This window comes from Anarhichas minor, unplaced genomic scaffold, assembly GCF_050575085.1.
Source record: "Anarhichas minor isolate MPS153535 unplaced genomic scaffold, ASM5057508v1 ptg000052l, whole genome shotgun sequence".
NCBI lineage: Eukaryota > Metazoa > Chordata > Actinopteri > Perciformes > Anarhichadidae > Anarhichas > Anarhichas minor.
This window is the reverse complement of record NW_027466498.1, coordinates 1,088,716-1,377,073: the sequence shown is the minus strand read 5'-3', so window position 1 is coordinate 1,377,073 and position 288,358 is coordinate 1,088,716. Positions and strand designations below refer to the sequence as shown.

Here is a 288,358-nt window from a genome sequence, read left to right as displayed (position 1 = left end):
ATTACATTTGACATATACTGCAGATGATTGTATATGTTGCTCTGTAGTGTATTTATATACACTCATATTTAAATGACACTGTGTTTTTTGATGCATTATTTATATTAGGTTGTGGTGATGAGATTTGGTTAGTGTGTGAGTGTAACAGTGATTCCCGCTCTCTTCCAGAACATTGAGAACATTAAGGTTGCTCTTCATGAGAGGGAGCTGTGGAAGAAGTTCCATGAGGCCGGCACAGAGATGATCATTACTAAAGCAGGCAGGTCAGTAAAGCAGCGAACACACCATCCATCAGTCACAGTGCAGTCCAGGCCCAACGATGGGACAATGATTAGTTAGTTAAAAAAAAAGAGAAACATGTTTCTAATGCACCACAAAAAGTAAGATCACATAGAGATGTATATGTGCTTTTCTATTAATTCCATTATTAGAAATGACTTTACCAATCAGAAGTATTCAGACCTTTCACGTTAGTAAAAACTGTAAAAATACTGTCAAATCCTTTATAAGAAGCAATAGTAAAAGTATTTGTTGTGCACAATTTGTTGAGTGTTCTTCCATTATATATTTCATATTTATTTCATTTTTAGGTTTTTATTGTAGATGTTAATATGTTAATGTTTTAAGTATTTCATGTACTGTGTAGTTTAATTACTGGTTATATTAATTAGTACAATGAATAACTTTATAAGATGATCATATGTTTAGTATCGATATGCAACGTGTGCCATGGTGCCATGCTTATTCACACAGACACACACACACACACACACACACACACACACACACCAATGGTACGGCCTTCGGTAGCAATTTGGAGTTCAGTGTCTTGCCCAAAGACACTTCGACATGGAGGAGCCGAGGACCGATCTACCCATGCTGCATATGTTATTAGTCACATTATTGTACCAAAAGCTGCTCATATTCTTCATAAGTTTGTGGAAAATTAGAAAGAAAGTGATATTTAAGTGATTGATTTATTACACAAAAAGAGTCTCAGCTTTCTGTGGTAACAGTAACGTATAGCAGTTCTAACTTTTACTTACAGAAAGTTCCTGCAGCAGCGACTACATAATTGAAAACACAAATGACTGCTCGGCTTGTTGGATTTAATGCGTCCTGAGGATTAGATAGTGAGGCCTTTGGACATTAACCAGAGAATGAGTACATTCTCCGCCTCTCATTCCTCATGGGACCTTTTTTTTTCCAGTAAAAAAATGTAAAAGGTCACCACACTTTTTCCTTAATGCTACATAACCATAAGAGATGGGCTTTCCCTTGTCCAGCTGATAAAGTGGGCTCTGAATCCTTAAAGCCCTTTGAAGGGCTGTGCAGTGGTTCAGCTGTGCAGCTGTGCTGGGAAACCTGTCTGGGTTTACCTCCAGTACTGTTACTCTGCAGCAGACAAATATGGGCTCTGTCCTCCAGAAGCAGAAGCTCTGAAGATGAACTCGCATTAAATGATATCAACACCAGACTGAATTATTCAAGTATGTTATGAATAGTGCATTCGAGCTTTGTTGGCATGGCAGAACGCACTTGTTCATGTTGAAATGTGAATGTTGTAGTCGCCCAGTAAAACACAGTGACGTTGCATTAAATCTGACATTTGAGCAGATACTTCTGTCAATCATTACATTACAGTCATTTAGCAGACGCTTTTATCCAAAGCGACTTACAATTCAGATTCTATCACATTCATACCGTAGGCTCAGCTACGGGAGACATTTTTGGGGTTAAGTGTCTTGCTCAAGGACACATCGACATGCGACTAGCGGAGCCGGGAATCGAACCACCGATCCTTTGATTGAAGGACGGCCCTGCTCTCCATATATATATATATATATGCTATATATATGCTATATATATATATATATATATATATATTCATTTTCAGTGATTCACCAGAAATGTTTCAAATATGAATCACAAAGCAGACAAGAAAAATAAATAATCTAAACCAGGCTCCAATTATCTTAGAGAAAGTAATAACTTCTGAAAGTCTAATCTGTTTGATTCTGTCAATCAGGGCAACAGTGACATATTTGTCTAGTAATCAGAGTCAGATGTTAAATCATGAAAAAGAAGCCAAATTATTTGAGATATTTAATTATTTATTTGATAGCGTCACAAACTAGCCCAGATAAAAAAATAACAAAAATGTGTTCTGCTTGATAAGGAACAAAATATCTGTCCATAGTCAGCCAAGCCTCCAAATCATAAATCAAACAAGGATCTACAGCCAGAAGCTGAACTGAGGCGCAGCAGCGCTTCGAGGTACATGCTACCACTAGTATGGCAACATGCTGCCAATGACAATGTTAACATGCTGATGTATTGCAGGTATAATGTTTACCATCTCGGATAAGCATGTTCAAACAAAGCAATGTCCATTTAACCACAGGCTGGATTTGTCTTTGTGTTAGATGAGCTGATTTCTTTCCTTCTTCGATGGTTTCATTTGATTTTTGAGGCCCGTTAAAGTACACCTATCTAGTATTTCACCAGAAAAAGCAAAGATCAAAATAAAATCAGAGGACAATATTGTATCTCTTTACATTACAGCTCGGTAATAACATGGTAGCAGCATTAACAATGGTTATATCTGAGTGCTATCAGACTGAAATGTATGAAACAGGGTAATAAGGGGACAAAAAACAAAGCTTAATAATGGGGAAACATATTTAAAGATAGCCACAACTATTTAGAAATAATATAGTCATATTTCAGTGACAATATGGTAACTTGCTAACAATAAAATGGTGATGTCAGTGCAATATTTGGGTGTAATTAATGTGGTAATAAACTGATAATAATGAGGTAATATAGGTTGATGTTTTTGCCAGCATAATATTTTCAATATCACGTGAACATTCTTGGAAGTCCAAATTGGTACCACATTATAATGCTGAAATCTATTCTTCCTACAGTACGTACCAAACATTCCCTTTTGTTTCAGGGTATACTGTACACATGATATGATTACACTTAGCACCCTGTTACATACATTTAATTCTAATATGACCCATATTTACCCATTGTTAATTCGAAGTATTACCTGGTTAAAACCTTGGTAATTACATAGTATTACTTAATTATTACCTCTTTATTATGAAATTATTACCCCACTGTTACCATGTTATTACCGAGCTGCAATGTAAAGTGCTACAAAAATTATTTTGTGGCAGAAATGTAATTTTGGAGCGTTTACCATTTATTTTGTAACTGTAAAAAGCACAGGTTGAGATGACATGGTGAAACTGAGAAGCTGTTTAAAAACCTTCTGATCTCTGGTCCAGTTGTCCTGTACATTCCACTGTACAGCTGTGGCTAGCAACAATGACAACGTGTTACATTTAGTATCTTAGTAAAATTACAATAAGACCCAGATTGTAAAGACGGGCAAGGGGAAAGGAGTCCGTTAAAGGGTGTTAACTCTGATGTGAGCAGAAGGACTGTGACAGTGAGGGCTGAAATGGACACTTCAATGCCATGTCAAAGTGTTAAGTGTATCATTTTAAACATTGCATAATAAATTGCCTATCACATTAACCTGCTAACAGTAGGGATTACTTCTGTTTTATATTTTCAGCCGTGCCTGAAAGCAGTGTTTCGAAACATTCCTGTTCAGAATGGGTCGAATACTTTTACTTCTCTAAAGAACCGCTCATAAAAACAACTTCACGCTCAATACTGCACTTCCTCTGATCCTCAGCAATACACCTGTCATGACACACAGTAGCTTCGTCACACACCCGAGTCACAGCTACTCGCAGTCAGGAGCACCAGTGAAAAGACTCCAGGGGCAGACTTTACCATTAGGCGAGGTGGACAACTGCCGGAGGCTCCCAAATAAAAGGGCCCCAAACAGCTATAGATTTATTTAAAATATATATATAGACAGAATTGAGAACTGCGTATGACACCTTTATATAACTAACACCAGAATCCAAGATGATTGTACTTTAATCATTGTCATTTCAAGTCTTTACAGCAGCACAATGTTATTGGATGGTACCGATCTAAAGGCAGACTGTATATTGTGTGGCTTTGGGTTCCTAGGCTCTAACACAGTGGTTTCCAAAGTTGGTGCCAAGATTTGTTCATTTCTATACATCAATTGTACATTTTTTAGTTTTCAGTGCATAAAAAACAAAGTGCCATTCATGTTGACTACATTTTGGTATTTGTTTAAAAACAAACAAACAAAACAAAAAAAACATCAGAAAAGGGAATAAACATAGAAGCCCCCATATTAAAAACGCAGTTAAATATGTGGTTATGATGCAGCTAACATTGGTAACCTATTAGTCCACACTTACCGGGTTGCCATAGTAACACATTATACACTTTCCTGCTTGTAAGCTTTTTTTCAGGTGCACAGTGGTCAGAAGTACAACATGTCAGAGCAAGCAAATGGAAATATTTGTCACTGTATATAGAGCTCAAAGATATTACCCTCAAATGTTGGTTTTGATCCAAAACCAAATAATACTGCAGTGTATGATCACAGATACCAATATTATTATACAATATATGTTATAATATTGTAATATATATATATATATATATATAAATGATAATTAGATTCAAGGTGGCTTGTAAGGTAAGGACATGTAAGGTTATGAAACAATGTTTTACACTGGGCATTATATGTTCAAAACTTACTGCAAAAAAATTTAAAACACAGAATTCGTCAACCTATTTTATGGTGAAACGGAGTGGCATGAATAAAAACTGTTAATATCGGGGTGTCCTGGTTTAAAGGGCCCCACAGTTGTAACATGTAAGGAGGGTCAGTTCAGAGGTGGCAGGGGAGGAGGTACAGATGCAGAGCAGCCAGGCCGTCATGCAGGGGATCCTACATTTCCCCGACACTCTGAGATGAAACTCTCAGTCCACTCGCATGCAGCACCTAGCCGAGACTAGTAGACTTGTTATTGTGAGTGTCATTGTCCAGGCGTAATCCTCCCTCTTCAAAGCACCCAGTGCAGCTCTTCCCTCACTCTCCCTCTTTGTACACAGCCCGTCAAGAGAGCAGCGGCGGGTTGATAAGAGGAATCCGGCGCCCACAATAGGCCGAGTCTACTAGGTTGTGGCGCTTCATCATCCCCCCCAACACTCCTTTTGATCTTGCCGTGGTACTGGAGATTCCCAGAGAGGGAATGGATCACTGGAGGGCCTAAACATGTGGGATTGTTAAGAGAAACAGCTGGCTGGGCACAGAAACACACACACACACGCCCTGACACTGATATCATACACACACTCTCCGACTTCCATTTCTCATGCTCCTCTTAAACTCACTCACTTAGTCACACCACCGTATGTATACGCATGCCTTCATGTTGTCTGCCTTTGAAAATCACTTGACTAGAGTTGCAATACCTTGATTTTTTTATAGATGTAGCAGATATGCAAAACGGTTTTTCGTCTCATGTATGAAAGATTATAGACAGCTAAACAACAGGACTACGGTGAAAGTCATTTAGCCTGAGAACAGCTACATATAGACTACAGTAAGGGTGGTCAATACGATTTAAATGTATGTTATATTCCAATAACAACATATATTGTACTATTCAACTAAGAAATAATTTATCCTGCAATTCCATATTGCAACATGTGGCCCAATATAAGCAGAGATATTAAAGAGAAGGCTACACCAGTATCCACGGATTGGCAAAAAGTCAAATGGTTGACACGTTTCTATCATCTCTTTCAATATGCCATCATATGTCTGAACCCTGGACTACAACAGTTGTGCTACTGCAGGAACAAGACAAACACCCAATTACATTTCATTCTCCTACACTATTTTTTACTGCTGTGATTTTTTTATTCAAAATTGTATTTATTTATTTTTTAAATGTGGGCAAAGTGGAGAAAGCCTAGCTTCACTGGATGGATAATCCTGACAACACAAACTACCTGAGAGAAGTGGGAGGTCGCATTTAGGATTCAACACCATAGAAAGAAAAGTGTATTAATAAAGGCTGTGCGCTGACATTGTAAAAACAGAAACTTCATCTAAGTGAGGCAGTGGAGGTACAGCGAATGGATGAAACCACATTCATTCATTTTACAACAATTGTTTTTACATTTAGGATTTGCCTACAGGGCCGTCTTCAAATCAGTTAGGGAATTATATGTTATAGATTAATTTTGGCAAAGAGTGACAGTTCTTGTGTTTTTAACCAAAAACTATAAAACACTTTGTTGTTGTTCACCCACCTCTGAAGCGAAACCAATGAACAAGGCTTTTAACAGTAAAGGGTTAAGATGTAACGGCGTCTGGTGGGTGGATTTAGGATTAGGCTATGTGGGCTGCATTCAAATCACTTAGAATTTGTTGAGGGAAAAAGTGACAGTGCTACTATTTTTAAACCAAACACCCCCTACCCAAGACGCATTTTGACTTAACAACATTCATTTGTGTATACGATCGTGGGGCATCAGGGTCATCTGTCCGGCTGGACAGCTGAGGAGTGAGCAGCAGAGCCCTCTCTAGATAGTTATGGCCATATTACACAAACCCGAGGGCCACATGTGTTGACACAGGCCTCCGTCTGCTCTGGACTGCTCAGTATGGTACAAGCGGAGCCAGAGAAGAGAAGAGGTCTGCTTTGAATGTTCCTCTAAGATTAACCTGTCTTTCAGTGAGGATGATACTGGGACTGATCTCTCCTACTGATTGGATTTGAAGCCTGGGAGAGAGATTTAAATTACCGGCCCTCAATCCCCCTCCTCTCTCTCTTACGTGAGAGAGTATTTACAGTAACATGATCAGATGGTGTCGGGCACAATGATCCTTTTGAAGAAGAGCATTTGCACCAATCAGAACAGTAAGTATGTATATAGGGGTTTTGATGCTACACTATTTTCCCAGAAAGCATGTAAAGCCTTTCATGAGTGTCTCCCAATGTTTGAACTCGTTGCCATGGGCACCACTGACAGATGAACTGCTTTTTGACCGTAGCCTCTTGTGCAATGACGAGACGGCTATCTAAACTATTGTCCGATCTCTGGTGCCATTAAAAACCACTTAGGACTTTATAAGGGGCGCTGAGCCCTTTGTGAAATTTCCTTTGGCGAAAATGGGATAAAAAAGTTTTTGGTTCCCAGAAGAGGTCAGGAAAGGTAGCTCCCTTCATGTGTTTTATGGCTTTGAGTGCTATATTAACATATTCTGTCTTGTAGTCTGGAGGCATTTAAGAGATGAAAGATAGAGCTTGTTCACATATTTTTTATGGCCCCTCAGTATCACAAGTATGAGAGGATTTCAGTCTCCTCCCAAATAAATGCCTGCAAGGAAACAAATCATTACCAGGTTTTGATTTTGACAGTAAGGACAACATGAAGAAAATGATCCTGGAAGGTTTTTTTCATGTGCTAGGTGGGGTTATTTTTGTAAGAAGTAGGTTTCATCCACTTTATCTTTCGGTCAAGGTGATTTTAGGTTTCAGAGAAGGCAGCTTTTCCCCCGACTCTTCTCTCAGTCCCTCGATATCTATGGATCCTTCCTCATCCCAATCGCTGAACAACTGAGCAAATCAGATCATCAGTGAGGATACTACACTGAACCTACACAACTGTTTTTAACTTCCGACCCGATGCTTTCAACGATTGTTGCAGAGTGCAACATAAGGTCCTTTGGGGAAAGAAGGGTTTTATTAGTCCCTGAAATTGGTTGCATTTTTTATGGAAACTCACAATCATGTATACGCATTTTGATCAAATCCTTCTGAAAGGTTCCAATCACACTGATTTCTGTTTAGGAATAAGAACTTAAGTCAAAGTCAAGTATTGCGTTCATATGAAAGCCAAATAAGAGCATTTCTGACACCTTTCCTTTACATTTTTCAACAGGAGGATGTTCCCCAGCTACAAGGTTAAAGTAACTGGGATGAACCCCAAAACCAAATACATCCTACTTATTGACATTGTCCCCGCTGATGACCATCGCTACAAGTTCTGTGATAACAAGTGGTAAGTTTCCAAATGCAAAGCCATGGATGATTCTTGTTGAAGGTTGCCCCATGGCCTACTACTACAGCCTTTCTTAGCAGCTTAGCTGATTGTAGCTACTTGTATAACAGATGCTGAGGCCCGGCGGGTAATCAACTTAGGCCTGCAGGCAATACACAGACAGAAACCTTGAGCTGCCATGTTGTTTCCTAACTCTTATCGCCAGACCAAAACAAACAAAACACTGGATTACAATCAAACGTTTTGTACGATTTTGTAAATTCTTGATATCTACAACATCTGAGCATGGCAACAACTGTATGGTTAACTTTAGGGATAGATTATGCTGATGATGGAAAAACTATGGTCAAGGTATTGTCAGTATTGTGAGGCAACTGAAACACTAGTCAAAGAGAAAAAGCTGGTGGACCGAACTCAGTATTTCTTAAATTGACCCTGTATCTGGAGGCAATGACATTGCAGCCCTTCATTCATCAGTATGACATTATAACTGGCACTCCAACTTCACAAAGGTGGACAAAAGGTTTTGCATGTAAAAGCTGAAATGAATGCAAAAGACTTCGTTTTACAGCCATTTGTTTCTGATCTTGTGGCATGGCCTGCAGATCTGGTGTTTCTCAGCGACACCTTGGAGAAGCATAATTAGTAGTGATGTATTAGCAGAGGCCACCTCCTTCAAGTCTAAGGGATTAAATACTGTGAGGGTTGAGAGCAGTAGTGTTGTACGCTATGGTAAAGGTGACTTGATTCATGTTGCAACAAGGCCAAATATTTTGAGTGAGCTATGTTAGATTAACTGAGATGTCTTCTTTAAATGTTGAATAGCATTAGCTCTTGTAAACAGCTAGAGGCAATATTACATTCGGGTTTTTTTTTCTTATCACAGTTTGCTTCTGCACGTTTCTCCATCTGTTTTTAGGATGGTGGCTGGCAAAGCTGAGCCAGCAATGCCAGGCAGACTCTATGTGCACCCTGATTCCCCCGCCACAGGAGCTCACTGGATGAGGCAACTGGTGTCGTTTCAGAAGCTCAAGCTAACAAACAATCACCTGGACCCTTTTGGGCATGTGAGTACCTGCAGAGTATATTAGTAATTTCTATAATTCAAGACCTATTTAAAGAAAGGGTTAACGTTATTACAAAATCGACTGGATTATCCCAATAGTGTTAACATTTTATCCACCAATTTAATTGTTAAGATCTGAGAATAAAGCAACAGTTGTTAACACAAGTATACAAATGGCAAAATGTTAAACGGTCTGTCTTCCGACCACTCAAAGTGCTTTAACACTACATGTCATCATTCACCCATTCAGACATTGATAGCAGGGCTGCCATGCAAGGTGCCACCTGCCCATCAGAACTATCTAAGTTAAGTGTTCAGTGTCTTGCCCAAGGACACATCGTAATGGACTAGCGGAGCCGGGGATCAAACCGCCAATCCTCTGATTGAAGGACGACCCTGCTGAGCCCCCACTGAGCCGTGGCTCAGAGCTAGAGCGGGTCGTCTTCCAATCAGAGCGTCGACGGTTCGATCCTCAGGTCCATGGCCATGCCAAATAGCTCCCGTAGGCTGTGTATGTGTGGGGTATGAATCAGTTATGAAGCTGCCATCAGAGTATAAGTGGGTGAATGACATGTAGTGTTAAGTGCTTTGAGTGATAGGAAGACTAGCTATACAAGTACAAGTACAAGTCCATTTACTATGAATTGCATTGTATTCCAACAGTTCCGATATTTATCTCTGAACCACTAACAGTTGTACTAATCCATCTTGTAGATGTAGAGATATTTCACTGTATAAGTGAAGTCTTTAATCTGCTGGTAGTACTACAGGAAAAGTTATGGGTTCACCAAAGTCAGTAGGATTAATCCTCTGGGCAAATTGCAGGGCAATCCATCCAATGGTTGTTGAGATCTTTCAGTCTGGACCAAAGTGGTGGACCGAGCTGAAGACCTACATTGCCAGTGTGGCTAAAAACAAGAAAAATACCAGAGCAAATCAAGTCCTATGATGATGATCTGCCCTGTAAAATACAGTTCGAAAACAGGCCTATAAATCAAACAAATGCAGTTAAAAGGGTGAAACAGGTGTAACCTTTTTAGATTATAGAGGCTTGAAGTCAAACCAGGTGTGAAACACTTATTTATTTCTAAAATTACTTGTGCTCCCAAGGCAATGTATTATTTTCAGCTTTACCTGTCTGGAATACACCTCCAAAACTCCAATATATTGCTGAAATTTCATGACTGGAGGGAACTCTGTTTTGGCAAAAACCACCTAATGTGAGAAGAAACATACATCTTTTTAATATGATACATGTGCAAACTGCAAAAAGGTGTAGATGTTTTTCAGATTTCTGAATGAAACTGAGGAGGCAGAGGCTGCGTAGTGAGGTGAAGAGTATGACTGTGGCAGGGCTCCCCAGGGGGACTCTGGGATAGCTTGTCTGAAGCCATCCCATCAATGGGCGGGCTCATTAGGTTCATAACCTCTCAGATCCGTGGCGGGGCCTGCTGTCAGATCGAGTTGAGTGCCTGGCCAGTGATAAGGGCGAGTAATGAGGACAGAGCGAGTTTGAGGCCAGGCAGAGCCCAGATGACGCCAAGATCGAGAGGTGTGTAGTCGGGCAGGGCTTCTCACTGTGGAGTGAAGGAACTCCCATTCAGTACTAATTATACACATTACTGAATGTGTAAGAAATGACTAATTCAACTATAATTCACACTCTTCTTCTTCATGTTCTATGGTTATTCAGCCTAGTATCCCAAAGAATTTCATCCATAATGGACAAAACCGCCCTTCACAATTCATGTACATTGCCAACCGTCAGTACTAATGCAGGGAAGTATTATGAGTTTTATGCGGCAATGTGCAAGGTAAGGGTGTGGAGGTTGGGGTGGTGGATAGATGTGTAGACTGGAAGTTGGATCCCATCACATAAAGCACCTTATATTGATAGTCACCTTTTTATTAACCAAAATCACAATCTTTTCCAAACCTTAATCTGGGTTTTGCAGAATCTTCCAATATTGACATTCTAGTCTGGCGATAAGGTTGGGTCATTACATGCTATGGTAATAAAATAATACTTATTGTGCTTCAAGAAGTCTTCACACGCACATATCCGTATCATGGATATTAAGGAAGATGAAAGCAAATACCTTCTTTAGCTCTTCACTGATCTGAGGAAGGCTTCCCTGATCACTCCCTTTAGACAGTCACTCAGGAGTCTCCAGTATCACCCTCAAACAGCCAGACAGCAGAGCAGACAAAGGTCAGCCGAGAGCCTCTTGTGAACCAGCCAATAGCTTATCTGTGTCTCTCCAGCCTGCCTCAGCAACAGGAGCATGTGAGCACAGGGCCAGTCGGTGTTCAACCTGAGCCTAGCACCCTGTGCCCTGTTCAACATTTGCCTCTCTTTGAGAGACCCCTGAAGGATAGGCAAATGAGGAGGGAGCCGAAGTGCAGTGCTTGATGCTTATACGCACTGACAGAGCTGGACTAGGGATGACCCTGCCTTACTGTTGCTAACGCTTCGCTGGGCACAGCAGTCGGCTGCGGTGAGCGGACTGATGCGAGTGAGCCGACCTGCAGCCACCCAATCAACCTAAACACTATGCACGCTCAGCACATGCTACCTGCTATACTAACACACAACACATTTAGATTCCAGATCAAGTGTGATGGAGATGAAAAATGCATTGAACCAATCCAATCTAACAACTTTGCACACGAAGGACTTGATCCCAATGGGGAATTTGGCAGGGAATGGATGGTGGTAACAGGCATGGTATACAACACACTCATTTCAAATAGTCTGATCTTATGGCATGGTTTAAACTTTAAGGTGTCAGACGAGTAGAGAACTGGTCAGAAAGTCAGGAATGTCCCTATTTCAACATAGTTCAAGTGCACTGGAGGTTGTTGAGCTGCCAATTCAATTCCCACAATGCAATGTAAAAAGCAGTGAGTATAGACAAGGTGCAGTGTTCACCATCTCACAGATTGTGTTACCAAAAGTGACATACATAGCTCCTTTAAGCACTTGCCAATGAGATTTAGAACATTAATACAGCAACAACTATTGTAAGATAAAGTGGAGTAATGGTGTCCTGAGCATAGAATGAAGTCACACTCCATCTCTGTGTGTTGTAATCTGAGTGTCTCTCTTTTGGTTGTCAGACCGCCTGTGTGTGCATGTGAGGGCCTCCCTTTGAAACTGTCGGCCCTCCCCGCATTTAAAGAGACTAAAGGCCCAGACACAACAAACCAAAATCAAAGACCTAGCGGCGATGAAGGCCCACTCTTCATTCATTTCACCTGTGTCTTGGTTAGAAAGCTGCACTTGAACACACAGCAAAGACTTGGGACACAATAGATGTTCATTCAGTGTGATTTTCACACTGAATGAACATCTATTGTGTTATGGTTCTATGATACACATGTAATGAGGGTAAAAAGTAGTAAGCATTTACTAAAATTGGCATACAATATGGTTACTTATATGAGAGCGGATGTGAGGTACATGTTACTTTTTTATTTACACATTTAATTATTGTTCGTTAAAATCTGTTAGAATGTATACTAAGGGTAGACATTGGGACAACATGCCATTTCCATGCTTCATACTAATAATGTACAATATTAAAAAAATGTAAATCATTACAGTTTATTTCACAAAGATGGAATCTTTGCGTACAGTTTACTTACCTATGAAGTGACCTTTTTTGTGGCAGACATTTTCAAATGTCATATCACGAAAAGCTACGGGACAATTATTAACATTAATGATATCTGCATTTCATGTAAGTGTTCCAGTTCCAAGGCCCTACTAAATACACATTACTAAATTCCCTACTAAATACACATTACTAAATACACATTACAAGGCCCTACTAAATACATTTCCCCCTGTCATTTTTAAGAGACCAGGCTGGACTCTTAAAAATGACAGGGGGAAATGTATTTTCTCCCGGATTTCGTTTTTTTTAAAGTTTCTAATCAAAGTCTGCGTAACTCGATGGGTGAGTCAAACAAACACAGGACTTTCACCCAGGGGACCACAGTTTGTGTACATTGTGAAACCAAAAGTCAATGTTGACTTATTTGAATTTATGTTAGTATCTTGAATAATGTTACAAACATACTTATTTTAAGCCAAACCATGATGTGTTACTAAACCTAAACAATTATATGTTGCCTAATCATAACCAAGTTTTGTTTCAGTTGACATTGTTAATCACGTGTTTAAAACTGCGACCATAATCCGAGAGAATATAGGTTTCCCTCGAAACGTCATTGAGAATACAGTTTAGTTGTATGGGAAGGTAATTTTGTTGGAGAGAGTTGTGCTTACTTACTTGGTAGGCTTAACGGGTCACTCAAACGGAATTGGGCCATGATCATTGTTATTAATTACACCTGTGCTTAACCTGCTAAGACAAGTTAATGCTGAACACTAATCACTAGGACTAGAGCAACTCATTTAAGTGATAGTGGGATATTGTGCAGTTCATTTTTCAAACATTTTTCATGACTTTTACACTAAGTACATAGCCTCTAACCTCAAGGGAAATGTGTTGATGAATTATCATCATTATCATGAGCTTTATAATTATGTCCCAGGTGATTAACTCATGTCGGAGTCTAAATGTGCATTGAATCAATGGTTATGATCTAATTCACTGTATAGTCATTCACTACCAAATGATAAATCACAGCCTATGTTGCTGTATGGAAACAATGTTGACTGGATATCCTGGAGAGAGTGAGAACAATATAATGTGGAGTATATAAACCTGCCAAAGCATACCATAGTTGTTTAGCAGATCTTCTCTTGTTGTTATTACACTGTTAGAACATCAGCGACTGTAAAACGTCAACTGTGGAATTTAGTGTTTATTTACACTTTAAGCCAGTTAACATTGTCATTGTCTTTGCAAGCTAGTGGTGAAAAATGAATGTGTACTACACGATAGTGGCTGTTAATAGACCGTTGCTTTCAAAAGTTAAAAATGAAATGTTTTATCTTCTCTTCACCTTCCTAGATCATCCTGAACTCTATGCACAAGTACCAGCCTAGACTACACATAGTCAAAGCCGATGAAAACAACGCCTTTGGATCCAAGAACACGGCCTACTGTACTCATGCCTTTCATGAGACAGCCTTCATCTCTGTCACCTCGTATCAAAACCACAAGGTAAAGCAACTATAAAATACAATTGATGCAATATTCCAAGTTTTACAAATACAAAAGTAACATTTGTTGGTGTCAGCTATTCCTTTTATTGATGAAAGGGGATTACAGTCAATCATGTTGAACTTATTATAAGAGTTTAAATGGTAGTACATGTTTCTAGGTGTAGATTCTTTAAATCTAACTGTTAAAGTGTGCATAGGGGTGCATGGGTGGTGTCAGCTTTCCCGTCCCCCACAGCAAAGAACCTTCCTGTAATTGCTTCACTTATGGTTTGGTTGATAGCAAATAGAATGAAATCTTAAATGAAATATAATTTTCCTAGATCACTCAGCTAAAGATAGAAAACAATCCATTTGCCAAAGGATTCCGGGGTAGTGAAGAAGGAGATCTACGCGTTTCAAGACTACAGGGGTATGTTTACACAAAAAGGAACCAGGGAAATAAGACAGGTCCTGTAGGACCAGTTAGCACACAGGAATTCTCTCATAAACATCAGTTCTTCAGGACATTTTTTTGTTTTTGGATAAAACAAAAAAGATACCTCACCTCCTTGAAAGACTGCTGAGTGGAATTGCAGACATGGCAGACTGATTCCTTTTCTCTTCTGTTGCTGCTTATTGTACAGGAAAGAATACCCAGTGATTTCAAAGAACATGGTTCGCCAGAGGCTCATCTCCTCGCATAGCCACCTAGCAGGGAAGCTCGGAGCAGGAGTTCTCACAGGGCACCCTCAAGTCCTGTCCTCTTATCAGTATGAGACTGGGGTTCCTTTGCCTAACTCAGACCCCCAAGATCCTATCTCCAACCACTTCCCTCAGAGCAGAGACCCTAGCCTTCTGTACCACTGCTTCAAACACAGAGGTATGTTCTTAACTGCTGTTCTTTTAGCTATTGTACAGAATCAGATGTGCCCATTAAGTACTCCCTGGTTGAAATAAAATATGCTGTTAACTATATCCATTTGCAGATAATGCCCGACACCTAGAGCTTGGATGCAAGCGGCCATATCTGGAGACATCATCTGTGGTCTCAGAGGAGCATTACTTTCGTTCAGCTACCTCTTATGAGTCGCCCTTGATGTCTCATCCATACTGCACTGAGGCAATCACCTCTAGAGAAGCTTGTATGTACGGTAGTATTGAGACAGAGTCTGGATCAGGGGTAGGGGACACAGATGACCTGACCAACTCCTCTTCAATAAATTGCAACATGTGGGCTACAATGCAGCCCTACCCTCGCTATAGCGTGGAAGGTGTCCCGTACCAGCCCTTTACTGCTCACTTTACCAACGCTGCCACAGTCACGCCGGTTGTACCGCACCCCACATCATCCATGGCATCTCGACCACAGGCTGAGTTGGGTGTCTACAACTCAGCTACGGTTCAGCGAGGTCTGCCCATTATACCTCCTTCATCCTCCTCTTCATCCTGCTCTCCAGCCGTTTCAGGATCCAGAGAAAGGTCAGGCCATCCAACTCTGTACCACAAGAAACCAGGGTCTCCACTCCGGCCTCACAGAGATTTCTCAGCCTATCCAACACAAGGCACTCTATCCCTCCGGGATCCATCCTATCAGTACCAAGTGGGGCTGAGTAGCGCTGGGACTCACTGGACTGATAGCTAACATGGACCACTAGAGCAACCAGTTTTGTCCAATGTACAAGTCTGAAATGAATCAAGGTTCAACACCCCACTGTGGGCTGCTGATGCCAAGCAATGATAATGAACCACAGCCATGATCATTGCCAAAGCCATTTATATCCACCAATTCTCACTGAAGCACTATTACATACAATACTGTGTGGTGAACAGTGGTCGACCTCTTTACTTATGCATATTGTAGCAAGTGTACAGACAAATGCAAAGTGCAGGTTTGAGCAACATTTCAAAGTCTATCAGAGGGAGCTGTAAGCTACGCAGCGCTTGGTACTTCAACTGTGGGGGATGACGAGATCAGAGCCTCAACGACAAATAAACAAATGTCAACACATAATAATCTAGTCTGTGTGAGTGGACTGACTAGAATATACATTTGATGAGCTGGTTAGTATATCTGGCAGTAGGGTTGACTCAAAACAAATGACAGTGGCTGTGTTCGTCGTAATAAAGAAACACGTAAACCTGTACATCGGTGTTGCTTATTGATATGGAAGATCAATACATTGGTAGTTTGGGTATTTTCATGGCATTTGTTGACAATAAGAAAAATATACAACGCCACCAGCCTTGTGAAGTAGACGGAGCTTAAAAAGTTAAGCAACTATAAAAGTTATCACAGCTTTGAGTCCTAATTATTCATATGTGCCAAAATGAGATTTGCTACTCCTTGATGTATAGGGAAAATGTGTATTGAGTCCAAGTGAGATTGATCATATCAGAATATAACGGACTGAAAAGTGCATAGACTAAGAATCTAAGTTAAATTACTGTATTTTACCATGTTTTACATACAGAGTAATTCAATCAAGGTAAAGATGCACCAAAAGAACATCCATTGTGAGAGTTGTTAGTGCAAAAGTCTTATTCAAATACCTTGTACAGGTCTATGCTAGTTGTGTGATACTTGCTTAAGACTAAGCTATACTACTTGTGGTTGTTTGTCAATGGTCCAAACTCATGACTCCGAACTATATTTTAGTGAAACGGGACAGCAACCAGATGCGGGCTTAAAGAACCACTGTTAAACCATGGTGAGTACTGGAAAAGAGAGCTGCACACAAATCCCACATCCAAATGACTTACTTGGGAAAAAATTCTTGTAAGACTGCAAGTAGAAAACAGCCTGAGTAGGCAGGAAAGCTGAAAGAAAAGGCTCTTGGTAGCATTGCATTTAGTAGAGTTTGAACTTGCATTGACAAGGAAAGATAACCTGTAGGATATGATGGTGATCCCTCATGCATTTGTGCATTGTCCCTTTATTTCGTGTTTCATGTTTCATTCTAATATTTTTGAATATATTGACATTTTTGCACACCTGATAAATAAACATTTTCATACCTCTAATTGTTTGCTATATTTAATTCAAGACCACCATTGTACTACATTACATGACACTTTAAAATGAGATTAAAATAAAACCCATTCTTTTAATGTCGCAAAGTGTAAACGGTTCATAATGGATATGTTTTGTTTGTTTTATGGATATACGAGAAAATGTCACGGGAAACTGCAAGCCAAGATTAGCACGTTTTTTTCTTGCACACTTTCAAACATCCAGTACATACACACACATTTGATGTTTTTGTTTGCCTGCAGTCATGGAAACAGTAACATGCCAAAGCTGAGCATTTAAATTCAACTTTCTCTCCTAATTAAATAATAAATAAACCTATAATGCTAAAAATACTCTATGGTGACATCGTTGCCTTCAAAAACATTTCTGTTTTTCAGACGCCATGGTCCAGAAGTCTTTTGGTCAAGGAATTCTTACTGCAACCCTGTCGCCAGAAAAAAAAGTTGGCATTGTATATGTTTGACTGTGGCTCAGAGGATCGGCAGTTCAATCCCCGGCTCCGCTAGTCCATGTCGACTTGTCCTAGGGCAAGACACTTAACCCCAAAGTGCTCCTGTAGGCTGTCTGATATCCCTCTTGCCAGAGGATTAATCCTACTGACTTTGGTGAACCCATAACTTCTCCTGTAGTACTACCAGCAGATTAAACACTTCACTTATACGGTGAAATATCTCTACATCTACAAGATGGATTAGTACAAATTGTAGTGGTTCAGAGATAAATATCGGAACTGTTGGAATAGAATGCAATTCATAGTAAATGGACTTGTACTTGTACTTGTATAGCTAGTCTTCCTATCACTTAACACTACATGTCATTCACCCACTTATACTCTGATGGCAGCTTCATAACTGATTCATACCCCACACATACACAGCCTATGGGAGCTATTTGGCATGGCCATGGACCTGAGGATCGAACCGTCGACGCTCTGATTGGAAGACGACCCGCTCTAGCTCTGAGCCACGGCACCGTCTGGGGCGACTGTGGCTCAGTGGGGGCTCAGCAGGGTCGTCCTTCAATCAGAGGATTGGCGGTTTGATCCCCGGCTCCGCTAGTCCATTACGATGTGTCCTTGGGCAAGACACTTAACCCCAAATTGCTCCTGTAGCTGTTCCTACGGTGTGTGAATGTGGTATGAATGTTAGATAGTCCTGATGGGCAGGTGGCACCTTGCATTGTAGCACCGGTCATCAGTGTATGATTGGGTGAATGATGACATGTAGTGTTAAAGCGGTTTGAGTGGTCGGAAGACTAGAAAAGAGAAATACAAGTACAGTCCATTTACCATTTCAGCACCACGCTTGCAGAAATGTGCAATGCCACGTAGTTAACATTGTGAAACGGTAGGTTAGGGTTAGAAGAGAAAACTACTTGGTTATGGTTAGGAAAAAGATCATGGTTTGTGTTATACTAATAACGTAAAATGTAACTAGCGTAAACAAATAACTGCCCTTGGTGGACTTTTGTGCCTGTTGCACTTGTTACAACATAACTTTCCATAGCAGTCACTCAATATACTGCACCACTTGCTCTGTGCGTCTCTGGTTCTTGCTCTGACCGAACGCAACCCCACACAATTATAGAAAGACCACTACTTGGCCATTACATGGTGCTGTCCAATAGAAGAAGAAGCACTTACAGTATACTATCCACTTGAGTTACAATCAGTAAATGCTGAACAGGTCTGCAAACAAAAAAGGTAAAGCAAATTTGTTGAAATTTGTTGAAAGTAATGTAGCGACAGCAGGGCGAGTACGTCAGCATACAGGGCATTGCTTTCTCTCACACAGAGCTCTTATTAGATCATGAGTTATGCTGATGGTTAGGTCCTGGTTCATGTCAGCACCTCTTTCTCTATCTTCTCTCAGCCGTTCATGCATTTCACATGAAGGGAGGCTCTTCCCAGAGAGCGTCACTCAAATCAACAAATCACCAGCCGGTTATCTTGAATCCTGAGCCATAACCTGCCTGATAATCGTGATTAGATGTTCATTTAGCTGTCAAAAGACAGTTTCGGTCATAGTGTTCTTGAATGGGATTTGCTTAAAGGGCCATGCCAGTATGTTTGGAAATTGTATACGTATCGTCTTCCTTTTCGCTGACCCTTTTCAAATGGATGCTGTGAGTTTTTTAATGTTTAGATTGTCTTTCATTGATTTGAATATGTCATTCAAATCAATGGGCTGAGACTTGACACTTGTTTGAGTTGGGTAAATCCTCACAGGGAACATGAAGTCTGCATTACTATTTGTGAAGGTTGATTTTTTTGTCTTTGTTGAATTTCAAGAGGATAGACAAAGTACAGAAACAAATGGAAACTAATGGCTGCCTGGAATGATGACTACATCCAAAAATCTAAAACACATCAGCGTGTTGCAAAAGGGTTAGCTTAAATATAAAGTATGTGATTTGCAGTAAGTAGAATAAAACATGCAAAACCACTGGTATGGACACCTTGTGTCCTAGCGATTATGCTCATATACTACTTTTCCAGTGAAGGAAGTGCTACACTCTCGTACAGGGAGATGGTCAGTGTGGAGGGTGCATGTACAACATGCAGGACTTTGATAGCTGAGGTCAGAGTCCAGCGTGTGGGAAGGGTTAGGCAACACAATCAAAATGCTTTGATTAAGGAAGGATTGTGGTTTGCTTAAATGTAAATAAAGAATAAACATCATGTGCTTAAAAAATCAAAATAAAAGGTTTGGAGGGCATTACATTTCTCTCCAAATGTATTTGCTGTTGCTTTGTAAAATTTAAACAAAATTTCCAAGACACAGGGTTGGGAGGGTTGTTTAAATCAAGCATTCTGTGTTAACCAAATTGACAATGTTTGCAATATGTGAAAATATAGCGTTAATGGTTTGCAAAATTGCCAAAAAGTTAAGAGGTCCCAAAACATCTTTTCTTGAGAAGCCATTTATTTGAACACTGACAACAGAAGAACACAGTGCACAGATTTACACATAGGTCATATTCTAAATGTGGCTGTTACAAAATAATGCCACAAAAAAGAAAAAATATATATATGTATATATATATACACAAATCGACGACAATTTGTGATCTCTTCACTCTGTTTCCGTGTAAGCTTCAGCTTTTCATAGTGATGAGAGAGCAGAAGTGAACTGCTGCTGGGTCCAACCATATCTGTAAAGAACACAGACAACGTTTGAACTAGTTTTGCAGTTTGGAAATGCTGTACCCAAAAAAAACAGTAAATCTATATTTTAGAGTAAAGATAACACAAATATCTCTAACTGTTATCTTTAACAACTTTAACGGCAACCGAAATCTACAAATCTAAAGAATCTGAAATTATTGTGACTTTCCTATTTAAACATGTGACAAGACAAAACCACAGTAAAAGTTCAAAGTAAGGTACTCTTGACATTAAAAGGAAAAGGGAAAAAAAGGAAGAGTTTTCACCAAAGATCCCAGACTTTGTTTTTGGTCAAAGCCTTAAAATGCATTAAAGGGCCCGGCAGGCATATTGGAATTTATGTTATCTAACTTTCCACATAAAACCTCAGCCAATCTCATTATGAAGAAGCAAAGTTTAAGTCCCTCATGGAGCACAAGTTAACCAAGCTGAGTATGTATCTCCAGTGAGAGAAGCTGGGCCTGCAGTCCATCTGGAAGTCATTGAATGGAGATCTGGCCATTCCCCTCTCCCCTGCGTCACACTGCCCTTCCCTACTGTCGTCCCATAATCCCATCTAACAGCCGCCTGGGCTTGGCTGGCCCATTCCGACACACTGACGGGCTTAACTTGGCCGTCTTGTAAAAAAGGAAAAGCCTGGTTTTTCGGCAAGGCACTCCAAAAAGACACTTTAAATATCTGAAGGGGATTTAATATCAAGTCCATTAGGGATTTTCTCGAGCCCTGTAAATTGTCAATTAGTGGATAATTCTGATTTGATCCACATGCAGAGAGATCTGCAATGGAAAGGACGAGGAGAGGCGGGGAGTTTTACATCAGATTACCATCCATGCGCCACAAACACAGCGTGACATTGTGCATTAACAGAAGTAAAGGACAGTGAACATGTTAAGGTGTTTCAAGTATTCTTTCTTCTTCTCCTTCATAAAAATGATTAACTGTGTACAGGAGAACCAGATGAGCACAACACTCACAGATGGATTACCAACAGTGGGCACTGCTCAGAAGAGTGGGAGGCTCGGGGGCTGGGCCAAAAGGGCACGCTGTGGGTTCAAAGCTCTGGTGGAAGGACATTAAATTGTGTTTGTGTCCCTTGATCAAACATACAGCTGGTTGGCAGCAGTATAAACCAAAGCTAAAGCTGCTGTATAAAACAGGATCCCTACATTTCAAAATGGCTTTGGATAAAAGCATCTGTAAAAACTAAAAATCATTACAAGAGAGGAAAGGGGCACATATTATTTACTTTTAGTTGGACAAAAACATTTTATATTGGAAAAACTCACATTCTTTAGAAGTGAGGTACAATGTCAGCAGAGCAGAGACAAACATGCAGTACACCACGTTGTCTTTGGACTATGAAGCAACTTTCAAATGAAACAATACAAAGATAAATTAAACCCAAACTACTATCAAAAGCAACACCACAGTAAAGCATGCAGATACTCCACACTATTGTGGAGAAACACAGTGAAATATTGCAGATGGCAAAACAAAGAGTCATGCTCTGCCTTCTCTAAGCAGGGTCATAAATTAGCAGGAGTTTTGGAGGAAAAATGGTTTCATGAAATGCTTGTGAAATCAAAACTAAGGAGCATTTCATTTCGTGATGGTGAGTGTTAACCCCTACCTGCAATAGCATTTTATGATATATTTTTTCTAGTGTCGTCTGACTAAGAAAATTGAGGATTTGTGTTAAGACATCAACATGAAGCAATCTGAAGAGATTGAGAGCTGATTGACCACAACAACCTTTATGCCAAAATTACTGCATGACAAATGACTGAAAGAACACATTATATACATTATATACATTATATATGAGAAACTGTGTAGAAATGGATTGACCGCTGACAGAGAGGGAGTATCTGCATCACCATCAGCCTGCCAGAAGTTTCAGCAGCGAGAAAAGCATGAAACTGTGGTTTATTACCAGGCCCATCTGTAAATAAAGATAACGCATATTTTTTTAAGTCAAAGTAGCCCTAAAGGCCGGATTGTTGTTTTCCAGGACATTTCTGGTGATGATCTCGCTGGTATGACAGACAGGGATCGTGCCACACACTAGTATGTTCCTCTCTGTGGAAGTCTGATTCAAAATATGTGCAGTCTCTGGCTATAACTTGGATGAATGAAATAATCTCCTACGTGCTTAGAAATGATGACAAACTGATCATAGAATATTGCAAACACACCTGCAGATGTACAGTGCTTCACTTTATTGTGAAGGCATGGCCTCAAAAGTTCAACATTTCATGTCATGTTATGGTCCATGTTACCTTAAGTTAACAATGCAGGATTGGGTTTGAAGAGACAATGCTAGCAAAGTAAAAAGTACTGTTAGCCAGTATTTAGCCAGTGTTTGGAACCATTGCTACTAGCCAGAGTTGAATCACAAACCTTTAACCTTTACAGGCAAAACAAGCAAACAAGCATGTCAACTTTAGCAACTGAACCAAACTTGTTAAGCAATCTAACATTATTAAACTGTTTAAAACAGGGAAGAAAGCAACGCTATGTCAAGTCATCCAACCTGAATGTGCTACCATGTGACTCGACATTGGCGTGTGTTCACAGCGTTTCCAAAACACAACTGAGAGCAGCCTGTGTGAAATATTTTGTCCATAAACTACCATTTGAATGTTATATGAAATATGATCCTGAACATAGTTTACTCCATTCAGGCAATGCCATCTGTTTTGGGCAGCTCTGATAGATAGCCTCGTGGTTCATTCTCAACTAAAGGTAAATAGGAGAATGTTGAAATAACACAACATTCTCAGGACATTTTACCATTTCTCACATTTTCCATGTGTTTTTCGATGACTGGAAAATTGGCCCAAAATTGTAAAATGTAACTTTTTTTTTTTTAAGCGGTCCAGGTTGTGCAGTGAGATGCAGCAGATGCTTGCAGTGGTAGGGGGGTCCAGGGACAAGCTCCTCGTAAATGCACACTATTGCTGTACTTGTTTAAATTTTCCAACCATATTTTAGAGTAAATATAACACAAATATCTGTAAAAAGCAACAAGTCACAACAGGCTGTAAAACTGAAAAGCGTCTCTTATGCTGTGAAATTGAAAATGATAAGTAAATAGAATGAAAAAAAAAATGATGGGTGATGCCATCGATCCGAATGTGTGTTGGCATGTTCGATGTGTTGCCATTTACATACCCTACAATGTTGGTGCAACGGCGACACACCGTGTGTCAACTCTCTGTTTTTCTTGTAGCTGACCTGAAACCAGCAGAGGGTCTTCCAGCTCGGCCAGTTTATTTGCACTCACCATGTTTTGACTGATTGCTCGCCAATCCACTGACTTACGGCTAAAAGTTTCTGGGCGGAATTCGAGCTTGTGAACTTTCGTTCCGCTCTAGTCGTAAACATTGTTTTTGTGTTAGCGCTAAAAAATAAACAGACTATGACTGAACAAATATTTCCTTTTGAAGGATACCCGTCTGTAGAAGGAGCTCTGCCACCCATGGGTTCTCTAAGGAAAGACAAAGCCTGCCAGTAGACCTCCACTGCAACCTGCATGTCAGAGCAGGAGAAGCTAAACAAGATGACTAACAAGCAAAACAGCCTGAAACTCAATTGATAGATATTTATACCTTTAGGAAGACGTTTCTCAGATATGAAGTCTATTCTGGCTGTACGTTGAACTAGAAGTAGGGCTGCCCCCTCTTAGACTAAGATCTCTTGGGGACTCAAGTCTGTGACTTGGACTCGAGTCCAGGCGGCAACATCTGGTTCTGGCCAGTAAAGCCAAAGCATAAGTGCCTTATACATGCATTCTCTCTACTGTCCATCAGGGGGCGACTCCTCCGGTTGTATAGAAGTCTATGAGAAAATGACTCTACTTCTCTCTTGATTTATTACCTCAGTAAACATTGTAAACATGAGTTTATGGTCTCAATCTCTAGTTTCAAGTCTTCTTCAATACAGCATGATGTTCATTTAGTACATTATGGTCCATTTAGAGTCAGACAGACCATAAAGCAGGGGATGCTTTAGGGCGGGGCTACCTTGTGATTGACAGTTCTCTACCAGAGTAGATATATGGCATCTCTACGTCACTTCCCTTTTGGCGACGGCCAAAATCCAAGATGGCGATGACCACAATGCCAAACTCGAGGCTTCAAATATACAGTCTATGCTGGAGTGGCACTTAAGTTACACACACGGTGACTTGAGACTTGACTTGAGGCTAGTCCTTGAAATGTGGGCCTCGTGAAAGGCCCAGATTTGTATTCTTCAGAATACATGTTTTATAATCTGTGTTTGTGACAAGACACACAATGGATTTTTAATGAAGCTGTGTTTCATCAGCACATCAGTACATCATTCTTCGCACTCGCAACATGCTGGAACCAGCTGTGCTTTCTCACTCTCTCTCTTATCTCCGACAGCCAGCTGATACCAGACTGCACACACCGCTGCTGTACCCACATAGCCCTACTCACTGTGCTGTCTTCACGTCACTCGTCTTGTTTGCTCCGGTTGAATATAATAATTTGCCGGTCGTTGTTGTTATGTCATAGAGTCCAGTGTTTCCCATTAATTACCAAGACAGTCTAGGCTCGCCAGTTTCATAATGAACCGAAAATATATTTACACTTTAATCTGGGCGGGGACGAGACAGGCCCGGGATGAGTTGACCATGCTTTGTGGGTGGGACTTTTTTGCAGTGACATCACTATTCGTATCGATGCAACCATTGTGTTAGTGATTAAATCTTTACAAGAGCACCAAATTGGTTACAAGAGCACGAAGTTCTTCACAGATAGACCTCTTCAGTTTGCTGTCAAAGTGCACCAGATTAAACAGGCCTTCTTATAATTATCTGTGAATAAAAATAAAAATGTTATGCCCCCAATTTTTCCTATGTATTGGACATATTTGATACTAATATTGACATCAAAGCGAGGTCTTTTGGTTCCTTTTGGATAGAGTCTGTCTTTTTTATGCATGTCAGGTTGGGGTAGGTTTTCATTTATCAGTCTGAGTTGAATTACTGCCGATACTGCGTGATGTCCGTGGCTGACTATCACCTGCTCATCTACCGAGCTTCAGGTAATGTGCGATTTGAGACATTTTTATGGCTGCACTATTCAATCATATACACATTTATATATGCTATGACATATTTGGGATCTTTGGAAACTGGAATTCCCAATAGATTATAGTTCTGAGGGTTTTGAACAAGGTTTGACTGGTTTGTAATTGCTGATCCACTAGCATGTTGACTGGTTTTGGTAACCTGTAAGTGTTGTCATCACTGTTCAAATTGAACTCAAGTTAAACAGCTTTTTGCCTCCTGACCTTCCTATCTGCTTATTTACTGTTTGGCTTTTACTTTTATACTGTTAACATCACATTTGGAGGTGAAAGAGTAATAAAAGGGCAAATGTCAATGTCAAGTAGTATTGTTAACAATACTACTTGACATTGACATTTATTTAATAAGAAAGGTAGAATAGGAGTGAATGCTATTGCTTTTAAACATAAAAGACTTGTCTAAGCAAATTGGTTTATTTCCATTAATGTATTGGGCAAATGAGAGTCCCTTTTCAACACACCTACAGTATAGCACATGTAGTGCAAGCTCCAAAGTGAATGCATTAGCAGGAACTGTTTATCTGTTGTTGGCCACTTACATTACCACTGGATTATTCTGACCTTCTGCTCTTGAGTAAAATGTTCAATGACAGACAACAAGGTGAAGCATAGTTGACTAGCTACATGCTAATGATGAAAGAAAGAAATTGTTTCTCAATAACACGCCTGCCTTGGCATCAACCACATGAGCTCTGAGATGCACCCTTAGGAACCCTAATTATTTCTTTTAACCCGCTCAGCCCTCTTTCACCTCTGGCTGGAGTCTATTTGATGTCTGGCTTTCTTGGCAAGCACACACAAAGACTAACCCCCTCCACCCCCACGACAACCACATTCATCGAGGTTAAGTGGGTCCTTTCAAAGTACATGCCCCTATTTACCAAACTCCACAAGGTAAAGGAAACTTCCTCAGATTTATTCGCCCTGAAGGGTATTAGAATAGTTGATGTTCACCCACTGGTAGTAGAGTTATTAGTTATGTTGGTGACAAACAGACTGATATTTCACACAGACTGGTGCACAGAGGGTGACAGCGACCCCTGCTGTTCTCCCGGGAAGGTGGTCTGACATCATGCGCACCACACACACACACACACACACACACACACACACACACACACACACACACACAGACAGTGTACAAATAGGTCGAGGAGACGTGGAACTGCATGGTAATGGTATGTACTGAGAGAATGAGGCTTAGGAGAAGGAGGATCTCCTCTTGGAGTACCTATACCCTCTACTGGCTGAAATGTGTTAAATCAAAGAAGGTTGAATTTCAATCTCTGAGGTAGAGTGTCTGCATTTGTTCTGATGGATGACCAAATGTCACAGTATCTATATATATCAAGCATTATCTGAATATTAAGTAATAGATTTAATTAGATGTTTTCATTATGAATAATCTATTTTATTCCATTATTTTAGTACTATTGTCACACTTAGCACTAGTGGTATCTGTCCATTCATATTTTGGGTTTTACTTCTGGAGTACTGACACCAACCCAAAGAGCTTTATGAAACCTTTTCTTTTCCAAGGCAGGGCATAATACACAGAATACTGTTATTAAATACTTGACCTACTTGTAGCTTTGTTAATTGATGTTGTGAATGTTGTTTGAACTACTCAGAGGTCATGAATAAGTCCCAATGAGGGTCTCCCTCGTTTTAGGCCAGTGAAAAACTGCATGACCTAATTTAAACACCAATATCACTGTATTTTAAGAAAAAGAAGAGCCATCTGAAGAAGAGCCAGTTAAGCAACGATCTAGCCGGGTCAAGTAAAGGTGGGATTTAACAGTGCAGAGCAGTCACAAATATCCTACTAAGATGTTTGTCCTCTATTAAGTCTGAAATCACAATGCTCTGAGCCGGCGCCTTAGAGCCTCATCTTTAGCTGCCGGCCTGGTCCGGATCAAGTATTTAGTTTGATAAGTACGGTTTACCGGGGATCACACGCTGCTGAGGGGCAGGATAGCCAAAGGAGGAACTCTCCTCCTAAAGGTGATTAAGTACCTAAAGAAAGGCAGGGTGAGAGGCGTAAGACAAGTAAGTTCGTCATTTTGCACGCTCTACACAGGTAGGCTCAGGATGGGATCAAACAGAACAACATCCTGATGAGTGCAACCGGGTTCCTCTGCTCTCAGTGCACATGCCAAACAATGTTACATACAGTGTAGTTAAATAACACATGAATATGTTCCCAGTAAGGCTGAATTCATGTGCCATCCATTTGCTATCTGTAGTTGTCCACTGAAGAAAGCAGCTTGTGCATGCCTCATGATCATGTCATGAGAGTGAAAGCCAACAGCCAGTGTTGCTAGCTGTTGCTAGCTGTTGCTGAGCGCCTCAGTTCTTCCACCCCTTATACACATTTCAGGCTTCTGAACTGTCACACTTTCGGAGTTTATGTTTAATAAGTATCAAATTACCAAAATACTTATTTTATCAAGTGTGTTTTATTTTCCATCTTATTTTCACTCCTGCAATTATTTTAATGATTTCATGCATCCGATGTACTAATGTATGTGTGCATGCTGCAAATATGGGTACTTTATTTTATTATCTCTATCATTGTGATCAGTGGTTGGTAGATTTGGACTCAAAGACTGTAGTGTGTGTTCTGAGAACCACCTACACACCGGCAGCGAGGTGCACCCGATCGAAGAGGTTAATGTTAAATGAAATAACTATTATCTTTGATGTTATTATGACAATGAACAGTTCGTATTGCTTCTTTAAACAATTTGAAAGGTCAGAAAGGTCAATGGGGAAAAAACTACAAATTCAAATGGCAGTGTTGCTATGCTTCATGAATTAATTTGTTATAATTCTACAACACAAAATATAAATATCAGCGTAGGGAAAGAATCCTCACAGTACTGTCAATTCAAGGTGAGTACTGTATAGTCAAAGCTCACCGACAGCAGCATTTATATTTCCAGTCACAGCATTTTGTAAATACATTTCCTAGAGAAAATAAGTAAGATACAAAGGTTTGATGGATTTACAGTATACTGTACCATTTAGTGAAATGCAATTCAATCCTTGAATGACTTCAGTTTCCCAGTGAAGCTACACATCACAATCACAGACTCCAAGTCAATATACAGCTATTTGAGTTGAGGATGAGATTTTCTAGAGGTTGAGTCAATTCAAATAAATGACTGACTTAAAAAGGTCAGGCCAGTTACAAAATATGTGTTATGAAAGGGGAAGGGAAACTTCCTAGTAGTGCTGGTCATAAATACTTCAAATAAAATCTGAAAGAGGAAGTGTAACAAATTCAGACACTAGATTGCCCTTTCTAAAATATCTTCGATCTTTGTCACGTTGACACCAGAAACTCAGAAAATCACAGAAAACTTTCCATCCTTGAACCTCAAATTAGGTCTTTAACAGCACATCAATTATGAAGAGCACCAAGGGGCTAATAATTTGAAGCGAAGCCATGTCATTTAAGCCGGTATATAATGCTTACTTATGCTACATCTCCTAATGAATACAACAAAACCTCAGCTCTAAAGCTAAGCAACTAAGGTGTAAAAAAACAAGCCTTGCCCTTGCAATGCCATCTCAGTAAATCTGGACACCAGGTGTCCTTACAGCAGGTGTTGGATTGGATTACCAGTTGGCCTTTTCAGGACACAGGTCTGTGTGAGTGTGCAGTAAGAGGACTAAGAACAGGTAAGAAAGGTAAACTTGGGGATTTGGGTCCTTAGCTCTGTCTCTAAAGAGTCTTAGCAGGTGATTTGTGGCTTAGCCCCTTGAGGCTTAGGCTGTGACGATCTGACAAAGCTTGACCATCAAATCAGGTGTCTACTTAACGCAGTGCAGCCAGGTTGATCGGGGAGATGGCTAAGAAACAAGTTGCACATCCCTTTAGTGTAGCTGTTTGAAAGGGTATTTACAGGGTGATCCCATTATGTTGGATTGAAAACTCCACGATGTGTTCCAAAACAGGTCCAGGAAGGATTCTGACAGCAGCTTTTTGGCAGGACACATTTACAGAACACATGCTAACATGACTCAAGGGTGTTTACATCATGTAGGAGGGAGTAAACTGCAGTTGTGTTGGCCTGAGACAATGATCAACAGATGTCACAGACGCCATTTGCAGACTACAGGACTTTTCAAAATGTCTGAATTTCTGTGCCGCTCACACTTCAAGACGTTTTTTGTTCCAATCTGTCATCGTGTTGGCTTTGGGGCGCCCAAACACTCTACTTAAGTGATCTTACATGTGGTGTACCGACAACAATATCATTCCAGTTGGAGTGATCCATAACTGGAGCAAATGGTTGTGATATTTAACAGCAGGCATGAAGTCGCTGCTGGACCTCTGGTTTGTTCACTTCCAGCTTTGTAGTGACGGACTCTGACGAGGCACAGAGCGCTACGGTGTTTTGAAAAGAGATCTTAAAAGAGGACACTGCTTACTTTCATGACTATCGGATTGTTTGCTTAATAAAGTTACAAAAATTATTGGAAGCAGCCCCTTCACCCAGTCTTCACTCCAGTATCAAAAATGGGGTTTCGCGCTTGTTAGACTGCGACAAGCAAATCATGGGCAAGTCTTGTAGTCTGCATTGGACTTAGAGGACATGTTCCCCACACTAAACAAAGTGGTTGGCATCTTCACTGCAGATTAACAGGATCATTTGAGTGTTACGTGATTGCCACAGAAGAAAGAATGTTGGGTCACGCAGCAGAAGCAACGAGTTTCAGTGTCTGCAGAGTAAAAGCCTTTTTAGAGCATGGCTGGCCTCACTTGTGCGAACCAGCCGCCTGTCCTTTATCATCTAAAGTGTTTGTTTAGAGACTTGTCATGTAGCCCTTGGCTTCTATCATGAGGTAGCGAAGGCAAAACAAGGTGAGTGATTATCATCACCAGGGCCAGGAAGGGCGGGCAACCGCAGTGGATCTTATCACATTCATCTTCCAGTCCCTTTTCGTTGTGACCTAAACTCATTTGCACCTCCTCTCCTTCTGGCCCCAGAGCCTCATGTCTGATGTGAGAGGATGACACCTCCCCTTCCGTTGCCTTCTTCCTACAGGCCCCACTCCTAATTAAATGAACTCTAAACAAGGGCAATTACAGTTAGTGGGCTGGATAGGATCTATGTCCTCTCTCTGCCATGGGAAAACATCCACTCACCCTGCAAACACACCTTCTCCTGATGTTTCTGCATCGTGGATGCAAGGATGTATCAGATTATAACTGCTTAAAATGTACGCCTTTCCTGACACCACATGTCTCAGTCATTTTAAACAAGGAGCTGAATGAAAGAGTTTGTTCTGTGAAGACGTCAGAGTGTAGGAACTGCTATCTCAGATGACTTAGATAGCAAAAGCATGGAGCCAAGGTTTGCTATCACTGGCACTCATCTCACATAAACACACACAGCCCAAAGAATAACAAGCAACATTTCTGATAGCACAAACAACATCCTGATATAGTTACACAATCAGGAAATTAACAAGACAGTGTGTCTGCTGCAGCATGTACCTTACACTGTATGTGAGAGAGGATGTGTGGGTTAGAGAAGGAGGGGTTAAACACCACTTTGAGAGCAGGTTCCCCTGAGGTGCATCCACACAGATAACCAATGGCTGGGTCTGGGGATGACAACAGGGATAGCCACTAGTGGGGGAAGAAATATTCAGATCCATTACCTAAGTACAAATAGGAATGGCAAAATGTAAAGAATTTTAAATATCAAAAAGTATTATGCAGTCTTCCATTCCTGTTTTATTTTGGACTTTGGTGACCTTTTCTTCAGCTTTACAGTCAGGCTGAAATTTCTCCACAACAATCATGGCACAAAAAGAAGAAGAAAAGAAGAAAGATAAATTAGCTGATATCTGGCCTCACGGTGGTGTAGTGATTAGTACTGCCACCTACGGCTTCCTCCCACAGCTCAGAGACATGCAGCTTAGCTTAACTGATAAACGCAACACTAACATTTCTGATAAGACAACTGACTGACACAAAATATAAAAAATTGGTGAAGTGAAATGAAAAAATGTAAAGTGGTGCATGCATATGTATTCACCCCCTCCGCTATAAGCCCCTAAATAATATCTGGTGCTACCAATTACCTGCAGAAGTCCCATATTTAGCTAAACAATCTCCTTCTTTGTGCAATCAAAGTGTAAAATAAAATGTCACATATCCTAACAGAGTAACATTAAACCCATCATTACAAAATAGAAAAGAAAATATGAACGCACCACTTTTCAGTTTTTTATTTTTTTGAATTTTTTAAAACAATTTGATTATTTCATTTAATTTTACTTCACCAATTTTGACTCATTAACCCATTTCAATTCCAGGTTGTAGTGCAACAAAATAGGAAAAAACGCCAAGAAGGGTGAATAGTTTTGCAAGGCACTGAAATAACCTGTTTTCTTTAAACTAGGGTTGTAATCCTAACTAACTAGCAAGAGTAAGCGAGATCAAAAGAAATCTCAAACTGAGAAACACAGCCGAGAGTTGCCAACACTTTTCCAATGAAAGCAGCTAGCAGCACGAGCTCCAAAAGTCACTCAATCTAGTGAGAAAGTCGTCAAGCCTGACAGCCCGTCCCTTTAGGCTTTCCTCCAAAGCCACTTCCCCAAAACCTTTGTTTATGTTCATAATAGGAACATCAAGATATCAATGGACGTTAACAACGAATATGGCTATTGTTAGTACTCACAGCTGAGGAGGACTCTAGTGATGTGCAATGAGTACAAGGGCAGAGTGTGGGCAGGTAGGTAACCATCCAATCACTTCATTTGGGCCATTGAAATGATTGGGCGGACTTACAGACCTGCAACAATACCAGATTTTTCTTCTTTTGTTTGTCAGAGAATTTGATTTATTGATTGCTGTTCAGATGTAATGTGAATTTCAACAAATACAACAAAAGATATTTTTGTAGACAACCCTAGCTTGAACTACATCAAAACATCTCTGGCATATCATATATGACATTGCACCAGAGAACTCCTTCATTGATTGTACAAACTTTAAGGTTTTTGGTTCTGCATAATCTGTAATTTATTGTTGACGTATGTATGACTGGGAGGAGGTCGGGGTGGATGGATGCATCAAAGGAAACATTGCACGTTAACACGTGTTCGTTTTTTTGTTTCCAACTGTTCATTGCTGCATGTGTGTTCCTAAACTAAGTCGTATTTATGCCTGAAGCTAACCAAAACTTAACCATAGCACATCATCAAACAGATTTATCTGTTCTTGTCAGAACCGCCCTCATGTGTAGTTCTAAACAGTGCATTTTGTCGTTTCATTTGGAGGACTTGTTGATTTTGACCTGCAGTACATCACATGACATATGCACCAGGGCAGACAATGCCACTAGAGGCTGAAGTGAAACAATAGAAAAGCAGATATTTAAGATGAATGATGCCTGAACACACTAACTCTACTGTGATTAAACAGAAGAATTAGTGTCTTGTTTAAGTATTCATGAAATAACCTTTGTGACATTTATATGGGTGGAGGAAAACGTATTAGTACAGTGATCCATGACAGTCCATTTCTCAAAGTCAGTGAGACAATGGCCTGACTGCAAATGAATGACTTGACTCAGATTTACTTTCCTTACAAAGCTTATTTTTCCATTAGCACTCAGTGCTGCTGAAAGGCCATAACCGAATCAGGCTTTAGCTGAGAGACACCTGTCAAGCAGGCTAAGAGAGCAAACATTACACCTTTATCCATACCTATGTGCAAACATACACACACAGACAGGCAAGCAAACACATGTGTGCGCAAACACAATTCAAAAGGTGAGAGGTAGAGCTCTCCCTGACACCCACAGGCCCTGCTGCCTGAGAATGTGTTTAAGCTCCACTCCCTTGTTTGCTCTGCAGCTTATTCTTGTCTCTTCAGCGTGTGTTGTTTTTTGTCTCGCTGCTGTTTGTGCTGTAAGTGTGTGTGCCTATTGGGTGAGAGTGTGTGGGGATGTTTTTGTTCCAATGACATGAGGGTTTGTTTTAGGGAATCCCCGTGTTTGGTTTGTACACTTCAGGGGTTGACACCCATAGTGACATTACTTATATATTTTTTAATCAGTCACAAGCAGTAAGTTCATCAAAACAAAAATGTGTGTTGCTGGCCCCACAAATGGGGATAATGGAGCACACTTTTGGACAGTATCCTCAAAGGGATTCATGGTGCTGCAATCGCATACACACACAAAAAACGAATGAAAAAAGGAAGCTTGGGAAAGAAGTTCAAACCATGCTTTACTTTAACACCTCCACACACCTGGCCAATTGACCCGTTGCTAAGTCCCGCCCCTTGAACACAGACTGGCAAATCATAGCGAAGCATCAGCCAGCTCAGATCAGAGTCCGTCAACCATTCAACTGTGCTTGATAGACTGTCGTGCAATCATTTCAGATTTCCTTCATTTTCAAGGTTTGTTTTGTAGATTTCAAGCTCATCATGGTTTAACGTGCAGGAACACGTGATATTTTCATTAATATAACGATAAGCTAACAAAAACATTGCCTGCAAAGTCCACCTTCCAACTTCTCTTACCCTCCTTTCTCTCTCTGGCACACAGCGAACAACACTGTGTTCGGTTGTCTCTCAAATTGTCTCAAAATGTCCTAAAAAAATGCTTTTCAGAGGTGATAATGACAAACGATTCACTGATAAAAGCACTAATGACTTTTACAAAGACGTTCAATACTAACTCAGTTCAGTACTACGCTCAACACTGTAGAACAGAACAGTGACCAATCTTTTCCTGCTAACTGGTGTTGTTAATGGTTGGTCTCCAGGGACACCGGTGTTGGTTTAGGCTCGGCTCTGCTCTGCTTGTGTCATTATAAATGGTGACTCCATCCCATGGCCGTCTCATTGACTTCTTTCAACATTCTTTCAAGTGCTTAATTTCAGCAACAGTAAATCTGTTTGGACAGATTGGTAAAACAAAAGTGACAAGATGAACTGAACAATGGCAGTGTCTTCTTCTCTCTGGGTAAGCCACTCACGTTAGTGAGCTTTGTTGACAGCAAATGAGCAGAATTAGCTTAAGACACAGATGTCTCTTCATTGCTGCAGACGCAATAAGCAAAACCTAGCAACAAAGCCCAATGGTGAGCTCTTGAACGCTAGAATACTACTCACCACTTAATCACAGGAGTCTCTTCATGCAAAGTAGGGAAACAGTGCCCCACTCTGTCCACAATGAGTAAGACAAGCGGGACGACACTCAGGGCAGCGTGTCAAGGGCAATACGGCCTAAAGACTCAAGCAGGAGTTGGGTAAAGGCAAAGACAGCATGTCTGCAACACCTTTGTGTCACAGAAAAATAATTATTATGTTGTCCATGATCAGTATACACAGATGCATGCACACAAAAATAGACTGCCCTATTAATTGGAGACATAGCTATTGTGAGCACAACAGGGGTGCAAAACTGGTCATGATTGAAAAGCACAAGAAGAGAGAATAGAGGACACTGCATACAAATTGGTTGTGGGGGTAGGTCCTCATGTTCAGCGACACAGTCACCTGTACATGGCTGTGTTTGGTTGAAATTTCACACAGCTGGGATGAGACTACCTTAAACCTCCTTTTGTGTTTCTGTCAATATTCATGTTTGCACTCTCATGATCCGATGGCTTTAGCTCTGGTACATTATTTGCTGCTGCACCTCTATCACCTACATGAATGACTGGTGTCTGAATTTTCTGGCACACAGGGATCAACACAGCAGTTACTGACATGTTTTCTTTTCTTTGCTGCCTTTCATCTTTTTATTGTGCCTTCCAGTTTTACAGCATTTAAGCAAACAAAGTATGAGTGAAAAAAAAAGACGAAATGCTTGGAAGTTCATACAAGGACACATATCAACAACATAAGCACCTTCATATTATAATCACACTTGGGAGTGACTGCATTTATAATACAGAATGATGCAGACAAGTTGTACCACTGAGTTTTAGCACAGCAGCATTTATATTTTCATCATTTAATCAAATCAGATTTTGATGTGGGCAAATCCAAATCATTGTTAAAGAAACAACATTCTTATTACGTTAGGAATACAACCTTCCAAAAACGTGAGGGATATAACGTTCCACAAATGTAAGGAAAGCAATGTTCAGAGAATGACAGTAAAAAAAAGAGAACATTTGGAAAATAACTTTCCGAGAACATTTTGAAAACAATATTTGGCGAACTTTATAACAGCATTCAGAGAAAGTTAGGAATATATAATTCTGAGAACGTTGAGTAAACAACATTCCAGGAACTTTAAGAATATAACTTTCTGTAAATGTTAGGAAAAAAACATTGCGAGAACATTTAAAAAAAAAAAAACGTTCAGAGAACATTCGGAATAAAACGTTCCAAAAATGTTAGGATTATACCGTTCCGAGAACATTTCGAACACAATAATTGCAAACGTTGGGAAAACGTTTAGACAATGTTAGGAATGTAACGTTCTGAGAATGTTAGGAATATAACGTTTTCTGATATCGATAGGAGTATAACTTTCTGAGAACGTTATGGAATGCAAGGTTCCGAAAACGTTAGGAATTTAATGGTCAGAGAACGTTAGGAAAACTACATTCCGAGAACGTAAGGAATAGAAGGTTCTGAGATTGTTCGTGTTCCAATAACATTCTGAAAACCTGTGTAAAACAACATTGAGAGAACGTTAAAACAATGTTAAATAATATAATGTTCTGAAAACGTTGGAAAAACAAAGTTACGGGAATGTTAAGAATATAACTTTCTGTGAATGTTAGGACATTAGACTTATAACGTTTAAGAATGTTACGTTCTGACAACGTTAATAATACAACATTCACAGAACTTTAGGAATAGAACGTTCTCAGAACATTAGGATTATAACGTTCTAAAAACATTAGGATTATAACGTTTAGGAATATAACGTTCAGAGAACTTTAGAAATAGAATGTTCTGAGAACGTTAGGATTATAATGTTTTGAGAACGTTAAGAATACAAATTAAAAGCAAAACTTTAACTAAATTCCAAACTAAATTTCCCAAAAAAAAGGGACTAAAATGTGTATTTGAAGCAACAACAATCATCAGTAAGTGACTAAGAACTAAGACTGCAACAAAACAAAAAAAATTGTTTTGTCAACGTTTAAACTGGCATTGCTTGCATTGTTGTCTCAACCGTCTTTTTTGATTTTTTTTTTAACACTACGAATGCCCAAGTCAACATTTTTAAGAGCTAAAGATAGATGTTTTACGGAAATGTTAAATTTAGTTCAAATACAATCTGGCAGCACATGTTTTGTTGTATTTGTCTTATATGGACCGTGAGTCTGAAATAAAGTTTGATTGATTGATTGATTGATTACCTTGCCTTTTAGAGTTTGTCTCCACCGAATGTGTTTCAGCTGCATTTTCCAATTGTCCATCTCTTGCATCTGATGTACACTTTTAATCAATACAGCTGTCTACACTGGCCATGTAACAGCGTATGTTGCATTTGTACTTATCACCCATAATTACGACCCAAGTCGCTTCAAATCTATTATCTTCAGACTTCTGCCTACACCGATTGCATGCGAAGGGACTCTCTCAGAATAATGACTGCTTGTATGTTGAAACATCAAATGTTAACATTCAGTGCTAAGGTACACATTAAGTGACACGGTAAAAAGAGTTGCCAGACTAACCTTTTTGTATCTAGGCATGAGGAAGTATTCGAGCAATGGCAACCATACTATTTGAGGCTGTTGTGACATGCAATAAATGCCCTGAATTCAAATTGTGCCCCCATGACATGACCAAAAAAATAATAATAAAATATCTTACTGTGTCATAGTGTTTTCAACAGCAACTTATGCTCCTGCTCATGTTTCAGAATTCTATTGACAGGATTTATTGAATTTGTATGCATAGATGTGAGGTAAACTGATCACCAAAGTCATCTCATACTTACCACCTCACCTGTGCAGTAAATGAAGACTGTTTGTTTCCAACAATATGAAATACAGTACATATGATTGACTATTGTGCAACCTCCGAAAGTCTAAATAAAATGGCTTCATGGACGGAAGCAGACTAAGGCTGCACCCGGATTATGCAACAGGTCCTGAGGACCGTTACAGAGATCTAATGAAGGCACACGAACAATAACGCGTCATTTGACCCATGACTCCAAGCTAAGGTCAAAGGTGGCAGCGAAGGCTCAAGTGATGGGTTAGGGGGATAACCCCCCCATATCGATTCAAGCCTGTGTGTTCTCCAACTAGCTTATTTCCACAATACAAATACCGTATTTTCCGCACTATAAAGCGCACCGGATTATAAGGCGCACCTTCAATGAATGGCCTATTTTAGAACTGTTTTTATATATAGGGCGCACCGGATTATAAGGCGCATAGAATAGAATAGCGCCATTTTGGGGTCTTTATACACACACAAGTGGTGTTGGACTAGGAGTAAGCACAGTACCGGTGTTTACCGCGGTGCGGCTTTGTAGTTTACCAGTCGTACTGAAACATTTTGACAGAGCGCCGTGTACAACCAGTATGGATCAACCAATTAACCAATTGATCCATATATAAGGCGCTCCGGATTACAAGGCGCACTGTCGTTTTTTGAGAAAATTAAAGGCTTTTAAGTGCGCCTTATAGTGCGGAAAATACGGTAACAAAAAAATAATACCTGTCAATATCGGTTATTCATTATCACCTATGGATGAGCACCAAAAGATGAAGGATAAGAGGCTTTGCAAGGAAACACTAATACTGTAAGCTTAACATGGTTACTAATAACTGAACTTCTGTGAAATCAGTTTTTACAAAAATCTCTCATCTATTCTGCCCTCAACTATATTACTTTCTCTCTCTGTACATCTAAACTAAACTGTGAAGTAAGCCTGATGCTGGAGCTCTAGCAGGATATGTTGTCAAAGACGGCCACTTACACTCATTACTGACGCTATGACTAAAACCAAATTAACACGAAACAACTTTCAAAGTTGTAGATCACTACATAACTTGCTGTTTTGTAATTGGGAGTCTTGAAGTCGTTGTGGTTTACTTTTCACTCTCCATGACTGACCGGCGTCAGGGGGTCACACACACTATATCCTTCACCTGGAATCCCAGATGAGGTCTCCAAACTACGTTTTGTTACGAAAACACACGCAAGAAGAGACACGAGCGTAGCATAGTCTTGCTTGATGATGCTGTCGTCGGCACACATCCTCACATAAAAGCCTGTTCCCACCCGTCTTTACCCCTATGTAGATCAGTCACTGTGTTATGTATATTCATGCAAACACCCAATATCTTAGGTGCTGCAACAACAACTTTGGTCCGTGTTGCAAATGCAACACATAGCACACCCAGGTAGGCTACAGGCAAGGTGATTTTCCTCTGATCTTGGGCTTTTGTGCATGAGCTACAAGGACTCTGATGGAGGAGGAAACAAAGCTAGTGAGCGCAGCGAGACAGAACAAAACAGTAAAGATGCGGCCCGGAAAACAAAAACAATGAGCTGAAAGACATTTCAAAGTCTCAGCTGAGGGAAATGGCAGAGACGGGTGAATATTCTCTATGGTTTTATCACTACAAGCAAACATTACACATCTTCATTGGCCTTCATCCGTGTATGGAGTTTGCTCAGGTGTGATGGGGTTCAAGGCTCTGGATAAAGCCAGTACTGGAAGTGGATCTTGAGTTAAGATGTTTTGTCAAACTACTATTTCCAAGGTCAGGAATGACCTTTTATGCTCAACATTGAAAATGATTTCAACCACATCTAATGAATATCTGTCTCATCCACATCACAATCGCAAAACAGGGCAGATATAAAGCAGTGTCATTTGTCACAGGAAGAACCTGTGTCCTTTCATAAAAGTAGCATCACAGAGTGCACACACTAATGCACACTTGCTAAGCCATTGCACCACACAAGATAAAAGACTGTAGGTTTGTTGAGTACATGTAGAGAAAGTTACCTACAAAGTCAGCTAGGAGGGCAAATATGAAGAGAGATGGGCTTTTGGAATTGAAGAAACAAAGCAACTTCAAGTGGCACCTGTTATGGGAGGAGGATTGTAAGAGACAAAGGCTGAGCATTATGCTGGTGTTATAAAGAGCGGGCTGGCTTGTTTGCTTTAGAGGTGTTGTCTGGTTGCCCCAGCGGCTATGTATTGCAGGGACGGCCGCTGCCTTTGTTTTCTGACACGAACAGGGAGTGTTGAGAGCCGGGGACACTGATGCGTGACTGACATCCTATTACACTGGTAGCCCTGAGTCTCTAAAGGACACCTGCAGCATCAGCTCTATGCCTTATGGAATAAATATGTGTGATTGAGTGAGCCTGAAAATGCTTCAGCACACCTAAATGTTTGTTGTGATGTTCTCAACAACAAGAAAAACATGAAGAGTCAGACAGGTTTGAAGGAATCCCCAGGGTAGCCAAATATATTTGCAAGACAAAACAAGGGCAATGGTGAAAATGATGATCCAAACTGTTTGTTGAAACACTCCATTACAGTTTATAGACTAGCTTAATGGTGCATATTTTACCTTGATTTTCCATTTTTACCACCATCAGGTGAGCTCACCTTTATTTTACCTTCAAACAAAGCATCTTAGATGAGGGATTCTCAAAGTGGGGTCTGGGGAACCCCAGGGATACGTGGCGTTCCGTCAGGGGGTTCCTGAAATCATTTGCTGTAAATTATGAAATTGTATCATCATGTATGAGTTCCTTACAAGTTTGTAGTTACAGCATAAGTGTGTATTTGAAGAATGGCAGCAGCTATTGAATTTATGGTAGAAGCTAATGATTTTTTTTACTAGCAATTCGTTTTTTGATGATTAACTGTCTATCAATTAGTATATAGTAATGTATTGTTGAAATAACAGTTTACAATTTCCCCGAGCTCAAGGAGGACATCCTCAAATTATTATTTTTGTCTCATCAATAATTCAAAACCCAGTGATTTTCAGCTTACACTTCTCTAATAAAGGAAGAAGCAGAGAATCCTCACATTAGAGGCGTTTAAACCAATGAATGTTTGGCTTTTCTGCTTGATCCACTAATCAGGTAACTGTTGGAGATTTAATTGAACATGTATTTTTTAAAATATATAATTCATAAAATGCATGTTACATGTGAGTTAGATCAAGAGGTGTTCATTTGTTTCAGCTTTCCTCTCTATATTCTCACCATTATCAGATATAATCACATGTTCTCACAACAATTTGACCACAAAGTTAAGAAATTGAAATGGATCTTATCAATCTAAACCTGTGTTGACAGTGCTAAGTTGAGGGTGAGCAGCACGCCACCCAAATACACATGTGGGATAGAGGGGGACATTCATAGAGCACAGCAGCAAGTTGTACTGATGCCTATCTGTCCACACCTCCATGTGAAGCTGCCAGCTCGTCAACAATAAAACAGGATTAAGTCAGACTTCAAACGGAGGGGTAGGCACATTCATGTGCACACTTAGGACTTGTATTCAACACTTATTAACCCTTTTTGAAGTTTGGGCTGGTGCATTCAGCCAGCTCTCCATTATATATCAGGAGAGCAGCTGAGCCCAGAGAAAGTGGAATCAACTTGTTCAAACAGAGATGGGTTGAGAAGTGTCATTCCCACGGCGAGGTGTGCCAGCGAGCTTTGAAAGAGTGATGAGTCAGGGCAAGCTCTCTGTGTGTTGCCACAGAATTAAACACTGAATGTGTCCTGTTTGATTTTAGGAGCTCCTGTTGTTAAATAGTCTTGTCTGTCAGCACTAACATATTCCACTAAGAGGCCAGAACAAAGAACTTTTCCGTCATTACTCCGTTGGGATTTTCCTCAATGCTTTGAATGACTGTGATGAGAATAGGTGTGAGATAATTGGAACAGAGAGGATATGTAAAACGTTTTAAGAAAAACAACCATAGAGGGCCAATGGTCTGTCGAGGGCATCTGTTTAGTTCTAGTGACATTTTTGAAGGATTTTATATTCATTAGCAAACGTCTTGAAGCTGTGGCGCATTTTGACTCACAATGTCTCAACACTTACGGTATTTACACAGCACGGTACTTTACCTTGCATATCTGCATGTCCTCAACTCCAACTTAACCTTCTGAGACGTAGCTTTCTGACAGCTTCTAATACCTCACCTTTCACCCTCAGTTTCAATCCATCATTTCTCAAAGAGAAAAGCGGAGCATTTAGTGGGAGATGAGTGAGAAGTAACATGTTTGATCTGCTGAAATATTTACAGAAGGATTCCCAAATGTAGGAGTGCTAAAGCGTCTGAGGGAGTTTCCCCACATCTGCTCAGTGTGTCAGCCAAAACTCCTGCGATCATAACTATACTCTGAACATTTAGATTTTTTGCCTTCATCAAAATCCAATGCAACCCTACTGCCAGCATTATTTTCAATGCCACTGTTGAATGTATTTATTTCTGCATGGCAAGTACAGAAATATTGGTTAGGAAGCTAGATCCTGCTTATTGCAAATAATGTATGAATAATACACACTAACACACTAAAGTTAGAGAAAGATTGTCGTTATTTAATAAAACAAAGCCTATCGTTGGTCTGCAACAGAATGCAAACTCTGGTCTGGTGCATTAAATTCAGATATACTATCCACCTATCCAACAACCCGACCACCACGCCCATACCTTACGCCTCTCTACAGGCCGCAGTGCGTCCTGCATTGGCACCGAATGTTGGTGTTGGACGTGTTTGTTGACCTGCAGAATCCTCCGATATGAATGGAATTCCTAAGATAAAGTGCTGTCTAAGCGGCAATGAGATTTACTGACACAACATAATACTCTCAGATGTCTTCTGGCAATATGCATCTTCCCACTCTTTGCTTTAGCAAATTACATTCACCTCTTATCGCAGAAGATTCACCATTTTTTGCCAAACAATTTGAGATTGTCTATATTTTTGCTGCAACGCCATGTCATCTAGCAACGCCGACCACTGAGGCCGCTATTGTGAAAACTTTCAATAGCTGTAAAATGCTGTTTGTGTATTACAAACCAGCGTGCATTTTGTTTTGCATCTGATAAACCTTTAAACGCAAAATTGTGTTACTCTAACTTGACTTCCTGGATTGTTGTTAATTGTCTCACTGGTATCTTAAACTACTCGGCTCCACCAACCACTACGCCTGGGCTCGGCTGAAAGCTTCAGTGTACATCAGAATCAGAATCGGTTTATTGCCAAGTACGTTTGCACATACAAGGAATTTGGCTTGGTGATTGATGCATAACAATAAACACAGTGCAATAGTATAAGACATCATCTAAAAATAAATATATGAACATTTACAATAGAATAAACTAATTAAGAGTAAGTTTAAATAAGTCTGTTATTAAAGTATCAAGTGTATGTCTAAAGTGAAGAGCTGTGCAGGGATATGTAAATGTCTGTAATTGGACAGGAACAAACAGTTGACGTATTGGTCCTGATGGACCACAGCCTCCTGCCGTTGTGTCTGTTAGGACTGCTGCCATCTTCACAATTTACCAACTGATGGCAAGTGGAAGAAGCCTGTGAAGGGTTTTCAGTGATCTCCTCTGTCTCGGTCCTCAACATGAGACAGGTCTGTGACTCAGGAAGATACAGAGCCTTTGTGCTGATAAATCATTAAGTCTAAGGGAGAGACTGTTCACTTTCTTTGTAACAGCATACCAGGCTAATGGAGCGCTGCCTAAGCTAGAGAGGTCATCTCCACAGAGCAAAGCCTCGACTCCAACCCAAGTGCCATTCCCAAATGAGAAGCAAATGTTTCCAAGGACAGATTTATGAGACACCGTCGCTTCAAGTAACGCATACTACAGTATGGAGCTCAGGAAAACCTATGGTGACTAAGAGCAGGTAGGCAATGAAAGGAAGGTTTGCTGCAATAGCATACTAATCCAGCTGAACTGATGGTATGATTTTAGTGTGAGGATCTCATGGTCTTTTAGACAATATATGATTTTTGTTGTAGAAGTCATAGTAACATGGGACATTGATTATCTGGTTGACATACAATATACACTTCATCTTCAAACAAATGCGTATCTCATCTTCAAGATCTTTCTGTGAGGTACTCACATGTCCCAATCTGAGGAATCCTTTAATCTAAGGGCAGACCATCTACATTTATTGTTAACACCGTCTTCTGTTGACACTTTTCGCAAAACACAAAACTGATTTTGGTAGAGTGGTGCTTTGAGCTAAATACTAACATCGGCCTGCAAACATACTCTCAACATGCTAACATGCTGATGATAGGCAGGTATAATGTGTATCATGGCCAGCGTTAAATTTGATCTATTAGTGTGCAAACATTTGCTAATTAGCACAAAACACTAAGCTGAGGCTTGTAGGAATGTCATTACGTATTACTTATGCTGGCACTGTCAAAAAAAAGGGACAAAAATAGACAATCATTTTGACCTGATGGTGGCGTGTAGGACATTGGATGGCAATCCATCCAATGTGTCATTGAAAGCCAAAAATATCAACCTGCTGGTAGCACGAGAGGAAAAGTCAGGGGACAGCCAAAGTCAGCAGGATTCATCCTCTGAGGACCAAGAGTGTCCAATAGTTGGTGAGATATTTCAGTCAGGACCAAAGTGGTGGACCGAGCAACTGACCATCAGAGACACAGATCCACTGACATCGCCATGCCTCGAGCCATGACGCCAGCATGGCTAAAAAGGAAGAGCACGCACAAGAAAAGTGGTACATTTTAATAGGGTCTAAATTAATGCTCTTAGCCTTAAGTTAACTCTTACTTCTGTCTGGAGCAGATCAATCAATGCTATCGACTGTAGCAGAGTGGCAAAGCAAGCCAATGATTGAAAAAAGGATAATGACTCAAAAATCAATGAGGCAAGAAACAAAATGGAGCTGGATAATTATTTCCAACTATTTTATGCTTATACAATGCAAATTAAATCAACACAAGAGTGTTGAAACCAATCGGTGACCAATCGGCATAAAGTGAAGCACAGATTAATTCATACATGAAAACACGGTCTCTAAAACAAACACCGACAAATGAACGTGTAACATTATGTACAACTAGACTGAAAAACTTCAACATAATACTACACAAAGAAGTTAAGTAGTTTAATGGATCAGAGATTCTTATCCATGTCGGTGTTCTACCATAAACAGGGTTAGGTTGCATACATGGCTAATTGCCAGTATTTAATGCTCTCCTGCTGAGACCTTACTACAATATGCACGATTAAAAAGGCATCAGGCTTTCAACTGACAAATGGTTGCCACAATCACACTTATAGCATTAACCAGCTTATGGTGTAAGCACAGTAAGATGAGCCCAAACAACGGATGTCTATATCAAGATTAGTCAATTTATAAAACCACAAAGGCAGATTAGGTGTCTAATTCCACCGCCCCTTAGAAACAAATCTAGGTTTATTATCCAAGGAGCTCCAAACCTATGACTCAAGCCAAGTTCTAACAGCTGCTCCAGCAGACAGATTGCTAAAGACCCTCTACTGCCAGATGATCCGGTCAAGCAATCCTTATTAGGCTACATACGCTTAAAGAAATCAATTTCATTAGCTATTCAACTAATGCACCACAGTGGCCAAAGATGTTTACTTCCATTTAAAATAATATGTGATTAAAGAGGATTCTCTCATAAAACACAAAGGTTACGTATCGCTTCTCTATTGGGATGCAAACAATGTAAACAGTTGTATCTTCTAATCACATTACAAATCTCTGGAAAACATCCACTTGTTGTTTCATTATATGTAATGGGACATACAACAGACATGTTGTGCCTTTATACGCAAATAAGTAATTTATAGTAATCCAAACAATACAAACTTAACTTTCACATCACAGGATGAATTATCTTGTGTTCAAATGGAACTACTGAACATAATTGATTTTGTGATACAAATAAATCACTCAGATGAAAATAATCACCTTTAATAACCACTGGGGCATGACAGATATTAAAGGTCACTATATCAGAGGCTGCAGGCCTCATCGCTGCTATAACAAAGCACATTAAGCCCACATGGTGTCTGCATGGCCTCCTGTTATCTGAACATGAACAGTTATTAAATAGAATGTCTCCCGCAGTAACTACGGTATGTCAGATGTAAAGATTTGAAGGCAGGTGTTAGAGGAGTGGGGAGTAACATGTTTTTTCGGGGTGGGTGGCTTATGACAACAATGGCAAATTGAGATTAACAAGTCAAAATGACAGTGGTCGATGATGTCAGTAGAGATGTTGTGAGCGTGTCATGCCCCGAGCCCAAGTGTTGGAGACTGTTAAGTTGCTCCATGCAGACTGGAGTTTGGGTGTCTGCCGATTGCACCCAGACAGACTCCAAAGCTTTACGTGCAATATGGTGTCTGTCAAATTCACAGCTGAACAGCAGGAAGTTGAAACGCATCATACAAGCGTCCAAAAAACAGTGAAGGGTGGACCAAAGTGGGTCTTAAACCCCATGCGGCAGAGGGGGAGATGTGTGTTCAGCCAGTGGGTTTAGATTCACACTGTGATCCAGATGGCCACAATGCTGAGGTCATTTCATCATCTAAACGTAGTGTCAGGTAGGAGTATCTACTGAAATCTAGAATTGCAACTCAAGACAAAGCACAACAGAATTGAACAGGATATTCCTCTTTGTTCAAAAAGACCTGGATTTTGCACATTTATTGTCACAGAAAGAAAGATATGTGTGCATTAACAACAATATGAGCAGAGCTAAGGACATCTTTACTGATGTGTATGAGATGCTTGGCCTGACATACGTGTCCAATGATTTAGACAGGGAGCATCACTTTCGTAGCCTCTTTTTCTTGAATAACCAATTCAAGTCTGAATTGGGAACATGTTTGGTGCTTTAGTGACGGATGCTTTCCCCTGACATACTAGATAGTTTGACTAATTGCCAAAGTGTGACATACAGTATATGACAGTATACACTTTATAATTAGTCAATTCTTCCCTCCCTGTCAAAGCTTCCTGTTTTAAAGCATCAAATGACTCTTAATTGAACACCGTTTGAACTGTCTAAGAACAAATGACTGTTGTTAGATACTGAAACATGTTTGTATTTGAATAACAGCACATCCCACTTATCAGCTACAAAATTCAATCAGCAGAGGGCCACTTGGTTAAAAAAGAAAATATGATTAATACACAATCTACAGTAACTAGCGTAAAATCCTCATCAGCTTGTTTTAGCAACTTAGCAAATGTATCTTCATTTAGGCAATTTGATAATAACAAATGTCACATTGGTTTATAAAATCCATGAAGAAATGTGCTTTGTTTGTTTGTAAAAAAATAAAAATAAATGATTGTCCCAAGATGACGAGATGACTCCGGTTTGAAAGTACCACAGTTTGGAAAGTTACAGTTTAACCTGAATCTACCGGTCAATCGGGGTAAATCTATTTAATCTGACGGGTGACAGTGATAATCTCAACAGTGTTTGACATTTAAACCTCCGCTCGACCAACAGGACGACACTGTTACCACTGGATACTCCTGGCAACAGCTTTGATTGGTGCAGACATTACATTTGAATGATACCAGAGTAGTGACAGCTAAACAGTCAGAACAATCAACACTTCAACTGAATCAAATTTTTTGTTTATTGTCTGTCTATAGCTCTATGCACAGATTCACACAGTGTTTTAAAAACGGAATAACATTTTGTTTCATAAATACTGAACCATGGCTACATGACTTTAATGGATTCAATGCAGCACAGGAGCATCCCCTGTCTGTAAAGCAAATGATAACAAAAAATCAGTTTAAGGATTACCAATCAATGAGGCCATAATAACCCGGCTGAGGCATTCCTAGAAGCTGTGACACTTTGTTAATCGGATTACGAGGGGAGGGGGGGGGGGGTTATTGATTGAAATATGCCTCGTGGCACAGCATGTGTCCAATTTGTACAAGTTAGAGGTACAAGTGACAAACAACACCTGCAGCATATCTGTAGCGTACACAGTAACTGGCTACACTTGGGTTACTTCTTCATTCTCTTCACATTGATCATTGAGGACGTTACCCGACATCTAACAGACACTGTTAGATGTCTGTGTAGATTGAAAGCCACCTCCAGCTGTCAGATTAGCATTCTCACATTCTCAAAACTTTCTTGGATAGTGCGCAAACTACAACTGGGAACAAATTGAACTATCCACCCATTCCTAACAGTTTCCTCCCAGCTTCGTGTTCGACTGTGAAACTAAACCCAGACGCATGTGTGTGTGTGTGAATATATATATATATATATACTGTATATATGTATATAAATGTTAATCATTTGGATTGTGGTTCCTGCCAAATGACAGTGTTTGGGAAATGTGGACATTTATTCACCCTCATAAAGTTTACCTGATCTTGAGCCATGTCTCGAGGCCACTGGATCTCTGCTGCAATTAATGCTGCAGACAAAAAGGGGCTTTGAGCCAAACAGCCGCTGCACTGCAGAAGTCTGGTAACAGAGCCCTCCTCGGGATTCCAGATGGCGTTATATGCTGCATGAATGAAAAGCAGTGGGAAAGCATGTAACCTCACCGACTTCAGAGGGGGAAAATGTGCCATAAAAGGATCAAAGGTTAACATGTTCATATGAATGTTAAAGTCGGTTTTAAACAACAGGGATGGGAAAAGCTCTAGTGTATTCATCTTCCCAAATTCATTTCTAATTACTTACAGTTATCATAATTTAGTAATTTCTTCTAAAAATGTAATTCAATTTTGTTTGTATAGCCCAATATCACTTATCACAAATTTGCCTCAGAGGGCTTTACAATCTGTACAGCATACGACATCCTCTGTCCTCGGATGTAATTGTCATTTCTAATTAGTATTCATTTTGAATGCTCAGTTGTGGGTGCGATGGCATTTCCCTTTCTTGATGTAACATGAATGAGTCATTTTTCTTGTATTAAAAATGTGTCACTATCACTTCTTTAATACTGTTCTAGTCTGATCAACCCACCAGTTAAACTGCTATCACAGTAGGGTTGCAGAGCAGTCCTCAGGGCCTTCATTGCTGTGAGACTTTGCACTACCAGCAGTGAGCCGGAGTCGTCTAAAAGTGATGGCTGATGTGGTGCACACTGGCAGCGGCGGGTCGTTGTTGCAGAACTAAATCTTTTTCTCAGAAAAGCCAGATGTTCAAATTCACAAAAAGCACTTCGCAGTGCACCTGAAAAAGGAAGTCATGACAGTGACAATGAAATCTATGTCAAAATGAAACGCATTCACTTTGACTCATATTATTTAGTCGTAAATGGAAACACAACAGAGATTTCTCAGAAATTACCATGTGCCACAGGAAGTAGTTCCTTCTCACACAGAGAACAGTAGAGGCCCAGAGAGCATGGCTTGTGCTCTTTCACTATCTGTGGAAGTAGAACAAAAGAATCTGCTCACATCAAGATTTTTTTAAATGTGTATTTATTATGTGCAGCATTTCAGAAACATCTCAGAGGAGTCACTGAAAACATTTTCAATTCCAAAGGTGCCCTCAGTAGAGTCAATCAGTTTTTGAGCCATGACAAAAGGCCAAAATGTGGCCTGCAGCAGACAAGGTCAGGCTTGTTTTTCTTCTAGCTGACTGCTGGAAAGGCCTTTTGCTCTTCTTGATCACTTGTGAGGAGTCAGCAGTCAACGACGACATGAAACAGAATACGTTCTTCAAACAGTGTGAATCACCACAACCACGAGACCACCACCGTCATTAATAAGCTGATGGGTCCAGTAGTATGTGAGATCAGCCGTGGACAGACGGACAGATCACATGATCTCCCCACAAGAGATAACAATCTTCCCTCCGGATTCAGGTAGATTCATGAGTGGAAAAGTGTTTCTAAATGCTACTATTGCTACTATAAGTGCTTAACTTTATTTCTATTTCAGAGCTACTCTTTGGTCATAACGTATACCGTATTGCTTTTACTGGGTATGTTGACATTTGAAAGCTTTTTGTCTGTCACACCCTTTGATATGCACACTGTGTTCACACAGACTGTGGTGATATGACTCATTACCATGCAGTTTTCTTTATGTGATTCTGTGTGCAACACACAGCGAAAACAGACTAAGTGCAAAATCCATTACCGCATGTGTACGGCAGCACTGATCAGTGTCAACATATGTTGCTATGTCGTTTAATAAAATCTGAAATATTGCAATACAAAGAAATAATGAAATAGAAAAGCACAGTACATTTGAACACTGATAAGGAGAAACAGTTGATGCTTTCCCTGTGATTTGCTGGAAAAATGTGACACTTACTTTGTTAAACCTCCTGCTTTTCTGTCCGCAAGATCTCCGTACTTTAATAGGTTGGTTGGAAAAAAATGTATGTTAAGTTGAATTTCACATAAATAAAGTGGCTACCTAGAAACAACACCATTGCAGCATGATATAAAAAATATATATTGTCAAAAACTTTGGACAGCATTTAAGGGAATATTTCAATACGTTACAGTATGAACCTAAGCATGTCATGGGTTAACCTATGTTTAAAAAAAATATTATTAATCCAAGCATACGAAACTAATAATTGAATTTATTAATCATTTAAAAAAGACATTATTATATGACACGATATACTGTAATCAGAGTCTTTAGGGCAGCAGCCATTGTGAGCTTGTATTCTTTCCAGTTCCACATCAGTTCCACTGCTGAACATTATCAAATACAGTACAGGTGCACACTCCACTGTGAGTTTAGGTTCCTTTAGTCAATCCCCTGATTTTGTCCCTTGTTTAATTTGCTCACAGCTGTGTTTTGGTAGTGCTGTCATGTACTGTGTGTGGATATAAAGTAAGAGCTATTGAAATAAAGATAGTGAAATGAAACATCACTATTTTTGCTAACTTGACAACCTTTCCGGGCAAAGGTCTGCAGCACTGAGTGTTCCTGGCTGATCAATTAGTTGTCGTTCAGAAAAATGGATTCAGCACTTTAAATCAAGATGTAATTCTGTTTTCTAAGCTCTTATTTGATCTGCCTTGCATAATGTAAACCCAAATTGCTCCCTTTTTGTAATGTCATGTAAACTATTTGTGTTCTACCTTCTCCAGTGTGCTGACCAACATTGGCATGTACGTACATGCATTGATTGTTCTGTACAACCTATGATTTTACATTCTATATAGATTCTTTTACCTTTTGGTGTGGTGTGTTGAGTTCCTGGACCATCCGCTGCTGGACTCGTAGGACTACATCGTGCTGCTCCAGCTTCTTGCAGACCCCCTATGCCGCCTTGTTTTGGAGTCACATCGTCTGTCTCAGTCCTCGTGGAACTAGCAGGTGTTTTAAGAGCTTTGTGTTCCCTCACACCCACAGGGCACCTTCCTGACTCAGTCCCTCTGTCATTCACACTTGGTTTGAAGAAATGTGCCTGATAAACATTCTCTTGAACTGTGTCTTTTTTTGAACTGTATTCTCTTATGAGTCTGTCTCTGGATGGTCTGCTATTCAAACCCACCATCACCACCTTTAACTCATGATCTGGCCTGGTCCTCCTCTGGCTGCTCCTGGTCTCAATCTGCTGAAGGCTGACTTTCCCTGCTCTCTTGGCTCCACAGCCTCCACCTGTCAATTGACATGAAGTAACCTTTTTAGCAAATAGATACATCTGGCAGTCATGTTTCCCTGAGCTGAAATCAACAGGGATGTTGTTCCAAAAGTGATTCCAGCAGTTTTTTCTTTAAACCTGCTTTAGGCAGCATCACAGACTGGTAACTATAAACAGCTAAATGGAATTTAAATTGGATGTTATGTTACACTATTGATTATCGAAAGGTGGATATTATTTCATACAAGAACTAGTGATCCTGGAATTAATATTCAAGCTAGGTCTCTAGGTCTTTTCGCTCAGTTTGCCTCCATACTACCTACACTTGTGTGTAAGTGGCCGGAGCTGGACGTGTCAACCATATTTAAAGTAGTATATTTATTTAGCACTAGCACTTTTTGTTCAATCATTTCATTACGTCTATGCTCGCCTGCTAACTACTTCTCACATACTCACAATTGTAGCAGGTGGGTCAAGTGTTACTTCGTGTTAATTATTTCATATTACACAAACAAATGACAAAATACCTTGTAAATTATAGCATTACTAATAAGTAAACATTATTCATTTTTTCATTGTTTGTGAACAGTAAAATAACTATTAACAGAAGTTTAATTAACTATCAATTTACCATTGATTCGTTTTTTATGACTAAAGTGTTACCCCCCCCCCCCCCTCCCTCTGGTGTACACATAACCCTGGTTGGGAATTACCACCCTCGTTAACTAATGAGGTCACTGTTCTATTACACTAGTCGTGAGTCCACCTTTTTCAAACAAGCACTTGCCTGAAAAAAGGGAAGATTTGCATTTCCCTCTAAATGTTTGATTAGTCACTTTGTGTAGACGGAGCGTTGACCATTCAGAGTTCCATATGGACGGAGCGCTATTGCTGTTGTATTTTGTGATTTGTCCCGTTTGGGTTTTTTTGGACTCAAAATGTTGCCTTAGTGTAGCTTTAATGATTTGGGGTTGAGGGCAGAAGCTGAATTAGAGTAATGGGGGAAAACAGAGTAATGAGAGTCATTACTGGGGCTTTCAGTAATGTGGGCTCCCTAATAAGTGCTTTTAACAACAGTCGCTGGCCTCTCCACGCTGTGTGTTTTGATGATGCTAACGAGTGGCCATGCACGATTACATATACAAGGGTCTTGGGGAGGCAGTTGATGAGCAAAGAAAGGCTTTAATGGAACACTTGTCCACTCTGCTTAGCTGCGCAAATCACACATTGGTGAAGTTTGTGCAGTAATGAGACAAATCACATCAGTGTAATCATGTTTAATCTTATTTCTTGTCTCCCTTCCACATAGCCTGTTTGATGATTCTGCATTTAGCATTGGCTCAATTAAAGGAACTCCGCTCCTCAGATTCAAACAATCAAATATGGCCATTAAATTGTTGATTACACCGTTTTCCTCCACGAATAATATAAGTGAATTCTGCAGGACTACAAATATGGAAACTACACTGGAAATGAATATCATTGTGTTTGGATTAATTATATACAATTCATTTCATTTGTGAACATATTTTAACATATGCTGGAAGTAGTTTTTCTATGTGAAGCTATACACTCCGTTGCTGGTGTATTAAGTCATCCTGGCTAAAACTAATGCAAACTAATACAACAGTCCTGCAACAAACCTTCATTCAGGTCCTAATGTTTAGCTTTTCTTTAGTCAGGGGTTGGTTCAACTTCATGCTCATTTTGAATTGTGTTGTATATACTGAGGTGTTTCTAGCATTCTACCCTCGATATTAATAATGGACAAAATGCTAAAATATAACATCCTATTTTGTGTTTACTGTGTAGCAAAGTCTAATTGAGAGGTGGTCAAAGTAGTTATTATTCAGATCAAGAATACATATAAAACAGATGGTCACTTTATAAAATATGTTGCTAGATTTAACTCCTAAAGACCTCAACCAGTAAAGTACCTCTTTCATGTTAATGCATCAGGTAGAATTATATATCAGAATGAAAAGGAAAAAGGATGAGAACAAATCAAAAAATAAATAAATAAATCAATGAAACACTAACATTTAATTTTATTGTGAATTAACAGAATGTATATGAATGCTTATTGAATGTAAAACTAATGTGTATCCACACCATTTGAGCTTACGGCACACATCATTTATACATAACGGTCTCTTCCTTTGGTTTAATCAGGCATGTCTAAAGCACGTTGGTCATCCATTATCTACAAACATCATTAAAACAGAAATTCATGATTACCTACTTCATAGGAAAACAAATGACTTCGTGATTTTGTATTTTAATGATTTGTTAAAAGGCACATTCAATCAGCGCTGCAATTTCAATGCTGTTGGTTAGTAATGCATTTTTTAACTGAGAACCCACCTTCATGGCCTTAATAAGATGTGTTGTCACACTCCATTAGAAGCTGATCTGAGGGCTGAAGCCTCATCATCTACTGTATGCTGTGTGTGGGCTAGTAGCCTCAGGCAGCTCTAACGCATGCAGATACTCTACAACGTAGTGTTCAGGACATTCTGTGAAACTGCAGCAATGGTTGAACTGAATATGCTACACTGCACTGCAATCTGTTTAATATCAATCCACTGATTAGCGAATGTGCATTGACATGTAATATGCATATAAAACATTATTATATACAGACAATCTTTCTTATGTCCAGGTTGTTAGTTACCTGTTGGAGTAGAGGGAGCTTGCTTTCTGGACCTGGACAACCTGCGAAGCCTACTGCCTGTCTGCCTGCTCTGGTTCTCACTCTGCTCTCCCTCCTCACCCTGCTTCTGTATTATGACTTCTTCTTGCTGTTTCTGTGTCAGCTCTGTGCTCTCCTCTCTGACTGACATAGCACTCTGTCCATCAGAAGCAGAGGCTGGCCCTTGCCCTTGGGCCTGCTCAGAGCCAAAACATTCTTCTGACAGCAGAGTAGGGCTCTCTGCCCCCGAAAGCATCCTGGGAGGTGACTTGGTCTTCGTCTCTTTCTGTGGGGTGCCTTCCTCGTCTTCACCCCCGAAAAGTTCTGGAGTAAAGAAAACAGATTGGTCCTCCTCACCCTCCTCCTCCTCCTCCTCCTCCTCCTCCTCCTCCTCTTCATCTTTGTCAGGATTGTCTTTCGACGGCAGTTCACTCTCACAGCTGGGAGGGGTTGTTTCTGTAGAAGGCTCCAGAGCCAGCCTGTGTGGTTCCACTTTGATTTCAATGGACCGGTCTCCGGCCCCTTGTTTAAGACAAGCTGCTTCAGTCTTTGTTTGTGGAGCGGAGATCTGCCGTTTATCCTGGTGCTCCGAGTGATTAGATGTTTCCAAGTGCTGGCTGGAATTACTGGCTGCTTTTTCTTTAAAGATTGGCTTCTTGAAGCAGGTGCTGATGGGGCTGGAGGTGAAAATGTTGTACAGAGGCTTAGCTGTTCTTTTTTGATACGATGGGGGCTCTGCTGGGGCACCGGGCATCGTGTTCAACCATTCTGCATCAAAACAAAACGTTCAAAATCAGTTTACGGTGGATATTTATCAAACTAATACTGAACTCTGACAGAGACAACAAAGCAGACACTTTAAGACTCACAAAGAAGCTTTGAAGTCTCACCATGAAATAAGACCAGTATGCAGAGCACTATAGCTGCCAAGGCTATCTTATAAAGAAAGATATAAACGCAGGCTTACGCTCAATATAATTCAAACAAAGGTCAAGGGGATTTAATTAAAAGCAACAGTCCAACATCTGCTCATCAGCTCGCTCCAGCGCCACTCAGGCACGCAAAAGACCTTACAGTAATGAGGCGAGCCACTCAACGGACCCCATGGCCCCCACCCCCAACTATGAGGGAGGGGGGCGGGGGTCTGCTACTGCTCTGCTACCACCCCTATCCACCACACAGAACTCAACGGGGCAAACAGCTCAACCTTGTCATGACCCCAAAGACAATGGGTGCTAGCCAAGGAAATGTGCAAACACGTCACCTAAGAATATTGTCTAGTGGTGATGTCATGCTCATACATCCCTGAGCACAAAAATGAAATGGACCTTTTGATCGCTGTCTTTGAAAATGAATACTTTAAATGTCATGATCCATGAAGAATGAAGAGAAAAACAAGGTCTCAGACAGTGTGAAATATGGTTCTATTCATCATGTACTTATCAGAGGTTCAGCCACAATAGATCTCATTGTATCCCCATCATCAACTGAATAGACTGAAAGCACATATTAAATGTACACAATAGTGCAATATTGATTTACTATAAGAATCCACTCCCACATTAATGCTTGAAAGATAAGTGTGAAAATATTCAATCACCAAATGTCATGAAAGGACCAAAACCAACTATTTCTGTACCCTACTAACAAGTAGTAAATAGATCTCCTTGCTCTGTGCCGTAGTGCACCATTGTTATCCAGAAACTATTAAAAACACATTCATGAGCCACACTGTTCTCTGGCATGATCTTTTTATGACCACCCACACACCTGACAACTGAACCAAAAATGCTGACCAATTAAACATTATTAAACCCATTAAAAGAATTTGGGGGAAAAGCAAAGTTACGTATTGTCATCCAACCTGCTTCTGCTACCATGCTATGAGACTTTGAGGTGTGTTAGCAGCGTTTCCACAACATTACATCCTATTCAAAATACTCTCATCCACAAACTACCATTGGAACGTTAAGCCAGTTCATATGGTAATGCAGTTTATTCTTAGCTAAAGAGAGAACGTTTAAATCATTTTCCATTAGGACATTTTCTCTCATTTTTTTTATGTGTTTATTGTTGTTTTATGGGATGTGTTTCGAGTGTATTTCATGTTCTTGTTTTGGTATTGATGGAGGCACCCAGGTACAAAGAGGTCTGCCATGGTTTTGGTCTTTTCATGTAGTTTGTTGATAATAAGGAAAATACAGAATGATGCCAGCCTGATCTTTCACCCTATTTGTCTGAGACATAAAACATGTAGAACCTTGATAATATTTCAGATTCAAAACTCTCATCATCAATTCAACAGTGACTTTACTAGACAGACTAACAAAAAGGGAGAGACATAAATATTAAAATGGTACATTTTGGGGGGGGGGGGGGGTTGGATTATATATTAGATATCAACCTTGCAGCACCAAAACTCTACTTTCAGCCTTCAATTTAGCTCACCTGCTTTTTCTTTTTGCTCCACTTTCAACTGTGTACGAGAAAATAAATGGATGGTGGAGGGGCTTGTGTCCTGCTGGGGTTCAGGCTGTTTGACACATGGCCGGGGTGTCTGAGGGTCTGGGGCATTGGGCAGACCCTGTCCCTCTACAGTTACTGACAAGTGACTGTTTGGAGATGAGACACTGGAGCTGAGGGCCTCCACCTTCTGCTGCACCTGAGAGAAGGCTGCCAGAGACTGCATGGCATTGCTGAAGGTGCAGTGATGCTGGACCAGCTGGCGGACCCATTTAGACAGACCTGAGATTACACAAACATCAGAGACAGGAAACCTTACAGTGGATAACCATTGCCATCTAGTGTTCAGCACGAGAGGCAGTGCAGCTTTTAAATGAAGTCAGCCAGTGTCCACACACTGTACACATTATGGAGTACCTGTGATGTACTTATTAGGATTATTCCTGTAACGGTCATCCACGAGAATTAGGGCACCCCAGTCATTCTTGTGGCGGATACACCTGTGAAATGAATTTTGAGGGTTCAAGCATAAAAGTGAGGGCAAAAAGTAAAAACAGTGCAGCTGTAGAGGTCAGGTTTACCTTCCCAGGGCCTGGTTTAGAGCTCTGTAGGCCTGGATCTCATACCAACGATGGCCTGAGAGAAGACCTCTGGATTTGCAGTGTTGGTCATTGTACTTCATCTTCAGTTCCACCTGAAACCACAGAGCAGTGTCTCAAAAATAGCAACTGTCATCTCAATGGCCTATTGACACAGTGTTTGTGTCTGCACCCCACTGACTCCGTGTTTTCTCAAAGTCAGAAATTTAAGTATTTGTAAGTCACACCGAAGGAGAGAATAACCTGGAAAAGACAGATGGTAAAGGTTTCTATCAAAGACTTTGAAAATGAATCAAATTAGATTTTTCTAATCCTCATTAAGCATTACTCAAGCCGCAATACCATTTTAGTAACTATAAATGTTGTTTAAGAGCCGTTTATTTTCTGTGACATAAGATTATTGAACATATTTCTGAGACCATCTGATCAACAGAAATATGCAGTTGATTGATCTGATTCTGTCCATTTCACAAACTTACTCCACAATGTTGTTCAGGGGGTTGTCTCAAGAAAACAGAAACGGAAGAAGTTAGATAAAAGGGGTATGAGGTGTGTGCCATCAACATTAATCACAGGGCATCCTGGTGGCCTTGTGGTTCAGACGTGTATCATTTAACCACGTCTTTGGCTACATTTCAGCCGGGCACTTATGTTGCAATTCACCTCCTCTCCTTCTCCCCAGTTTGTGTCTCTATTGTAAAAACAAAAAAAAAGGCGAAATGCCATACTGGTTACCAAATGAATACTGAACATAACTGAAAACCTGTTCTCCAAAACAACAGCCATAACTGTGGCAAAACCTGCAAAGTCTTTGTCTGATCTTGGATTTGAAAGGGAAACCAAGTGGACGATGATCTAGGGCAAACTAAACACCAAACAAATAGGTCTCAGGACCTGAAGGGCTTGGATATTACTTGCCCACGCAGACAGATGTGTTCTGAAAGGGGAACAGAGGGGCTAAAGAGAGGCCATGATGGAGTAGAGTGGAGGTAGGAGGGGGACAAACAAGGTGGCCTAGGTGACATGAAGCATCCCTGCACAGAAATGCCAGGAGAGCATCCATCTATTTGCATCTGTCGCTGCTGATTTTAGAGCTAACCTTTCAGAATTGACAAGTGAAAAGTTCAGTTGGCGTCTGACGAGATGCCATGCAGGGCAGGCTGCTGAACGGGGCTTTAACTGCTTTTGACAGGTACCGTGTGTTCGCCTTGAGCCACCAAACACGGGGCCGTGGCAGGTACAGCCTGTTCCCTCACGCAATGCCACTGTGGCCTGTCTGGGCTTGTGAACATAAACAAACAGAGTCACAGGAATTACTAAATGTCGCCCCAAAGTTGGACTATGACTAATAACACCTCACCTAAGAAGCATGTAAACAACTGAGCAACACCACGGACAACCTACCAGCACACTGGAAAACTTTTAGCGATGTATGATGCAGCTCTAGGCTTTACAGGAGATTTAAAAGTCACAGGTTTTATCTGCAACGATACGATAGCAGTGCAGGCTGTCAATGGGAGGCAAGTCATATAGCTGTGTCACAGGAAGCCTTGTTAATGCTGCTGGCTTCATGGTGAGATTACTTTGTCTGAATGTATGAGACACCAGAGCAGTTAAAGAATCCACTTCTAAACCCACAGCGTGAACAGAAAGGCCATTAGCCTCGAGCCGGCGGTGTCATCTAAATCCAATCACAGTCCATTTCAGCGTTGGAGCCATCACATCCCTGGTCCGTACCATGTCATCGTCCAATCTAACATGACAGGTTGCATATGTGAAAAAGCCAATTCTGGCTGCTAGCAAATGTGAAAGAAACCACACGCTAGAAGGGATTAGTTAAAATGTCAAGAGATCACTCGCTTGCTTTGGCCTCGTCCTCTACAGCAACCTGTTCATCCCTGAAAACATATATTTGACCACTAGGCATGATACGCAGTTGAGCGCATCTGTTTGAGCTACATTTTGGGCCGGGCGTGTGTACGTGCACGTCAGTGTCAGTGTGCACGCCCCTAGCAGTCCGGGACATCTTGTGCTTGTCACTGAAATTGCTGAGCGCCTCATCTGCCACATAAGGCTGAGCTGACAGCTGAGTGGCTCATCCTGAAGACAGTGTTCATGTGTGTGTGTGTGTGTGTGTGTGTGTGTGTGTGTGTGTGTGTGTGTGTGTGACTATCACACTGCTCATGGATCAGCTCACAGCAAGGCTACGCACAGAATAGTTGCTTTCTTATGTTCCACTAAAAAGTTCACTTTTGTAGATATTGCCTCTAAATGAAGGTTGAGGCTGATTGAATCTCTGAATGGTAAGAGGATATGGACCGGTATGGAACAGGGCTGTAGTGCTGGAGTGTGCTCTCCATCATCTCAGACATGTTTCAGTCTTGTTGGTGTTTGGACACCAAGTTGTCTCGTCTCATGGGGTTTTTGACTCAACTTTGTCATATCAACATTAAGATTAATTATGACAACACATCAAAATGGTGTTCTCCAATGGAATTTTAATGGAATTCAATCCATTGGCAACATGTAGAGTAGCATTAAAAAAAAAAAAAAAGTGTAATTATAAATGAGAGCACTAAACAAGCAGGCCACCATACTTGAAAACACCCACCTCAGAGTTGCAATCATTAACCCTAGCAACCTCCCACCAATCTTGTTCATCGGCAATAAACTTAAGTTCTGCAAAAAAGGCAGAATAGCCAATCAGAGGCAGAGCAGGGCGGCTCTTTGCAGATGAGGGGGAAAACAATCTATCAAATTATGATAAATAACAGGCCGCACAACTGACAATGGCTTTTGAAGAGGTGATTTGGCATTTGGAGAGGGCACTTCAACATTTACAGAAATTTGTCTTGCGCACTTATTGCCAGTACGTCATTGGTTACGCTACATTGGTTACGCTACATTGGTTACGCTACATTGGTATGCGTGCCAAAGGTTGCCTACTCATCTTTAGACTCAAGACTTTATTCTGACTTGACCCACATTTTGAGTCCAGTCTTGACCTCAAAACTGCTAGTTAGTTCCCGATTTAATCCAAATTTGGCAAATGTTTGTGTATGGCTGCTTGTGTAACAACATTTGAGAAAATTGGCTTCTTTTGTAAATGAAAAAAGGGGGTTTGTATCTCTCAAACGAAGGTATCATCGTAATAAAGTGTTGTTTTGGTATATGTACAACAGTATGTTTAACAGTAGCCAGCCTTAGCAATGAATTGTGGGAAAATGTTGGGTTTAACGTGCATTAACAGAAAAGAATGTTGACTAAGAAGTCCTTCTAAAGCTGGCCTGTGGTGCTGACATGGACAGTACAAGTGGTGATCATGTATTATATAGCCTCCCTTCAGTGGCTCATGATGAAGCCATATGTACAGTCTTGAGTGTGCCTGGAGCATCCATCATCCCCTCTTCTTGATCATTTCCACAAACTCTTCAACATTCCTCCAAAATCCCCTTTACCCATCCGTTTTACATGCTCGCAGGCCTTAGAATTAAAATGCTCTCGTGGTTGTCTTTAATAAAGGGCAGCAGCAAGAGGTTGACTGAGCCCTTCATTAAACCAAGAGAGATGCCTTATCAGTTATAAGTGTCTTTTTATTGCTTGTTAAAGCCACTTATTGTTTGACTCACTCACGCAGGACGTGACTGTTCACTGTAAAACATGCCATTTGGAAAAACTCAACATCAATGTAATACCACCTTTGGCAGGCCTTTCTCTGCAGAGGACTTTTCAAGTTCAACCTTTGATCTTTGTCACAATAACACAACGCCAGGCCAGTAAAATGTCATGCTATGTGCTTAGGCTGTAGCTTCTAAGAGTTATGCCTGTCTGGGAATGCAGGCCATGCAGGCATCTAAAGTGCTGGAGGAGTTTAAATGAAGAGAAGCTGGGCTTACACCTCTTATCCTAGCAACGGGGTGCTGCCGTGTGACTGTGGCATAGAATGAATGAATTAATATGTCTGGGTCCATGTGTGCTCTTGAGAAAATGTGCACATGTTAGCACTGGTGCATGGAAGTGACAATGTAAGAACATGTCACGCATGTGTATGTGTGTTTCACAGCGAGACATATGGTGTAAATATGATACAGTGCTAATATGAAGCATTCATGCCAGAGTAAATGTGTTTAAAGAAAACAATAGTAAAAGTAGCAGAAGTGCCACATCACACATTTTTCAGTTTAGACCATCATGTAGTCACAGATAGGCCTGTCACAATTATAATGAATGATCGCGATTATTAGAGATGACCCTGACCATTTTGCATAATAGTTGGATTCTTCAGTCAAGGGAATTTAGAGCCGATGTTACAAATAAGGCTACAAATAAAAAGTGATTGAGGTCATTAGCTGGCTAAATATAGTGTCTACACCTGAGCACACGGTTTCAGTGTCAGGAAGAAGCGTGTCTGTCTAGATCTCACTGCTGTCAGACCGCTTCTTCTGTTTCAGCTCATAGGAGACCGAGCCAGAGAGAGTGACGGTGGACGCGCTCCGAGCACACAGGTGTTGGCGATCGAATCAGAGAGGAAATTAGCAGCGAGGCAGTAAATGTAGTGTAACCACCAAGTGAGCGTCAACTTTGACCCTGGAGGCAAAACAAAGTCTCCCCTGTGCTTCCTAACCACGGTCTGGAAGCTGAAGCAGGAACGGTCAACACTGGCCTTGGGTTCCCCCGTATTAAATATTGATCGATGAGCAGCCTCTGAAGTCAACAACATGGGTTAGATCTACTGCAAAGCCAAACAGCATCATTGTGTGGTATGAAATGAAGAGAAATAGACAATTAAATATCAACTAAAATGCATATTTTTGACATCTCCAGTCACAGAATCGATCAACAAAGGAGATGGATTGGAAGAACTTCTCTGATTAACTTCAGCAGGTGACAAAGATTGATCAATCACAATGTATATTTGCTTTGCAGTAATTAAATCAGAGCAACATCAGAGGATGCCAGCAACAAAGAAAACCTACGATTTTACAAGTTAGGCAACAAAAGTAGCAGCATGGGGCTCCATCAGTCACAATCAGTGTGTGAGCAAAACGTCACTGCACAAGTATCATCACAACCAATCAGAAGTGGTCGACGCATTAAAGAATAAAAAAATGTATCAAAAAAATCTTTGGGTTTTGTTTTGAGTTTTATTCTACTTTGGGGCTGATTAAATCAAGACGGACCACTCGCCCGTAAAACTATTCATCTTCCTTTGGTACGGCGAGTCGGCCGTGTGTTCCTCTCTTCTGTTGTGCCTCGTGTTTCTCTAGGTTTTTAGACTCTGTTTTCAGCGCCAGGTGCATCCAAGTCAGCTGATAGCAGCATCTCCATATTTCTGAGACAGAACAAACATTTGTGAACTAACAAATAAAAAATAAATAAACGATGTTAGTTTAGCGGCCTTAGTCCCTGGTGTTCGCTAACTTTGTTCCACAGCAGCCACACAGAGAACGCTGCCTGCAGACGTGCGTTTCTTTTAATTGGCCTAATGATCGCAGGCATCTTCCGATGCCGATTATCTCTAAATGGCATTAATCGACCTAATCAACTAGCCAACTGATCAATCGGTCTATGTTTTCTGTCCTTGAAACACTAGGCTCGCTTTCCTGTGTTATAACTTGCAGCTAAACTGACGAACAACCGTCATAAATAAACAAACTAACCGTTTCAACAGTGATATGACCGCGTAGGTCAGCAGGTCAAATGAGCAGAGCTGCAATATGTTAGAAAAGGTTGCTTTGCTGTTACTTGGGCAATACTTGTTAGGAACCACCTCAGTATAGATGACTGCGTGTAAACACAGAGCCATGTAGAACCCTGTATCATTACTCAGAGTACACTGATTCCTGAATGCCTCTTCTAGTGGAATAGACCATTCCGTGTAATAGTATCGACTATCCAATAGTGACTACGCCATTACATGCGCCAGTGCCTATGGATGTGTGTGTGTGGTCCCTTAAAGACCTGCTCCTCTGTGACAGAGTGCTGCATCAGTATACAGTATGTGCTCCTTTAACAGGCTAGCTGCATAGCTTTGACAGTCATTAGTGTCAGTGTCTCCATCCTCAGCAGTGTAATGGGGTTAGCTCAAAGACCTTCACAGCCCCCAAGGGTTTCTCTGGAGGCCACACCGCCTCTGATACTGAAAGAGGAGATAACTGGGGGAGGAAGAGAAAACTAGAGAGGAGAAGAAAGAGGAGCGAGCGAAGCCAAGGATTATGATGCAAAGAAGAGACAGACAAATGTGAAATAAAGGCAAGATGAGGCAAATCTCATCACAAGTTTTACAGACTTGACTGATATTTTCACTAGCTGTTGCTTGACAGGAGTCAACATCATAAGACGTAGACAACAGTCGTCAATTCTGCTCATAAGATGCAGACCCATATAGATACAGGAAGAAATCTCAGCAACACTGCAGAATTAAAATGGAAGCCTTTTGCTCTGTGGTTACGCTTTTCAATGCAAATGTGACCGGCTCTCAGCTGTGTCTACATGCGTGTCCACACTTAACCCTTGACCTGGTATTTTTGATGCTCACTCCTCCTCCCTGCACTATTAGTATACTTTTTCTTTTATTGACGAAAAGGCATAGAGAAAGGGATTGTTTCTAGAATTTTGATTTGGTTATATTGAAGAGGGGCTTTTTTGATACACCCCCTAAAGAGTGAGGCAGTTATATGCTCCTCCCACAATGTGTAGATTTTGATTGGATTATTAAATATCTTTTGTGCAACTATTTTTCCTTTACATCTTCACCGTGGTCAGCACCTCTCCAACAGTGGTGTTCAAGATGTGGCAGGAGATGAGGCGCTCTCTGAGGGCTGAGCACATGTAGCAAATAAACAACGGCTGCTCATGTGGAGAACAGAATATGTCATTAGAAATGCACCGTCTCTTCACGCTTGGTCAGCTCCCCTTTAGCCCTAACACGCTTTGGCTTCTTCAATCCTCCTCCTGGTGTTCTGCTCCATCCATGCATCTCCTGTTTTATTCAACAATCACATTATTGAACAAGCTTGATTCAGCTGAATTACACAGAAACATCAGTTTCATGATACTGTATATTGATTTTAGATTATAAAGGAGCAGGGCTATTTGTCATACGTGTATTTACTGCCTTCTTTTTCTGTCAACCGGATAAATAAAACATACATACAATTTAATATCTAAGACATTAAACTGCTGCATCAACGCATGACAGTCTTATTGATCATAAGAGTTGTTATTTTTGGAAACGTCTCAATACTAAAAGGGTACGATTCCTGTGTGCTGATGCAATATCAAAACAAGAATGCTAACTAAAAACACAAAACCAACCATGTCTTAGTACGTCTACTCGATAACCATATCAGCTCAGTCATTTCCTAAAACAGCTGGTATCTATAGTTTATAGCAAACGTTACTCAAGCAGGAGTAAACAGTGCATTTGTTGGGAACTATTTTATAGATTATGCACATTTAGTGCTCTACAAAGTATTTGGGCCAACAGGATTGGGTGTGGGTTTTGTGTACACAGAGTACATTTTGTTTCTGTCTTTCATATTGGAATCGTCAATCTTCCAAATGTGTTGGAAAATATCGGCATTTGAGATATCGGCATGAATCCAATATCGTTAATCTCGACATTGTGTTAATTACAACAACGAAAACTATGAAGAAGATGAGACTAAAATGTACTTTAAAAAATAAAACAATGTCACCAAAATCTCAGTGTCATTTTTTCATGTGCATAATTTGGTCTCTGCTGTTCGGTGTCTCTTCATCAGGCTCCACAAACTAATTAAATCCACACCATTTAAACATTTGCATTACAACAGAATCAGGAGTAGTAGTAGCTTTGAAGCATGATATACTGTGTGTACGTTATTAAAATTATGAGCAGTAACCATAGACTGTATATAAGTAGTCTATATAAGTATATATCCACGTAGTCATCGTGATGGCACCCATTGGTTTGTCGACTGCCGTTTTGAAGCCTCGAGTTTGGCCATTAGGCTGTCGCCATCTTGGATTACGGCTGTCGCCATCTTGGCTTTTTGCAACCGGTTAACGAAAATTACCATATTTGGAATTGCAGAGGAGTGATGCAGAGATGATGCATTCGGCTCTGGTAGCGGCAGCAACCTGTCAATCACAGTAAGCCCGCCCTAAAGCATACTCCGGTTTATGGACCATAATTTACTAAATGAACATCATGCTGTATTGAAAAGGAAACAAGCAAATAAGACCATAAACTCATGTTTACAATGTTTATTGAGGGAATAAATCTAGTGAGAAGTAGAGTCATTTTCTCAGAGACTTCTATACAACCAGAGGAGTCGCCCCCTTATGGACACTAGAGAGAATGCAAGTTTAAGACACTTGTCAGAACCGGAGGTTGCCACCTGGCAGTAATACTACAGATGCATTCGCTTTATCGTAAGATACCATACGAATGTATTGTATCCTCACATATGTATGACAATAAAAGTCCCCCCTTTCAATTCAGACTTTTTACAAATAAACATCATTATGTAGTTATTTCAACAATGCCTTTTGTCCGATTATTGCAATTAAATCACAGCAAAACAGTTTATTTTGTGTTCATACAGCTGTAGCAAAACAGACGACGTGTGGCTTGCTAGACACAGTGAATACAGCTCGATGAAATACACACAGCTCCTCCAGATGATGTTATCAACCCAGACAAGAAGGCGTTTAGTTTCCCGGGATATCTGGGACTTCCACAACAAGTACTAAGCAGAAGTAGCGGGTATTTCTTCAATGGTTGAAATAAATGGCTTAGTTGATAACGGCTTCCATTGAAATAAGCCACTCCTCCTCTCCGGCACGTCTAGCACGAATGAAGCGAATGATGCAAATAAACACAAATGATCCTGCGAGTAACGCAACGCCAGAATTCGTTTTGTGTTTGGTGTGAACGCAGCATTAGACAAAATCTAAAATAGCTAACAAAATGAACACTAGTTCATGGTAATGAAAGGTCACCAAGTGCAACGGTGCTGCTGTGTTTTTAATAGTGATTTAGCACAGAAGATATATTAGTGATACAAACACACTCAGTGTTACTATGGGACTTGTTGATATGAAGAAAAATATTAAACATCCCCAGACTTATCCTTAAAATAAGTTGGTATCTGATTAAAGACACTTTGTGCAAAGTCACATTAAGGTCAATACCATACACGCATTGAGTTTTGAAACTTAGCCCTAAGAGTCTACTTCTGTCTTAAGGTTGTATATCTCCATAGGATTTGTTGTCTTAACCTCCTATTGTCACCCGTTGGATTCTATTAGAATCACCATTGTTAAGTGGACTGTATATAGTGGTATATATTTTGGTTGTTGGGGGTTGAAACATTTTTTAAATCCAAGTGTACATACATTATAGATTGGGAGTTTTTTACTACATACTGGGTATTAGTGAGGAGCTTAAGCGTTCCATGGTAGCGTAAATCCCTGTAAGTGTAAAAATAGTCTTTCATCTAGTGCCACCATGGCTTAATAACAAAAACACAAGGTAAAACTCTAATATGACCTTCTTTGAGGGATGCTTTAGACCATGAACATGAACTGAGACACCAGTGCAAACACAATATCGCTAATCAAAAAACTGAATCTGATCAAAAAGAACAAGCAATGGCCTGAGAGCTGACAGCTTTGGTTCAGGTGAAAGGGTCTGGGAAGCTTCAATCACCCACACGTCGTGCCACACTGACAGAACAGGTTAGTGAAAGCTCCGTCGTGCTCTGACAGGGGGGCTGTGAGGAGTAAAGGGGAGGAGAGGTGGGCGGAGGGGGGGGAGAGTTAAACTTAAAGGTCATCTTTATCTGCTAAGGACGGGGCACACACACCACATCGCTTTGGGATTTTATTTCACGGATCACCAAAAGGAGACGCTCTTATTTGGTGTGTGTGTGTATGTATGAGAGGTATATTTTTGTGTTCATGGTATTTAAAATGTTGGATCTTGGCCAAAAAATAATAGGTGGATATCTTCCAGACACAGAGAGACAGTAATGTCATCATGGTACCAGCTTCAAAATGAACAATACATATTATTGCAATGTTATGGAAAAGTTCAATGATTTTATTGATTTGATTTGATGGGGAAGGCTATAGGACGCAATTTACACATGAGGTTCAGGCATTTGCTGGGAGGAAATTCTAGTAACTGGACCTCTTTGAAATGGAATTGAATACGCTGACACAGAGTGTGTAACATTTGGTCATGTCAGACACAACTTTGCTGCATCAAGTGTTACAGCACCCATGTATGACTCTAAAGGTTGCCCAATACCATATGGATATTTAGTCCCATTCTTGTAAGCCAGGAAGAGTAGGGCGATATATTTCTACCTTTGGTTAAAGCAAGGCTCGTGGTCTCACCCGTTTCTCCCCCCTGCAGAATATCTGCATGCTGTTGTGAGTTAGGGCTGGACAACTAATCAAACTATACTTTCAATTACGATTTTGGCTTCCACCAATCATGCTTCGTGAGTGCGGCTTTTTTGCTGTGTCATCACAACTCTTAACAATACAACCAATGCGTTTCAGATTTAAATGCTTAGCCTTGTAGAGCACAAAGTTCTTCATAGATCTAGCCTGTAAACTTTGCTCTCAAAGTGCACCAGATTGATGCATTTAACTTTAAAATGCACCAAAAAGGCTATATGCATGTTTCCAAAAGCAGTGAATAAACAAACGTGTTGAATAATCATGATCTCAATATTGCTCAAGAAATCGTGATTAACATTTTTGCCATAATCGAGCAGGGCTATTTTAAGTCTACTTACTTGGAGGTCTTTGATGTTTGGGAAGGGAATTCCAATGGTGATCACTGCCCTGGCGTTGTCATCAGTGAAGTCTAGTCCTTCACTCACTTTACCCCTACAGACAGCGATCAGCAGTGCACCATCTATATCAAATAAATCACATACAGTATGTGTCAACACTGTAAATATAATGTCATATAAAGTGGGACTCTGAACAAGTACCAACTATTCCATTGTAAATGATGATGTCGGCAGTGGTGCAGCTGTACAAATGACAACGTAAGTTCAGATGAAGTAGCACCACTTACTGTTCTCATTGCTGGACTCAATGTGCGAACACTAGACTTGGTCAAATGAACGTAATCCCGCAAAAAATGAATAGACAGCCCCTATACAGAGTGATTCAGCAAAAAGCTGGTCCAAAGGTCATTGTGACAGTAACAAGTCTCACCTCTGTCTTCCTCACAGTACTTGATGGCATCGTAGTACTTCTGAAGCAGTTCGTCAAAATCCCCCTTGCCGCCACCCCCGCGGGGCTCTGGGATCACGGCTTTGTGTCGTTCTAGCTTCTTCCAGAGACCAGTGTTGGTCCATCGGTCTCGCAGCTTGTCCAGCATCTGATCAAATCACAGGGGGTATCGTGTAAATAAAATTGCTTACTCGGGTTTTGTTGAAAAAGTGGAAATTGATCACATTGAATCGGAATCATGAGACTGAATCAAGAGAGCAGCATCTCTTTTCTAGACTCTTTTAGACGATACTATAGTTAAGGAGTCATCTTGTGGTTTAGAGCAGTGATTCTCAACTGGTGGGTTGCCGCGGGCCTTTGCCTGACGACAAATTTTAAAAAATATTCCAGCATTTACGGCACTTGTTCAGCAGTGCAGGAAAAACACCGACCAATGCGTTGTGAATCACATCAAGTGATGCAGCTCAGCCAATCAAATATGGGCATTCTGACAAGTTTCCTGACTCGAGTGAGATGTTCACACACCGTGACACACGGGGGGAGACGAGGAAAGAGATAGCAGAGCAGGACAATTATAATGTGATTTGTGAATGTAAAATCACAGGACGGTCTCTAAAAGAGAAAAATGACCAGAGAGACCAGAGTCATTAGACTCTGACTGGACACACTCTTATAGGTGAATTCTTCCCACGAACAGCTAAAAACTGTATGTCTCATATGGAGCAAACATACCCACTCACATCTGAAATGACGACACAGAAAATAAACCCAAGAGCCCAATATGATCAGAATCATAACATTAATTCACACTGTTCAACAATGATGTTAACAGAGAGGAATAGAGCTGAAACAAGTGGTTTAATAACCACAGGTACAGTCCCTGCACAAACATTTCTCTTTTTAGAAGATGAGAAAAATATAATATTGTGGCTTTTTCACTTCACCCTGAATGAACTGAATTTAAAGCTGCAGGACAATTCAGTGAAATTAATTTTTCTAAAATGAATTACTTTATTTTAAGATTGTAACTGCTCTCCAAAAATGGCGCCATAGGGGTGTTACGAGTCGACCACGTGTGATACTGCGTCATCGCGGAGGATCTCCTTTCAGCCAAAGACCCGACAAGGTCCCAGCGGGGACTGGTCACACACCGGCCCGGGGCCCATGACGGAGGGAGGGGACATTCTAGGTGGCTGCATCTGTAGTTACGAGCGGGACAATAGACTTTGAAGTGTAGAAGTACGCTGTAACATGGCCTATGTAGACAACTGGGTTGGATATCCGTTCTGCCAGACGCTTGTAACACATGACACTTTCCATGTCTGAAACATTAAGCTTGAAACTAAAAACAGGAAGCATTTAGCTACCCATGTTTGCTCTCATGTCCTCGCACAGCTTGGAGGTCTTTTCTTCACTTGTACTCGCTGTAAAGCTGATGTGTTTGGATCCCCTTTGTAATACAATCACTGTTCTCGTACTATTGTCAGTGCTCTTAGGAGAGGCACATTGATCTAAAAGCCCTCATCTTATGGCCCCACTCATATCTGTGCTGTGCAGATTATATCCTTGAATAAGCATAGCTTCACAATGAAAGAGCAGCTCCACTGGCTTGGAAATGTGTTATACGGGTCAAGTAGAAGTTCTTCTTGTAGTCAGCAGAAAACTTCAACAGGCTAATGGTGTAAAGCGGTAAAGCCAGATGCATAAGGCACCACCAGATGGGAGGAAGGTGGGGAGCATTCTATGACGTCTTGTCCCCAACAGTACATCTATTCTATTTACCTGCATGAACAGACAACTCAAGTGTTCCTCAAAAACACCGTACAGAAAGCAAAATGTACCACAACACAAGAGTGTTGATAATGCCTTGCATGCCATTGGGATTGCCTCATAGTGGTGAAATGAAGGATGGGGAAGATTTCATCAGGTTGGTGCCTCCTAAAGAAAGTGCGGCCAGGACGTTTGCATCAATAAAACATTGCACATTCACTAAATATGCAGTGTTACATCGACAAGGACCCCCCTTACATGCGTCTTCAACTCAGCAAACTGTTTGTTCTCCAATAGCTTTCCAGTGCAATCTTGAGTGGGAGATGAATAATGCATGTTATGTACTTTAGGCAGATCTACTACTAAACAAAACAGCCATTATCTGCCAGGCTGCACTTGGAAAGGAGACGATTCCACAACGTTAAGAGTACCAAGGAAAAATGCTCTCACTGATAAAAAGACATGCAAACCAAACGTCTCATGAAAGACCAAACGATAATTGTGAATATTATTATGATGTGAGAGATATGACTATCATTTTAAAGAAAAGTATGATGACTAAAAGCTCATCCCTTTGGGGAGGGCAGTCTGATGTCAATGTCAATCTCTACTATCAACTATCTGCGAAGAACTGAGTTGGAAAACTTGCGGACGGGGGACTCCCTCTACCGAAGACATGCTGCCGCACAACTACAGTATTATTCTTTGTCTTATGGTGCTTTGGGACCAAGTGGATGTTATAGACAGTCCCTGGCTAGCACATATAGCAAAGCATCACTTGGGTTGCGATCAGGCAGGCCCCTGCACCCCATCACCGTATGAGGTTTCTTTGTCATGACCTAGATACGCCTTGAAGTCTGGCAGCAGAGTATGGAGTCCCCTCACAAGATGGGATCCCAATTCCACCATACAGGCAAGGTTGCTTCTTATTATAGAGGAGTTGTAAAGTGGTCTTTGAATGACTCTTTGTCTGATCCCTCACCAGTTTGCCTCAGGAGGCCTTAGCAAGAGCGGTTGTCCCCAACACCACAATTTGATGGATCAGGTGCACAAAAACTCGTCTGGGAGATTCCATTAGAGACAAAAAAAAAAGTCTTTATTCACCAGACCGAGCAACTGCCTCCCAGTCCTCCACAGTAAAGTTTTGATGCATGAGACGCAGCTTCTCGTTTTTCGATGTAAACATTGACACTCGATACGTCTTTGGCCGTTGTAGCCCACTCAAGACAAAGTACAATAAAAGTGGTACATCTGAGACACCATTCTGTTCAACAGTGTTGAATTACAGTGTTCTTTTAGTGATGGTTGTTAGCATGATTATCACCTCTCTTGTGTGACCATGTGTTGTTGGCGTTCACAGGATAATGAATAACTACAGGCTTTTTTAAGTATTCATAAGACCTTGAAATTATTTTTGTCAAAAGGCCCACAATTGTTCAGGACACCAATTATGAAATGTTTCAAATTACTAGGCACCCGTTTTGCTGAATCTAATCATCATATCAAATCAACACTCATGCAGGAAATGTGCTGATAAATGTTGGTTCAAACTGTTTGACCCATTCATCCATTAGACTACGTTCAAGTTCAACCAAGGTGTTGCTGCCTCAGTCAGCCATGTACATCACAAGACTGGTCTGATAAATCCAACTGCATGGATGTAGGTGTGAAGCAGAGAATCTCGCTGTGCAGTCAAACGGATCTTCAGCACCTTCAGCAAAGGCTTTCAGCTACGTGAGTGTGAGACACTCAACACAGAAATTACAGACATGAGCACCTTCATGAATAATTCAGAGCCAACATCTGACAGAGACCTGGTGTTTAGTTGGCTCACTGGGCTGAGCTATAAAATGTCAATCTACATGCTCAACTACACACCTCTTTGTTTTATTCAAGAAAAATCTGAAAATCGAGGGTAGCAGATATTTAAGGCCTTCCAATTTATCATTCTGAGAACCACCATACAAACAAGTATGGCAACTTTTTGTATATGCCAGATAGGTAAAGCACTATAAATTACATTCCACTGTGTTTTTGAAATGAAAGCATGATTGTATACCCAGAAAGTATCAGTTATGTACATATATACAGGCTTTCAGTTGTTTATTTTAACCAAAGCAGAATTACCTTTACTCACCAAGATCACACTAAAGCTCTCTGAGCTTTATAGGGTATCAGTGCATCTCAGAGACATAAGCTATTGTCTTCAAAACAGATTCAAGTGAGATTGTCAATTAAAAGTGAATACATTTGTTGGACACCAGTTCTTAAGAGGAGCACAGTTACGATGCCCGGGCAACATAAATGGAAATGAGCAGTGTTTAGCACATAAGAGGGCACAACAAAGTGTGAATTATGTATTGCCTTTTCCAGGCCTGGTGGGTGCTATGCTCAGCCGCTGCCAGTGACACAGTAAAGTGGGCCAGATCTTCCTGCCAATTGGGACAATGTGGTGAAACAACTAGATAGAGGCAGTGAACTGTAGTCTTTCTCGCACTTTTACACTCTCCCCCCCCCTACTATCTCTCCATCTTTCACCTCCTTTGCATCCGGCCTCTCTCTATCTCCCCGGTGTCAGTGAGCTGTGTGGCGACACATCGCAGCTCTTCTAGTGCCTGCTGAATTATGAAATGGGTTTGGAGGCGACAGCATTAATGAAACATGCAGCCAGGAGCCACATTTCACAGTGGCGAGGGGAGACGTGTTGTTGCGGCGTAAATTATTCAGGCCCAAAATATCACAGTAACCATCACGCCAAGACTGGTGGCAAGAAGCCACCTGCCACCTCTGGCCCCCCACTCCTCCCTCGTCGTCTGCTCTACACATCCCAGCCACACCGGTGAGTGTGCAGAACGCTGCACACACAGCCTGCTGCCTGAAGAAGACGACACTCAGCAATCCCATTAGTATTAATCACAGCTGTATATAAAGTGTTTATTTTGAGAGATTAATGTCTCATACCTGACAAAATTAACATATATTATATATTTTTATATTGTCAACAAATCTTTTCATAGGATTTGAAACGACATGAAAAAATATGAATACCCTTCTTTCTTTCTTACATCATCTCGAAAGTTTCCACATTATGTTTAATTAGATTTCAAGCGTATTGACAGCCAGGATTTGCTACTGTGGTTGAAGGAGATATCAGAACAAGGAGACGACTGAGGCTACATTTGACCTGTTAAGTCTGAAACTCTAAGCCTCCCGAAAAGGCTCCAGCTTAGTCACACAGCAGTAATACTGAAGTTTCCACTGTAAAAACCCATATAAAACATCAACTCGGCTCTAAAAGAATCAGGAGGGATATGCTACACTGGGCAAATTGACCCATGAATCCAAAGTGCTTCCAAACACAGACAGAAACAGTCTCACTCTGAGACACCGGTGCTTGTGGAGCTGTGTGATTGAGCTGCTGAGGACAACGTGTGCTGGCGGGTGTTCAGCCAACAGTCCGGTTTGACTTTGAGTTGACACGCGCTCAGCAGAGCCCAGGCACCAGCGCCGGGTGCGTCTTCACACAGACAGCGAGGCGACATCACCTACTGGCCCTTATCTCTATCTCCCTTAAAAGCATCTTGTATTCCCCGCCATCTTTTCACCTCTGCAAAATCCCGCTTTTGTTAATAAACCATCAGTCCCTTCCTCTGTGGTTCTAATGGGCATTAACTGGAGGGCTGTTGAGGCTCAAGTGCTACAAAACCACAGCACTGGTGCAGGTTATCGGAGAAAGAGCGTGTGTGACCATGATTACAGGCATGCTTTGTGTGTCTGTGTATCTTAAAAAAGAAAGGCATTGAGCTGTGTGCTAATGCACAACATTCTCTTGAGTTTCCGTTGAACTCATTTTACTGCAAAGCACCAAAGCCAAATGACAGAAATACAGTTGGTTTCTCAACGTTGACCCAAAAAGACATCGACAGCGAAAGTCCGAATTGGAGTGATTGTATTACTAATTTGTCAATATACCTGCTATAAGAAGATAATAAAATTGAACTTCACAGACTGTTTGTGTTCGTGAAGCAGAGAACGAGCCTCGAGGTACATCTCCTTGACCCCACAGACCTTTTCACTGAGCCAGCTGTGTACGAGGGGCCGATAGCCATCACCTAGACACACTGAACAGGGATGTCTGAAGATGACCTATCCTCTCCGTGTTGCCCGCGCACACACAGATCACAGGGAAGACGGGACTCAGCGGCACCAACGAGGCCTCCACGGGCTCCAATTAATACCCCAGCCCTTCATATCCTCATCTTTAAGAGCTGACTGCAGATTAAATATTTATGTATCAGCACAGAGAGGGAGATAGAAGACTCCTACATGGCTATCAATAATAAAAAAAAATAATAAAAAAACATCCCACAGCTCATAGTGGCTCCTTGGCTGGCATCACAGGCTGACAAAAAGGAAGGTAAAATGAGAAAACAACAAGACTCAGAGTCTTTGCTTTCCCTCACAGTTTGGATGGCGGTGTCATCAGCTGGTTGAGAATGCAACCTGATAGCAAGCAAACAAGGACTGCAGAGGAATCAAACCAATGATCACTGCATGTGACAGGTTGAGATACAAATTGAACACGATCTATGCAAAAGGAAAAAGCTAAATTTGCCAAGGGCAAAACGAACAACTGTCAAGGTCCAGTGTTAGATGGAGAATGATGTGTCCTCTAAACAGTATGTCAGTGTTGCCTGGCTTCCATGACACAGTCTGTGGCGACTGTGGCAAAGTGGAGAGCGGGGCCATCCTTCAATCAGAGGATCGGCGGTTCGATCCCCAGCTCCGCTAGTCGCATGTCAAGCAAGACACTTAACCCCCAAATTGCTCCCGTAGCTGTGCCTACGAATGTATGAATGTAATAGAATCTGAAGTCGTTTTGGATAAAAGTGTCTGCTAAATGACTGTAATGTAATGTATACTTACTGCTAAAACATAACACATTTCAAAATGTGTTAATTAAAATAATGAGCTAAAAAAAACTAATACAATACCGAGACACAAAAAGCATGCAAGGATTTTCACTGCTGTAACTGCAATCAGATTAGTCAAATTCAAGTTTTAAATGTAATAGAAACACTGCATGATGTATGGATATGATGTATGGACATCCCTAAGACTAAGGTCTTAAATCAGAGTGGCTGCAAGATGATTGACCATAGTCCTATATTGGAAAGCATGTGTGTGTTTGTATACATACATATACATATATACATATAAACAGATGACCATTCACACTCGCATCCACACCTACGGGCAATTTTAGAGCCATCAATGAACCTAAGCTGCATGTCTTTGGACTGTGGGAGGAAGCCGGAATGGGAACCGGGCCCCTCTTGCTGTGAGGCGACAGTGCTGGCAGCCCCTGGAAATTATCGGAAAATGTTACATCTAAAATCTATTCAAATGAAAATGGGGTCACTCTCGCACTACGTGCTGCTGCTTCCCCCATCCACAGCAGTGCTTTGCTGCCGTTGCGGTAACTCCTGTCTATTGGGTGTAATACGCTGACTGTGGATAAGAAGCTCATACAACACCACTTTAAAAAATCCAAACCATCTCTGCAACAGGTCGAAAGCCAAAAATGTTGGGAACCACCGCATTAAAATACAGTATAAAGAATTATAGTGACTTTAAACTCAAACGTATTAAGTTTCCCACATTTAGTAACATTATTGACCAAAATTGCATAGTGACCAACGTCACACGTAACATGTGCAATGTGGACAAACACACCATGATAAATGAAATCCACTTGGCCCTAAGTAAGCTAATGAGACAACTGAGCTACAGCGCACATTAATTATTCATGAACAAAAATGCATAACAAACAAAGGGGGACAAAGTGTCTATGAGTGCCCTCTAAGAAGCGCCCTCATTAACTGAAAGAGGATACAGCTCCATGAGGATGAGGCTTCAAGTCCTTGACAATACCTATATTGATTGGTTGCAATCTATTGTAACATACGACACGACCAAGAGCAGCTTCTTAGCAGTGGGATCTATTGGAATCCAGCTTAGGCTTTGAAAACTGTAAATAAAATACCTTCAAACTACAAAAACTCTGGACCTGACTCCAATTTATGGTCTCTAGCTCCTCCCAGTGGTAGAATGTGGAAACAAATGTTCTAACTGCAAACCATCCACCATCACTTCAATGCAACAATGTAGTTTTGAGTAAATCTAGAGCACATGTAGATAAGACCATGACTATATTTCTGTAATCTGTTAAATTAATCTGTTGCTTAGATGTTTTCTCATAGAACAGAAGATACTTAATTCATCCTGTTGTGGAAATTGTGGTGTGTATGAAAATACTTTAGCCTTAATCTTTCACCTGAAACCCTGGCGGTGTGAAACCCGCTTGTGAACAAACAAGAAATAGATTTAAAAACAGAATTCAAAGTGTTAGGCAGGCTTTCTTTCATATCTCACCACCCACAGCGTACGTAAAAATAACTCGGGGCAATGCATCTAGTCTGCAGGACTGCAACACATGGTTGTATTATATTATATATGGTACTGTTAGATTGCTGCTACACTGCCCTGTTAATACAGGTGTGTGTTGCATGCAGGAGAACATTTTCTTTTCTTTTGTTATATTTACCTCAGGGAAAATGTTTAGTTGGAAGCACAAGAGTCTGAAACAATAAGCAGCCACCACTGTAATGCAAGTCTACAAATAGTATAATACTAGGACCTAAAATTACTCTTCGCTAATCTTCATCAAAATTGAATGTGAACGTTATGAATGAAGTTGCTCTCTTGTTCTGTTGATCTGATCATCATATACCTTTTGGTTGGGTTCTCCTCTTTGCTTTGCATTCACAACAACACACATAATCAACACTGCAACCACCACTAACTTACAGAGTCAGATTCATTTATTGTTTTCGTAGAGAATGTCTTGGTGGTTCTTACCTTGTAAGAAGGCAGAAAGCAGAGCACACCCTTGGCTACGACCTGGCAGACATGGAGCAGCAGCGACCCCACCTCGTCCTGGAAGATGTACGTTTCAGTGTGTTGGAAGGTGGCACAGAGCTTTCTGCCCTGGGGTCCGTCACCAACAGTGCCCACCCAAACCTGAGGAGAGGGCATTAGAAATGTTGAGGTCATATCACCAACATACTTCATATACTAAATATATCTGGCCATTATTATGTTGGCCCAAACACTATCATTATGAGCTTTTTTCAAAAACATTCTCATGTGCAATGCCAAATTAGCGGTCGTAAATCCAAGTTGCAACATTATTGCAATCTAATGGTCAGACTGTGACATCTGCTGGACAAAAGCGGTATAGATGTGGAGACAGGGTCAAAGTTTCCAGTGGCGTGATCCACCTTAAAACCTGATTGAGACTGATGGATACCATCATATCTCTCTGACACGATGCATTAAGGAAGCTTAGGGATTCCAATGAGTCCTGAGGGAGGGAGGTTTTAAGTCATATTATCAAATCAAACATCCAGGAATCGAGCAGCTAAATATCCTTTTATACAGCATATACTTTGTCAAAGAAGTCATTGTTTCCAGAGGATGAGTGACATGGTAAACCTAAGGGGTGCAACAGATCGCGTTTGTGAGACACGGATTAGATCAGCAGAAAAAAAGAGAGCAAATATAACAAACGTTAATAAGCCATATCCACTGATACAAACCGGTTTTGTCGTTGTTTTGTTATTACAGCAGGTATACAAGGCTCTGTCCCGAAAAATGATTTCAACCGTCCTGAAGTCAGTGTAAAATGTCAAAAGTTATAAGTGTTATCCTTTTACTTTGTTATCGTCATCTATAATGGTTATTCGCATAAAAAGGTCCGTTGCACCACAAATAACCCTACTGACCTGGGACTTGTTGATGACATGGTTGGCCTCCAGCTGGATGGAGAACTTCACTCCAAGTTCAGAGGAGAAGGAGCTCATGGGGGACAGGGTTCCTGATGTCAGCACAATGCTGTGCACAGACCTGCTGAAGTCAGAGAAAGCCTGGGAGACACGGACACAATCAACCTCCAAGCACTGTTTCAGCTGGAATTTATGCCATAAGCATATCATATTTAGGGTGGCACGGTGGAGATTGAAGAACCCATTATAATATTATGTGACATATTTTACCAGCACTTGGCAGGTAACTTTCATTACAGACTTATTAAGTCATCCATTAATGGCTATAGACTTCAGTAATAGCTCAGTTTGGCATACATGGCATGATGTGCCATCTCTAACCTCTCACCACGGCGGGGTTGAGGCACCAGAAGCTGAGTGTCAGGACTTCCGTCTTGACTCGGGCGCTCTGGCGTTTCCTGTGGTGTGGCCGAACAATAAAGCCCTGGGCATCAGGGGTGTCGGGTGGGACTTGGTTCGTCCAAGTGTAGGTCTTCTGCAGAGCTATCCGGTAGTCTTCAGCAACCCTACAGACACACAGAGACCTGAGCCATCGTTCAACCCTAAACCCCTTTACAATAGTTCATCTGAGGCACTGGCATGACACAGGACTTTGATCTGGCTTTCTTTGGTTGGTCTCTGACCTGCAGTTGTCCTCAGAGGAGTACATGAAGCTCAGCACCATGAAGAGATTTTTGAGGACAATGGAGGTTGCCGAGCTGATGGTTGGGACCTGAACCATATCCTCTTTACCATTGATCAAACCAACACGCTCCTCTTTCTCCAACACTGCTGCCAGGTTTTTCTGTCAGTGGAAGACGTGTGGAAAAAAAAAAAAACAGTGCTGTTGATTATTACAGGACACCTAAAACCAAATAAGAACATGCAGCACATACAAGGTGTATGAAGCAAACTATTGGTGATAGAGTATTAGAAACATCTGATATAAGTGTTACTGGAATACAGTGAAGCTTGATTTAGCTACTGCTCCTGTCTATCTGATACAAACGCCTATTGTGATCGATAGAGAGTTGACATTTTAAGAAAAGTTCCTCAGTTTTTCCAGTTTGAAAATCTGAAGCACTGAAAGCCCAACATGTAATACATTGTCTAAGCACGGTGGAGGAAAGGTTCATGATTGCCCCTTTCTATTGTCCTCATAGACTTTGATGCATGATCCCACCAAGTCACTGAATGAAACATTCAAGAAAAACATGGAGCTGGCGAGAGGATTTTCTTCCTGTAAGAATAAACCCACATGTCACGATATGTACTTTGCTTATGATGCATGATGGTAATTTCAAAATATGTTGATTTGGTCCAACTGTGCTATTTTGCTTATTATCGCGTAGCAAACAACAAATACTCCAATTCATCTATCTATTTATGGACATTTTCAGGCATTACTGTGACGAGTAAACATGATTGCTGTCTCATTACACATACAGTGAGCCCCAACACCCTTCTGCACTGAGGCCCTTACATTGACCACACAGTTGATGTCCATCAAAATCAGTGAGGGTTCAGTGCTTAGAGTGAACATTTGAAGTGGACTGACGAATACTGGCAGTGTACAGGTACGGTAAACCTCAAACATGTAGAAGTAAAGCTAAGATATCTGGTGTACCTTCAGAACGCTGAAGGTGTCAGCAGTGATGCCCATGTTGTGAAAGATGCTCAGTACATCCTTTCCATTCCAGACTTTACAGGCGCCCTCATATCCCCGTTCAGACATCAGGCTTTGGCTCTCCTGGATCCAGCTACACCATGGACAAAAATACATTCTTAGTTAATATCTACTCAAATTCCGAGCACCACAGATGAGCAATTAATTCACTGAATCACGAACTTGATCAGGATAGAGCAGAAGTCCCTGAGTAGCTCGTGTTTGGAGGGTCTGATGTTGTTTTTGACCATGCTGTCAAGCTCATCCCTGGACAGCAGCAGACTGTGGTGGTCTAAAGTGTAGCTGGCACTCTCCCTTGCACAGTCCTCAATGTTGTGGGCTTCGTCTAGCACCACGATCTGGCCTGCCAGGTTGATCTCCATCTGGCAAAAATGTAGATGGAAAGCAAGCGAGGAAGAAGAGGGAGTGGTTAATCCCTGAACTCTCCACATGATCTGGTCCTTTGTTAAGAACTAATCTTGTTGCTCCCTTCAGATTGTTCTAGAATTCCTGCACCCTCTCTTCCATACTCTACTCACACTCTCTCTGATCATTGGGTCCAGCAGGTAGTTGTATGGACAGAAGATGATGGAGGCGTCCTGCATAAGTTCACGGGCAGCATAGTAGGAGCATGACCGGAGCCGTTTGCCCAGTGAGACAAGGTCCTCAACGTCCCAGGCGTCATGGAGTCCGTAGGAGCGTAGTGTGCGCTGTTCCCGCATCTTCTGGACACCATGGTAGTAGCTGCATGACCTGCCCTGTAATACACACATTTTTCATTCAAAGTCAACAGATCATGGAAGACGCCGTTTGACTGATCACATCGAGTCCCTTTTCATTGCAGGAACCACACTGTACAGATCTCCACACACTGTGGGGGAGAAGTTCCTGAACTAAATTTGGGCTCAGCTCAAGAACCCTCGCCCTAAAGCAGCTGATAATGTGTAATTAAAACTATTAATGCCAGATTGTTTTAAATATAGAATCATTTGAATGTGTTTGTATGCAAATAACCACTATGGGAGACAACCAAGTAAAAAAAGAAAAACATTGAAAATGTTCACCCCAATTGACTTTGGGGACGGTTCAGGAACGGTGTTGAAAAAAGTAAGTCTGGAGCTTTGCTGTCAATTATAGTTCTTGGAAAGAAATAATCGGCAAAAAAACAGGATAAGCAGGTCTGTTTTTATTCTTATTTTTATTTCATTGGAAATCGGCAGAGGAAGTTGCCGTTGGTGTATCTCTATGCAAAACCCAACATATCAGAAGACTAGAAAAAGAAAATGTGAGAATCTGGAACCAGTGAAGTTTGGCATTTTCTTCATAAGAAATGACTCAAACTGATTAACTGATGATCAACATTGCAGTTTCTGTCGATTGACAAATCAAATCAGTTGTTGCAGCTGTATATAATGGGGAAACACTAAAAGCCTACAATATCAACAAGATCAGCTAAAAGCAGTCTTCAGAATGTTATGTATTCCTTTGTATTTGTCACTAATCCAGTTACATTAGAATTTCTTATATATCGGAGATAACCGGACCGTTTGATTTATTTTCTTGTCTCTAGTGTCACATGTAACCAGAGGTGACGTACAGTATTTCAGAGGCTTCCAATGATCAGGTCTTCCAGGTATTGTTGTGGGTTACATGTCCTGACACTCATACAGTAAACGTAGAAGTGTAAAGAAGCAGCATCTCATGTACCAAGCCCCAATTACACTGTCAACAGAGGTGTCTGCTTCAGATGACCCACCCTGTTCTTTAGGATTTCACAGCTTGAGGTGACACTGTGTACACTCAGTAACCTCCAGACACAATAATGATCTCTGGATGAAATGGTCTACCTCTCACAGTCATGTGCTAAGCTTGGACACTTTGCTGAAACTGAACCCGGTCGGCTCAGTGAAAGGGGAGTTGCGGAGATTAATAGACATGCAGCCACATTTGGGAAAGTCAGGACAGGTTACAGTGCAGTTAAAACAATTGGTGGGTGTTTTGACTTAAGACGATGGGTGTTAACTGTATGAATCACTGTGCGTCTACACAGCATGGTCACCTGACACTGACTAGACTACACCCTGAGGTGATGAAGACAGAGAGCATCAGTGACATCCACTCCAGTGAGGGGTAATGACTGGGCCAGCTATTTAATATGATAAAGTGAGAGAATTGCCATGGGAGGCAAACACCTCCACTGACAGCGTAATTGTCCTTGTTGCAGTAGAAGCCCGTTACAAGCGTCTCACGTCTCTGAACAAAAAAGCTCACTCAATGGTTCTCGACATTTTAGTGTGTCAAAAAGAGCCGGTTGGACCAATTGTGGATATTGCAGCAGCATAATTGCTGCTGAGGCTACATTGTTGGAGTGTTGTCTGGTAGTGATAGTGACCTGTGGGTTTGTGGGTGACCGAAAAACTCTTTTCACAGTACATGATGGTTTGAGGTCAGGTAAGTATTTAGTATTATAAAGTTGTCATAAAATGTTAGGTCTGTTATATGTTGTCTTTCATCAGCTTCTGTAACCAGTGGATAAAGGTTTGATTCCATGGAGAAAGTGTGTCATGTGGTGTTGGATTTCACAGCTAGAAGGGGGTCAAAGGAGTCCAATTCAGTTATTTTTGAGACAAGAGGATGTAAAGAAATAGGGGGGTTGACCTGGGCTAAGTAATGAACTATAGCACACATACAGGTTGTGCCTTTAGTGGGATAAAAGTCACATGTCAAATGTATGGCCTGTCTGGGTTTATAAAGTCGATACCAGTTGATATCAGAAGTAATATGTATTTTAAATTAGCATACAACAAAGAAACAATTTAGATGAGAATCCTTTCAATTTGGTTCCTTAAAGGATTGTGACCAAGTTATGAAGTAAGCGGGACATTAACAGTGGAGAAAAGCTCACTGGTCAAACTATGTAGTGGTGACAATGTTTCCAAATGATCTCAAACATATAAAATGTCTGTATCGACATGTCTTATAACTTATTGGGTGACATATGCACAGATTAAGGTTGGGCGATATTGAAATTCCCCTACTGACGATATTGCTTTAAGGCAAACTGATTTACTAATAATTGTCCAAAAAAAGAAAGGTTGTCATCTTCATGAGGTGGTCATGTTCTCTATGAGGGAGGAAACATCGTCCTGCTTACAGAGAGTGACTATTGGATATTCAAAAGGCACATTTCAACTTGAGTATTACTTTAAAGCCAAAGTTGAAAATGGGTTTAATGTGAATGTATGCAAGTGTTCATCCTCACATCTTTGGCATCCAGCAGGTCCTTGCAGCGTTCATTGCGGTTGAAGTGAGGCGCCACTGCTTGGTTGACACATGTGTGAGCTCTACTGGATAAGATGGTCATGGGCACACTGGAGTAAACGGTGCGCTTCAGCTCGTGGGTGATCTGAGTTATCTGTTTATGTGTGCGAGTACCAAAGAAGATCTTAGGAATCTTCTTTTTGCCATCACTGTCTTTGTCCTTCACACCGTCTCTGGCTGAAGCGCACTGGCACTGGGAGCAGGGTTCAGGGGACTGGAAAGAGAAACAGACAAACACAGAGGTTATGCGCTAGATTTCAACCGCTCACTACAGCAGCCGAGTCACACATCTTGTTCCGTTAAATAAAAACACTGGCAACTGTCATTTTTATGCAAATAAAACAGAGCTTTACAGCGCTGACTCTGTAAAATCCATGACTCCCAAATTCCTTGTTAAATAATTAGTGCTGGGCAACGATTACAATTTTTAAATTGAGATTAATCGCATGATTTTTCTGCGATTAATGTAATGTATTGCGCACTTCTATTTTAAAAGTACTGCTATATGAACAAAAGTGCAACAACATTTGGTTTGCAAACACTTTAAAATCAGGTTATTTTTAACAGCAGTATTCCCTTTACACAGTAGCAGTTAAAATACAGTTATGATTCTAAAGAGGAACTCCTACAGGAACCAGCCAGCAGAGAGGACTTGATGTCGACTAAATGAGTTGGGATAAAATAATTATTCACTTTTTCTAGGAAGAGCAGCCAAAAGTGAGGCTGAAAGCTTCGTCTTTGCCTGGCTAATATCTTTGTGTTGGAAGACAGGCTACAACCCTAAACAGCAGGAAGTTTAAAGAACTCATTAGGAGTGTTCACATTTGACGTTATTCGGATGTTTAAAATTTGATAATGAAACACTTAACAGCAAGGCAGCTCTACAGTTTGATTATTTTTCCTCGCCTACATTCCTCAAAGACTACTACTCTGCCTCTGATTGGCTAGTACTCAAACACTTATTCATAGATATTGTTTATTGCTGATGAACAAGTTCGGTGGAGGGTTGGTAGGGTGAATGTTTTGTTTAAATGTTGCCAATATGGATGAAATAAAATTAGTCATAATTATTTTAAGTTACTGTGAGGAATTTTTAAGTGGTTATGAAACAGTCTCAATTTAATGCTGATGCCGAGGATTGTATTTCTATATGAAATAGAAACTCCTATACCATACTGTGAGATAGTCTGTCAAGCATTTGAGATTTCACCATGCTGTTTGTACCAAGGTAAACATCGCTTTATTATCTTTGGATGCATCAGAACAATGTGGGCTGTATTGTAAATCACTGATCAGGTCCTCTTAATAGCAATATTGAATTTACAATATTTTAGTTGCCAAATTACTCAGCGATCCTTGCTCATACATAAACTCAATTGATTTTCCATAAGTGTAACTACAGCCCACCCACCACTGTCTTTTGATTGAAATAACAATGGTTGGTGACCTCCTGAAATGAAGGCAGTTTCACCATCAGATGAGCCTTGAGTAAGATCTGATATTGTGGCACTTTCAATTGCTAAACATCTGATGGCATCAGACCAATGGGTCAACATTGATGTGCACACCTTGTCACCACTGCATGATATTATCTTGAGACAATATTTGAAAAAATAAAAAAAAACTATCTGGCCTCTTTCTTTAGAGATTACCACCATTTTCTTAATATTGAATTAACAAAACTTGCAAGCTTGGCAAACAGGTTTATCCCTAAATCCTCAACAAATTACCTGAATGATTCCAGGTAAGAATGAATGGTATGTGTTGTCAGGCATCACAACTTATCATAGAGATCAGAAGGTAGCACTTCAGATGACAGACGAGTAGCTCGAGTTACCGGGCGGCTCAGATTTTCCAAGCATGTTTGCCCATCAAATATTACAATGTGCGATGGAGTGTAGGCCAGAGAGAGCCCTTAGAGAGTCCACTCTCAGAGTTAAGAGGGATAACGAGCCCTGAGTCCATGTGAAAAACAAACAGAGGTGCTGCAGGGCCCCAACACCAGTTCAGGTTACCTTTCTCCTCTGGAACAGTTGTGCTCCACAGCCTGGGCCCTGAGCCCGATCACCTTACCTGCTGCTGCCACATTAAATAGAGCCATCCAAATATCCTGCCCCAAGATGGCTAATAATTACTTATTCATTGGCAGGTGGGGGGAGGGTGGGTGTAGAAGGGCTTGCTGATGAATAGAGGCCCTTGTCAAAAGCTGCAGCAGGAAACAGCTGACACAAGAGTATCCTTTTACACGCCTGCCTCCTGAGATGCCAGGACAACAAGGTATCAAGCCTGGCCCCACAGCCCAGAGCAGACACCCACTCGGAAGGAATGCAGATAACTGGCAAAAGGGGCAAAAGAGACGCCAGCTCTGCTAGTAACAAGAACATAACAGGGCCATTGGCGTAGCTCTTTGGGTGCCGCTAGCTATGAGAATGCTAGCTTTGTCTTTCAAACAATATGTAATGAGAGTAAACTTTTTTCTCATCAAGATAGCATTTACAGGTACACCGTATAGGACAGGTGTACTATGTTTCTTTAGTTGTACTGTGTGTCTTCAGGTCTACTACCTTCAGCACAGGTAAACTTAGTTCCCTTGGTACACCTACAGGTGTAGGTGTATGCAACAGCTAAAGCTTTCTGGAATTGACGGAACAGAGGTCAGTGGTGTTACTGAACACCTCAGAATATTCACAGGTAGGCTTCTGTTGCTCGACTCCCTGCCAACACCTGAGAGATGGAAATCTCACACTCCAGGGGGCCAGTCCGAGGGCACTGAGGGGCCGCAGGCAGTGGATCACTTAGGTATCACTGGCGCCTCTCACTGGACGCCAATTTGCTCCTCATTCCACAGCTTTCGAGGGCTTGGAATTCACTCCAATAAGGGTAGGCTTCAATAGCCGATACTTCGGAAGACATGACACCGAACACCCCCTCCTCCCAACATGACCACACTGTGCAGGTAGGGGACCCTGGCAAATACCTGCCCTCCAAAGCACCTGTTTATCCCTCGGGCGCAGTAACCAGCGGGTGAACCCCATTCAATATTTATCCCCGTGGCTTTCACAGATCAGCGGTCCAGGCGAGGCAAACCCTCTTAATTAAAACTGGAGCTTGCTTCAAAGGGCCCCATTCAGGCCGTCAGTCAGCGCTCGCGGGACAAAAGAGCCAGGGTCATGTAGCTGCAGGGAAACCAGAGACGGACGCACTTTTTCGACTTCACTTTCCCTCCTCTTTTTCCACCTCCGACCATCCACGGCTCCAAATCCAAGCCACACACCTGTGGCAAGCTGAGACCCAGTTGTGAGAGTTCAACCATTCCTGTGAGCTGCATTCTGTGACTGTGCACATCGAGTGATTATGGCTAACCTGTTGGTCTTTGGGACCTGGAGAGATCTCATGAACATGGATTATTCACCAGAAACGGCATCGCAGATAGCTTTAGGAAACATGATATTACTTGATGACTGAGGAAAAGCAGCTTCAACGTTGTCAGTATATTAGCTCCACCTAACTAAAACCAATGTAGTCTAATAAACAGGTCCATAATAAATCTAGAGCGGGAACAACTAGTCAATTCATTGAGGATCCACAGAAAATAAATCAGCATTTTATAGACTTAATATACTTTAACATCAACCATCACAACTAAATGCCTGAGCCCAACCCTTACGCTAACCTAAACCAAATACTAACCTGTCTGAAATCTCAAACAGCCCTTTAGAGAAGTGAGGACCTGCCAAAATGTCCTCACTTGCCAAAAATGTCCTCGTTCTGAAGGTCTAAAACTCAAATTGGTTCTCTGCCACACACGGTGTTATACTTTAGCATACTTTACCGTTTACTTTGTATCAACCTTGCATTTATAGAATTACTTTTCTGTTAAATCAAACATATCCGTTTGTGAAAACATGAATACCTGCAATGTTGAAAATCATTCCGTTTAAGCCCATACGCGTTTGAAACTTTAATCACAGCCTTAGTGGATTCGGTGGAGTATACCGCCACCCAGTGGTGATAGTGAATAGTAATACTGAACCCATTGCTGACAGTGAAACCTTAAAATAAGTGGTCCAAAAGGAGCTAAACTATAATCTACTCTACCAGCAACATGAGAGGATTAACCACTCTGTGTTTCTATGGATAATTTATGACACATATTTTTGCCAAAGGGGATTAATAAAGTAGTTCTTCTTATTCTATCACAACAGACATTTTAACATCTCATAAAAGGACAATTTAAATGTCTTGGTAAACTGCACCAGTGAGCCAGCATGCATAATGGCCTTAATCACAGCAGATACGTCATTACAAGACAAGCACAGATGTAAGTACTGACATGAATGATTGAGGCTTTACTGAGCCTTAATGTTGTGAATGCTGGCTCACAGGAACGGCTTTACGGAGACATTGAAAGAACAGTCATCATTAACAAAACAAGTTACACCTGTCTCTACAGTGAAAGGTCCATCATTCATTCAATATGCCCACATATTTTGGTATTCCCCATGTAGTCAGCCGTTTTGGTAGAGAATGGGACATTTAATGTAAAAAAGTACTAGGCATTGTTACTGATGTTTTCATTTCTCTCTCGGTGTCATGGAGCCTGAACTGTAAAAGGGATGTTGACCACCATTTGTATGGCTACAAGTCAAAGACAAATCCTGGCTTCAGAGAAACCCTCCCACTATGGATCTTTTTGTAGTTACTGACTCAACTATTTATGTTTCATGGAAAAGATGACTTTTACCCTCAGCCTACAAAACAACATGGATGAGAAAGACTGGATCCTATGGGGTTTCCTTTTCGTCTCGATATATTAAGTAACAATCATTAAACCCTTCTGTAATGAACTGGACTTGTTGACCCTAACTGCACTACAACTAACTGATACAACAAAACACATGTATAGATGATGAGATGGTTGAAGTAGACCCCACTCACTTTGAGAGCCTCCCCAATACAAACAGTGTAGCACTGTTCAGCTCAGAACAGGGTTCTCAACCTTTTCTAACTGAAGGCCCACTTCTGGTCGTTAAGACATTTCAGAGGACCACCTTCCCAAACAAATGAGGAAAAAAACTAATAACATGACAAGTAAAGCAGAACAAATGAACTTGCTGAAGAGATGCGTTATGCCTCCGTCAGCTGTCTTTTCATTTAAAAAAACAACCCATTTTGTGTATCAGAGGGAACGTTAGCTACCCAACAGTGCCAGAAGACATTCATCTCTACCTGAAGATGTGTCGACATTGGCATGGTGATACTCGATTGTATCCGAGGATGAGCTTCGTTTGTTTGTTTATTTATTCATGTGTAAATAATGATATATCATTTGTGAATGCCTCTGTGTGACTTTATTAATATTGAGACTTATTGACCCCATAGCAGAATGGGAGATTAGCCGCGGACACAGTCAGTCAGTCAGTCAGTCAGTCAGTCAGTCAGTCAGTCAGTCAGGGATGCAAGGACTCACACACACACACACGACTGAACACATAACCATTAAGCCTGGCTGAGATAATAACTAGCTTTGTAAAGCACAAAAAAAAAAAATATATATATATATATATATATATATATTTGAATTTAATCTAACCACCTCTACAGCCTTTTGTAGCATCCCGGCTGAATAATGGTCTGTAGTCTTGAACTGATGGTCCATAAGTCTTTAATGAATCACACCTTGAGAACTTGTGCCTATATCGGCCAGGTGCTAAAATAATAAAACCGTATCCATCTTCCTTGTTAAAACACTTTTTCCTTCCCTTTAGTGACTTTTCTAACGGCTTTCTAACGGCTTCTTACTTCCGGTTTTTATACCTTCAAAATAAATGCGCAACAGGAAATGCACCGACTGCAGTGACAAAACGTCCAAAATAAAAGACATAAAAAAGGAACAATCTATTTAAATACACTACACATTCTCAGAGGTCCTTTACACCTTTTCCTACCGTTACATGTCAAAATTTATTCTGAAACATGCCATGTATGCACAACATTTGCCCCATGTATCAGTAAAGCAATATTATTGGTGTAACTCAGCTTCTATGTCTGGAGTGTACTCACGCAGCACGATGAGGACAGACCAGCTGCTTGGGCGTTTGGCTCCGTGGTCCAGGTCTGAGCACCTGAAAGCTCATTTTCCGGCTCATCATCTATGAACACCACTCCCTGCTCCAGACGCTGCCTTTTACGCTGCCGACGAACAAACAGAGACTTTACTCCATTGAGGTGCACATCACTCAACATTCACATCACTCAACCAGCAACAACAAAAATACTTCACAAGACGGCCTTCTTATCATCAATACACATTATTTTGAAGAATGCTAACGGGGGGTTGTACATTAATACATGCAGACATTTTGTTAGACATGTAGCGATATCAATACTTACCCCATATGAAATCTAAACTAACTCTCACAACTGAACCCTGGCATACTGTACAAATAAACGTTTTACTGGGGGATTTTCCAGATACATTTGGGTTTGGAGAGTTCGGATGGCGCAGTTTGTGAGGTCAGGATGAGCTGTCTGCATGCAGAATGTTTTTGTTACTGGCAACAGCACGACGTGGTGGGTTGCCAGGTTGGCTCTACCGAAAGAACATTCGATTTCCCACAATTTAAGCTTCTACATTTTCCAAATGCAATAGTATTATTCAAACGTATTGTTCGGTTCGTAAGCCTCGTACCGAACGGTTCAATACAAATACGTGTATCGTTACACCCCTAGTTACTGCCAATCATTTGTGGAGAATATTCAGTGAGAATCTACGATCCCTGATAATGCTACATTATGAACAACAAATCAAGAGGAGAGCTAGTAACGGTGGCAGCTAACGTACAGAAGTTCCATTGAGTAACATTAGGATGTGTTCATGCTCTATTCAGTACAAATGAGCATTGGGTTAAGGTCAATTATGAGGTTATCTGGATGTGTTCAAATGTAATTTTGTGAAATACAGAGAAAATACAATAAAAACAGTTGTTTGAAGGATATGTTTTCACAGCAATATAAAATAGAGAAAATTATGAACATATAATATATAATTAAAACTAAAAAAAATCAATAACAATAAATGGTAAATGGTCTGGACCCTGCTCTACCACTGAGCCACAGTCGCCCCAAATACAATCATGTATTTCCTAATTGGGGATTAGGGCCCGATACTGTGTTCATGTACTCCTACTCGCAGAACTACACTGATACCACAACGGCAACATGATGTTGAGAGAAAGTGAGAGTGAGAGTAAGCCTGGCATCACATTAGAGAGTCCGGTCGTCGAGAGAGGAAGAGCGCATGTGTGACGGTAAGTATGAAGGTTAGCAGTAATGTTACAGCTGTGAACGCAGCAGTGCGTCTCTACAGTTTATTTGTCGGTGAGTAAATTCTTCAACTCCTCAAAACCCATGAGGAGACCCAAGTTAAGTGTCTTGCTTGTCAAGCAGCTGATGATGAAAGTGAATTCTCCCTGAAGTTAGCAGCAGACTCAGCTGCTCCGGCTCACTTAAGGAGGAGCAGCGCTAGTCTCCCTTAAGTGACAAGCTGCTCAGTTTATATTTTTTATATTTCTTTTAACTGTTCAACTGATTTACGGTCAAACAGTTAATTATTAACATCCCCGCTGCAAAGAACAATGCTCTGTTTGTATCAGGAAAATACAATATTGAATTGTCAGCAACAAAGTTATTGTTAGGTAATGGTATTATTAAGTACTTGTATTGGTACTGGCATGTTCTCAAAAGTAAGTACTTGGTCTGATAAAAAGTGGCATCGGTGCATTATTATTCTTAGTCATTTGAATTGTGAGTTTTTATGCGAAACAAAGATTATAGATGACAGTAAACAAGTAAAAGCACAGCATGTAGGCCAGATTGTTTGTTTACACTAACTTTGAGATGGTTGAAACTATTTTTAGGGAGCCTTGTATATCAGCTGCTATAACAAGACAAAACAACAAAAAAGATCTGTATCGGCTAACCGACCATCCGTTATGTGTATCAGCGGCAAAATAACGTGATTAGGGCATCTCTAAAAGTTGACTCAAAACCATGATAGGATCCAAAGGTTCCATGAGTTTTGTAATTAGTTACACCTATATGATAGGAAACACACCATTGACAGTACTATACTGTGAGTTACCATCAAATCTAGTACCGTATTTTCCGCACTATAAAGCGCACCGGATTATAAGGCGCACCTTCAATGAATGGCCTATTTTAGAACTGTTTTTATATATAGGGCGCACCGGATTATAAGGCGCATAGAATCGAATAGCGTCGTAAGCGTGTCTCTTGAAAGGTGCCATTTTGGGGTCTTTATACACACAAGTGGTGTTGGACTAGGAGTAAGCACAGTACCGGTGTTTACCGCGGTGCGGCTTTGTAGTTTACCAGTCGTACTGAAACATTTTGACAGAGCGCCGTGTACAACCAGTATGGATCAACCAATTAACCAATTGATCCATATATAAGGCGCTCCGGATTACAAGGCGCACTGTCGTTTTTTGAGAAAATTAAAGGCTTTTAAGTGCGCCTTATAGTGCGGAAAATACGGTACTTACAATACGGCAACCTCATCGTACCACTGTAGATATTGGTATTCCTTTGTTTTAAGAAAGAAATATTCACCCTTTAAATTTGATATACAGTAAATTCAGTATAAATGTACAACAGTATATACAAAGCATCTACAACACCTTGTGTTCGGCAGTGCGAATGCGCTTCCTATCTGGCTGAAAGTCGTCGTCGTCCTTCTCGCGGTCAGAGCTGGACAGGAACTTCTCAGACAGACGAGAGGCTATGGACGGTTTCTTTTTTTCCTCAGGTGTTCTCACTGAAACACAGCAAGTGCAACATTAGATTATACAGGAACAGAAATGAAGTGTGGAAATGGCTTAGTTCTGGCTAGTCCTCGGTTGAATCTCATCTGTGAAGGACAATGTCTACGTTTAGCTCTGTGGGCAGGCAATAGATCAATTAGAATACTGTACAAACACAACTGTTACATCAACTACTTTCATTTGTCTGGTATTTAATTCACTGGACTGTATAAAACACAGACACTCTGATTTCTGGTCCAGAAAATGTGCTCCAACAAAAGTCAGGAACCACTGTAATACTGGATACCACTTCTACTAAAGTGCATCATTGAATTTAAGGAAATCCACGGCTGCTTTAATGAATTTAAAGAGACAGCATTGATTATGCATCATGGTGGGCATTCATTCTGCCTCTGTGCTCCTAATTTGATGGTAAGAGAACCAGAAGAAATATATTGCCTAAGGTAGAGGACTAAAATCCACTGCTTAATGCCAAAGACAGAGGAGAAAGAAAAATCCAACACTGGTCAGTTCAGCTGATTGAAAGCTCAGCTGAATCAAGGCTGTGTGACAAAATAACCTTGTTCAACGGAGCTGGTTCCCCAGTCAGATATAACAGCAACAGAGAGTGTTGTGCAGAAGACAAGGCCAGTGTGTCTGTGTTGCTCTACAGTTGTGTATGTTAATGGCACACATAAAACACGCTAATGCAGATTGGATGGGATTACCCAGATGTGCCAATCAACACCACCTACTGAACACAAGTTGTATTTATTTGTTTATTCTAGTTATTTTTCAGTTTCATAGCCTATTGTGACCTGTTGCCATTTGGGAAATGGTTTGTTCAGTGGGCATACAGTGTAATACCGAAGTGTTTGAAATGTTCAGTAGTTCACCAAAGTAACCAGCAGGAAAAATGTTTCCTCAGTCCACAGCGAGAGGATATTGTTGGTCTTTTACACTTGCACATCTCTCTGCTCCCGATGGTATGAACCGAACCACGACTTCTTGTATTGTTACACCCCTAATTGCAGTGGACGTAATCAGAATCATATTTTAACCCTGATGACAAGCAAGAAGATGTCAACGCATGAAGAAAGCTTCACAAATTGATCAAACTTAACAAGAAATATAAAACATAAAAATTTCACAGCTACCAATTGTTGACATGCCAATTTTGTGTGCGTCAAGTAAAAAAAAAAAAAAAAAAACTCTCTATTTGAAAATACCATTGTGATGCAGGGGAGGTAAAAAGAACAGTTATGCAGGTCTCAAATGCCTCCACAAATAAAACTAAGGACTGAAAAATACATACTCTGTTCAGGTGCTGGAAGCTGTGTCGACTCTTTGCAGGGTGACACAGTGAGGTCCACGACATCAGGTTGGGCTGCTGTTGTAGCTGTGGTACTGTTGACTTTGATGTGGCACACACACTGACAGGGCGTTGTGACATCTGACTTCTTAGAGACGCCACAGCTTTTATCCGACTGGCTCTTGTCCTCCAAAAGGCTTCCTCCCTCTTTAAGTTTATCTGTCATCACACAATGAAACACAGAGACAGTGACCCTCAGCTGGTACATGGTGTCGGAAATATCTACAATATCAAAAACAATTTACAAACAAGAAAGTAGTGAGAAACAGACATATCTGCAATGTGGATTTGGTTAACAAACAGTTAACTGCTTTTAGACCAGGAAAGCACAAATCATACCATTGCAACAACACAAAGTCTTGTATAGCCTCACATCAATATATAAATATATCATCTGGCTTAAGTGAATGGAAAAAAAAAGCATGCCAACATGAAAACATCCAAGGGACACTTGGTGAGATCTAATTACAATAAGACAGACTTCTGCTCCAATTAGTCTGTACATCACAGGTTAAACATTTAGTTTGAGGATAGGCCTTCTTGCCGATTCAATAGTTTTGGTTCTTTGATCTCAGTCAGAGCAGACATACCCAACTGAGCCCGCTGCCAGCTCAGAGCCGAGCAGAGCAGAGCCAAGCTCTTTCCACTTCCCGTGGGACTCTCCAGCAAACAGTGCTGCCCATAGTTCAGTCCTCGTACGATCTGCAGGCAAGGTACAGACACAATCCTTAATGCCAAATCTATATGTAGTATTGCACCATTTCAAGTAGAACTGTTTTTTTTCAAGGATATTTGTAGTTTTTCCGTATATAATTTGAGGGAAAACAGCGCCTCCCCCACTGAAAGCTGCCGGTATAAATAATGGAAGGAAGGATGAATGGATAAGTATTCACTGGTTTGTTTATGGTTAGAATAATAACCAATGGCCCTCTAAACAAATACACTGTGCACGATGGCTTAAACATCACCTGAGCAGATACAAAAGGCCCTTTGCACAGATGCCACTTTCAAATGTCATAGCAGGGTAAACACAGGTGTAAATGACTTCCTTACACCGTAATATCTCATTATTATTGTTATTATTATGCAACAACCCAGTACTTCCTTATAAATTGTAATAGTCCCACACAGTGGCGGCTGGCCAATAGAGGGCCATGGGGCCTGGCCCAACCTTGAGCCAAGCAAAAAAAATAAATAATAATAATAATAATAAATTATACAGATTGTCAATATTTGTGTTTTGAACTATGGAATGTACCCAGTAATATGTGTAAAATATGATATCTGCGCAAAATATATGCTTTTCCTGCTCGTCCTCTCCGCCTGTGTGCACGACACGTCTCAGAACGCGCAGCTAGGGGGGCCAAACGAATTTGGCCCAAAAGAGGCGGGTCTATGAAGCAGTTTAGCCAATTGCTGATTAAAGATATAAATGCGTGACATACAATTTAGCCAATCAGCACACTCAAATAGATTCACCTTGGGGCCAAATCGGTTTGGCCCCAAGCTGCGCGTTCTCGTCAGGAGAAGTCTCTTCACGGGAGCACTACTCCTCCAAGACCCGTTTGAGAGGAGAACTTTGGCGGAGATCCTGCAGGCCAAAGAGCTGATCCCAGATCAGCCTGACCTCACAATCAGACAGCAGACTAGCAGGAAAGGGAAGCAGTACATGCGAAGCTTCTCTACTAGCTGTACACCAGACAGGTTTGGCTAGCTGGATGACGTCATGCTAATAACATATTTAGCTTTTTAAAACAACGGGGACAGATCCAGCACGGACAGTTAGGGAGTGAGGAATGAGGAGGTAAGGAAACATGAGAACACCAGGACACACATGGAGAACTCTGTCAAGCTACATATTAGGCAAAGTGAACATCTTTTCTTCTACATAGTTGTCCTCAGTCTAATCTGCTTAACTCGGTCATGGAGGCATCAACATTTAATTGAGATGGTAAATTAACAGTGAAAACTCATCATAGCTTAATTTAACATCAGTATTCATAATTACACTTCATGTTTACTTCTCCTGATCTTTACCTCCTATAACAAGGTCCATAGGGGCATCTCAATAAATAAACATGTTCTATTATATATATATATATATATATATATATAAATAAAAGCATTATTTACTGCTTTTTTTCGTATTGGAATAAATGTTAAATATTTAACTGCAAAGTAGTAATGCATGTTTGATACTTAAATTTTTTTTGCATTAAATCATACTGGGATGTTTGCTGAAATTGATAGGATGGCCCTACCTAGAAAATGTTCCACCAGCCGCCACTGGTCACACATGTTAAGCAAGTCCTCTAAGTGGTTAGTTTATCACGTGGTGATGGTGTTACTCACTGAATTCATCATAGCCAGCTGGGACGGGTATGCCTTACAGGGGAAGTGGATCTTCACCCCTCCAATGGTGTACTCTGAGGAAGCAGCCATGTTCCTCTGGTCCTGCTTCACAGAGATATCTGAAACAAGAAACACGTCTGATAAACTAAATATCAGCCAACGTTACATATTATATGGTACCATGCTCCGTGTAATGAGAGTGGAGCCCTTGTTACTGCAACTAATTCACTCACACGCTAAGATACTGTAGCACACAACTAGCACACCGTTAAGCATTTGCCAACAGTTTAACCCACGTCACTTTTCACTGTTGTCATGTCTGTGTAAGTTGCCACCTACCTGAGAGTTAAGAGAAAGTCACTTGTTAGCTAGCGTTACGGTATTACTGAGTGCTTAGCGAGCGCTAATGCTACGTCTTCCACCGTTACTTCGATTCACTACTGTTATCCTTGCGCCATGGTTAACCTGCTAACCGGTACTCTGACAGCAGGCTATCAGAAACCACTTCGGCGAACACGAACTATTTGGTTCACTCCACTGTCCCCATCAAGCTTCCCGCTCTGAAAATATCGTCTTCTTCTTCGTTGGTGTTATACGGAAGCCGGCATCCGTTCTGTTGCATTTCTGCCACCTTCTGGAGCTAGACAATTACTGCGCCATCTTCGTACTAGATCCATTTAATTAAGGCAGTGTCTCTCAAAAAGCCGAACAGCCATGTTATTCCTTTTCCTTTACTTCCATACTTACTAATATTTCTGTTCATCCCATTATCCTCATTTCAGTTAACACCACTCTTCTTTATGGCCTATACTATACCTCCTTCATGACCATACATGATGCACTGTCATTGTCTCTTCTGGCACTGCTTGCATGACCCTGATGGATGCTTCCCCATGATATATAGTGTCCTGTTCAGATATGTGTGTCCCACCTTCATTCTGGTCAACTTTACCTGTTTCTCCCTCTGTTCCATGCACTGCCCACTCTGCTTTGTCAGGAATAAAGGGGTCTCCCTTTCGTGTCCTGCTCCCACTCCTGTCCACTGGGACCAATAAGAAAGTAACCTCACTGCCCCTCCTTGCTACACTGTTGAGTACTAGCAGGACTTCATGGACCAAGTCAGGTTGACTCTGGGCTGTTCCAGACCCAATACTCTGGATTGCAGACAACGAGTCACTATATAAATACTTAACGGGGTTGAATCCGTTCAATCCACTACATATAGCATATAACTCTATTAAAATAGCAGGCAGCTCTACTGTATACACAGTCAGGTAGTTGGATGTTCTTTTGTAAATACTGACGTTCAGCTCTCTGGACCACAGCAGCTCCTGTTGCATCAGCTGCTGGATCCTTCGACCCGTCTGTGAAAATTGAAAGAAGCACCCTGTAACTTTTTTCAATGTGGCAATAGTATTCATTCAATATGTCTACCTTTTTTATTCTTCACTATTGCCTCATAGCCATAGTGGTACAGAAGGCCACAAGGCAGAACTCTTGATCAATACCCCCATATCTCTTGCCACTTAGTCCCCCACCCAGCCAAAGCCTGACGTCTGTGTCCACCCTCTCTCCCAGCACTCCTGCACCACCTGTTCTGTTGGATGATTTTCACCATGTCCCTTGTAATGCTGATGTTGTTCTGAAATCAACTGTAGTCTCAAAGCCTGGTACAGAATATTGTCTAACCTTTTGAGAGATATATCTATTCATCCCTCGACCCCTTCCGCTTCTTGAATCTATCAATCATTCCACGATGCAATAAACCTCTCGAAACTCATACTGTTATTGGCGTGGTCCTTGTTAGTGAAATAAATATATATATAAAGTAATGTGTGTTATTGTGTAAACACAGAGATAATTAATGAGGACGTTTCTTTATTTACAGATGTTTCCTGGTCATTCTTCTGCAGGATTGTGTGAACTGCTCCGACTCATTTCTCAACTTCACTGGTTTGGTGTTGCATTCAATAAAACACTCAAGTCATCTAAAGTGACACTTTTGTATTGTGAGATTTTGTTTGGTTCAACTTCAGTCATGTTGAGCTCATGTGAAGCTTCTTAAATAGTGAATATAACATGTGTAGTGGCTTAAAACAGCTTTGCATCTGTCAACAAGCAGCTACACCGAGTCATGAGGATTACTTTGTAGAACACAGGATTTTAAATCAGTCCATATACAGATCAAAGCATTGCCACATATCCAACAGCTCTGAGAAACCATCAACGGTCAGGGAGGTAAGAAGATGAACACATAAGACGGATTGTAAACACTTCAGGAATAATACTAAGTATTTCATTAGGTAATTAAGCATTAAGTTGGGTTTGTTAGACAGAAAAAACAATGCTTTCTCCACACATACAACTAACAGGCCATGCTGGCAGTAAAGATGTGATGATCATTAAACAAAAAACATTGAAGGATGAAAAATTGAGGGGAAAAAAACATTGCTATTCTTGGATACCACTCTGCAAAAAAATAAACCAAAAAAATAAGTGAATTGTGGCCTGAAGGTGGACCCAGAGGTACCGCCATGCTATTACAAAACAGGTTTATCAGCTGGTGGCAATTTAATCTCATGCTCGGCTTTGGTCAGACTGCTTTCAGCACTCATCAGTCTAGTCTCAGTTTGCCAAAATTCAAGAAGACATTTCCGGGGACCACAGGATGCGCAATGCTTCCTCCTGCAGTGCGGAGAGTGTAAGAGGCCCTCAACAGTCTTCTGATGACACAATACAGCACACCAGCTTAAATACTTTTGAGCATTCTGCACGTTTTCAGTGGGTACGTAAAGTCTCCAATACAATTAGGGGCAATTTTACTCTTTTATTTCGAATGCCTGCTGTTTTCAACCATGGTTGCAACTTGACCTTTTGTTTTTACACATCTTTCTGCTGCACATTTACACGTTTGCACAACCGCTGCTTGTGTTGGGGGGCCAACCTGTAGAGGGCAACAGCTGCATTGGCGCTGCCAAGTCAACGTGCTAGAAGAATACCGATTCTGACGTCAACGCGTTTGAGCATGCCTACTACACTGGAACATAAACAAAGGCAGGACGCTGCGCTGCAATAAACTCAACTCTCCAGGTATTGTATATGCTAACCGTACCGACAAATTGGACAGCGAATCATTTCTGGAGCTATGGAAAACGCATTATTGATGCGGGTGAGTGTTTTTACCGACCAAGGAGGCAGGAAATACATGGAAGATGTGACCGAAGTCATAGTAGAGCCAGAGCCGGGAGAAGACGAGCCGACGTCGGGTGAGCCAGAAGAGACCAGTGGGGGAGACTGTACGTTCAGTTCTTTGGCTGCGGACACGCTTCCAGAGCGGACTGGTGAGCCCGCTGTGTCGCTGCAAGTTCCAGATGCACCATGTGAACCCGTGCGAACGGAAAACCAAGGTATAATAGTGGAAGCGACTTCACCGGGAGGTCAGAGCCCGTCGCGAGCCCAGCCGAGCCCAGCGAGTCCTTCCCGCCGTTCCGTTGCATTCTTCGCGGTGTTCGACGGGCACGGGGGTCGCGAGGCTGCGCAGTTTGCGCGAGAATATTTATGGGAGTTCATGAAGAAGCAGCGGGGGTTCTGGTCAGACTGTGACGTGGAGGTCTGTTCTGCTATACGCAAAGGATTTGTAGCCTGCCATCACGCTATGTGGAAAAAACTACGTAAGTTTAACGTTACAACTATCAACTACAATGTCATGACATAAAACGTTATCAGCTGTCAATATGGGCTGTTTATGTGCCTCTCCCTCGGTTTGAGTAGAAAGAACATCACACCAAACCTCTCAACCGGACTGTAGGTCAGTCTGTGGCCTAGCCTTACACCCTAAAAGTTGTAACTGTTAACGTTACATGGGTCGCACTGCTGGCCCATACATGAAAGCCGAATTTACCAGGAGATTCTCTGTGCTCAATAAAATCATTCTCATTTGAATGTGTGGTTATGTACATTTAACAAAAGGCCGACCTAAATCTGTTGGCACTATCTCTAGTCTTTGTTTATGTGTGTTGCCTTTAAATATAAAAAGCTCTACGAGGAATGGTTTTAGCAACCAAAGGCAGCCGAGCTAACGAGGTTAGCAGTAGCCACTGGCTCCAAACAAAGCCGGCCACAGCGGACATAGGAGACCAGTTAACCTACCAAACCACAAGCCGGCCAATATTTTATTGTTTGCTCGGACTCATATGTGTGATATTGTTTATTCTATTACACTTCCATATCTTGTTATTACCCATTAGATAACCTATCCAATCATGACGTAGCCAGAGTGTGCTGTGTCGTGCAGACTACGGCTGTCTGGCTGGATGTGCCCGGACATGTCAGCTGTTTTACAGCTGGTCACACAATGGTGTCAACACACAGTGTCTGTAAAGCACATGTCTGACTAGGATTACGTTGGAAAGACGTGCTCCAGGACAGGCTGCGTCCAATAAAGGTCACAGTGTTGTCATCAGGCTAAATATTTGGAAGATATATGGAGATTAGCAATAGATAAATTAGGAGCATTTATTTTCTGCCCATCATTTTGCTGTGCTGTTATGTGTGGTTCAGTTTACTTCCGTTTGTAAGCAGGAAAGGCTATAGCTCAGTAAATACACATGTTCTCTCTTTCATCTTCTCAGCTGAATGGCCAAAGACACTCACAGGTCTTCCGAGCACATCGGGCACCACAGCCAGCGTAGTGTTCATCCGCGGAAACCGCATGTATGTGGCCCACGTCGGGGACTCGGCGGTGGTTCTAGGGGTCCAGGATGACCCTTCAGACCCGTACATCAGAGCTGTGGAAGTCACACAAGACCACAAACCTGAACTACCCAGAGAGAGGGAGCGTATTGAAGGTCTGGGAGGGAGGTAAGGCTTCACCAACAACTCGTCCTGTCTTTACATATTATTAACATTAGAAGGAGGGTTTTTGCAGCCAGGCCAGCCCATCGGTGCTCAGAACACATAACCAAAACCAACGTTTCAGTTGGAGATTCCTGTTCTGATTTAGCTGCCACAAGGTTTCCACTTGATTCAAACTGTTCATCATTTGCTCTGACAGTAAATTTAAGTTGTAAGTTGATTAAGCACACACTGCAGCAGATGGTGGAAATTCAGGGTAAACGTAAGTTGTTGTTTTTTTGGATCAAGACAAATGCTAGTTTAGTAACAGCTTATTCATTCCCAGGGCCCCACCAGATCCCATTTACAACTAAAAAGCACTTGTAACCTCTTTTGCGCAATAGCATATCAAAATGTTATCTGCTTCAAGGACAATGTCCTTTATGCTGTATGTGGCCTGTCTACTGATAAGATGTGGTCGTAGTGATAGGCGCCTGGATGACAACAACCAGACTTTTATCCTTACATGACATGGTGAACTCCACAGCTTTAATGGGGATTTATAGTTGTGCTGTAACTGCATAACTATAATGCTGCTTTACTGCATAACACATAACAAGATTTAGACAACAAGGCAAGGTGTAGTCGTGTTATCGGGAATGCCAAGCGTGCAGTATATGAAAAGGCTGGTGGGGAGAAGTGCTGCTTTGAAATCATATTACGACAAAACGTGAGGCTTGGGCAGTAGGGCCGTGGACTCTAACGTCGATCATATTTGGTATACATGGATATTAATTCATCCTACTTCACCTCAACATGTTAAGGCAAGTCCTCTTCCACATAAGTGACCATGATTGATTTGTCGTTGTAGATTTGCAGCTACTGAAAAAGGGCTGACCGGCCCTTCCCTTTATTTCAAGTTGGAAATAATTACAGGACAGATCATTTATCCACATGGTGAAGGCTAACTGTACTTTATGGAGGAGAGAAAAAGCATTAACGGTTATCGGCCCGCCAGATGTTTATCTTCTTGCCGAATACATAATACATGCAATAATAAGCTATGGCATTGAGGGAAAGTTTTATTTCTTAGTACTGTCGTAGGACAACCCGATTGTGGAAATGGACATATTTATTTGTGACATCAGTTACAATGCTGCGATATTCTTGTCAGATTTGGGAAGATACTACTTTCAGCACTGCCAGTTTTATTCTGTATATTTCTACTTGCCCCTCCAGTTTCCTGCATTAATCAAATGCAGCTCATTCTACCCCGCTGGCAGCATAGTGTAGACCTTGTTGTTGCAACCCACCCATAATGTCTAAAACGGACTTTGAAATTCCTGGATCAATCAGTGGCTTATCTTACCTATTGTCTTCTCTATCTATCTGCTAACAGTGTTATCAAAAAATCTGGAGTGAACCGGGTTGTCTGGAAGAGGCCGAGGCTGAGTCACAACGGCCCAGTGCGTCGGAGCACTGTCATTGACCAGATACCTTTCTTGGCAGTAGCCCGCGCTCTAGGTAGGAAAAGTTACTATCACAGTTATCGCAGCAAATAAGGCAGCACGAATGAATGACTGGAATAATGTTGTTGTTTTTATATCTCGTCTTACAACAAGGAGCTATTAATTATCATCAGGGATGTAAGAGAATTCAGAGAGTTTTAACAAAGGAGTGTACATCATTCCAGAGTTTTTGGACCCCAGTGATCAAAAACCATTGGGCTTCAATCTAGTTTAAAGGACTAATCCATTCAGGAAAATAGGGATCCATTGCTTTCTGATTGAGACTTTACTGACTATTACTGACCTTTTGATTTTTTTGTGTTCATAAAAAAAAAATCTGGTAATAGCTCTCTGTCATCCAGTTGATCAAATGCTTTGCAGCACAGTTTTATATAAGTGATCTTTTGTGCAGAGCTTTTAGACAGCAAGAGAGAGAGAGAGAAAAGGCAACCGCCCAGCAGTCATCATGGACAGTGTTTGTTCGAGCCAGGCGTGCTTTCAGCTCCGTTTCTCCTCTGCAACAGGTGATCTGTGGAGCTATGACTTCTACAGCGGGGAGTTTGTGGTTTCTCCAGAGCCAGATACTAGTGTGGTGACCCTCGACCCCAGAAAACACCGCTACATCATCCTGGGCAGTGATGGTCTGTGGAACATGGTGCCGCCTCAAGAGGCTATCTCCATGTGTCAGAACAATGATGAGGCTATGGTGAGTGGAGAGCTACACCAGCAAAGAGCAGTTACTCTTTAGCTCTTATCATTTTGGATCATTATAGATGGATGCCTTCCTTTCCTAGCTGCCTGGATTGTGGTCTGTAGTAGATTAAAGGGCTAGACAAGTAAACTAACAGAGTAATAGTCGATGTAATGTCCAGCTCATATCAGACCAATAACAGCCTTCCATGCTGCAGGCACCATGCGGGGTATCGAGTGCCCGGCAGCTGGTCAGCCACGCTCTGCTGCGGTGGCGCCAGCGCATGTTGCGTGCTGACAACACCAGCGCCATCGTCATCGCCTTGCAGGAGCCCGGGACCTCCCAGGATGTGCTGCACCATGAGGAGGTGCTGCTGGACTTAGCCAAGGTGTCCCAGTGTCCTTCCACCTCCCTATCACGCGCTGACACTCCTCTCCTTCAGGTGAGGGCAGGAGGACTTATTTTGCACCCAAGAATTCCCAAAATGATGAAACCACAATGTGGGATATTGAGACATTATTTTGGATAATAAGAAAATTAGGACTTTTAATTTAAACAAGGTTCCGGTTTCATTTTCTATATTCAGTCAATTTTCAATAATAAGTTGAGAAAGTGTTGAATTCCCACATAGTCGGTGCCTGACAAAGGTTCATAGCAGAAGCATTGCATTACTATTAACCACGCGGGCAGTGCCTGCTTATGTATTGCCTGGCTTCTGGCGTTATGCATACAGCTTTGTGGGGTTGTGTGGCCCGTTTGTAACGTGTTCCACTTCAGACCAGGACTGTGTGGATCCTGGTCCCGGATGTGTTGTAGGGAAGTAAAGAAGAGTTTGGTTGTAACGTTGGTATAACCATCATCCAGCAGCAACCGCCGTCAATGAGGCGTGGCCTTTAATGCGTGGTTTTTGCTTGCCATACTGACACTGGCTATTTAAATGCTTTAGAAACGGAACGTTTTAACAATATCATGTTACAGATATTTTGCCAGCCAATTCAACTTGTTTACAGGATAATCAACCTTTGTTTCATTGCAATACAATGAATACTTGACTTTCTTTGCAGAACTTGCATAAAGGCGATCAAATATTTCTATGAATATGAGTTTACAGTTAGTTAAAATACCTCGCCGGCATTCAGGACGTGGGTTTATGGCATTTTGCCGGAAACGCTTGTTGATTTCTGGCTTCCTTACGGAATATTTACTTCTGGAGAATAATGCAAAGCACAGGGGTTGAGTGCTCGTAGCTTGTGCTCCATCAGTGATTGCTGGCGCCACGGTGCCTCATGCGATAATACACAGCTACACAGAGCGTTGTTCACTGGTTCACCAAATCCGTCCCCGTGGGGTCCCCAGCAATACACCCCTCAAGTGTCAAGTAGTAGATTCTCAAGATATGCAAAGAATGACCGACATACATAAACATACCCATCGATAGATAGATTCCTTGCTTTACAGTTAGATTGTGCTGACAATGCCTCTCTTTGAGCACTTCCTCTACCACGGCTAAGAAAGGTAGAAAAGTCGAGCTAGACGGGTTTTCCTGGGGGTCCAAAATCAGCAAATCCAATATGCCCCAAAATACACCCAAGTCCCGGCTAATCACGGCCAGAAACATCGGTGGAGAAAACTCTGGTTCATGAAAAAAAACACCAGGGCTCTATCGTTAAGCAAGGTAGGGGACTGCCTGTGGCCCCCCACTAAAAGGGCCCTAAACAGCTATGGTGTGTATACTGTATATGAAAATAATTGTCAAATATTTGCTGAGTTAAATCTGTGGACACCTCCTAAACCACTGTGGGGCCTGGCAACCTCCATGTATGTGCCTGTATAGCATGGAGCTACTCAGTCATATATGAATATTGATCCATATTCATTGTGTTTATTACTATTTCAATGTTTCTGCAATATTCCATCATTTTTTTACATGGCTATATGGAAATAACTAGTGTCTTCAGTAAGATTCCCTGTAAACAGTCAAGCAGTAAACCTTGCCAAATGGAGACCGCCGGAGTAAATGGTGTATTTTATTCTAATTTAAAGTCCCAGTCAAAGAGTAGAGGACTTTCACTGGCCTCATCATTCATTCCTCATTCGTTTTGGGTGTGTTATTTTAGGGCTAGGGCTTAACAGATGTTGTAATATAACATATTTACACACACACACACTTGGCATGATAGCATGGGAAGTTTAATGAAGCATTCACTTCCCATGTATCTGTATGCATAAAGAAAAGGTCCAGTGTCACACACACTAACACACTTCATTCAGCTCAATGCAGTAGTATTGAACAGCATTGTGTCCTCTACTGTCCTTAACCCTGATGTTCACACCTTAAGTGTGTATCCACTTGAAGTAGACATGAATAGCTGTGTGGTCTTGTGAATGTTGTGGAGTTTGAGGGAGAATCAACTACATTTATTTATATTTTTTATTTATATTGTTTTGCAGCGTACTCTAGAGGAAGACTCTCCCTCGGCCATGTGTGAGCTCCTCCCTGCCTTGGAGCGACGGGACGGACTATCGGGAAGCAACAGCTTGTACCACATGAATCTGTCCGACATGTTCACTCTGACTCCACTGTGTCCAAACAGTGGCGCTGAGTTACCCAGTCAGTCCGGTCCCACTGACAGGACAGTTGGCGACAGGACGCCCGACATTAAAAGAACTACTGACCGATCGTCACCGGGTCAGACAGCTAAGAAGGCCCGACGCAGGATTGCTGACAGGCTGCCGCTGGTCCAACACAACGCAGAGAAGAAACAGAAGGAGTCCAGTAACGTCTCACCCATTCTCCAGCAGCATAACAAGACCACGGTGTGTGTGTGCTGAAACACACACACACACACACACATCAACCTGCTGCCTTCCACAGTCCACCGTGTCTCCAGTGGCATTTCTGTTCCTGATGTCTGCAAGTGTCCCGCACATTCTCACAGTGCAAACCAGCCTTGCTGTAAAGTCTGTGGAGAGACGTGTCTTCTTGCTCAGCACCACATATGAAAACTTAAGGAGTGCTCATTTTCACACAACAGATCTAGTTTGTTTGCTGATTATAGGTGTCTTAATGGTTCCTCTTACTGGTAACCGTTGTAAGAAATAGGTATGACTAATGATGCCGGTGCAATTATTATGAATTTTACAGTTGAGTGTTAAGTAATTGGTAATGTTCATGTAAAAGAAATATATATTTTTGTACATTCTCTTATTGTTCGATGATAAAACGTGAGAATTAAGATGAGCTCCACAACAACTTTCTGCATATACCATTGTGTGCACTGTTCGGTCCGAACTTCTGGACACAGAGAGAAATCGGCCCCCATCCTGCAGCCATGTGCTCTCAATCGCCTCCAAAACACAACAGCAGGTTTAAGTCAAAATCAAATGGATTTATTATCCAAGAAGCATAAAAACAGATACAAACAGTTACAAACCGAATCACACTACTAATAACAAAACAAACATATAAATTCCATGAAATGTGAGATCCAATCCGAGCCACCCAGGAGGCTGGTCTGCCTCCTCGGTGGCCCGCAGAAGATCTGAAATCCCCCAGAGCTTCAAACCCTTTGTCACCCCAAAGTTACATCTCTCAGCTCATCGATCAGCTCATTGATTGGCTGAAGTCCAACAAGCCCCTCCTGGGCCGATGCCCCATTGTTACTCTTAACACCTCACCCTGCCACTTTCACACAACCCCCGCTCCAGCACATTCCTCAAACCTGATCACACAGACACTCAAACACACTGCTTGGTTCAAACTCCTACAAGTAAATACACTGTATCACATAACATCCATAATTAGGAGCTTTAAAACCTAAATTTCTCACAGCACACCCTGGGTTTAAACATATGTATGTATTTTTATTCTCATAATTTTATTTCATCACTGGAGATTTGTCTTGAATTCAAACTGAAGGTGCTGCTACAGTCACAGACCTGTAAGCTACTACATTGTGTGTATTGATGTACAAATACATGTAATAGGTGTTGGTAGCATTTTTATTCTTTGATAGTATGCATATGACAGAATGGAAGATGTTTTTAAGTTGTAATTGCACAATGCATCTGAAGGGATAGAGGGATTCACTCTCTTAATCATATTTCAATGTTGGAAGTTGTAATGAAGCGTTAGAGTTGAGTTGTTTTGGTGTCATCACTCCACCTCGTCCTACATCAGGTAGGGATGGCTCTGTTTCCAACAGCGTCTGTGCTGAAGTGTTTGCAGGAGTTGCTACGTCTGTCTCTATAATGATGGGTTCTCCCTCTGCGTTCGCTCTGTCCGGTTGTTTGACCGTCTGTCAGTAAGAATACGGCTCCATCTCCAGCATGTCGGTCCCTACAGACGGGATTCAATACGTGTTCTTTGTTTTGTTGAGGCTGACTAAGATTTCCTTTTCATTCTCCTCATACAAGCCACTGTCCCTCCTTGCTGCAGTGTCAGTTGTATGGTTACTGATGTAAGCACAGGGCTCGTTTGTGAGTAAATACACAATGCATGGACTTTCTAGGAGATTTTTTTTGCACTGTTATGGTGAACTGAATTATCTTTGAGAAGACTGTTTTTATGCGTTATGGAAATGATGCAGCTAGCAGTGGATGACATGATCGGAGTCTAAAATGAAAACAGCAAATGTAGGATATGTGAGGTCACATCATTTAAACCTTATTAGGTGGAAGGGAATCCTCACTGATCTGAGGACAGTTTGCTGAACCCCTTTGCCTCTGATGGTTTTGTTACAGGGCCGACTATGAATCAGATGAGAAATATTACCTGCAAGAAAATAATGTCTTTGTAAAGCCTTGTTACACGATAATGCATTTTCATTGAGCTAAGTGCAATTAACAGGAATTAGTAGCATTGTGGATTGGTAAATATGAAACGAGCGATAATGTTTAGATTTGACACATCCTCTCCACAAATACAGTCTGTTACTTTGCTCGGGACCCTGTATGACTTTTCTATATGTTTTGTTGTCATAAATCTTAGTGTACTCATTTACTCGCACCCCTGATTCAGACGGCTGTGCTAACAGCCTAACGTGCATGTGTACAGTGTAAATGTGAAAAATACTTCTCTGGAAATGACCCTATTTAAATAAACAGCTTTCTGAAGTAAAGTGATTACGATGACATTTCTTCTGCTGGTAAGACTGTCACACATACTATCCCACAGTGGTCTCATGCTGAGGACATCACTTTACATTTCAGCCACTTTGTTTGAATACTACAACTCCAACGTTGTGTTTGAATCTTCCTTCTCATTCTCACACCCATCACACTTTTGTTTATTGTCATTTTACAGAACTTACAAATGCTCACATACATCCACATGCACATCCATACACAGGCATCAAAACCAGGAACAACAATACCAATGCAAAACATGGGAATAAAATGAACCAATGAAGAATAAATGATTAAGTACAATAAAGTGGGAGGGGGAGATTCAAATGAAAATAATTAGAAAAATAAATACATTCTAAAGACGTACATGTCAAAATATATGCAATATAAACTTGATAAACATAAAGTGTGACACCTTTATCAAGTCTCTGTGACTTTTTGTGACCTATTAAGTTGCTTGTAACTGTCCATTATTCTCAAAATGCATAAACATCAATATATCCCTCCATAGAAGTGGAGAAAGGAAAGTAGTGTCAAACTTCTTTTTAACCTAATTCTGCTGCTGTCAATTTTATGCACCGTCTTAATGATTTAATCTATTTTTCATATTTACACTTTTTATAATGCATAATTACGAGCATATAATGTTATTTTGTCAGTTGGAAGTGTTTGCATTATCCTTTGTGGTACAGCCCTGTACAAAATATATGTCTCTTCTCATCACTGTCCCATTAATACTGTTTCTGTATTTATTTACTATATACTGGATAATGGTCACTACCAATCTTGATGCACATGCCAGTCACGCATTGGTGCTTCGGTGTTGGTCACAAGCATCACATCTAACAGATCCCTTGCCTGTATTTACTATTCTTGTGTTTCTGCCATCACCGATACAAACTAGATGATTCCCATCCAACAATTCTTCCACTACCTGGAACTACCATGTGTTGTATCACTCCCCACATCAGTTATTATACAGTCTCAACACCACCCAATGGTCTAACCCTCCTTTGTCTTTAATTACTTGAATCTCCAAAAGTGTGAGTTTTTGGACTGTGACACTTTTTTTGTCATTACTGACTAACTTTCAGTTTTAATTTGAATATGATTGCATCTACATCAGATACATCACGGAGGGACTCTAACTATTGTAATGTGTCATCTAACTCCCAATGTTAGGAAAGCAAAGAACCGGACAGTACAACGTACACCGATTGAAATAAAGACAGGCTGAACTCCAAAGGACACCCTGTGATGTGATTATTTGTATGGATGCCCTTCTCCTCCTTTGTTTATAGACGTGATCACTGGGGCTATGAGCCGCTGTTTTGCATCGATTGCACGATTACGTCACTGCGTCAGCGCTCGTGAAGTGTGTGCGTCGGGACGGTGTCGGGTCGACGAGTAACAGGAGATGAAGGAGAAAGATGGAGATGGAGCAGCGGGTTTAGAATCGTGTCGGTAAATTGGTGATAGGACACTTCTACGTAGTCTCACTCTGAAGCGAGTGTTGTATGAGGACGCGCGGAGGACGTGCTTTCATCGCAGTGAGGTAGCGCGTGCAGGGAGAGTCGGGGAGGGTTTTTTTGGAGAGGGAAAACAACATGGCTGCGGTGGAGCTCGAATGGATCCCAGAAACACTGTACAACACCGCTATCTCGGCTGTGGTGGACAACTACAGCCGATCGAGAAGGGACATCCGCTCGCTCCCAGAAAATATACAGTTTGATGTCTATTATAAGGTAAGACTCAGCGGTCGAGATGCTCGGGTGTATCTGACAGCCACCACACTGTAGGAGTTTGTGTCATCAGCTGCTAACTGCTAACGCTAGCTACATTACGAGAACGTTAAGCTAGCTCTCGAAGACGAGAAACAGGTTTTTGTAGGTCTGGCTGACTAACCGTCAGCGTCCATCCTCCTAAAACACAACATAGCGAGCTAGTATATCTGTATAAGGTCAATGAACGGCTGTTGACAGTGAAGCCATGGACATCATGGACGGCATCGATCGTGTAACTGTTAGCCGATCACACCAATGACCGTGTGACTGTGATCGTTACATGAACTGTTGTCATGTAACGTTAAACGAACAGCGTTTAGTGAGCTTTCTCTTCCTGATCGGCTTTGACACACTTTATTAGAAGGAGCCTTTCTCAGACATACTTGTTACAACACATCATAGTTTATTAGAGCAGTTGGATGTCAATTTGCCATAACAGCAGCAATATACTGTAACTTTGAAAGCATTGGTATTTGTTCTCTACATTTCATTAAATGCCACATTGAAAGAAAATGTCAAAACAGTGCTGCTTTTGAGCTATAATCAGGACTAGACATAGAAATACTGAGATCATAACGTTTGGTCTTCAGATATGGAAGATATAACTATACCTGCTTATACTTTCCTATTATGCTCATTTATGATGTATGCTGGCCACTGGACATAGATAGACAAACCTCCCGAACCAGACACCAGAATACACCATTTATTCCTGGGACATCCAAGTGACAGCAAACTGTGTTTCTAACTGATCCCATTGGTCCTGTACTGTGATAATACTGTTCACCAATGTTAGATTTAGGTAGCAACAGCAGAACCACATGAAGATCTTTTCCAACACTAGATTGAATCAGCTGTTGTAGCTCTCAGACAGCATCAGGTCTCCACGCTGTTAAAACAGCACTGTCAGCAAAGCTTCTTCAGATACGGTCAAGTTACTGCGAATAAAGGCTCCACAAACTACACATAGTAAACAGTAAAAATACAGATCAGCTTTCACAGTCGAAATTAATTATATTACTATAATATACAATATATTGTTAATAAATGTTGATTAAACCACGGGGAAACAGACATATTGTCTTTTAATACATTAAATCATGGACCTTCCAGGTTAGTCTCTGCACATTTTGGGCTTTTTTTTGTTCCTAAATGAGACAACCCAGTCTATCTACAGTCATTTTCCATTTAAATATTATATTTGAATTACAGTAGAAAAGACAAAGACAAAATTTCCATTTCATAACATAAAATAACCCAATTTGCCACAATGTGGTTTCACCTGAAGTTGTCTGTTTCACCTCTTCGTGTGATGTTTCAGCATCTTGGCATTTTTACACACAAACTGGTTTTACAACATTAAAAAAAATAATTGGGGTTCGGGAACTTGGAACCTTGAGATTACCAGATAACTACAGCCCCAACAAAACAATTAACGGTACAACGGAAGGATGTGTAGAAGATCAAATGAATCGGTGTGACACGGACAGTTCCACCGCTGCCTACTTCAGACCGCTACATCTGACCGAGGCTCGTCTCACTCAGCAGCTCTTCTTCAGAACAGGAAGAATAAGACTCCTTAAGATGAAGTTGGATGAAACGGGATGTGTGCAGATATTTGTACCAGTGTCGCTACTGCAGCTGTCCTGTCTTCATTAGAGAGCGGCTCGATCCACAGCTGCAACCAACTGAGCCCAACCTTTAGCCCAACAATGATCAATAATGTTACTGTGCAGTAGTTTAGTACACAATACACTAAACTGTAAGTCACTATATTCAACGGAAAACACCCGTTACTCAGTAAAAAAGGAGAGAATCGATGCCGTGGTGGTGAGGACAACACCTCCCATGATCCCATGCTGCTTTACAGAAAGGAATCTGTGAAATCATACAGTACTTTCTGTAAAATCATGTTTTAGTTCTCTTTCTACCGTAAGTTTTCCAAGTAAATTCCTTTTTTTTTTGTCTGTACAAATACTATAAATTACCCTTTAAAAACATGAACAACACGACATGCTAAATGACCTGCAGCTTTAAGGGAAAACACTTTAAGTTGTGACTGACTACTGATTTCTGTTATTTTACATGCATTATCACGAACAGTATAAATATGTGAAATATTACCGTACACTATATTAAACAAATCATTTAGTCTCCAATACGAATATATATTATATTGCCATTACAACATAATATAAATGTAATCTTAAACTACGGTTAATTACCTGTAATTCAAGTCAAGAGGTCACTCATTTCCAGCTTTTGGAGATATTTATTTGGAATTAGCTGCTTGTGAGTAACTGAGATTCGGTGTGAGTTCTGCTTGGAAACTTTTATCCGGACGCAGCAAGCGACACGTGCTGAGGTCAGCGCAACAAGCGAGCTGTGGTGCGTGAGAAACGGCGAGCGCAAATGAAACGGTGGAGCTGGTTCCTGGTCAGCTAGCAGCAACAGAGAGAGAGTTGTGTAAAGGATGAGAACTATGAGTTGGCGCTGCTCCACCCTCGTAGGATATGAGAAAAGAAACGTTGATCACTGGAACACAACTCGGTATCCACGCTGCTTTCAACAGGATGAATCAATTCCAGAAGTATTTGTCATTTACATTAGTTTACACTAATAGGAATGCCCTTTCCCTTCACAGCGAAACAGATGCGTATCAGTTTTACAGGGATCGCCTCTTTGTCACCTTTTTCAGTTTTAGATAAGACATTCTGTACGTCTCCACCGAGACACACTTTACATGTTACTAATCTGTCCATTAATTCCAGACTCAGCATTGTGCTCCTAATGGAAGAGTTGACATGTGTATTATTGTCAGAGCCTCACCTTCTCCCTCATCTCTGTGTCTCAGCTGTACCAGCAGGGCCGGCTCTGCCAGCTGGGGGGGGAGTTCTGTGAGCTGGAGGTGTTTGCTAAAGTACTGCGGGCTTCAGACAAAAGGTAAGGATGTAAGGGAACCATTCACCCATCAGTCGTCCTACAGGGTGCTTTTGGAGACTGGTCCCTCACACAGATAGTTAACAGCAGTCTGTGCTGAAAGCTACATTCACTAAACAGAGGGTCCGGTTTGATATCGCTCCCTCATGTATGGACCTTACCAAATGTATCCTGTAGTAGTCATAAGTCAGAAAAATCTAAATCAAACTTCAATCAAAGGGCCACTGATGCATCATGGGTATGTGGTATATAGGATTTTATGCTTTTCATGGTCTTATATGATGTTAAGCTGAATATCTTTGAGTTTTGGAGTGTTATTTGGACAATTCAAGATATTTGAAGATGTCTTCGTGGACCCTGAGAACTTGTAATGTTTCACTATATTCTGAAAATCAGCACATTACCTGATAATCATGAAAACATGTTTTAGTTGCATCCCTAGTACGCTTATCTTAGCGAGCATTATTTTCTTTTGGAAGAATAAATTCCATGACATTGATGGTCCAGAAGTGGACTTTTGCCCAGGTGGGCAGTCTAATGAGGCTCTGTTCGGCCCGGTCCATCACTCCTTTGACCTGCTTTGAACGAGCTGTTTTTGTCTGTGACTGTGCGTTGCGTGCCCTCTCCTCCTGCTGGGACCTGTTGAGTTAGTTCCATCAGGGTTTGTGAAAGTATAGAAATGTAACACTGGTATAAGAGCGTGGTAACTCTTCAGGTTAAGGTGTTTTACAGTGTTATCTGTGCTGTGATGGGCTGAATGAGAACACAAAGGCAGTAGTCATCAGCATTGTTCTTCACTGATTAGCCTGATGTTTGTGATGTTTGTTCAGACTGCTGGTTTGTTCTTTTATCGGTGAAGGCTTAAATGTAACAAGCCACCTATTAGTCATTACCTCATGGTTGTGCCTTCCACTGACCCGGTCCGTTCTTTGGTCTTCTCCCCTGCAGACACCTCCTGCACCACTGCTTCCAGGCGCTGATGGACCACGGTGTGAAAGTAGCCTCAGTTCTGGCAAACTCCTTCAGCCGCCGCTGCTCCTACATCGCAGAGTCTGACGCCCACGTCAAAGAGAAGGCCATCCAGTTTGGCTTTGTGCTGGGTAAATGGGGGGGGGGGGGGTGTCTCTGACAGTGGTGGTCATTAGATATGCACCGTCGTGCTGTGAGCGGTGACCGGCCGATCAGTGTTATATATCTCAATTTTTACTGGTCAAATGTATGTGATGGGTTTACGTTGCTCACACACACACACACACACACACACACACACAGCATGCACCGGTAGCACGGAGGGAAACACTTTGTTTGCACATACCACCAGAGTTTACTTGTGTTGTTAAATAAATGTGTTGCACCGGTTGTCTTCTGGGAAAGTAAAACAGAGGTCATGTGACTGTGCGCTTTTGGAGAAAATAATTGTCAATGTTTTATTATTAACATAACATTTAATTTAAATTTTTCAGAAGAGAAAAGTTATAAAAATGTTTGTGTATAGTTCTTAGAAAGAAAGAAAATAAAAATAATATCAGAAGTGGGAATTGGCCAAGAACACTGCATCCGTGCGTGTCTGGAAGCCCTTCATTCCTCCCACTGATGCTGCCGTAGGGCTAGCGCTGCTGAAGAACCCATCAGGGATCACACATGAGCTCAATCATCTCCAGCAGTCGATAGGAACTTTGATTACTTCAGATATACTGTAGTTAAATGTTCCACATTTATGCAGACGAAGCACTATAAAGTAAAACAGACTTGACATTACATATAAAACGGTGCCTCCACATATAATTGCTAATGATATTAAAGATATGCACTAGCCCTGTGGGTTTATCCAATCAAGCTTCTCCAGGTTAACCATGTCCTCATTGTGTTCCCAAAGCCAGCACAGCTTCTAGAGAGGATATCTGATCTTTGATGTTATGGAATATGTCACCATATTCTATAACATCTTGGTTGGACGATTGTTGAGCAGTACCTTTGCTGGCTAGCAACCCATGGCCCTCACTGCCTTTGAAAAATGAGACGTATGAGAGGCAGTAGGACATCTGTTAGCGCTGTCTTCTCGTCTAAATGATCCACTTGATGTGTGTTTGGTGACCGAGCTCTACACATGACTTTCTTTCTCTTCCACAAGTAGCTGTGAGAGAAGATACCGTAGGATGTGTTAGTCCCCACATAGTTTGCACTGCAAGATTTCATTTAGTTGAATACAGAGCATATGTTTTAATCACCAGTTACCACAGTTGATACTGAACCTATCTCCCCACTGATTGGGAGACGGTGGGACTAACCTGGTGCCTCTTGATTGTAGGCGGCTTCCTGTCGGATGCAGGCTGGTATGGAGATGCAGAGAAAGTGTTTCTGTCGTGCCTGCAGCTGTGCACGCTCCACAGTGAGGTCCTCCACTGCTACCGGGCTGTGGAATGCTGCGTCAGGTCAGTCTCAAACGCTCTGGACACTTCGTATGTGGTTGAATCTACCAAGAATTCTCCAGCCCCAGACTAGGCAGGTCAGCTTCTGTTAATTAAGCTTTACCAAAAACCTGTAAATAGCAGGTTCCTTCACTTCAGCAATCTCTCCTCCATGTTTGTCCGATTTAGTGGTGCAACGCCGACCACTGTAGCTGCTGTGTGTTTGTGTTTTAATATGGTATCCGTCCCATGTCATTATCGCACCCATTCAGTAATGCAGAAGTAATATGAAGAATGATCTGACTCTCACACACATGGACACCTGGTATGTAGGAGGGTCACATATGATGAGCTCGATAAATTGCTATTTTAGGTCAGATCAGACTTGTATTGAGGTTGTTAAGGCTGCAATGAATAGAAAGATTTCACCGGGTTAACCTGATCTGCCATGCTCATATTCGAAATGGTGGCATCAAGAAGCGGGGGGGGGGGGGGGTCTGTATGAGCGCAAATCAATGTAAATATGATTTGGGGGTGGGTTGTAGATCTCATTTGTTGACATTGCAACTCAAACATGGTAAATATTGTACTTTTTACTCTACTACTATTCTCTGACAGCTTTTGTTCACTTTTCAGACTGTACAGACAAAGCGTGTTAATATTGTTTGCAGTACAGAAGTAAGTCCACATTGTTTCTCTTTTTAAAATAAACTGGAGTCAAGTTGCTGAAATTGATTTCCTAACTATTTTAGTTCATTAGCTACAGGTCTGTTAGAATTATTCAGATTCAAATCATGATATGAAAATTCCCTATCGTGACATCCCTACTTGTGTGTGTGTGTGTGTGTGTGTGTGGCTCCTTTTAGAATGTTTGACTTCATGTCGACATCCAGTGACGTGAGTTTCTCTCCGCTGTGTGCACAGGCTGCTTCATGTCCGCAATGGCAACTGTAAGTACCACCTGGGGGAGGAGACCTTCAAGCTCGCTCAGTCTTACATGGACAAGCTAGCCAAACACGGCCACCTGGCCAACAAGGCGGCGCTGTACGGCGAGCTTTGTGCCTTGCTCTTCGCCAAAAGCCACTACGACGAGGTAAACACGTCTGACCATTGTACACTATAAGGGCAAGTGCTTCTAATTGAAATGATTTGAATGATGGCGTGTGAGTGGTTTACAGCATCACAGAGTTGTTCCACTCCAGATGTCTTTTACCTGCATTTTCCAGGCATACCGGTGGTGTATAGAGGCTATGAAGGAAATTAGTCCGGGGCTGCCTGTCAAAGTAGTGGTTGATGTCCTCCGGCAAGCCTCCAAGGTTAACTATGTTCTTCTATATTACAAGATAATATGGAGTTGTTATTGGGATGTGTCTGCAGGACAGCAGCGTTGTAAAGAAATGTGTCGTCTTTCCGCTGCAGGCCTGCGTGGTCAAGAGAGAGTTCAGGAAAGCAGAGCAGCTGATCAAACATGCCGTGTTTCTAGCGAGGTAACCCGCTGTGTCTCATAGAGACTCTACATTGTTCTTATTCTCTTTCTGATCATGAGTTCTGATTTACTGTTTTGTGTCTGGCAGAGAACATTTTGGACACAAGCATCCGAAGTACTCCGATACGCTGCTAGATTATGGATTTTACTTATTAAATGTAGACAACATATGCCAATCAGTTGCTATTTACCAGGTAAGTCGTAAGGCTCCTAGTCAACTTATATTTCTTTGTTTTAGTGTTAAATTCAAAGTTCTTTCTTTCTGTACAAATTGCAGACAGCGCTGGACATCCGACAGTCTGTGTTCGGGGGGAAGAACATCCACGTTGCCACCGCCCATGAAGACCTGGCCTACTCCTCATATGTGCACCAGTATAGCTCTGGGAAATTTGACAACGCTCTGTGAGTACAATGAATCTCACTAACTGAACTGTTTGTACACCAGCTAATTCCATAATACATGAGCTCCCTTGTAGATGTAGCACAAGACCATGAGTCACACTGTGCCCTTCTGTTCTGCTAGGAGTTATGTTATGTGGCTGCATGCTCTGGACATGTGCCATTTCATATATTAAAAAGCAATATCTGTATTTTAGACAGTGATCGATGATGGCAATCGTGTTTCTTTGTATGTTTGAATGATTCACTGACACACTCCCTGATTGAAAGTTGACCTCTCTAACCCTGATGTGAGCTTCAAAACAGCTTGCCTCATGGGAAACGCTTGACTTTCTTGGAAGTGTTTATCCTGAGTAGAATACAGTTCCCAGTCAAGTCTTAAGTTTCATGAAATGTTTGGATCAGCTGCTGTTTGTCCCTCAGATTCCATGCGGAACGTGCCATAGACATCATAACTCATATTCTGCCTGAGGACCATCTGCTGCTGGCCTCCTCCAAGAGAGTCAAAGGTGAGGCGAGTTTCCTGGAGGTTCTGGGCTTCTGCCCACTGTGTGGAGGGTACAGGGGGGATGTCAGGCAGGCATCTGTCTTAAAGCGAGGATAATGGAATGTCCCTGAGGAAAGTTCATGAGGGCTCTCCACCGATTATAATATTTCATCGCGATTAATCGCATGATTGTCCACAGTTCAGCACACATTAGTTGCAATTCATCTGTTCAAAATGTACCTTTTTAAATGAAGATTTGTCACGGATTTAACATTCTTATTAACATGGGAGTGGACAAATATTCTTCCTTTATGCAAAATGTATTTATTATTGGAAATTAATTAAAACATGTAATGTTCAGAAACCCTCAGATACTACACTGAGCATAAAAATATATACTCGTATCATAAGGTCACAAACTGAAGCCCAACAGGCAACAACAGCTCCGTGTACTTTGTTTAATGTAGGGCTTTACTAAATGTCTTTTTTCACATTATGAGCCTCTATTGATGTATTAAAATGAACCTTTGAATGTCTGCGTCCTATTTTATGATTTCATCTCCCTAAAACAAATGGGGAAAATATGATTTTGTGCCGCTGTGGTTGTATAAATGTGATTCATGGTGCTGTTAGATTGCTGATAGACCCCTCTGTGAGTACCGGGTCAGCAAAATGCTGATGTCGGTGCATGCGACCGAAGTTCCCCCTGCTGGTAACAATAATGCTAATGTCAGGTAGCCTCACTGATTGCTGAGTCGAGTACAATAGTCTACCGCTGTAGTCTCTCCTAACTCCCCCGCTACCTTTGCTTTATGGTCTTTACATAAGTTGTGTATATTCAGGGCTGGATCGCGAAGGCAGTTCATATGTGCAGTCCAAATAATTGAATGCAGACCTGCGCTAAGGCCTCCGATATTTGTGGTGTTTTAACTCTTTAAACATGATCTTTTATATTGTGTGTGCGTACACTGTTTGAGAAGGTAACAGTGAAGTGATGGTTAACAAAAGAATGACATAGGGCTGTGGCTCCGCTGTTCAGTCCTGGGGAGAAGTCTAATGTGTGCTTGGTGTGTTTCCCTCAGCTCTTATTCTGGAGGAAATCGCCATCGACTGTCACAATAAGGAGACAGAGGAGCGCCTTCTTCAAGAGGCTCATGACCTTCACCTCTCCTCACTGCAGCTGGCAAAGAAGGCCTTCGGAGAGTTCAACGTCCAGACTGCCAAGCACTACGGCAACCTAGGACGACTCTACCAGTCCATGAGGAAGTTCAAGGTGGATGGACATTATGATGTTGTGTGTGTGTGTCCTATTCAATTCTCGCATTCTTTTTCACTGAAATAATTAGGCATTAAAGAGTAACTCAACCCATAACCCCCTACACCACTTTCTTCAGCTGACAACCAATGCGTTTGTGTATGTAGTAGTGTTGTTGATGGATTCAGGTCCAAATCTTGACATTTTAGTGCAAAGTGTTAGAATTCTACATATTGTGTTAAAATGTGCATAGAAACTGCCCTCTAGTGGTTAAACCCAGATGTTGCATTTTCATTTTGCTCTGGGCTGATTTGGAGCCACAATTTTCTTATGTGTCCATCTTCAAGAATTGATACAAGCAGTGAGTTTACTCTGAACTCTCTTTATTTAGGAAGTGCTTTCAGACATCTGACAACAATCTATAATATAGAAAGCTGCATCTTTTCAATACTAGTATCTGATTCGTCTTAGAATCAAGTCATTTCAGCACCTCTACTGATAACTGACCTGTGGTTAAAATGTCTGAAGACTACAGTCATGTGCCTGTATGTCCATTGAAATAGAGCTTGCTTGCTGTGATCCTTTCTCCGGTTCATACTGGCCATTAACAGATCTCCCCCCCCCCCCCCCCCCCCCCATGCTCTTTCAGTGGAAGTGATGAGGGACACAATGTGTACAAAGGCATTCTAAAGTTCATCTGAAGATAATTTGAGGCTTCAGCAGTCTAGAAGATATCGACATAATTTGTGTCAAATGCAAAGGGGCCAAAGGTGCATTACAGACATGCATCTGACCCAGCGTCAAGGGACCAGGTCTGCCTGGTGTAGCTGACCAATCATAGCACAGTAGTACCAGCTGATCACAGCATGAGGAAGTGACTTGGCTTTGCATTTTTACCTTGATGTGAGATCCATATCTCTATCTCTGTGTGCTTGTGTAACCAGGAGGCAGAGGAGATGCACATCAAAGCCATCCAGATCAAGGAGCAGCTTCTGGGCCACGAGGACTACGAGGTGGCTCTGTCTGTGGGTCACCTGGCCTCCCTCTACAACTACGACATGAACCAGTACGAGGACGCAGAGAGGCTCTACCTGCGCTCCATCGCTATCGGTCAGACACGGGGTGGGATGGATGGGTCACACATGCTGGCTGTTCTTCAGCTCTTACTTCCTCTCTTTACTGCACAAATGATACCTGAGCTGCTGAATAAGCAGGCTGGTAACGCTTCCTATAAGGTCCTATGAACTGAGCCGGTTAGCCATTCTCCATAGGTCACCATGGTGATTTAGCAAGCCTGCTTCTCGATCCCGCAGAGCCTGGTTTAATCATGGCTGGATAGCTTTGTAACACAGGCCTGTAATCACTCCTGTGTCTCTTGGATTCCAGAAAAACACTTTTTCTTTTCTGCTCCCATGAGCACTCACCCAAACCTACCAGCTGAGTCGGCCTGACTTGATCTGCTGCTCTCTTGATGCTTAATGTCTGCCCATGGCTGAATAGCCCATGGTGGGGCATCCAGTTAGCTACCAGCAGCCTGTTCAGCAGAACATTTCTGGATTAATCACTTGATCTCATAAACATCAGAAAATAGCTTTAAAAAAAAAAAAAAAAAGGTAAAGCAGTAAAGTATCAATTGGCAAGTTAAAATAAGGAGAAGTTTAATATTTCTGCAAAAAATGGACATAAAGTGCAATGTGTAATACATGTGTAATACATGTGTAATACATGCTCCAAACAATAGAGGTCAGCATTTCTCCTCTGCAACTGGAACTACAAACTTGCAGCAGGACAAGACTACGCAGAATTCAACCAAACTGCTGAAGCTCTGAGAGCCGGTTGAAATAACCCTGCTACCTTATCATCTCTGTGTGTGGTGTCTATTGTTTGTTCACTGCGAACTAACCGGGGGCTGTACGCTCTGTGTAGGTTTTAATAGTTTGTTCATTACAGCTAAAGTGGCCTCAAATCATGCTTAACTTTAAGCCTCAATATAATTTAAACGGGTGAGTTGCCACTTGATTGCAACTAATGGATTATCGGAAGATTTGACAATGCATGTTTAGTGGTTTGACCGATCAATGAATCGCTCAAGAATGATGAAACACGGTGTGATGTGTGTTGTGTCCTCACAGGTAAGAAGCTGTTTGGAGAGGGCTACAGTGGGCTGGAGTACGACTACCGAGGCCTCATCAAACTCTACAACTCAGTGGGAAACTATGAGAAGGTGTTTGAATACCACAACGTACTGTCCAACTGGAACCGGCTGAGGGACCGGCAGTTTGCCGTGGCAGATGCCCTGGAGGATGTCAACACTACGCCCCAGCAGACCCAGGAGGTGGTACAAGCGTTCCTATTGGCTCAGAGCCTGGGCCCCACCCGGCCCTGTCTCGGCTGATTTTTATGAGGGAAGAGAGGGAATAAGAGACACGTGGGCTTTAGTCTGGTGAGGACACGTACTAAGCCCCAATGTGATGCTTCAGTTGCACACAGTCAATTAGTAATGCACAGTAAATTCAAGTGTCACCGGCGATTTGTTGGCTTTATAGTCTCTGCAGATGCCAGTACACACACACATACACACACATTTAGCTGTGCAAAAAAACAAAGTAGAGACACCATTATCAAACCTCATGGACATTTCTACACCACCAAGATGCAGCTCCAGACTGGATGCAGCTTCACCCCACAGAGCGGACCGTTTCTCTGAGAGAAAGAGGAACCATGACTGAGCGGGAAAACCCCGCAACCATCCTGTAAGGATGATAAATGATCTCTTCTCTCGCTCGCCTTTTTTCTTTTAATTTTGGAATCGGAGGAGATTTTAATTTTTTTTTGTATTTGAACCAGTGTATCTCTGAATGCCATGAGACACATCGCAGATGGAACCATGTTTCTCCAGGGCTCTCAACACAACAGTGACTGGACCCCAAGCTCATCTGTGAAAGACTTTGAACCCACATCAACTTGGTGGATCAGAGAAAGAAAATGTCAGATATTTTTGACACTTGTACAGTAAAATAATACAGCAGATTGTACACTTGTTTTTTTTGTTTTTTTCCTTTGCAAAGAAATGAAAGTAGACCCTAACAGAACTGCTCGTTGGAGAGAGATTACAAACAGTGGAATGTGTTCATCCAGTGGGTATAACGTTGCACACCGCTCTTGTTTTCACTATATATTTCATCTGGTTTTATCTCGGTTTCCAGCTTAGTACCGACAATAATTAAAATGCCAACAATTTATATGTAAACAAGTATGTTTATGGCGCCCTTTGTATATGCTTTTCTTACTGAGAGAGCCATGAAGTCTGAAGAAAGGCTCCACACTTTTACTTTAAACGAGGTGTGTGTGTGTGTGTGTGTGTGTGTGTGTGTGTGTGTGTGTGTGTGTGTGTGTGTGTGTGTGTGTGTGTGTGTGTGTGTGTGTGTGTGTGTGTGTGTGTGTGTGTGTGTGTGTGTGTGTGTGTGTGTGTGTGTGTGTGTGTGTGTGTGTGTGTGTGTGTGTGTGTGTGTGTGTGTGTGTGTGTGTGTGTGTGTGTGTGTGTGTGTGTGTGTGTGTGTGTGTGTGTGTGTGTGTGTGTGTGTGTGTGTGTGTGTGCGCGCGTGCGTGCGTGCGTGCGTCTGTCTCGCTGGGTGCCCAAGTGCTCCACTGATCATTACCAGCCTTACACCAGCTTGCAGTTATCTGTCTGTAGACGGACCCGTACTCTTAAGTGCTAAATACACTATTCTACCCTTAGGGGCACTACGATGGGGACCTATATTTGTGTGCATGTGTCGTTGACCTGTGCATCGTTCCTCTCCCTCCTGTCAAACATCCCATGAATGCAAAGTCTCACATATTTGGTTACTGGACCATGTTTTTCCATCAGCCTGACCACACTGACTGTTGGTGTCTAAAGCCCATCAGTTGTTTCATCTTACAGCTTAACTCCTGCTTGAAAGGGTGCTGCTCTTTAATCATAATGAACCAATGGGAGGAATAACCCTGAACACAACCAATAGCATCTGTTTTTTGTTTTTCTTAAATCTTGCCCTGAGGCCCAGTTTGTTGTAACTCATGTCCATGAAAATGAATCTCTATCAGTCTGATGCTTCACACAGCCGCTTGTCTAAATGTAGCACTTTGAAACGATCAGATCACTTTACCAGAAGTTTACAAGTTACCGAGTTAGGCCTGTAGAGGTAAAACCATACAGTATTCTGAAAGCTTAAACGTCATTTCTGTCGTACAGATGTGTGTTCTTCCTACCGTGGGAATCATTGTGCGACCCCAGTGTGGTTCAGAACCACAGTTTGGGCATCACTGCTGTAGTGACACTTTAAAATGCTACAAATGAAATCCCATACACGTGTGTTGTATTTGGGTGGAGGCAGATATGTCAGAGATGGTGATCTCTAAACCTTGGTGAAACAGAATAAACTATTTGCATGGCTAAATACCATTACAGGTAAGGAAATAGATGTTCTCATAATTTGGGTGAACTGACCCTGAAAAGTCCTCGGTGTGTGGTCATGGATGAAGTGAGACGAGTATTTCTGTAGAGAAATAACGATGAGATTTTCTCACTGATGGAAAGTGTTGTCCAGCTTTAAAATGAATTCAGGCATTAATATCTACAACGTTGTTGAACATGTGACGCCTTTGTTAAGCGCCCCACTGTTTCCTTCGTCTAAGTGAATGAAGGAAACCAGCTTTGCCTTGCTGTTGCTTCAGTGCTCTCAGACGCCTCCCTCTCTAGCAGGGATGTGAGTGGCTCTAGCTGAGGAGGTCCAGCCTTAGCCCCCTTAAAAGGATGCTCAGCTACACTCTCGGTGCTTCGGCCTCAACAAGCACGCCCTCTCTCTGGGGAGATGGCGAAACGGTTTCCAGGGCAGAGGTGGAAATGAATGTTACCTGCAGTCTGTACTTCCAAAAAGTTCTGTACTCGGATAACAGATTAGATTTGGACAATTTACAGAAAACGGCGTATTGCAACAGTTTGGCTTGTGACAAATGGTCAATACATATCTTTGTGTCCATCAAAGTAAAACATAATGGAAACCTGTACCCTCAGATACTCCACACTGTCAGATGTCATCATGGGTAATCCATCCTAGTGTTTATTCTCTTCTCTCCTCCAGTTATGGTCACATGTCGACCTGTTGCATTGCATTCTGGTCTATTAGGGCTACTGTTTTGGAGCCAATGTTAAGTGATTTCTGCGGTGGATTGTTCTTTGTACCGAGCGTGAAAGTCTGAGAAAAGGCTCTTTTTCACTGATTTGAACACAAGGCCTTTTCTGTCCAACCTCCAGCTTCACTGTCGATACGTCACGGTCACATCCTCTGCTCGGCCAGCAGGGAAACATGGATCCACAGATGGGATTAGTTTAATGTTGAAGTGTCTACGGGTGTTTGTCCTTTATCACTAACGCTGAGAGACGAGCAGTCCGGTGGAATGTACGAGACGTGGTTTGACTTGACAATACCTACTGGTCTTCATTGTGATGATCTGATATCTGAAAGGGAATACCATAGTTCCAGTGTGGGGTGGGAGGGGTTTCGAGGGAGTGGGCTTGCTGGGAAAGATGGACAAAGTTAAAGATGTTCAATAAAGCTGTGATCTCTCCAACAGCCCTGTTTCTCTCTCCAAGTTCAGCTGATCGACACCAGATGTGACGAGGGGATGTTTCACTGTTGTCCTGTTACTGCTTCACTGTTAGCTGCAAAAACATTAAAACGTATATCATTGATCACAAAAGCCACATGCGTTTCTCTCTCTTGTGTTCGCACCTTAGAATTCATTCACGTCTCAATTAAACGAAACTTGGCCAAACAAATGTCGTAAATATACAAGAAGAGTTGATGGTACCTAAATGTATTTAATATCACAGCCCATTCAGTTTCCTTCCTTGGCTGTTAGGCCTCATGTTCCATGAACAAGCCCCTCTGTGAACAGCTTCACAATACAGACTGGACAGATGGTGTGTGAGTGGGTGCTGCTGATGTGGAGATTTCTGGCTCAGAAAGAAGCAGCTGTTAAAGACATTTATTGTTAAATTCAAACGTTTGTCAGGACACTTCAGGTGAATAGGGTAAATAAAGATTACCTAATCTATACCAAGATGAAATGTCCCCAGTTTATAACTTACATGAAGAGAATTTCTTTTTTGAATACAAGCTTCCTGAAATAATTTGTTTAAAAATAAACAGCTAAATGTGTATTTTGGATGTTTTTTCTTTCCACTAGTCTGAAAATAGACAACATCCGTTTTGTTCTTTGTTGTTGCCTTGGGTGTCTCAACTTAATAGAAGTCTCTGCTAGAGAGCAGACAATGCTATTTCAGACAGTAGAGTTATACCCAACCAACTTCGTGGCAGTTTAGAGAATGCCCGTTGGTGTTTGAACAGTACAATCCTGAATGTGTGTCGTCTAACTGTGTTGTACAGTAGGTACACAAGGACCACTCTTCTTAGGACTGTCTTTCAGCATTTTATTGCAAGGCAGCAGTAATGGCAACAGGATAACCTCCCTGAAACAAAGCCTTCATCGGGTCTCTCCCACATCAATGCTCTTAAACTTCTGGAAGTCCAGAACGAAGAGAAAGAGCATAATTCACGGCCATATTACAATACGATAAAAAAAAGTCTCAAGATATTCAAACCCCACAAACATTTTTCTGGAAAATATTACTACCCATGCAGAAACATGGTCTCTACAGCACACTGAAGTGTTGCAAGCTACCTGGCAGCACGGCTACACCTGCACAGCTCCATGAAGAAATGTTTTTTTCCACATTAGTTTGGAAAAACTTGCCCGTCCTCCACAGAGCCCTGACAATGCCCCTGGGATGAAGTGCTCTCATGTCAGGAGGGAAGTAGGGACAAAATAACCTTCCATTACAACTTGAACAGAACTGAAAATAATTTGATCCCTGAATAGAGACAAGTGTCTGCTGCTTACAATTTATCATGTTTTTTAGAGCCCAACCCAAACGTGAAAGATTGTTAGATTCAAGCCTACAGGGAGTGCAAAATGCTGCCTCCCTGGGACAGTTGGGACAGTTGGGACAGAGGGTAGTGTCGTTGAAAATTGAAAAAAATCAGTCCAAACGTGACCACCTTATATTTACGTGAAATATTCTCTGTTTGGTAGACGTCTAATCAACTTTCACGAAAACCAAATGTGACCTGAGGCCAGTGTTCACATAAAGGTGCAGCATTGTTCCAGCGTAGACAGGGCAGTATAACTCTGCTGAGAGGCTTTCAGTTCTTTTTCTCTTCCGGCTCGTCATTGATGAGGTATTTGATGTGTGTCCACATACACCATATCTGCAGAAATAATATAATTAAACAGGAAATTTGAGCAGCAACTATTTCAACACAACTTCAACTTTTGTCGACATGATGTTTGTGCTTATCAAAGGTTATTCCTACCTCCACTGATAGAGCCAGCAGGCGACCTGCAGCCAGCAGCATAGTCCCCAGAGCCTGGATCCAGAGAGGCAGACCCAGCCAGTGGGTCAGTAAACCCCACCGACACCCATAGAGCCACAGGGGGAGGCCGTGCAGCCCGCTCACCACCCATGTGCCAAGAGGTGTTCGAAACCCTAACAGCAGCAGATACACAGTTCATGGAATCTTGTAATGTATCTTGAGCTGCACATCAACATGAACGTATCCACAGTGACAGGCTTGTTACCGTTTGCCATGACGGCTTGGATGAATGGAGGGCTGGTGATGAAACTGTTCTTCCAGTGGTCACCTCTGGCATTGTGGTTACACACAAACACACACCACTCCAAAGCAGACACCAGCCAGCCCCACTGCAATAGGACACATAGAAACATTTAACACCATGTTAGAAATGGTTAAAATAATCTTTACACACACGGTTGAGCGTACCACGTGGGTGTTCTGCTTGATGTCACAAAAACCAAGACGCAGAACAGTAAAGGCTACTGCTGGTGCAGCAAGGATTAATGAGGATTCATTTCTTGGCAGATACTCGGCTCCTTTGTACCAGCTGTATGCAATCATTTCATGTGTAGCTACTGTAAATCGAAGGCTCATTCTAAACTATTCATTTTATGATAATCGTATAGGAAGCTCACAGCCTAACGTGAGCACTTGGTGTGCATGTGTGTGTGTATACTATACTGTTTGTGTTGCGTGTTCTGCAGCCAGCAGACCTGAAAAAGCAGACTCCACAGCAGGCCTCTGCCCAGGTTGTCCACCACTACGTCCAGCCAGGCTCCAAACCTGGAGGTCTGGCCCAGCCTCCGTGCCAACCAGCCGTCCACTCCTGCACAGAAAACATCATCACATACTGCAGACACAATGTTCATGTCTTGTGCACTCAGCAACTATTCCTCCTGGCGAGGCCTTTTGGAGTTATGAAACAGGACGCAACTACACCTACATACAAAACCTTAGACTCTGCTCTACACTCATTCAGTCTCACTATTGGCATTTCATCAATAATACCTTTAATCAATCACACCACTTGAGTACCATAGGCAGGCATGCCACTGAGTTAGCATGCACAATATCAGAGACCTAAACAGAAACCATAAGGGTATGTGGCTGTGATTAATGTCATTACACCTGCCATTTTTAATAATCCAGTCTTAAATTGGTGCAGAACATCATCTACCAGCAGCACAATAGGCCGTTTCACAGCAGACATGTTATCACAGCTACGGCACAGTTGTTGCTAATAGCATTAACAATGGGCCCGTTGTGTCCAAGTGTCCCAGTAAGACATGACAGTGAGCCATTTATTATTTATCTTATTAGTTACACCTGTGGCTGTATTTTATGTTTACTGAACAATAAGAAAGTTCAATACAACATTGGTTCTACTGGAATGTACTGATGCCAGAATAAACCAGTAAAAAGCCTCAGAGCCTTTACCATCAAGTGCTATGTGGGTTGAGTAAAGAGGGACAAAGACTGCTGGTGTCTCACAGGAAGCCCATGCAGCAAACACAAGGCCGATCCTAACGTAACCTGAAAGAGACAAATACATAATACATACACAAGGTATTAGGACAGCCAGGTGAAGGAACTCTTCAATTCAGTGGCAGACGTAGAGCACTTCCTAAAGTTACCCAAAGGTCAGTTCAAATGAATTACGGTATCATCACAGGGACATCTTTCAGTGTCAATGTTCTGCCAATCATCATCGAAATAAAGGCTACTATACTATACTATACTATTCTATAATATACTATACTATTCTATACTATACTATTCTATAATATACTATTCTATATTATAATATACTATTCTATACTATACAATACTATTCTATAATATACTATTCTATATTATAATATACTATTCTATACTATACTATTCTATAATATACTATTCTATAATATACTGTTCTATACTATACTATAATATACTATTCTATACTATACTATAATATACTATACTATTCTATAATATACTATTCTATAATATAATATACTATTCTATACTATACTATTCTATAATATACTATACTATTCTACAATATAATATACTATACTATAATATACTATTCTAAAATATAATATACTATTCTATACTATAATATATTATTCTATAATATACTATACTATTCTATAATATAATATACTATTCTATACTATACTATTCTATAATATAATATTCTATACTATAATATGTTATTCTATAATATACTATACTATACTATAATATACTATTCTATACTATAATATATTATTCTATAATATACTATACTATACTATACTATAATATACTATTCTATACTATAATATAATATACTATTCTATAATATACTATTCCATAATATACCATTCTATAATATAATATAATATCCTATACTATAATATTCTCGCAGTCTGGCTGCTATGTTTAGTAGGCTAATGGGCAAGCAACCCGGGTTGTCATGTCACAGTGGCGGCCAAGTAACCCGGGTTGTCATGTCACAGTGACCTGACAGTCCCGCACATAACACAAATATAAAATAAAATTTCTTGGTTGAAATTCAACCAAATGTGTCTCACCAATAATATTCGGCCAGTACAGCAGAACCTGGAGTCCCATCTCCGTGCCAGTTGAGCGGGACAGCTGTGCCTTATCCCGGGAAAAAAAATAGAGAATGCAACCTGCTTTGTAAGACGACTTGTCTAGGCATCAAAACGAGCTCACGCACGTTATGATGAGATACATTCATGCTTTCATTCCCGCGGCTTCCACGAGCTGCTGAAGTCAGCTCGGGCAGCTTTGTGTGGTGCTGCGCGCGCTGTCATGTTGTTCACGCCAACTACGGCTAAAGGTGACATAGGAAGCGGGCAAAGCTATTTTACGAACACAGCGTCACGCCAAACTCCATTCTAAAACATGGACACATAGAAGCACCTGCCGAAGAGGAGGGCAGCATTAAAAAAACATTTAACATTAACGGTCCACTAAGGACCAGTAAATGTCTTTTTTTACATTTAAGGATTCATTTTTGGCCGTTAGTGTCCTTTTGGTGGAATAAAATAGAAGACGAACAAATGAAACAGTTGAAATGTATTGAAGGTGTCGTTCGTGTGTTGGATACATGCTGAAGTCATGAATATAATATAATACTATTATAATATTTGATGTTCTACGTCAAGAGTGCTTCGCCTGTGAGCCAGCCAACATCAAACTGTACATTTAAAAAAAAAATATATATATATATATATATATAGATGGGCCCAGTATAAAGAGAAATTACGGTATTGTATGTGCAATTGAATTAAACTGCAACTGAATACATAATACAAACTATAAATTAAGAACACGACATACTTCCCTGGTTTCGGTGCTTGTTCCTGGTTTATGTGCCAAGCTATACATCCGTGGTACCACTAGAGGTCGCTGTGGTGGACGTATAGATGTAAACTAGCGTCGTTTAGCAGAGTAGCCACAAGGTGGTGCTACCCGCGCTTCTTTACAACCTAGACTTTACAGATACGCACATATATTGACAGCTTGGTGTGACTGACTACGCATTATGAGTCGAATGCATTCGACTCATAATCGCGAGAAAGAGGGGAAGCACTTCATGAAGTATTGATGTTGACATAAAGACGTTTGTCTCTGGCATGCTGAGTGTGTTTACAAGCGTCCGGAGGAGCTGATCAACTGACCTGTAGAGTCAGCTCACGTGACAGTATGGAGGCGTCGCTGAAAACATTCACCCGTTCACCACACACACACATCAGCAGCAACCCACTCCACAATAAACGGATACGGCGACAAAACAATTGTGATCAACTCAGTGCGCAGCGTTTATTTATCCACATCGCAATGAAATGAGGGGAGCATGGGGGCCAAAGAGTCGAGGATCGGATTCCTGTCGTATGACGAGGCAGTCAAGAGAGGTAAGCCGAAAAGCAACGGGCTAGATTCACCTCAGTGGCGCTAGCTTAGCTAACTGTCAGCTTTTAGGCTAGGCCGGTGCACAAGAGGACAACGTCCTGACTTCCCTTTTAAAATCTAGAGGTTTTAGTGGCCATGGTTGTTGGATAAGGTAGACACCTTTCAAAAAAAGAACACACTGGCTCCGGAACCACCACGATATATGAATACATTCGGCATAGCAAGATGTCGGAAAGCCTCGCGGAATTTAAGTACATGTTAAATGTTACATGTTAAGTTTAGCAATAGCTAAGTCTATATTGTCTGCAGTCTCCTTCCACCAAAACGCACGTCGGGATGCAGTAGGAAGCGTTTCCTAGTAACGTTAATTACAGCATAACGCTAAATCTGTAGCTTAACGTCGTTGTATGGATTCTGTTCATCCCGAACCGGGTTATTCTTCCGAGCAATGTGTAAATGGAACTGACTGGTACTTTATGAGGCGCTTGCCTTCTGTTACAAGCAAGGTCACGTAAAACTGTCAGATGTTTTGGACTGTGCTTGGCGTGACGTTCTGGCCATAGCTACCAAAGCGTTGGTAGAGGCGCTAGTGTCGGCTGGAGAGGGATGGGCTGACTGACAGTAGCGCAATTTGGCAAAACAGTTGCGCAAACAGCCTCGAATGTGTGCTCACTTTCTAGCTGGACGACAGAGCTAGGCTGACGCCACTCAGCCTAGCTCTTATCACTTTAGGTAGCTAATGTTGAATACTGCTAATGTAGCGTTATGTGCTGCAACTAGCTAGCTTACTTGTCTCCTAGCTAGACAGTTAGTTAGCTGGGTCGCTACAGCTAAGTTCCCAGAGGGACGTGCCTCCAGACAATCTGTGTGAGCCTTCGTCTGGCGGATTTCAAACCCAGCCATGTGACATGGCCAACCTTAATCGGCAATGTTTGTGCCAGCGGACTGTCAGGTCGCTTCCACTAATGGACACGTAGTAGTTAGCAAGCTGTGTAACGGTAGTCAGGGCGTTTGGCTGAACAACAGCCATGCTTCACGTTGCCATTGCTGTCGCTGCATTTAGTTGCTTAGAGTCGAAGTCTGTGGACATTTATTTTTTTTTTCACTGGGTGAGCCCAAAACTTAAAGTAGGGTCTCCCAAACCTGTATATACCGCAACGTCAAGTAAAGCACAAAGCTGGGTAACTCTGTGTAACTGATGCATGTATAGTCTTGAGTGTTGGTGCACTCATGTAAGATGTGGGTGAGCATTTATCAGGAAGCACGGCGGATATCTTATCCCTGATCCCCTTCTTGTTGCACTTTACTCCCTGGGTGTCCTGTAGCTGACCTTTGTCTGCCTTGACTCCAGGCTATGAGAGGCTGTTGCACATCCATCCAGGGCGCCGTCAGGGCGCCGACAGACCTGTCCTTTGCATTCATATTTATTTCAATGATAAAGGTTTGTAACTTAATTTCAGCCAGGATTCTTTACTATAGTTTTACCACTGAAGCCTACGTTTGAACACACCTCGACCTATTGCCGTTTCTATTGCCTAAATTGCATCTTTTCAATATCGGCTCCTTGTGTGGTGGTTTGGACATTCCTCAATTCCTGAACACACACACACACGGGCGGTGGAATTATCCAGCCATCCAGCCGTATCTGACCAGTCAAATGGCAACATTCCTAATTCCCACCAAGGGCTCGACTGCCGTAATTATGAGGTCAGTTTTCATGGAAGCTCAGTCTAGCAGGACACCAGCAGGATAGTGGGCAGGGGACCTCCTGGGTGAGATGTTAGGCTTAGATGTGTTCCTGCAGTAGGCTAAACCCAGGGTCAAACTTCTTTCAAGACTACATTTGCAGGGTTGATTATGCAGTCTCTGTTAATTTAGTTTCTAACCGCGACATGTGTGATTGCTAACATATGCCTAGAGTGAGAACGGGGATTTTTATTTTTTATTAGAGATATTCATGTCCTCTTTACAATAAAGAAATGGATAAGATATGAGAAAATCATATAGAACATAATCAGTGTGGCTGCTTAAAACACTGGGTACCATAAGGTCATCGTATCGTCACACTGATACTGAATAGCCTACTTCTATGAATTGTATCAACCTGTATCGGCATACAACGGACTTCTTTTGTGACGAGCTAACACAGGTGGTGGATACAGGAGGCTGGAGGCTGGGCGTCTACGTTTCAGAGGCCAAAGTCTGCTTTCTTTTTAAATGGTAAATGATGGGATGACTGCACATTTTAATTTCATAGCTGTGGGCATCTGACTGTGCTCATTGTGTCCTTCAATGTACAAAGTTAAAATAATAAATGATTGGTCAGGAATCAGGAAGCCTTGATAACCTTGTGGTATTGTGAAATGATCCAGCAGGCCAGTTTTATTATGTGCTGAGTAACATCAAGGTTGATGTTTAAAGGAATCTCCTTTTTAAAATGAAATTGACTGCGTAGGAAGAGTAGTTCCTGAAGTAGCCTGCCCTTTACGCTGAATACGTATATTCTCAGGGCCCCACCAATCCATCTTTTATCTATAATAAAGAAGTTGCTGGGAGACTTGAAGCCAATCTATGGTAGTGGTAGAGGGCTGAAGAGAGTAGAGGTGAACTAAGAATAGAATATGAAGGAAAACAGAGAAAATATATCATAATGCTAGCCGGGGCGGCTGCTGGAGCTGATGGCGGCCAATCCAGACAGCCTGTGATCCAACCAGGCTCTCCGCAGCGAGTTAAGAAGCGTCCCATGGTCGGCTCTCCGCTAAAAATACGTGCTGCTTAGTCTATTTTAGAAGGTGCCGCTCGAGCTGGGCAACATAACTAACTAGCACAGTGTGTGAAACATAGACATGAATAATGGGACTTCTAACAGTATTAACTTTGTCATCAATAAAGTAGGAAATAATAACAAACACATGTTGTCTATCAATTCCATTCTTTAAAAATCATCTCCATTTATTCATTTCAGGGCAAAAAACGCTGTTCTGGCACAGTTCATACCATAAATAATTAATGACAATTACATATTTCTTTTTTCAGGAAAAGTGAATGTGTGGTCGTCTTCTGCTTTGTTTTTTTTATTTGAGTGCAATTATCTTGAACGACATAATATGATCCCACACCGTTTGCGTAACTGTTTTGTGGATTTACAATTAAATGGTTCAGCAGTTTTAGTGTTTTCTTGTCTCTCTCACTCACTCACTCACTCACTCACTCACTCACTCACACACACGTTATGTTGCTTGACAATAAGGATTGCCCACTTGCCCCGTGGTAAGCATGCCAATTTGGGCCAGTAAATCTAGCAAATTACACACAAAAAAATATTAAACACAGTGATTTTTCTGGAGCTGGAAAAATAAATATAACGTTGAACCCGAGCTGAAATGTGTATCGGTTTGTATTGGCAGAGCTGGGTAGGATGTAAAAGGATACATGTCTTTAAACAGGCTGTATACCCCATGTGTTCATACTAGACCACCACATAGTTTAGTAAAGCAACAGTCACGGTCATCGCTCTAACTAGTCACCTGAGAACTGCAGGGCCTCGCATTTCTTATCGACGTCAGCAGGCTTTATCAGCCGAGGTGATAGGCCGCTGCTTTGCATTCTTACCTTGTGCTCGCTGCTTTGTGGATGTAGATTGGCCTAATGCTGCCACAAAGGCTTCCAGTATGCTGTTTGCTATGTAAACATGGCCGGCAACTTGCATAAATCAATAACACATAGTCCTAAACCTTCAGTATAAGGAAAGGAGCACAACAAAGGTGTGTGTTGTCTGCTCTCCTTTTCTCTCCTCGCAACAATGCAGCACACCATATGGTGGAGCCTCATCTAAAATACAGAATACTAATCTGAGACAACAATTGTCCAAGTGGCTAAGCTATTGTCTGTAAGTATTATAAAATACTATATTATAGGACTGTCACAAATATTCTAAATCTAAATATGTACTTGCATACATTTGAGATGTTAGACTGTGATTCTAGGCTGTAGTGAGCTACCGGACTCGGCAAGGCGTTTCAGAGATGGAGAGAAAATGTTGCTCGTATATTAGCTTAGCATTCAGCTAACCTCCTCACAGAAGGCTCATCTATTAGAGAGAAGGGCTGGCTACTTAGCCAGCCCTTAGCTAAATCAGCCATGCTTCCACGCAACACCGAACACAGAAAACCATCTGAATAAAGTTGTCATTTATCTGGCGATAGCAATGTAGCTTTCCTACACTGTGACAAGAGTGTGTGGGTGAAGCATTAAGTTGTTAAATTGTACTCATTTAGCAGCTGGCTAGTTTGCCAGCTCTGGAGATAGACTAGCTAACTAGCTAGCCAGCTGTCCTCTCCAAATCAACTTATATTGTCACGCATGTACACAGCACACAGTGAAATTAAGCCTCTGCATTTAATCCACCTTAGTATTAGGAGCAGTGGGCAGTTTGGGTGTACGGTGCCTTGCTCAAGGGCACCTTGGCAGTGCCCAGGAGGCGAGCTGGCACCTCTCCAGCACCCAGTCCATGGTCCGTCTCCACAGACGGAGCTACTGCCACCCAGAGCTCCCATCACGAATCAGCTGTTCCTCCTCCTCCAAAGTGAGCTACAGGAATAAATAGGTGTGAGGACTTTATTCTGTTTAGGTGCCTCATCATATTGGTTGTGTTGATATTGTGCGTAGCTGTGAGGCTCTCATTGGTTTCACCCTTATTGTAGCTCCCATAATAGCACCCATAGTAGCTTTGACTTGTCATAGTAGGAAGAGCACAGATGTTACCAACAACATTAACGATGGCTCTGTTCTAATCAAGTGTCCAAGTAAGACCCTGAAGCTGAAGCAGCTACTGCCTAGTCCCAGTACATGTCGAAGTGTCTTTTGGAAAAGGTTAATTACTCGGAGTTAAGTAAGGTACCGGTTAGCAACACAGCGCCACTGACCTGTAAAATGATGACACGATAGGGGAACGGGAATAATTTGGTTTGATTTTGAAACTGAGAATTTCAACATTTTAACGTCCTTTGAAAAGACTTCACTGCACCTAATTGCCATTTTCCCCAACTGTCACTGGACCGCAGCAAAAAACAAAGTCTATGCTGAACCAAGGGCATAGTAGTATCACAATGACTAAATAGCTTTGTTATATGTTGTTTTTCTCTTTCCAACCCCATTAAACAGCATCCTCATGCTGAATGTTTGGCGTCATGCCTGCAGGTGAAGTGAGCTTTTTAAGAACAGCACTCCCTGTATGTTTGTGCCTGCAGCTTCTGTTGACAGTTCACCATGACTAAAAGGTTGCCGGGACTCATGTGAGTTTAGTATTTGCATGCCTCTCCAGATGCCTCGTGCTCCCTGTCCGAGTGTTTCCAGTCATGCTGGTAGCAGCAGGCGAGCACACCCGCTTTATATTTCATAGGACAACAAACATTGAGTCACAGCAGGAGGCTTTGTTGGCTGCTGCTCTGCTGCCACAATGATTAAGTAAGGTGGTCTAGCACTGAAAACCTGCTGAGACAGACAGACAGACCGTGGGACCCAGAGACACCAATGGAGACTAATAGAAGAGCTAAGCATGCATTGCTGTGTATCTGCCAATAACTATTGTGTATTATGTTCCCAGGCTTTGTCTGTAAACTGTGTGCGGATGGAGAGTGTGTTGGTGCAGTAGCAGAAATCAGAGCCATTGTTTGCTCTGCATTGAATGGTAACCATTGCAGTTGATGCAGCCCAGTGCCCAATAACACCCCCATTGCATCACAGCATCAACAATACACAGTGTTTTCTATAATGTGGACGCTTTGTTTTCCTCCCCGTTGGTCCGTCTAATTGTAACAATTTAGCTATTATCTGGTAGGACGAGGCATATTCTTAATGGGCTGTTTTGATTTTCAGTAGCAGTGCCTTGAGATGTTTCTGTCTCACTTGACTGAAGTGAAACAAGAGTCAGCTGAGACTGTAGTCATCAACCCCCGCTAAACTCACAAGTGCAGTGATTTTGTAAATGCATGATTATGTTGAAAATCCATGGAACAATGTTTGGAAGGAAGAAATTTCATAAATGGTCATGCTGGGCCATTGAAGTAAAAAACAATAATTACAGAGCCAGGGGAGGGATGTAATATTCCAAGAAAACATCGAAAATTAAAGTCACAAATCTACGAGATGCTCCGATATTCTCTCAGATTAAAATGGCAAATCTATAAGAAACTCCGTTTAGCCGTTATTCTGGTAAGGATGGCCTCTTAGAGAGGGGAAGGTCCTGAAAGACGTGAACGTGTTTTCTTTCATGTTATTTCTTATGAACACAATGCTGACTTTGGTATGTATTGTACTTAATCCTCATGTTAGACCTTTTATTTACCTTTTATTTTGCCAATGGGTTATGAGATGAATCCTAAAGGTGGCTGTTTCCGATGTCCTCACTCTGAATGAGGATTAAGTCCTGTATGATACATATGAGGTGTTGAAATTCAGTTCTAAAACGTATCGCGTTGTGGATGATTCTGTGTCGCTGCAGTGACGGAACATCGTGGGGAATTGGTTTCATGTCAGCTCAGTGTGAGTCTGTCGTGTCATTCACTGTCGCTTGTTTCTCTTCTCTCTGTTGGTGTTTCACCATTCAAACGATCGGTCTGATAACTTGATGCTCTCGTTACCAACATTAACTCTGTTTCAACGATGTTGGGCTGAAAGAATCGTGTATCAGGCTGAAATTCAATTGGTGGTGTTCTGTCGACAGATGCAGTGACTTAAAACAAGTAAGAGTAGAAGAGCTCGGAGTAAGGGAAAGTCTTATTCATGCAGTGTAACATGCCACAGACATTCAGGAAGTCTGTGTTAGAGCTGCATTGTGGATTACAGCACACCTATAATGTTCTGTTCATAGAGTTGGATCACACAGTAGTATTGAAAATGTTTCAGCTTTGTATTTCACAGACTGTTGTAGTCAGATTTTTGAGTTCAGGTTTGCTTGGATTATTTGATGAAAAAGTAGCCATGTGCAGTAATACAGAATACTGAGGATGCATACATTTAGAAGCATGGAGATTGTGAAGATTTACACCTATACATATACACAATAGATTAGGAGTGGCGTTCTCCAGGCACCTCACGATTCCATTTGATTCCGATTCAGAGGGCTACGATGGCGTTATAAAACCATTATCAACTCTTCTTGATGCATCAAAATGTTTATATACATGATTTATTTTTGAATCACTGTTTATCTGCTATTTGTTATGATTCATGATTAAAAAAACTAATTTACCTCATCCTTAGCCTATCTGAGAACGTAAACAAGACGCACGTGTGTTACGTCTGTTGCGTTCAGGGGCAGTGGAAAGGAACGGACAGCCAGGTGTCAAAGAATTGTTACAGGAGGTCATAACGTTGAGAATTGAGTTTGAAATGTCCGATTATTGAGTTTACAGCATCGAGTCATAATTGTTCAAGAGAGCGCGTGTGAGATAGTGAGTATGAAGTCAACAGTAACGTGAAGCTGTGAATGTGCAGTGTTTTTTAAAGTATACCGTCGGTGAATGAATATAGAAAAGCTCCTGTGTTTTGCACTCTTTACCTTTAGGTGACAAGCCACTGAGGTTTGCTCAGCTTTTTTATTTTTAACATTTCTTTTTAACTGATGGCACTTTTAAACGGTTAATTATTATCATCCCTATGGCAAACTGTGGTCGGTGTGTATCAATAAAACACAATGTTAAAATGTCAGCAGCAGCATCATGTTGTATATTCAATGTGTTCCGGTCAGAAAGAGAGGAACATCTGATGTTTGCAAAGTCATTGAGCTGATCGACAAGTACTCAAATGTAAGTAGTTGTACTTCTTGTTGTACTTCTTGTTGTACTGCCATGCTTCACTGTTTTATCAGAGATGTGTACATTATTCTTTTGGTGTGAAAGCTGCACAGCCTCCCTACACGTCTGGAACTTCACCACAGACACAATCAAAAGGACTAAAGCCAGACAAAGCTGTGGTGAGCTGTACGAGATTACACAAGTGGAGATTAATTGGTTTAATTCACGGTAACAAAGCTGTAGTGCAAGCAAACCGATTTGTTTAATGCACTTCATGAAGATCAAATAAGATACTAATCCTAGAATGTGTAGTATAATATTGTGCTTTAATGCTACGTTCACACCAAACGCAAAGAGAATTTTCACGTCGCATTATTCGCGGGAGTTTGATCGCGAGGTTTGCGACGTTATGCCCCCCACACATAGATTAGATAAACTTAGAATACATATTTGGTAAGGTCCGAGCAGCATGCCGTGTGAAGGTCGACACCCTGCTGTTCTGGGACACTTTGTCACTTGTGGCAATTTTTTTAATTGTAACCAGGCAGAGGGATGCTCTCTTTTGCAGGAAAGCCCCAGTCCTCACTCACACAGTTCCACACATTAACCAGTGTTTCCCACAGGAGTCAGTGAGGCCTCGGACCCTACATGCTCCCCAGGAAGAAACCTTTGTACATTTTAAAGTTAAATGGATCGATCTTCTGCACTTTCAGAGAGGAGAGGTTAGATCTATAAATAACTTTGTGCTGTGGTAGAATGTAATTAAGTACATTTAGGCTACCTTCCATTTTATGTAACTTTATACTTGTACTCCACTACATCTCAGAGCGAAATATTATACTTTGTACTTTCTGCATTTATTTGACAAAATCAATTACTAGCTACTTTGCAGATTTAGATTCTTAATACAAAATACAAATTAACTATAATGTACTTTAAAGTAGTATATATAATCATTAAGTATCCTATTATAAAGTACCTCAAATGAGCTTGACCAGCAGCAACATTAAAGGACCAGCTCATTAGCACATCAGTGATTATATTCCAATAATAATCCAATATTCTGAAACCATTCTGCATGATTTTTTTTTTTAAATCTTTTGCTACTTGAAGTATATTTTGATGCTAATACTTTTGTACTTTTATGCAGCCCAAGTCCTGAATGCAGGACTTTTTACAGTATTTTTACATTTTTTTAGTATTACTTTTACTGAAGTAAAATATCTGTGTACTTTTTTTACTGAGCTCTAGTAAGCACGGTGAGAGAAGAGAGAGAGAGAGAGAGAGAGAGAGAAGTCCACGGGCCCGGAGAGTGGTGAGTTCCCTGCGAGGGGCCACACAGCCGGAGCCGTTGGCCACCTTTACGCTGGCCTTTCTGAGTCCACCTGGAGCTGGGCTTGGCTAGGGCCAGCCAGCGTACCTGTGGAGAAGTGTAAATATTTTAGATTAATTATAAAACTGTGGCAGGACAAAATGCACCATGGCGGGCTGCCACAGTCTAGGTAATTAATGGGAAGCCCTGTTAACACCCGGAAGCTGCCCAGTACAACCAGACTCATCTGTTGGCCACTGAGCAGCTCTACTGGTGCAGTTGGGGGTTTAAGAGCTTTGCTCAAAAGTGCTGCTCTTTCACTTTACCCTCTCCTCAAACTTATCCTGTTCATTCAGGAGACCAAACAGCCGACCTCACAGATTGTAGTAGACTGCTCAGCACCAGTTCCATCGAGGTCTGTAAAGTATATGGAGTCTGAATTAGTTTGTTCCGGAGTGTTGTTGAGACAACCCCCTTTTATTTTTTAAAACATTGACAAGATTTTCAAGACACAATGAACCACAGGCTGCCATCAGGCTGCAGGTCCTGATGGCATCCCCGGACGCGTGCTCAGGGCCTGTGCTGGGCAGCTGACTGAGGTCCTGACTGACATCTTCAACCTGTCACTGGCCCAAGCAGCTGTACCCACATGCTCCAAAACCACCTCAATCGTGCCAGTGCCAAAACACTCCACTGCAGGGAGCCTAAACGACTTCCGCCCTGTTGCACTCACCCCCATCATCATGAAGTGCTTCGAAAGGCTGATCCTGGCTTATCTCAAAACCTGCCTACCACCCACACTGGACCCCCTCCAATTTGCCTACCGCCAGAACAGGTGTACAGAGGACGCCATCTCCATGGCGCTTCACTCCACCCTCTCCCACCTGGACAACAACACCTATGTGAGAATGCTGTTCATCGATTTCAGTTCAGCATTCAACACCATCACCCCCTCCAAACGGATCACCAAACTAGGTGACCGTGGCATCAACACCTCCCTCTGCAGCTGAATACTGGACTTCCTAACCAACGAACCCCAGTATGTTAGGTTAGGCAATCACACCTCCACCCTCACCCTGAACACTGGCGTTCCACAGGGCTGTGTGCTGAGTCCTCCTCTACTCCCTGTTCACCTGTGACTGCACGCCTCTACATGGTTCCAATACCATTACCAAGTTTGCAGACGACACAACGGTGGTGGGCCTCATCAACAACAACGATGAGTCGGCCTACAGGGAGGAGGTCCGGCACCTGGCAGCGTGGTGCGCCAACAACAACCTGGCTCTCAACACCAAAAAGACCAAGGAGCTTATTGTGGACTTCAGAAAGACCAAAGGCTGCACACACAACCATCCATATCAATGTAACAGAGGTTGAGCGTGTCACCAGCTTTAGGTTTCTGGGTGTCCACATCTCAGAGGACCTCTCTTGGACCCTCAACACCTCAACCCTGGTCAAGAAGGCACACCAGCGTCTCTTCTTCCTGAGGAGACTGAAGAAAATCCACATGTCTCCTCTGATCCTGGTGAACTTCTACCGCTGCCCAACATATCACCGGTACTCCACTCCCTGCCATCGAGACCGTCCACCTCAAGCGCTGCCTGCGGAGAGCGCGCAGCATCGTCAGGGACACCTCACACCCCGGCCATAGACTGTTTGCCCTCCTCCCCTCTGGGAGGCGCTATAAGAGTCTCTGTTCCAGGACCAGCAGGCTCAGCAACAGCTTCTTCCCCTCAGCTGTCACTTTACTAAACTCTGCACCACCTCTGCACTTCTGGTTAGATGCTAAAACTGTATTTCGTTGTCCTAGTACTTGTACTCTGTGCAATGACAGTAAAGTTGAATCTGAATAACATTTTCATTGTGGTACATTTTCATTGTGGTACATAAAGATGTGTTCCCCACACAGCTTTAGTCATTGTGTTGTTTTTACCAGCAAGGTGCTGTGTTTCTAAATGTGTGGAATGTCCAGAGATGTCTTTGTCGTTGTTCTCTGGCTGTGTGCACATCCTTGATCCTTGACTAGTTAGTTTACAGCCTCCAGAACAGTGCCAGGCTGGTAACCGTGTTAGTGTAGCGGCCACAGTCGGTACTGACCCATGCTGGCTCAAAAATGTTTTTTTCCCCACACACAGTTATTTAAGAAAAATGAACAGCCGTGACATGATTGATACAATACAATAGATCCACTCAAATTTGAAGTCTAGAAGAGCCATATCAGTAAAGCATTTTTGTGCCATTTGAATAGAATAGAATTTAGACGTCTCTTCATATCCGGGAAACAAATACTCAATTTCAAATGCAGCTTGAAGCCGTTCCACACTCAGCATGGATTTTGTCCAAAAACTTAGCACGGAAATGAATAAAAGCTGATTTTGTGGGTTCTTATGGATGCTTGCACACCCCTGCGGAATATTTGTGCGGAACAAAAAAAACGGACCTTTGTTTCAGCGGATTTTTACCTGCAGAACTATGTTTGACCAATGAAATCCTTTGCTCCAACTGATGTCATGAAGAAGTTCGCCATCATTCAGTATGATAATTAGCCATGTGCCTCTGTTGGCTGCAGGGAGGCTGTGTATTTTTGGAGCAATGGGAAGTGAGGCATTTTCTACAGCTGCTGAAGCCGGAGCACAGTGTGTTGGAATAAAAGACGAGACATAGATAGGGCCTTATATAACTGGTGTCTTCCAAAAAACCTTAATTCTACTGCATTGCAAGTCAAACATATCCTCGATACCAAGTGTGTCCGTCTGCTTCTGCTTTGCTTTGCGTAAAATGTTCTATTGACTTTTCTTATTTGCTCTCCTTTCTAATGTTGCTCATTCTCTGTAATTCTCTTCCACCTTGTGTAGCCATGTGAGCAATACCCCTTTCCTATTTATAATATATATATATATATATATATATATATAAGTGTTTAAAGCCTTATGACTGACCACTCTGTGAACCTGTGCTCTCCAATATGTCCCACAAAATTCAACAACCAAATCTGAATTATTCAAATAAGGGAATAGTTTGACATTTTGGAATATTTGCTTATTCGTTTTTTTTTTTTTTTGCCAACAGTTATTATGATGGGATCTGTCTAAATTCCCTACCATCACCTCTGAAGCTCACTAATTAACAGGTCATGTCTCGCTTGTTACATTTTTACAAAAACTGAGCTGTAAAAAAACAGCACATGATTATTTGAGGGGTGGAGTGCGGGACTATTTCCTGGTTGGGTGCGATTGCTTCCTGGAGTCTTGTTGTCACTGTGAGATTGCCAGGCAGCAAGAAGACACTTTTACACCTTATGCTTCCTGGAAAAAAGGGTATTTCCCAAAATTGTTAGCGCATTCCTTTAATGCAGTTACAGTAAACCTGTTCCCTCCAGTGTCAAGTGCTTATTGAGTCTGGAAGTCTTACAAAGCCTCACTCCAGGCCTTGCTAATCTTTACTGACGGGAGAAAAGCCTGAATAGCTAGACACATTCAGTCTGCACTTACACTTCTTTTGATGCTTCACCGGTCATATATCTTCCACAATATATTAAATACATGAGGTAATTGGGAGAATTTTTGTAAAGCTCCATTGTGAAAATAGGTAAAAAACAAATAAAAATTCCCTCACTATCAGCTGACCCCCTCATTTTGACAGCTCTATTCAGTTAAATTCCCACCAAGTCCTCATCAATCCTCTATTACATCAATTCTGTCAACACCAGCGTCCTGTTATTGTTTCCTCTTTTATTTGCTTCATTTGCTTCTTCAGATCCCTTTGTTTGTAGTGTAGCAGTAGATTAGGTTAGGACGAAGGTTTTGGAAGAGAGCGCAGCAAAATACAAGTCATGTATTTGAATGACAAAAAATAAATGATTCATGGAGCTGAGGGCGTTCTTTGAGGGCATTTGATTTGGCTTTTTAAAGCCAACTGACCACAGTCAAAAGGAAACTGTGTTGAGTCTCTGCTAGAGTAACGTCTTACAGCTGTATGAATGGTTACTGTGGAGAGAAAAAAGGTCACAAGGCAAACCAAGATATACTTTGTAAAAGGTGTGTGTGTCTGTTCAATAGGAGTGTTCCTGTCTAACCCTGCAATCAAATCTTGACTGTTGTACTCATGGTTACATTCAGTTTTGTTGTTATTTGGACTTTGGAAGATAGAGATATTTGTTGAAGTACACCGTTGAGTAAAAACTATTAATGATTTCATTTTTTAAGTCTCTGTAAACCAGAAAGGCGAGGCAGTATAGTTTTTGATAGAGGAGAGAGACAGCACGGCGGTGCTGTGAATGAAAGCAAACAAGTCAACTTAGACGCTTATAGAATTAACAATGCACAAATTTGGCACAACTGTATTTCTGCATCAATTCCATTCATGCTGATATTTTCCATGCAGATGGTAGAAGTGTAGAGTCCGAGCTGAAGATGCAGCACGGCGTGAGTGCTTTTCCATATGACAGGAACAGCACAGTAATATAATTAGCTCACGTTGATGTTGTGAAAGGGTTAGACTGTGAAGCATTGACAGAAAATGTAATGGATTACCACTCACTCAACTGCTGTTCAGAGTAGAGCCGATAAGAGTAGAGCCGATAAGAAATACCTGATTGTTGATGGAGAGTTGTGGTTGCTTGGGTGAAATAAGAGAGAGATCAAAAGTGGTGATAGTGAGTAGAAGAAGTGCGATACATTCCCAAAAATATCCATGATGGTACCATGTAGCATCTCTTTTTAAAGAAGCTGTCCTAACTACAGCTAGTCTTGTCCGTTCCATTGGGCGCTGCCGTTGACTGGTTGTGTGGAGGCTGCATTGCTACTGAGGCACAGTGTGAAAAGAGTGGTGCAGACAGATCTCCACACACATTTCCACATCTTTGCCACTGCAGAAGTGTAGCAACAGTCCTATGTGAAAAGAGTTGAAGTTGAGAGGCCTGCTGAGGTGTAGCTGATGACTTGTCTGTATTTCCATTATTTTCTATTAAATATTGAAGTTTCTAAATAGGTGTTTTGGCACGCCTGGTCAAGTGGCGCTATCCATGGTCCTGAAAGGAGGCTTGAATTTGGGCATGTTAAATCAGCATTTAACCTTTTGTTTTGTTATTTAATATTGTATTCCCTATTTGTCTGAAAGGACAAGGCAAGTTACTGAATATATGTTGCAATACTTGATGAATTAAATATAAAAATGCATTAAAATATTAAAAAAGTTCAACTTCCAAAATTGTTTTATTAAAATTCAGTTTAACAGCTGTAAGACATAGCCGAACAGGCTTTGTCTATACAGGCCCACTTTGGTTAATGATTAAATTTAACGTATCAAGCCCCCCCCCCCCCCCCTCTGATTGGCTACATGTTACTGAGCCCTTACTGAGGCTGCTGACGTTGGCAACATATTATACTCTGTTAGCAACGTTGCTAATGTTAGCTATATATTACACTGAGCGCTTAGTGAGGTCATTAGCGTTGTCTACATATTACACTCATCTGTTAGCAAGGTCGCTAACGTTGGCTTCATATCACATCCTGGCGTTGGCAAGGTTGTTAACGTCGCCTACATATTACTCTCAGCCATTAGCAAGGTTGCTAATGAGTAAATGTAATAACTACACTGTACTAGTATTTTACAAATACCAACCTGTCCAAGAGCAGTAACGCCACTTCACTGTCTGGTGCTGCTGCAGACACCACAATGGTGGATAACAAGTGAGGTGCCTGGTTCCAATACTGCAGCCGCCCTGATCTCATGGGGTTGTCTTAGCTTATGTCTCCATGACGCCAAAGCAGGTCAGGATAAACTCAGGCAGAGATCTAACGTGCTGCGTTGTTTTGCATCGATCGTGCTCAGGCCTGCATCATCTCAAACAAGCCGACTGTAACCTGACACTTTTCACCACCACTGCTCTACCGTCATGCTGCAGTGTTTTGCTGCTGCAGCTCCCTTCATCATCAGTCTCATTCTGATGTGCTTAGATTTGTATGAAAACTGAGTTCTTGTTGCTGCTCGGATACTTTAAGAGCTCTGTCTGACAGCAGAGCCTTTTTCTGTCTCTGTTACCGTTTGCTACAAATGGTCAATTCTTTGATGCATTTGACTCTGACTGACTGAAATATGACTATTGATGGCACATTGGCCGTGAGTTATGGGCTGAGCTATCATGACCATCTATTCATTATTGCTTTTTCATCGTTCACATATCAGCTCTGTGGGTCATCGATTAAGTTCTGTCGACATTTTGATCATGTAGCTGAGGTGTGAACACATGGAAGCTGCAACTCAGTCAGATTTCCAAGTGTTGATGACTGAAATTGTTCAGTTCAAAGCCCTTGTTTTTGGTAAACCTGCGTGCGCGTGCGCGTGCGCACGTAAAAGTGAGATGAGACATTTTGAGCATTTTGTCGGTCTATTTTTGGTTTGTTTCACCCAAAACACGAAAACCTTTGTCTCAGTTTTATTTTCCTAATCATATGCAGTGTTGCATATGTTCCTGATTTTTTTATTTTTTATTTTTTTTATTTTTGTTTCTGGGAATTTTGAGACTTTGATAATTCCTAGAAAATTGCATTAACAACTTGACTTTCCAAAAACAATGTCCTGGTTACTCAGGACAAACTTAAATCTTTGTTCAGTCGAAAACAGTGCTTGTTAAAGTCCCATTAGCATTACACTGCTCTTGTTTGTGCTGTGCTTACTGTTGGTCCTGTTAGCAGATTGTTTTATAACAGTTTGCTTATGATCTCTTTTCTTCTCCTGTCTTTTTCTCTCTAGTCACTGATGTTGAATTGAAGCGGCTGAAAGATGCCTTCAAGAGAACGAGCGGCCTCACCTACTACATGACCCAGCAGTGCTTCTACAGGGAAGTGCTGGGAGATGGAGTTCCCCCTAAAGTTGCAGAGGTAAGCCACAGTAATGTCACACGCCGTGTACCATTGACCATGATGGTTAATCTAAAGTGATAGTTACAGTGAGACGCTGAAGGCAGCCACCAACAATAGGATAGGTTAAGTGAGGGGTGAGCATCCAGTGTCCCCTGCAATATGTGTGTCCTGTAGAACTGATGTGAGAGAGGATATCTGATGAAGTACATATTCAAAGTGGAGAAGACTTGGGTGATATTGTTGTGTGTGTGTGTGTGGTGGGACATAGGGATCAATATTTGGTAATATTAGCTAGCGGTTCCAAGCAGAGGATACCAGGAGAACACCAACAGGAAGATGTATCTGAGAGTGCTGCTTGAGCGTTCGGTAGCTAACGAGCGAGCCCTCTCGCTCCTTTTTCCTCTCTATTGAGAGCTGCACATGCTCAGTACCGATCGGGTAAAAGCCTTGCATACTATACAACTTACTGGTGTCGGTTCGTTACTCTTTACTGGCCAATAAGCAAGTCCAGATATGGGAATGTAAATGCAGTCCATTTACTATTGAACATCAGAGCATGCGTCTTCTCTCTCTTTCTCTCAGCATCTCTGCTTCCTCTTTTCCTTTGTCACCATGGCAGCAGTTACTGCGGTGACAGCGGTCCAGATCTAAGGTTACTGCTGGTCTGCTCAAACAGAAACATGGCTGCTGCACATTCTGACAGTTCAAAGGAAGCCGAGCCTAATCAGTCAGTCGAGACGCAGACATGTTCTTGTTAATATTCAGAAATCTCAGTGACACCAAGTCTACATTGGGTTTCAACACATTCTTCTTTTCATTGAAGATGTTAAACGGATTCAGTTATTCTCTACATCGTACAGAGAGCAGACACGATGCTGTCATGTATATCATGTCATTAACTATGTTCAAATTGATAATTTTCTTCGTCTTGTCAGAAACATTAGTCATATTCACTCTTCCAATGTTTTTTTTTACACTCTCTCCATCGTCCATCACAAGGGAGCTCTCAGCGTATCCTTCGTAGCTCCCTCATCCGACCAGACACTCGCAACTCACTAAGCTGTTCCTAGTAGCTAGTGAAGTAGATATAGTAACTCGTGGGCATGAAGCTCTATCCAATCATATGCTAACCTTACTTCATTTGTCGTTCTGTAGTACCGTTTTCCTGTCTGATGGCCTGAGGATTTTACCCCGCACTGCCAACAATATATCCGTATATCCGAGTGCCACGTCGCTCGTTGTGTGTGAGAGTAGATTAAAGGGGACTATTGCCCGCAGTATTTCTGTAGGTTACTGATAACAATTCAAATGTCAGTGTTATTATTGAAGCTTCGAAACAATTGGTACAGCCCTAATTCCTAATATTAATGTTAATTATAATCATTATTATTGTTGTTATTGCCAGCAATGGAAGCATATGAACTCACTCTCTTTCCTTGAGAAATCAACAGAGCTCCGAAGGTATAATATAATAATATAATAACATTAAGCCTAAGTAATAAAGGCCATGTCTTGCATAATAATAAATAAAGTATACATATGTATTTCATGTATGATGAAAACCTGTGTAATGAAGCTCAGCATTTACACTTGTTACAACAATATGCTCCTTTTGTGCCACCCATTGGAAATAGGACCACATTGTAACCTTTCCACATCTTCTTACATACATTATTATTATTATTATTCTTTGGTACGGTGGGCTTGTACGAGTGTGCCATGTCAGATTTTAAAAAAACGCTCCGAACTCGGATACGTGTTTAAATGACCAGCGCAAACATGATGAATGTCATAAGAATTGTAAATGATATATATATACAGTATGTGAGAATGCTGTTCATCGATTTCAGTTCAGCATTCATATATATATATATAATACCAGGCTAAGCATCCTGCCCCACATATATGCTATATGTGCTATACTGAAGTCCTGCTTTCAGAGATCCATAGAGGAAAGTGTGTATTTGAATTGAGCAGCAGAATAAAGGGACCTGCTAAAGACAAGGACTGAGAGAAGATAACGAGTGCTGTTAATGCCGTGTCACTGAAAAAAAGCGGTGAATACATTCGTGAAAATCGTAGGCTTGAATAGCAGCGGACTAACTGCACATGACTTCTACGACAGGTCTGGAACACTTGTGGTTCAGAGAAAATTCAAAACACGAAAAAATTGGTGAATGCGGAAAGTTCTTCCATCGAGGCCTAATCCAGAAACAGGAAGCATTGACTATAGAAGATATGAATATAGATAGATCAATACACTGCAGCTATTTGTGATAAGAATGGGGTGAGGTTGGTGTAGAACTAGGACACACTCTTGACTTCCCCTTTTTTTTTAAACCACAAGGGAAGCTCCTCTGCTGTGCGTCACCCACTGACATGGACAGTTGTCCACAGCTCACGTCCATACAAGTGAACTTCATGCATTCAGGCACACACACACACACACACACACACACACACTGCTTTGTAACCTTCTTCATGCTCTGAGTGCAGCTTAGTAAAATGACAACAGGACCCCGAGTACAGATCTGAGCACATTTACATTTTTGAAGGCTGTTAGAAACAGTTTTATGCTGATGGTGATACATTTAATTTTTTGTAGTTTTTAGCATGACAGGCACTGGCTCATGAAGCAACCTTTAATATGATTCTAACGCCAGTATCAGAAACAGAAGTATTATTCTCATCCTGTATTTTTACCTGAAAGAAATGAATTATTTCTACAATCTTTCACAAAGCTCACAAATGTTGCTGCTGTGTTTGCTGTATTTACCTAGCATGTACAGAAGTTTCTCTCAAATTGAAAGGGGCTTTAAGAACAAAAGTGTACATACAAAGTAAAGATCTATCTGTTATGGCGCTGCTCGTGCAGTGTTGCGCCCCCTGCTGTCTGTAAAAAACGATCCTTACTGCTGCGACTGCAGTCCAGAGTAGAAGAGTAACATTTAGCTTCAAACGTTGTGGTTCAATCTTCTTTACATTTTGCTTCTTAGAGATGCTGATGAGATGCTGACTCATGATGAATGAGTCTTAAACAATACCAGGAACAGAGCACAACATGGAAGTGAAAGCAGTGTTCTGTTTGTTAAAAGGGGAAAGTGTAATACAATATTATGGTCCTGGAATCAATAAATAATTGTGATGAATAACCTTGATCTCAATATTGATCAAAATATTCTTGATTATCATTTTGGCCACAATCGTGCAGAGAAACAAAGACTCAAACATAACTTTAGAACAAAGGTGTCCCCACAATAATCAAAGTAATCCTTTCTGTGTTACCCTGGCTGTTTAACAGCTCATTAGCCTGTTCTGCTACATAAGTATGAATTATGTTTGGCCAATGGGACATGTCCTCACACAAAGCCTCTCATTCTCAGCACATTACTTCATAATATGCGTCACATTATTAAAACGCCTTAATTGCATAGCTGCTTTATTAGATTGTAGGAGATATTCCAGGTGTTTGTGATGTTGATATCAACCCATTTTATTTTTCATTAAATACAGTTGCATTGATGTGGACGTGAGGAAATCACTGGTGACGCATCCACTCGTTTCCCTGTTGTCAGTGCTATAATAAAATCAATGGACTTATTGATCATGTTGGATACAGGGTGAGCATGAGGTGATTATGCGGTTCTCTATTTGTTTTCACATTGTGCCGTGTTTTGCATGTGTTTCAGGTGATCTACACCTCATTCGGAGGCTCGTCCAAAGGGCTGCACTTCAACAATCTGATCGTGGGTCTGGTGCTTCTGACCAGAGGACGCGATGAGGAGAAGGCCAAGTGTAAGTTGTTCCTGATGAGTAAACAGGAAGTCTGTGTTGGTAATATACACTTGTTTTTTTGTTGTTCTCCTAAACGTCAGTGTATAGATGTTAGCTCCATAGATAGGTGTTCCAACCACCCATGACCATAAACTACAAATACCATGTTTCATATCATTGTCAGAAAACGGGTTTACAGCAAATGCTGTAGTTGGTCTTACTCTGTAAGTGTTCTGAAGTATACAGTTACAGTGTGAGTCCTCCCTTCTGTATGTGTAGTGCAAGTGTTGATGAAAGGAATGGTTTGGGTATTGAGGTTATATGTACTGATCCATAGACTTCTAGATTTGCAGCAGTTTGGAGAAGCAGACAGGACTTACTGCATGGAAGCAAAGCGTTGTACTGCTGTGGACAAAACGTAAGGTAGCCGACTAAAAGAAAGGCTCACATAAAGAAATCAATCTCAGTTCAAGTGTGCTCTATATTGACTACGTTATCTATGATCTCTTCAAAGCCACAAGACTCCTTTGACAAAAATGTCACCTCACTGAACAGGGAAGTTGTTTAGTCTGTTTGTGTTATTGTGGGACTTTTGGGTTTTGAAAGTTTAGTTTAGTTTGAATCTAACCAATCGAGGCAACGGTAGACCAGCAACTATCGTGTTCTGTGAGGTTACAATGTCTGGTTTTGGCTCTGAAGACAGTATAGATGGATACATAGGCTTCAGTTCAGAAAGGGCTGTCTGACAGCAAGATGAAGTGGTGAAAATATTTAGAATATATAGTGTACACTAAAAGAAACTGTTGGTGGCTGAAACACATTTTGCTGCCCCGATCCACAGCAGTACATTGAAGCCCCCAGGAGGAGCGCCAGGCTTTGAAGCTAATTTGACATAGTGGCCAAACGGTGCCATGAGGCCCAAAAAGACTTTTTCCATAGACTTACATTTGGCAAGAGATGTCTGTACCTCAGTGTATAATTTATTTTTAGAACTTCCCAGTACAAACACTTGACTAGCCCTTATTTTAATTGTTAGGTCCTAAAAGTTGTAAAATACACTAACAGCAGAATCCAGAGCTCTGTTCTGTTCATGTGTAAGAGCCCAAGAACAAGCCTGGACCGAGGGCTGGGAGTCGGGTTTAAAGGAAATGCTGCTGCACTTTCTCTATAGGCCAACTGATGCAGAAGATCAAAGGAAGATGTGGGTATTATCATCTGAATTTTAGACTTAGAAGTCAAACTTTTGATTGGACATCGGAGTGGTGATGTGGGATTTCCCCACATCCGTTACAACAACCATAGTGATTGTAGGCACAGGAGCTCCTCCTCATCACCCAACTCTTCCATCATTTTATTTCCAGCTATGGAGTTGTGTTCGGCCAAACTTATATGGAATTATTGAATCACGCCCATCAAATAAATCAAAGGCCGACTGACTAAGGATTTGAAAACCACGGGGCCGAATCAAAAGGAAATGATATTCCACAGGCAATCCCCCTCAGTGCTATGTATGGTTGTTATGTGTGAGATGTGGCCGCACAGCTCGCATAGACACGCACCCACAGGAGCATCAATCAGGCATTACTCCTCCCTGACATCTTATCAGCCACTTGGAGGAGGCATCCGAGCCCGATTAGAACTCATTAGATACAAATTTTATAAAAGGTCGTCGTCTCGGAGAAGACGTTGGAAGAACTCTTTTTCCTCCACAAATTGGCGTTTTTTTTTCCATGGTGGAAGGATCATGGAATTCAGTAAAATGCTACTTTCCTAAAGTCTTTTAATGTTGCAGGGTTTTAGTCTTTAGCATTAATAATGCTCAGCACCGGCTTTAAGAACCGTGCCACATATAATATCAGAAATGTCCTCACTTCTAATATCAGTAGCCAAAGCTGGAGGAGCCCTCAGGTTTTTCTTTAATCCATTCCGTGTTTTTAGTAAAATCATGACAAACAAAATGTTTAACTCATCAGCTAACAGTTTATCTGAATTAAAGCCAAGCCAGAGCAATGTTGGTATTGCTTGTGCAGTATTTTCCTGCAGCAGTTACACCAGCAGATTCTAAAGTATTTCCACCTATCTTTTCAAGTTTTCTTTTAAATGTAACCTCAGTGTTCCTCAATATAAAACAGAAGTCTCCTGGATACTTTTATTATACTGTAGCTTTATGTTTTTGACGCAGCGGATGCCTCTAAATGCTACACATGAACCCCTGTCTGCTGTTGCTATGGAGAAGAAGCCAGCCAGTGGCGCAAATCAGAGCTGCAGCAAATTCTGAATACTTTGATACAACAGTTGGGAACAAAACATTGCACTGTCACTGCTGAATTCATCCCAAAATGTCCCAAACTTTGACTGAATTGATTTTAAGCTACTGAATATATTTTTCTACAAAGCCCCATCTTCATGTTTTGCCTCCCCTTAATAGTGTACGTCAGCATTTTAAGAGCTGTGATTGGATGTTTTTTGCCCAAATGTACTGCTTAGTCTCTTCGTCTTCCTCTGTCTGCCTCTCTGTCTCTCTCTTTAGTCTTGGTCTTCTGGCTGTGGTGGATGTGCTGCATGCAGGCTAATCCATCAGGACGTTATTGACATTGTAGCTTCTGTCGTCCTTACTGCTGCTACATCCAAGAGGCCTGCCCTCTTATGATAAAGCTGAAATCTCTTCTGACAGTCTTTGTGTGTGTGTGTGTGTGTGTGCGTGTGCGTGCGTGTGCGTGTATTTCCGCGCTCACAGACCTTTTCAGCCTGTTTGCCAGCGATCTAGGTGGACATGCAGCCAGGGAAGATATAGAAGCAGTTCTGCAGGTCCTGGATGGAGAAGTCCCGACCTCCCTGAAGAAGTGCTTCAGTGAGGTCAGCAAACACCACAGGCTGCCTGTCACCACATGGATATACATATGAACATCTACAACCATCCTAGTCATAACTTGCATATCACCTTCGTTATCTGCTTGGCTCATATCTTTTAGTTTGTTTTTATCAGTACAGTCACATGGTCATAAAGGTTACGTTTGCCACATGGAGCCAATTCCACAGGTATGATACAAAGTCTGACAGTACAGTGAGTTATTCTACAGGTTGTTTGAGTACAAATCATGATCTATCACAAATAGCCTCGGTAAGTACAACACAGTAAAACAAAAAAGATCCACACTGTTCGATAACATTAATATCAGGGATATCCAGATCAAGTTTTATAGGAACCCTGATCCGGGGACACGCTGATACTGAGTCGATCTTAGCTTTTTCGGCCGTTGCCTTCTTGGTTTTTTGGAACCAGAAGGGTGGAGCTAAGAACAACTGAACACTGAATAATACATATTTAGGTTATCAAAATGTTACAATTAACTTTCATGAACTGAAAACAAACTGTGAAAGGGTTGAATTTGTAAGATGAAAAACACGTTGCAGACAAGACAACACTGTGGTCATGACCTGTCAATCATAAGATAGCCACACCCTAAAGCATTGTATGGTCTATTTGACTCTAAATGGACCATAATTTACTAAATGAACATCATGCTGTCTTGAAGAAGACTTGAAGCCAGAGATTGAGACCATAAACTCATGTTTACAATGTTTACTGAGGTAATAAATCAAGAGAGAAGTAGAGTCATTTTCTCATAGACTTCTATACAACCAGAGGAGTCGCCCCCTGGTGAACAGTAGAGAGAATGCAGCTTTAAGGCACAGTGTAGCACTCTAAATTTGACCCAATTGGGAGAATACCACTGCTGAGACTGACATTACACAATGAGCTAGAGAGAAGACAAATGTCTCAGTTGGACATGCCTGAACTACAAATACATTTAGTCCACTCTTGGTTGTTCAGTGGTGTAACAAAGTCAACGGACTACAGATGGTGGTTTACAGTGAGAACTTTAACCAGACAATCAAGTTTAAATTCGAGATTATCATTAATTAGTGACAGCTGATATGACTTCCTACTGTCGACGAAAGCATCTGTCAGTGTCCGTTACAAATGAGATACCAATCCGTGAAAATATTCCAGAATCGGCCCCAGTACTGGTTATGGACATTCCTTATTAATATGTTATGTTAGATGCATTCTCTCCATTTTGCCGTCAACTCAGAGTGTTCTTCTTCTGTTGGTTAATTTCCACATTTCCAGTGTATTTTACATCCCTTGTCCCATGTGGATAGCTTTGATTACATTTTGCCTGCTTTTGAGATGTCCACCTCTAAGATTTTTCGGTTTTTGCTTACAGTCTAATACAATTCATGTGCATGGAACTTTGATTGTGATGTATGCAGCATTTAAAGTATTCAAAAATTTGTCAGAACTTTCCAAATAATTGAAAACAAGGTAATTAGGGAGTCATATCTAATCTAATACAGGGTATTACTGGTTCTATCAAAACCACCTGGTACTGTAAGGTGTTTCCAAGTCAGAGCTCACTGTATTTAAAGTTGAATTCAGACAGTAATTTGTATTGGAAACTGAGTGAATATGAAAAATAAGGGGACACAGAGTCCCGACACATGCGGAACATCTTCTGCTTTTGACCCGCTTAACATCTGACGTGTGTGTGTTTGTGTGCTGTGACAGGGCGACAAGGTGAACTATGAGCGCTTCAGGAACTGGCTGCTACAGAACAAGGAGGCCTTCACTTTATCCAGATGGCTTCTGTCTGGAGGAGTGTGTGTTACGCTCACAGACGACAGCGACACGCCTACCTTCTACCAGACACTGGCTGGCGTCACACACTGTGAGTCCCGAAAACACTCGACACAATCAATGTGTCTGCATACATCGTCCACACAGGCAGATGTCTTTACTTGTTGACAGTAGCTCAACACCAATGAAAAAGAAAGAAGCAGCGTTGGAATGAATTTGTGAATGGGAACAGTAACTTGTGCTACTCATCTGAGTATGACATGACTACATTGTCTTACTAGTGGAATCAATGCTGTGGAAATATACATTGTGCTGAATTCACCATGTGAGACATTATTGTACAGGTATACCAAGCTTTTATTGGTGACATACCTGAGACATGATCATAAAACACAACATAATAATGGGGCTTATGCCCTTGGAACTGCTGGAATGGAAACAGTACTTCTGTTAAATTGATGAACTAAGATGAGCAGAGTAGGACACGACTGTCCTTGTACTGGTAGAATTAGTTATGGCAGGTAAACAGGTAAACAACAGCTGGTAAACATGGAGGAAATATTGAGAATTGATCAAATTGGAGCAGATCATAAGTCAGGTGTTGTAACATGTTATTAAAAACAGTGAGGAATAAAGACATGTTTCTAATATAAGCCTGTTTTAGCTTGTCTGATTTGAGTTTATTTGCTAGGACTCAGAAGTACTTTCACTTGGCTTTGGCCTCATCAGTGGCAGCTCAGGAAATGACTGTCAAGCTCAACGTATCACCCTGATTCATCCGCTCTCCTCCTTTCACTCAAATATCCCTTTTTCATTAATCCTTCTCTCCTTCACCAAACCAGGTGTCTCTCCTCCCTCCGTTTCCTCTCTGACACCCTCTGCACTGCACCTTGCAGACTGCACTAGTCAATGTGTTTGTAGATGCTTGAGAGCTGTGACATCCGTATTTCTTTTATTTGAAGACAGCTTCACCTGCCACAGTTGACTCTCAGTAACCTTTTGAGTGGCTGGTGTTATTCTTGCCTAATGTTGGTGTAACCGGTGGTAACATGGATGGTATTCAGCTGCTCAAGTTATTCAGGGGTCAACTGCAGATCATTTGTAAATATACAGTTCAAAGTTTGGGGTCACCTGTGATGTAATGACTATTTCAACAGAGACCAAAAAAAGTACAATTCAGACTATTATTTTCATTTGAAACAGTTTTGGCCCAAAAAGAATAATTAAAAGGTTCAAACCCACGTCCAAACAGTGTAACATGTCAGGGAGAATACTCGTAACCATTTTTTGTCTCAGCATACGTGACCCTCGATCATTACTGAACCCAACGGTGCATTTGGGCTCTAAATATTTTGGGTAGCCGTTTTTTCTTTGGGCCCTCCGCCCAAAAGGTTCCATTGAAGAGGTTCAAACTGTGATTTGTCCGCCCATAGTGTGTTCAGCTGATCTTCCAACAGTGCTAACCCTACACCAACCTTCTAATTCTATTGTGATGTTTTAAGAATAGCTTTGCTTAAGAGACACACCTGATAATATTGCAGCTTGTTATTGGCTGTATTATTATTATTATTATTGTTATTGTTGTGCACGTGACACTGAAACAGGAAGCTGTTCCTATTTAAAGCCGCATACATTTTGATGCTAAGCTTCCAGTTAGTTTCTTTCACCAATGACCGATTTCTTCTATTCTTCTAGTCTTATTCAACTGTTGCTCAGAGGGATCTTTGTCTCTTCACAATTGTCAGACTCATTGAACCATTGTCCAGCATTTTGTTCTCCATGTACAAAACAAGACCTTTTTTGTAAACCCTTTTTATATCATATATTTGTAAAGAGGACAACAACCTCGAAGCATGAAAGACAATTCAGAACTATAGAGCAGTCCTCTCAGCCAACTGACTGTAAGGAAACAAGCTTTTGTGGCAGGTGACCCCAAACCTTTGAGTGGCAGCAGTCTATATTCTTTATGGTTGTTTCTTTGCTTTATTAAAATGACCTCAGAAAATGAAGTCATGCCAAGTGAATCAGAACGGGCGTAAATTCCACTCAAACATTTTGCCTTTATTTTTATTGACCTTCTTGTTCATGGAAATACTGAATTTGATTTGTATTTGTCAGTATATAGTGAATTAGCTGGCAGAGTTCTCTCTCAAAACAACTGATGGCTGTTTGCTGGTCTTATAGACCCCAACAGGACAGAACATGACCAGAACATGACTCTAGTGGGGAAGTTACTGGACATAAGGAGGTAAATGTGGCACCTGTGGACTCATGGCGCGGTTGTTGGACTGTGCTTCACAACCTGTTTTGCAGTTGTTCCTTCCTCTTGTTGGTGTGACTGTGGTATGTTGGCAAGATACATATATTTGCAAGTCCAAGAGAAGTTGTGTTGTTGTATATGTCAACATTTAGCCTCCGTCCTTGTAAGACCATTTACTGTAGAAATTCATTTATTTCCAGTGCTATACATATTTTTAGGACAGTGCATGGAAAATAAAAACAATCGACAGTGACTATGTTTACGTGCACCAAATATCCAGTTTTTTGCCCTTATTACGAAACAGACAATATTCCTAATAAGCTGTTTACATGCTTAATGAAAATTAATTTTCCACTAAAATCCTGTTTACATGCAGCCGTGCATATTCATTCTCGGCTGTGTTTTTTCGGGTCGATGCCCTAACGTGTCGTTTATTAGGTCAAACTATGGAAAAGTGAAACGTCAGGATCTGCATGTGCCATTTAGCTACTTTACATCAAAATATGTTTTTTCAAAGTTTTCCCCCGGTGGCAGACTTGTTGGCCCGTGTGAACACAGCCTCCTACTTTCATTACTTCAAGCACCTTCTTCAAAAAGGTCGGCATGGCGATATTTAGATTTCATTGATATTCAAGTCCTTCATGATGCTTAAAAGTGTGTTTTTCTCTTTCCGACCAGAAATGGGGGCTGTCGTATTCGGAATAATAGTAGAATGCGAGTGTGCATGTAAACGTTGACAGTAATGCAGTTTTTAAAAGTTGTCGGACAAGTAAATTTAGCCAGGCTTTATTTTGCCAATTAAGGACAGAGGGCTGGAAGAAAGCTGGATGCTGCCTTTAATCTGCCTGCTCCCAGTTTATCCTCTTAACTTAGTGTCTGTGTGTGTTGGGGAGAGAGAGTGACAGACACAAACCTGGTTCTTAACTCTTGCCAGAACAAGAACGCGAAGCTTGACTCATGACAGAGCTCGAATCCTTTGCTAGCGGACACCGTCACAGTGTTATGAGCGTAGAAATCTGTGGGAATAACGGCCATGAGGACAGGATGACGTAGTTTCTGTGAGCCGCGGGGTGTTTGCTATGGTACATGCTGGCTGTGGCAGCACCTCTCTAAGGATGTTCCCTGGATAATGGTATGGTATCTCTGCTGTCACTCGGGGAGAGTCGCACCTCTAGGTGGGTATCAGTCCAGACGAGGCCCCTGCCATAGAGACGGCAGCAGTAAAGTGACTGTTCTTCAGTGTAGAGACCTTGTGACTGATGTTCATGCTCTCCTCTGGATCAGCCATTATTGGAAGGCTTTGTTTGAACTATGTTTGGCTGTTCACCCTTTTGATTCACATTGATAGATAAGGGCACTTTCTCTGGTTAGTTTTGTCATTGGTTTACAGAGAAATGAATAGAAATGTATATTTGTCATTGTTGTGAATAGGGCTGGATATCAAACCTCCAGAACTTTCATGGTAACAACCAAGATGTGTTCGTAGAACCTACGATTGAAAACAGTCAAGTACCAAAAGGTTGCGTCTGTTGTGAATTGTTTTGGTTGCATAACATTATTAATATGGTTCATGTTGCTTGTGTAACACTGTTTATGTTGTTAAGCTGTAGATGTGAGAAGCTTAATTGACCTGATTTACTTTTATTATGAATAGCATGAAACAGGAAGTGCTTTTACTTTGAAGAGCGAGAAGTAGCATGCTACGTGCTTATTGATGCTAACAACAATGATGATGATAAGTGAAAAATCATATGTCGGGTGCAAAAGCGCGGTCTGTTCACTGTAACAGTTGTAATACTGCAGTTTCAGGAAGTAAAGTGTTCCGTTCAAAACCAGACGTGTCTTGGTCGTCATTAGAAGCTCCACTTTACAACAGCGTCACATGCCCTTTACGCTCATTTAACACTAATGCAGTTAAGGTAGTTAAGCATTTGCCAGAGTAAACTGCCACACTCTAATTCTGCCACCTTTACAAAGCTTTGAAATCCAGCTCTACACTGATGTAACCTCCAGCTCTACACTGATATTAGTAGAAGCTAAGATGGATGGGAGATGTGCACGAGGCGATCCATAGTCCGGGTAATGACTTTTCTAGATTAGGAGTCAGACGGTAGCACAGCTGTCATGAGGAATGCTCAGCATGACCAACACAAGTACCTATTTTCCTCCTTATCTACCAGGACTAATCACTGATGCATTAAATGAAGCTGCTATTCAGAGCTTGATTCTTCTGCTTTTTAGTCTTGCGTGGGTGAGCGTGTGCGTGTTTTATGATTATTGCCTCAGACATGTTCTTCCCTGTTTTTGTTGAGTTAGCTGCACTTTCCAATTCAGCTTTGAGATGGAAAGGTAGTCATGAGTCTCAAGCGCTCGGTCCATGCCTTAGTCCATATAGTCCTCAATCATTTATCAGTCTCATATTATTGCCTCCATTCCATTTCCATATAGTCCCCTTCACATTGTAAATCACTGATTTGGTACTCAGTGCTCCCCTTAATCTGTTAGATTGAAACGTCTGCGTCAGAAAGCAGACTTGAACCGTGGCGGTAAAAAGGCCAACTACAGCTGCGCTGATGTTCACCTCTGGACAACAGGGAGTCAGAACCTGGATAAGAGAGGAACACCCCTCACAGACAGTCCATTCTCCCCGTGTGCTGCTTCACCAGCAGCCGACCACGACGGTCATCCTCCCATCTGACTGGAACTGTGACCAACAGCAGCTTGAAAACAAGCTTTCAGGAAATCGTTAAATCGCCTGCCTGAGAAGCCACGGTCTGATATCTGCCGGGAATTGATTGCCATTTGATTTCTGTCTCTGTGACTTGACACCTGTCATATGGTTTGGCTCTGTGCCAAAGGCTAGCTGACTAGCTGCTGAATCCTATTACCTTAAGCTGTGGATTAGCATGTTGAAAGAGGGAGGCTGGTTCATTGACCCTGGCAGAGGCGCATATGCTATATTGGTCTGATCTGTGTCAAATACTCTTCCACCCATTGGTTACATAACCCCAGCTAGGGTTTGCTGTGGCATCATGACCACTATCACGTTAAATCTGCTCCTCACCTTGTCACAACTTGTAAGTGCTCTCATTCGCAGCAGCATAACTGGGTTTCTTGATTTGTAACTATTGCGTCATGTAACTTGTTGTTGATTCATTGTCTGTCAAAGGATTGAATGATTCATTTTCTAATCCTTTTAGTACCAGTTTCCATCAAGCATGTTTGTAAAGGTTTATTAGAATCCCAGTGTGTTTGGACTTGTCTCGGTCTGCTGTTCTGCTGTGGAAGCCAACTTAGTTTGACTTCTTTTTCAGTTTTAGTCTGACCCTTGAATTTGATAAAGTATGGGTTTTTGCTTTTATCCGGCTACACAGTTGTCATGGGGAGGTTTTTTCACACACAATCATAAAAAAACATTAGAAACCATTTACATACATATAGTATAGCCAAGGAATCAGGATTGTCCATTATGAGATAGCTAGCCGTGTTTACCAGGTTTCTCTGCATCCCTTACTCTGTTAAAGAAGGTAGGCTGCTCTTTACATGACGTAAAAGAGCAGGAGGTGAATACAAGAACAGGACTCTGTCCATTCATAAACTTTGAAACAAATGGTTAATAATAATGAACGTAATTAAATTAATTAATCGGGGGTTTAACAGTTCTAAGACTGAAACCGCAACTCATACGTCCACCGTATCGCATTGCTGTTTTATCTTCTGTGTCGCGCCCCCCCCCCCTTAACTTTTATATGATATGGACTACATATACTGTACCTTATTGTACCTACCGATAGTATACAATATCCTGCTATCCACCCTAGCTACATGTATTTAAATACCCATCATCTTGCTACTTGAACTGACCTCTGCGTTTGCATCATGAGCCTCACCATATATGTTTATTTTGAAAACATATAAGGCTGTTACAGCTGCATTGCATTATGACATTTTACATGGACATACGTGTGTAATCGTATTGTTATTGTCAGCCACATTCACATGCAGTATAGACTGAAAGCTAACCATAGCTTTACGTGTAAGTAATGACTCCAATAGTTTAACTTACATCTTACATCTGTGAACAACACTACAGAACTCAGAGAACTGATCCCTCTGAATACTGTTGCACTGAGTATGTGTTTGACTTTGGCTTCCTCCGTTTCCGATCCTGCAGTGGAGGAGTCGGATATTATCGACTTGGAGAAGCGCTACTGGCTACTGAAAGCCCAGTCCAGAACCGGCCGCTTTGACTTGGAAACCTTTGTCCCACTGGTCTCTCCTCCCATCCATGCCTCACTGAGTGAAGGTAAGACTGTAGGAACCTGTATTTTTTATGTCTAATGTGGGGGTCAAGTGCATACAGGTAAATCTATTAATGAGGTCATAGTGGACCTATGTAGGTTTTCCGGCTTTTAAATCCAATCCCTCTTTCAAGACTTGCCTAGTATAAGAATGATCTGATGTTGATCTTGTTTTCTAGGCTTGTTTCACGCCTTCGATGAGAATCGGGACAATCACATCGACTTTAAAGAGATCTCCTGTGGACTCTCTGCGTGCTGCAGGGGGCCCGTCGCTGAAAGGCAGAAATGTAAGCAGTAACGGATATTTGATTTGATTCATTTGTTTGCACAATAAAACAACAACAACAAAAGAAAAGAAGCATGTTGTGCCGGTGAGATTTTAAAAACCTGTCGGTGATTACAGGAGGAATCTCACCTCAGTAAACATTATAAATAAAAAGAATAAATATATCCAAACGCCTCAGGTGATCCTACAAAGCCTTTCTTCTTTGCAGCTGTTATCTGGAATTTGAATGTAAAGAAGCAAAAATGTTTTGGGAAAGTGTGGATTTGTGCTGGAGCTCATTGTTGTCATCAGAACTTTCATTTGTGCTTGAAAGAGTTTGTTTTCCTGCTCGTAGGCTAAGCAGCTGGTGTTGGGTTTCTAGGCAGTATCGTTCTTCATAACCAGATTTGTTTTTCACCACTACATCGCTCTCTTTCACCGACAGTTTGCTTCAAGGTGTTTGATGTGGACCGTGATGGGGTTCTGTCTCGAGATGAACTCCATGAAATGGTGGTGGCTTTGCTGGAGGTGTGGAAGGACAATCGCACGGACACACTCCCTGTAAGTTCACTCCATCGACTATTTACACAGATGGACGACGCATCCTCACTTCCTCCCACAGTTTGGAGGTGAGGCCAATATATCCAGGATACGGGAGCAGTTGTGATTGGGGGATGGAGCCGCGGTATCGAGGTCCCTCCCATCCACCCGCCAGAACCAATCACGAGCCGAACACAGATGCAGCTTATTAGCGAAAGAGAGTCACAGCTATCAATGATGACGTCACACTCCATTTTTATAGCATCAAATAACGAAAACCAAACTTGTCAGAAATGAACGTGATCAGTGTGATAAAAAGCTACCTAAAATGACAGAAACCATCGTTGGGGAAAAATGTTTTGACATGTACCGTACTATGGTACACACACACACACACACACACACACACACACACACACACTGAGTGTAGATGTAGGTATGAACTGTATGTGGACAAAGAGCCCTGCTCCATCTAGTTATCAAGGTTGTACATCATGTATTCATGTCTTTAGTTATTTATTTTGAGCCCAGAAAAAAAAGTTTCATATTGTACAATTTTAGTAACATGCTAGACAATCTGAAAATACTGCTTTGATTTTATTCCTTTGAAAGCGTCCTTATAGATGGTCGAGTTGGACCACGTGAACAGCCCTTCTGTGCAGGGTCTGTGACTGTAGCTAAGATTTCAAGACGTGGTCGGTGAGCACAGGTTTAGGTCTCTGCAAAGACACAATGGTGTCAAATCTGGCAACCTCACTCCGGCAAGCTGCACACAGTCGCTGCGCCTGGCTGTTGTCCACCGTACATGTGCACACAGACATGTGAGCGATATTGATCTGCTCATCTTATTCTCAGAATGAAATAGAATTTCCTAAACCATTAGTTTAGAGGTTGATTTCATGGCAGTTTATGATACGGTAATAATGGCAGATGAAAATGCTGAGTATACTAAAAGGACAGGACAGAGCAGGGTTTGCCACAAGAATTGAAACAGAAAATATTGATATGGTATTTATGGTAGAGATGCATCGATTGCAATTTTCTTGGCGGTTCCAACTTTTCTTCTTTATTTCTAAGAACTATAATTGACAGCATGCACAAACATTTCTGTTGTGCCGCTGTGTGCGCAACGTCAAACTATCATCATGTGTGCAAATATGACGGGCAATAACACCTGATATTTCAGACTGATCGATTGGTGCATCTCTCATTCATGGCATTACAAACGGACAGATATTGATGATCATCCCAGAATCCTGTGAATTACTCATCTCACATATTCACACTCAGGACTGTGGTGATCCTCCTCACAGCAGTAGCTTAGGATAAGGTGCCTGGTGTTTTCTACTTCATGCTAATATCTTTTGTTCCCTTGCAGGAACTGCACAGCAGCGTGTCAGACATAGTAGAAGGCATCCTAAAGATGCACGACACAACCAAGGTAAGACTCGACAGAATCATCATTGATTTAGCTGTCGGGAAGTTAATCCTTTATGCTTTCTACCCTGTAATATAAGTTGATTCTATAACCTTGATTCAGCTAAAGTCAACACCACTTTACACTCAACTCCAGCTTCCCCTTCCTATAGTTCCACATGCTGTCACTGGGAGCTGCCCAGTGCACCCACAGCAACCTCCCTCTCAGCTATTTTCACCAACAAAGACCATGGCAGATGAATAGATGTTCTTCCATCCGTGCAGTGTATATTTTGAGAACAGTAGATGAGTGTATGCTGACCTGTGTTGTTTACTCCTCACCAGCTGGGTCACCTGACCCTGGAAGACTACCAGATCTGGAGTGTGAAGAGTGCTTTGGCCAATGAGTTCCTAAACCTGCTTTTCCAGGTCCGCACACCCACATACACTGTACAGTAGTTGTTCAACTCGTATTGGTATGCAGTATTTGTTTATAGTCATTTTCCATGTTCTTTGACCATCTTTGTGTATTTCTCTTGGTCCAGGTGTGCCACATAGTCCTGGGGCTCAGGCCTGGTAGTCCCGAGGAGGAGGGACAAATCATCAGGTACACACCGGTCCTCTTCATCTGTCATGTCACTGTATACCACCTTGAAGAATATGCTGTTGGGCCTAATGGATGTTTTGTCTGTCTGTGTGTAGGGGTTGGTTAGAGAGGGAGAGCAGACATGGGCTGCAGCAAAGTCAGAACTGGTTTCTCATCTCCATGCTGTGGTGGCAGCAGTGGAAGGACTACGTTAAATATGTAAGTCAAGCTAAAGAAGGATCTAGACATGCACTGATATTAACACTATTATAACACCATTATTACACTAATACTTACCTTTGTGGACTGTAATGTACTGAAAGGGAAAATGTGTGACCTTTTTATGTGGATGTTCAATCATTGTTGATAGTAAATGTAGTCTAGCTACATGCTATATCTGACAACGAGGGTCGGCCATTTCCTCTTGCATGCCTAATGCAGGCGCAGCCTCAGCGTTTATTCTCTGCATTTCATCGGCGTCTCTCGCCCAAGTAAATACGGCTAAATATCCGAGTAATTCCAAACACTGTGATATGTGTCCTCGTCCATAACATCTTTTGGGATGCCATTTTTGCACTGTTGGAATCGTAGCTAGTTTGCAATACAAGCAAAGAGTACGAGGAAGTTCTGTTTTTGAGCAGCATCTGGAGCACGCCTCGACTAGAAATCCATGCTGAAATACAACCCCCTGGTTCTTCCTCGCCTCCAGCTACGTCACTGTCATGTCAATGACCGCGCTGGATGCAGGAAGAACGACAGATTTTGCATCTGCAAACTTCTGTGGGTCAACACAGCAGCACTGAGGACTTTATTGCTTCAATCGTCTACATTTACCGTCAACACTGATTGGACATCCACATAAAAGGTGGTGAATTTTCCCTTTAATAATGTCAGAGCCTGTGTCGCTTCATATGCAGTGTATTGTTGTGAAGGTTGACTTAGGAGGGCTTAGTATCTTATTACAATGATTTTTGAAAATACTAAATGCATTGGTGCTTCTGTAGTTCCAACTTGCTCATTCAAATAGAAAGCAAGTCTCAAGGTGTTTACCTCAGGTATATGAGTATATGGTTACTTTAGTATTTCTTTCACAAGGTCCCACATGGTTTTGTATGGGTTCAAGAGGAAATCATTTCTCCATCTCGGGCAGAACATTACATTTGATGTTATATATATGTATGTATGTATGTATACATAACTTGAGTACATTACATTTACCTAACTTTCAAAAGTGCGAATGCTACAGTTTTAGATAATACTTGCATACATTTATGAGACCAGGTTTTTACTGCATCTTGCACAATGACATCACACTGTCTGGGACAGTAGGAGTGACTACCACAAAAGCAAACAACACATTAATCACAGATATCACTTTAAACAATGACAGGGAATTCCCTGCTATTGTCTCCCTGTCCAGGAGCATAAGGGCATCGTGGTGGAGCAGCCGTCTATTCTGAGCTCGTTGCGATCTCCAATGACCACAGCCACTACAGAGCCCGCCCCACCAGACCGACTGGGAGGACTGGGAACCTTCAGCTCCGTCAGCCCCACTGAGGAGAGGTCCCCTGATGCCGTTTCCAGTGCCTCAGAGGCCACAGAGACCGGTCAGTCAACACTCTCCACTTAACAGTTGATGGCGCATATAATAATAATAATAATGATAAAAATAACTGGAACATTTCACTCAGTAGAGTGCAGATCAAACCGTGCTGCAGTGAAATAGGAGATTTTCGAAAGGGCATCTGGTGCAGGGAAACACTACCACTTCTGTCCACAGGGACCGCCAGAATCAAAATGAGCTCCATGGATAGAATCATTGACTGTGGACCATCATTCAGTTGATCATAAGAGAAATGTGTCATCAAGGGCTTACGTTTTAGATTTTTTGTTTTAGGGTGTATTCTGATACAATATTTAGTTTAGTGTATTTAGTGTATCGTTGAAATACTCAACGTTTATACTGGTATCTTTACAATGTCCAAACTCATGGAAAACATGACTTGACTTCTAATAAAGCATCCCAACTTGACAATAGATTAAAACAGTTTTTTCCTCCGTGTGTGTGTGTGTGTGTGTGTGTGTGTGTGTGTGTGTGTGTGTGTGTGTGTGTGTGTGTGTGTGTGTGTGTGTGTGTGTGTGTGTGTGTGTGTGTGTGTGTGTGTGTGTGTGTGTGTGTGTGTGTGTGTGTGTGTGTGTGTGTGTGTGTGTGTGTGTGTGGCCGGGTTGCTCCCTCTCATCCCTTCTGTCCCAGCAGCCCTGAGCCCCCAGGTAGCTCCCTCTGCTACTGAGAGCTGTTTTGCCCGTCAGCACAATGTATCGGACAACAATAATCAGTGTTTTTCTGGAGCCAACGGCCACCTCCCCTCCCAGCTGGCAGCACAAAGACCTGGAGCCATCGATAACCAGCCTCTGGTCAATACCGACCCTATGAAGGCAAGTGTGTGTGCGTGTGCGAGATTGCGATTCAGTGTGAAAGTACAGAAAAAGACCCAATTTAAATACATTTAAATGGCCAGTATCAATATTGCCATGGTTACATGCAGCTCCCAAACTGTATTTTGAATGCAGTCCTCCAGGCCTCTGGGGACTTGTTGTTAACACTGCCATTAGCAACTTGAGTTGCGAGACTGGAGTGGGAGTGCAGAGACGATGTTTACGACCAGATGTTTTCACAAGCACCAGTACCAAGCTAATTTCAAACCAACAGAAAGTGAAATCGTCAACAGGCGATAGCCGGTGGGTTCCGAGATTGAATTTTGGCCGTTGTGTTCTGCCTCTTTCGCTCTCCACACGGACTGTTTGCCTGCATTCAACCAAAGCGTGTTCGAACGTGATTGGTCAACACTACACGGACTACAAACAGAAACCAGAACGCTTCCAATAACAAAATGTGGTCCCGTTGCCTACAGATTCTACATGTGAATGCAGAATCTGTTAATGGAGACTTGTGTACTTTTAACTCTGGACAGAGCCAAGCTATCTATTCACCCTGCTTCCTGTCTTTATGCTAAGCTAAGCTAGCCATGCCCTGGCTCCAGCTTTATTGCTCAGGGGATAGAGCGGGTCGTCCTTTAATCACACGGTTAGCAGATCAATCCCCGGCTCCTCTTTCCACGAGCGAGACACTGAACCCTGAAGTTGCTCACCGGGCGCTTTACATCAGTCCAATCCTAATTCTTAGGATGGAGAGATCAAATTTCATAGATGTATTTATGTGACGATTAAAACAAAGTTTAAGTTTAAGTACACATGATTTGAGAAAACGTATCTGAATTTAGAGGAATGTGCATGTTTAAGAAACAAAGTGTTGATGTATAAAAGTGAAGGGACACATTTATGGAATACTTATAAAGAGCAGCTCAGAATGTGTCGGACGCTTTGGGAATAAAAACCGTTTAGAAATAATTTGACGAACAGATAAAAATGTATAATCAGAAATAGAACTTTTAGGCTAGAGTGTGTGTTATAAGCTGTACCTTCAGCTTACAACACACATTTTCATTCTGTTGAAAATAATCTTGTGTAGTGTTTGCAGCAGTTTGTGTTGTTTGTAGATGAAAACCTGATGGTTACATCAGCCAGCTTCTTCTTTGGTTTGACAGAAAAAAACATCTGAGATTCCTAATTAGTAGGCACTCCTCCTGATCTGGCAAAGGCTCTCAGGGACCAGATGGTGCTTCCTTTTTCTCTTGTCTTATCTCTACATCATGCTGTAGTGATTGCAGGCTGCCAGCCTGTGCATAGCATTAGGATACTGTCTGTCTATTATCTGTCATCCAAGTTGGCAGAATAGGGTCTTTTGTGCACGTATTGAGATGCTGATGTCCGTGCTGTTCCCCTGCAGGCCCCTACGTTAACCATGGAGGGGGGCAGGCTGAAGCGCTCCTTGCAGCTGGTGCCTGGCAGAGACTTTGAGACGGTGCCAGAGCCGGTGTGGAGGGCACTCTACCATTGGTACGGTGCCAACCTCAGCCTGCCGCGACCGGTGAGTGAATGCAGTCTGTAATACACATCCTCCCAACAGCTGATGAACCTCACTATCACTGTGATGCAAGGGCAGCCGGGCAAGAAGCACAAGTGGACAGGCAATCAGACATGGTTCAGCAGAGGCCCGCAAACAACTTTATTTTGAACTAAAGCTGAACGTGAGGGCAATATCACTAATCATTCGTCATTGTGTAGTAGGGAAACCAGAAGTCAGTTTGTAATTTGAGAAGAAGGAAGGCATTCTGTATTAATCCCCCCAGGGGCCGAAGACATTATGTTTTGGGGTTGTCTGTCCCTCCATCTACATACGTCCACCCGTCCCATTCTCATGAAAGTGATGTCTCAGAAAAACCAGGAGACATTTTCTTCCCCTTTGGCACAAACTCCCCTCAGGAAGAGTAACTGATGGACAGACATGCAAAAGATGCAGTGTGCACAGAATAACCAACATAAAATGACAGTACCGACAATCCAAATGACAAAAAGTATACACAGTATACATATATGAAGAAAACGGATCTGGGGGGAGCAGCTTCACCAGACTGCTAGAGCCTGAGCCACACATCCTGCCGACCACCATGGAACTTAGAAAGAAGACACACAAACGCATAAGAAGATAAATGGACGCACATCATTCATACAGATAGGAGATGGAAGGAAGCACACAGAGGGAGTGAGAGAGGAGAGGCTGGATCACCTGGAGGACGGAGATCCATGAGGATGAGGCTCCAACAGCCAGGAGGGAGAGAGACAGTGTTCAGCCTGAGTTAAAAGGGAGGGAGAGAAATAGCTGTAGGCCTTTGGTTTTTTTTAATCTGGCCTTTTGTATTGTTGTTGTTTATTATAATCGTGTAGTTTGTTAACATGCTTTGACAACATTGTTTTGTATGCAGTTATGCCAATAAAGCTAAAAACTGTGCAATGAACTCAATTACCTGTAAGTTCATATGAGTCCAAGCTTTCAGCTCTTGGTTCATTTGAATAAAGTCTATTTGAAACATTTAATGGACCATAACTAAAAGGTGATCATGTATCATTTGTTTTATCTGGTCTTGACCAGGTGAAATCCACTAATGAAGCGGTCAAAGGTTTCCAGACCGATCAATGCACTCTGGTTTCAATGCATGGAAAGTATAAAACTTTCCCTTCCTCCCCTGCAGGTTATCCTGGAGAGCAAGACAGGCCAAGCAGAGCTGGAGCTCTTCCCACGCTACCTCCTCTTCCTCCGCCAGCAGCCGGCCACGCGCTCCCCCCAGTCCAACATCTGGGTCAATATGGGTATGACCAGCCTGCGAATGTTCCCACCGTATTTACCCCCACCAAGAGGTAACGTAAGCCTGCAGCAAGACCAGAGCAAGCCGTCGACAAATGCTTCATTGAGCTACCCCGCATCCCCCCCCCTTTTAATCCTCCTAAAGTGGACTGATCCAGCCCTGGCAGGTTTCTGGGGTGGGCAGTAGAATGAACCAATGGCCCATGAAGGGGACAGACTGCTGATCTAAAAGTTTCATAATTCAAACTATTTCAATCTTCACAGACCTTGCCATTCAAGTATTATATGTTTTGACCACACTTGTTCTAGTGCTCTTCACTCATCTGCATTAGAAGTATTCTAAATCATGACAAACTTAACAAATCGTTTAAAGTATAACATTTGAAACAGTCTGGGACATGATCTTAATTTTAGGCATATATCTACTCTGCTGTGAGGATTTGGGCTTTGGAAAATCGCTTTGTTCTTTGAACACCTGAAAACGTATCAAATTTGAATGTGTCTGTCTAATCCGACTGTATTTCTACACTCAGAACTTTCTGATCAGTCAAACAAAATGACAACACAAAAACAGAAATTCAGGAAAATAAATCACCATAATTGAGAAAAGTCCACGTCCAAGTGCTTCTGTAGTTCAACAACTCCAACAGAGTGAAGAGTCTTCTCTCTGGCTAACTTCATATTGTTGAACCAGGACCTCCAGCATTTGGATGAGGCAGCTCGTAAAGGTCGCTGTTCTGTTGTTGAGGTTTCCATGTCGATGACTGTTGATTGTACCACATCAAGACCTTTTTATATCAGTCCCTTTCGCTTCAGTTAATTAACCCTTTTCTAAGTCCCGCCCCTCAAGCGCAAACTGGCCAATCATAGCATCGGCCAGCTCCGGCCAGGTTCAGACAACTATACGTCTGTGCTTCACAGACTCTCATAGCAATTGTTTCAGATTTCCTTCATTTTCATGTTGGTTGTGTGGATTTGGAGCTAGCCATGTGTTACCGTTAGGAGTGATACTCGTTACCTGGAGAGATTGGAGAGAGAAATACATTTCTACGTAAAAACCTGAGGAGCAAAAATGAGCTAAGTATGTTAGCACATCATTAATTAGTGGTAGCACTATGGTACGCTAGCTACTGAAGGTAATTTATCATTTTATTTTTTTTCCCCAAAAATGAGACAATATTTATGCAGTGAGTGACAGTGTGGGCTCGGTGTAGCTCTGACAGCTTGAAGGGGTAGCAGTGGGGGGCGGGGCTTAGCGAAGGGTTAAATCACATCCAATGTTCTCACAATGAAAAGACTATATACAGACCAACTCACTCACACAATAATTGAAGCTGGATTTCTGTATTTATCCTTTTGTATGATGGCTAAATGGATATATAGACGAACTGGAAATGTCTCGCTGCAAAAAGAAAGCAGATGACAAAGCATAAAGTGGAGCTGTACTGATTTACTCCAGGGTAATCAGGCATCAGCACTCAGCATGGGAGTGCTGGTCCGAATCAAGCCAACATATCGGGTTTCAGACCCCAGTGGAGCTTTGGCTACCATCATGACTCATAAGCAGAGGCTTGTCATTGCTGGCCATTAAGACTCAGCCTTGTGGCTAAATATCTCAAATTGATCTACTTATCCATCATATTCCGCATAATGTCTTCCTGACAGCCCGAGTAGAGCACTCAAACAAGTGTAGAGGGGTAGAATTGAATAGCAAATCTGTGTAGATGGGAAATAATAACATTTAAAAGTCTGATTAAATCAGATAGTTTCATTAATCATTTTGAAGCCAGTTACGTAAAGTTTTTAAATGTGTATGTTTATATTGTAATAACCAGGAATGGTATTGATTGGTTTGTATGTGATTTAATCCAATCTGAGTCCACTTAATCCACTAAATTGATTGACCAATCAAATCTGTGCTGATTGACAAAAAAAGCCTCTTGCTGCTTCCTTACAACTAATCCTCAGTCACCAGAATGCTGTTGTTGTGAGCTTGTGTGTAGCCAATATGAGTTTTAAAACACACAAGGGTCAAACAAGGGCCAAAAAAGTAAAATGAACAAAACTCCAAATTTGTGCTGTGGCTTGGTGTTTGGGTCAGTTTGTGAATGTTCCTGTCCTGCCCGTTAGCAGGTAGCGTGCCGTCCCCCAACGCTCCCCTGAAGAGGGTCTTGGCCTACACAGGCTGCTTCAGCCGCATGGCCACCATCAAGGACATCCACCTCTACCTGTCCCAGAGGCTCCGCATCAAGGAGGAGGACATGAGACTCTGGCTCTACAACAGTGAGGTGGGTCACAAAGCTGTCACAAGACTTGACTTGACTTGAATATATTTGACTTTTCATGAAATGCCAGATAAGAAACCCGCATTAATATAATATAATCAAATTTAGATTACTATATATAAGGAGTGGATTAGTACAAAAATGCTATTGCTCTATGCATCCAAATTAAGACTATTAAAACCCCTTGGATGATATTGGTTGCGTTCAGCTTGTGAGTGGCTTACACACTGCTCTGAGATGCTTTTGATTATCCTGTAACGCCAGTACCGATGCTCTGGGAAATCTTCTTTACTTCCAGGTTTATTTAACAGTACCTCAGTTTCACTACTGCTGATTTCACTTCTCCTTTTTTTGGTTACATCTCTCCAATTCTTGGGCATGTGCCAGAGTATTTGCTGGATAATGTTGGCGGGAGGTTCACTATAAAAAAAACTTTTAATTAATTAACTTTTAACTTAATGAAATTTTTGCATTAAATTATGTATTTGAAATTCATGTTCCATCCATTTTCTAAATGTATTTGAACTGTTCAACACTAACAGCCTGTGATTCAAAAGAAACGTTTGTATCTAAACATTGGAGGGATTACGGTGTTATTGGGCACCTTGGACCACAACAACAACAACAACAACAACAACAACCACCACAACATGGTCCCAGGCAATTAATCTATTAAAACTAGATTGTGACACAGGGCCAGCACTTTAAGATTACATTTTATTTTACATCATACTGTAGGACCAAGATGATAATATACTTTTGTGGTGAAAATTCCCACAAAACAAAAAACCCCAAAAACAGATTTAAAAACTGTGATCCTGGGGCCTCTGGAGACCAGGGCCCTGGGACAATCGCCTGCTTTGCTTGGTTGATAATCCAGCAAAATCTCTAAATACTGTTTTAACATGTCCGGCCACAATTTATACACTTTATAAGATAAGATAATCCTTTATTGGTCCCGCAGTGGGGAAAGTTACAGGATTTTTATGCAAAAAAAATACAATACCTGCCATAAAAGGTTAGAGATTTAAATCAATCTGCTTACGGCAACTTGACTCCCAAAATTGTCTGTATCACTCTCATTCACAGTTAAATATATCATCTTAAACGCGCAAACTCAAGGGGCTCCAAAAAACCAACATGCATATTGTGTGTGTTTTGTGCTAATGGAATTGAGAATGTATTTGGGATTATATCCCACCAAGGCACAATATCAGCTGGGGGGCCCTGAAGTGGGGCTTTTATTATAACTTAAATGTGAGGCCCTAACTTGAAAAGGGTCCCCATGTTAATACGACCATATCTGATGGTACCTTAAACATGAACTGAGAAGAAAGAACAGGGTCATTATTTCATGGTGCTGATAAATCAAAAGTTACTGCTTTTGTCTTGCAGAATTACCTCACCCTCCTGGACGATGAAGATCACACACTGGAAAGCCTGAAGATCTATGATGAGCAGCAGCTTGTCATTGAAGGTCTGAAAAAGCAGAATTAACTAAACTCTCTTCAGGCTCCTAATAGTGTTATATTCCAGGTTCGTCTAAATAAAGGCACATGACGGTGCGAGTGAACTCATTTATTGTCTTCCTCCACAGTCAGGAACAAAGACATGAGCTGGCCTGAGGAGATGTCCTTCATTGCCAACAGTAGTAAGATGGACAGACACAAAGGTAAGCTGGATGAGGGACACTCATCTTACTGTGCATTTGTAAACGGGCAGAATGGTAGTTTGAGTCGTCTCGCATTGGTGGATATTAACTGTGCTCCATTACCAGCAGATATTACATTTGAAGGGAAATCTGTCAATCATCACACTTATACTCTTTGTAGCATATAGTGGGAGGGTAATGATTGTTAATAAATAGGATCCTACAACATAATATGATTGAAAAGGAATCTGTGGAAAGTAATGGCAGATATAGTGTTTTTTGTTTGAGTGGTAGGGAGAGGAGAGAGAATACACAGCTGCTTGATACAGTCACACCTCTGTTTCTGACCTCAAACACAACACAGGGCTAATATGCTGCCCACTAACACCTTAAAGTACTGTATATGGATGTCCTCTTATCTTCCATGCTCGTTCAGAATTTATAAATCAACCCTGTATGTCCCCTTTCTTGCTTGATTTAAAGAGTTTTCAGGCCTTCTTAGCAACTTTACTTCCAAAAAACTATTAGCGTCAAATTTAGCAACTTATTCAGACCATCCGGGAAAAAGCAAGAAATCTATTCACATATTAGATTGTAATACATTCCCATGCATGCTGCTCAAAGTAATCGCAGTGACCGGCTCTTCTTCCAGCAGCGTGGGGTCTCTCCTCTCCTCTGTCAGTAGGTGTGGGGTCTCTCCTCTCCTCTGTCAGTAGGCGTGGGGTCTCTCCTCTCCTCTGTCAGTAGGTGTGGGGTCTCTCCTCTCCTCTGTCAGTAGGCGTGGGGTCTCTCCTCTCCTCTGTCAGTAGGTGTGGGGTCTCTCCTCTCCTCTCCTCTGTCAGTAGGTGTGGGGTCTCTCCTCTCCTCTCCTCTGTCAGTAGGTGTGGGGTCTCTCCTCTCTGTCAGTAGGTGTGGGGTCTCTCCTCTCCTCTGTCAGTAGGTGTGGGGTCTCTCCTCTCCTCTGTCAGTAGGTGTGGGGTCTCTCCTCTCCTCTGTCAGTAGGTGTGGGGTCTCTCCTCTCCTCTGTCAGTAGGTGTGGGGTCTCTCCTCTCCTCTGTCAGTAGGTGTGGGGTCTCTCCTCTCCTCTGTCAGTAGGTGTGGGGTCTCTCCTCTCCTCTGTCAGTAGGTGTGGGGTATAGAATAATATTTTCTCTCTATCTATGAACATACAATTGAATTTCCTATTAAAGAAAATGTTTGTGTATGCTGTCAATTATAGTTCTTAGAAAGAAAGTTAATCGGAATCTGTCAAGAAAATTGCGATTCGTGCATTTGTATTCTCTAATATGTACGTATACATGTCAAAAATGACATATATCTACATGGCAAAAAACAATGTACGCACTTATTTTTTATATATATATATATAAAAAAATTGCTGCCATGTAGATATATGCAATATTTGACATAAAAGTTAGTCATAATGTGCAATAGCAACAGACCTTAAGGTCATGCTGGTCAGTAAAGAGAACTTGTTAGCCCTTGTAGTGTTTTTACACATTGTTTTCCATCCCAGTTCCCACAGAGAAAGGCGCCACTGGCCTCAGTAACCTTGGCAACACCTGCTTCATGAACTCCAGTATCCAGTGTGTGAGCAACACCAAGCCTCTCACAGACTACTTCATCTCAGGGAGACACCTCTATGAGCTGAACAGGTGCCATTTAAGTCAATCACTTGGGTATAAATCTTGCCACCCTGAGCCTGAACTCCTCAATATAACCGGCCCGCATTGATTCACAGAACAAACCCCATCGGGATGCGAGGTCACATGGCCAAGTGTTATGGTGACCTGGTGATGGAGCTGTGGAGCGGGACACAGAAGAACCTTGCTCCACTCAAACTCAGGGTAAGCAGCCTCATCACTGTCTCCCACATGGATAGTTAAAGACTTTGACTTACAATCTCTGTGCTGTCTAAACTTGTTAAAGTGCTACTTTATGATGTCATTCCTTCCTCTCCAGTGGACAATAGCAAAGTATGCCCCACGCTTTAATGGATTCCAGCAGCAGGACTCCCAGGAGCTGCTAGCCTTCCTGCTGGATGGTCTGCATGAAGATCTCAACAGAGTGCATGAGAAACCCTACGTGGAGCTGAAGGACAGCGATAGCCGGCCTGACTGGGAGGTGGCCTCTGAGGTCAGAGATCACACTACTCATCAAATACTATCGTCTACAAATAAAATGAACACTGGCTGTTCAGCTATATTTATATTTCAAATCTGCAATCACAGAAAGAAAGCTGTCCCCTTTGATTTTACTGCCACACAGTCCCTTATCTTGTCTGACATCAATCATCATTTACATCACCATATTCTAAAAGCTCTGTCTTCCCCGTCCACTAAAATGCAAGCTGGCTTAGTCTGCACTTTGTTCCAAGTGCAGAATAACATTTGCGCCTCACAATTGTGTTTCATGTCCATGTTCTATAAACAGTAAATACAGCATTCATGTTTTTACAGTATTAATGTTTTATGTAATGCATTTATACACAACAAAGTCTGTTAGAGCCTCTGAAGACTTGGTTTCAGAGCTTCAGTATTTACCAAAACACTAAAGCTACAGTTGGTAACTTAAATAGAATAACTTACTAGCTGTAACATGAGAACGTTTGTGACCCAACCACCAAAAACTGAGCACCGGCTGGCGAAAACGCTCTCCTTTTACAGCTAAACAGTAATTCAAATATGTTTCTGAAAACATTTCAAGCTAGAAATAGGCAATACAGTAACAGAATCTTGATTTATATTTGATCCGCGCTGCCTAGTTTGAGAGTTTGATCAGAGTTGACAGGCAGTGATTGACAGCAGCGTAGAGACTCGTTGCTCTTATTGGTTGTTCTTTGGGCGCGGTGGAATCCCGCAAATGCCCTGAGGGGCACTTACACCAAAAGGAGGCAGAGGAACCTGATTTTCTCAAAGATTATGTGTCTCATAAACTTTTATGAGAATATAGTGACATTTCGAGCAAATATGAGAAAAAAAGTTATTATTATTAAAATTACCGACTGCACTTTAAATTGTCTATAATCAATGTTTTTATGATACAAGATATGAAATGGCAATGTGCAAGGGGCCGCCCACAGGTCATGTAAGACCCACAGAGAATTGACTCTTTGCTAAGTCCCCCCCCTCAAACGCAGACTGGCTAAAATTCGACAATTTTGGTGCAGGGAGGGCAGTTAGTGACAGTGTGGGCTCCATGGTAGCCTGACAGAGTAGCAGCAGGGGGCGGGGCTTAGCGAAATTATCAATTATCAATGTTGAGCCATCCAGGCTGCAACATAACTGTTTGGGTTCGATGTCACCATTCTCGTAGTGTTGTCTTCAGCCGCAGCAGACAGCCGTTATAATGAAACAAGTGAATCACAGTGGAATGGAGGGTGCGTAATGGAGAAAGCGTATTCATGGGTTTCGTCTATTTCACTTTAATGACATAGCAAGCAATGTCTGAAATGTTCAACTTTTTGATTAATTCCTTTGCAAGACGAATAATTGTGAATTTCCCCACTGAAGGACTAATAAAGGATTAATTTATCTTATCTTAATTAATTAAGTAACAGTCAATGAAGGGGAATAGGCCAGTTATGACTTGAACATCGGGCCTGTTGAGGTAATGGGCTGTCACATCTTCTGGTGTCCATTCGGAGAGTCAAAAAATGAGGCGAAGAGAGAAGTCAATAGCTTAAAGTTATCCTTTAAATTGCCAATGTTGCTCTATTGATGTTCTATTGGTCTCCAGTATGTTCTGAGGGATGGATTTGCAGGATCAGTGGTGTGTGATCTCACCATTCTGTCTGTTTGTCAAATCTCCACCCTATAGGCATGGGAGAACCACCTCCGTAGGAACCGCTCCATCGTGGTGGATCTGTTCCACGGTCAGCTCAAGTCCCAGGTGAAGTGTAAGACCTGCGGACACATCAGCGCTCGCTTCGACCCCTTCAACTTCCTGTCTCTGCCCCTGCCCATGGACAGCTCCATGCATCTGGAGATCACTGGTGAGGCGGCTGAAGGAACGATGCTGATCATGTGATCCTTTTTTTAAATGATTTTTAAACAGCCTGAATCTCATATAATGTTGCTGTGTTTATAGTCATTAAACTGGACGGCTCCACACCTGTGCGCTACGGCCTGAGGTTGAATATGGATGAAAAGTACACAGGCCTGAAGAAACAGCTGAGTGAGCTGTGCAGTCTGAAGCCTGAGCAGATCCTGCTGGCTGAGGTCCATACCTCCAACATCAAGGTACTGAGACTGTTCCACTGGTCAGGCTGCCAAGTGTAGCCAGCACCACAGAGGGCAGGAGGCAACATCATCATTCTAACACCAAAGAAAAGCTCCGTTTACTCCAAATTACAATAAAAAAACTTTATTTCTTACCTCCAGCACCACAAACAAAATTCAATTTATATACATTGTATTGGGATGGAGGCAAACATTTTGGAGACTGATGACATCACGTGCTAATTTGCATATATGTGGCGCCATTAGATAACACAGAAGGAAGAATAAACTTCAGAAGATTGATGACATTTTCACAAAATGAAAGTGTGTGTGTGTGTGTGCGTGCGTGCGTGCGTGCGAGATAACAAAATCAATAACGGTTGTCTATGAAAGGGTACAAGGTTTCACAATGATGGTCTTTATAGTCAGGTTCCACTACTCTTTTTCTCGTTTCGCTGCCTAAAAGGCACTTTTCATAACAGTGTTTTTTAACCTATATAACTGATCCATTACACATACACTGCTGTGTGGTGCTGCAGTCTGATGTCCAAATTCCTTGTGTTTAGAACTTTCCTCAGGACAACCACAAGGTCCGTCTGTCCGTTAACGGCTTCATGTGTGCATTTGAGATCCCCGTGCCAGGTTCGCCGACGTCACTGAGCTCCCCCACTCTGACAGGTGAGACTGTTCGCTCACACTCGGTCTTTGCACTCTCGTCAGCGTGGAGCCGTCTGAATCCACGGCTCTCTTTTTTCTCACCTTCATCAGACATCACCCCAATAGCCAATGGCTCTGCTGCTAAAGACAACCTGGGCAGTCAGCCTGTCCTCATCCCCAACGGTGGGCCCGGCACCATGGTGCCCTGTCACCCAGAGACGCCTCTCTCCAACGGGGTTGCCAATGGACATGTCACACCGATGCAGGAGAGCCCCTTCATTGGATACATCATCGCCATGCACAGAAAGATGGTGAGAGCTCCATGTTCTAAAGCAGCGTGCTGTATTGTACAGTGCAATATGTGCAAACAAAAAATACTGTCAGCTATTTTACAGTTGAATGCTGTTGGATGTACTGTATTATTGCCGAATTATTTATGATTCAAAATAATTTCTTTACATCATATATCCTCAAAACAGTTCATCGCAGTTGCTCTATAGATAAGCCAGAACAGTGACGCGCCTGTGTTCGAGATGTAACTATTACTTTAATGTTTGCGTCGCTCCCTCAGATGCGTACGGAGCTGTACTTCCTGTCATCTCAGAAGAACCGGCCCAGTCTGTTCGGCATGCCGCTCATAGTTCCCTGCACTGTCCACACCAGTAAGAAGGATCTGTACGATGCGGTGTGGATCCAAGTGTCCCGACTGGCCAGCCCACTGCCCCCACAGGAAGCCAGCAACCACGCCCAGGACTGGTGGGCTGACCATCTGCTCCTTTCGCCCCACATGTTTTTGTGTTTGCTTGTTTCTTTGTTTTTTTGCATTTGACAGAGCGATGTGTTGGTTAGCAGATCCCCCCCCCCCCCCCCCCCCCTGCTTCTGCTCTTTCTGCTAAGCTAACCTAAACACATCACAATGCTATGCTAGTATGTTTGCACTGAACTTACCAAGAGGAAGTTGTCAGAGATCTTTTGTAGCTGTGAAGTGAAGATTAAGAGTGGCCTGAGCAGATCCGCACAATCAGGATCAGAGCTTATCGCTTTCAGCTATCTGAAGCCTGATCCATTTCCGCTCCTTTGTTTTGTGTCATTTACGCCAGGCTCAACCAAAAGGGCCCCACTGGAAGAATAGGACTGAGTTAGTTTTGTTACACATGGCGTCGTGAGCCAGTTGATTGTCCAGTGTCAAAAACAAACAACAACAAACTGTTAAAAATGGATCCACACAGACGGTGTGCTTGAACAGTTTTTTCTCTTCTTCTAACCTGCAGCGATGACAGTATGGGCTACCAGTACCCCTTCACTCTACGGGTTGTGGGTCAGGATGGCAACTCCTGTGCCTGGTGTCCTTGGTACAGGTAAGACAGAGTATTTCATAAACAAAGTAGGGAGTCATGTATGTGGTGTTGATGAGACAGTGGGCCCAATGCAATGACATTTTTGTATTCTTTTCTTAACTTTATCTTACTTTTTTTCATGTCTTGGGCTCGTACAAGTGTGGCACATCGGTTTCCGCTAACTTAAACTAGGAATGTTAGAAATGTCTTGGTTCCTGAATATGTACTGCAGCTGTACCCGTCTGTGTGTGTGTTTCCAGGTTCTGTCGAGGCTGTGCAATAGAGTGTACGGAGGACCGGGCCTCTGTAGGAAATGCTTACATAGCTGTGGACTGGGACCCCACCGCCCTGCATCTCCGCTACCAGACCTCCCAGGAGAGGGTAAACGCACGCTCAATTCAATTCAATGAGGCTTTATTGGCATGACCATAATATTACACCGTAATGCCAAAGCACATTGTACTGTACAAGGCGGTACAAACATGGGGAAGCATAGCACAATCTCTCTGACCCTCACTCTCTCGCTCTCATCCTCACTCCCCCTCCCCCTGGCTGGGAGCACCAGTATAATATAGAGTAGTCGAGGGATTTCAATGAAAACAGCAATAACACATTTTGTGTGTTCATGCTATTTTCTTTTCTTCATTTTTTTCCAGGGAGACTATCTCTGAGTGTGTAGCCCTTTCTTTTCCATAGGTTGAACTGTGTTCATTATCTCACCTTGATGCTCTGTTTATCTCATCATGAAGAAAAGTGCAACGGATATATCTATCTATCTATCTATCTGGAGAGACGAAACACTTTTTACATCATTTATCATCATTTCATTCAGTCACGTGAGGCTGTTCATTTCTGATTGTCGGGTTTGATGAGATTTATCATTTAAGAGAAACAATAATCATATTCTGGGTTATTTAATATCGACGTCACAATCTGAATTTCAAAACGTACAGACGCAAATAATTCATAAATAAGACGATCGCATTCCGCCGGTAGAAATGGATCCTGTGCTTATAAACAGAACACAGTTTGTTAACAGACTACAGAGAGAAACACCTCTACAGTGGTGATTACTGTGTGTCTTTATTAGTTACTATTATTAAGTACAGTGATCATGTGAACAGACACTAACTTATCAAAAGTCTCTCCAGCTGTTAAAGCCGACTGACAGCTGATTCAGCTGTCCTCGTTCCTCTCTCCTCGCATGGTTTCCTCCATGCATCCCTGGTGGGAGGGACTAAGACGCAAGGAAAGGACGCAAGTGAGGGAAACGGGGATGACATTAAGAGACTTGGGATGTACCCCATGCAGCTCTGCCGCGAGGTGCAGAGTGTGCTGTGATTGGTCAGTGGGCGAGCACGTGACTATCGTGAAACGAAACTTAACAGCAGAGGCTTAGTCGGGTAGTGAATCACATCACGTGATGCAGCTCAGCCAATCAAATATGGGCATTCTGACTGAGTGAGATGTACCACACACCATGACACAGGGGGCTGAGACGAGGAAAGACATTGCAGAGCAGTACGTACAATGCTCAAGTTGTGAAAGTAAAATCATAAGATGATCTCTGTGGGCCGCGACTTGTCATTAAGGAGTGATGGTGGGTCCCACAGCCAGACCAGCTGAGAACCACTGTCCTCCATGAGCGCAGAAAACATTATATTTTCCTGAATATAAGCTTCTGCATTTTCCAGATGCTCTAGTACTATTCAAACGTATTGTAAGTCTCGTACCGAATGTTACGTACATAGGTACGTACATTTAATACGTACATAGGTACGTACATTTAATACGTACATAGGTACGTACATAGTTACAGCCTTAGAAACTGATAACTGTGGCGCCATCATGTGGTTATAAGGTGGTATTTCAGCTGCAGGACAACAGTGAAGGCCGAGGTATAAAATGCACGGCCCGCCACTGATGGGAGGATACTCAGTATTTGTCACCAGCACTTGTATTTTGATCTCCGTACTGCAGTAGACACATAAAATAAGCTCTTTATTAATCTTTGAGACTTACAACGAGATAATCTTGTCAACATTTAAGAAGTGAGAGTGAGCCTTCTACTGCAGATGGCTCAGAGTGAGGCCGACTGACTGAGTTCAGCTAAAGTCTTGTATTATTCTCTAAGTTTTAAGAAAAGAGCTAAGTGAGATAAGTAAACCTGCTAAACAGAAAGTGGTCCTTCGTTTGACCACACAGAGTTACCAGCGAGCTGCTTAATGCTCACTTCACTCAGCTACACAGGGTCCAGGGACTTACAGGCTGTGCCATTAAGGTTGTAATGTTATTTTGGCTGTTTTTACGTACATATTGTAAGTATTGTGGTACATGTCTCTGGGGATATTTGTAAAAATGCTGCTTTAGCTGTATTTTGAGCTAAACAAAACAGGTAAAATACAGTTTGATAACAGAACTTGCATACAATGTCAAATAATTGGCATAGCCTGCTGATTCTGAAAACTACAAATGGTTAGATGCCAACAAATGCTACGAATTATTCAGTGGTTTCTGCTCAAAAGTTTTACTCCAGAAATCGATTGGCTTTACCTTCAAAGACAGTTGCAGTAGGTGGTTGTGAAAAAGAAGAATTCCACCTCCCCCCCTCTCAGTATCACCATCATGGTCTCCCTGCAGATTGTAGAGGAGCACTGCAGTGTGGAGCAGTCCCGTCGGGCCCAGGCTGAGCCCATCAGCTTGGACAGCTGTCTGAAGGCCTTCACCAGCGAGGAAGAGCTGGGTGAGGACGAGCTCTACTACTGCTCCAAGTGCAAGACGCACCGGCTGGCCACTAAGAAGCTGGACCTTTGGAGGCTGCCACCCATGCTGGTCAGTGGCACACTTCTAAGTTCGCGTCAGACCTTAGCCCTGGCCTCGCAGGGATAGATTCTAAATGTGCTTTTCAGTAGTGTTTACTGTTTGTATTGAACGTAGTTCAGAGACAACACAGTATGTGTGATGTGTGTTCTCTTCTTCAGATTGTCCACCTGAAGCGCTTCCAGTTTGTAAATGGCCGTTGGATCAAATCCCAGAAAATTGTCAAGTTCCCGAGGGAGAATTTCGACCCCAGCGCCTTCTTGGCTCCCAGAGACCTGGAGCAGCACTGCCTCCACTCCCGCAGTGAGAGCGAGGATCTGCTGAGGGTCGGAGAAGACAACCTGTCGTCCATCTCTGCCCCCGCTGGCTTCTGCAACCTTCCCAAAGGTACCATATGTTGATTTAAGCCTGGTATTTAGCTGTTGCTAGCCACTCATGCTCTGAGACTACTCACATTTTTAAAGAGACATATGCATTTTTATTGTTATGCATTTGTTGATTAAGAGCCAACAGCTTGTGAAACAAAATAAAGTATAGATGAGCAAAGCAGCTAATGGCCCAATGGCAGAGGAGATGTCTTTAAATACATGTCTTTCCCAACAGCCTCCCCTGCCTCTAGCAGGAAGTCAGCGCCTTCTCTTAGCCGGACCAGCAGCCCCTCTGGAAGCCCCAAGACCGGCAGCGGAGGCCGCAGGCCAGGCCGGCTACGCCTGCCCCAGCTGGGCAGCAGACACCGCCTCTCTAACAGCAAGGAGAACCTGGACGGAGCTGCTAATCCTGAGGCTGAGTCACGGGACGATGCGCCACAGCCCGACACGGAGGAGAGCACAGCATCGGCCCCTCCTGGATCAGGAGGGGCGTTCACTTCAGAGACATCTTCCGGCAGCGAGGCTTCCAGCAGCCACTGTGACGTGGTCCTGGTGAATGGTGACAGCAATGGGCTGATTTCAGACTGCAGCACAGAGAGCAGCCTGGAGCCTGACAACCTGCTGGTCCAGCACAGAGACGACATGTGTCTGGACGCCATCTACAACCTCTATGCAATATCAGTAAGTATCACACATTAACATCACTGTCATTCAAGTAGTAATAGGCTTTCTCAATAAGCTTCTTTCTGCTTTGAAACAAGTCTAAAATATGTTTCTGCTTCCTGTCCTCAGTGCCATTCAGGAATCATGGGAGGAGGCCACTATGTGACATATGCCAAAAACCCCAATGAGAAATGGTACTGTTACAATGACAGCAGCTGTAAGGTAAGGCATTAGGACACATTTTAGTCTATTTCTAAAATGAAAGCATACTTTCCAACAAAAAATGAATCTGCATCATTCTGTCTGAAGTCAAGAGTCCACTGTGGTAATTCTGCCTCCATTATTATTGCCACCTGCATATATTGAGTGCTGGATTGGAAAGCTTGACAGACATAGCAACATAAAAGGTGGATGTGGATGCAGTGGAACATGCTGCCGGTCCAATCAAAGCACAGAGAAGTTTGGATAAAACACACAGAGGGAGAGCGCAGACATTTTCTGCTCGGGTTCACATTACTCCACTATATCTTTATACAGCGAATAGTTGTTTGATGCTAAATTAATGCTCTGAACCTTTGAATGAATGGGTCTGGGTAGCAAAAGGTCAGTTATATGACAGTGATTTTATTATTACACCAATGACAGAATAAAGGTGTACAAATTAATAAAATCTATTGGAATAAAATGTGTTGTAATATGTAGTACTTGGAGATTCTTGACTTTAGATGAATGCCACTACACACCTTATTAAATCTGCCTGTCATGTCTTAATTGTCTCAGCTTTTGTAACAACACATAAGAGGTTCATTGACATGTACCTTGAGAAGATCAATCAAATACCCTCTGTCTCAAAAAGTAAACAATTCCCACAGGAAGTGCACTCTGAGGAGATCGACGCTGACTCGGCCTACATCCTCTTCTACGAGCAGCAGGGAGTGGACTACTCCCAGTTCCTGCCAAAGATCGATGGAAAGAAGATGGCTGACACCAGTAGCATGGATGAAGACTTTGAGTCCGACTACAAGAAATACTGTGTCCTCCAGTGATGGCCCTCGTCTTCCGTCAGCCAGCACTACTCCTGCTCTGAGCAGGAAGCAGCAGACGTTCAGACCACTCTGAAGGATTCAGATAAACTGCCAATGACTAGACTCGGACTGTGGTCCCTGCCCTTAGACATGCGTCGCAGCACTTTCTACTCTTGATCGCATATTTTAGTGCAGAGGTTTGCCAAGACAGCAATGAAGCCCCGGTGAAAGCACTAAACTTGTGTACTTTGCTGAGCCTGACAACCCCCCCCCCCCCAACCGCCTCTTCTCCCATTGCGAACAACCCTCGCCATAACAAACATGTAACATTATACTTGCATACTAACGCATCTCTGAATGTATGCCAGTATGGCCAAGTGATGAAGTGATGTTGCTTAGTGATTGTGCGTTTATCACTTGTGATGTCAGAATGAGAAGCACTTCCAACGGGAGTTATCATGTGATCTGAGCCTGGATATCTGACCTGGAGAAGGCCCCACAATGTCCAGATGTAAATGCAAAGCCAATGATTGGATACAGGTTGGGTTTGAAATGCCGAGAGCAAACGGGGCCCACGGGTTAAAGAGCCTGTGCTGATATTTGATGCCACAGATCAACATGATGTTGACGTTAGGAATCTAGTATATTGGATACTAAGGAAACATAAGTCACGCGCTACCTCATCGCTTCCTGCAGTCTGTCGGCCCTAAAAGTCAGTGACAGTATTATTAATCATTTCAAAAGATATCTCCCACTGCTAGGACACGCTCACAGGTCCTGATGGACATAAAAGACGGCATTTTTGCCAAAACTGTGTTTCATTCCACAGCGGCCAAACATCAGTGGTGATTTGTGCAATGTTGACCTGTGTGTACACATAACGTCTCTGAAACTCGAGAAGTATCAGTCTGGGTTTGTTTAGGACAGGTGCCATGATTTCAAAAGAGACTCGCTTAAAGATTCATATACAGTATATGTTTAATACTTCTTTAGGGGGGGGGGGGGGGATTCTGCAAATGTGTTGTTTTATAAAAGATTTATTTTAGCGGGTTTTTTTCTTCTTTTTCTTAAGGCCAGGTCAGGTTAGGAATGGAACTGAGTCTCAAAGCTTCACCAGGCATCCGGCTTGTTTTCACACTGTAGCAACATGAACTTTTCGACTGCTGCAACTCTTAACTGTTGAGATCCAAACTCATCTGTGATACTGATGACGCTCCCTGGAAAGTCAGGGATAACTTTGTTGTAGTTAGAAAATGGTTTTACATGTCATTTTAACATTCTACCGTTTAAAGAGTAACTTCAGAGTCCTCCACTGATTTAGCAACGCACTCCCACAGCCATGTCAGACCCACGAAGGCCAGTTTTAAAAGATCAAAATTGATTTGGCAGAACATGAGGTACCATCTTTTCTATTCCACACATTCATCTTGTCGATACTTTGCGCCTACATTACCCACAATGCAGCTCAGAATTTGGGCATGTTATGCTAGTAGCGGTTAAACGGCTTCAGAGGTCTGGTAAGCTCACCTCTGTTTAACTCCGCACCCTCTGATTTCTTTTTTACATTTTCAGACTTGTAGTCTTTAGCCCCAACCGACACTGACTCAAGTGACATCACTTGAGGACATTCATCAGACTTCAAACAGCTCCCTCTGGAGACACAAAAGACTCTTTTTTTCACACAGTGCTCACTGCGCCTGTACATCAAACTTTGTTGAGTTCCGTTGAACACGAGGGGGTTTACTGCCCCCTCTGGTTGGAAGTTTCAGTCCTGTTTCTTGTGCTTGGTTGCTCCTGTCACCAGAAAACACATTTTCAGCGGGTGTTAAGTTGCTCTTCTCAACGTTGCCAAACACGGAACGCTCACCTGCACCTTGTGGTGAATTTGATTTTCAAGATGGCGTCCTGCTAAATATCCGTGGAAGCTTCAGTAAAACTTGATTTTACAGGATTACCTACCAGGCAAAGAGGGCACATCCCTCAGGGTCCCAGACTCTCATGGGCCCTGTATTCTTAGGGGCCCATATGTCGAAATCTACTTTTACTGCATTTAGTATTTTACTTAATATCATACTTCTGCAGTGCATATTCCTAAGTGAATGTGTTTCATTTATTTACCATAACCTAATTAGTCAAATACAAAGTAGCACTGTACCCAATGTGTGGCCCTGATGTCCCCTAGCGGGTCACTTTAGCCCTAATGAGTCCCACAGAGCCAATCATCTCCAATAAAGGACGTTGTATCAAACTGCAAAATCATTGGAAGATTTCTAGAAAGAACAAAAACATTGGTGCCAATTAGAGAGGAAGTGGAGACAGTTTCAGCTGATGCACTTCAGACCAGTAATCCCTGTTAATCGCTCGACTTATTTGGCGACAGGCAAGCATACATTTCAAAATGTATGGAGAATAAAGTTTCTGATATTAGATTGATAATACATAAATATGTATTTAATATTTCCTTTCTTTTAGGGTTGTTTTAAGGAAATTCCTCTGGATATCAAGAAATGCTGAAAAACACTATTGGTAAATTCCCTACCCTTACAATATAAGGTTACCAAACCTTCTGTCCCCATAAACCCACTGATATGAGATGGTTTCACTTTACTGTTTGTTTATTCCTCAAAAATAACCCCAGTCTGTTAAATCTGTTGTCTGGACTGTAGTCAGACCTGTAAAAACTAAACCCATCACATTTAGATTATCTTTTGCTTCCTGTCGGCCCGACTCTAAATATTGATTTCATGTGAATTCCAAATTGTGTTCCTCCTTCGGTCTGAAGGTTTGGCTGTTTGATGTGACGGAGGTTAGTTGGAAATGTTGTGCTGTGTGGAGTCCAGTGGCAGAGCTTTGTGTCTGGTGTGTAGCAGCATGTGTGGAGATCCTCCTTCGAGGGGCTCGGTCTAATCACTGTGAACGGAAAGAATACAGTCAGCAGTTCCCCCACTTAGTCTTCTAGATCACAGGAGAGGAGTCTCTGTGCTCACCTCTTTGTAGCTGCTGTATTTGTGAGGAGGAGGAGAGAGGTATCTGTCACTGAATGAAACTTTATTTCTGCTTTGCAGAGTACGTTTGTTGAACAAATGGAAATGTTCAGAGGAGTGCTATTTATGTTTGCTTGCTCAGCTCTTTTTGTCCTCCACCCTCCTGCCTTTGCACCGAGCTGTAGACGATGTCCAGCGTGTTTCGGTGTTTAAAACATCATGACGTTGGCTCAAAGGGACCATTTTCCTAAGGATTAGTCTCTTGAGGACCCAGTTTGTAATGTTTGCTTCATTTAAAGGTGCAATAGTTGTCGACTTCTTTTGTGGCTGTGAATGTTGCCTCAAACATCTACTTGTGTGATGCTAAGCTAACCACACCTATAGCTTCAACTGTATGTGCAAAAACACAACTTAAAGTCGCAGTTCATACCAGCACAATTTTCATAATCCAGGAAAAACGATTTTCTGCCCGAAAGAACTCAACTTTGCCGCTAAAATTGAACCAAGTAAAATAATATATTAAGCCCCCCCCCCCCCCCCCCCCGGCAGGCAGTGCAATTTACTACTGAGCAGTCTGTCAGTGTCTGTAGCCTCCTTTTATTTAAGTTCATCTGAACCAGACGTGTTAATTTAAAGAATTCTTTTGTAAGATGTATGTTGAAAGAAAGTGACGTTGCACTGACATGAAAACATGTACATAAAAAAAAAATGTGTTTTGTAAATAAGCCAATAAACTGTATTTCAGTATGAACTGTACAAAATACCGTACTTGTAGTTGTATATGGAGTGATACCGTTGATCTGTAACAAAATACCCAAGCAACAAATAAAATTCTGCAGAGGAAATGACAACACCAGACTCTCTCGCTCTCTCTCTGTGTGTGTGTGTGTGTGTGTGTGTGTGTGTGTGTGAGTGAATTGTACATTTGGGGATTGGTCTTGTCCAATCTGAAGTTTCCGGTTGTCCAATACATGGAGCGTCATGTTAGTTCACACTTGCATTAGCTGACAACAACTTTTGCTATTCCTCCACCATCTCAAACCTTTTCTTCCCGTGCTAAAGGTTTGTGATTGTGGATTTAAGATCTAATGTTTGCTGGGAGAACTTATTTCCTCTTAATAAATAAAGACAGACTGTATAACTATTTGCTATGTATGGTCAATAACCTTAATGCGTCTTAGGCTGAAGTTGTTTTATGACCAAATACCTGATTCCCATCAGCCTCAGTTGTCTACCTGCAATACAACATGTTGCCCCGCTCTCCTTCCAGGTTGTAGTTCGAGTATCATGCTGCAGCGGTGGTCTGCCTGCGGATGACAAAGGTAACCACATGCAGGGTCTCTGTAGACACTTCCCCGAAGTGCAACTGAAACAAAGACTCTTCTCTCATGTGAAGGGGCTTTTCCTCCACCTCCAGCAGCTACAACATTAAAATGCTGCTACACATCATCGTGCTTCAGTAATAAAATATAATGTACATTTCCTCTGCTTCTGTTGTGGTTGACAGCGATGAGAGCTCATGCTGGTGACTATACAGACAGGCTCGAGGTTAACACAACGCATGGTTGGGTTCTTGAAGGGTTCTAAGTACAGTGCTAAACAGAATAAACACAGCGGAGACGGACAGACTGCTTCAATGTAACGATTCCAGCTGGCTTCTTATCAGAATCAGTCAATTATCAAACTGGTGCTCATCAGAAAACACAGGTAAGACTGTTTAGTAGCTTAATAGAGCATTACATGTTATTGTATGATCTTAAGTCTCTTATATTGCGTTGTTCTTCTTCTGGGCTTCAGGTTTGACAGGATGTACTTCCACCAAACCTGTAAAATGTCAGTGTTTTTCCTCTATGTAATTAATAATCTAGAAAAAAGTCCAATTTGTTTGATTTGTGGTTATACATCATTAATATTGTTCCTGCTTCTTTTTTATTCTAAATGCTACAATATCACTTTCCAGACTGAGGTGACGTCGTTGAGCAGAAGACACTATGTCTGCTAATTCCACAAGTGAAAGTGCGTGTTCAGGTGAGCTCTGGGGTTTTACATCCACTTGTGTTCAGTGACCCATTGTGAGAGCATGTTGGAGCTGACTGTTTCTGTCCTGTTGGCTTTCAGGTCGGGCCCTGGTCTTGCTTGTCTACGGCCTCATAGGGACCCTGACCTTCACCGTCCTGGTGTTCACACTGCTGGGGATCGTGTTTCTCAGAAAGTAAGGGAGGCTGAAATGATTTCACAAGGAATTTACTGTGTCATTTGTCCTCAGTGTCTTTTCATTTGCCTGATTTAAAGTTGCACTGGGCAAGATTTTTATAAAACAAATGTGTTTTATAAGCTGAAAACACATTTTCAAGACTACTTCAACAAGTGCAGTTGCGTTTGAATTAGTTTTTCTAGATTGTGAAAACTAAAGTTTATTCTATTACCTGCTTTGGGTAATGGGAAAACTTTAGTTTTCACAATTATATACTTTTGTTTAAGCAGACTAACCTCAAAGCAACGTCCTAATAAGCCGAGATCAAATACCTGCAAATGGAACGCAGTCATTATTAAAGCTGTTTCTCACCATTGTGATGCGGAAATACAGTGCGTGACTACGGAAAATCTGAATGCAAATTTTGTCTAACATTAACTACACAACACATAAACCAATGACACCGAGACTTTTATCCTAACACTGTGACAAACACAAAACGTGCAAGTGCACATCAGCTACATTACCATCTTCATCGTATCCCAGCAGCTGGGTGATCTCAAGCCATATATTGTCCTTTATTTGGTCATTACCAAACTGATAAGCCATTTTGGAAGCAAGCCCTTTTGGTAGCAAGCTACCAGGAGCTATACCTGGAGGTATGTCATCACTTGGAAAAAATCATTTTATTTGTCAAACATATATTTCCACAGGACTGTTCCACGGGCTGTGCAAACATTCATAAGAACCCCACACAATCCGTTTTTATAAATCCTACTGTGAAAATGGCCAACACCTTGATTTTCTTTTACTTTTTTCCAAAATATTTGACGACTAGGATTGCCATAGAATTTGGTACTGACATTCGTGATTCAGATGATGATTATTTGGTTAATTCTTTTTGGCAATCCCCTGACTCCCCTCACGAAACACCAGCAGGTTGAACGTTTCGGGTTTGAGTGAATGATCTCCACAATTATTGAATGGATTGCCATGAAATTTAGTACAGACATTTTATGTTTCCCTCAGATTTAATTGCAATCACTTTGTCGAGCCACCATCAGGTCAAAATTGTAATTTGTCCTGTACTGTGGTTTATGACCAAACCTGCACGAAGATGGACAGCATGACATTCCCATCTGCCTCAGCTGTACTTTGAGTTTACTGCTAATTAGCATGCTAACACAGAAAAACGAGATGGGAAAGATATTAGGCTATAACCTGCTAAACATCAGCAACTTAGCATTGTCAATGTGAGCATATTAGCATGATAATATTAACATTACCACTGTTCTATACAGCCCAACAGAGCTGCTAATGGTGGAATCATTGGTGCTGGTTGGCCTGCTGGTTCTGCCATTCTTTGGTGCTTTACTGGTTGCAGAGGATGAGCACAACAGCAGGCCATATCTTCTTCTCTATAATAGTTTAGCCCTCTGGCAACATTTCTCTCCATCTTGTGCTTGGTTGCTCCTGTCACCAGAAAACACATTTTCAGCGGGTGTTAAGTTGCTCTTCTCAACGTTGCCAAACACGGAACGCTCACCTGCACCTTGTGGTGAATTTGATTTTCAAGATGGCGTCCTGCTAAATATCCGTGGAAGCTTCAGTAAAACTTGATTTTACAGGATTACCTACCAGGCAAAGAGGGCACATCCCTCAGGGTCCCAGACTCTCATGGGCCCTGTATTCTTAGGGGCCCATATGTCGAAATCTACTTTTACTGCATTTAGTATTTTACTTAATATCATACTTCTGCAGTGCATATTCCTAAGTGAATGTGTTTCATTTATTTACCATAACCTAATTAGTCAAATACAAAGTAGCACTGTACCCAATGTGTGGCCCTGATGTCCCCTAGCGGGTCACTTTAGCCCTAATGAGTCCCACAGAGCCAATCATCTCCAATAAAGGACGTTGTATCAAACTGCAAAATCATTGGAAGATTTCTAGAAAGAACAAAAACATTGGTGCCAATTAGAGAGGAAGTGGAGACAGTTTCAGCTGATGCACTTCAGACCAGTAATCCCTGTTAATCGCTCGACTTATTTGGCGACAGGCAAGCATACATTTCAAAATGTATGGAGAATAAAGTTTCTGATATTAGATTGATAATACATAAATATGTATTTAATATTTCCTTTCTTTTAGGGTTGTTTTAAGGAAATTCCTCTGGATATCAAGAAATGCTGAAAAACACTATTGGTAAATTCCCTACCCTTACAATATAAGGTTACCAAACCTTCTGTCCCCATAAACCCACTGATATGAGATGGTTTCACTTTACTGTTTGTTTATTCCTCAAAAATAACCCCAGTCTGTTAAATCTGTTGTCTGGACTGTAGTCAGACCTGTAAAAACTAAACCCATCACATTTAGATTATCTTTTGCTTCCTGTCGGCCCGACTCTAAATATTGATTTCATGTGAATTCCAAATTGTGTTCCTCCTTCGGTCTGAAGGTTTGGCTGTTTGATGTGACGGAGGTTAGTTGGAAATGTTGTGCTGTGTGGAGTCCAGTGGCAGAGCTTTGTGTCTGGTGTGTAGCAGCATGTGTGGAGATCCTCCTTCGAGGGGCTCGGTCTAATCACTGTGAACGGAAAGAATACAGTCAGCAGTTCCCCCACTTAGTCTTCTAGATCACAGGAGAGGAGTCTCTGTGCTCACCTCTTTGTAGCTGCTGTATTTGTGAGGAGGAGGAGAGAGGTATCTGTCACTGAATGAAACTTTATTTCTGCTTTGCAGAGTACGTTTGTTGAACAAATGGAAATGTTCAGAGGAGTGCTATTTATGTTTGCTTGCTCAGCTCTTTTTGTCCTCCACCCTCCTGCCTTTGCACCGAGCTGTAGACGATGTCCAGCGTGTTTCGGTGTTTAAAACATCATGACGTTGGCTCAAAGGGACCATTTTCCTAAGGATTAGTCTCTTGAGGACCCAGTTTGTAATGTTTGCTTCATTTAAAGGTGCAATAGTTGTCGACTTCTTTTGTGGCTGTGAATGTTGCCTCAAACATCTACTTGTGTGATGCTAAGCTAACCACACCTATAGCTTCAACTGTATGTGCAAAAACACAACTTAAAGTCGCAGTTCATACCAGCACAATTTTCATAATCCAGGAAAAACGATTTTCTGCCCGAAAGAACTCAACTTTGCCGCTAAAATTGAACCAAGTAAAATAATATATTAAGCCCCCCCCCCCCCCCCCCCCCCGGCAGGCAGTGCAATTTACTACTGAGCAGTCTGTCAGTGTCTGTAGCCTCCTTTTATTTAAGTTCATCTGAACCAGACGTGTTAATTTAAAGAATTCTTTTGTAAGATGTATGTTGAAAGAAAGTGACGTTGCACTGACATGAAAACATGTACATAAAAAAAAAATGTGTTTTGTAAATAAGCCAATAAACTGTATTTCAGTATGAACTGTACAAAATACCGTACTTGTAGTTGTATATGGAGTGATACCGTTGATCTGTAACAAAATACCCAAGCAACAAATAAAATTCTGCAGAGGAAATGACAACACCAGACTCTCTCGCTCTCTCTCTGTGTGTGTGTGTGTGTGTGTGTGTGTGTGTGTGTGAGTGAATTGTACATTTGGGGATTGGTCTTGTCCAATCTGAAGTTTCCGGTTGTCCAATACATGGAGCGTCATGTTAGTTCACACTTGCATTAGCTGACAACAACTTTTGCTATTCCTCCACCATCTCAAACCTTTTCTTCCCGTGCTAAAGGTTTGTGATTGTGGATTTAAGATCTAATGTTTGCTGGGAGAACTTATTTCCTCTTAATAAATAAAGACAGACTGTATAACTATTTGCTATGTATGGTCAATAACCTTAATGCGTCTTAGGCTGAAGTTGTTTTATGACCAAATACCTGATTCCCATCAGCCTCAGTTGTCTACCTGCAATACAACATGTTGCCCCGCTCTCCTTCCAGGTTGTAGTTCGAGTATCATGCTGCAGCGGTGGTCTGCCTGCGGATGACAAAGGTAACCACATGCAGGGTCTCTGTAGACACTTCCCCGAAGTGCAACTGAAACAAAGACTCTTCTCTCATGTGAAGGGGCTTTTCCTCCACCTCCAGCAGCTACAACATTAAAATGCTGCTACACATCATCGTGCTTCAGTAATAAAATATAATGTACACATTTAACAAAGACAGGGACACCTGTTGTTTTTATACTTCAAGTTTGATAATGTTGAATTTTGACTAATAGCAAGACTTTTACTTGTATTGGTGTATTTTTACATTGTTGAACTGCATGCTATCATGGATATTACATCACAATGAGGGTTAAAATGTCTGGAAAATAACCATTTATGCTTTTTCCTTCCCACTATTTATCCTAGAAATTCAATAACTAACTCCATACATATTTTAAGTTTTGCATTGAAATCTGTTAAAGTGACTCGAGGTTTACGACCTAAACTGGGATTCTCATGTGCCTCGTTTTCCATTTTCGTTTCATCTGAAACCTCTGAATCCCTAATAATCGAATCAGTGACCAGTCATTGCTTTATTATCCCCAGTCACTGCCCATTTAAGCAAAGTTTAGGTTCAGTCTATTGAGACTCATGCTCAACATCAGAAACATGTAGAATGTGTTGGAGTGTCATGCAGCTCAAACCACCTGCTGCATCTGTTCATTTCCTCTGCTTCTGTTGTGGTTGACAGCGATGAGAGCTCATGCTGGTGACTATACAGACAGGCTCGAGGTTAACACAACGCATGGTTGGGTTCTTGAAGGGTTCTAAGTACAGTGCTAAACAGAATAAACACAGCGGAGACGGACAGACTGCTTCAATGTAACGATTCCAGCTGGCTTCTTATCAGAATCAGTCAATTATCAAACTGGTGCTCATCAGAAAACACAGGTAAGACTGTTTAGTAGCTTAATAGAGCATTACATGTTATTGTATGATCTTAAGTCTCTTATATTGCGTTGTTCTTCTTCTGGGCTTCAGGTTTGACAGGATGTACTTCCACCAAACCTGTAAAATGTCAGTGTTTTTCCTCTATGTAATTAATAATCTAGAAAAAAGTCCAATTTGTTTGATTTGTGGTTATACATCATTAATATTGTTCCTGCTTCTTTTTTATTCTAAATGCTACAATATCACTTTCCAGACTGAGGTGACGTCGTTGAGCAGAAGACACTATGTCTGCTAATTCCACAAGTGAAAGTGCGTGTTCAGGTGAGCTCTGGGGTTTTACATCCACTTGTGTTCAGTGACCCATTGTGAGAGCATGTTGGAGCTGACTGTTTCTGTCCTGTTGGCTTTCAGGTCGGGCCCTGGTCTTGCTTGTCTACGGCCTCATAGGGACCCTGACCTTCACCGTCCTGGTGTTCACACTGCTGGGGATCGTGTTTCTCAGAAAGTAAGGGAGGCTGAAATGATTTCACAAGGAATTTACTGTGTCATTTGTCCTCAGTGTCTTTTCATTTGCCTGATTTAAAGTTGCACTGGGCAAGATTTTTATAAAACAAATGTGTTTTATAAGCTGAAAACACATTTTCAAGACTACTTCAACAAGTGCAGTTGCGTTTGAATTAGTTTTTCTAGATTGTGAAAACTAAAGTTTATTCTATTACCTGCTTTGGGTAATGGGAAAACTTTAGTTTTCACAATTATATACTTTTGTTTAAGCAGACTAACCTCAAAGCAACGTCCTAATAAGCCGAGATCAAATACCTGCAAATGGAACGCAGTCATTATTAAAGCTGTTTCTCACCATTGTGATGCGGAAATACAGTGCGTGACTACGGAAAATCTGAATGCAAATTTTGTCTAACATTAACTACACAACACATAAACCAATGACACCGAGACTTTTATCCTAACACTGTGACAAACACAAAACGTGCAAGTGCACATCAGCTACATTACCATCTTCATCGTATCCCAGCAGCTGGGTGATCTCAAGCCATATATTGTCCTTTATTTGGTCATTACCAAACTGATAAGCCATTTTGGAAGCAAGCCCTTTTGGTAGCAAGCTACCAGGAGCTATACCTGGAGGTATGTCATCACTTGGAAAAAATCATTTTATTTGTCAAACATATATTTCCACAGGACTGTTCCACGGGCTGTGCAAACATTCATAAGAACCCCACACAATCCGTTTTTATAAATCCTACTGTGAAAATGGCCAACACCTTGATTTTCTTTTACTTTTTTCCAAAATATTTGACGACTAGGATTGCCATAGAATTTGGTACTGACATTCGTGATTCAGATGATGATTATTTGGTTAATTCTTTTTGGCAATCCCCTGACTCCCCTCACGAAACACCAGCAGGTTGAACGTTTCGGGTTTGAGTGAATGATCTCCACAATTATTGAATGGATTGCCATGAAATTTAGTACAGACATTTTATGTTTCCCTCAGATTTAATTGCAATCACTTTGTCGAGCCACCATCAGGTCAAAATTGTAATTTGTCCTGTACTGTGGTTTATGACCAAACCTGCACGAAGATGGACAGCATGACATTCCCATCTGCCTCAGCTGTACTTTGAGTTTACTGCTAATTAGCATGCTAACACAGAAAAACGAGATGGGAAAGATATTAGGCTATAACCTGCTAAACATCAGCAACTTAGCATTGTCAATGTGAGCATATTAGCATGATAATATTAACATTACCACTGTTCTATACAGCCCAACAGAGCTGCTAATGGTGGAATCATTGGTGCTGGTTGGCCTGCTGGTTCTGCCATTCTTTGGTGCTTTACTGGTTGCAGAGGATGAGCACAACAGCAGGCCATATCTTCTTCTCTATAATAGTTTAGCCCTCTGGCAACATTTCTCTCCATCTCTAATTGTTCTGCAACAGCTAAGCTTGGCCCTCAACAGATCTGCTTTCATGCCATACTGCTGGAGGCCAGCAGCAGTGCTGGGTCGCTCCAACTCCATCCTCACCGCTTCAACCGGCAGGAGAGCAGGCGGGAACGCCAAAGACGAGCTAGCTAACCAGCCAGGCGTCCTCTCCGGAGCTCCCGTCTGTTCTCCTCTGGGCGAAGTAGTCTGCCAGCGGGGTAGGGGGTCGGCTATATGGTCCTGTTCATGAACGTAGACTTTCTCAAGTAACACATGCGAGCCTGGAGAGAGTGACATATGTGTACATATTGAGAGAAGCTTGCATTTTCTTCAGTCATTGTAAAAAAAAAAAAAAGCCAACAAAACTTGTTCGCCATCTTGTTCAGAGAATCATTCTGCCCCCCCTACACTCCGGTCTCTATCTCTACGGAGCAAATAGTTGTTTGCTGCATTAATGCTCTGAATATATTGCTAACCTTTAAGCCTCCAATAGGAAATAGTACCATAGAAACATTATCTGAGTAAACTTTTGTTTCATCAGGTAGATTTTATTTCTTTTTCCATCAAACAAAACACCCCTGGTACAGCGGCCTTGAGCTTTTGCTGGAATATTTTTCCCTTAAACCTTGTACAGTGTATGGTATTTTACATTATACACTTCTCTTTCTTGCAGATATCGTTCTTTGGTCCAGACCATTCGAGAGCTGCAAGGTAGCAAGTTGTTGCTGGATGCCGTTCCTCGGCTGGAAGCTCCCATCATGCCTGTGAGGCCGGTGCCAGCAGCGGGGGAGGAGGAGGAGCTTCCTCCCCTCATTTCCCTGCAGCAGACCAGCACAGTCAGGCCCTCCTCCAGGGGGCTGTGGAAAGGCCTGCAGCAGGTACCACTGATACACCACCCACTTCATCTCATCACAATAATGCTCATATTTTCTGCTATCAGATATTTGACCTATTTTAGGGGTGCTTGATTTCCACTAGCAGTCAGCTAAAGCAGCGTAAGGAAATCTCACATGACAGATATATGTGAACCATGCTCTCTATCTGCGTCATCTCAACAATGTTGATTTACAGTATTAGTGCTGATCATGTCTCTTTTGTGCGACAGATAGTGTCACTGTAGTTCAAGATAGAGCCAGAATCACAATTCTTATACAATGTGGGCAAAAATGAGTTTGACCAGAATGGTGTTGTTTGCATGTCCTCTCAGTCACTTGTCCTAATCCCTTGCTTTTCTGCTCGGATTTGATGTTGCAAAGTCCCCTCTTATGGCATTTGTTTAAGGGTCCTCGTGTCACCAAGTCAGACCTGAACCTGCTGCAGCTGATCAAAGCAGGGAAGGAGGGGGTCTTCTACCAGGCCAGGATGACCAGAGGGACGTGTAAAGGCCACAACATGTTCACCTGCAAGATCAGCAAGGAAGGTACATTCTCCTCTGCAGATTTAGACCTACAAGCATTTCTTTGAGGCAGAGCTGCCATGGAGGCAGACATAATCACTCAAGTATTGAGGTAAAAGTCATAGCGCAGGGGCAGAAAAACCTCAATTTATCAGCCCAAGTAAATGGCGAGGTGTACAGCTATAACACACATGTTGCATACGACTTATTCTTCCATATCTTCTTTTGCTAACTTGTAAATCAGAAATGGTTATAGCTACATATGTTTTAACATGTGCATGATTTCACACTGAGGAATGATGACGATGATGAATCATATCGAAGTCTGTGTAAAATGGATGCTATGACTCATTTAAAGGTAACAATCAGTACCAGTGCGAGCAGCAATCACACACATTTTACACAGGAAATACTGCTCTCGTTTATATTTACGTTCAGTTTTGAAGACTGTTCTTTCTTAAATCGGATAATTCATATTTTTATAATAACAATGGGTCTGTGAGGGACCAGGGTACACATAAAGCTGGGAGAGCAGGTAAAGTGAGAAAAATAGGGATTTTATTCACCCAAAATATGTACAATAATTAGGATGGGTGACAAAATCAAGCACCTGAACTCAATATTACTGGATAGCGTGCACTCAATCCAGCAATACAAAGTCAGTCAAAACAAGTGTCTTCATAGTTGATGGTTTGGCTAGTTTAAAGCTGCCACAGGGTCAAATGTTTTTGTGTAATGTGAGAGGTGTCGCTTGAAGCAAAAAAATGAATCGTTGTGGTTCATTCTCACCATCATTTCTAAGCATCATTTGCATCAGCTGTCAGCTGTTTCAGCAACCAAAAAAAAGCCCAATAGCAGACACACAGAGTTAGCGTCTAGCTGGTCAACTTTGAGCATTTAGCTGCTAAAGAAACAAATGTTTGTTCCAGGAATTGGAGACCACAATAGAGCTAAAAGAGAATTCAATATTGGAATAAGATTAATCATCAGGACATAAACATGACTCAAATGACTGCTAATTTTACTGTGTGTCTGCTGGATATGTAAATAAGCCAATGTTTGTATAAATGTGACAATACGTCAGTGTTGTGTCACAGCCTGTTTCTGCTGCCCAGAGTGGTGTGTGTACGATCTGGCCAGAATTTTAGTCTAAAAACATTCAAAAGTTGAACATTATAAAAGGTTACAGTGTTGACGTTATGTCAAAGACCTCTATGTATGTCTGCCCTCATGAGAGGACGAAAAAGTAGAGCTGCCCCAAGGGCTTGGCAACCGGTTTACAGAACAGGATCGTTGTAAGTTTGGTAGTTTGTTTATTGGATTAAATCCAATGTGGCAGAAACGAGCCTTCAGGTAAGAAGTTTGTTCTTGCCCTGCTGTTAGTTAGTACTTGGCATTTTTTAATAGAACTGATTAGATTGTATGAACCCAGTTGTGGTGAATAGTTAAAAATGCTGACTTCTATGTGATCTTACACATTGCACCTTTAAGCTGCAACAACTGTGACTGCTGCTGGTTTGCATTGCTTCAACTAATAACCAGGACTGCACTGAAAGCAGCCGGGGTCAACAGGCTGCGTACAGTTCAGTAGCATAATATGAACTACAGTTGCATGCAAAAGGTTTTTAACATTGGTTTATCGCTGTATTTGCAGAATCATGAATAAGAGAGTTTAACTGCCACTGTTTAGGATGTTGATGCTGTGGTAAGGTGTGAAGGAAAATACACTCAGCCCACCTCTCCTTCCTCTCCCACACTAAGCGAATGATGTGGCTTTCATACACCTCATTGTCTGCTCTAGACATTACCCCTCTAGATCTCTACACTGTAGTCCATAGACTTTAGCTTCTATCTTTGTCACTTTAACCAGTTTTCACTGATGAGTCAGTTTGACATCTCTGAAATTGTTCTTTTGTTTATTCAGGGAGTGCGATTAGTGACAGTGTGTGCTCCATGGTAGCTCTGACAGCATGATGGAGTAGTAGCAGGGGGCGGGGCTTAGTGAAAGGACAATTGGCATGAACACAAACACACAACTTGACATCCCACAGACTTGACCTCCATGCAGAATTTTTGTGGACCGACAGAGTGAGATACAGAGCTGCTGGTAGCAGCTAATAAATTGTCCTCCCTTTCATGTTGAAGTCTCTTAAATCTAAAGCTAAACTCAACCCGATCCAAACTGCACTGTTTGTCCAGAAACATCAGCACTCATGTGAAGTACATGATAGTAATGTAGGACACTTTTGAGAAACTAGATGAATACTTTTGACGGCGAGATAACAGCGTTTGAACAGACATGTGACAAATTATAAATGACATGCTAACTAAAGATGGTCATTTAAACTGAATTTGGAAGTGATTTTAATTGCTAGTTTGCTGTTTCAGTTATTTTCCGTTTTCCAGTTCATATTGTTACTAATTATTATCCACATGACTCGATGTTGGAAGCCCCTTCATATTTCACTTTTGAGTCCTCCTAGATTCAGTGGATTTTACTCTTATTTTTCCCTCTTCTTTCCTTGAGGTGTCCGTCCAAAGCATGTGGACACGGAGATTTCCATCATGAGGAAACTGGTGCACCACAAGAACATCCTCCAGTTACTGGAGTGGAACACCACTGAGGGTCAGAGACATTTATCCACAGACTGTCATTCCTCTACAAGATTGAAATCACTTTCCTATTAAAGATCACCAATGAAGGTAGATGAGACCTTGGATATGTTCCTCCTTGTTAGTCCTCCATCCTCTCTCTCTGCTTTGATTTATGCAGAGCCTTACATTCTGATCATGGAGCATGTGAGCTGCGGCACTCTGAGGACCTTCCTGCAGACCAACAGAGTCCACCTGAGTGCAGACCCTGAGCTGCACAGCCTCCTCACCATTGCCTCCTACCACATCGCTCTGGCCATGCAGCACCTGCGCTCCAAAATGGTAACAACATTACAGGCTGTTATGAAGTGCTCAGTAGGTTGCTGAATAATGATTTACTATGCTACTATTCATCCACACTGACCAATCATAGTCGCATGCTGAGCAGTGTCGCTGTGGTCTTCCCTGCAGATTGTGCACTGTGACTTGGCTCTGAGGAACATCGTGGTCAATAGGTTTCCTTGGGAAGTGAAAGTAGCGGAGTTCGGCCTGGCTCGAGACTTAACACGCATGGCCAGCCGCCGCCGCAGCAGCCGCTGGAGAAACCCACGGGTACGACAGTATCAACACACACACACACACACACGCAGAGTAAACTCTCCTGTTGATACGGCTGGGATTTCACTTATCCTACGAGTTGTCAAGTTCAAATTGTCATGTGCTACTGTACAACCCAAATAACTGAGCATGAGACCATCAGAATATTTGACTTAAACAAGTGACAGATTGTATATAAATGTTAGTATGTATCGAAACTGACAGGGTTGTCATTTTCTGCCAGCAGTTACACTTCAAACTAATCTGCTAAACTGCTTTCTCTCATTTTGAAAACCTGATTAAAGTGAATGTACAATAGGATGCCAAAGTGTCATGTTGCATTGTTTTGGAAAATAAACAACAAGAACAATGCAACATGTGACACAAACTTTTACACACATATTTTACCATTACCATATGAACTTGTCACACATGCTTAACCTTTTGATAAAAATGTGTATGCGAACTTGTGGCACTTTAGTAAGGTCAGTGTTTTTCTATCAAGTGGTAATGACAGGAAGTGTACGGTTGGCAGCCGTATGCTGCAGACAGGAAGTCCTCATGCGGTTGATTGAAAATGTCTTGAACTAGCTTCCTTTAACTTATGAACCTGGTTTGAAACCATATTAACTTGTTACCAAGGCTGTTATCAGCTCTTCTGTTGCTCAAAATGAATCTATGTTCTGTAACAGGAAACAACAGTTTCAGACAGAGGCCTTGATTTAGAGAAAGACCAGCTGTGAAGGTGTCATTCATGTAGCCCAGAGGTTACTCATAGCTTCCACCACGAGCTCATTAGTTTACTAAAGTGATATCAATATATTGCAGTTACCACTGACACTGTATACTGATGACCTTTTCCATTGTATGGTACTTGTACAGCAGCGGGTGCCGCTGCGCTGGTACCCACCTGAGTACTTCAAGAACAACTATTACTGCTTCAAGGGGGACGTGTGGTCATTTGGCATCGTGCTGTGGGAGATGCAGACATTTGGTGAGTTGGTTGCACACGTAATAACAGAAATGTGAAATAAATGATTAAATATATGAGCTAAGGCCAAAGAACAGATTTTTCATTCCCTGTTTGAGTGCTTTAGTTGTAATTAAACGTATGTGTTGTAAATGTATTTCAAGGCAGTATCACATTCCCTCCCACCCTAAAACAATGTCATTAGTCGGGCCAATATTGGTCTATTTGTTAAACTCTGATGTATGTGATCTTGATGATTCTGACAGTTCTTACAGTAGGTGATGCCTATTATTTACAAAACCAAAGAGCATGAAATGAAATCATGGTATGGTACATTTTAAAAGACAGCAGGTAGTCAGTAGAAAAACATGAGTGATCAATATAAAATGTCGTGTATGTTTTTTTAAACTTTGGAATATGTTTTCAGGTGCACTGCCATACCCAAACCTTGAGACCTCAGAGGAAGTGGTGTACCACATCTGTATTGGTCAGAAGAACACAGACCCTGAAGGCTGCAGTCCAGAGATGTAAGTGAAAACTGACAATTAACAAGCATTTCAACTATAGTCTATGTACACCATGAGCCTTATCTGCAAATGTATACATTATTGTTTAATGGATTGGATTACTAATATCGTAATGCAATCCTCTACGTAACCAAGAACCAAAAAACATGCTGTAACTTGAAAGCTTCCTGAAGGAAATGTGTGTGAGTGATGGGCAGCTGAAAATGAAGGATAACTCTACGTCATATATTTTCTTGCACAGCCAGGATTTCGGACAACATTCCATCAATGAGGCGCAGGCTACACCACAGAAGCTAAGCTCTGACACAGAGTGTCTGTCGGTGCAGCACACCCTGATTCTCATTCGTCCGTTTTCAGGGTTAACCCCTCAAACTAGATGCTAACTAGAGGAGGCTGGTCCATAGAGGCAGAGAGGGAGGCCCCTCCTCTACTTTTGAGAGGCACGAGGGAGATCAAAATATAAAAAAGAGTAATTCGTTAAAATAAACCGTAACCAAATGTCAGTATAATTAATTAAATATTTTTTCTATCTTCTTTGGGGAAAAATCCATTATTGAAATTTTGATTCAAATGCTTCAACAGTAACACCTCATAACTTTAACAAAATGTGGTGTTTGGTTTCCACAAAAACTCAAGAAATGGAGACAAATATTTATTCTGTAATAAATTTGATAATGATGTTGACACAATCTTCTTTTTTTTTTTTAAATATCAATTTATCAATAAAAAACTTTATTTGTTCAAAAAGGCTATCAAGGCACTTATTATCTGTATGTTTTATAATATTTGTGTCTGGTGTGATATAACACTGGCTCTTCTGTTATTGTTCTGTTTGTATGCTGCATCTGTGTTCTGTGAAAAAGGGGCTCATGCTAGTCTTCTGTGGTGACAGTAAAAATCAACATTGAGGTCCTAACTAATGATATGCAGCTCATAAAATAACATTTTAAACTTGTTAGCCGTACTGAGGGAGACACGTCTTTGTTGTCAGAGAGACATCATGAGTACTCGATACCAGATCTAGACTAAAACAGTATTAACCCAAACCATCAGTCTGAATCTGCTATCTGATTCTGAATCAGTTTTGACAGTCATTTTACTTTAGCACTATAACATTGTTATTATAACATTTTTAGTATGAAGTATGATAGTTAGTAGTTCCTAACACGATGAATCCCTTCTTGAAACCCTACAGACTTCATATCATGCGAGAATGTTGGCTGGAGCTGTACACCCGGAGACCCTCGTTCACTGACATTGTCTGCATGCTGGAGAACATCATAGAAAACGACGCGGTAAGGAACGGCTGGCTACGCCGTCTTTTAATTGTTTTACAAAATTGATTATTCATCTTTTGAAGGTTGTGTCATTTGTTCTTCATCTTTTCAATCCTTCTCTTGTTGTAATTTGTAAAGGAAATAAAGAAAACAAACCTCAGGGGACCTTCATGGTGCCAGAAATAGTCTCAACCTTAATAATATGTATCTTAAGTTAGACTGCAGGGTTTAGGTGATATGACTTTAAACAGGCATTTGACTTTACATACTTGATTAAAGTCGTATTATGTAACGCATCATATTTTCAAAGATGCCAGGACAACTGCAGTTTTAGTGAAAGTTTTAGCTTGAGTTCATTATTTTTAAACTACACCCATTTATCTTAAAGGCTCATTGTTATGATGTTTCTTATGAGATGACTTGTCAATCAATCACAAAAATAGAACATGCTTCTTTGAATATTCATTGTTTGGCTATTGAAATATACCAAAAACAACTTGCAACCCATCAGACCACAGCATTTAGAACAGAAAATGTAAATCTTTTATTCTGAGCTGCTTATGTTGCGTCACAGTTTTGTTCCTGCAGCTGGAAAAGCAGTAGATTGTAGTGGTATTTTCTTAAATACATAGAAGTTTTTTGTGTTTTTTTGCAGGATTATGTGGATGTTGAGAGTCCTCAGCTTTTGGTGAAAGATGAGGCTGAATATCAGGAAGCTAAATGTCTACAGGCAGCCAGCATCATTGTGGAAGATAAGAGTCCCATCTAAATACCAAGGCATCAGAAGAGGCACAATTCTGAAGGTGTGTGTGTGTGTGTGTGTGTGTGTGTGTGTGTGTGTGTGTGTGTGTGTGTGTGTGTGTGTGTGTGTGTGTGTGTGTGTGTGTGTGTGTGTGTGTGTGTGTGTGTGTGTGTGTGTGTGTGTGTGTGTGTGTGTGTGTGTGTGTGTGAAATAACAAGCAGTGAAAAACTGGGAACCCCCCAGGGAAAGTCATTCTTCTCCTATAATTTATAAGCTACATCTATCTGATCGGGGACAACCTTTGATCACAGCAGAGAGCCTGGTAAAAATGGCGTACCTATATGCTCTTCTTAAGTCGTTTTTTTTCATGTTTTATGTTTCTTCGTTAACTTTGTAAATCTTTTTTCATCCATCCTTTTGATAACTCAATTTCTGTGTCGTTTTTTTGCTTGGCTGTCATAGAAGCTTGTTTAATTTCTGAAATAAACCTTGTGTGTTCTTATTTTCCTATTTATTATTAATAATACATTTGTAATTCCCTACTTTTATATTTAAATTCAAGGTTTTTGTTTTAATTATTGATTCAGTCTTGATTGTTCATTGTTTATTAATTTTCCTCCAAAACCAAGAACATATAGAACACATTATTTTAGCAATGTATTATCAGCAGAACCAAAATTACATTTCAACCAATATGCATACCAACTATATATAATCAATATATACTGTATATCTATTTAGATAGATAGATAGAGGAGGTGTGTCCTTAATAAAGTCTGAAGTGAATTGAATAATTACATAAATAGATAATGATGAGAAGAAAAAATAATCAACTAAAAGAAATTTTAAAAATCGGTTGTAAAATGCTTGCAGTTGAGTTTCCATAAGTTTTTGTATGAGCAAAAGCGATATTTACGAAGAGCACCTGAAGCGGCATTGGGTTCAGGAACGCCCCCTTCTCTCTTTGCCAGCCAATGGGATTCGTCGTGGTGAACACGCGTTTCTACCGTCTGTGACACGCGTCTGCTACGAACTTAGTCCCAGTTTGTTATCTGTGATTTGCAGCGAATAAGCGAGAGATAATGTCTGTCCGTGTGTTAGAAATACTCTTCTTCTTCTATTTCGCCTCTCACATTCCTATCACACTGTTTATTGACCTACAAGCCTTGCTGCCTGGACATGTGTATCCTCAGCCGGTAAGTGTCAGACCCAGCAGAAAACACACCAAATTACAATAAGTTGTAAATTAGCCGACAAAAAAAGTTCCAACGTCACAATCAACTGTTTTGTTTCTACGAGACAAATCACACATTGAGTCTTTCTCTCCACCAGCTGAGAGATCTTCTGAAGTGGTACGCAGAGGAGTTCAAAGACCCCATGGTTCTGGATCCGCCAGTCTGGTTCAGGTCTTTCATTTTCTGCGAGGCTTTGCTTCAAACGCCTTTTTTCCCCGTAGCAGCGTATGCTTTCCTGAAAGGTCAGTCCGTACAGAACGTGGTGGAGGAGACGCTGGCGAGTTTGTTTTTTTATATTGTGCCTGAACGCCTCTGTTTATTCATTGCTTATTGACACAGAAACGCGCATCAGCATGAGTGAATGGCCTTATGAAATATTGTTTCACGATTGTTCCCCAGCTCTAAATCCTGCTAATATGACACATTAATGAGACCTTTCAAACGGTTTGATGTTCTCACCAATGGTTTTCCTTTAGGGCAAATGTGAAATGCATGTTTCCCTGAGTCAATATGTTGAAATCACTCAAATATGTGCTCATTTGACATTTATATCTCCACAGAGGCTAAACAGATTTTTACCATTGAAAATGCTTTTGACACGCCCATCTCCTTTCGGTCCTTTGCTATTTGAGTTGCAAGAATTAGCCCTTACCAGTCACTACCAATGTTAGTTCATATCAAGAGGGGACACATGGGAATGATCCCACTCAAATGTTTGCAGTATTAAAGGTGCTTCACTCAAAAGTCAAAGCATTAATATAGCAGCATTTGCAATGTAAAGATATCGTGGCGTTATGGAGTCAGCGCTCATACAGTGGTTAGTGCTGATAACGACGTCCCGACTCACGCCGTCGCCCCGGAACCGTCACAGCCACCTTCCGGTTCCCCCCGAGGTAAACACTGTTAGCTTCGTCAGCACTGTTGTCGTTATTTGCACCGTTAGCTGCCGACTCAGCCATGTTGAGCCATGTGGAGGCAATCGCTCAATCGTAGATATGCTCTCAATTTAACACCTTTTAATACAAGAAACCCAGAACACTTTTGTGGGGAACGAAATACCAATTCAGTTAGGGTATATACAGTGAATCTTTATTTTTTTAATTTTTGTTTTGTCGTGCAGATTTTTCTGCCACAAACCCAAATAAATGTTGAATGGAATTTATTTTACACAACATTTTTAAGTACAAATCAACATAATTTCAAAACACATAGTCCATGTGTCCATAGTCTGGATCAGGGGCGTTTCTAGGATTCATAGAAAGGGGGGGCTTAGCCCCAAGGGGAGTGGCATGTTTGCGCGCGTAGTGCGCGGCAATTTTCTTTTGGGGCCCATTTGGGGCCGCAGATATCCATTTTTTCAGACAGTTCATAGATTGGTTCAATCAGAAAGAGGGTGATTTTGCTCTGCAGTTTTACTTGCATTCAGTATATGATAACACAAGAGACAGAATTTCAGGGTCATAGTGAAATTTGACAACACAAATATGAACTTTTCTCAAATAAAGAGAGAAATAATTTTCCTACTTGTAAAGGAAAGACGGATAAACTAGCTTTCATATCCGCGTCACTCCCAAATCCTAATTCTTAAAGGGGCCGCACACAATGGATGGAGAATGGACCTGACAGTGTCAACTTTATATCGTTATAAGTGTTTATTGTGTTTCAGGTGGCTGTAAGTGGATCAGGACTCCTGCCATCGTGTATTCCACACATGTGGCCACCACGCTGGTCCCGATCCTAGCTCACATCCTGTTGTACCAGTTCCCTATGAAACCCCACCCTGGTCCCCAGACCCTGCAGGAGCGCTGGCTGCTGGTCTCCATATACTTACCATATCTGCTGGTACCCATGCTGCTGCTCATCACCATGCTGCTGTCCTCCACATACAACTCCACCTCCAAGTCTGCACACAAGTCAGCCAAATCCAAGAAGAACTGACACCAGACTAAAGCTGATTCACTCTTATTTTAGCAGATATCCTTCTACATTTCTCAATGTACCATTTGTATGTGATATAGAAGCCTATCTGGGAGGCTGTGTGAGTCACACTGTCATTAGAAAGAATTTTCTCTGGTTAAACCAGCCAGAATGAGCAAGTAAACAAATTGTTGAAAAATGTTTGTCTTTTTTCAGTACCAAAGTGAAATGAATACACTTATAAGGGACTCTGTAGGAAATCGGGATATACAGGTTGTTCTCCTAATATATATTTATGCATATCTATAAAGATCTAAGTGTGGCCCTGGAAACAAAAGCAAGAGATGTCTGCTGTCAGCAGCTCCATTGGCAGCCTGTTCATATTCATGTTTCAAAAATATTTCAAACTGCATGACCACTGATCTTTTAGCAATTGTAAACACATCCCTTCTCTCAGGTGTCTTCCCACAAGCCCTAAAAACTGCAGTTATTAAACCGCTCCTAAAGAAGGCTAATTTAGACTCCGCAACAATGAAAAATTATAGGCCAATATCAAACCTCCCATTTTTAAGTAAAATAATTGAAAAGTGTTTTTTCAACAGCTGAACAACTTCTTGGCCGTAAATAACTGTTTTGATGTCTTCCAGTCAGGCTTTTGACAGCACTACAGTACTGAAACTGCTCTTGTTAAGGTTTTCAACGACATCCACTTAAACACAGACAATGGCAGAATTTCAGTCTTGGTATTACTGGATCTCCTCCCCTGCCCATGACTGCCTCCACAGCCCCGGCAAAGCCTCCAGATCTTTCAGCGGGAACCGGTGGAGCAGGGACATGAAGCTCTGCTCCTGATCGGAGGAGGAGAAGCTGCTGCCGGGCGCAGAGCTCTCCTCCAGCCGGAGCTTCCGACCACAGTTTGAAAGCAGCAGCTTAGCCAGATCTGGGTCTATCCGGGGTGGGCTAATTGCTGCAGGGGGCCCTGCTGGAGTCTGAGCTGAAAGAGTTGCTGGTGAACCTTCATGGTATTATCTGACTGCACAGAGTCTGACCCGGTGGCACCGATGACAAGCATTAAGAATACTTAGCTAGAAATAACCAATCTTCTTGCTGATGCCCTCGTTGACTTATGTTGGTCATATAAGGACATTTGTATTAAATTGAGACTGTTTCATAACAGTTCAATGTTCCACATAGTGCCTTTAACAGCCCCAGTTCATCAGCTTATCTACTCTCGTTTTTATCTATAGACCAGTGTCTTGTCTCCACATGTGCACATATTATCTCTACTAACTTCTCTTTACTCTATGATTAGCACATTAACACTTGCATTATTTTTGTCTGCTTGCATTGTTAAAGATAAGTCACATTGAAATTGTACCAATACTAACTTGAACACTTTTGTTACTTGAGTTTTGATTGACTGGTGTCAGTGCCCGTACCTCACGATGTTTGCTTGGGGCTCCAGGGGGCCAAAAGAGCCCCATACAGAGGAGAGATCGAGTGAGGGACCACTCAACTAATTTTAACTCGGACAAGCAGTTCCCACTATTTCAAACACCACCAGAGGAAAAAATACAGGTGCAGCTGTGGATGTGTAGTGCTACCTGAAGCTACTTTTTAACAGCTGAAATAACTGATTCATTTAAGTGTCTTCTTCCAACATCACCCAACAACCTGCCACATGTGCCTGCAGCACTGAGTAGTGATGCTTTAGAATGGTAAATGGACTTGTACTTGTATATTCTCGTCTTCCGACCATTCAAAACGCTTTAACACTACATGTCATCATTCACCCATTCACACCCATTCATACACTGATGACAGGGGCTACCATGCAAGGTGCCACCTGCCCGTCAGGACTAACTAACCCATTCATTCCCACTCATACGCCGATGGCACAGCTTTCGGGAGTAATTTGGGGTTAAGTGTCTGGCCCAAGGACACATCGACATGGACTGGAGGAGCCAGGGATCGAATTGCCAATCTTCTGATTGGATGCCACAGCCATGCCATGTCAGATTCCTTGTTTACGCATTTTTAGGTCATTTACATTTTGATAACTTTAGGAAATATTTTATTTATGATGACTGATGCATTGAGCAGATATATTTTGCTAAATTAAAAAAGAATTGGGTCAAGCATATTTATATTCCCCAAAGGAAGATATTTTATATCAATATCAATACCAAGCCGCTAGTTTTTGTACCCACCATAATACATTTTGACTGAAGAATGTGACCCCTCCATGTTTCTAAATAACCCCAGCGTCCCCAGCCTACAGGCCTGAATCTTTATGTAGCCTGATATGTGTTCAGGTTGTGTTAATAATGCCAGGGTGGCTTAAAGACAAAATTCTACTTCTGTACTATTGTAGTTATGTTTTCAGCCACCAGAGGGGGTCAAATATATACACATTGTAAGAAATAGATTTGCAACTTGTTCAATGCTTCCCCTTTTCCACCATGCGACATCTATTTTCATGATAAATGATGATTCATGATGATATGTTCCCTGGTTTACCAAACATGCCATGTTGTCATCATTGAGCCACAGCACGAGTGTGCTTAAACTGTGTACCTTTTGTAAGGCTATTTTGATCGATACCTGTGTTCCATTGACTACTTAATCATGTCACATCTTTAAAAAAAAAGGGAATATCGATTGCAATATTATCCGCTTTCTTCCCAGTTCTCTTTTGTTTTTAACGATATTAAAATTATAATACAGTAGTAAATATTTTATAAATACATTATACATCTAAGATGTTATGTAGTGCTTTAATGTGTTACCAAAAACCAAATGAATTCCAATCTTTTCTAATGATTTGAACTATAGCCGTTAAACCTCTCATGGGGATCCAAAGAAGACACTTTGCACACATCCTTCAACTACCTTTGACCGTCCAAAAATGCATATATTTGAAAATAGTGTTGTTTTAGAATAGATAGATTAAAATAGATAAATAGTTTAGTTCACATGGCAAAACCCCCGTTTTTTTCAAAGCGTCCTAAGAACCTGATGAACCCTCCTTGAACGGACTAACCCTTGCAGCGGAAGGAAATGTCTATGGCTGGCCTCCGCGCAAGGATAGGATATAAAGCAAGAGCATGGCACTAGCTTCCAGTGTTGTTTAAATGACCGTCAGGACGACAGAGCTCCTCTGTCGGCATGTGACAGAGCTGTACAGTGATTAAAACCTGTACCGTTCATATGAGCACGTTAATACCCAGGAGCTTTACGTGGAAGTAAATGATATTGTAAAGGCGACCTCTACTTCCACTGCTAACATTAACGTTAGCTGTTCTGTAAGACTTTACGACGAAGGAAACAACGAAGTGTTCTTCTATGTCACACGGATTTACATTCATGTCCACTGGGGAAACGTCAGGAGGAGAGAGATGTGTCCAGTAGACGTCTAGTGGAAGAAGACGGATCACAAGGACTAACGCCGTCAGACAAACAGTCCTGTGTTGACATCTGTGCTGCAGCCTCAAGATCTTTCAACGCTAACATCGTCTGTGGACTAGCTCGCGGGTGTTGGCTAGCTTTATAGGTTGCTACGACTTGTAGAAGCAGATTCAATTTTTCAGTGTCGCCAAACAACGTAACGCTATTCCCGTATTATTGTTAGCATGTTAGCAGAGAGCAGCTACAGCAGCTATGACGCGAGGTGCTGCCACAGTGTTATGTCACTGTCAGGCTAACCGATAGCTCGGTGTCTGCAGCTGCTTTCAGCCTTCGCATGGTCATGTCCAGCGGGGTTGGCATCATGTAGACTGTCCCTCTGAACAGGTTCGGTGACCGGGCACACACAGCGTGTTAGCGAGCCTCCTTGGAGAGGAATGCAAAACTGGATTGCAGCTATCGAACTGGGTCAAAGACTGACTGGCGCTGATACCGTTTAGCTCCGGATTGCTGTTTGCCATGCTCAAAGCTTCTCTTCTGCGTGATATTACACACTTCGCGAACTATTTAGAGGGCATCTGAATGCGTTATGTCCTGACTGCATCTCTTATTTATGCAATAAGGCACATCAGAGCAGCCCGCCATGAAGTAAATCCGCAGTGCAAGAAGCAGCATCACCAGGATTGAGAGCATCATTTGCTCCAGGAGTATTTTCTGAAGAGCCCAACACATTTAGGAGATCCACCAGCGCCCGGAATCAAGCTGGACCAGCAGCCTCCCACAATGGAGGCAGTGGGAGACTTCGAGTACAGCAGAAAAGACCTGGTCGGACATGGAGCCTTTGCTGTGGTGTTCAAAGGGAGACATAGGAAGGTAAATAAACAGTGTGTAGTGTGGTCTTCGCCTCTTCTCTTGCAGGGTGGAAGGAGGTAAGTAGGCAGCGTCATTCTGAAAATCTGGGTCAGTCAGTTGCAGCAGAATGCAGCATATGTGGCTGTCACAGCTTCTCTGAACAGACATTTTGATCCAGTCTGATGGTCCGATCAGTCATGCTGTGACCACTGATTTCAGTGTCATTTCACCATCCTGATGTTAGTTGTGTAGGTGTATGGAGGCCGCCTGGTTCATTCATGAAATGGATGAGTCAGGCAGCAGTGAATGACTTGCTGACGTACTGAGGCAGGAGGGAGGATGGGGTGCAGTGTTTTTCCTTTTGCCTTTCTAAATATACAAGCCTCCCTTATGTAAGAGCTGGACTAGGTTCATTCACACTGAAGCACTGGATGCATGACATTATTAACATATTGCTCGGAAATAGAATTCCCTCCGTACACTCCATGCAGGAATGGGATGTTTGTTTATATGTGACAGAATGAAGGAGATGACGTCATGTTGCACCCACTGCTTCTGGTGTGAAACAGATGGTGCTGAATTCCTCAATGAAAGCCACATTAGAGCAGGCCGAGCGACCATTGATAACTTCAGCCTCACAGTCTGGAAAACGGAGCTGAATGTAGACCTGCAAACAATCACCTCATCTAGCTGCACATCTGTCCACTGCTCACATGCCTTCCTGTCTTGTTAAAAAGCTCCTGGCATGTGATCAGTGTATTTACTGTTAAAAGTCCTGTCATCTGCCATTTAGTCTATTTATAGGATCATTTCCACCTCTGAGGAACGGGATGGTTAGAGCCACCTGACTTCAACAAGCGTGATGGGTTACTTCATGCTTAGGCAGTGTTGGATGCTACATACGGGCTCCTGTTACACTGTAATGTCAAGCAATTATTCAAAGGATCACCAGAGATGAGGCAGGACAATAAGCTGATCGCAGAAGCAGTCGTGTTTTTGAATTTGTTAGGAAGTTTCCCAGTATACCGATTAACAAAAAATCTCCAAAATGTAACACATCTTATTAAGATGTCATTTTATGTCAAAATCGGAATTACATAAACATCCTTTGAAAACTGTGTGTTTCCCAGATTATTGCAACAGCTGGACCTCTCTCTGCACAAATATATAACAAGTTACAGTTTTTAGCAACATAGCACATAGTCTGTTTCATTTTCGTCAGTATGAATGTGGGTGAAATGTATTTAGTATAAATAATCTAGGATGTAAAAGGATGAACAGAAGAGCTGCATCTAACGATTATCTTCATTGCTAATTAATTCTCCGAGTATTTTCTTGATTCATTGATTAACATTTCAGAGGATCATATTGGCTAGAGTCGATCTCTTTAATTGCCTAAACGAGATATTCAGTATGTTGCTACTCCTTTGTTGTCATAGTCCTCTGCTCTATCTCAACCCGTTGGGCCAACTTCTGGTTGCAGTGTTGCAGACACTAAGCGCTCCATTGCTCACACCACTCCAATGGGCTCTGATTCATCCATGATATCATGCGTTATTCTGGAACATGACATGGTGCTTCTGTCTTTGCAGCATGACTCTGAGCAGAGGAGAACTGCTTACTCTGCACTGCTTAACTTTCCATGCTGCGGTGCACTACCTAGCCATTAGTTACGTTCCCCCCCCCCCCCCCCCCCCCCCCCCCTCCCTCACACCTCCTCACCCTCCAGTATTACATGATGGGCCAATGGGGTCACATTTGTTTTTCTTCTTCTACGGTGGAAGTGTTCGTAGCTCAGTCACACTTGGCTGGACAGGCTGACAGTGAGCTGGGTATGGATGCAGCTCAGCTGGCAGTGTTACACACACACACACACAGACTCATGTGCTAGATTCTCTGGCAGGCTTTAGGCGGAGTGCAACCCTAGAACAAGAACATCTCCTTTTAACCTAGATTAATTTGGATACCACGGCCTTTTATTCAGAGACTGTCTTCCGTAGCTGTGTTGATGTTGATTTCATTTGTCCATATTATGTGTTTTTTTTCATGGGCATAGAAACAGAACCCCCCCCCCCCCCCCCCCCCCCCCACGGGTCCATGGGTCCATCACTGTGTCCTTAGTTGGGTGCTTGCGTGTGCAGCACATGTCCTGAGAGCCTTTAAATACCTGCTCCAGGAGCTCCTGTGGAAACATTCATTCAGTCTCACTTAGCTTTCAGAGTAAGTAGGTTGCCTGGCTCTCGTTCCAGCTGTCATCTGAGTGCCCCGTCATTCAGCGTATCATTCTGCGCAATAGGCTGGCCGAGCTGTCACAAACCTAAGTGACCTGGTGTTATTGGGACGGATAGAATTTCCTCCATCCTTCCTTTGTCAACGCTCACATAGTGGTGCTGACAATGCTATTTAGGCCAGCAGGCTTTGCTTTTAACATACACACACAAACAATGTTTAAAAAAAGAGTCCTTCTGTAGTGCTTGGTTATATAATTAAAATCCAAAAGCTTTTTATACATTTATTTATATATATATATATACCGTGATGTATCATCATGGTAGGCAAATGTATGCAAAAATCACATGTAAAATAAGCTTTACAGGTAAACAAAACCTCCAGTCAATCCTTGTTGGGTTGCAGAGGTGGCCACCTCGTCTGAAACAAACACCACCTCTGCTTACGTTGTTCACAAATATTACATTTTTATTAAATTAAACATTAAACTAAAGTGGAAAAAGGAATCTCAGTGCTATTTAACACAGCAAATGCCATGTTTTAAATAAGTGCAACTATTATGCTGTCTCCTACGAAATACATTGGTCACAAGATGAGACGTTCAGGATCCACGGGGCTTACCGCCTCCACTGAACAATATCCTGAGGCAGAGCAAAGCTGTGTTCACAGGCCTGCATGCGCTCCTCTAATGGACAGCAGCTGCTTCATGCTCTTCATCCAGCGGTTGTTGAATGTCTATTTGTGTTTCACATTTCCAGTTTGTCAGAGACCCAGAGAGACACAAGTGTTGTTGTTTTTTAAATGTTCTCTTTTTTATTTTAGAAAGACAAAAGAAGTGACAGAAATAATTCCGGCAATGATCCTGAAGCACTAAAGTGAAGCACTATCAGAGGAGAACTGAGAAGCACAAACTGAGCGGCTGATCAGGCCATCCAGACACGCAGGGGCAATGCACAATAACCACAAACATGTCCGTTATAGCACTACCCAATACGAACAAAGGAAAGATCATGAAACGAGCATATCAAAAACACCATTTGGCCAAAGAAATAACAGAAAGAGAATCAAACTAGAAGACACTGCTCCTCCCCATGATGCAGGAGGAACATGGTGCGGTCCAATCAACAATCTGCACTCTAAGTCGGTCTGATACAGCTGCGACTGCTTTTGTAAACTAACCAGACTCACACGGCTTGAGAACTACCTTTGCAGAGGTGCACCATGTTTTTCTCACAAGCCAATCAGAGCAGGCTGGTCTTTTTCGAGGGGGGCTTAAAGAGACAGGCGCTAAAACGGAGCGTTTCAGACAGAGTGCATACAGGCGTATTCAGACGGACAATATGAGAAGATGTGTTTTTTGAACATTAAAGCATGTAAACATGTTCTAGTAGAAAGCCAAAGTACACGTATGAACCTGAAAATGAGCAGGATGTGTTCCACTTGAAGAAGAAATGGATGGGTGGCTCAACCAAAGACCGCAGACTGTATTAGATTAATAACACTGTGGATTTGATTCATAAGGCATTCAGAATCAAAACAAATGTAATGCCAAACTGAATATCTTGAAACAAATAGGTGGAGAACATGTACAAAGTGAATATGTGTTAAATCATCAGTCATTTATACTTGGTAGGTTAAGTTAAGGGGACATTTTACAGGGAGATTGGGATGAAGGTTTTGCTTTAAGTTCTAATCTTTTCTTTCCTCTTCATCCTGCTCTCTGTGTTCCTCAGAAGACGGACTGGGAGGTGGCCATAAAGAGCATCAATAAGAAGAACCTGTCCAAGTCCCAGATCCTCCTCGGCAAGGAAATCAAAATCCTGAAGGTGAGCATTAACGCTTAATTGGCTCTCAATTATCTCCTCAATGTATTTAAAGAATGATCTGACATTGACCTTCTGTTAGTCTGCACCTTTGACAAAAAGGAGCCTCAACTTCCTCGATAGAAATGTCTGTGAAGGTGATTAGCTGCTGGAGCTAACTTCATGTTTGTGTTAATACATCTTGTTTTTCTGCTCAGGAGCTGCAGCATGAAAACATTGTGGCACTTTATGATGTCCAGGTAAGTCAATTTGATACAAGCTTAATGGAGAATGAAGTATTCAATAGTATTTCAGTAATTGTCTCCATTGAGTGTTGTTTGCAACACTCTGAGACCTTGTTTGTTCCAGTGTTCGAAAAAGTTGAATCTAGTCAAAGGAATCTACGTCCACAAATGAAGACGGTCGATGTTGCTGTAGGCTAGTCCTTCAGTTTAGTGCTGAGTAAGACTGCCCTCTGTCTCTCTCCTATCAGCTGGCTGAGTCAGTCTTAGCAAAGCTTCTACCATAAACCTGACAACACAGGGTTTAAGCCAGAAGGCACCATGGCGACAGTTGAGCCCTTTATACCCAGCTGCACCCCATAAAGTCAAAAAGGACATTTGTCATATACATACAGGTACCTACCTCTGCATTTAACCCATCCTAAGCATGAGGAACAGTGGGCTGTTGTAAAGCGCCCAGGGGAGCAGTTTAGGGTTCATTCTCTCGCTCGAGCACACTTTGACATAGAGGAGCCTGGGATAGAACCGACAACCAAGTCAAGGGCACAATCTGTGATGTCAGAAAGCCTTTTTACATATTTTAAGAAGTTTAGTTACGCGAGTTCGACAAACGGTATGAAACTATTGTCTTTAATTGGGTAAACACAGATTACCACCAGTCTGTAGGTGCAGCAAAAGATGGTTCATTATATTTGTAACACTATTTTAATTTTGTGTGTTTATTTTGTATGTTAAAAACAGAGTGATAAGTCTGTTGGCCAATAAAGAATCAGCTTTAGGTAGATTGCAGCTGAACAGCAGTTGAGTAGTGACCAGCTAACGCTAGAAGACCACATCAGCATCTCAATCCCTTCATTCAGTATCTCTGGACATTCTTCTCACTCTCAACATGTGATAACACCACGTTAACTCAGCAAAGGGGAGGCTGAGAGCTGTCAACAGCATCCAATGAGAGAACATCTTCTGCCTTACTTGTGTAATTGAAGTGACTTACCAGCAGTTTGTCCTTATTACCAATGTTTCTGAATGTAATGATCAAGTCATTTCAGTCTATATAATATAATAATTGGGTTATTATCACTAAAATTAGTAAAGTTAGTCTAGTATCTGTTTGTATTCACCTGCAAGCATCTACAGAACAGCTGAAGTCTTTCCGTCTGCGGTGGATACGTTACAGGACATGATCAGACATAACCGCCTTATACAGTTTTGCATATGAGCCATGCTCTCTGAATACTAAGTCTGTCAAATCTTTAGTTATACGGTGCAGAACACGGTGCTCATGTGACTAATGACCCACACTGCTTTGCAATACTTGGTCAGTCGATCGGTCCATCATCATGGGGCAAGACTTCTCAAAAGTTGGGATTGCAAAAAGCTGGGTGTGAAACTGCAATTCCATGCATTTCTAAGAATCGATCACAAGGAACATCACATAAACAAAGTTGTTTGAAGGCTTTTGGCCAAACTGTGTAGCCTGAGGGAAATGTGCAGTATGAGTGTGAAGTATGTGCCCGTACTGTCAGTACACGGTCACATATACACTCCACTCGTTGGGTTGAGGCAAGTTAAATGAGCACAAATCTCTCAGATGACTTTTGTCCTCTGGCTGGGAGCTCGGCATCTATCAGAGTCAGGGATCACATATTCCTGACACGTGCACTTTCAGATCCCGCTGGATTAAAAAAGGGTTTTAAAAATGAATGCACGTCTCTGGGGGCAGAATATTAGATTGTGTATTTTATTTTGCAAAGATGACTGTTTCTAGCATTCATCACCGGTCTTGTTTCTTCCACTGCTATAGTGCATTAGTGATGTTATTTGTTGGTGGTGTTTGAAATAGAACTTGTAGAGATTTATTATTGGATCCTGGGTTGTCAACTGTTTGGATTGAGTACCTTTCTTCATGAACTTCCTCTTTCTGGGTCTGTGTACGCCTGCTTTGTCCCCTTTGCCTGTAACATGTACTGGGCAGGTCCCGACATTGTTTCCCCGTCTCCTTTTCTTACCAGCCGGCTCTTTTTTCCCGTCCCCTGCAGCGATGGTCTGTCTGTTGCGTTGTGTAACGATGTGCATTTCCTCTCTTGGTGACTGTCAATAGAGTCTGGTGTGTTTCAGCCCTTTGGAAACCAATACGCCCCCCCTCTCTTTTATCGTTTCCATTCCCAGATCATTTTGTACAGTCCTCTCACTTTTTTTGTTTCCACACGTTATATTATTCATCGACACTTCTTGAATCCCCAGTCTGGCTTCTCCCAGCCTCACCAGCTGCTGTTGTTATTGGTCCTCTGTGCTGTAGGACTTGGTTTACCCAACAGAACAGCAAATGTAGCCCGTGCTGGTCTGTGCTACTGTCTGGTCACGCATAGGCTGTATTTGATTAGAAAAGGCAGAGATCTTTTACTGTCTGTCCATTAAAGCATTTCCAACATGTGGACAGGCATGAAACGACTTCAGTTAAACGGTTGATGCAGACAGTGAGGATCTGCGTTGAGGAGGTATATATGTTAAGAAAGCACTTACGTTGAAAACAGTAGAGTGCCTGACAGCTGAAAAGCAGCTGTAATACTCAGGGTATGGTGATGATAATGACCCATGAACCCAGCCTTCTGACCTCTCTGTGGTGTAAACTACAGGCCAAAGGGCAAGTCTTTGAGTCAATAGGAGCCTCATAAAGAGTGACCATCTGTTTGACCTTTTGTTAAGCGTGATGCTCTGATGCAGTGGTTCCCCTATGGTTCAGGGCTATAGGTACTATGACACAGTTATAGCCGAAGCTAACCATATGGAGTTCAAATGTGTGCCGTTTTAAGACTAGGTCAAAACGGGGCTGGAGATTGGGTCAATGTAGAGGTCAGACTAAATGAATCCTGTGTAATAGCTAAACCTAAATACTGTGTGGGCAGTATGCACTGCATAGTATCTTCTCTTTGAAATATAAAAGTAATGCTCGAGCATAATTCTGCAAACTAAGGCCTGATTTGTCTTTTTTTCTAGTCTTTTGATAATCAAACCCCAGCCCTAACCCTGACTAAGATCTGGTTCAGAATAGACAGATTTACACAGAACATTGTTAGCCACACTAGCAGTGTCACAATGTCTGTTAGTCTGTTGGTAATGAAATATCCTGAAAGCTAGAAGATGAGTTCCCATGAAATGTGTTTGGTGTTGGAACTGCCTGGGGTGTGTTTGTGAGGAAGTCTAATAACCAGTTGCAGAGTGATGAACTGGAGCCCAGAGGGATAAGTTAACCAATCGGTTTCATGGGGGAGAGTGAAATCAATAAACCTCATTCTTATGTAGTTGTTGTTGTTGTTGTTGTTGTTGTTGTTGTTTTCAAGATGTGTGAGGGCTGAGTGGAGTCAGTGGAGATGCCATCCTCTGTGGATCTGTTGGCTCTGTATACAAACTGGTTGAGGGTCCAGGCTGGCTGGGAGGTTGTCTTTGATGTGCTGGAGAACCAGCCTCTCCTTCTTGCCTCCTCCGCTCACATCTCCCAAGGGTGAGACGAATATGAGAGGAGAGGAGGTGAAGAAAGAAATCAAGGCTGCACAAACTGGAAAATGAGAACGGCCTATTGTCTTTCAACTTTGACTACCTTTGAACACCAAGCACCCTTGATGTAACCACAGAGCCCGCCTCCCCTCTTCTCACGGAGTCTTCCATTTTACTTTCCAGCGACTGGACTTTAGCCAGGAGCAGGCTGGTTGAATAACCTTGGGTCCTAGCTGTGTTAGCTTAGCTCTTATCACAGCTCTCCTCCCCCTCTTCCTCGGGTGGTCACATGGCCTTTGATGGCATTTGGTTTGGCCGGTCTGGCTGAGTAATCAGAGTTTGTGAGTGGTGATCGTCTTAATATCTGCTGCTCTAATCCACTGCTGGTGTGAATAGTTTTAATACAAAATATTCAAAGCAGAGTATTTTGCATTTTCGTGTATTCTTCAAGCCCCTAATGTGTAGAAGGCCTCTGGGCGTACTGTAAAATATGAGGCACACTGATGAGGCAAATGGCATTAATGGAAATTACCATTAACTGTTGAAGCATTAAAGACGTTTTAAAATGTTTAAAACTTAACATTATAAAGTTTTTTTGTTTAAAAGTCTGCCAGCTTTTATGAATGCTGCAAACCTGCGGCTGTTTTCAGGAGAATCAGCAGCTGCTACAGCGGGTAAAGAAGTAGCTGCTCCCTGCCTGTCTCACAGAGTACCTGCGCACAGGAGGCTGCAGGGCTGCATGTGGGACAGACTGCAGGTCCTCATCCTGCCTGTAGTTTGGAGGAACTCTGCTCATTCGCTGCTTTTAATGACGGTCTTAAACACACACTGAGCTGCTCCCCGTCCTCCTTCGTGGAGATGGTAACGTTAAGCAAGCTGCAGCAGTGTGGGACTAGACGGGCTAATTATAAGGTGTTTTTTCTCAGGGCTCTATGGCTGGCTCTCATTCCTCTCTCTCACCCATGCTGCACAGCACAGCTTTGCAGTTTGGATATTTGTGGAGGGACAACAGAGATAACAGGAGGTCTGTTTGTTTTGCTTTTACATTGAAAAATCATTAACAAAGATTTAATTTAAGGTGGCCAGACTTTGAAATCCCCCAACTGCCAAATACTGCAAGGATAGCGTTTTATCATCCTTAGGTGACCCCTCAGTAAATTTGAAATAGTTCAAGTTAAGTCATTTTAAGTGGCTATCTATGAAGAACTTTGTACAACCAATGTTTTTATGATTAAACGGTTTAAAAGAGCACAGATATGAAGGGTGATGGGTGTTCTGATAGTCGATATCAAAATAAGGAACGAGTCGATCTTCGTTTTGAACAGCCAAATCTGATTCAAATTAAAACAATTCTGATTTGTGTACAGCCCTAATAAATACTTATAATAAAGCTGTATTTAACTTTCAGATCATTAATATAGCAACAAACAACTCTTTGCTCTATAAAGGCACAGTGGGGTAATGTCTCCCTCTGAATGTGTTATCTGACATTCCCCTTGCTTTGTACACATAGCCGAGGTGTGAGCGTGCACCACTGGAGTTTGGTTATGAAATGTTTTAGTCTGTGTGTCAATCTTCACAAAAGCTAATGTTGCGCCCAATGAACATTGTGTTCTGGCCTGGAGAGGGGCCCCCAGCCGTGTGTGTGTGTGTGTGTGTGTGTGTGTGTGTGTGTGTGTGTGTGTGTGTGTGTGTGTGTGTGTGTGTGTGTGTGTGTGTGTGTGTGTGTGTGTGTGTGTGTGTGTGTGTGTGTGTGTGTGTGTGTGTGTGTGTGTGTGTGTGTGTGTGTGTGTGTGTGTGTGTGTGTGTGTGCTCCGTGGGTTTTCCTAGAAAGCCTGCAGTACGTTAGAACCCCCCTGGACTCTGTCCACATTCCTTTACACAGCTTTGCTTTCCAGACATTTAGCGGGCTGGGACAGAAGCTCAGAAGAAACACACACAGTCATATGGATGGAACATGTACTCAGGCAGGGTGGCACCTACAATGATTAGAACTGGTATTAGATTAAATTAATCAGAGTTTAACAAAACTTTAACATCAATACTGGATCAAATTGGAGTTTTTGTGCAACAGAATCAAATTGAATCTAAGTTTAGGGTAAAATAAACACGTTAAAAGAGAGTTTTGAATGGAATCTTTCTCAATTCTCAAACCATGATTTATTCGAGTTTCAAAATGAATCCTTGTTGGTGCAACTCGGTGTGTAACATGTTTGTTCAGCACATGAGCAAATACACTAGCATGATCTTCAGTTCATGTGTCTCTCTTGCATAACAAGTTTTCTTGAGGACCATAATTAGTAGTAGTAGTTCGCTGTTTCTGCGCTTCACGTGAAAGTGCCTTATTGCTACGACTCATTACGTTCTCGCAGACGGGACGTAATCTTTCTTTCTCTGCACGCTGTTTTGTGTGTGTACTGTACATAGCCATATCAGCACATCTGTGACCCGAGATGGAACCACACTGAAGTCTTGACCTTTTGTCCTCGGCACACAGTAACTGTTTTCTTGCTGCCGCCATCCCGTGTGGGTTGTTATGTCAAAGCACAGACTTAACTCCCAAATGACACCAGTTTACCCAGAATACCCCAGATTACATTTCTCGCTTGCGTGACAAAAGCACACTGGCTCACCACAAATGCAAAACCTCCCCCCTCCCCAGGGTGTGCACACACACACACACACACACACACACACACACACACACACACACTCTTCTCCACCCTCTCCAGTTTGGACATATCCCATCCCCCATATTGTTGTATAACGAAATCCCGGAGCTCGAGTGTGACGCAATAACTCACCGACTAACCAGACCCAGTTCTGATTTGTCTCACATGGACTCTTCTTGGCAGTGTCAAGTGTTTTTGTGTGCATTGTGCTGTCGGTTTCTAAGACTCAGGATGATACAGTCATGTCATCCTTCCGTCCAGCCTGCAGATTCTCCGGTTACATGAGTGTGACAAGGTTATGATGACAGAGGGGTCTATTTATATCAGTTGTTTTGGAATATTTAGTTCTGGAAAGGAATGTTTTGGAGCCCAGCCCTCACCAGCGAGCTATCAATGTCCGAAGTCCACCAGCTTTTATTTTTTTATTTCAGATGCAGCCAATGTGTGAACAGTGCCTTCTAGAAAACATGTGTTCGTGTAAACGGTTCAAGAGGTCGTTACTTTCATAACTGTGAGCAGCTACTTCCTCTCAGCCCTCACACGCACAGGCTGCCCTGTGTGCTACTGTCAGCACCTGCCTCTTGGAATGCATCTCACTGCTGAGCAATTAGGCAACAAACCAAAGTCAGGCAACAGCAGCAGCAGCCAGAGACAACAACATGAAATAAACGTTTCTCCAGGCAGCAGCTCTTCTTAGAAGTACTGTTGTCGCTGTTGTTTGTTACTATCGGTGTTTGTGTAACAATGTTCTGCTGTGATGATGGCCAGTCCTCACTAGCATCTACATCTGTGTGTTGTGTGACACTTTATCCCCCCCCCCCCCCCCCCCCCCAATCCAAATTGCACAGAATACATTTGTATCATTATGTAATCCCCTATGTAATACAACTATGGTTGTAGTGGCTGTGGGGTTGAGCTGACTGCTGCTTCAGGACAAATAGCATCTGATTCTGTGTCTCTTCTCTTCCAGGAAACACCCAACTCTGTTTTCCTGGTCATGGAGGTATGTATAGAAACGTGTCTGTCTGGATATTTGATGAGTCACAGCTCATATCCTCTTCTCAAGTGTTGTCACATGTGTTTGGGAAAAACTTGTTTTCGTTGTAACTTCTAACATAAATGATGTCTGTCAGCATGTGTTCGTCCCCCTTTGGCAGGCCTCTGTCCTGTCGCCCCCCCTCCCTGTCAGCCTCTCATCCTCTGCTCTTTTTTGTAACAATAAAGACGTGTCAATAATTTCTCTCTTAGTTTGCTCACAACCTCACACCTGCATCCTCCCCAACTCTCTCTGCTCATTTCGCAACACCCAAACAAACTGACTGCACCTTAAGTTCCTCACTGAAAACACGCACCTCTGTTTTCTAGGAATCCTATTCCCTGAAAACCTTAAAATCTTGTTTTTATCTATGTTAACATAGCTCTACTCTATACTCCATCAATAATCCTTTGGAATCTTGTGTGTCTGGATCAGCTGTCAATGGATCAGCTTCTCACAGTTCCAAAAAATAAGGTGTTATTTGGGTAATGCCATATGGAGAATCTAAAAGGTTACTGTCTTGCCTTAAAAACTGTAGAAGTGTAAAAGTAAAGGAGGATAAAGCTGGCGACGCCAAGCAAAGGAATCACACTTCTGCTCTGAAACGGAAAACCGATTATTAAAAAATAAAAAAATAAAAAAAATAAAAATGACCCAGTGCCGAAGCGCCTAGTTCAGGCAAAGAATAAACTCAATCAGACAGCACTCTCCACCACCATCAGCAAAACACTAAATGAGGTCATATATCTTGGAAGGATGCTGTTCATCCCTCTAGTAGAGTTCTGACGTGGGCTTTATATTGCTTTTCCTTTCACATGTCCCCCGTTAGTACAGGAAGTTCACCTCAGAATCAGGGACCAGGGTGAAGTAAACAGGGTTACACTGAGCAGAAGGGGACTATAGCTTAATTCAGCCTCTCATCTTTGCTTACCCACTCGCTCTCTCTTACCCTTCTACACCAACGCCGTTCATCGGTTCTTGTCCTTCCTCTTGAGAACTGACTGCACTCTAGCACAGATAAAGCTACAGTCTTTCACTAGATGAATTGATGAGCCTGCCATTATCTGGGCTAGGATTAGAACTAACACAGACGCACTCAAACACACACGCATGCATAAGACCAAACTTCACAGCTTGACATTGTTGAACCTGAATTTAGTTATGGCTGATAGTGATGTTTGTCTCCCCACACAGTACTGTAATGGAGGTGATCTTGCCGACTATCTGCAAGGTAAGCATCACACTAATCTGTCTGCCGAACACACATTTGTTTTCCATCAAAACAAAGTCACTCCTGCTGCAGAGGAGGAAAAGCCATGTGACTGCAGCTATTGTGAGCCGATGTGTGCATTTATTTTCTATGTGTGATGGATAGTTTGTAGAATAATGTAACTCTGTATCATGTGGGATATTACTGTGTGTCTGAGTGGATATTTGTATGTTTCTGTGTGGGGGAGGTTAGTGTGGGAACCACTACAGCTTTGTACAAAGGCTTCCTTCTCTGTTTCAGAGCCAGACAACGCAGTATTTGTGCCTCTGTGATAGTCTATAACAAAGGTCAGCATTTCTAGTCATACAGCAACAAGTCTGCTTAAGCTGAAATTAAATATAATGCACAGTGGAAGTTGTGTTTTGCATATTTCAGAACCGACCAATCGTCAATCAGTAAAAATCAAGAACAGTAGGCAATCCAGATCGCTTGCCAACAGTACAGTCCTCAAGGCCAAAGTGTGAGATGGAGCATGTTTGCACGAGTGAAACACAAAAATAACAAATAAAAGACACACTCACTCCGAGTGATGGCCCCCGTTACTTTACTGTTTCAACCACTAGGTTTGCATTACCACTGGAGTCTAGCCATCTTTTTGCTGTCAGTGACATCATGGGTGTAGGGTGTCTCACTCTGAGGCTGCATCCATACTACTCCGTTTCTATTTGGAAGCAGATTTGTCAAATAGAAACGATCTCCGTCCACACGGGCGTTTCAGCATCATTTTCGAATTGATCTGCATCCACACAGCAGCCTTCGGAGACGGACAGCACGTGACCATTAACGTACACTGGGCATGCGTGTGACGGTGTAAACAGGAAGTGGATTGGTTGCTTAGTTTAAAAAAATACGACAGAGTAATAAAGTACTCTTTAATAATGAAAGGTTGTATTTGATACTTAACATCTTCTAAGTAGAACAACTCTAGAACAACTTTTCTAGATGGTTGGCGTAGATAATAAACTCAGATCAATATGTATAGAAAGCTTTTACCACGACACACATGTTCTATTTTTGTTAACAACAGCTTCAGTCAGTACGAGCAACTACCAATGCATTAGGCTGAGAGTCTATGGCTGCAAAGATGTTTGTGTTTGTAGCGCCCATTTTTAAACTCAAACTCAAAACTCTGAGTCTCTTTCATGGTATTTGACGTTGTATACATGACTACAGATAACGTGATCCAAAGCATGTAGTGACCTGTATGCTCGTTGTTTCTCGCGGGTGTAACGTTACACGCTAGGTTAATATATTCTATCCACTCACCAATAGCACACAGCTCTAGAATGTTCCGTTGTTTAGGTTGCATGAGCAGTCTTTGGTGGTTACTGCCCTTGTGTAGCTTGACAAGCTGTTGCACTGCGACGTACTTCTGTTGCTAAACTGCATGCACACAATTGCATACGTCATCATTGTTCACAATCTGCAAAAGGCTCTATTAAATCCATGTCTCTTATAATCCTCGGAGTGAATGACATTCCTGATTTGATCAACCATAGGATTAAATACACTTACATGCAGTCCTTTTAAACAGACATTAAAGGAAACCGTGTTTAAAGATCACTACCATAATAACTTAAATACTATGCTACAATGCCATCGAGGCAACACAACACTAACTGTTGTTGTCGATAAATACCTGTTGCACTTTAATGATCAGCATAAATGTGCTCGTAGGGTTCATTCTTGACCATAGAAATGGAGATTGACTGAAAAATCTTAACTCAAGTTTAACTTGCTGGATTTCTTCCAGAGTTTTTAGCTGCAGCCCTTTCCTGCCACATCACATGTGGTGAAATCTCAGGAGGAACTCCAGCAAGTGGACTTTGACTGAAAGTCTTTATAGTTGCTGTACAATAGCCACAATGTACATGATCTTTCATTGGGACACTAAACTGAACAGTTCTCCCGAACACCTCTGGGTCTCTGTTACCCAGTCTCCTGTCCCAGCATTTGAGCTTCAGAACGAGAACCCACCACACACTCGCTGCACACTCACAATGTTGTGAATAGTTTCATAGAGTTGAAATCGGGTCGGCTCCTGGAATCTCATATCCCTCCAAATGAATGGCAGTCTGCCAATACACCTGTTAGATAACCCCAGGTGTTTACCCCTCTGTTCCGTACAGCCTGATTGTGTTGCTGGAACAGCTCCCTCATTGCTCTACTTTTACATAATGTACCTGCCCCACATGTACAAACTTGCTGGTTACAAAATGGGTCACGCTCAGACCTGTTGGTGACAGGGGGGTCCACGAGTCTTGAGTATTACTGAACAACTCCTACGACCCCACAGCTGTCATAACCACCAGTGTTACTCTGCTCTGGAGACCCAACTGGCTGCCGGTCTTGAACTCGTTAGTCATTGTGACTGCGGTCTCATCAGTGGAGGGCTTCTGTGTTCATTTCACATGTTTCACCAAGCCTGTGAAGAACGTGTAGGTAACGGCCATCTTCCATTAAGTTAGAGGATGTCACTATTAGTTGGTCCACTGTGGTGGGCAGAGAGCCGCAAACCCCCAAATCCTAGATTAATGTTGGTAAGCTTACCGGTTTGATCCATGGCTGCACTGTAATCACAATGACTTGATAGAGTGAGAGGGAGAGAGAGGAATCCTCTTAGTCTCACACTGGATTAGATTTATTTCACTACCACCGGGGAATAGGACCTTCACTGCCTCAATTTACTCCGTTTACCTAAAGATTATTACTATAATATGCCAATTATTAGCTTAAATCAAGTGAGGCTGATAAGCACTTTTTGTGGAATTATGGAGTTTTGGATAATGCAGTTTTTTATGCCTCCGTGCCAGCTACAGACGTGGCCAGAGGCGTTGTGTTTTCAGGTTGTTAATCTGTCTGTCCGTCCGTCCATTCCATTTCGGTGAATGTGGTATTTCAGGAACGCCTGGAGGGAATTTCTTCCAAATTTGGCACAAACGTCCCGTCAACTCAATGATGAACCGATTAGGATTCATACACTAATTATTACAATTTCACACAAATATTTAAAAGGATAAAATGACAAAAGGATGACACTTTGGACGGACATGGACGTAAACTGCAACGTGAGGAGTCACTCTAATTTAATTGTATTAAATCTTGCATCATGTGAGTACAAATCAAGGAAACCAGTCATTCATGTGCTTCATGAGGCAGCAGGAAGCACCTGAATGGTCATCATTAAGACGGTTATCCAGGAAAACAAAAGGCAAGAAAGTGCATCATAATGAGCTGGTTTACTTAAAGGTGCCCTGTGGAGTTTCCTTGTAAACAAACAAAAGTTGTTTACATTCACTAATCATCATTTCTTTATCTCTCCTCTTCTTTAGCAAAGGGGACTCTGAGAGAAGACACACTGAGGGTTTTCCTCCAGCAGATTGCTGCTGCCATGCGCATCCTCAACAGCAAAGGAATCATCCACCGGGACCTGAAACCGCAGAACATCCTGCTGTCATATGTGGGTCGCAAGAAGTCCAACATCAGTGGCATCCGCATCAAAATAGGTGACCGAATTAGATAGAAAAAGTCCTTTCATAACTGTGTCAGAGGGCTGAAATAAAAACAATGTAGAGCATCTATTGATTCCAAATTTATAGCTGCAATAAAACAATTCCTTAAAGACAAAAAATGCACTGGGTATAGAAGAGAATTTCATTTTCTCTGTACACATCCACTGTCAAACAAATAGCTACTCTGCAATCCACACTCAAAACGTCTTATTTTGAAACTAGAGTATTGTAGTTAATGCATTGAAGTGAAAGACGGTTTTATGCATGTGTTGCTGTTCCTGTTTGTCTCTCAGGCTTTCTCCAGTGTCCAGCAATACTGGTTTGTGTTCCTAGTAATAATAACACATGTATACTGACAGGTTTGTTTCATGCTTCTGTTCTGCAGCTGATTTTGGCTTTGCACGGTACCTCCAGAGCAACATGATGGCGGCCACACTGTGCGGGTCACCCATGTACATGGTCAGTGTGTTTCACTGTGTATGTTTTGTGTGTGAAGCATTGCAGCTGAGGTCTGTCATTTTAAAACTAGTGCAGTGTCCGTTCAGAACATGCCTGTTCACAACGGGCCCAATGTTTGGCCTGTAGTGTTGCTGCCTTTCTCAAGAACCGCTCATGCAAACAACAACACACTCGACGCTGCTCTTCCTGTGATCCTCAGCAATACACCCGCCATGACATACAGTAGTATGAAAAAACAACAACACCAGGGGCAGACTTAACCGTTAGGCCGCCTTTCTAAAAGGGCCCCAAACACCTATAGATTTATTATATGTAAATATCAAGTTATGCTACTAGTCTAACTCATTGTACCCAGAGATAACTTACAAAAGGCCCCAAAGCACCTACAAAATATGCAACTCAACCGTATACACCTTACTGTGTACTTCTGCTTCAGAGGAAAACTTTGTAGCAGTACAATTAACCGGGAAATGTTACTGGTAACATTTCAGATTTGGCAAAAATATATCATTTACAATATGATGTATTATTATTCATAAACTTTTCCAGCATCATATTAGAATTGAAAGCTCCACCTTAAACAGACATTAAGTATATTGTGCAGATAATCCCTCTCTTTCACTCTTCACTTGAAGTAAGCAGGTTTTTGTACCGTGTGTATTAATAGTTTTACTATTAATAGTTAATATCAGAAAGAACCCTCACATTACTAAATCTGCCCCTGGAAAAATAATTGGTTCTCGAGGAAAAAACACCAGGGACCCCTAACCACTGTATAGATTTATTAGGATATTTAGATATAAAAATGACCGAATTATGTTCTTAGTCTTAGTCACTGTACCCCCAAACAACTTGTTTAGAATATGCAACTTAGCTGTATACTACTTGCTGTAGTATACTGAGGATAACATTGAAGTACTACATTTACATGACAGAGAGATCAGATTCTACTCATAAAATATAATGAAATATTATTCATTTAACTATTCAGAATTATGAATTGAAAGCTCTAACTTGAACGGACGTTAAGTAAAGTCCGTTGTACTGATACTGCCACTCTTCACTTAAAGTACATATTTGTGTGCAGGACTTTTGCTGTGCCGTAAAAATAGTTTTACTAATAGTTAATAGTTGTTCTTCAGAAATAGAGTTTTGACTACTGTTAATAAAAGCTGTGAATATGTCACTTTTTTACTGGAAGTTTGAGTATGTTTTCCTGCAAGAAAGTAATCGTTTAGATCTCAATATGTGGTCAGTTTATCCAAATAATGCCTGTTTGGTTTGAGCTTGAAGCTCTGCTCCCACTGCTGCACAGAGCGCTGTGTGCTTGTTTACTCAAATTTTGTTATCGGAAAAAAATCCGATGCACATTCTAAAAAGCACCCCAGCAATACACTAAGTGTGGAGTAGATCAGATGAGCGGTTCTTGAGATATGCAAAGAACAGACGGACAGACATACAGTACATTCCTTGCTTTATAGTTAGATGACCTGGCAGCTTCATTAGCAGTGTGTTGCATAGCTCTCCCTGCTCTGGATCTTAACCTGGCCTTTCCTCCCTCAGGCCCCAGAGGTCATCATGTCCCAGAACTATGATGCCAGGGCCGACCTGTGGAGCATAGGGACAGTCCTCTACCAGTGTCTGGTCGGCAAGCCACCGTTCCAGGTTAATACTGCGCACATCAAATAAATTACAAATGTATTTGTAGATATGTGTGTTTGTGCATCTAATTTCTATATAAATATTTTCAGGCCAATAGTCCCCAAGACTTGAGGATGTTCTATGAAAAGAACAAGAATCTCCAACCGATGTAAGCCACAAAACCTCTTCTTTTTTGCTTTGAGGCTCCTTTTTACAGTGTGTGATTTGGGCTGTCCCGCTGTCCCAGATGAAAGGTGACCGTTTTGAGAAGAATTTGTGGGCCAGTCTTTGAGACCAGTGCAGAGCCTGTTGTTTTTTATCCATGGTATGAGCACGGCTCTATGGATGCCAATGTCGGACATTCGAGCCACCACTTTGGTCCTGACTGAAATACTGTATCTCAACAACGATAGCATGGATTGCCATGAAATATTTTACAAGCATTCCTGGCTCCCAGATGATGAATCATACGTTGGGGATCCCCTGACTTTTCCTCTAGTCCCACCAGCAGGTGGACATTTCTGTTATTTAGTGAAATATTGCAACACTTTTGGAGGAATTGTTCTGTAATTTGGCACACACAATCATGTTCCACTGTAATCCCTTTGACGACTCTGCCTTTCACCCAATACCCTCATTAGGTCAAACTTTTTATTTGTCCGTTACTTTGGTTTATGACCGAATACCTGTAAAACTAATGATAATCCCATCAGCTTCAGCAACTGTTAACATTCTCAACTAACATGGATGGTGAATATGGCAAAATTAGCATCATCGTTAGCATTTAGCTCAATGTTCCACTGTCCCTCAGTACAGCCTCACAGAGCCACTAGCATGCCTGCAGATAAGGTCAGCAACCTTGACATGAAGGGCCATTTTTACATTTTCTTGTTTATCAGTGTACCATATTAACATTAAGGTTAACATTAAGTTAAACATGACACCACATCAAAATGTAAATCTCCAACAGATCTGTAGTTTTATTCCATCCATATAGGCAATGTGCATTAGCAACATTTTCAAAACACATTTTTCTCCCATAATCAGGACATTGTAATTATATTTGAGAGCACTATACAAGAGGGTTGCCATACTTATGAAACCATCCACATCTGAGTTGAAATCATTAACCCTACCAACCTTCCAGCAATCTTGCTCAGCAATAAACTTGTGAAAATCTGCGAAGAAGGCCATGAGTACTAGCTACTACTGTCAGAGACAGAGTGGGACGGGTCTTTGCGAAATGCGGTTGGGGGTGGCTACCAAGACTTCATTTGATCCATCTCACATAGTGTGACATGCACTTGTAAGATTGTTGTTTTTTCTCCCCACAAGAAACAAATAATTAATATTCCCATGCTCTGATTAACCAGCATCCCGATGGAGACATCCCAGCAACTTGGCCACCTTCTGCTTGGGCTGCTGCAGAGGAATCAGAAAGACAGGATGGACTTTGGTGAGTGAAAACATAATAGTCATTTATTTAAACATCGAATGATAAATGTGTTATTCAGGTTTGTTTCTTACATAAACTGAAATCTGTCTGTGCTCTCTGATCTGTTCTGTCCCATCACTCTGCAGACGCTTTTTTTAGCCATCCGTTCCTGGAGCCGCCATCCACCATTAAAAAATGTAAGCACGTAGCTCACAGTCCCAAGCAAGATAACTTACTCTTCTACACGTCTACACATCGTACAACTTGAAAACATGATGCATCATCTGTATTTCTTTCCCTCAGCATGTCCAGTGCCGGTCCCCAGCGCTTCCAATGTAGTAACGGACAGTTCCTGCGGCAGCTCACCATGCATCCACTACAACTCCCCTCCTGTAAGTTTGACATTACTTTATAAATCCTCATTCAAAGGGGACTACACTTACATTGTGAAAATAATAAGATTGTGCTTGGACCCTTGCATTAGATAAGGAACCTCATGGAGAACAACTTAATACAATTATAACATTTTCAATCCATGTGACAGAAATTATACATATAATAAATACATAAAATAGCGGTGGGTGTCAGGCAGGATCAGGGCAGCAGGCACAGCCACGGTGCAGGTATACCCAAGATCCAAGGAATACTGCGAGGCGAGAAAGCACAAAGGGACATCGAGGGAAGAAGCCAAGATAGTAACATGCATTAATTGGACGTGAATGCATACAGATGGAGGGGAGGACAGAGGAGCTCCGTGTAGTCACCCGGCGGTTTGGGCCTATAGCAGCATATCTAAGGGCTGGTCCAAGGCAAACCTGAGCCAGCCCCAACTATAAACCTGAGTCGGGCCCCAACTATAAACCTGAGTCGGGCCCCAACTATAAACCTGAGTCGGGCCCCAACTATAAACCTGAGTCGGGCCCCAACTATAAACCTGAGTCGGGCCCCAACTATAAACCTGAGTCGGGCCCCAACTATAAACCTGAGTCGGGCCCCAACTATAAACCTGAGTCGGGCCCCAACTATAAACCTGAGTCGGGCCCCAACTATAAACCTGAGTCGGGCCCCAACTATAAACCTGAGTCGGGCCCCAACTATAAACCTGAGTCGGGCCCCAACTATAAACCTGAGTCGGGCCCCAACTATAAGCCGGCTATAAATTCTATGCTTGATTTTATTAATATGATCTCTTTTCCTTGTTTTTGTTAGTACACGAGCTGCAGCATTCTGAATCAACTGGAGAGTCTAAAGAGACTCATCAGAACAGGCTGATAATAAGGAATTGCAGTGATCTAGTCTAAAAGTAACAAAAACATGGATGTGCCTGCTTTTACAAAGGTGACAAAAGGCAGTCCTTGAAGTTTGTTTTATGTGTATATTCTGATCAAAGATAACGGCGAGATCCTTTGGTGTTGTCTTTTGGTGTTCGTGGTGTTGGATGCAATGTTATCTAGAGTAACTATATCCTTATATAACTATTAGTATAAGTCAGTGGCGGGCCGTGCATTTTATACCTGGGCCTTCAGTGCTGTCCTACTACAGTTGAATTACCTCCTAATAACCTCATTATGACACATCAATCCAGCAAACCTGCAGCGGATCCACGCATTCCACCACACAAGAGCACGAGCCATTCAAATATTATTCATAAAAACGACACATTACTGCAGATGTAAAACAACAAACGCAGTTTGTCACTTACTGAATGCTGTTCACTTAAAGACAACTCCATCCTCCTTTCTTTGTTAGAGTTTAATCCCACGTACATCGTTTCAGTTCCAGTAAGAAGTCCTTCTCGATTCATGGACGCCAGTGACAGTCGAGCCTCCCCAGTTGTATTTCGCTGGTCTGCTGCGGCAGGTTCGCAGCGGGGCCGGGATCCCACCTCCGCCGGGGCGCCCGCCGGGGCGCCCGCCAGGCCGCGGTTGTGGAGCTGTTTCCCTGTGAACGTGTTCGTTAAGTTGTAGATCCACTCGAGTCTCCAAAAGTTTTCAAAAGCAGCGTAGCTTGTGTCCTGCCGTGCTATGGCGTCCTCAGGTTAATCAATATATATACTTGGATATCAGCTGCATGGCAATAAAGGTTTATGGCGTGCTCTGATAATATTGCCTAAAGGAAGCATATATAAGGGGAATATAACTGGTCCAAGCACACAACCTTGTTGAACTCCGTGACAAACTTTGGTGTGCATGGAGGATTCATCGTTTACATACAGACTGGGATTGATCTGATAAACAGGACTCCAGCTTCACGGTGTTCCTTCAATGGCAATTAAAGGTTCCAGTCTCTGTAACAGGATGTGATGGTCAACCTTACGAGACAAGAACAGAGACTAGTCCTTTGTCTGATGCAATCAGAAGGTCATTAGTCATTTTCACCAGTGCTGTCTCTGTGCTATGATGCTTTCTAAATCCTGACTGAAAATCCTCAAATAAACTATTGTTATGTAGAAAGTCACACAACTGATTTGCGACTGGTTTCTCAAAGATCTTAGAGCGGAAGGGAAGGTTAGAGATCGGTCTATAGTTAGTCCACACCTCTGGATCAAGAGTGGGCTTCTTAAGAAGAGGTTTAACTACAGCTACTTTGAAGGACGGTGGTACGTGGCCTGTTAGTAAAGACAGATTGAAGATCTCTAGTAAAGTGGTGCTAACTAAAGGTAGAACTTCTTTAAGCAGTCTTGTCTGGGTGGGGTCTAAGAGACATGGCTTAGATGTAGAAATTGATGAAGTCTGTGTGTCTGTCTATGAACTCCCAGTCTCTCCCGGACATGCAGACACTAGCAGAAGATGGTCTGTCATCCCCTCCGCTCGGTCCGCCCAACTTCCTGCAGCTGTCCAAAGAGTCTGCAGGAAGCACCAGCAGTAAGAACTCGTCCTGTGACACTGATGACTTTGTCCTGGTGCCTCACCTCTCGACTGACAGCTGTAAGTGCCAACACACATACTGTACTCTGCTGTATTTCCCTTAAATTCACTCAGGTGTAACTCACCGGATTATTTGAGAGGGAGATCAACTCTTGGGCTTAATTCATTTCTTTTGTAGAAAATGCAGAAATATTACCTTTAGGGCTAGGCAGTGAATTTAATCAGGATATTTTTTTCAAAACTGTTGATTTTGATGCATTAGGGCTTTACAATTAATCTAATGTTAATCGTGATCAGAACTTTTGCTTCCCATAATTAAATGAAAATGATCAACTGCCATATTGACACTTAAAACGCGTGCTCCGCTCCGTTTTGGCTTCACTTTTGGGGGCTTACATGCTGCTGCTTGGGCACCGTTAAGCAGCAGCATGTGAAAATCGTTCCTGAATGTTGCAGTTCCGAGTAGAAGAGTAATTTAATTCAATTCAATTTATTTTGTATAGCGCAAAATCACAAACCACAAATTTGCCTCAGAGGGCTATTTTTACTCGTTTTTAACAGAGAGCAGACGTGCAAAACATAAATCCATGCAATTCATTGAAGAAGAATCTTATTTTAAGTCTTATTTTGTCTGTATTGTTTATTATCAGGAATGTAGCACAACGGGAAAGTGAAATCACACAGTGCTTTGTTGATCTAATCTTGGCTTAAAAGGTTTAGGTACACTTTTATGTTGCCTCTAGAAGAGGTCTTGTGAATGAGGACCAGTCTTATTTTAATGCAAAGACACATTAGCAGGAATGTAGCACACCATGGAAGCTTATTTAAATGTGAAAGTGCAATAAAAAGTATTTTGTCCCTAAAATCAATGAATAATCGTTATACATTTTTGTGATCTCATTATCAATCAAAATAATCTTGATAATCATTTTGTCCATAATCGAGCAGCCCTATGATGCATACAGTATTACAACATGAATCGGTCACAATTTCGGTTTCATGTCGTGCTTTATATAATGTTACGGTTGCTGTGACGGTAAAAATGTTGCTTACTTTCCCATTTCAAAGAAGGTTTCCTCTGAGGGAGTGCTTTGTGCCTCCCCTAACAGCACATCAACTTCTCATGTGGTGTGTTTAGCAAACTCAACCAACCCTTTTGTGCCTATATTGCCAAGTAGGATGTCCGTCTTAAAATACTTTAATATGATTGGTTAAAAATAGTTTTGTTTCTGTATTTTGATTGGTTGTCATGTTGCCAAGTTTCGCACACATGCTCACACAAACTCACATAGCACATGTCTCCAAATCCACAGCAGGTAAATTAGACAGCTGCTAACCATTTAATGCTGTAACTGTAGACATCAGTGCACAAGCACACTTGACTGGTAAAATGTCTATCATGTTCTACACTTGCACACACACGCATCCACCTGCTAGTCCTCCCATTGAAACAATGAATAAAAAGTGTCACCTCAGCAGGCAGTTATTAATTCAGTATTAATTGCTGTTGGTTTATACATCAGTAAAGCCTGTTGCACCTTCATTATTCTCTTCTTTGCCTCTCTCTCCCTCCTCAGATGACCAGCCAATGGGAGCAGGTCGTCGGCCGTCCAGTGAGTTCCTCATGTGTGGAGGGTGAGTCCGATGCTATAAACCAGAAAGCTCTGGACATTGTTCAGAAATACAAACATCGTCTCTCATAATATACTTGACAAACAGCACGGCTCATAATGACCCCAAGGTAAAGGTTCTAGAAAGACAAATGAAAACTATACAGGAACCTTCAGTCAATGATCAATAAAGCCATGGGAGGCATACACGATGACTGCAAATAGTATTAAAGTGTAGTCGACAAATATATCTTTTTGTCGTGTTGTATTCATGTGTTCTGAGTTTAATGCGTGCTGGATGGGTGCATTCCGCTGCTGCATAACCAATCGCTCTACTGAGGACAAATATAGTCAATGATTGACTGATGGATTGGTTGATCTTGTGAAATGCATTTAATTGCTTTCTTGCCGAGAGTTAGTCGGATAGCTTAGCTTAGCTTAGCATAGGACTGGAAACGGGGAAACTGCTAGTCTGGCTCTGTCCAAAGGTAACAAAACCTGCCTACCAACAGCTCTAAACTGAAACAAGTATCAGAACGTTGAGGTTTTATGAGATTATGTGTTTTATCGTCATCTTGCTGTGTGTGATTAGCAAAAAAAAAGTTGCTAGCTTTGATTGTTTATTTTGGTCATAAACTGGTATTTTCTACAATTGCAAAAGTCATCAAAGGGGTCTGTAAAGCCTCTGAGAATGCTGCAGATAGTGTGTTATTGTTTACATGTGCCGCTGGGTCACTAACTAATCAGACACAGTTCATGGAGGATGAACTAGATGTTGACAAGAGTCAGAGTAAAGAATAGACTGGCTGTCCAATGGACGTGTGACATGTTGCTGTGAGTCAGATTCCATTTCACACAGCCTGGAGTGTGTGTGTGTCGGGTCACATCATCTATACTTCAGGCGTTTTTATGTCAGCGAGGCCTCCTCTGTTTCTTCATTTTACTAATACTTTCTCTCTCTGGCCACCAGCAAAACACCCTCCTCTCAGCTTGACACACTTCTAGATATTACACACACACTCTGTGTCCTTTTGTCCCAAGTGAATTCTTCTGCCCACCTCCTAATCTGCACGATGAGTAAGTTATGAATCAGACGCTGAGCCAAACAACAAGGTGGTGCTGTGCTAAATAAAGCACCTGACCCACTCAGGGCTGTGCTAAGAATAGACTCACACACTCCCCAAATGTTGCCCGCAATAACAAAAACGTGAGTTTAAGTGAGCCTCAGCTGTGTATTGAAAGATCAAAACATGCTCACATGTACTGCAACCACATTCTGCTCTCAACATGACAGCATGTACGGACCTTTCTGTTTCAGGGACGTTTGGGTTCTTAACTTTCTTATTAAATGATGCAGTCTGCTTATAAAACAACGACGTGGAGGCTCCGTAGTCTGTACCGAAAATACAAACTTCTTCTTTCAGCCTAGACAAAGCCAGCGCTTCCCAGATCTACTCACTCTATTCTTACATTCACAGTAAAAGCCCTAGACATATACATTTTGCAGGCAAGTATTTAACATTTTAATGTTGTTTTTTTGTCATGCCGCCAGCTTACAAAGGTCTTTTAGATTGAAATTGAAGTTTTAAATACATATATATTTCCCCCCTAAAACTCCTGCTATTGTCTATCACTCTTTGTTCCCCCTCCCTTTGTTAATCACCAGTGAAAAGCCTCAAGCAGAACTGTTGTCTTCCCTCTCTGTTCCCTTTTTAAATGCATCCAATACGTTTTGTCTTTGTTGTTGTTCTGTCTAATCCTCCTCTAACCATTAGCACATTATGTGCTTTCAACGTCTTCCTCCATAGCAATAACTCTTTACTGCTTACAACAATTAGTTAACCATTGACACGGGAAGAACCAATTTCTTTCTCCACTACAGGAGTTGATCCTTCCAGTTCAGTTACAGCAGCCACGTTCTCAAGGAGCTCCTGGATCACAGCCTTGTTTATCCTCTGATTGATTGGAGTTGAGGAAGAAATGCTAAATGGACTTGCATGTGTATAGCGCCTTTCTAGTCTTCTGACCAGTCAATGCACTGTCATCATTCACACCCTTTCATACACTGATGGCAGAGCCTACCATGCAAGGGGCCATCAGGACCCCAAACTGATTCACATTCACGCACATTCATACACCGATGGCACAACCTTTGGCCTGGAGGACTGGAGGATGTGACCGGATCGAACCGCTGATCTTCCGATTGGCAGACAACCCGCTTTATCTCTGAGCCAAAGAGGAAGACCACCAGTGTGTGGGCTTGGGAACTTGGGAACTTGAGAAGATGGAGAGAAGAGCAGAATGTCTGGAGAGAGATGATCATTGTAAATAAAGCAAGGAAATATTATTCAAAAGAGGCCGGAATTGTTAAATCTGAATATAGTGGAGAGGCAACTGAAATTCAGATCCAGTCTCTCTCCTCTTTCCACTCTTGCCTCTTTTAAAAATCAGCTGTTCACAGACCTACAAATTGTCTGTCTTTCTTTTAACGAGGAAACAACCGCGCACATTCTTCTCCATGTTAAACCTTGGCTGGGATCAATAAAGCTTTTAGCAAGCTGGTGAAAAATAGAAAGCCTCACTGGATCAAATGTCTTCTTGATCGGTGTTAAGTGTGTGGAGAAGGACAGAACGTGGTCAGGTTTACATCCCAGAATCTAACAAAGCAACTTCTCTCTGGTTCTTTGTCTGGGCTAGTCTTTGCCTCACGTGTCCTCCCCCTCTAGGCCCTCCCAGGCTTCACATCATTACATAATACTGGTTTCCAACTGTTGACACCCTCTAACGGCTATTTCCACCACTTCTCCCTTGTTTTGCATTCAATATGTAAGCAAGGCCCTCTGTGGGTGACTCGGTCATGACTCTTTGTTTGAGAACATTTTGTCTCCTCTGGAATAACAAAAGAATGCAAATGAGCTGTGCACTTCCCCTCCTGTGCATGTGCCATTTCCCGGCCCCGCCTCTAGCCCTGCCCTCAGCAGAGCGATCCGTCAGCTGATTGGTGCTGCTTTTGTGTTTACATGGAAGCCTCACCCCCTATTTCTTTTTAACAACTCATGATCTGCCAGGCTAAACTTAAGTTCCTTAACCTGCCTCCACACTGAAGTAAACAGAGGACATGAGGCTGTAGAAACAAAGCCTCTATATTTTAGAGTTGTCCTCCTTGAAGTTCTACTTATTACACAAGCAATAGCCTTGAGGAGGTTTATATTATTATGGGTTTTGACACCCCTGAAGATGTCCTGCAGATATGGAACCAGCAGCAGCCTCGAGCAGACCGGCTAACCGCCCTCTTCTCCCTGCTCTTCCCCTCCAGGCAGCCGCAACCCACCCCGGGACAGGCCCCCATGGTGTCCCCACGGGCTGAGACCACCCCCATCCCCGTTCCCACCCAGATTCGCAACTACCAGCGCATCAAGCAGAACCTCTCCAGCAGCCCGACAACCATGCTGTACAGCTCCCCCAGGTAAGAGCTGTCTCTGCTGGGTCTGAGAGGGACAGGAGGGCCGTGGTCCTGGATTATCCTTGTTAGTTTTTACAGGGTTTATACACATTTTTACCGATACATTTCCAAGTCTTTTCCGTGCCTTTGAGGCAAGTCTTCATGATTATATATTCTCTGAAACGTTTGTGTGTACATGAAAGAATGAATAAAAGGTCGGAGTCTGAAGTCACCCAAGGCAGAGAACAACGCAACAAGTGACGTAACTGAGCTGTCCGACCTTTTATTTCTGTTTTTTGTCATGAAGATTTTTTATTTATTCTCCACAAACATGCTGCAATATTATAGCACCAGAAAACAGAAACAAAAACAGGACAGTGTCGTAGACACTGCACCCCACATGACATTAATGCTGTAGAAAAGAATTCATAGAGCTTTTCCACTACTCACAGCTTTGAATAAGACAATGCTTTTTAAGTCTGACTGGAATCCAATAATATCTATTAATAACTTTATAATGCAGACATTTGCTGTTACTATCCCTTAGTGGCCAACCCATGCTATTGACAATATTCTCCCAGACCTCTTGTGTAAGATCAGTGTCCAGGTCCCTTTGTCATATCCTCAGACTCTCACTCTCACCATGAAGAGCATTTGCTGTCATGTTATGAAATACAGAGGGTGATTGTATTAAGTTGTATTAACCTTTACAGTACGCTGTCATCCTGTCCTGTATCGTAACCCATGGACTGTACTTGGAGGTATTTCCAAAGGTCCCCATTATCCATTAAGCTATATCAATCTTTTAGACCTTGATAGGAGAAGAACACTCCCTCCCCAAATAGATCAGCAAGTGGCTAAACCCTTCGTGTGCCATGCCTTAGATATAGTTTTCTTTCCTACAGGAGGAAATCCTGTGATTAAGAGTGCAGCATTTCCCCAAACATGTACCCTTGTTTGTACTGAGGCAGTCCAAAGATTTTACGGATATTGTTCCAAAACTCCCGGAGAAATGGATTGATATTCCATTTGGGAGGGCCATCTCTCTGCTTATTACACTATAGTTGAACCAATACAGATTTTTCTCAGTAGATCTCAACTTAACCACATTTACTCTTATTATCTAGGTATTTGTGATTCTAATTCCCATGACTTTTCTAAAACCTCTCCAGGCCTGAACATTGCTATTATTTTTCATGACTGTAAGAACCCTGTGATTAGTAATGAAACACTTGGAATGGGCACTCGCTTGTTGACATCAACTTGTGACTAATGTTTTACTCACCATTGGGAGTAAACTTTATGGCTATGTAATGAAAACGCAGGCTGTTATTACATCAGCCATAATGTTTCACTGAAATTACATCAGATACAGCATGTGCCTGCTTGAGCGTGTAGCTTTTCAACCTGTTGCTGGGAGGGTTTGTTGGTGGTTTTATGTGAAGACAAAGCAGATAGGAGGGCAGAGGAAGAAAGAAGAGTGGCACCGTGTTCCACAGGGAGATTAGTTCTGTTGTTGCTATAGAGTGCTGCAGGAATAAGTCCTAAAACCTGGAAGTGAGTCAGCATTTTAGCCTTCCAGTTCCCTCGTCTCGAAGTCATTGGGGTTTTGGTTAGATGCCTGAAATAAGCTATGTGGATAAGGTATTTGCATAATGTTTTTGGAGTAGCAGCTTGTTGACCTGGAAGTTAGATGGTGGAGGATCCACTCCCCGCTAGCTATGCGTCTTTGTCCAGCTGTCCTACTCTCCAGCCGTCCTGTCTCGTCAATCTGTTTAGGGAGGATTAGAGCTCTGACACTCTGTCCTTTTGACCTATTAGAGGCCCTTCTTAATTTGTTAGTATTCTTTTATTCTCACTTTAGGGAGCAAGAATTTGGCAAGTAGAATTCCTTCATATACTGTATGGATCTTTATTTTGCTTTATTTTAGAAATAACACCCTGCAACTAGATACTAAGATAGAAGGAAGTGGAGTAATTTGTGTTGAGCTCCGAGTATGATATCTTAATATGAGCTAGCACCTAAAGCAAGAGTTGGCCTTTGTGCACCTGCAAATCCAGCACAGTTTACTGGACACATTAAGGTGATGGCTGGTAGTCCTTTAAATTGTAAAGCAAATCAAACAGTGTCATTTTAACAGTTAATTCTTTCAGGTGCAGCATCTTCCTAAGGCAATTGACACCGTAGTAGACTTCAATAAAAACTAAAACCAAAATGGCGACGACCAGAACGTCGAATTCGAATCTTCGAAACAGTAGTCTGAAAAAACAATCACACAATGACGTCACAATGGGTGACGTCACGTTGACTGCGTCCACTTCTTATATCGCGTATATGGGATACACACAATGTGTTGTGGTGAGAAACACTGAATGTAAACATAACCCTTGTTTGATGTCAAGAAAACTCCACAGGGCATTTCATTAAAAACCGTACCTCGTGCAGTTGTATCATGTCGTATCATTTGATTTGCGATTCACAGACTTCAGATTATGTATATTGTGTATCTCAGTAATTACATGAGGTCCCCACAAACTCCAGCACATGCCTTGTTTCAGTGTGACTCAAATCTGTGGTCTGGGAGAATTGGCTGACATGAGCCAAAGGGAGAGGAAAGAGGTCACACGAGAGACATTATTTGAATACCTGAATCCTAGAGGAAGCCAAGTATTGTATCAATGTCTTTAACTTCACTCTTTGGATTGGTTCAGTGCTGATTGAGACAGAGCATTTTCCTCATGGCTCTGAAAGCTGAATGAATTTTACTTGAGCTTGGGATAGTCTATGCAATTACTTTTACTTATGTTTTTTGTGATGCGTGGTTGTGTTGTCTAGGTCTGGCACTGTGAGGCGTTCCAACACTAGTCCCATGGGGTTTCCCAAGGTGGGGTCGGCGTCCCCCAGCTCTGCAGACGTCCCTCAGACAGTAGGCAGGCGTCTCTCTACCGGCAGCTCTCGGCCCTACTCCCCCTCACCTCTTGGTAAGGACATGTCCAGACGTGGCTCCCAGCACACCAGCTTTTTAATAACACGTTCCAGACATGAGTTTGATTCGCAATGCGAATAACTGTGTTTTTGTTTGCAGTGGGCACCATCCCTGAGCAGCTGGGTCACTGCTGCTGTCACCTGCAGAACCACGAGCCTCGCAGCCGCAGCTCCTCAGGAGGTCAGTTCACTTCAGCTGTCCTCTCCAAAGCCTGGTCCCCTGGTCAACCCTAACTGTGCCAACTTGTTCACTTAGATTCAATTTATGGTCCTGTAGGAAACGTGGGTTATTGAAATAGCACATGTTAATTAGTTAACACTAAAACATGAAGCATAAATTGGAAATTGTATCATATGGATGAATATTTTGTATGATAAAAACATGTTGTGAATTTTGGAAGTGATTCCATCTAAGCTATCTTTTCAGTACGTTTTGACTTTTCAATGCTCTGAAAAAAAAGCAGTGCAGCATTCGAATGTTGATTTTAGAATTCCAATTATAAATGAAGCTTCAGACTCTTTGGTACAGCCCTACTTCCTGCAGCATTTATTTAAATCCAATGCAGAATAAATCTAGAGCTGAAGACAGCCTTCAGCTGAGAGACAATTGAGACATGAAGTTATGTGTCCTCTGACCTGCCAGAGAGAATGCACAAACCCACGTTGTCCATGAACAATCTGAATCAACACTATACATTACATGCTAATTATAGTACTATATAGTATACAGCCTTTTAACTTGAAATTGACTCTAATCCGGCCCCTCTAGGTTCCCCCGTCCCCTCTTCTCAGCTCCTTGGGCCTCGGCTCCAGAGCGCCCCCACCCTGACCGAGTTCTACCAGACCAGGCAGAAACTCCACAAGCAGTTATCGGACCCTGTGCAGCCTTCCGCCTCCTCCTCCTGCAGTCATTTCCCTCAGCTCGGTCGACCAGCCAGCCTCGGCTCCTCCCCCACCAAGCTCCTGGGCACCTCCCCCCGCACATCCGACTGGCTGCAGAAGTCGCCGCTGCCTACGATCATTGGCTCCCCGACTAAGGTGAGTGCAGATGTTATTAAGTGTGTAGATGATCCAAATTAACTAAAATGTCAGCTGTTAAAGTTTCCCTGTTTAATGTTTCTTCCATTCAGACCATTTCGGCACCATTCAAGATCCCCAAAACGCAGGCGTCCTGTAACTTGATGGCACTGGCGGACAGCCCCGTGCCCACCAAGACGCTGGCAGATGCCCGGGATATCTGTGCCCACCACTGCAGCCCGTACCTCACTGGACGCCCAGCTGCCCCTGAGGCCAGTAGGACCTTTGGCAGGTAGGCCTCCCTGAAACAAATGCGTCTTCTGTCTGTTCGCTTCGCTTGTTCCCTACTTCTCTTTTGCACCCACCTCAGCTTCCACCGTAATCAATGTTACACTGATAAATGAATGTCCATTGACCTGGATGATCAGGTCTGGTCATTATGGTTCATCGCCAATATAATGGACATGATGCTATTCAGTTTTTATATGAAGTAGCTATTGTACAATTGATCAGTAGTACACCTATTGACTGACTACAAGAGTCCTGACTTACTTGCTTCTTTATGTATTTTGCTGGGTTAAATGTCAGTAGCCAGTTCCACACTGGCTCAATTTAGTCTCAGATGCATTTATACGCACACAAAACACATTTCTGGGTCTGTACTTTCCTGGCATAGAAATAGAAATACATTTGTGTTATGTCAATCATGTCGTGTATATTTACATGCATGTAGTGGAAAGGGCTCTAGCTTGGCGCACCGCTTTGTGTTACTTTGATCCACCCCCGTCTATCCTATACCATATGACGTCACTCTGTCTGCTGTTTGACGTTGCTCTGACATTATCGTTGCTCTGTGCTATTCCCTGCAGGTCTGTGAGCACAGGTCGTCTGTCTGAGCAGCAAATCAGAATAACTCTGGGTGGACAGGCCTATCAGGGCAGCACTGACAGCTTGAACACAGAGCGACCCATGGACACAGGTAGGCTACACTGCTGCTCACACAATGTGTTTACCACAGGTTCCCCTATTTCAGTCACTTAGTCAACATAAGAAATTACTCATGTCTGTATTCTTCAATATGAAAAATTCTGTATCAACATAAAGTCTGAGGAATGATTCTGTTATTTCATACAGCGTACTTTTTTTTATAACTAAGATGCCTCATTTAATCTACACCAGTGTATGACAGAGAATGAAAACAATTAAATGTCCTCTTCCCAAAGCCCCTGCGGGTCCCAGCGGGCTGATTCACGGTGGGTCAGCGAGTCCTCGTACTGTCCTTTTCACCGTGGGTTCACCGCCTAACAGCTGCACTCCTCCTACCTGCAGCCACCTGGGCACACGGCCACGCACCATCTCAGGTGAGGGCCCTTCCCTAGCTGAGCTAGTGTGCAAGCAAATAAGCTATTAACAGTTGGAAGCAGGACGGCGGTGAGGTATTTGTTAGTAGCACTGATCTCATGATCCTCCGCCTTCTCCTCCCTGTCCTTGTCTCAGTGGGCTCTAACAGTTCGGCCGGCTCCCTGTGCTCCACCAGCGGTCGGGTCTATGTTGGTTCTCCTCCCGGCATGGCCCTGTGTTCCTCTCCTCCAGGAGGTTTTGGGGGCGGGCAGGCTGTTCCTGGGACTGAGGGGGCACCCAGCAGCCTGCGCTATGTTCCCTATGGGACCTCCCCTCCCAGCTTGGAGGGATTCATCACATTCGAAGCGCCAGAGCTGCCTGAGGAGACCCTCATGGAGGTGAGGGAGTGTGGTGTCTATTTCTCATTATTTAACAGGGAAATGGATCTGTCAGACAACTTCATGACTCACTGGTATACTCTTTTAATATTTATCTTGTTGTTGTGTTTTACGTTTAATTTTTGTCCGGTCCAGCGCGAGCATACAGATACCCTGATGCACCTACGGATGATGCTTTCGTTCACTGACTGCGTCCTGGAGATGGCGGCAGTGCGAGCTGGAGGGACGGAGCTTGGCGTGTCGGCCGCCTCACTCTACCCGCCCCAGGACAGTGTGGTTGTGGACCAGATCAGCCAGCTCAGCAAAGAGTGGGGGTAAGGAATGGCTTAAGTCTAGTTTGACCCTCCGATAATCTCCCTAATGTGGTGTAGTGTGAGGAGGCCCTTTGTTCAGTGGTGTTGCTGCAGTATTTTATATACTCTGGTTGTGCTGCCCCCTACAGGCAGGTGGAGCAGCTGGTGCTGTACATGAAGGCAGCTCAGCTCCTGGCTTCTTCTCTCCATATGGCCAAGGCTCAGATTAAATCAGCCAAACTCAATCCCTCCACTGCTGTCAAACAGGGTAAGGACATTTAATTTCCCATTACTTGACTTAACCTGTGACCAGTGCGTTAAACTGGAACCTGTGAGCGAGGAACCTTCAAATACACGTTTATGCAAAAACTATTTATTCCCTCTCTGTGTCTTCTCTCAGTGGTGAAGAGTTTGAATGAGCGTTACAAAAGCTGCATATCCCTCTGCCGCCGGCTGACTGACAAACTCAACCACTTCTTCTCCGATAAGCAGCGCTTTGTAGACGAAATCAACAGCGTCACAGCAGAGAAGCTCATCTACAATCATGCTGTGGAGATTGTGAGTATCAGACACACAGTACAGAAATAACTAACAGTCTTCAGTGGTTACAGAGACAAAATGATTGTAGTCTGGTAATGATTCTTGTACTTTCCACTAGGTTTTTTTCAAGCGGTATGTTCAGTAAAGTGCAGCGCTAATCTATGCTAGTCAGCCTAATGTGATGCTGTCTGTGTATTTGTGCGTCAGGTTCAGTCAGCAGCTCTGGATGAGATGTTCAAGCAGACAGAAGATATAGCCTACCGCTACAGCAAGGCCGCCATGCTGCTGGACGGCCTGTCCAAGATCCTACAGGACCCTACTGACATTGAGAACGTGGTCAAGTGTGAGTACAAACTCTTGAGAGAGACACACACACACACATGCCCAGTCCTACACAATAGGCCTCATGCAGGAACCACTCGCATGAACAGATTGGGTCTTAAAGGGACAGTGTGTAGGATTTGGTGGCATCTCGTGATGTGGATGCAGATTGCAACCAACTGAATACCCCCCCCTCCCCCTCACTCCTCCCTTTCAAAGACTTCATTAACGTGAGCCGCCGAGTTGAAAACTGGTAACGCTGTTCGGCTCGCTCAGAGGCCATCCTTACCATAATAGCATTACTTAAGTGCAAGGGAAGTCAGACGGCTGCTGGCAGTACCACGCTTTGCACTCTGCGGCTCACTTTACCACAGTTTCATGATTGTGTTGGAGAACTACGGTGGCCTTCAGGTAGCGTGAAAACAGGCCCTCACTAGAGCCAGTGTTTGGTTTGTCAGTTCTAACAAAAGCGCCGCCCTCCATCACACTGTATAGGTAATACTCTCCTCCAATCACAAGCACGCGTTCGCCCACTGAAACTGGATTCCTCAGGATGGAGAGTCTCAGGAAGACGTTATCCCGGCGTGCCACCCGTGGTCACCTGCTCCCAAAGTCAGCCTGCTGGTCAGAGAGACTGTTCAGCAGTCATTTGCTGCTCTCTCACCCTCAGAGGAAGGCTGAAGCGAAGCGTAACAACACGATGGTGTGAAGGAGAGTGCGTCGGGGGGATAGTGCACCCAATGCCCCCAGCCGCCTTTCCTTCTCCCGCACTGATGACTGACTGTCTTTACTAATGCCAGTTAAACCCTGGAAGGGGGGAGTACACACCCGTTTGTTCCTCCTTCATCTATCTCCACACAGGGGGAGAGAAGGAAAACACACATGATGTCAGCTGCTGCGCTTACAGGCCAATCAATGATGCATTCATGGACCTCATATTTGGCTTGACCATTTCCATGTTCTCCTTCACCAAGCTCCACGCGCTAAACGGGAAGGATTGGATTAGGGTTAGTGCCGTGATGTTTGCTGCAGCTTTTTCAAGCCGGCCAAGCGTTGGTGGTGTTCAGGGACCTCTTCTCATGCTTGGATTTTTCCATTTCAGTCTCCTGGGCCAGTCTTCCATTTATGGAAGTTCTGGTGGCTCTGAAAGTCTGTGATAGAATATCAAAGCTTTCTCGCTGCCTCCCCAAAGCTGTTCGCTCGTCCTCTAACACAGTTTTACAAGTGTTGATGGACAGAATGCTGAGATTGGGTTATTTTCTCCAGCTCTACAGCATTCCCCCTCCGTTCATGGGTGTCGCGGAGTTGAATCCATCCTCCCAGCAGGAGATGGATTACCTGTCAATAGACAGACAGTTTCTGTTACAGGTCACAGATCTCTGTCTGTCGTCCCCACTCATGGTACACTGTAAGAAGACAGGAGGTGTCCGGCTTGTGTTGCATCTTCGCATCCTAAACCGGTGCTTTGCCCACAATGTTAACCATCAAACGATTGATTCTCCACTGTCTACTTAAAAGTGTATACTTTCAGGTCAGGGTGGCTTTGAAACACAGAATATTCTTGTGTTTCAGCTTCCAGCAGGTAGCCTATGAGTACACAGACTTCTTTAGGCGCTGCGCCGGCCCCCCCTTCTGCTTCATAGTGACCATAGCAGGGCTATACCAAATCCCTCCTTCTTAACTTAAAGAGTTATTTCAGGTCAAGGGTTGCACATCTGGATGCTTTTTGTCCATCACCCCATACAGGGGACAGGGAGGTAAAGTTACATCTGCTTTGCCCAGTTTTCGCGTTGGCACCCCCGCCCCCAACAGCGGGCCTTATATGCTGTTGGGTCGGCACATATTTGGGTAGGCACGTCCTGATTAACTGGCCACGGTTATGCAAATTGTCCAATGTTCAAATGTTTTCAGAGAATTTGGCACATTCACCATATTTCTTGTTCTCAGAATTGTCTCTTGGGTACAAGCAAAATTCCAGATCTGAAGTGTCATGAGTGTGGAGTGTGAATATGTTCCAGAAACTTTTAACCCTTTGATTTACTGTGTAAGTGTGATATGCATCTTTGCTTCCCAATTGACTGAGAGGTTTATTTACCTCTTTCATTTTAAGTTATACACTTCATGTCATGGTACAGCTCTGCGGTGACACAGCATTGACAGCTGTGGCTCTTCTAACACCACTACTGACTGATTCCTGACAATAGGTCTGTTAGCTATGAAGTGTGAAGGTGTGCAATAAAAGAGCACAACAGGTAGCCGTTTACAGCAATGTGGGGGTTTATGATCAAACCTTATCAACACATACCTCTTCGTGAACAGGCAGCATTTATCAGGCTGAAACGAGCAATATACAATAACTATGTGCAGCTAAGAGAGTTTGCTGGATCTGCAGGACTAGCAGACCTGTAGTCTGTCTAATAATGTAATTGTTCTTGCGTTTACTTTGTTTGAACAACTTCTCTTTACATGTTGTTGTTTTGTGTATTTTCCCTGCAGACAAGGCCAGCGTGGACCGCAGGATCTCAGCCCTCTGCTACTGCACTGTCACACTCTATGAGTAGCTGCCCTCACACAAACACACACAGAGGGACCAAGTCCTAAGACTATCGACGACCATCTTCACAAAGCCTCCGCTCCTTCCTGTAGCAGTTCAAGCACTTTTCATTTGAATCTGTATTTATCGTCATACTGGCTGCATCACGGACTGAACTGTGACAAGCGACTGATGCACAAATTTACAACCAAAGATGACAACGGATCTAGAAAAAAAAACAAAGGCTGAAACCAGATGTGCACTTTCAAGTGCAGTTTTCTTCAGACGCTATGTTGGTGGAAAACCATCTGATCAACATGTATAAAAAAAACTAATATCCATCTTTCAAGATATCATTTGTTTTTTACCAGAAGAAAAAGAGGATGGACAGGACTATGAGACGACGATGATCCTGCTTACTATGTGATATCAGTGGTTATTTACTGTGTTTAATTTGTCATTGTTCTTATTTATTGGTTCAGAAGAACATGGGTGTTTAAGTCTCCTGCCTATCTTGAAAACCTCAAGTATTGGAGTCGAAGAAATTGGAAGAAATTAGCAAAGGGCTTACGGCCAATCAGAAACACAAACTCTTGTTACAGAAACTAGTCAGCCATGTGAGCAAAGGAACTTTTTTTCTTTTTTTTTTTTTTCTTTTTTTTTTCTTGTGTTAGCTCAAGCACTTTATTGTGGATTGAGAGGAAGAGAAGTGTAACTGTGAAGGCAGGGGGAAGGGTTTTCTAATCACTCCTGCTCCCACCTTCAAAACGTACCTGCTCTGTGTGCATGATGGACGAGTCTACAGAATGCATACATTTCCCATAAGGCAGAGCAACCAGGGCGAAGTGTAATTGGCTGCAGCCCAACTTTGTGGGACCTCTTCTGTCAAGAACTTGTTTTTTGATAGAACCGTGTCTCTTTTTAGCTGATTATGATTTGATATATTTAAAGGGGCATGCCACTGATTTAAAGTAAGGATATTTATCGGCCTGTGCTACTTCAAATTAGACTTTTCTATTATCTAATTTTGATTTATCACACACGTTCTCTAACTTAATGGAGTGTAATGTTAAATTGGAGGAATATCCCTTTAATTGCAGACAGTTGTGTTTACAGTTGTGTCTGGCATATGAAAAAATGGGCTACAATTTGAGTGCAGGCATTTTAAGGCTTCCTTGTCATTTACCATTGACATGATGTCAGATGCAATTGCTCACAAACATGAAACCAACATAATTTATAAAAAATACATTTTGATAAATTGCATAATACACACACAGCTGGGGAGCTTTGATTGGCTTTAGTTAACGTGATAATAATTTTGCACTGGCAAACAGATAAGAGATGCTTGTCACATTGTTTCCATTGTTCCCCAGTTTTATAGGAGTGTAACAAACCCATGGGGATGTGCTGATTATGTTGCTCATAGTGAGGAGGGGTTCAAGTAAGTGACAGTGGCTCACTCATTTGTCACAAGGTCTGTAGGCCCGGACATGGAGGAGAAAGGTGGCAGGCCCTTCTGTCACCACTGCAGTGCTGAACAACCAATCAGCAGCCACCTTAAACCCAGATGGAGTGAATTGGGAAACTGAATGGTTAATAAGTTTCATTTGACTAAAATACTACATTTTTTATGTGCTGTCAGTGTATGTAGCTAATTTTTTTTAACAAAACTTGATGTTTGCAAACTTGTATATATTTTTATGTGATGATTCCATTCCTCTCTTTTTGGGAGGGGAGGGAGTGAGTGTGTGTGTGTGAGGTCACAGCTTGAGTTTTGGGGGTGTCCATGATACCATCAGATGGCCTGCCTGTCAGTCAAAGAGCACAAATCTTTACATGTACATAGATGAATTTGATACATTGTATTCATGTCTGCCAAGGGTTTGATAAGAAACCTATTTTGGCACAACAGGGGTGTGCCAAAGAATAAAACATAACCTGTGGCAGCTCCAAAACTTTACAGAGAACTCTTTCTACCAGGACTGTTCATTGTTGAGATCAAGACATGCTTGTTTTGTGGGTCTTATGAAATTTTCGGAAATGAGCGTGATCTCTTTAGATTTCAAACTCATCTCCCAAAATGTCTTGATACTCCAGTTGTCACAATCTGCACTGCCTAGCATCCACCCTGTCCCTCTGCCTCCCCTCAAGTCATCTGCTGTGCTCCCAACGGTGTATGTTCTGTTTGTATGTGTGAGTGTCTATAAACACACGTGCATTAAGGCCAGTAGTATACAGTTATTGATGGAAAAGGAGGTGCCTTCTTCTTGTGAAAGTAGACAGAGGCCTACTCCTTTGTACAGGTGTGAATACATTATTTTCTGTGTACAAATGTTTATAAATGCATTCACAGGCACCCAGAGGTCCCTGGGCCTGTTCCTCTGATGTACTGTTCTTTTTCTGAGACATATCTGGGTTACAGTTTCCCTCGTCCTTGTCATGAGCACTCTGAACCACACAAAGCCTTTTACTGCACACGGAGTGAAGAGGGACAAATAAAGCTGATGGAAACCCGCCTGACCCTTTGCTCTGTACCATTTTTTTTATCCATGGACTGTAACTGAAGATGGACTGTTTTGGATGAAGCATGGGTACCGAGTCAGCATTTTACCCTGTAGAACCTCTAGAATCTTGAATGTATGTACCCTGTTGTTTTACGCTTCTCCAGCTTGATCTGAATGCATTTTGAAGTCACAACCATGATAATGCAACTCTCCAAGCACCGATTTTTAAAAGAGAAATGTCAACGTAATACTTGTGTCCCTCACCAAGGGGTGTCTGTCTTTGTTCTTTATGGAACACAAATAGTCTTTGTTATTAAAAAGAGAAAACATTACAATGTCTTGCTGTGTTTTATTCTTTGGGTCTGTGTCGATTTCTCAGAGACTGAACGGTCAGACGAAACGATCTGAACTGAAAAACTTCATGTGATGATGATTATACAAATGATTAAAATATAATCAAATTGTACTAACGATGTTGTGTTGACCAATAAAATGATCCCTGCCTCGTTGCGGGTGTGTTTGTCTTACGAGATTGTATCTGACACTCTTAACCTGGTTCATCCACTTACCAACCAAGGCTTTATTATATTTTTGTGTATGTATGTATAAATATATATACATACATACATACCATTGCGCCGCCCATTCCGCTTTATGTTAATAGCTACACCAGCCTTCTGTTGACATGCTAGAGGGGAACAAACGGTGGTGTCAGTCAGTGGACCAACTTACAGTCACAAATCTGCTAGTGATGCTGGTAGGGTGTGGCGCCAGTTCATGCAACACGTGCAGTTGTATCTGGTTCATGATCACAGTACTACTTCAATATTCAACAGAAAAACCACTGACGATCAATAACATTATACACCACGGCACCCAGACCTTCACCACAAAAAACATACAGCACTAATGTTTGATTCACACTCAACTGTGAATCAAAGCTGACACTGACAATAGAGCACTTTCAAGTATGTAATACTATTATTATTTCTTATTTTGATAAATGAATTAATAAGTAAACAAATAAATAAATGACAGAATGAATAAATAGGAAATAATATATAAATGTATGAAAAGAATGAAATTAATTATAACTCAAAACAACAATTATCTCCTGCAAACTATTTCAGAGAAAAATGTATTTCCAATTGTGTGAACGCTTATTCAAACTTATTAATAAAGAAAACATTTATAAAGACCAATCTGACTTAAACATGACAGTACACCACCTCAAAGTCAGAAACTTCAAAGTTCCACTAAGTAACTAATTTAACTTGGGATTGATAGCAAACCACCTCAGAGTGTAACCCAGAGAATATCAGGATATGCTGATGTACAATTTCAAAATCGAAGATCTTTAAAATCAAATGTTATATATTAGCTGTCTTTTCTCTAAATTTAGATAAGAATACAAATTAAACGAACTATTGCCACACAATTTCACTTCAGATTTATAACAGATCATCAAAAGGGTCACTCAAACAGTATCAGGAATTCTTATGTGGAATTTCAAAATTAAAGCCCTTTAAAATCTCATTTATGAGCTATCTTCTCTCTAAATTCATATTACAATTAAAAGATAACAGCGTATTGTCACAAACTAATTTCATATCAGATTAATAGCAGACCACCAAGTGTCAGTCAGAGAATATCAGGACATCTGGATGGAGAATTTCAAAATAAGAAATAAATCAAAATGTGGGAGGAATGAAAACAACTGAAAGAAACTTCGAAGAGCAACCAATCATATCAAAACTGAGGTTAGGGCACACACGGTAAAATCAAACAATGCATGGGGGGGAAATCCATCAGGTCTGTGTGAATGTGGTGCAGAAGAGGAAACAGCTAGAAGTGTGAAGCAAAGAGGGAAGCTAAAGAATGAATTAAAGAGTTGTGGGTGTGGGAGTATTGAATCTTAAGAAGTTATGTAGCATCGAGGAAGGAACATATAAAGCCGTGTTTGAATTCACTTAAAGAAACTGGATTAATGAAGACGATTTAGTTTATTTTTTAATATTATTATTTTTAGTTCATTTGTTTTCTCCTCGTCCCTATTCTACGGGAATAGCTCTCTCCAGCATAGTAGGTATCGGTAATGCACCTTTAAGAATAGTTGCCACCCTCTATTTAATAAAACGAAGAAGAAGAAGAAGAAGCAGCAGCAGCAACACTAGCTTTAATACTAAAGCTGGTAGCAGCCTGCGGTCTGAGAGGTAAAACTTTACAACAATAGCTGGTCTTCAGGCGTCATTGAGTGTTCATTGTTTCTTTTACAGTAGCCTAGTTAGTGTTTGTCAAAGCAAAGGTCTAGAATCTAGATGGTCATATGCTGAATAACTTTGCAGCTGACGTTATTTACCGTACAGTTCGGATAGTGCTAACGTGTGTAACGATAGATAACTTTAACGTTACTGTATTTAAAATGTATATATTCAGTTGCTTAACGGTAAAGGAAATGTATCTAAAATGGGTGTGAAGTGTCATTACCGAACGAGCTGCTCGTTAGCTAACTAACGCTACAGCTAACTTTTTGTTTGTAGCGTTAGTTAGCTACAGTTGTAGCGTTCATTAACTTAGCTACAGCTAATTAGCTGTTAACTAACTAGCTACAGCTGTAGCGCTAGTTAGCAATCAGCTAACTTCTTGGTAGAATTCTGTTAAATCAACCAGAACGTTATTGTTTGCGTCAAGGGAATTCAACGGGTGACGTTGGCTGTAAGTGTGACCATTTTTTATTTAAGATGTCTCGAGAACAGCTGGTTGTACAACGGGCCAGGAAGTCCTTCCAGACGGGAAAAACCAAGCCTCTGGAGTACAGAATACACCAGCTGAAGAACCTGCTCAGCTTCATCTCAGAGAGACGGGGGGAGATTGCAGATGCTGTCAAACGGGACCTCGGCAAGGTGGGATATTTCAAACTCGACGAGGTTCCAGCAAGCCCTTAAAAACCCAGGGCCAGAGAAGTGGGTATTCTCTGCCCTGGGGAGTCCTGGCAGCTCACTGGGGAGGATTGTAATATATAGCAGAATGCATTTACCAACATTGTTCCAACATTCACTGCCTATATTATTTTTAAACAAGAAGTAAACTAGTCAAACTCGTTTAACGATTTGATTAAAACAAACAAGTTTGCAGCTAATAACACTGAACACAGCTAATTGTTGTTCAAGTTGCTCATCTATGTAGCTTCTGTTGTAATTTACACTTATGTGATTAGATACTACCATGCTGCTCTCGGCCTTTAAAGAGTAATGCACACTTTTAAAGAAGCACAAGCTCCACAGGCACGTGTATATTCGGTCAATTTCAAGCTCCGTTAAACAAAATGGTAGAGTTGGAGGTAAAAAAACGAAAACTATCTCTATATTTTTCAGTTTTATCTTAAAGGCAGGGTTGATTATCTTGAGAAACTAGAAAGAGAATGCTAGATTAAAAAAAAAAAATCATCCAACCTAAAACCCCAGCCCAGTGTTGCAAACTGTTTTCCAATGAAAGTATCTAGCAGCACTAGCTCCAAAAGTTGCTAAACTTAGCAAGAATGTCGCCAACACTGGCAGCCTCCTCTAGTTCCACTCCCCTAAAATTATTATTATGAATTTCATAATGAACGTAAACAACGAACATGGCTATTGGTAGTACTCACAGCTATCAAGCTAGCAGCTTGTGGAAGACTCTGGTGACAAGCAATGAGTTCACTGGACGAATATGCGCAGGAAGACAGACAGGTAGCCCGTCCAATCACTACATTGGACTGAATGAAATGATTGGACGGGTTTATTACAGTGCTGCTAGAGCCACAGATGCATGTCTTGGTAAATGGACTGTACTTGTATTTCTCTTTTCTAGTCTTCCAACCAGTCAAAGCGCTTTAACACTACATGTCATCATTCACCCATTTACACCCATTCATACACTGATGGCAGGGGCTACCATGCAAGATGCCACCTGTCCATCAGGGCTATCTAACATTCACACCAATATTCACACACCGTAGGCACAGCCTTCAGGAGCAGTTTGGGGTTAAGTGTGTTGCCCAAGGACACATCTAGGAGCCGTGGATTGACCCGCTTTACCTCTGAGCCACAGCTGTCTTATCAGATCATTTGATTCATTGAATGCTGTCAGGATGTAATAAGAATTTCAAGATTAGCAACCCTGCCTTTATAAAAATATTTTAAAGAGTAATGCGTATTATGAGTACAGTCATGTACCTGTAGCATCCTGGATTTGAACCACGTCTACAAATTTGGAACAAAATGTATTGTAATAATTTGAGATAAAATAGGATCAAAATTGCTGCCAGACTGCACAGTACATACATACAGCAGCTTGCCGGCAAGCAGGACAGCAAACTGTTTTTTGAGCGCAGTGAAAATGTTGTTTCTGACGGGCCTAATGCCAACAAAAATGGATTGAAGCAGAAGATTTTGTCAGATAAAGAAATGTGTATTTTAGAAATGATAAAATCAGTTTTTTTTTCAATACATTTAGACTTTTAGACTTAACGCTCTGGAGTTATTGTAACGTTTGGATCACACGAGTCAGAAACGACAAAGCCACCATTGAAATCAAATTCTACAAATCGCATAATAATATTAGTGTTGCCTGATCTTCATCAGACACCGGGCAACAAAAAAGCATAATAGAAGCTGAGCAGCATTCAAATGTTTATTTAGAATTGGAATATCAACGTTGTGAACAAAGCTTTAAACTCTTTGGTACAACCCTCACACAGTTGAAATATCTTACCAATGGAAGAAAGGCCTTGCTGGATGTCCTCACTTTCACCCTCATTCCTCCCACTTATGGATGTTTGTCCAATGATTGCAGCAAGTCTCTCATCTCTGGCCGACAGATCAGATGGTCCTTATTTGTCTTCTGGTTTGTTATCCTTTTTATACACTTTAAATTCAAACCATTTCTTTTTTTAACTGAGCCAATCTCAGGTGATGCAACATTTACTGCCTCGCAGTTGTCTCAATTTCTGCAGTAGTTTTTGTTTTTTTACATTTTTAATGTAGGGGCTATTCTACTGTCATTTACGTCAACTTCACAGCTTTATCCTTGATCAACTTTTTTGCAAAAGTATTTCCTTTATATAGAGAAATCTGGGTTTGTCAGTATGCTGATTGTCGATTTGCCGGTGCACACATGTCAGCAATTTGACGGTAATTTTGCGTGTGAACTTATTTTGTGCTCAAAGTAAGAACATTTCCACACGCATATTAGTGAATGAGGGCCACTGACGTTAAAACCACGTATCTGAATAATGTCTTTAGACAACAATAAAGTGTGCCGTCCCGGTTTAATTTGTTTTGTGCATACAGAAGATGAGAGCATGATGTTACAACTCGTTTGCTCTGTACTCAAGAGATCCCACAGATGATGATAATAAGACTTGAGACCGCGGTTAACCTTGTCTTTTAAATGCGATTGTTGTGATCAGATGCGCCAGATGGTAACTCAGCTGAGTCCACATGTGTGTCCACAATTAATACTTCAAAGCAACCTGGCTGATTGGATAGTGGTCAGAGGAGTGGCTGTGAAATGGTGGATACACATTTTATTTTCCATAAATTCTTCACAATTAAAGTCTCCCATTATTTTATGCTGCTTACTCTTCCTCCCTGCCATATTAGTAGACTTGTTTAATTGAAGAATAGCCACTAACAACCGCTAATTGAGCGATAAACACATTTTCCTATAAATTCTTCACAATAAAAGTCCCCTGTTATTTTATTTTGAAGCAGCAAGTCAGGAAATGTTGGGTTTTTCATCGGCAGTAACTTAACAGGACTCAGACAGCAGGTCTCAGCTGTGCTCCAGCCTCAGTTTTCCACCCGTGGGGGGAAAGTTGATGGAGACCTGCTTTCGAAGAGAATTGTCTGGATTGTCCCTAAATACCGCCTCACCTCACCAAGATCCGAACTCAATGCGAGCCAAGCCACCTTCGCATGTGGTCTGACAATGCGAGCAAGATCCCAACAAAAGTTGCTTTGAAAAGACGCGTGTAACCTTTTGAGGTAAAATGTGATACATATAGAGTAACTGTGATCCATGTGTTTCTGCGCAACAGATCAATAAACGTGAATTTGAATAAATGAACATACAAACTGAAGATGAGCACTACATTTAGTCCCTCCTTATGCTTTCAGAGTGCACGTGGGACTGAGCTGTTTGAGACGCTGGGACTGGAGGGAGAGATCAATCTGTCTATGGAGAAGCTGGCAGAGTGGGCGGCTCCTCGGCCCGTAGAGAAGAGCCTCCTCACCATATCTGACGAGGTCTATGTGCAGCCGGAGCCTCTGGGAGTGGTGCTCATCATCGGGGCCTGGAACTACCCGTGGGCCGTCACTCTCCAGCCGCTGGTTGGAGCTATCGCTGCTGGTACTAAACATACCCATACACACCCATATGTATTTGCAAATAGGGGTACTGGTCTTATTAAGTGTGCATAGCGTAGATGTTGTAGCTACAGGGGCTACATGTGTAGACTCTGGATGCATTGCTTAAATCTCTTTGTATTAGTTAAGAGTTCCTTCAACCACTTCCTAGGAGCTTATTACAAGAATCTATGGGTGCAAGTAGTCCAGACACACCAAAGGGAGAGGATATGAAGAGGATTTCCAGGGGAGGCACTTTCCCTGTTATGAACATTTACAAAGCAGCAATAGTGGTTTTTTCAGCCATGGCTGGTGAAGAGTGACACAATTGATCCCACGAGTAACGCCAGGTGAAAATGGGCTTTGCATAACGATTGTGATCGCTCACGTTGTCTCTTTCATCTTTTAGGTAACGCTGCAGTAATAAAGCCATCCGAGGTCAGCTCCCACTCCGCCAAGGTCATGGAGGAACTTCTGCCTCAGTATCTCGACAAAGTGAGCCTCCTGCTTCGTTCAACATGATTCATCTCTTTAGCTACATGGGGTGTTAATGACTGCATATTTTCCACCTAGGATCTGTACCCAGTGGTAACAGGTGGAGTGTCAGAGACCCAGGAGCTGCTGAAGCAAAGGTTTGACCACGTCTTCTACACAGGAAGCAGCACCGTGGGTAAACTGGTGATGGAGGCTGCGGCTCGCCACCTCACCCCGGTGACCCTGGAGCTGGGAGGGAAGAGCCCCTGCTACATCGACAAGAACTGTGACATTCGTATTGCATGTCGGTCAGTCTGAACTGTAAAATGTATCACAAAAACGCTGCCATTACGTGAGCTCCATTGCAACTTAAAAAAACAGCTCAACACACAGCACTTGGGGAGCTACGGCAACGTAAGTGTGTCTTTTCAAGGTTTGAGGCTCTTTCATTATTGTTTCTCCCAATACAGACGCATCACTTGGGGAAAGTTTGTCAACTGTGGCCAGACGTGCATTGCTCCAGACTTCATCCTGTGTGAAGCCTCCATCCAGAGCCAAGTAATAGAAGAGATCAAGAAGTGCATCAAGGTTGGTCTAAGATTAGGTTTGTAATGTGTCAGTTCTTATCAGAAGGGAATCTGACACATCATCTAGCTATAAAGCAAGACATTTCTGTCTGTGTGCTCTTCGCATATCTCAAAGAGCTCATGTGATCTACTGGGTGGGTGTAATGCTGGGGACCGCAGCGGGCAGACAGCAGCTCATTGACTGCAGTTCTCTTTAGGCGCTGGAAGTAGGGGGCCAAGGGGTCATTGGCCCTCCTACATTACTACAGTCATTCCAGTCCGACCAGTGTGTGTCTAAACCGGAGGCTGTGGGAAGAGGTTTTTTTTACTCACAAGTCTACAGATTCGCTCTCATTCTAATCTGTGCAGCCAGCTGTCTGCACGGCTCCGTCTCAGCTGTGTCTGACGAAGCCGTGACTCGCGCTGAAGCATTTATTTACACTTCAAGACACAACACTTGCATTTCCTCTTAATTGAAGAAAACTGTTCATCCGGGTGGGTGGAGGATTTATGCGTACGCGCGGATTCTCCCTAGTAACCAGCATGTGTGGAGCGACAGCCCACATGTCCCATCATGGAGTGCTGGACTGAGTATTGTGTTAAGTTTGCTGAAGTTTTCCCGCTGCAGACGACAAGCACAAGTCCACAGATTTGTGTAGTTGCCTCACAAAAACAAGTTAAGATTGACGGGGGAAAATCTTGCGTAGATCAGTCAGTGAACGTCTGAGTTGCAGCTTGAACCTTTTACGGCATGTAAATTCACGCAAAGCCAGGTCTTCACTTGGACAAGTAACTCATAAGACATGGTTTGAGAAGGACCGGGATCCGCCACCGTCCAGTTAACTTGACGTCAATCTCTGCTGGAGGAGTGGTCGTTTTTCAATGCCGGGGAGCTGGGGCTGCTTGGCTGGGCACACCGCAGGGAGGTCACCCTCCCAGCTGCACAGGGTGTCGTTGCCTCGTGGTGGGCCCACCTCTGAGGCCCAGCAGCTGCCTCCTTGCTGTTTTCAGTAGTTTTTATCTTTTCAGTGAATCCTCTACACTCCACCACTTATGCAATAAGAAGCTACCCTTTATGTCATTCTCTTAATCAGTTGCGTGTTTTCATACAAAATGAGCTTTTCACACACTACCACAGCACAGCCAAATATCTGATGACTGTGGTGTTATATATTTGATTCAGTCTTGATTTGGGTTTTTACATTTAAAAGGGTTGTAAATCTAGCACACCAGTCAACTTGAATCAAATAATACATTGTGGTTGGTGAAAATGCTGAGTGGCTAGTAACTTTGGAAAATCACCAGCCACAATGGCTTGTGGGCAGAAACAGTCCAGCCCTGCCTACAGGTTATGTTATGACACAAGCCATCTTTTTCAGGTCGTAGTCCTCGACAGCCATAGTTGGTCATTGATCTTAGTTAAGATATATTGTGCTAAATTCTGACATGCATTTTTATACTTCTTTTCCATGTGTACACAGAGAATGGTGATGACAATGTGTCTGAAAGTCATGGCGGTGTATTGGTAAAGATGTGTGTGACCCTGTTGTAAGTAATCTGAACATAATCGATCTTCTATTTTACACAATACAGGAGTTTTACACAGATAATCCAGAAACGTTTGAGGACTACGGACGCATTATAAACCAGCGGCACTTTAAGAGGCTCATGGCTCTAATGGAGGGGAGCACAGTGGCTGTTGGTGGAAACAGTGATGAGTCCCAGTGCTACATAGGTACATGCTTTGACCAATTGGTTGCTAAAAATCATTTGTCCTGTGTGTTGGGCAAGCAGCTAAAGTTCTGTTAACTGAATTGATTGTGGAGGTGGTTAGTTCAAGAGTCCGGCTGATTAGCCCATGGTTTGTTGATGCTAGGCCTTACTGGCATGCACATGGTGTTGATTAACACTCTTAAGAAGTGGCTTTGCTCAATGACATGGTGCCCCCAGACTACTTGGGGTGGCTGTGGCTCAGAGGTGGAGTCTAATCAGAAGGTCCGCGGTTTGATCCTCGGTTTCCCCAGTCCTTGCCAATGTGTCCTCGGGCAAGACTGTGTCTTTGGTGTGTGTGTGATCAGGACTTAGTCCTTATGGGTGGCATGGTAGCCCCTGCCATGAATGGGTGTGAATGTCATCTTAAAGCAGTTCATTTTCCGTTCAAATGATTACTCAAACTATAGAATCATTACTGGCCACAATCTAAGAGTAAGACAGTAGAAGTCTACACTGTGACGAAGAGGGCTTTCCACAAGTATGCCAGCCTGTGGGAAAAAGTCAGCTAGGGGGGCGTTGGCTGTAAAAGACCAAATTTGGTGGCCTCTGGCACATTCTAATGCCATTATTCCATCACATACTCATCTTTATTATTGAATAAATAATAAATTAAACGTGCACAGATTTGTGAGACAGTAAACTAATGACATTGAAGATATTCCTATTCCGAACTCCCTCTCATCCATATGTAAAATGTTGATTACTTTTCAGTCCATAACAGAATAGGCTAACATTTTATTTCTTGCCATGGTACAACTGGCAACCATAACACTACACCATCTTGTTTGTCCACTGTACATAAAGCAGTGCCCGTACTCTTGGAGTAAGCCTCTTCTTCCTCTCTCCTGGCAGCCCCCACTGTGTTGAAGGATGTGACGGGGGAATCCAAAGTGATGAGGGAGGAGATCTTCGGGCCACTGCTGCCCATCATCACTGTTAGCGGTGTAGACGAGGCCATCCAGTTTATTAACGAGAGAGAGAAACCTCTGGTTATATACATCTTCTCCCATGACAACAAGGTAAACGCATCCCCTTTATTCAAAGTTAGTATTTAAAAAAAATGAGTTGTCTGTGAATTTATAATTGTAATGTGTTGATAAGATTGTACCCACAGTGCTCTGTCTGATGGACTGTTTGTATCTAATGAACAGCTGATCAAACGGGTGATAGCAGAGACGTCCAGTGGAGCTCTGCTGGCCAATGACTGCCTGGTACACTTCACTGTTAGTGCTCTGCCCTTTGGAGGAGTTGGTGAGTGTGTACCGGTTCAACCAACCTGCAGCTATTCAGCCTCCTTTTGATTTGGAAGAACAAAGCTGACGCACATGTATAGCTGACTTGTTCTTCCGTCTCTCGCTCAGGTAACAGTGGGATGGGTTGTTACCACGGTCGGCACAGCTTTGACCAGCTCAGCCACCTGCGCAGCTGTCTGATCAAGCAGCTGAAGATGGAGGGAGTCAACAGCATGCGCTACCCCCCCCACACAGCCAAAAAGCTGGGCTGGGCGCGGTTCTTTCTGCTCAAGCGGGTCAACGTGTGCAGGCTGCGGCGCATGGCACTGCTGGCCACGTTGGCTGGCTTGGCAGCGTTTGCGGTGCAGGTAAAGCAACTGAAATATCCCAATTCGGTCAGAAGAGCAGCAACAGGTTTTGCTTTGATATGGGCAATGTGTTACTTAACACGTTAGTTTCTAGGACGTTTCCTGTAAAGAACAATTTGGTAGTAATTACAGGGGGGTTGAAGTTCTGAGACATCTGAGTTTAGTGCGCTTTGTTCAGTTTATGATCAGTTTTCCATAAGAATTTCCTTGAAACGACCGCTGCATTTGTACCCAAGTAACTATTGAGTCATTATTCAACACTTTATTCTCTGTGTTAAAATCCAATGCTTGCTTGTAGACTCGTTTCACTTGCTTGCTGTGAAATGACTAAAAGAGTCTCTAGATCACGTAGCATATGAGAGGAGTAGATTAATTGAATAATAAGTTGAACACGGTCTCCATTTCTCTTATGATTAGTACTGAATGACATCGTCCTTTTCAGGAACCGTCCTATGAATTTACAGATACAACTCAGTGTTCCTTTACACTGGTCTGTAAGATAAAGCATCACCATGAGTTATTGTTGGGACAAATGCATAAAATGCAATAACACCATTTTTGTAAGAGTATTAAAACAAAAATGCATATTAAGTATCATCCTCATTAATATTATTAGTGTCAGATTACTTAACTTTAAAATCCTTTCCTGGAGTCTGGTCATTTTTCTGAATAAAAAGCCTGTCTATCACACCATGGGTTAGTGAGCAACCCAACGACCGTAAGCTTTGGTGACAACTTCTCATCAAAATGACCAATGGTTGCCAATGTTGCTGCTAGTAAGACTCCTGTTACCTTTGAGGGCAACACCATTAAAGTACTGTATTAAAAAAATAAGACCAAACTAGAGATGTGTTTGTCAGTCTTTTAAAGCTTTCTCCTCCTGTCCATTGGTTCCTATTGAAGATGTAAATCTTATAGTAATTTATCATTTCATTTTTTAAAAGGCTCGGTGACAATGAGAGCCAGGCGCTGTAGCTTTAAGCAAAGAGAAGTGCATTTGATGGGGACTGTTTTTAAAAGACTTTAGTCAACAGTGGAGCTCTATGGCTCAGAGGAATACGATATATCAGGCTTTGGATAGACACACAGTACTTGTTAGTAACACCAATCCATTGATGGTTTTGGTGTTTTCATTTGTTGACTCCAAGAAAAATACAGAATCCTTAAACCATATCCTTCAAACTGTTGTCACGCTAGAGGGATAATGTGCATTGTTCTTGTGTGCTGGACCTGGTGCAGTGTTTCCACAGTCACCGACTTATTTAAAGGGCCAGTGTGTAGGATTTAGGGGTAATATGATATTCATAACTATGTTTTCATTTGTGAAACTAAGAAAATGAGTTTTCGTTAGCTTAGATTGAGCATATCTACATCTCGACATGCACAACTGAGCAAGGAGAAGCTCTGATTACAACACACAGAGCTAGAGCGACAGCTGATTTGGGAGTGAAGAGTCTTCCTGACGGGCAGGCCCCAGCAGCCACACCTCCTCATCACTGGTGCACCACAGGGCTGTCTGCTCAGCCTCCTTCTGTGCTCCCTGTTCACTTACGACTGCATGGATTTTACACTGAAATGACAACTGACACATAAGCAGAGAAAGCAACGGTTTTAAAGTTTGTCAGAAACAATATGATTGGCCCAGCGAGGTTGTTTCAAATTCTGACTTGAAAGAGTGAACGCTCATGGCCAGCTGACTGAGTAGAGTTAAGAGAGTGAGAGACGGAGTGAGAGTGTGAACGAATGAGGGCATGAAGAGTCTTCCTGACTGAACGGCCGCGCTGCTAATTTGTGTCACAGAAAGCCTGTTTGTTGACTAGTACACTTGTGTAAACACCATAAAGAAATTGTATTTGAAAGCCTAAAGACGGAACCTGCTCCTCACCGGTACTCTCAGATCTACAGTTTTACTCTTTGTACCTTGACTTTTGTTTGTGCACTATAGTAATTCTAACGGTCCAAAATGATGTGAAATGGCATAGTCAAAGACCATAACATTAACTTGGGGAAGAACTCAATTACTCTTTTATCGTTTATTTATTGTGGGAATTCAGAATGTTGGCTCCTAATGACGGCTAATACCGGCAGATACACACCAGCATGTGAATGACGGGAGTTTCTTGCACTTGTTTATTTCCACTGCAAGCATGAAGTACTTGAATGGTTGGTAATAACTCCATAATAAAGTTTATAATATATATTATTATTAACCTTGAAAAGGCATTGTTCTTGCTGCAGAAAGCATAGTTAACTGTTAATAATTGCATAATAAAGGCTTTATTAACCTTAACAAGGCATTGTTTTTGCCCTAGATCCGGTAGCCATAAATATAGTTGACTCTTAAGTGCAGAGTTAACTGCTAATAAATGGATGATTAAGTATGTATTGATCTCAATGAAGCAACAAAAAGGCTGAGTAAAGGTTTAACAATGACATAAAAGGTAAACTCAAATGTTTGTGATGCTATTACAAGGCTTTTATTAACGTCTATAAACAGTCAACAAGCTTCTTATAAGTGCTTATAATTGTCTTATAATTCAACATTACATGTATTTATGATGCTATTAACAATTATATAGTCTTTATACACAATGTTATTACACATCTTATAAGGACCTTATAAAGGCCTTATTACCTGTTAAATAATGCTCCTTACAAGGACCTTTTATATAAAGCATCACTGAATGGTTCTGATCAAAAAATGTGTCTTCAAAAATCAAAAAGATCCACCATGTTATTCTAACAATAGTAAATGTAATTCATCTGTGCTTGGTTATTAACTAGGCTACTTCTGTTTGGTGGAGTTATTCAGAAACATTCCTTTTAGTTAGTTATGTAGGTGAAAACTTTGTGTCATTTAATTACATTGTGTAATTGGGTCATGTTTGACATGTTAGAAGCAGAAATTATTGCTTTATGTATATTTTCTGAGACAGAACACATAACGTGTGTTTCGGCCCTTACACCATAAAAGACAGATGTTTGACCTGGGGACAATTGCAAAGGTAATCATTCAAGGTTTTATGTGATCCCTGGCAACATCAAGTAACATATTTAAAGTATACCATTATATACTTAATGGATGAAGGTAAATAGTTGGTAATAATTTATGTTTACATTGGTTTTCTGGGGCATTCTTCAATATAAAACTATTAGATATGATCTGTGTTAAATATATATTTGCACTTTAAGGGCAATAACTTTCAAAAAATCCAAACAAAGTCAATCAACATTTGTCATCATTGAATTTTCTGCACAAGTTAGTTTAAGTAACATGTTTTACCACGAGATCCATGATGCATATCAGCTCACAGATTGAAACCTTGAGGTCCCCAGACTTCTGTACTTATTTCAAATGTTAAAGCGTCCCACATCCACACATTATGGTCAGTATTCTCTGCAGCATGTTGCATGAAGTGGCCTGGTGAAGCACTTCTTTGGTACTTCTGTACCTCTGAATATGAACACGTGGGTTAGGGTTAGCCACGTGCCTAGTGGCTGCAGCACCTGCACTGGATAGTATACAGGTGCTGGTCATATAATTAGAATATCATCAAAAAGTTGATTTATTTCACTAATTCCATTCAAAAAGTGAAACTTGTCTATTATATTCATTCATTACACACAGACTGATATATTTCAAATGTTTATTTCTTTTAATTTTGATGATTATAACTGACAACTAAGGGAAATCCCAAATTCAGTATCTCAGAAAATTAGAATATTGTGAAAAGGTTCAATATTGAAGACACCTGGTGCCACACTCTAATCAGCTAATTAACTCAAAACACCTGCAAAGGCCTTTAAATGGTCTCTCAGTCTAGTTCTGTAGGCTACACAATCATGGGGAAGACTGCTGACTTGACAGTTGTCCAAAAGACAACCATTGACACCTTGCACAAGGAGGGCAAGACACAAAAGGTCATTGCAAAAGAGGCTGGCTGTTCACAGAGCTCTGTGTCCAAGCACATTAATAGAGAGGCGAAGGGAAGGAAAAGATGTGGTAGAAAAAAGTGTACAAGCAATAGGGATAACCGCACCCTGGAGAGGATTGTGAAACAAAACCGATTCAAAAATGTGGGGGAGATTCAGAAAGAGTGGACTGCAGCTGGAGTCAGTGCTTCAAGAACCACTACGCACAGACGTATGCAAGACATGGGTTTCAGCTGTCGCATTCCTTGTGTCAAGCCACTCTTGAACAACAGACAGCGTCAGAAGCGTCTCGCCTGGGCTAAAGACAAAAAGGACTGGACTGCTGCTGAGTGGTCCAAAGTTATGTTCTCTGATGAAAGTACATTTTGCATTTCCTTTGGAAATCAGGGTCCCAGAGTCTGGAGGAAGAGAGGAGAGACACACAATCCACGTTGCTTGAGGTCCAGTGTAAAGTTTCCACAGTCAGTGATGGTTTGGGGTGCCATGTCATCTGCTGGTGTTGGTCCACTGTGTTTTCTGAGGTCCAAGGTCAACGCAGCCGTATACCAGGAAGTTTTAGAGCACTTCATGCTTCCTGCTGCTGACCAACTTTATGGAGATGCAGATTTCATTTTCCAACAGGACTTGGCACCTGCACACAGTGCCAAAGCAACCAGTACCTGGTTTAAGGACCATGGTATCCCTGTTCTTAATTGGCCAGCAAACTCGCCTGACCTTAACCCCATAGAAAATCTATGGGGTATTGTGAAGAGGATGATGCGAAATGCCAGACCCAACAATGCAGAAGAGCTGAAGGCCACTATCAGAGCAACCTGGGCTCTCATAACACCTGAGCAGTGCCACAGACTGATCGACTCCATGCCACGCCGCATTGCTGCAGTAATTCAGGCAAAAGGAGCCCCAACTAAGTATTGAGTGCTGTACATGCTCATACTTTTCATGTTCATATGTTCATATGTTTTCAGTTGGCCAAGATTTCTAAAAATTCTTTTTGTATTGGTCTTAAGTAATATTCTAATTTTCTGAGATACTGAATTTGGGATTTTCCTTAGTTGTCAGTTATAATCATCAAAATTAAAAGAAATAAACATTTGAAATATATCAGTCTGTGTGTAATGAATGAATATAATAGACAAGTTTCACTTTTTGAATGGAATTAGTGAAATAAATCAACTTTTTGATGATATTCTAATTATATGACCAGCACCTGTACTCCCTCCATCACCTCCCCCAACCTGAGCTTGGGGATCCGCCTCCTGTGCTGTGTCTGCTCGGCTTTTCACCCTGGTTTGCTACAGTATATATTTTAATATATAATGAAAGAGGGTATTGGGACCAATAAAAAAACATGAAACCTTGTTATTGAAATTTCTGCTGGGTTGGGCCCTTTTTGAGTTTGATTTATTGGACTATTCTTAATTTAGGTGGTGTTCTCTTTCGACGCCACTTGATCATTGTGTTGCCCAACAACCATTGGATGACTGGCGGCCGTGGATCAGAGATCTTCCAATCGGAAGATGGGCGGTTCATATCAATGTGTCCCTGGGCAAGACACTTAACCCCGAAGGCTGTCCCATCGGTGTACGAATATGAATATGATTGCAATATGATGCAATGGGTGTGAATGTGTTTAGTCCTGATGTGCAGGTGGCACATTGCGTGGCGGACCCTGCCAGCACTGTGGGAATGGTTGGGAATGGGTGAATGATGACCTGTAGCTTAAAGGCGCTGTACTTAAAGTCTGTTTACCATTCAGCATGTCACTGATGACTTGTCTTACAGAACAAGATGTAGTTGTCCTGTAAGTGCTAATTCTTTGTTAATAATTGACATACTTTATTATCCCATCGTTTCACCCAGGACTCAAACGTGAGACTGTATTCAGTATTAATCAGTGCCAGCATGACTGGAGAAAGGCTGATGGTATCATATTCACCTTAACAGCAGGAAATCTTTGTGTTTTATGCAACAGTTATACTTTATGTAACAATTGGAAAAACTATTATTTTGACGAGAGATGTGTGTCTATTTTTTAACAGTAGGGTATTTGTGTGATGACCTTTTAAATAACGACAAAATACAGTTTCTCAAGATAACCAGATATTCGTACCTCCCCCCCATACCCACAATCCTACAGGCCTGTACCGTCTTACAACAATGGCTTTGTCTACGGCACACAATGTGTGGTGTTGTCCAAGAAATCTAACCTCATAATGCCCCCCCATCTACCCTCCCTTTAATTACCCAGCATGCTCCACTGTCCTCTGCTAAATGGCCCCTTTTGTTTTGGTCCACCCCACCACCTTTGTTGACATCTACACTTGTGCTTCTGTGAGTAGTGAAACTATCTGTTATCCCTGTGTCTCAAACTGTCTCTTTACACTTGTATGGATCTCCTGTTTCTTGCAGAGATTCCTACAATGAGGCTGAGGAGCAGAAGCTGGTGGCCCGCGTTGAAAGCTGGTGGTGCAGGTGATCGTGGGACTGCCACCCGACTCCTGACCTGTAGTATAAATACAGCACTCCTGTGATTTACTGGTCCATTACATTTCCCATTTATGCATTACTGTAGACTGATTTCTGTCTCTTATTAAATACAGTGGGTACGGAAAGTATTCAGACCCCTTTAAATTTTTCACTCTTTGTTTCATTGCAGCCATTTGCTAAAATCAAAAAAGTTCATTTTATTTCTCATTAACACTCAGCACCCCATCTTGACAGAAAAAAACAGAAATGTAGAAATTTTTGCAAATTTATTAAAAAAGAAAAACTGAAATATCACATGGTCATAAGTATTCAGACCCTTTGCTCAGTATTGAGTAGAAGCACCCTTTTGAGCTAGTACAGCCATGAGTCTTCTTGGGAATGATGCAACAAGTTTTTCACACCTGGATTTGGGGATCCTCTGCCATTCTTCCTTGCAGATCCTCTCCAGTTCCGTCAGGTTGGATGGTGAACGTTGGTGGACAGCCATTTTCAGGTCTCTCCAGAGATGCTCAATTGGGTTTAGGTCAGGGCTCTGGCTGGGCCAGTCAAGAATGGTCAGAGTTGTTCCGAAGCCACTCCTTTGTTATTTTAGCTGTGTGCTTAGGGTCATTGTCTTGTTGGAAGGTGAACCTTCGGCCCAGTCTGAGGTCCAGAGCACTCTGGAAGAGGTTTTCTTACAGGATATCTCTGTACTTGGCCGCATTCATCTTTCCTTCAATTGCAACCAGTCGTCCTGTCCCTGCAGCTGAAAAACACCCCCATAGCATGATGCTGCCACCACCATGTTTCACTGTTGGGATTGTATTGGGCAGGTGATGAGCAGTGCCTGGTTTTCTCCACACATACTGCTTAGAATTAACGCCAAAAAGTTCAATCTTGGTCTCATCAGACCAGAGAATCTTATTTCTCATAGTCTGGGAGTCCTTCATGTGTTTTTTGGCAAACTCTATGCGGGCTTTCATATGTCTTGCACTGAGGAGAGGCTTCCGTCGGGCCACTCAGCCATAAAGCCCCGACTGGTGGAGGGCTGCAGTGATAGTTGCCTTTATGGAACTTTCTCCCATCTCCCTACTGCATCTCTGGAGCTCAGCCACAGTGATCTTTGGGTTCTTCTTTACCTCTCTCACCAAGGCTCTTCTTCCACGATTGCTCAGTTTGGCTGGACGGCCAGGTCTAGGAAGAGTTCTGGTCGTCCCAAACTTCTTCCATTTAAGGATTATGGAGGCCACTGTGCTCTTAGGAACCTCGAGTGCTGCAGAAATTCTTTTGTAACCTTGGCCAGATCTGTGCCTTGCCACAATTCTGTCTCTGAGCTCCTTGGGCAGTTCCTTCGACCTCATGATTCTCATTTGCTCTGACATGCACTGTGAGCTGTAAGGTCTTATATAGACAGGTGTGTGCCTTTCCTAATCAAGTCCAATCAGTTTAATTAAACACAGCTGGACTCCAATGAAGGAGTAGAACCATCTCAAGGAGGATCAGAAGAAATGGACAGCATGTGAGTTAAATATGAGTGTCACAGCAAAGGGTCTGAATACTTATGACCATGTGATATTTCAGTTTTTCTTTTTTAATAAATTTGCAAAAAATTCTACATTTCTGTTGTTTTCTGTCAAGATGGGGTGCTGAGTGTTAATTAATGAGAAATAAAATGAACTTTTTTGATTTTAGCAAATGGCTGCAATGAAACAGAGTGAAAAATTTAAAGGGGTCTGAATACTTTCTGTACCCACTGTAAATGGTTTTATAGCATTTCAAGTATGTTGCATCTGAAGCTGCTACCAGAGTTTAATATTGTTTCACAGCATGTTTATAGCACTATAATCTGCAATATTGGTATCGAATTTGGTGATTGGAGAGTTTTCATTTAGTTTGTGAAATTATGAAAAATTCCATCACTGGTAATAAATCTGTGTAACATGTCTGCTTTTAATGATGCCAGTTCTGTTTTTTGTTTCTGCAAATATGCATAAACACAAAAAGTATATTATAAATCACTGTCCTGCTGTTGTTTTATTGATTTAACTAATTTATGATTTGATATATCTTAACAGTGGCATATTATTAACACAATCCCAAGGTTATTGTAATTTATGACATGCTGCTATGGTTTATATGCTGGTATTCAGACATTGACCTCCATGAGGACGCTCTGGGTAAACAATGATCTTAACTAAAGGCTGTAAAGGAGGGGGGGGGTCTGATGTTATCAAAGGTCTCACTGCTTCAGCTGCTCTGAATGAAGCTGGTGGCTACAGTGAGCAAGCTCCCCGGTAAACTGATCCCAGAGCAGCTGACCGGTAACCAGTGGACAATGACCGTCAGTCAGTCAGTCCGCAGCGTGTCGGGCTTCTGAAGCGCTTTCACATCGGAGCAGTGACGGATCACTGAACCAATGCTTTACTGAGAGTCCACCGCGTGTTTGACCCGAGGCTGCTGGTGAGTCGACTTTTTCTTCTTTCTCAACTGTTCCGAATCAAACGAGCTCTCAATCGATGTTCATATTCGATATGATCGCGTTTAGATCGCAGATCTCAGTTAAATAATAACAGAGGTTACATATACAGGATGCTGTCAAACACATGCTTCATGTAAATACATGCCCATCAACACGGACCACAGGAGCTTTGGAAAGGTGTGGGTACAAATAGATGCAGATTTTAATGCCATCATCATTCAGCAAAAAAACAACTTTGCTTCTGCAGATGCTATGTTATTACTTCAGCAATGACGCGAGAGACTCACATTGTAGACTGATGGAAGTTGGGCTATAATATTTAGGGTCGAGTCTTCTACAAATAACTGTTGGTTCTATCAGACTGACAACAAGCCACCCAATGGAAATAAAACCATTATAGCCGAGCCTATGTAAAATAGCTTTACTTCTGAAAAATACATTTTAAAAGCCAAAGTGTCATGGGTGAGGATTTGAGCATTTTAATAAAGAAAACGAAATACTTTTTATAAAGGCATCAAATCTCAAAGAAATGTCAGCAGAGATCTTTGTACATTGTTTTAGAAGAAACCAAAAACCCAAATCTGGTTAAAGAGGAAACAACGTTATATCTTTTTTAATACCCTATACCCTATACCTGTTGCCTACTTTGCTTAAAAACTGAGCAGACATTGGAGTTGTCTGCTATAGTCTTTCACTTGTTTTGCACATTACAACTGATGACCACTTGTTTTGAGGCAAAACTATTTAGAGAGTTTAGAGTTTACCTGGCTTAGATGTGTTCAAGGCTGGCTCGTTGTGTAACTGTACATTCTAAGCAATCTGTGTTACCTTCATTCAATAAGACTGTTAAGTGCTCATTAATGGTCTTTTGTAGGTGACCCTGTAGAGCAGAGGTATTCAACAGGGGGTCCGCGGCCCCTAGGGGGTCCGCGAAGGTACTGCAGGGGGTCCGCGAAATTTTTGGTTGATTAGACAATTAAAAAAAAGAAAAAAATTATTTTTTGTTTCTCTAAACATGAATGTGTCCATTATTTTAATAGTTCAGTATTGTATGAAAGATAACAGGTATGTTTATGCATGGCAGTGGCACTAATAGGCCATCACTCATTTTTGTTTCCACATTTATGTTTAAAACATCAGTTTGAATATCTTGTATGCATGATTATCATGCAATTGACAGACAATGTTTATATTGGCATTGGTATCAGTTGACAAGGTATGTTTATAAATGGCAGTGGCACGGCCTCCCTACTCACTGTACCTTGCACATGTTTAAAATAAAAACATGAATATATGAACCTGTGTATTATTTAAATAGCTTAGTATTGAATGCACAATAACAAGGTATACATGGTACTAGGCCCATTTTAATATAAAACACAATTTTATACAATATATATATATATAGTCGGGGGTCCCTGCTCCATCTCTCTATCAGTTTGAACAACGTTGAAGACCCCTGCTGTAGAGTGCTACAGGGAGGACCTAATTTTGCTCAACTACATTTTTCTGTGTGGATTATTGCAGAAAATAATCTCCGTGGCATAACAAACATTCATGTTACTTATAAATGTTGTTCAGCAAGATAATCAATCTTCAGAATTGACTGACATATTCCATGTTGAAGAACAAAACCACAGACAAAAAATGTAAAAACACCCATTGACTTCGAGATGTGGAAAAATGATAACCCATTTCCGGGTTTTAGTACTCATTCCAGCAGCAGGAAAGTGTTTGCTCAGGCTTCGGCCAGCCCCGCTGGATTGTGCAGAAAATAGAAGTTATATGAGGACATTTTGACAGCTCATTAAGAGGATATATTCCAAACAGACAAGCCTGCTGTCCTACGTCTGTGTCTGCAGTTTCAGAGGCTTTGTAGTCCTCAAGCTATCTATGGAGAGGCAAGCGGTGCAGCGGGCCAAGGAGGCCTTCCTGAGTGGCAGGACTCGGCCTCTGGAGTTCAGACTGCAACAGCTTCACGCCCTGAAGAGGATGATCACTGAGAAAGAGGCTGAGATCTCCTCTGCTCTCAAACAGGACATCAACAGGGTGAGTGGAGACACAGCACACCGCTGCATGTAATATTTAATGTGACAATGATAATGTGATGAGCATGCTGGATTTCCTACAGAGCCAGTACGACACACCACTCTTGGAGCTGATTGGCATTGAGAATGAGATCAAGCTGGCTTTAGAGAAACTGGCGGAGTGGGCAGCTCCACGACCGGTCGAAAGGAACCTCCTCACCATATCTGATGAGGTCTATGTGCAGCCGGAGCCTCTGGGAGTGGTGCTCATCATCGGGGCCTGGAACTACCCGTGGGCCGTCACCCTCCAGCCGCTGGTTGGAGCTATCGCTGCTGGTAAGTAAAAGTTCTGAGAGATGATTCCTTTGCGGGAGTCATTTAAAAAAAGAAAAGAGGAATCAAAAGTCATGTTCTTCATCACTTTCTTCTGCATCATAATAAGTAAATGTGTCATATACATTTGGCCAATATTACAATTCAAGTTCAGCCTTTGCGCTTTGGAGGTTATTGGGAAGATATTATACACGTTTAGCATTATGTGGAGCAATTTAAGTTATTCTTGATTTATTACGTATGTGCATAGATAAATAGATTATGGCATTTTAGCCATTTTCATTCTTTTTGGAGAAATAATGTATTACATATACCCTTATTTAAAGGTGCAGTGTGTAGGATTTAGGGTTATTTAATGTAACGAATGGAATATATTATTCAAAACTATGTTTTGAATAATGTATAATCGCCTCAATCTAAGAATAGTTTGGTTTTTGTTAGCTTAGAATGTGCCCTTCATATCTACGTATGAAGCCATGTTGCACCGCTATGTTGCTACAGTAGCCCAGAATGGACAAAGCAAACCCTGGACCCAGTCAGAGACTTTTGCTTTTTAAGTCACCTGAAGGCCACCGTAGTTCTCCGACACACAGAGGGTACTTCTCAAGTCTCTTAATTGCTGCAGCGTCCAATCACATGACTGATGAACAATGAGGGGGCGTGTTGGCCGTTAAAAGACTTCCTGGAAGTCTGTTCTCGTGGTTCCTCGCTCATGGCTCCTCTGAGGTCCCTCCTCCATCCTCGATCCTCGCTCCTCCGAGCTACATTAGAGCTTTGGGACGGCCGTCAATATGGCGGCGCAGAAACAACTTCCGGTTCAAGCGAGGATCGAGGAGCGAGGAAATGACAATTAAGAGACTTGAGAAGTACCCAGGGAAAGGAGGGGTGAGTGGAGGGGTGTTTAGTTGGTTGCAATCTGCAATCTCACTGCTAGATGTCACTAAATCCTACACACTGCTCCTTTAAGGGACAATAAAGATAACAGATAAGATAATAATAACAGTTAAATACTATAAGTTGATGTCTTTAAATATGCATGTTGGTCAAACTTGTGTTTTGCAGTATAAGTTTGAGAAGAATTGAGAGTGAGAAAAGTCTCTCCAGTGAACTTCAGTCTGACAGCATTCTCAGTCTCACTCTACTTGTGTGCTCTCCGTCACTCAGTGATGTCATTCCACTCACAGAGACCTGTGTTCTCTCTCTACAGGCAACGCAGCCGTAGTGAAGCCGTCAGAGCTCAGCGAACACTCGTCCCTCCTCCTCCGGGCTCTGCTGCCTCGCTATCTGGACAAGGTCTGAACACCGGCTGCTATTGTTGATGGAATAATGTTCAGCGCTGCTGTAACGTCAAAGCCTTGTACCAACACAGTACATTGCATCCCAGATATGTTTGACTTTGGCCAAGTGGCCACTGTATGAGCAGGGACCCATTCTACCCGAGAGCTAACATCATCTTGAATGTGTCAGGAACGTTTCACAAAAAGGCTTTGTCTTTTAGTTACCCCTTTTAGGTGACATAATTGCATATTTAAAGAGGAAAAATACGATGAATAAAACGTTGCTGTTTATTTCCAGGATCTGTACCCGGTTGTAACAGGTGGAGTGTCAGAGACCCAGGAGCTGCTGAAGCAAAGGTTTGACCACGTCTTCTACACAGGAAGCAGCACTGTGGGTAAACTGGTGATGGAGGCTGCGGCTCGCCACCTCACCCCGGTGACCCTGGAGCTAGGAGGGAAGAGCCCCTGCTACATCGACAAGGACTGTGACATCAGAATCGCCTGCCGGTAACATGCCACTCACCAGAGTAGCCCGTTTCACTAGTGCTCACACACAGAGCCAAATGACACGCTAGCTCTGAGGGGTATCTTCGGGTAATTTGGCCTCATGTGTTGTGATAAGATTACAGCAATGTGTACTTGATGACCTGTAGAAGTTAAGCATTTTAACCAAAGAGGCGGCTGCTTTAACTGCTACAGCTGCTATGTGTGCAGTCCTGCTGAAGTGATAATAGTAAAGTGTGTGTATGAAATACTGAGGTGAATGATCTACTGGACACACATTCATTTTGGTATCAATTGTTCTCAAAACTAATCGTGGGACTCTTGAGCGAGGAGTACGCTCTTTCCAAAGTAGCTAGCAGCACTAGCTACACAAGCCGCTGAATCTTGCAAGAGTGCCAAGTCAGCAACACTGATAGACCGTCCCTTCAGGCCACTCCCCCAAAGTTATCATAACATATCACATATCATTATGAACGTAAACAATGAACCTGGCTATCTGTCAAGCTAGCGGCATGTAGACAGGGACGTAGCTCGTTCAATCATTTAATTACAGATTATTTCCTTTTCTTTCACGGAGCATTTGATTTATAGATTGCTGTTGGGATGTAAAGAGAATCTCAACAAATATATCAAGAAATGTTTTTTTTTTTTTTTAAATTAATTATTGATTTCCTAGCTTACTGGCAGGTATCCGTTTCTATTCATTTCAGTAAGCTATAACAAAAGTACTTGAGAGACTTGAAACCTGCTGAAGACTGTCACAGTGATAATTTGTTACTATTATTTTTGTTTGTATTAGCTCCTACATCTAATATTACAGGAAACCTATTTAGCACAAGCCATATTTTTTGCTCCCAAAAAACACAAGCTAAATCCAATCAACTCAAATTTGTGTTTACATCTTTACATTTTATTATCACTGCGATGATTTTTGCTGATCAAATATCATGTCATGGAATAGATCACGAAGCACATTTCTCAAAAGCACTGTGATGGTGGTTTGGAAAAGGGTTGAAAACAATGCAAATGTATTCATATTTGTGGTTTAAGAGGACGTAACATACACACCACTGGAATTGTCCTTAAGCTTTGGATGGATTAGCGAGCTGTACGCTAGTAACGGCTCTATTCTTTTTGCACTGCTACATATGCCTGGATGTGACTTCTTCAAAGCCATAAAACACTGTCGCATGCATTGATCATTAGGTAAAGTGTAAATGAAAGTGATCAACATTGACAATGTGTTCCTCCATACCCGTTTGTGTGCAGTCGTATAACTTGGGGAAAGTTTGTCAACTGTGGTCAGACGTGCATCGCTCCAGACTTCATCCTGTGTGAACCCTGCATCCAGGGTCGAGTGGTGGATGCCATCCGACAAACTCTACTGGTACCATCCTTTAGACCCGTCTACGCTAACATCTAAATCAAAATGAAACTGCACAGTTTTTCAAAAAACCTTCTGATTCATCGCAGGAATTCTATGGCGCTGATCCCAAATGCTCGCCAGACTACGGCCGAATCATCAACCAGCGTCATTTCATCAGAGTCATGGGTCTGATGGAGGGTTACACCCCTGTGGTGGGTGGACAGAGTGATGCCTCACAGCGCTACATTGGTAGGAAGATACAGCGAGGTAATGGATAAGTCGTGCTGAAATCAATATTTCCGTTTAATGAACATTGTTCATGTACATGCAGCCCCAACCGTGCTAAAGGACGTGCCCCCTCACTCCAGGATGATGCAGGAGGAGATTTTCGGCCCTTTGCTGCCTATAGTGGCTGTGAGCGACATGGACGATGCCATCCGCTTCATCAACGAGAGAGAGAAACCTCTGGCACTCTACATCTTCTGCTCTGATAAGAAGGTGAGAGGAAACCAAACCGCAGGCGTGAGGAGATTTAAAGCAGGTTTGAATGTTTAATGTTCTTTATGTTTCTCCTTTCTTCTGCTGCTGTCTCTGAAAGGCAACAAAAAGGATGATTGAGGAGACCTCAAGTGGAGGAGTGACGGTCAATGACGTCATGATGCACTACACACTCAGCTCACTCCCATTTGGTGGTGTCGGTAAGACTGCCTCAAAGTGCATTGCTGTCTGTATGTTTAGTTAGGGGGACTTCATCACGAGGGCAGTGCATGGCTGGATTAACTTGTTAGGGGGGCCCATAGGCTGCATAGATGGATGATGCCTCTCCACTTCCTCCCACTGTACAGAATTGAAGCCAAAATATCCCGGGATACGGGAGCCGCCATCTTGCGCGTTTGACGTCATTTGCAGCCCGTGTCTGCCCGGTAGTGATTTGGTGGCTGAAGGTGCACTATCACTATATCGCTCAGCCCCTATTTCCCCTTTAGTACTCTTAGCTGAAGAGACCAAACAGATGCACTCCAGTTCAAAACAAGGTGAAATTAAAGAAACACTGTTTAACATTTAGGAGGATTAATGATATTCATAACTATGTTTTTACTCATGTATAATTACTTGAAACTAAGAATCTGTGTTTTTCTGTTACCTTAGATTAGAAAAAGCCATTTATATCTACATAGGGAGCGGGTCCTCTTCCATTGAGTTGGCCATCTTGCACCGCCATGTTTCTACAGCAGCACAGAATGGACAAACAGAACACTGGCTCTATAGCGAGAGGTTTTTGCGTTTTGACATTACTTAAGGTAGGGATGGGTCCCGGAACTCAGTATTAAATGGGCAGCAGTGCTAAATTGTTACCGGAGTATTGATAAGCGGCAAGGTTACTGGTGTTTTTGTGTAATTTATTATCATGCAGCGTGTGTCTCCTCTGCTCTCTGTGTCAGAGCTAAGCTCCTCCCACTACACAAACACATAGAAACAAACACACGGAACTAAGTCAGCAGACAGTGGAGACAGTGAAGCCACAGTGGAGACAGTGAGGGGTACTCAAGTTCACAATATCTAAGCTCCTTACTGTTGACTTGCAATAAATTCTCATGAATATTATTTATTTTATTGACATTTTAGATTTGTTTCCAGTTGGATATTAATGACTTTATATAGTTACTTTACTGTTGTAAACATCACTGTTGCTGCTCTAGAAACAATCAATTATATTTAAATTAGAAATAAATTCTAATCCTTTTCTGTATTTAAAATTATGTTTATGTTTTTAAAAGTAATTATTTATTCAAGACAAAGAACCAAGTATCACAAAGTATAATAATACTAATTATTATTATAATAAGTACTACTATTAGTAGTAATAAAATCCTAAAGATACCTATCCCTACCTGAAGGCCACCGTAGTTCTCGACATGGTTGGAAAGGGAGGGCTGAGCAGAGGGTTCTGCAACCTCACCACTAGAAGCCACTAGCGTGTTTTAGAACTATGGTGGCCTTCAGGTAATGTAACAATGCAACAGGCCGTAGGCCAGTTTGGTTTGTCCATTCTGGGCTGCTGTAGAAACATGGCGGTGCAACCTGGCGGACTCCGGGGAAAAAGACCCGCTTCCTATGTAGATATGAAGGTAACAAAAACGATTCTTGATTTTATCTTTATTCTCACAAATAAAAACATAGTTATCGATATATTGTATTTCTGTCTAAAAAAATCTCCCTAAATCCTACACACAGGTCCATTATTTCATTTTCCAAGCAAAAATGCCGACCTCCTTGTTCTTCTCCAGTATTTCGCTCTTTTTTATCATTGCAATCTTTTGAGTTTTTGACTTTTGGTCAAACAAAACTAATTTGCCAAAGGCACCCTGTGCACTTAAAGCTGCCACTATGTTGCAGAAAAACCTCAAAACATGCCGATAGGTACACATCTACCGCTATGTCACCATCTTATAAAGTTATTTTATCTATTATTCAGTGAAGTAAAGTCGTAGGCCTTAAAAACCAATCTATGAGCTACACTATAAAAGTGCACTCAGTAACGTGCAGATCTCCGCCAGGTGTGTCTGCAACAACCACAGCTGTGATGTTTGATTGAACGAATACAAATCTCAAATGTCTGACCCCCAACCAGACCGCGAGTGTATCAGAGGTGTTGTTTACTCTCCTGTAGATATGTTCTTATTTTAATCTATAGAAGCCGTCTGCAGCGGCTCTGTGCAGCATAACTGTGTAACGCTTCAGTCCTGCTGGGTGTTAACTTTCGTTAGCAGTTGGTTCTGTTAGCCAAACACACAGTAGGACTCTGTTGCAGCCACTGGCTGCTTGCAGCTAAGTTCAGTTTGTCATTTGCTCTGAGATTAGCCGTGCACATCAAGAGAGGAACTACTACTTACTGCCCCTACGGCGTAAAACTGTAAATCACTGCAACCCCGAGAGGTCCTTGAGCATAGTCATAAATAAACAACCCAAATATTAGGCTGATGCATCCAATAGATTGCGAAATGTACCGTGCACAGACACACAGATTTAGAGATGCACAGGCATGCACAAACCCACACCAAGGGCATAGGTTTGGTTTCAACATTTGTAGGGCCACATATTAAGCAATAGGGTCTGGGGGTCCTCAAACACATAATTCCTGCATTCTGGTGAATTTTTTGCATCCATTTACGATGGAAAAGTCTGTATTTGTAAAGGAAAACATCATATTCAGGCACCAGGTGACACTTCAAATATATGAATATATAATGGAACATAATGCAGTAAGGCTCTCAAGCATTCTGTATTGCTTTCAAAAATGTACTCTCAGATCAACTTTTCTCATTCAATGTTATCTCTGCTGAGTCAAAACACCAGTTCTTTCTCTTCCCTCCTCTTTTTGTCTTTAACCTCTTTAGATGTGCATGTGGCACCTGTTCCTCAATTATAAATTAAATTCATTTGAATTAATTTATAAACCTCTGGAATTGAATTGCTCTTATGTGTTTCAACAAGATTTCTGTTCATGATTAAAACGTTCTTCACATTAAACATATCCCACATATCTGTCTTCTCTGGAAAGTCGGGAAATAGTTATTTTTAGAAAAGCTGTATTATTACGAGACTAAAGTCAAATTTCCAGAAGAAAAAAATCGACCTATACTCTGTAAAACTGATACAAACACTTGATAAGGCATAAATGTCACAACTGTGTCTTATTGTCCACACAAATGTGGACTTTGACAAAGTGCTGGCTAGATCCTCGATCATAAACATTCAAACCAGCAGTGTTATTTGTGCTAGTGTGCTTTAACTTGTAACGACACTTGTAAGCACCTTAATTGTAAAAGTTATAAAACAACTCAAATCTGTCTCACCATCACATTCCCGAGCATAGAGGAGTTGTAGAAATATAACATCAAGTATCATATAAGAATGGCACAACAGAGCGGCAATAGTTTTAGATAATATCTTCTAATACTGTGCAAATATCAACAAGTCCGATTTTAGTTTTCATATAATTTTTGTGTGCAACATTGCTGCAGTGACCAAAGACATGCTGTCAGGCGCACAGAGTGCAACGGAGATGTCGCGGTGCGCCACATTCTCTGCCGTCTTTAGTCACCAGAAGTGCATTTCAGCGGTCAACAAGCGATTCTGCTCCTCGGTCTCTTTCTGCGTGTGCGATAGCAGATGATGCCAACTTTATATGCCAAGTTTGCGCAAATATTGGTAGGGACAATTCTGTCCTCCCAAAATATATGTAGGGACATGTGCATACCGTCCATACAATCTGATGCACATGTAGCACAGCGCCAGGTTTCAGGTCCAACAGTACATCTGGCAACACCATGTGTTATAAAGGAAAAAGCACCTGTCAGTACCATAGCATTGATGAGATATGTTGGACAAAGGAAGCTGGACCTGCTTTAGACTCCAAATGAAAACTCTGGTGTCAAGTTGGGTCACAAATCCACACTTAAAAGTAAAAAACTATGTCTGGAGTGAGTCTTTGAAATCTTTAGCCTTTCTTCTCCCTTTGCTGTCGTCCCTCTGGTTGGGCCGGTAGATATGAGTGCACTAACACCCACATTACAGGACTTATGAATACCAGACAGTCTCACACAGTTACGCCATATAGTAGAACCTATAATTCAGTTTGTAAATTCAACAGACATGACTTCAGACTTGTCTGTGACCCCCTCCAGGTCAGAGTGGTATGGGCCACTACCATGGTAAACACACCTTTGACCAGCTGAGCCACCATAGGGCCTGCCTGGTCCGCTCTCTGCGGATGGAGAACGTCAACTTGGCCCGCTATCCTCCTCAGGACCGCCGGCGAGCACGTAGGGTGCAAATGGCCCTCCGGTCACCCATGATCGACATGTCCAAAAGGACGTTCGTCTGGGCCGTCACTGCCACCATTATCGGCTTTGGATTGTTCATCACCCTGCTCGTCATCCTGCTCATAGCGTCAGGCCTCAACTGTACCTGCTGGTACTGGAGAGGCTTCTATAACTAGAAACACTGAAACTTTCCTTTGTAAAATCTATCAAAAGAAGACTGAGTGACTGCTGCAACAATTTCCATGTAAACAACACATCTGAACACTTTGAATCCTGTTTTGTATTCAGATATTTGTGAGGTTATTGCTTTTAGCAGATGTAATGGTTAATAATGAATTAACTCAACTATGAAATGATAACTCAAATAATCATAAACCCGTGAATTTGGGAGAAAAAGTGAAGGGGAGTGATGGCTTGATTAGTTTAACAGATTAAATTTGGGACGCCACCCCATTTTGAAAAAAACTTAAGATTTCAGAATTTGATGTCTCAATCTCAGGGTTGCTAGAATTCTTGGCATGGTGTACAGTGACTTATCATTTCATATAGACGCAAATCAAATTATCAAGTTCTTTGTGAAGGAAATACAGATGTTTTTACAAACCAAAATACTAAACAGCAAATAAATGAGTACAATGACCAACGGTGAACCATGTATAAATTAAAAGGATTATATGTGACTGACATGTTCATCAATGAAATGTGATTTGTTTAACGTTTATCAATGAAAGTTAGTTCAAAAGATGAATGCACCATTTAGCAGTGGAGAGTTTAAGAACCAGGAAAGCTTAAGCAATTTCATATTATTCTAATATAAGGGAGATCCTAGTTTATTCATTTCTCAATTAGTCTAGCATCTTTGGGAGTTTAACTTATTACCTTGCATTACTTTATTGACCGACATCAAATTTATTAAGGCCTAACGGTTGTGATGGGCAGATGAATTAAGCTTAATGGGGTGGCTGCAGCTTCTCTGTGGACATTTCGTCATTCTAGTTGCATAAGACTTGTAATATTTCATCTCTTGCTCTGATGGCAGTTGGTTTTGCTTTCCCTGGTATCTTCGGACATGGGCGAGTCCTTCAGCGGGACACTGAATAATCTTGTCACCCCCATAGCTGTCTTTCTATCATCTTTGCTAGGCTTAACATTTACTTTAATTTTAACGTAGGGACAGGCCGCAGTAGTCTACGGGTCAGGGACACAAGACAAGAATAAGAGGCAGAACAGCAATATAGAGATCTAGCTTGCAAGACTCAAAGTGCTTACGTCTTGGTTGTAGCATATTGGAACCTAAGTGAAAGAAAAGGCTTTTTCAGGTCCTTTGTTCTCAGGCTAGATGTCCTCTCAGCATGTCTCAGCTCGCAGTCAGCCTATGAGCCTGCAGATGGACAGACCTGCCAGCCAGGTCATCGGTTTGATATTGTTGGGATGGGGCAGGAGCGAGTTTGGTTATCAGCAAATACGAAAACTAAATTATCATCAATAACATTATTAATTTGAATAACAGGGCACCATCCTGAGATCAGGGACCAATAACCAAACTATAAATGAAGTCTCATAATTAGGATTCAATCATGTCAATAGACAAAGTACTATTCCACATTCAGAGTAAACAGTGAAGGTTCAAATTCAAACACAGGCCACATATCCAGCCATTATCACAATACACACGCACAAAGTAATCACAGAGAGCTGCTCTTTAAAAGTATAGCATTTATTAAAGTCCAATAATAATGATGATCAAGTCAAATAATATCTAAAACTAACTACTATACAATTACGAGCCTATATCTAAAATCAACAAACAATCTGTGGTGAGAGTGTGTGTGTCTGTGTGTGGGGGGGGGGGGGGGGGGGGGAAGAAGTGTGAAACTACTCTCAGACACACTGGCAAACTCACATTCAGTAAGTTGCGATTCTGGTCTTTTAACTGTTAGTTCCCAACCGTACTCGTGGTGACTGATCTAACAGAACACTATTGCAGCAGTATGGAACACAATGTGTTCTTGTTGGTATTCTTTGTATCATGTCTTTACCTTTATACTGTTTATTGTGCTGTCTTTGTTTGACCTGCCAAGGGACTACAGATGCAAATTAGCTTAAAGCTACAATGTGATACGGAGCATCAAATGGTGACAATTATGTTTGAACTGTACATGGTCCCCTTTGAATAAATAAATAATCATTTCTGCACAGCACTAACGGAACTCGGCTGTCCGTGTGCATACACGACACGTAACAATGCAGTAAACTTAAACACAAAACAAGGTAATAAACACACTGACCCAACTGCCCAGACATAAATTGGCATTTAGCTTACTGCAGAGGAGTGACAGAAAACTAGAAGTGCAGATCTCCTCGAGGGGCTTGTATTTCACAGTGAGTTTAACATAGCCAGGATATCTTCTGGTTGTCTGGCTTAAGTAACCTTACCAGCCTTGATCCAGCTAAATGGTCCTAAGAAGCTGGTTATCAAACACGGTAAATCAACCCAGGGTTACACAATCTGGCTGTGAGCAGGTTCACATAAGGGCTGGTGTCACTAGATGGTCAATCTCCCACCTGTAGGTGGACTCATCCCCACCAGAGAAGAGTCCAATGAGGGCGGTGTCATCCTCAAACTTCAGGAGCTTGACGGACTGTTGTCAGGCTGGTGGGTCCAGCAGTATGTGAGATTAGCTGCGCGCGCACACGCGCGCGCACACACACACACACACACACACACACACACACACACACATATGCCTGGCAGAGATAAACACTCATTACTCCAGCCTAATGGAACATTGTTGATGCTGTTGGACACACGGCAAAAAGGCAACAGGGATGGACCCAAATACAGAGAGACATGGGAAGCAGAAGGATGATAAACAGAAATTTTAATAAAGAAATCTCCAAAACAAAAACCTACCAGACTGGTGAATACAAAAGTAGTAACTAAAAACCCAAGCAGCAAAATGTCACAAAACAGGTACATCAGCCATGTGCCCAAGGGACTATTAACAGGAACAAAGGAGACCACCCACAAACAGCAGACAAAAGACAGGACTATAAATACACAGGAAACTAATCAGACAACAAGACACAGGTGGGCAGACACGAGGGCAGGCTGAAAGCTGATTGGTGGAAGAAACACAAGGGAACAGAGCCAGGCTCACGAGACTAATACAACACAGGTGATCCACAGAAAAAAAAGGAGAGAAAACCACAAAGATAGGAAGTCAAACAGCCACAGGACACAAGAGGCAGGGAACTCCCAAATGAAACAGGAAACAAACTAAACAAAACCAAGATGGGGACAATATATTTGCTGTAAAATAATGTGTTTGCATGGCATTGTGATTAACAGCTATATGTCAGGATACATACTACTGGAACAAAGAGTACATGGTTTGACTTACAAAGTGAAAAAGTGTGTCATAACACATTGCATTGCAGGTCATTCTATTCTAACACCTAAAAATCTTTACCTTAGAATGAGCTGTTAATACCTACATGGTCCTCTTCGCGGAGTCCGCCATTTTGGACCAGCATGTAGGTCAGAACAGACAATCCAAACTCTGGCTCCAGCAATTAAATTAAATTATACAGTATTTATTTTGTGTAGCCCAAAATCACAAATCACAAATTTGCAATCTGTACATCCTCTGTCCCGGGACCCTCACATCGCTACAGGAAAAACTCCCCCAAAAAAACTTTAACGGGGAGAAAAAATGTGAGCAAGAGCCTTTATAATTTTATTTGTTACATTTGTTACCTGAAGACCACCGTAGTTCTACTACACGCTTGGATACCCCAGCACTAAATCCTACACACTGCCCCTTAAATGGTGAAATATGATACACAACATGTCATTGCAGTGCCGATGTGTTTCTGTCCAAGCAGTTGGTTCTCTACAGTATAAAAGAAGCATGCAGTGTGTGGCTACTAGATGGCAGCAGAGAACTAAAGAAGAGGAATATGGTGACTTTATGTTCCACATGTTAAAATGAGGGATTTTTCTATCAAGTTAAAAAAGAAATCTAAATATATATCCTCTCAGTCCTGAATTACACTGACCTTCACAGGTTAAGATGCAGAGTTGTATTATGTTTACAGTCAAAGACTAAAGTGTAGATCTTATTCTTACACACTGACTATATAAACTACAGCATCCCAAATAATCATGGCAAATATAATGTGCTGGTCCCATCCTAATTTGGGCAGCATGCAGTCAAGGCCTTTTAAGTGATTTAAGTTAGTGCCCCATCAGCCTTAAGGCGCTCCCTGTTGCTCTGAGATGCTCTGCTGAGCTCTAAACTGTCGACTTTATCACTTAATAGGTCTGGGGATATTGAGCTTGTGAGCCAGCAAAAGGAAACAGCTGCCATCTCAGCACCCTGATTCAGCTCTAAAGGGATCACTTCTGTTGTACAGTTGTAGTTCCTGGAGGCCTGAATAAATATCACATAACTGCAGTAGAGTCAGATTGTTGACCGGGCCTGGACATTAAATCAACTAGAGACACCAGTTCATGACTTCCACAGGAAAACAATCTATTGATAGTTTTTTATATTTGCAGCTCTACTTTTATTGGGGACTCTAAAGGTCCAATCAGTAAAGGTTTGTACTGCCTGGAACCACAACATGTCATGTGATAAATCAGTAAGGGTTTGATGATCAAAAGCTAACAAATAACAAATAAGCTAACAAGCAGACCACCAGTACTGCGCCACAATTCAACTCTGAGGCCTAAAGGGACTTGTTCTTAAGACCAAAACCATGTGACAAAACAGATCTGCAATGCCAGTAATTTGCATGGACACATATTACCTCAATTTCACTTGTTTCTGACTGGCTCTGCTCTAATTTACTCTGTGAATGACACGTTATTAGTATCAATTACAGGCCTCCTTAGCTCAAGGCAGATTGGCACTGTTCCTCTGAGTCCTTTTGACGAATCTACAGGTTTCTGAACACCAGGAAAAGGATACAGGTCATTGATCTACTTTCTGTACACTCCGGGGTTGGAGACACTTCCATGTCCTGGAACCATCGGTTCAGCACTGTGCTGAAACTGTTGCAGAGAGGTTATGCAAACAATTTCACGCTGTAGTTGAGCAAATATATTCATAAAAATGAACTAACTGTAGATGTAAAAAAACATAGTGAATAAATTAGTAAAATTATGGAAACGCTATTTCTCTTTTCACCTTCACATAATGTGTAATGTGTCACCCAGACGTTACCTTGTTCTTGGCTGCAATGACATTTCTCACAAATTTGGGATCTTTCATAAATCACACAATTAATTGGTTAATTAAGAAAATGAAAATTGTTAATTGCGGCCCCATTTGATAAAATAATCTGATATTCCATTGTATATATAAAATCTTAATCTGTAACGTAACCATTAACTATTATTATAGTTACTCTTATTGAATAATGAAAGTACAATATTGTCCTTTTAAAATGTAATGGAGTAGAAGTACAAAGTATTGGTTACTGGTTAAATTGGTTACTCCTGTCTTTAATTAGTAAGGCCTGTGCAGCTTTGAGATCTACACATGTGCAAAGGGATCCATCTAACGAGTCAGAGGGAGGAGTCGCTGCCTTTTTATGCTTGCAGTGGCCATGCTTGAGAACATTCTGTGTTTGCAACAATGGGGTCCAGTCAGCTTGTTGTGTTTGGTTTTGTGCTTGCGTGTGTCAGCTTTAGTGATGCTCGAGTCCTCATTATGAGCCAGCCAAACTACTGGGGCATTAAGGATGAACCAGCAGCACAACCTGAGAGAGACCACTCCAGGGAGTCTACTCAACAAGCTGACGTGCTCCAGGCAGAGCAGATCCAGCCAGCAGCCGAACCGCTGTCCTGGACATTTCCAGAAGATCCAGTGGATTCAGTAAGCGAGACCCCTGTCAATTATGTACTGCGGCAACCGGCGACGGCCAACCGTGTTGCTGTGAGGTGTGGGGAAAGCAGGATCCAGGTGGAAGTGAGCCAGGACTTGCTGGGCCTTGGCAAGCTGATAAACCCAGGGGATCTCACACTCGGTGGTTGCTCAGCCACTGAGATCGACAACTTGGCTCATGTGCTGGCCTTTGAGTATGAGCTGCACAGGTGTGGCAGCAGACGAGTGGTGAGGTTTTTATTCATATAATGCCTTGATATTAAACTTTCAGTCAAGAAATGTCAAATTGTTCTCTTTTCCTTAGGTGATCGAGAATACCTTAATTTATGCTTTTACACTGGTCTACAACCCCGAAGTGTCTGGCGGAAGTGGCATCACGAGGAGCCAGGGTGCTGTCATAGGAGTGGAGTGCCACTACCTGATGTGAATTGAAAGCTGTATCAGCCTGCAAAGACCCGCTTGAGTTTACTCTGTAGAAATGATTTTATGTAAAAGCAAACTAATAAAAGTCTTTATGTCTCGGCACACTGGTTCTACCCTAATCTATGCCCTGTCTAAGATAACCAATGGCCGGTCTCGGTGCAGAAGCAACGTAAATGGTACTTGTATATCTCTTTTCTAGTCTTCCGACCACTCGCAGCACTTTAACACTACGTCCTCATTCATCCATTCACACACTGATGACCGGGGCTACCATGCAAGGTGCCACCTGCCCATCAGGACAATCTAACATTCATATCAGATTCACACACCATAGGCATGGCTACGGGAGTAATTTGGGATTAAGTGTCTTGCCCAAGGACACATCGACATGGACTAGTAGAGCCAGGGATCGAACTGCCGATCCTTTAAATTAAATTTGAAAAAGAAACTGTCTAATTTTGGGGGAGCTAAGTGTTCTCTAGCCCCTTAGCCACCTGTGTGAGGAAGCATTTGCAACATGTCATCAAAGTAAAAGCTAGCCCTTCTAAAACCAATACATACTGATTTATTCATGTTTATCTTGTAAATCATTTTCTTCCTAATTTTGTGATTTCTTCAAAGCCAATACAAGTAACCCATGAGGCCTAGAAGCATTGACATTTTACTTTGAAAGGCAAAGCAGTGAACGCTTCCTCATTGTGTGCACAGTGTAGAAATGTGTTGCAAAACTGATTATATTCAGACACTGTGGGGGTGAAGAGAAATAACTACCCACGTAGTTGATGCTGATGTGTTTGTCCTCTCCCATGTTTGACTTAAATGTAGGGTTGGCAGTTCTCTGAAAGTCAGTGCTGAACTTTACAGATGCTGGTGTAGCAGATGTTTCTGCAGCTCTTGATTGGAGGGTTATACTGTAGGAATATTCTTTTTTTTTTTCCCCTCAACATACACACACAACTGTGAGCATACGTGTGATGGTTTCTCTTTGGTAATCAGCAAGAGTGGTGAAACAAAATAAATGCTTTTCTCGGAAGTGGTTCTTAAAATTGATTGCGATAATCTTCCAAGAAGCCACTCAGTGTTGCTAATTGTGGAAGTGTGCCAACACAGGTGCTAATGTTGATGGTCAAAGGTTACAACTCTCAAAATGGTTGCCTAACCCACATTAGGGAGAACCTCGACAGAAGGTGAGACACATACATACAAAATGTTTGTGAGATTCTGGATTAGTATGTTCCAACAAATTTAATGAACAGATACCTCCAAGTTAAAAAAATGCGT

At 41.9% G+C, this 288,358-nt stretch overlaps 12 protein-coding genes and 1 long non-coding RNA gene across 25 annotated transcripts in view; 11 read left to right on the top strand and 2 right to left on the bottom strand.

Moving 5' to 3' along the window:
- tbx4 (T-box transcription factor 4) overlaps positions 1–15,816 on the top strand; it is a 16,178-nt gene extending 362 nt beyond the window's left edge. The window contains exons 2-8 of the mRNA XM_076075473.1: positions 169–263; positions 7,870–7,989; positions 8,909–9,056; positions 14,041–14,193; positions 14,516–14,604; positions 14,819–15,054; positions 15,161–15,816. Coding sequence (XP_075931588.1) covers positions 169–263; positions 7,870–7,989; positions 8,909–9,056; positions 14,041–14,193; positions 14,516–14,604; positions 14,819–15,054; positions 15,161–15,816 — 1,497 coding nt within the window. The remainder of the gene's footprint in view (positions 1–168; positions 264–7,869; positions 7,990–8,908; positions 9,057–14,040; positions 14,194–14,515; positions 14,605–14,818; positions 15,055–15,160) is intronic.
- A 37,304-nt stretch (positions 15,817–53,120) lies between these two features.
- Positions 53,121–95,818, bottom strand: brip1 (BRCA1 interacting helicase 1). Its single transcript, XM_076075492.1, has 20 exons — positions 95,606–95,818; positions 95,267–95,385; positions 93,505–93,616; positions 92,858–93,073; positions 91,420–91,556; positions 88,784–88,912; positions 82,662–82,934; positions 79,939–80,157; positions 79,583–79,782; positions 79,361–79,493; positions 78,378–78,538; positions 78,083–78,260; positions 77,695–77,835; positions 76,769–76,930; positions 68,060–68,225; positions 67,630–67,751; positions 56,816–56,928; positions 56,652–56,734; positions 56,220–56,516; positions 53,121–54,539 (listed from the first exon to the last, which is right to left on the bottom strand). The coding sequence occupies exons 2-20, from the start codon at positions 95,354–95,356 to the stop codon at positions 53,746–53,748; spliced, it is 3,726 nt and encodes a 1,241-aa protein (XP_075931607.1). The 5' UTR covers positions 95,357–95,385; positions 95,606–95,818; the 3' UTR covers positions 53,121–53,745.
- Positions 95,819–98,286: 2,468 nt separating this feature from the next.
- LOC142931504 (protein phosphatase 1D-like) lies at positions 98,287–107,418 on the top strand. Its single transcript, XM_076075458.1, has 6 exons — positions 98,287–98,937; positions 99,898–100,126; positions 101,499–101,623; positions 102,132–102,313; positions 102,516–102,740; positions 104,750–107,418. The coding sequence occupies exons 1-6, from the start codon at positions 98,412–98,414 to the stop codon at positions 105,128–105,130; spliced, it is 1,668 nt and encodes a 555-aa protein (XP_075931573.1). The 5' UTR covers positions 98,287–98,411; the 3' UTR covers positions 105,131–107,418.
- Positions 107,419–108,799: 1,381 nt separating this feature from the next.
- On the top strand, positions 108,800–121,217 carry appbp2 (amyloid beta precursor protein (cytoplasmic tail) binding protein 2). 2 transcript variants are annotated; one of them, XM_076075403.1, is made up of 14 exons: positions 108,800–109,170; positions 112,064–112,152; positions 113,098–113,249; positions 114,458–114,581; positions 115,194–115,235; positions 115,482–115,650; positions 115,784–115,873; positions 115,977–116,044; positions 116,132–116,237; positions 116,321–116,445; positions 116,866–116,951; positions 118,012–118,202; positions 119,129–119,294; positions 120,317–121,217. In XM_076075403.1, exons 1-14 carry the CDS (start codon positions 109,033–109,035, stop codon positions 120,577–120,579), a joined length of 1,809 nt encoding a protein of 602 aa, XP_075931518.1. In that variant the 5' UTR covers positions 108,800–109,032; the 3' UTR covers positions 120,580–121,217. The 2 variants fall into 2 exon arrangements, with proteins under 2 accessions (XP_075931518.1, XP_075931520.1); XM_076075405.1 differs by lacking the exon at positions 115,194–115,235 and having other exon boundaries at positions 108,801–109,170.
- A 3,428-nt stretch (positions 121,218–124,645) lies between these two features.
- On the bottom strand, positions 124,646–129,043 carry LOC142931478 (uncharacterized). The gene is made up of 7 exons (XM_076075406.1): positions 128,981–129,043; positions 128,206–128,275; positions 127,082–127,177; positions 126,358–126,470; positions 125,868–125,991; positions 125,603–125,775; positions 124,646–125,497 (listed from the first exon to the last, which is right to left on the bottom strand). Exons 1-7 carry the CDS (start codon positions 129,026–129,028, stop codon positions 125,432–125,434), a joined length of 690 nt encoding a protein of 229 aa, XP_075931521.1. The 5' UTR covers positions 129,029–129,043; the 3' UTR covers positions 124,646–125,431.
- A 303-nt stretch (positions 129,044–129,346) lies between these two features.
- Positions 129,347–187,432, top strand: usp32 (ubiquitin specific peptidase 32). 9 transcript variants are annotated; one of them, XM_076075402.1, is made up of 35 exons: positions 129,359–129,555; positions 131,703–131,773; positions 145,415–145,542; positions 149,214–149,319; positions 152,036–152,154; positions 153,872–154,031; positions 160,375–160,506; positions 160,681–160,788; positions 161,212–161,327; positions 162,685–162,747; positions 163,068–163,151; positions 163,268–163,329; positions 163,425–163,527; positions 164,699–164,915; positions 165,563–165,744; positions 167,156–167,296; positions 168,459–168,624; positions 170,702–170,859; positions 172,252–172,333; positions 172,454–172,528; positions 174,024–174,162; positions 174,249–174,354; positions 174,470–174,643; positions 176,327–176,501; positions 176,597–176,748; positions 177,294–177,405; positions 177,496–177,695; positions 177,956–178,140; positions 178,656–178,742; positions 178,982–179,102; positions 181,362–181,553; positions 181,703–181,928; positions 182,145–182,590; positions 182,702–182,794; positions 183,445–187,432. In XM_076075402.1, exons 3-35 carry the CDS (start codon positions 145,480–145,482, stop codon positions 183,616–183,618), a joined length of 4,719 nt encoding a protein of 1,572 aa, XP_075931517.1. In that variant the 5' UTR covers positions 129,359–129,555; positions 131,703–131,773; positions 145,415–145,479; the 3' UTR covers positions 183,619–187,432. The 9 variants fall into 9 exon arrangements, with proteins under 9 accessions (XP_075931513.1, XP_075931512.1, XP_075931510.1 ...); XM_076075398.1 differs by lacking the exon at positions 131,703–131,773 and having other exon boundaries at positions 129,347–129,555; positions 164,729–164,915; positions 170,705–170,859; XM_076075397.1 differs by lacking the exon at positions 131,703–131,773 and having other exon boundaries at positions 129,347–129,555; positions 164,729–164,915.
- On the top strand, positions 131,780–140,569 carry LOC142931479 (uncharacterized). The gene is made up of 2 exons (XR_012947344.1): positions 131,780–138,071; positions 138,601–140,569. It is a non-coding gene; the product is annotated as an uncharacterized LOC142931479 (long non-coding RNA).
- Positions 187,433–196,344: 8,912 nt separating the features above from the next.
- On the top strand, positions 196,345–204,198 carry LOC142931524 (tyrosine kinase receptor Cad96Ca). The gene is made up of 9 exons (XM_076075484.1): positions 196,345–196,473; positions 196,877–197,015; positions 199,519–199,617; positions 199,765–199,925; positions 200,055–200,195; positions 201,063–201,174; positions 201,578–201,677; positions 202,873–202,972; positions 203,610–204,198. The coding sequence occupies exons 1-9, from the start codon at positions 196,354–196,356 to the stop codon at positions 203,721–203,723; spliced, it is 1,086 nt and encodes a 361-aa protein (XP_075931599.1). The 5' UTR covers positions 196,345–196,353; the 3' UTR covers positions 203,724–204,198.
- A 509-nt stretch (positions 204,199–204,707) lies between these two features.
- On the top strand, positions 204,708–207,047 carry tmem97 (transmembrane protein 97). The gene is made up of 3 exons (XM_076075475.1): positions 204,708–204,892; positions 205,029–205,173; positions 206,598–207,047. The coding sequence occupies exons 1-3, from the start codon at positions 204,779–204,781 to the stop codon at positions 206,867–206,869; spliced, it is 531 nt and encodes a 176-aa protein (XP_075931590.1). The 5' UTR covers positions 204,708–204,778; the 3' UTR covers positions 206,870–207,047.
- A 2,889-nt stretch (positions 207,048–209,936) lies between these two features.
- ulk2 (unc-51 like autophagy activating kinase 2) lies at positions 209,937–250,769 on the top strand. 4 transcript variants are annotated; one of them, XM_076075417.1, is made up of 27 exons: positions 209,937–211,126; positions 215,068–215,160; positions 215,355–215,396; positions 222,516–222,548; positions 223,776–223,812; positions 227,184–227,357; positions 227,749–227,822; positions 229,386–229,487; positions 229,574–229,632; positions 230,837–230,919; positions 231,045–231,095; positions 231,202–231,290; positions 233,657–233,825; positions 235,343–235,400; positions 238,692–238,841; positions 241,654–241,799; positions 241,904–241,984; positions 242,573–242,841; positions 242,934–243,112; positions 243,690–243,799; positions 244,044–244,181; positions 244,318–244,559; positions 244,695–244,873; positions 245,002–245,120; positions 245,253–245,410; positions 245,600–245,735; positions 248,210–250,769. In XM_076075417.1, exons 1-27 carry the CDS (start codon positions 211,037–211,039, stop codon positions 248,272–248,274), a joined length of 3,126 nt encoding a protein of 1,041 aa, XP_075931532.1. In that variant the 5' UTR covers positions 209,937–211,036; the 3' UTR covers positions 248,275–250,769. The 4 variants fall into 4 exon arrangements, with proteins under 4 accessions (XP_075931532.1, XP_075931531.1, XP_075931533.1 ...); XM_076075416.1 differs by having other exon boundaries at positions 223,776–223,914; XM_076075418.1 differs by lacking the exon at positions 209,937–211,126 and adding an exon at positions 224,092–224,138 and having other exon boundaries at positions 215,093–215,160; positions 222,516–223,812.
- Positions 250,770–252,817: 2,048 nt separating this feature from the next.
- LOC142931499 (aldehyde dehydrogenase family 3 member A2-like) lies at positions 252,818–262,390 on the top strand. Its single transcript, XM_076075446.1, has 10 exons — positions 252,818–252,966; positions 253,495–253,656; positions 256,909–257,140; positions 257,546–257,631; positions 257,710–257,918; positions 258,081–258,198; positions 259,770–259,911; positions 260,802–260,968; positions 261,101–261,200; positions 261,311–262,390. The coding sequence occupies exons 2-10, from the start codon at positions 253,495–253,497 to the stop codon at positions 261,634–261,636; spliced, it is 1,542 nt and encodes a 513-aa protein (XP_075931561.1). The 5' UTR covers positions 252,818–252,966; the 3' UTR covers positions 261,637–262,390.
- Positions 262,391–271,880: 9,490 nt separating this feature from the next.
- Positions 271,881–282,949, top strand: LOC142931529 (aldehyde dehydrogenase, dimeric NADP-preferring-like). The gene is made up of 9 exons (XM_076075489.1): positions 271,881–272,476; positions 272,559–272,790; positions 273,995–274,080; positions 274,363–274,571; positions 275,838–275,955; positions 276,042–276,183; positions 276,266–276,432; positions 276,533–276,632; positions 280,623–282,949. Exons 1-9 carry the CDS (start codon positions 272,321–272,323, stop codon positions 280,934–280,936), a joined length of 1,524 nt encoding a protein of 507 aa, XP_075931604.1. The 5' UTR covers positions 271,881–272,320; the 3' UTR covers positions 280,937–282,949.
- Positions 282,950–286,334: 3,385 nt separating this feature from the next.
- LOC142931481 (zona pellucida sperm-binding protein 3-like) lies at positions 286,335–287,104 on the top strand. The gene is made up of 2 exons (XM_076075408.1): positions 286,335–286,882; positions 286,959–287,104. The coding sequence occupies exons 1-2, from the start codon at positions 286,406–286,408 to the stop codon at positions 287,079–287,081; spliced, it is 600 nt and encodes a 199-aa protein (XP_075931523.1). The 5' UTR covers positions 286,335–286,405; the 3' UTR covers positions 287,082–287,104.
- Positions 287,105–288,358: the final 1,254 nt, after the last annotated feature.

What these genes read in the sequence shown, in the direction of transcription:
- brip1 (XM_076075492.1), bottom strand. Translation starts at nt 95,356, where the DNA reads ATGGCTGCTTCCTCAGAGTACACCATTGGAGGGGTGAAGATCCACTTC. An exon ending in CAAACATCAAAGACCTCCAA is followed by an intron (nt 56,929 to 67,629) that starts GTAAGTAGACTT and finishes CTGTGGTTTCAG; the next exon opens with GTGGAACTGAAGATGAAGTA. An exon ending in GGAGCAAAAAGAAAAAGCAG is followed by an intron (nt 54,540 to 56,219) that starts GTGAGCTAAATT and finishes GTTTTGATGCAG; the next exon opens with AATGGTTGAACACGATGCCC.
- LOC142931504 (XM_076075458.1), top strand. Translation starts at nt 98,412, where the DNA reads ATGGAAAACGCATTATTGATGCGGGTGAGTGTTTTTACCGACCAAGGA. An exon ending in CGCTATGTGGAAAAAACTAC is followed by an intron (nt 98,938 to 99,897) that starts GTAAGTTTAACG and finishes TCATCTTCTCAG; the next exon opens with CTGAATGGCCAAAGACACTC. An exon ending in AGAACAATGATGAGGCTATG is followed by an intron (nt 102,314 to 102,515) that starts GTGAGTGGAGAG and finishes TCCATGCTGCAG; the next exon opens with GCACCATGCGGGGTATCGAG.
- appbp2 (XM_076075403.1), top strand. Translation starts at nt 109,033, where the DNA reads ATGGCTGCGGTGGAGCTCGAATGGATCCCAGAAACACTGTACAACACC. An exon ending in CCAGTTTGGCTTTGTGCTGG is followed by an intron (nt 113,250 to 114,457) that starts GTAAATGGGGGG and finishes TCTTGATTGTAG; the next exon opens with GCGGCTTCCTGTCGGATGCA. An exon ending in GCTGTGGAATGCTGCGTCAG is followed by an intron (nt 114,582 to 115,193) that starts GTCAGTCTCAAA and finishes TTCACTTTTCAG; the next exon opens with ACTGTACAGACAAAGCGTGT.
- LOC142931478 (XM_076075406.1), bottom strand. Translation starts at nt 129,028, where the DNA reads ATGTATAGCTTGGCACATAAACCAGGAACAAGCACCGAAACCAGGGAA. An exon ending in CAAGCACCGAAACCAGGGAA is followed by an intron (nt 128,276 to 128,980) that starts GTATGTCGTGTT and finishes TCCCGGGATAAG; the next exon opens with GCACAGCTGTCCCGCTCAAC. An exon ending in GTACTGGCCGAATATTATTG is followed by an intron (nt 127,178 to 128,205) that starts GTGAGACACATT and finishes TGTCTCTTTCAG; the next exon opens with GTTACGTTAGGATCGGCCTT.
- usp32 (XM_076075394.1), top strand. Translation starts at nt 129,498, where the DNA reads ATGGGGGCCAAAGAGTCGAGGATCGGATTCCTGTCGTATGACGAGGCA. An exon ending in AGATGCACGACACAACCAAG is followed by an intron (nt 162,748 to 163,067) that starts GTAAGACTCGAC and finishes ACTCCTCACCAG; the next exon opens with CTGGGTCACCTGACCCTGGA. An exon ending in ACCTCAGCCTGCCGCGACCG is followed by an intron (nt 167,297 to 168,458) that starts GTGAGTGAATGC and finishes CCTCCCCTGCAG; the next exon opens with GTTATCCTGGAGAGCAAGAC.
- LOC142931524 (XM_076075484.1), top strand. Translation starts at nt 196,354, where the DNA reads ATGCCTGTGAGGCCGGTGCCAGCAGCGGGGGAGGAGGAGGAGCTTCCT. An exon ending in TGTGGAAAGGCCTGCAGCAG is followed by an intron (nt 196,474 to 196,876) that starts GTACCACTGATA and finishes CATTTGTTTAAG; the next exon opens with GGTCCTCGTGTCACCAAGTC. An exon ending in CTGCAAGATCAGCAAGGAAG is followed by an intron (nt 197,016 to 199,518) that starts GTACATTCTCCT and finishes TCTTTCCTTGAG; the next exon opens with GTGTCCGTCCAAAGCATGTG.
- tmem97 (XM_076075475.1), top strand. Translation starts at nt 204,779, where the DNA reads ATGTCTGTCCGTGTGTTAGAAATACTCTTCTTCTTCTATTTCGCCTCT. An exon ending in GACATGTGTATCCTCAGCCG is followed by an intron (nt 204,893 to 205,028) that starts GTAAGTGTCAGA and finishes TCTCTCCACCAG; the next exon opens with CTGAGAGATCTTCTGAAGTG. An exon ending in AGCGTATGCTTTCCTGAAAG is followed by an intron (nt 205,174 to 206,597) that starts GTCAGTCCGTAC and finishes ATTGTGTTTCAG; the next exon opens with GTGGCTGTAAGTGGATCAGG.
- ulk2 (XM_076075416.1), top strand. Translation starts at nt 211,037, where the DNA reads ATGGAGGCAGTGGGAGACTTCGAGTACAGCAGAAAAGACCTGGTCGGA. An exon ending in TCAAAGGGAGACATAGGAAG is followed by an intron (nt 211,127 to 215,067) that starts GTAAATAAACAG and finishes TGTGTTCCTCAG; the next exon opens with AAGACGGACTGGGAGGTGGC. An exon ending in ACGGCCACGCACCATCTCAG is followed by an intron (nt 244,182 to 244,317) that starts GTGAGGGCCCTT and finishes TCCTTGTCTCAG; the next exon opens with TGGGCTCTAACAGTTCGGCC.
- LOC142931499 (XM_076075446.1), top strand. Translation starts at nt 253,495, where the DNA reads ATGTCTCGAGAACAGCTGGTTGTACAACGGGCCAGGAAGTCCTTCCAG. An exon ending in TCAAACGGGACCTCGGCAAG is followed by an intron (nt 253,657 to 256,908) that starts GTGGGATATTTC and finishes TTATGCTTTCAG; the next exon opens with AGTGCACGTGGGACTGAGCT. An exon ending in GGTTGGAGCTATCGCTGCTG is followed by an intron (nt 257,141 to 257,545) that starts GTACTAAACATA and finishes TTCATCTTTTAG; the next exon opens with GTAACGCTGCAGTAATAAAG.
- LOC142931529 (XM_076075489.1), top strand. Translation starts at nt 272,321, where the DNA reads ATGGAGAGGCAAGCGGTGCAGCGGGCCAAGGAGGCCTTCCTGAGTGGC. An exon ending in TCAAACAGGACATCAACAGG is followed by an intron (nt 272,477 to 272,558) that starts GTGAGTGGAGAC and finishes GATTTCCTACAG; the next exon opens with AGCCAGTACGACACACCACT. An exon ending in TGCCTCGCTATCTGGACAAG is followed by an intron (nt 274,081 to 274,362) that starts GTCTGAACACCG and finishes GTTTATTTCCAG; the next exon opens with GATCTGTACCCGGTTGTAAC.
- LOC142931481 (XM_076075408.1), top strand. Translation starts at nt 286,406, where the DNA reads ATGGGGTCCAGTCAGCTTGTTGTGTTTGGTTTTGTGCTTGCGTGTGTC. An exon ending in GGTGTGGCAGCAGACGAGTG is followed by an intron (nt 286,883 to 286,958) that starts GTGAGGTTTTTA and finishes TCTTTTCCTTAG; the next exon opens with GTGATCGAGAATACCTTAAT.